General features: G+C 43.1%; 5 protein-coding genes and 2 long non-coding RNA genes across 17 annotated transcripts; 4 read left to right on the forward strand and 3 right to left on the reverse strand.

The window, feature by feature from the left end:
* Positions 1 to 4,922: 4,922 nt before the first annotated feature.
* LOC310658978 lies at positions 4,923 to 37,417 on the reverse strand. Of its 2 annotated transcripts, none has more exons than XR_014502554.1 (2): positions 37,370 to 37,417; positions 4,923 to 7,594 (listed from the first exon to the last, which is right to left on the reverse strand). It is a non-coding gene; the product is annotated as an uncharacterized lncRNA (long non-coding RNA). The 2 variants fall into 2 exon arrangements; XR_014502555.1 differs by having other exon boundaries at positions 37,366 to 37,417.
* On the forward strand, positions 29,315 to 135,193 carry KIAA1549. 5 transcript variants are annotated; one of them, XM_083401305.1, is made up of 22 exons: positions 29,316 to 30,039; positions 79,460 to 82,192; positions 82,881 to 82,969; positions 85,169 to 85,346; positions 87,167 to 87,297; positions 87,728 to 87,911; positions 89,534 to 89,593; positions 91,051 to 91,196; positions 96,398 to 96,575; positions 100,386 to 100,567; positions 109,624 to 109,668; positions 111,624 to 111,826; positions 113,258 to 113,382; positions 113,996 to 114,010; positions 115,925 to 116,130; positions 118,159 to 118,382; positions 120,075 to 120,219; positions 121,214 to 121,519; positions 122,866 to 122,918; positions 125,630 to 125,775; positions 127,166 to 127,320; positions 130,541 to 135,193. In XM_083401305.1, exons 1-22 carry the CDS (start codon positions 29,784 to 29,786, stop codon positions 130,793 to 130,795), a joined length of 6,015 nt encoding a protein of 2,004 aa, XP_083257431.1. In that variant the 5' UTR covers positions 29,316 to 29,783; the 3' UTR covers positions 130,796 to 135,193. The 5 variants fall into 5 exon arrangements, with proteins under 5 accessions (XP_083257435.1, XP_083257431.1, XP_083257432.1 ...); XM_083401309.1 differs by lacking the exon at positions 127,166 to 127,320 and having other exon boundaries at positions 29,315 to 30,039; positions 130,541 to 133,854; XM_083401306.1 differs by lacking the exon at positions 113,996 to 114,010.
* Positions 135,194 to 139,686: 4,493 nt separating this feature from the next.
* On the reverse strand, positions 139,687 to 152,008 carry TMEM213 (transmembrane protein 213). 2 transcript variants are annotated; one of them, XM_083401592.1, is made up of 4 exons: positions 151,926 to 152,008; positions 143,456 to 143,582; positions 141,156 to 141,197; positions 139,687 to 140,395 (listed from the first exon to the last, which is right to left on the reverse strand). In XM_083401592.1, the coding sequence occupies exons 2-4, from the start codon at positions 143,526 to 143,528 to the stop codon at positions 140,226 to 140,228; spliced, it is 285 nt and encodes a 94-aa protein (XP_083257718.1). In that variant the 5' UTR covers positions 143,529 to 143,582; positions 151,926 to 152,008; the 3' UTR covers positions 139,687 to 140,225. The 2 variants fall into 2 exon arrangements, with proteins under 2 accessions (XP_083257718.1, XP_083257719.1); XM_083401593.1 differs by lacking the exon at positions 151,926 to 152,008 and having other exon boundaries at positions 143,456 to 143,603.
* On the forward strand, positions 151,979 to 186,180 carry ATP6V0A4 (ATPase H+ transporting V0 subunit a4; the record flags this gene model as incomplete). The annotated part of the gene is made up of 21 exons (XM_083401448.1): positions 151,979 to 152,187; positions 153,157 to 153,289; positions 155,458 to 155,536; positions 156,650 to 156,744; positions 157,856 to 157,981; positions 159,748 to 159,842; positions 161,072 to 161,198; positions 161,356 to 161,438; positions 165,997 to 166,090; positions 166,179 to 166,391; positions 169,392 to 169,542; positions 170,365 to 170,504; positions 171,625 to 171,782; positions 172,693 to 172,786; positions 175,439 to 175,557; positions 177,832 to 178,048; positions 179,464 to 179,571; positions 181,247 to 181,387; positions 182,792 to 182,909; positions 184,549 to 184,723; positions 185,924 to 186,180. 21 exons carry the CDS (start codon positions 151,979 to 151,981, stop codon positions 186,012 to 186,014), a joined length of 2,766 nt encoding a protein of 921 aa, XP_083257574.1. The 3' UTR covers positions 186,015 to 186,180.
* Positions 186,181 to 191,403: 5,223 nt separating this feature from the next.
* SVOPL (SVOP like) lies at positions 191,404 to 219,802 on the forward strand. 4 transcript variants are annotated; one of them, XM_083401520.1, is made up of 17 exons: positions 191,404 to 191,681; positions 192,690 to 192,751; positions 194,124 to 194,263; positions 195,538 to 195,629; positions 197,676 to 197,774; positions 199,969 to 200,040; positions 200,978 to 201,102; positions 202,701 to 202,764; positions 203,431 to 203,556; positions 204,013 to 204,141; positions 206,111 to 206,184; positions 208,805 to 209,016; positions 209,662 to 209,773; positions 214,477 to 214,558; positions 215,699 to 215,788; positions 216,706 to 216,819; positions 219,619 to 219,802. In XM_083401520.1, the coding sequence occupies exons 3-17, from the start codon at positions 194,185 to 194,187 to the stop codon at positions 219,628 to 219,630; spliced, it is 1,482 nt and encodes a 493-aa protein (XP_083257646.1). In that variant the 5' UTR covers positions 191,404 to 191,681; positions 192,690 to 192,751; positions 194,124 to 194,184; the 3' UTR covers positions 219,631 to 219,802. The 4 variants fall into 4 exon arrangements, with proteins under 4 accessions (XP_083257646.1, XP_083257647.1, XP_083257648.1 ...); XM_083401521.1 differs by having other exon boundaries at positions 191,404 to 191,627; XM_083401522.1 differs by lacking the exons at positions 191,404 to 191,681; positions 192,690 to 192,751; positions 195,538 to 195,629 and having other exon boundaries at positions 194,205 to 194,263.
* A 1,795-nt stretch (positions 219,803 to 221,597) lies between these two features.
* Positions 221,598 to 258,295, reverse strand: TRIM24 (tripartite motif containing 24). Of its 2 annotated transcripts, none has more exons than XM_083401421.1 (19): positions 257,635 to 258,295; positions 246,008 to 246,126; positions 244,839 to 244,986; positions 243,692 to 243,824; positions 242,340 to 242,456; positions 240,050 to 240,164; positions 236,991 to 237,137; positions 235,225 to 235,342; positions 232,385 to 232,659; positions 231,755 to 231,922; positions 229,912 to 230,091; positions 228,442 to 228,577; positions 227,646 to 227,706; positions 227,062 to 227,230; positions 226,396 to 226,688; positions 224,638 to 224,773; positions 223,514 to 223,588; positions 223,011 to 223,160; positions 221,598 to 222,333 (listed from the first exon to the last, which is right to left on the reverse strand). In XM_083401421.1, the coding sequence occupies exons 1-19, from the start codon at positions 258,014 to 258,016 to the stop codon at positions 222,124 to 222,126; spliced, it is 3,132 nt and encodes a 1,043-aa protein (XP_083257547.1). In that variant the 5' UTR covers positions 258,017 to 258,295; the 3' UTR covers positions 221,598 to 222,123. The 2 variants fall into 2 exon arrangements, with proteins under 2 accessions (XP_083257547.1, XP_083257548.1); XM_083401422.1 differs by having other exon boundaries at positions 231,755 to 231,919; positions 257,635 to 258,286.
* Positions 258,296 to 258,430: 135 nt separating this feature from the next.
* On the forward strand, positions 258,431 to 262,263 carry LOC310658981. Its single transcript, XR_014502560.1, has 2 exons — positions 258,431 to 258,556; positions 261,457 to 262,263. It is a non-coding gene; the product is annotated as an uncharacterized lncRNA (long non-coding RNA).
* The last annotated feature ends 26,095 nt before the right edge of the window (positions 262,264 to 288,358 follow it).

A 288,358-nucleotide genomic window follows, 5' to 3' on the forward strand; every position in this document is an offset into this window, starting at 1 on the left:
AATCCCTGAGAATTGTTGTTCTTAAAAGAAAAGCGTATTTAATAATGTACAATAGAATCTCATCTTCTTTACTTTGGAATATTTTCTTTCTTTCTTTCCTTTTGGGTAACCCTTCACCGTTTGCAGTCCAATCCTAACGTTCCCTGCTCCAGCAGATAAATGCATACGTTGGGACTGTGCTTGGTAGCTAACCCATCACAGCGCCACATAGCATGGTGCCACGCTAACGTTGCCGTGACATTGCCGTCCCGTATTGTGAGCAGATAACACAAATCCAAATGTTTAGGATTGGGCTGTTAGTGTAGGAGTAGTTCTAGCTTGACCTTGGTAGAATGTAGCACTATATGACACATAACACCCTTTTTTCTACTTTGTGTTAAATTCCAATGATACCAATAGACTATTCCTCAATGTGATTGCACAAAAAAGTGATATAACATAGGCATGTAACAAATGTGATTGTCCAGGTATATATGTGTGTGTGTGTGTGAGTGTGAGAGAGAGTGTGTGTGAATGTGCGCATGGGCGCACTGATGCTGCCTTCTCTTGTGGTGTGGTCCTCAGCACAGCCATTGCAAACTGTCACAGTCTTAGTTTTACATCATTCCCTTGTAGTGCCTTACCAAACTACAGTTGCAGTTTTTAAGGGTTTACTTCCACTGGTACGCCTAGAAACTGACTGAGGCTGGTTGGAAATTAATCTCAATTCTTTTCTTCTTCTTTTGACTGTTCTTTATTGTTGCTTTCCTTCTTCTATAGACTTTTTTGATTCTTCTTATTATTATTATTTTCATCTTTATTGGGTAAGTTGCAAAGGTTGAGGGAGAGGGGTGGTGTGGAATTTGACTGGAGCAAGGTGGAAATGGGAATTTGAAAGGACCCAGACTGGCTCTTAGGCCCGAAAGCAGCTTTCTAAGTAGTTCCGTTTTGTTGGTGGAGTTTCAGATTTAGCTTTCTGTCAGGATGCTTAGTTCTGCCACCCGGCCAATTCTTTGCAGCTTAGTATTCTTACTAAAGCATAAACAGAAGAAGAGGGTGGGTGAGTGAGTGAGTGAGGGCAGGCTTGCTTTGGATCAGAAACACGTAGTACCTCATGTTAAATTCCTATGTCTGGACTGGGGAGGTGGGGGGAGGTGATTAGCTGGGACAGACTGTATATATATTTTCACTTGAATGCTTTCAGTGGGGGGAAAAGAAATAAGAGAATTGGGAGGACTTGTTTCTAGAGCATCAGACTCAGGTTTGCTCCAGAAATTGCTTTTTTTCTGGAGAAGTGCTTGCACTGGCACTTGGGCAGCTGGGCAAAGCCAATGGCGCTACTTTGAACTGGGTTACGCAACTTTAGCAGGAGGCCTGAGCCCAATGCCTGGCCGTAGGGGGTTGATCACTTCTAGGCAGTGTGTTCTGAAGGTCCTTTGCTTATGAAATGCTGGCGCTAAGCCTGACTTGGAGACACAGTGATGAAACGCTCCATGGCTCACATGGTGCTTTCTTCATTCCCCCCCCCCCCCATCTCATTCGTATAGTGGATATTTTGTTTTAATCACTGTTCAGGTTTGCTATCTGGGCTCTGTATCCTCAGCTCCGCATAATCTGAACGCTCTTTTTTAAAACAAACAAACAAAACAGATTTCCAAAGAGAAGCTTTCGTACCATGAAGCAGAGTTTTGAAGGTTAGAGGGAAACCGTAAAACGCTACACCAATGCAAGTGGGTGCTTCTGCTGTGTCAGTGCTTAGTATTATTATTGTTGTCGTTGTCGTCGTTTGTTCCCTGTGGAGATGTACTTGTATCGGTGGTCTGAGGCCTGTCTGCCTGCATAGCCGCTCAGTACCGCGACAGCTGTATTTGTGACTTCAGACAAAGGAGTGTTTAGGCAATATGGTAAGATGTTGGGATATGGCAGGTCAGTTAGCTGAGAGAAGAGGGAGGGATCCCAGGAGTGGTAAAGGCGAAAAGGTTTCTCAAGAGGTAAGTTGGCAAGAAAGACAAGCACAGTTGTAATATCTTGAAGCGGGCACTCGTGTTTTGCCTGGAGGGAGTGAGGAAGAGCTCTCACCGTGAATACTTGGTTGGACACAGTTGTTTTCCTACGGCAAAACCCTCAAATTAACCCTCTTTTTTCCTCCTTTAAAACTAAGCACCATTTGGTTTTCTTGTTTTCTTCCTTCTCCCCCTAAATGTAATAATGTAAATCCTAGTCTGATCTTTCATTGGTTCATGCACCTTACGTTTTCACATTCTGGAGAAAACTCTTTCCAGTTCCTATCCCATTAAATAATTTCCCCCAATTTCTCAATGTAACACATTTCATTCCTTCCCTAGCCTATCACATCTAGAGTGGAAGCTTCATGCTGCTTGTGTCATCGAGAGGAATAATTTTCTTATGTTGTTGTTGTATGATTGTTATTAATTTTAATGTGTTATAATTATGTTTTACTCTTGTTTTACTCTTGCACATGCATTCCTGCATCTTCGTATTATTATTATTATTATTATTATTATTATTATTATTCTCTCTTAATAGGGGATTGGTTGTTATTTAAGTAGGGTTCCCCCCCCCCCCGTGTCAGTGGCATCAGAATGCTTGTTACACATGTAGGATTCGCAGGGAAAGGAAGGAACAGGGAAACTGGTTGAGAAACTAGTCTAGATCACATGAAGGAAGAAGCAGGATTATAGATCCAGTTCAGTTGTAACAGGAAACCATGGTTTCCTGCTAAGTGAATGAGCTATGGCAAGTGCTGGGCTCTCAAGTTTCCCCCTTCTCACTGTTTTTTCCATACAAGCAAGGAGTTGTTCAGAAGCATTCCTGTTTTAAGCTAACTACAATTCTCTATCATGTCTGAACTCTGGAAACTGTGGTTTGTTGAAACTCTGGTTAGTGAGAACAAGCCAGGATCTGAAACCATGGTTTGATTTTGGCCTGTTCTCACTAACTGTAGTTTAAACAAGCTTCAGTTCCCTGAGTTTGAACACAGCAAGGAACTGTGGGTAGGTTAAAATATGAAACATGTGCATCTAAATCTCCTTTTCTGGTGCATGAAAGGGGAGAAGGGAAGGAGAGATAGAGTGTAACCCCAAGGCTTGCTGCACCTCACTCACATAGCAGGAAATCATTTCCCCCCCCCTGTTAGGTCTGAACGGTGCCATATTGTGACTGCTGAACGGTGCCATATTGTGGCATACCATGGCAGTTTCTGATACCTTTATGTTATATCCTCACATTTTAGAAGTGTGTTATTTTAGGCACAAGCCAAACAACTACTTCTAGCTTCAGAACTGGATTTAAGAAGGATACTGGAATCATGTAGACTGACCTTGCCTTATAGGAATTGATGTCTGATGCTTTGCTCTGATATCAAAGAACTTAATTTGCAAGGCTTTATTACCAGGTTGAAAGCGGTGGGGATGTTAAGACTCTGGATTTAATGGTCTCAGGCCCGACCCGCGCATGAGGTGGAGTGAAGCAGCTGCCTCAGGCGGCAAAATCCCTTGAGGCAGCATCCCTGTGGGCACTCTGCCTGCCCACTACTTCTGCCAGAGGCAGGGCAGGCAGCACAGCTGCAGCGCAAGCAGTTCCTGTTTTGCCTCAAGTGATGAGACGCACTGGCTCTGAATGGTCTTGTGGCGCCTCGTCTTGAGATGGTAGCATGTGTTAAGGTCACTTATTTTATACAGTCGTACCTTGGATCTCAAACGCCTTGGCTCCCAAACAAATCGGCTCCTGAACGATCGAAACCCGGAAGTGAGTGTTCCGGTTTTCGAACGATTTTCAGAAGCCAAACGTCTGGCGCGGCTTCCGATTGGCTGTTGGAGCTTCCTGCAGCCAATCAGAAGCCGCGCTTTGGTTTCTGAACATTTTGGAAGTCAAACGGACTTCCGGAACAGATTCCAGTGTATGATTGTAACGTGATCTGGCTTGCTGCATTTCGGGGCCTTCCTGCTCATTCTGTGAGTGGGATCCTAGACTTCTGCCCCAAAATCCTGTTCTGGCTGCACCACTCAGAGAATGCTTTACAGTCCTGTAATCAACTGAAGGTGTGAGTATTTGTAGTTAAGTTTTCCACTTTAAGAAATTCAGTGAGGAGGTTCTGCAGTTTCACCCAAGTGTGATGATATTTATGGTGCCAGTTAAAGAAAGTGCATGGTTCGGTGACTAGAGCTGTTGAGTGTTGAAAACTGAAAAACTCAGAAACTGAGTCTAAGGTATGGTTGTCTGTTCTGTCCTTGATCATTGCTCAAAATTAAAAGCTTGATTGTGTGGCAAAAATAGTTTGCATATCCTCCTTCCCTAAGGACCTAATGCTTTCTGTTCGTAATTAATTCTTATTGATACTTGTGATGTTTTAAAGTTTTGCTAGTTGTACACAAAGATGGTATTTATATTTTTAAGAACCTCCATCCTATTCTCTTTTTTAACACTCAACTGAAAATGTTGATTCTCTTCTACAACATGGTTGTTTTTTTTTGCAGAGCATCTTCTTCAAGAGCACCATTACGCCATACTTGATTACCGGTTTTTTTGCTCTATAAGACTCACTTTTTCCCTCCTAAAAAGTAAGGGGAAATGTGTGCGCGTCTTATGGAGCGAATGCAGGCTGCGCAGCTATCCCAGAAGCCAGAACAGCAAGAGGGATTGCTGCTTTCACTGCGCAGCGATTCCTCCTGTTCTGGCTTCTGAGATTCAGAATATTTTTTTTCTTGTTTTTCTCCAAAAACTAGGTGTGTCTTGTGGTCTGCTGCGTCTTATAGAGCAAAAAATATGGTAATTCATCTCCATTGGTTTATCGGGAATGCAAGTGATTGACTGGTTTGTGGCAAGAAAGGATTGGTTTTAATTACATAGACTGAAATGTTTTAGTTGTGTATTTTGCTTTGTTTTTGATATTTGTGCATGCAGCTCCCTTTTTCAGTATAAAATGGCTCTGATTTTATACAGCAGGAGACTGAAGGGCTTTGGATGTAGCGGCGACAAATTCATAGACAGTGCAGATGTGTGTTTTTATCAAGCTAGGTTGGAAAAAGGACTGACAGTAAATCCCAGCCTGGTGAGAGGGTGGATTAGTTTAGAGGCCAGAGTGAATGAGGAAGTAGCTAAATCAAGCATCCAGAGATGAAATTAACATTTGCAGTACTAAAGGAGAACTGTGAGTTTCTTCTACAGGCAGAGATGCAAACAGTGCTTTTCTGAACCTTTTTTAAAAAAACAAAACACACAATCATAGTAAGGTGCTGGTGTTTTTATTTTAGTTTTAGTTTGCTGGAGTCAACTGGAAAGAAGGGAGTGAGAAGGAAATATTGCTGTTTGGGGCATGTCTTTTGGAGGCTTTTTGTGGATCCATGAAGACGTCTGGTTAAAACCCATTAGAGGAAGTGACCATTTAATAACAGTGGTGTAACAGTACTAGCATCTAGGTGAAATCATGGCTGAAATCCTAGATACACTTCTGTGGAGGAAGGTCCCATTGAACTCCATGGGGCTTTCTTCTGTGTAGGGGTATATAGGAGTGCATGGTAAAATTGCAGCGCCTCAGAGAAGAAATGGTTTAATGTAGTGTGAACTTTGGAAGGAAGCAGCCTGTAAAATGGAGTAGGTTGCTGCCCTCTGAAAGTGTACATTTTCATGTTAACACAGTGATATAATAAGCCTTTACCCGTAGCAGTTTCCTTGCATAGGAAGGAGGCAGATATTATTTTTATTTTGCAATTCTTAATAGTTTGTACTGTTCCAAATGATAGTATGCAATGAAGGAACTGCTTGCTTAATGAATGGAAGCAATGCCATTGCAGACCTGGCTAATTTCTCCCCTAAATCTTTTATCAGCTGACAGCACAATCCTATACATGTCTACTCAAAAGCAGTAAATTCATTTAAATTCAATAGGACTTATTACCAAGTAAGTGGGTATAGGACTGCAACCTAAACACCATTGTTTTGAACTTCTTCCAGTTTCAGTGAATTTGGCCCTGTACTTAGCATGATGACTAATAGTTTCATCTTCTCACCCTCCCCTTCATACTAACTCACAGGCCAATGAAGGAATGCTTCTGTCTCCCATCCATTGTTTTCTATATTCTTAAGGGACTATACCTCAAAATTTGGCTTGAAATAAATTATGGTTTACCAAACTTGAAGGAAAATTTAAACCCATGCCTTTCTTTAACCAAAGAAAAAAATTAATAAATATGAATAAATATGTACCTTAGAGTATGTCTCTGCCCATTCAAAGTTCCCCAGGCACATGTTGTGACTTTTTGGACAAGACACCCTACGGAGTACCATTTTTTCTTTCTGTTCTTCCACGTTTGTCACGCTTTTAACATTTTTATTTAACATATTGCGTTTGAAGAAGTTTGCTTGGGAGAATTCGGTCCTATTTGCTGCTGCTGTGCAAACCTTACTGTGACTAGGTGGAGTTTTGTGCCAGTGCTGGTAAAGCTAATCCATCTCTAGAGATGCCCCCTATTTGGGGGCTGATAGGAGCTGTGGGTCATCACCAAGGCACCAGGTTCATAAATGCTGGTATGGGGCAGGTGGCATTCTCTGCCACTTCCTGTGTCTAGTTTTTGTTCGGTTCCTACACACTATTGGTCTTTGCGCCTGCAGTGGGAGAAAGGGAGGACTAGGCACTCTTGAGCCACACTTCCAGTTCTCATCGTCTTACTGTGGTCTTATCTTACTGTATAAAACACCTGGTGCATAAGCTAAGACTTTCTTGACCCAGAAGTGTCAATCAGATAGAGCAAGGTACCCCCCATCCAACTCCGTACTATAGTGACATTATATAATGGGTTGTTGAGTTCCAGGTCACTTATGCAATATTTCCCGTCAGGCAAAGCTGATTTCTGCTGCTCTAGTACCGGGCCACGGTGAGAGATCATTGGGAAATGGCCCTTCCGGCTATGCTGCTCTGTTCTACCATCACAGTCGGTGGCTGGGTCGTGTTGTAGCTTTTCTTTAAATCATTGTCGTCGTAAGGGTTGGATTCGTATCAGTCGGTTGAAGAATTTAGCTTGCTTCTGCAGATACTTTCCCCTGTTCTTACTCGGTGGTGTGGGGGAATAACCACACAGGGATATTTATGTATTTGCAGGGCGTTAGGTGCCTGTGTATTTTGCAGGATTTGCCAAGCTGGGCCAGCGGAAGAATAATAATACCACTGAATGTAAACAAACAAAACGGAAAAAAAGCTCTTATAGCAGAAGGAAACATATATGTAGCAAGTGTGTCATTTTGAGTGGGCAATTAGCAGAAGTTGTCAGGAGCCTCCGATAGCTTGTTTTTTCTGAATATAGCAAATAAGAGTGAAACTCTCGTTTCTTATGTACGGGTTAGTATTGTCCTTCCAGTTTTAGCAGTGCTGCTATACCAGACTTTTGTGTGCATATTAAGAAAAGAAAAGATGTATATTAATCTTTTGCTTAATGTAGTTAAACTAAGAAAGGCAATACTAAAAGCATCCCCCCCCCCCAAATGTGATGTTTTTACTGCACTGATAGAAATTGTGGCATCTCTAGTCTAACTCTTCAGCTGTAGGGGAAGTTCCATGCCAGTTCGCACAAATATCTGTGTGTGAATGGTACCCATAGGCCTCTCCTTCCTTCCTTCCTTCCTTCCTTCCTTCCTTGTCATGAAAGAGGTGGGGCAGCACTGCTGAAAGCAAATGAAATGTCTCACTTTCAGGACAAAGCTAAGAACTAAAGGTGCTGGGGTGGAGCTAATAATAACATAACTTTTAAAAAAGCCAGTACATTTTGAGGAAATTTGAAATACTTTGGTCTGGAATTTCTATTGGATGCCATCCATCTTTATTATTATTTTTTTTAACACTACTTTTTGTATTTTTCCTTTTTGCTTCTTTGCTATGGTTCTAGAGTAGACTCTGTGTTCTAGATGTTTCTAACTTTCTAGAGCTCACTGACTCCATTGGAAGCAAACCCACCTGATCAGGATTCTGGATCCCAGTTGGTTCGACAAGGATTCCAGAATTTTGATCAACACTTTGTTTTATAAATAAAGAAGGATTAAAATATTTCTCTTACAAAAAAAAACTGTGACCTAATGGCAATAATTACCTCAAACGTGGGCATTCATCTTGGTTTTAGCCTTTAAAAATAAAAACAAACAAACATGTAGCCAGCTTGAATTTGGGATTAAATATATATATATATTAAAATGCCCACCCTGGTCATTGTTGCTTTGAGTGATTCTTTAAAAATAAAACAATGAAACCAAGGATTAAATTACTCTTTTATGTATTTTAATTAATTGTGATATTGAAATGCACATGTAATTATATATGTTCATTGCTACTGTAAAGTGCTTCGACCTTCTCGAAGATATGTAATGAATCACATTTTAAACCAATATGAACTGAACAACCGACTGTGGCTACTAAACATTTTCTGGTTGCATTTTATAGTTACGATGTTTTATAGTTTACATTGAAACTGGTACTTTCTAACTAAATGTTCTGTTTTAATTATACCTTCAGAATCACAACACTGCTGTCCCTTTAACATTTTAATTTTTTGCGCTCTCTTTCTCTTTTTTAAGTAGAACTGTGTCTTCAATGTGTACATTCTGTTCTGAGATATAACATAGTAGGTAGAAGGTCAGACCAGATAATTCCAAAGTTAAGAGGAGCAAATCACTCCGTACATATTAACAAGTAAAGCCCAACAAATGACCTATTTATTTTTTAATTAAGAAGGAAGAAAAGAATAATAATTGAAGCTCTTGGGGACGAATCAGGAAGCACAATAATTCCCAGCTAGCTCTTTCCTTTAGGCTCCCATCCTAAACACACTTACCAAGGAGTAAGCCCCAACAAACACATTGTGACTTGCTTCTGAGTAAAGCGTGGGATTATAACCGCTGAAATCTTAACCTGAACAGACATAACCATTGTGAGAACCAAGTATTCAAAGCAAGCGGCGTATTGTATAGCGAGTGGCTTGGAGCTCGTGAACACACAGATGGGTAATGCTGCGGGCTTGCCAGACTTCTAATCATGGGAAGCAGAACTGTCTGCTTAGAATTACCTTGTAAAAATGGCAATCGTGGATCACAGGTGCATTAGGCATTTACCTGTCCCTGGAAATTTTTGGAAGCCCTGCACTTGGTATGCCTCTCCCAACGCCCCCCAGGGTTGATCAATTGGCAGCTGTATCCATGGAAATCTTAAAATGCAGGACTAGCTACCAGCAACCCATGCACATGTCTCACAGCTGGGAAACCTGTGATTAAGTCCTCAAGTACTGAGACAACAAATCCTTGGATTGTTTTGAGAAACAATGACAGGCAGTGCTGTATAATTCTGTAATCATGCAGTCTATCTCATTTGTCACTTGGAACCCCCTAAGCTAAATATGAAGAACTTGGCCAGTACCTTGTAAATTTAATTTGCCTATTAGCCAATGACAGTTTATCGGATGCTGTTCTGTTTTCATATTACCAGTTGTCGCGAATTATGTGTTTGGACGCAAACGGTCTTTTGCATTCGTTTTTCTCGTCGTACTTATGTTTGTTTGACGTGTTAGGGTTTCTTTCTCTTACTGTCCGAGTAACCAATGGATGGAAACGTTCTGCTGGGCAAAGAGGTGTTTTTAGACAATAAATCTACAGGAATTGGCACAAAAACGACTTTATCCAAACAGCTGGGCTTCATTGTGGAGCTGACAATCTCAGCAAAGTTCCTAACATTTGTTCAGCACTGGCAGATCAAGGAGTTGCAAGGAAAAGGCGAGGAACAGATTGTTTTTAGGTCCTTGTTAAAATCTCTGCTCCCACTAGATTCAGGGGGAGCCCCCCGGCCCCTTCAGCCATTTTAAAGCCATGGTCTCCACAGTATAGCTCACATTACCAAAGTGAACTTGGCATGTGGCTGTGCCGCCATTTTGAAAGCCTAATGGGAAGCCTGTTAGGATTTTAGGCCTCAAGAAAACTGGAAGAGGTTGGGATTCCCTAGCCCTTGGGCACGGTTAACAACAAATAACTCTTTTACCGCCCTTAGCAACCACACATTTCCCCTTTTATATCAACGCTAGTCGTGGAAATATCACCATAACCCCACTGAAAGGGCTATAGATTGTCTTTCCAAACCCTGGGCTTGGAGTCTGTAAAGCACAAAGGAGTTTTTAACATAGCCGTCTCCTCAGAAAGGGAAATGCAGCCTTCCCTGCTTTCACTTTGGGGTGGTTGCAGGCAGCGCTTCTCTCTTTTCCTCTATACATGTTGGGATTTTTTTTCCCCTTTCTGAGGTGGTATTTCCCTCGGCTCTTCCACACCACGGCTCTCTGAGGTGCAGAAAACACCTTCTCATCCCTTGTGCTTTACCAGCGAAGTTAAAAAGATAAAGCTAGGCATTTCCCAGTGCCAAATTTTTACACAGACAGAATTGGAATGTATAATCTGAAAATTCTATACCAAAATCAGTATTTTTTTTTTCTTTCAAAAGAGGGGGAAATAATAGCTTTATTAGAAAGGGGAGGAAGAAAGGGGATATATTGGCCGTTAGAGTCTTTTTGTGGTAGTTAAAATAAAAATTGGCGAAGGTGTTTGTGAATATATGGACTCTTTTAACCCATAGTTGAAGGGATGTTTTATGCCTCTTAATTTCGCATAAACCCAGTCTACTTTGAATTGAATGAAAAACACATACTACATGAAAAAAAAAAATTTTTAAGGGGGGGGCAGAATAATTGAAATATATTCCAACGCAGAAAGACACCTCCCCACCCTTCCACCTGATTTATATTTGTAAGGCTTTTGCTTTTTTTCTAGATACAGTATCATCTCAGTTCAAAAAACCCATGAAAGCCCTGGTTGGTTGTATTCTTTCACTGTACGGTTCTGTATTGAGTGTTAATCCATGTTAAAACTTTGTGAAAATTATTGTGTGCAACCGTATTTTCTTGTGTATTGTTTCTTTTCTTTTCTTTTTCTTTTCTGTGAATTGTCCCCTTTGTTTCCTTTCTTTCCTCCCACTTTTGTTATTTTTCTGTTTTGTTTTCTTCTGGTAATGTCTTTGGGGGAAAAAAAAAACCAGAAAAGAAACTGACGTGTTGTAGAACTATATGTAACCTATTCCTTAGTCTCATATTATAGGTATGTTATAAGAATGGATATTTTACTTGGCTTTAGAATGTTTTACAAGAAAACTAATTCTTAACCAATCAAGTTCTTGCTACTAAAAAAAAGAAAAAAAATGCTTGTGTTTCTCATCATGACGTTGTGTGCTTCTAATTAATAATCATTTTCGTTGTAGAAAAATGGAGTGAATTTATATTAGACTTGAAAACTAATAATAGCATTGTAAATTTATGAGATGATTTTAACAGAAAAAAAGCATTATAGAAGAATATAGTTATTTTAATTGTAATATTACTAACTGTAGGGTGAGAAAGGGCCCCCCGTTGTGGTGAACTATGTTATAGCTTGTTATTCACAGTTTCTTTTTGATCATTTTTTCGGTCTCTGAGGTGAAACGAGTTATTAATCAGAATTTGTAAACTCACATATGCATATTGTATATGTGTAGAAATGTAATCACACTTTGTCTTGGAATTACATTAAACTGTTTTAAGTCACTGCATCGTCTGCTAGTCTTTTAACTGGCATGGGTATGATCGCTATCCTATACGCATCTGAGTTTTATTGAGTTTAATGGGACTAACGGCCAGGTAAGTGAGAACAGGATTGCAGCCTTAGGCTTGCTTTTAGTTTCCTCTAAAAGTCTTGGAAACAGCATGTGATGAAGCTTGGGCCTGTGTTAGGTACCATTTTTAATATCTGTCCTGCCCGATAGGATGGTTGCCTTTTCTGAGACGTAGAAAATGTTGGAGATCGTAGAGAAGTTGCAATTGATATGTGATACCTTGTTTTCTCATTTCCTAATTTGTTCGGTGTCCTAGTCAGTTATGATTGATTGGTTAGGAATGATAAATGCTTTTATGTATTCTGTCTGTCTTTATCCACTGGGATTCTCAATTTTAATATTTAGTTTACTCGATCCCCTCTCCCTTTTATAGTCAAAATGGGCCTCCCAAAGCACCAACAATTAATACAAGTAATATTAGGGATATGTGGGTGGAGGCTGTCTCTTCTGAACTCTGATCATGGGTGATAAGGCTCAGGCTTTTCCCATCTCTCAATTGGAAAACCAATTGAAACACACACAAAGTCCTTTCACTGACCTTCCATTTGCTTGACCCTGGCAGTAAAGTGGTAGCCAATATTACCTGGGGAAGATAAGATCAAACCAAAAGCCTATCAAGCCCAGCATTTTCTTCTCACAAAGCCCAGCCAGATGACCACGGGAAGCCTGTGAGGGTAACCTGAGTGTAAGAGCACACTCACAACTTGTGGTTTCCAAAAAACAGCATTCAGATACGTACTGACTCTTGACAGTGGAGGCAGAACATAGCCATCCTAGCTAGGAACCATTGAGAGACTTATTCTCCATGAAGTGGTCCGTGGCTGTTTTATAGCTGCCCAAGTCGTTGGCCATCGCTGCATCATATCAAGTGAATTTCACAGCTTCGCTACTGCACTGTATGAAGTATATTCTTTTGTCGTCCCAAATCTTCCAACATTCAGCTTCCATTTTTCTCTCCTCTCTCTCTCTCTGCTTGCTTCCTAAAGGCCATGAATAGTTTTACACAACCCTTCCCATGTCTCCCCCTTAGTCACCTTTTCTCTAAACTAAAATCCCTCATCTGTGGGGGCTGCAGGTTTCCCATGTCCGTACTACATAATCAGCCAGTGAACGTGTGGCGACTCCTTTAGCAGGCTAGCAGGAACCACATAGACTAGAATCTGTCTTGTCCTCTTAATGTCAGTGCAATAAAGCGGCCAGCCATTATTACCAATTCATTAAGAACATTAACAATTAGGCAGCAGGCAACAATCAATATTCCTTTGTCCGGGGGGGAAATAGAATGTCGTGTGCCCTTTACAATCCTGACTCCTCTGCAGGGGAAGCAAAGAAACTTGACTGTTCTTAACGTTGCATGTTTATTAAGATCATTCAGTATAATGAGTATTTTTATTTTAATAGTGAATATCTTGAACATATCATTTATCTCTTTTAGACCTCCTGAATATGTCATTGCACCAAAGCATGTGGGCATTTTGAATCTTAAAAACATTGGGTTTTCAATATTTAATCATTATTTTTCCTCTCCCTGCCCCCCATACGCCCAAGTCCCCTCGCCCCCAGCTTATCTCTCTTTTGGTGTGGCATTCTTTCCCTGTGTGTCTGATGATATAAGGCAGCTTCCTATATCTCTGTCTTCCTCCATTATAAAGAGAATGGCAGCAGACCTGGGGGCTCTGGAAGAAACACATGGTGCTGTTCTCCCTGCCCCCCCCCCAACCGCACATATGATCCCAGTTTCCAGGAAGAGTGTAATCATAGAATCACAGAATTGTCGAGTTGGAAGGGGACCCTGAGGGTCATCTAATCCAACCCACTGCAATGCAGGAATCTCAACTAAAGCAGCCATGACAGATAGCTTTAAAACCTCCAGAGAAGGAGGGTCCAGCACCTTCATAGGGAGTCCATCCCACTGTCAAAACAGCTGTTGCCATCAGAAAGTACTTCCTGATGTTTAGTTGGAATCTCCTTTTTTGGAATTCGAATCCATTGGTTTGGGTCCTAGCCTCTGGAGCAGGAAGACACATGCTTGCTCCATCTTCCGTGTGACAGCCCTTGAGATATTTGAAGATGGCTATCCTATCTCCTCTGGGTCTCCTCTTTTGTCCAGGCTAAACATACCCAGCTCCCTCATCCATTCCTCAGTAATCACTAGCATGTTGAAGCTCTGCAATAGAAAGCAACACAGGAAGCTGTTTATACAGAGTCAGGCGCACTGGTTCATCTAGACCACTAGTGTCCACATGGTCTGGCAGCAGCTCTTCAGGGTTTAAGGCAGGGCTCTCTCCCAGCCCTGCCTGGAGCTACAAGGCCTTGAGCCTGGGAGCTGCTGCATGCAAAACACAGGCTCTACCACTTATGGCCTGGGCTTTTGTTATTTTTTTTTTCTTAAATGCAAATTGGATTATTAAAAGTTCAATTGCAATATGTTTCTAAGGTGAGATTTTTTTTGCTGTAATTTGTGTTTTGTACTTGTAATGCCGAAACGTCTAAAATGCCTTTAAATTCTATGACATTTGTGTGAAAGCCTTAAGTAAGTGAAGCTAAATTCAGTTTAAGGCAGCAAAACCTGTATCTTGAAACTGAATTGTGCTGGATCTAACCATTGTGTGACAAGCAGAAATTCACCAGGTTCATATTTTGTTGGTATGGAAGTACTGGCGTTTCTGACATTTTACACCACAATGTCCCTTTGTTAAGCACATTTCCACTTCAGTATTCTGCACTGTCCTCCACCATCCAGCAGAGGATGCTAATCATCTGTTTCCTTACGCGATGGGTAGACCATACTAAAGCTTTGATCTATTTTTAAACTCATGCACACTCCTGTTCATCGTAACGTCTTCTGCTGTGGCAATAATGGGATGCAAATTTCGCCCTTCCATCTCCTCATGTGGAATGTTGTATAAATGTGGAATATAAATGAAATCTGGTGAGGGTTTTTTTGAAACACGAAAAAGATAGGAACACAATTATGAACGCTTTAAAAGCTGTTTGTGAGTGAAGAGGAGGAAAGCTGGACCATGAATAATCTGCTGTGTGGATTAGGTTGCTGTAAATTTGAGTTTATTGATATGCTAGGATCATAAACTACCATTTGATCCTGGCCCGTTAGAACAAACCATGGTTTAAATCAAGCAAGGGAAACGTGTGTCCCTTCAAATATTGTTGGACTAAGGTAAAGGTAAAGGTACCCCTGCCCGTTCGGGCCAGTCTTGACAGACTCTAGGGTTGTGCGCCCATCTCACTCAAAGAGGCCGGGGGCCAGCGCTGTCCGAAGACACTTCCGGGTAATGTGGCCAGCGTGACATTGCTGCTCTGGCGAGCCAGGGCCGCAGACGGAAACGCCGTTTACCTTCCCGCTGGTAAGCGGTCCCTATTTATCTACTTGCAGCCGAGAGTGCTTTCGAACTGCTAGGTTGGCAGGCGCTGGGACCGAACAACGGGAGCGCACCCCGCCGCGGGGATTCGAACCGCCGACCTCTTGATCGGCAAGCCCTAGGCGCTGAGGCTTTAACCCACAGCGCCACCCGCGTCCCCATTGTTGGACTACAACTCCCATAATCCCTGACCACAGGCCACACTAACTGGCCTGCATCTCTCAAGAAGGCCAACAGGGATTATAGGGCTTGTAATTCAGCAATGTCTCGTGGCCCACAAGTTTCCCACTCCTGGTTTAAACTAAACAGAGTTTCCCAGAAGTGGCCCCAGTAGCTCACTGACGGCTAGTACAGTGTTTTGAGGATTGAGGTGCCATGATCCCCTCTCCCTGCTTCGGCACAACAACTGAGCAATGGCATTCTGTATCGGCAGCAGTTTCTGAACCATTCTCAAAGGTAGCCCCATGTAGAGTGCATTGCAGTAGTCTGTACTAGAGGCTAACTGTGCATGGGTAACAGAAGCCAAACTATTTCAGCTGTAGCCAGCCAAAGCTGGGCCTAGGCATTCTTCGCCACTGAAGCCACATGGGCCCTCCAGCGGCATCAAGGAACACCTTCAAGATATGGACCTTCTCTTTCAGGATGAGTGCTAGCCCATAAGGATTGGGAATTTCCACAGTTTCTAGACTTGGGGAACTGCTGAGCCATAGCACCTCCATTTTGTAAGGAGTCAGCGTCCATTTATTGGTTCTCATCCAGCCCATTGCTCATTCCAGCTGCTTTTCCAGCACTTGTATAGCCTCCACTGATTCAGATGGAATGGGGAAACAAGAGCTGGGTATCACCTGCCTGTTGGTGGGACTGCACTCCTAATCCCAGGATGATGCCTCCCAGTGGTTTCACATAGATGTTGAATGCCTTGTGGAGCAAGACGGAACCTTGTAGGACCCAACAGGTAGGTCCAAACAGCAGCCTGCCAATACTGTTTTAGTGAGCCAGTAAATACGACTGGAACCATTGCAACATAGGAGCCAGCTCCCCAATAAAATGTTTGTGGATGCTGTCCCCCCCAAAAAAGTTGATGAGAATTAACTTTCAAATGGCGTGTGTGCACTGCATAATGCGTTCAATTATGCAGGCCCCCCAAATATTTTATTCAATGCAACCTGCACTGCAATGCAACTGGGCAGTACATGCACCATGGCTCTGAGTCAAGGGAGGGATTTTCCATGGGCGAGTGTGATTCTACACATGCCCAGCACCCTAACTGGATTGGTTCTGCCCCCACCTCAGCTTACAACCCTCCCAGGGTGACAGAGCTATCTGAAGGAGAGTCTAACTTGATCTCATCCTATGGGCAGGTTGATAGAAGAATTTGCCTCTGTTCCACATGAGGCAGAACATTGTCTCTCTTGTCTTTTCAGAACCTATTGAAAACCTCCCCCTGTCAACAGGTCTCTTAAATGGAGATCATTATCCCAGTCTGCATCTGTATTGGAGCCATTCTTTTAAATGGAATCATTTTTAAATGTCTGTGTGGTGTGTATGCATGCAATCGTTTTATATAGGGAACTTTGTTTTTGTTTTACTCTTTTCTATAGAATCATTTTAGAGTTGGAAGGGACCCTAAGGATCTTCTAGTCCACCCCCTGCAGTGCAGGAATCATGCATTTGTTGTATCATCAGATATTTTATTGTGGCAACCCACTCTGAGACCTTATGGTGAAATGAGGATGGTGAGAAATCTAACAAAATGAACATTGCATCAAGCTCTCAGGGTACAAATCACATATGAAGCATTGTATAAGATTTCCCATGATGTGCAAAAGAATATAAACTCGAAAAAAATGTGTCTGGACCACCCTGGGATCTATGGGTAAAGGTACCCTTGACCGTTAGGTCTAGTCACATACGACTCTGGGGTTACAGTGCTCATCTCACTGTACTGGCCAAGGGAGCTGGCGTTTGTCCGCAGACAGCTTCCTGGTCATGTGGCCAGCATGACTAAGCCGTTTCTGGCGAACCAGAGCAGTGCATGGAAATGCCGTTTACCTTTCTGCCAGAGTGGTACCTATCTATCTACTTGCACTTTGACGTGCTTTCAAACTGCTAGGTGGGCAGGAGCTGGGACCGAACAATGGGAGCTCACCCCGTCGTGGGGATTCGAACCGCCGACCTTCCGATCGGCAAGCCCTAGACTCTGTGGTTTAGACCACAGCGCCACCCGTGTCCCATTAAAGGTATGGGTAGAGGGCATTATACAAATTTAATAAATAAAACAAAATGTAACCTGAAATCAAAGAGTTAGGGAATAAATAGCTCAGTCTATTTTCCTTGGCCTTTTCATATAATTACATCCATCTCCTCTCACCAACACATTTGGGCATGGGCAGGGGGATTGTCATATGTGAGGCCGATCACATACTTTGTATTTGATTTTGAAGAGATGGATCTCTCTGCCCTCTCTACAGGGCAGGCCAGCCTGCAGATGCTCAAAATAAGCTGTGCACACATGGATAGCGGTGCTGCTGCTGTTGCCAGGCAACCACTCTGAGCAACGGGATGAATGAAGAAATATATATATTTCTGGGTCAAGCGAGTGGATCGCTTTGCCAGTTTAGCTGCTCTTTTCACTTCTGCTCCCTCGGTCTCTCCATCCTGGGCAACAAGGGTCCCTGCCTGTTTATGTGGCACTTTGCATGCCTGTATGCGGGAGCCCATGAAGACTTCCACGTCTATGTTATCTTGCTCATGATGATGCCAGTGAAAAGCATGCTCCTGCAGCTCAGTGTCTGCTGAGCCTTGTGATCCATTAACATCCAGTAACAGAAGTGATGGATTTTTGCCTCATTATCTTGGGGAGCCATTTAGGAGGCTAATGTGTCTTGTGATTAGGGAGCTTTCCCTGGTGCTTAGATTAGAGGCAACTCTGCACAATTTAATCCATCACTCCTTGTTATGCAAACCAGTCCTTATAAAGGCTGTTTGTTGGCTCCCTTTGACCCTCAGTATAATAGATTTCATTCAATATTTAGGCCCAGCACTTAGCTATACTTGAGGAAGGGGGGGTGGGGACGACATAGGAAGCCTTATGTTAAAACTATGGGTTCCCATGTTTGCTGTGATTGACAGCCACTCTCCCAGGATTCAGGAGGAAGCTTTGCCAGTCCCGGGCTGTTTACATTCATATGTATTGAACAGTATTCATTAACATTATTTTTATATATATATATTAGTGGCCATGTGATAATTTTAGCTTATAAATTTTATTGTTTAATGTCTTAACTTATATACTGTATTAAGGTACTTTTATAGCTCTGTTTAGAGTAGGTAATGTTTTGATAATATAAATGTTTTAAGTTTTTTGTATCAATCCAGTATATTTTCTTTTAATTGTTGAATGATTCTGTGTACATTGCGGCAGCCTTTGGCTATGTGCAATAAAACTGGCTGGCTGACTGTATTGTACAGTATGTGTGTTTGCATTTACATGCATTGGAAAACAATACAATTGGCCTGCTACCTGACGCCACCAGTGGCAAGCATTGATCCTCATGCTGTTGGTTAGCAGTCCAGATGAAGTAGCAAGATCAGCAACGATTGAGACAAAAATCACCAATAATAGTTCCATATCCTAGCCCTGGTTAGTACCTCCTTCCTGAAGATACTTTCCCTCTTACTTTGTATTTTCGATTGCAATGACTGCTGGATGCAATGACGGAAATGCTCAGCCATTGACACCTTGATGAAAAAAATGCATCAGATTATGATGTTATGCTTTGAACACAACTCATGCAATATGCATTTGCTAGTGGTGCAAGTTATAGGACAGAAATGTTATGCCACTATAGTTTACTGTTAAAACAAAAATCTATATTTATATATAATGGTAATGTATTTCATTTATGAACTGCTTACCATGTTTTCACAGAAGAATAAAAAAAGAAACAATTGTGTGTGTAAATAATAAATAATGGTGTGTGTGTGTGTGTGTGTGTAAAACAATTGCATATAAAGCAATGAATCCAATACAGAGACAGACTCCCAAAGGCTTACTGAATATACAGTATATAGATGTAGTGCAAAACATTTACAGCTAGCCTAATATATAGATGCAAAGATTACTTACTGTATTCTTAAACTACAGTTGTGATATTTTTCTTGATGTTACAGTCTATCTTTTGTAAACCACTTTGAGGTTTTCCCCCCTTTTACAAGGAAAAGTGGTGTGTAAATATATATATCTATGTATGTGTGTGTGTAATATAATATATATATAAAATATATAAAAAATTATATATGAATTTATTGATCTTTGTATTTTTACAAAGCAGAGCGTTCACGTGGATTTCCTGGATCCGAAAACCAACACTTTAGTCACTGCAAAACAGCAGCTTTGAAAAAACATAGACGTTTTCTAAACCCGGGAGTTGCATTTCCCTCTGGGCAGCCTTCTAGGGACCCCACAGACAAGGTCAGAGGCAGAGGTGGGTAGAGCAACAAATGTAAATATTAGACTAGTTCTGCACACACTAACACACTCTCCTCTCTCTTCCATCCAGCCAAGCAAGAAGCCTTATCAGTGTTTGAAGACACATTCCAGTCGGGCAAAAACACTCAGGAAGGATGCAAATCAAGGCAAGTGAGTGGCATGGCCTGGGGAAGTAGGTGTGGCTACGGAGGGAGTCTGACCCCGGGGAGACTCATGAAGGCTGGATAGAAAGGCCTGGAGGGGCTGCATTTGTCCCTTGAGCCTGAGGTTCCCCAGCCTAGCTATAGAATGGAAGGTGGATTCTTCTCCCCAAAACAAGATGCCTCACATTCCTATAAACACATAGGAAACCAGAGATTCAGTGTAACAGAATTCCCAGACTGCAACCTGAGACCAGCATGCTGCTGCTGCAGCATTGCGACAGCTGCCCCATGTATTCCTGTCTGACCTTGGTGTTTAATAATTGCTGCGGCCAGGGCCTCCGCCGGTCACATTCTCAGAGTAATTTTGGGAGCAGCCAACAATGCAAGTGAGCACCAGCAAAAATGTCTGAAAGGGGAGATAAAAGGCGAGTTCTCGACTGCTCCAAAGAAAGACCACTCTGCCTGGTGTGAAGTCTTGAAGACCTTCTATTCATGGCATTCTGTGGGCCTGAAAACAGCCGGGGAAGTGCTATGAATACGCTGCTTCTGTTCAATGAAATGCCACCTGTCAAAAATGCATCTGTGAGCATGGATCTCTAGGTCAGGGGTTCCCAAACCCACTCCCTGCCCCACCACCATGGACCACTTGAAAAGCCCTGAGGGTCTTGGCAGAACACTTAATGATTCCCCCCCGCCTGTTGTGGCAATTGTAATGCGCTGGGCTAGATGCTGTTTTACCCCTCGCTACCTGGTGTCTCTCAGCAATACCACAAATATTGACACTGCCCAAGGCTGTCGAAGAAGAAAGGAGACTTCTGCTTCAAGGGGAATTAAAAACTGGAAAACAGTGGGGGAAGGAGGGTGTAAGCAGGGGATGTCCACACACACAACATACATTTAAAGCACTATGACAGGCTTCCTCAAACTCGGCCCTCCAGCTGTTTTTGGCCTACAACTCCCATGATCCCCAGCTAGAAGGACCAGTTGTCAGGGATGATGGGAATTGTAGTCTCAAAACATCTGGCCAAGTTTGAGGAAGCCTGCACTATGATGTCACTTTAAACCATGGGTAGGCAAACTAAGGCCCAGGGGCCGGATCCGGCCCTATCGCCTTCTAAATCCAGCCCACGGACGGTCCAGGAATCAGTGTGTTTTTACATGAGTAGAATGTGTGCTTTGATTTAAAATGCATCTCTGGGTTATTTGTGGGGTTATTCGTTCATATTTTCCCCAAAAACATAGTCGGGCCCCCCCACAAGGTCTGAGGGACAGTGGAGCAGCCCCCTGCTGAAAAAGTTTGCTGACCCCTGCTTTAAAGTCATGGTTTTCCCTCCATCCCTCCAAAGAATCCTGGGAGCTGTCACTGGTTAAGGATGCTGAGAGTTGTTATGAGACCCCTATTCCCCCCCCCCCCCCAGCTACAGTTCCCTGGGTAGAGGGATTGTTTGTTAAAACACCCTGAGAATTGCAGCTCTGTGAGGGGAATAGGGGTTGCCTAACAACTCTGTGGTCTAAACCACTGAGCCTCTTGGGCTTGCTGATCAGAAGGTTGGCGGTTCGAATCCCCGCAACGGGATGAGCTCCCGTTGCTCGGTCCCTGCTCCTGCCAACCTAGCAGTTCAAAAACACGTCAAAGTGCAAGTAGATAAATAGGTACCGCTCTGGCAGAAAGGTAAACAGCGTTTCCATGCGCTGCTCTGGTTCGCCAGAAGCGGCTCAGTCATGCTGGCCACATGACCCGGAAGCTGTATGCCGGCTCCCTCGGCCAATAAAGCGAGATGAGCACCGCAACACCAGAGTCGAGCACGACTGGACCTAATGGTCAGGGGTCCCTTTACCTTTACCAACTCTCAGCACCCTCAACAAACTACCATAATTCTTTGGGAGGGAGCCATGACTGTTTGAAGTGGTATCCTAGTGCTTCAGTTGTATTGCGTTTGCCAAGCTCTCACTTGTCTGACTTGCTCTGGGCCTTGCCACACATACACATTAGTGGGAAGGGCCACCAGGAGGATGCCAACTCCCTCCCTTCTGTGGCTAGGGCTGGGCAGAAGACTTTGAAAGAGATAAGGGAAATGCTGGCTGCTTTGCTGGCCGTGGGAGAAGCAGCAAACAGTGCAAAGCATCTTCTTCAAAGACAAACCACAGACCACTAGCTTGAAGCTCATGGACCACTCGTGGCCCATGAACCACAGTTTGGGAATCTCTGCTCCAGGTAATAATAGAGAGGCACGAGGAGACAGGAGGGAAAAGTAGGTTGCAGATTCCTTTGCACTATTTATGCCGCTGGGGTCTCAGATTTGGCTACTAGCAAGGCAAAAATAGGATGCCATAAAACTGAGCTGGCAGTCTAATTTGAGAAATACCTCCTTCTCACTTTCTGCATATTTATATATTCATAATTTATGGATGCCTCAAAGTGTTTCTAAAGTCTCAGATCGTGTTTAAAAAATTATCGCTCACAGACAGAGCCTCTGGAGTGGAAGCTATTTTCTACATGTCAGGGCTCATTCATTTAAATACATTTTCACTTAGCAAAAAATGAGGGATTTCTAGCTTCTCCTCTTCCACCAGGGGCAGAATTTTGTAATATGGCATCGTGAGTGAGGACAGCATTTGGTGCCACCCACCACAAATATTTCTTATTTTCACAATAATTGCTTTCGGTACATTAACGGCTCTTCTCAGAAGGTACCCAAACAAATATAGGTTGCTGTCATTATTATGCACCCCCAACCGCCCCCACCGAACTAAATTCAGTGCTGCTTTCACTCTTGCATCCAATTTAAGCTGCAGCCCTTTTCTTCGAAAACAATAAAACTTTGTAGCATAACTCAGTGGTGGGCAGCCTTTTTGGAGTCAGGGACCATGTCCCCATGGGAAAAAGTGGGTTGTGGGACATGGTTGTAGCCAGGATTTATTTTAGGGCGGCAGGTTTTATGTTGGGGGAGCAGAACTGAGTTATCTGCTATGCAGTTGGTCAGTTAATTAAGTATTTTTACTTACTGGGCTGCCCCCCAGCTATGCCCATGTTGTGGAACATATATCACTGACAGCAAAATTTCTTCCCTTCTCTGTCTCCCCTTTCTTCATCCATCACGACCCATTCATACTTTTCACTTCCCATATTACTATGCAGTCCTTGTAGGGACTTCTCAGTTTCCCAGGCAGATGTGAAGGAAGACAAGCGCCAGTGTAGAATAATGGCTAGGATGCTCATAAGTGCTGTGCTCCACATTGGCCACCATTGCCCCTAACATACCCCCACTTGTGGTCCCTACCCATGTTGCAGCTCATCCAGGGGCTTGGAAACTCAGGACCCCTGCCAACTCTCTGATTCTATCATCTACGATCAACCAGGCAAGAGCAACAGAAGATTCCTTTGGCTACCAGGATGCCCTTCCAGGGACCACAGGATTGCAGGGTTATTCCAGTTCTGGAATATTAATAGATAACGTGTAAAACGTGCAGGGGTAAGCAAGGAAATAATAAAAGAACCAGCTGAACAATGATTAAATTATAACAACACAACAAGATGGAAGAAGTAAAAATAAAATAAGATCACACATGGGTGAAGGGGAACGGGGGGTATAGGGGAATTTGAAATATTATTTATAATATAAAAGCTTTAATATAAATTTTCTAACTGTGTTGTATTTGTATACAGCAAAGAGAAGTTTAGACTAATTAGGTATATTTTATTTTAGTTAATTGTGTAGTAGGTTTAAGTTAGAAAATCAATATGGATGTTGAATTTGATGTTTGTAATTTTTCTTTTTTCGGTTTTGGAATTATTATTTTTTAAAAAAAGATTGCAGGGTTATGAGTAATAATAAAAACATGAATGAATGTTGGTAAGTGGCTGTAAGGTCTATGGAATAAACATTTTTGTTGTTTCTTATTATTTGTATACTGCCCTATACCACTAGATTTCAGGGTGGTTCACAACATAAAATCACAATGTAAAAATACAGAAAATTAACAACAACAACAACAACAATAATAATAACAAACAAACAAACAAACAAACTATATATATTTACAAGGTACCTTCAAAGGACAAGTTTAAGTAAATTCAGCATATTTCAATTTATATAACTAAGAACAATGGATATAAACAACACAACTCTCCTAGAATTAGTTACTCAGAGGGATGTATATCTTATAGGACTACTGTCATCAATTATAAATTGCCTAAATATGTGCTAGGTGCATGGGAGGACTGTGGTAATGTATTATGTTTGTTTAGGTTGTCTTTGACTGGAGACAACAGATACGGAAGGGGCAGTGAAAAGACATTGCTGTCTTGGAAAAGACAGCGGCAGGTTTTACATACTGGTAATTTGTAGTAAATTGATCAAAGTGAATTATATTGATAAAGGCTTGGTTGAAGTATGTTTGATTGGTATAACTGTACAAAATCGCACTATTATTATTATAAATATTTTTAAAAGGCAATAAAAGAAATCAAAGTTTGCTATCTGGAGCGAATAAAGCAAAGTCAGTGGCTCTGATCCAACACTCAGATTGCTTAAGGCTGCAATCCAACACCCACTTACCTGGGAATAAGACCCATTCCGCTCTAAAGGCTATATACCTCAGAGCCGAGCAGGGATTGTGCTTCAGATTCGATTGACTTTAATGGAATTTAAGCAGACTGGCTAATCTGTGCAGGACTGCAATAAGAGCTGGATGCAGGCTCATTAGTGGAAGCAGTTAGATGGTGGAGAGGGTTAAGGCTTAATCAAAGGAGGAAGTTAGTTAGTTAGTTTTATTTTGCCTTTCAGAAGCTTCCAAGTCAGTTTACAAGAACAACAAACTATATCAATAACCAGGATCCCTTCTACACAGGGCCCTTCTGTGGCTTGGGTGCAGGGAGTTGACAAGGAAAGCCCAGACGCGCTTTGTTTACATTCACATTATTTTAACATTTACTTTGTCAGGGCTCCCCGCCTAGAAAAAACACCCCCCCCCCCGAACTATAGTTTGTTAAAGGTCCTGAGAATTATTAGGACACCCCCACATAGCTAGAATTCCAAGCACCCTTAACAAACTACAGTTCCCAGGATTCCTTGGGAGGGGCAGGCACGGCTGTTTAAAGTGGTACGGTACTGCTTTTAATGTATAGAGCACATGAGGCATTACATAATTCCTTCCTAAACAAAAATGTTTGCAGCAGGCGCCAAGAAGAGTACATTGAAGGTGCCCCTTGATGTCACTGGGCAGGGCGTTCCAAAGCGTGCCTGCTGTTGCATTAAAAGACTTTTTTCCTACAAATGCAAAATGAGCACTTGTGTGGCACCTTAAGCCATGCCAGTTCCACAGACTGAAGTGATTGGGTGGGCATGTAAATGTAAAGGGACCCCTGACTATTAGGTCCAGTCGTGACCGACTCTGGGGTTGCGCGCTCATCTCGCTCTATAGGCCTAGGGAGCCGGCGTTTGTCCGCAGACAGCTTCTGGGTCACGTGGCCAGCATGACTAAGCCGCATCTGGCGAACCAGAGCAGCACACGGAAACGCCATTTACCTTCCCGCCGGAGCGGTAGCTATTTATCTACTTGAACTTGATGTGCTTTCAAACTGATAGGTTGGCAGGAGCAGGGACCGAACAATGAGAGCTCAACCCGTTGTGGGGATTCGAACTGCCGACCTTCTGATCGGCAAGTCCTAGGCTCTGTGGTTTAACCCACAGCACCAATGAGGTTATTATTTCAATAGAGACAAAACAACAAGCATTTGCTCATGCATTAAGTCTGGGATCTGCTTGGATGCCTGAGACGATCGATCCCCTTCCTGATTTTGCTTGGATTATTTTGATGCTTCCATAAAGTAGCGTGGGCCACCAGCAAGGGTTTTTCCTGTGCTGTATTGCTTATTTTGGCAAATTCCTGGGCTAAGGTTGGGCTGGTGGCACAGAATCCAATTCTTTTTCCTCCAGATATTTTAAAGCCCCCTAAGAATCCGAAGTCCAAGATACATGCCTGGTTGGTCTGTGGATAAATCTAGATTTTTCGAATCATGCGTTTGGAAAAGAAAATCGAAAAGATCTGAACTGTGTGTGCTGCGACTTTGGATGGAGTTGCCTTTAAAGGAAATCTCTTGTCCCTGGTTCTTATTTGCAAACCTCACCAAAAAATAAATAAATTGGAATTTCAAAGCAAAGGGGGTTGTTTATTTATTTAGCGCGGGGGGAGAGAACTGCTTTTCATTTTAATCTAATGTTCACCAAGGAGGGATACTCCTGTGCTTGTCCTTTATGTGACCTTAATTTTGTGTTGCATAAAGTGCTACTGGGAAAGAAGGGCAGTTTTGTTCAGAGATTACAGCTGCTCCTTTCAGCAGTCCTTCCACTGGCTTGGGGAGCGGGGAAGTGGCAGAAAGTGCACCTGGTGCCTTCTTAAGTATTAATGCATGGGAGAGTGTGCATGGAATGATTCTGGTGATTCTCCAGAACTAATTTGCGAAGGGAAGGAGGGGGAAAAAAGGAGGCCCTGCATCCTCATGAGTTTTAATGACTTCCAAAGTTCTTATTCATCGCGAGCCATCACACCTTCAAAGTATTCTTATGATCTAATCCTCATTTGCTCCAGCAGAGCACACCGTACACAAGCCCATTAAACTGCAATCCTGCAGGCATTTTTTAAGGGGTTCCTGTCCTTTTTAAAATTCAGTTATGTATTTATTCTTTCTGTTTCTATTTTGTTTTCAAACCAGGGCAGGCCTCCAACCTATCCGGAACCAGCTGACATACTGTCACTGTTTAGGAAAGCGTGCGAAATTATTTGCTCAAATGCCAATTAAATGGTGAGGATCGCTTGTTGCTCTCCTCTGCATATTCACATTCATTCTTGACCACCACCACCCCCCGCCCCGTAGTTAAATCTAGAAATCTTTGGCCTTTTCCATAATGTGAAATGAACCAGTTGCTGTGCATGTTGATAGATTTGAGGTGACAGCAGGGATTGGTTTAGAGGTTTCTGATGTACGGCGTTCCGAAAAGCAGGGACTGACAGCAGTTGTTTTTGGCTATTATCACATTTGATAACCCTTTTAGAACAGGTACAATCGCATCCATGGTGGCAGGCCCCTCCCTTTGCTGATGCAATTCTGCAAGAAAACCGCCAAGTCCAGTCAGAGAATGTGTGGACACCAAATGTCACTCAGCAGCAACGTAACACACTGAAACAACTTTGTCATGCCTCTTTCTCACAAATATCTACTTGCCACTGAATCGTAAGACAAGAGGAGAAAGAGAGGGTGATAGGAAAAATCTGATCACAGGATTATTATTATTTATTTGATATATTTGTATACCGCCCTCAGGGCAGTTCACCACATAAAATTCCAATATAAAAACCACAAAATACTTAGTAAAAGTAACAACAACAAACCAATAATCCTCCCTCTCACAATACATTTAGAAGAGCATTGGATGTCAATCATCTAGAGGCCGGGTTGTAGAGGAATGTTTACGCCTGGAGCCTAAAGGTCTATCATGAAGGCGTCAGCTGAACCTCTCTGGGGAGAGCATTCCACAAATGGGGAGCCACTGCAGTAAAGGCCCATTCTCGTGTTGCCACCCTCCGGACCTCATGGAGGAGGCTGCTTGGCAATTTGATGCTTTATGTAATGGTGGCTGGTACCCAAGGCCTGGTAGGGCAGAAGGGAGACCAACAGTAGGGGGAGCCAGAGCCAATGAAAGACAGTTCAGTCCCCATCCTCTTCCCTGCTGAGTTCTAAGAGGGCAAAACTGAGACCAAGGAAAAGGAAGCAAATGGCCAATAACCCCTGGACATGTAGTATACAGTGGTACCTCAGGTTAAGTTCTTAATTCGTTCCGGAGGTCCGTTCTTAACCTGAAACAGCACTTTAGCTAATGGGGCCTCCTCCTGCTGCTGCGCCGCTGGAGCACAATTTGTTCTCATCCTGAAGCAAAGTTCTTAACCCAAGGTACTACTTCTGAGTTAGCGGAGTCTGTAACCTGAAGTGTCTGTAACCCGAGGTACCACTGTATATGAAGGCAGGCAGATGGGGGCTGGCTGTGTCAGTGGGGCAGTGCCCCATTTGCCCTAATGTGCCAGCTTCCACTGCCTAGGCCACTTGTTAAAGAGGTGCCACTGCAACAATTCTCTGCAGACAGCAGCAGGATTGGACCATGCCTATTTATTTAGCGAGAAGGGCAAACAGCTTCGTGTAGAACATGGCTGGTAAGGAGCCTACAAAGCCATGCATTCTGATGCTCTGCTCAGCTTCTCCTGTTACCAGCCAGACTAGAAATGTGATCTTTTACAGAGCCACTTTACAATTTCCTCTATTTTATCGAGGGCGACTTGTATCTGAAGGGACGAATGCCGGCACAATGCTTCGTTTCCTCCTCGCTGCGATGTATGTGTGGCAGGGTGGCAGAAGACGGGGAAGAGAAATCTACTTCGGCTGGGGAGGCTGGCCCGGCAGAGGAACAACTCAGCGCCGCAAAGATGCCTCGCGCTTACCGCGCCAGCATTGCCGGCATCCTAGGAGGACCTCGGGGGCCTTTTGTTCTGGCGCTGGGCGGGAAAGGGGACGATGCCGGGGATGCCGCCGCCGGGGGGCGCGGGAAATCGGAGAATACCGTCGCAGCGCAAGGAGGAGGTTCCCGCTTTCCCTTGCGCGCAGCTGAAGGGCGCCCCCTCCCCAACCCCCAGCTCCCCACGCGGCGCGCTCCCGACTCCTTCCCATGCCCCGCGTCCGCTTGGCGCAGCGCACGGAACCGCAGCGGGGAAGCAGGGAAGGAAGGAGAGGCGGAGCCAGAGCGGGTGACATCACGACGCGCCCCCCCCTTTAGGAGCCCGCCTCCCCCCCCCCCCCAAGTTGTGAGGCGGACCGGAGGGGGGGGTTGTTAATGAAAATGTCTCCTCTACTCCGCCTCCTTCCCGGCGCGCTCTCGCTCGCCCTGCACTGCCCGGCCAAGGAGTTGGTTGCGCCGCGCGCGCGCGCCTTCCAAGCTGGGCGCCACCTCTCCGCCCGCGCGTACATACAGACGCGCGCGCGCGCGCAGGTGTTGCCCTCTCCAGTCTCCGAGCTCTTTTGCGCTCTCTCTTTCCTTCCCCTCGCTCGCTGGCCGCGCTCCCCTCTCTTCCCTCCCGCCCGGGAAGCCGGAGGGCGGGCTCCTTCTCGGAGGAGGGGCCGGGGAGGAGGAGGAGGAGGGAGCAGCCGGGAGGAGAAGAGGAGGGAGGTTCCCCGTTAGCAACAGCGCCGCCGAAGCCTCCCCCCCCCGCCTCCTCAACCAGCGCCGCCTTCCCACGTGAAGAGCCGGGAAAGGCCAAGCAGCGAACGGCAGCAGCGCCCCGCCAGCCGGCCAGCCTGCCTGCTCCCGCTCCCTCCGGCTTGGGGAAGAAGACGAGAGCCGCGGCCCAGCCGCCGCAGACCCGCTCGCCGCCTCCTCGCCGCCACCGCCTCCTCCTCTGCCTGCTCCCCTCCTGGCATTACAGACCCTTCCTTGGCAACCCTTTTCGGCGCACTGGTCTCGCCTTCCCTTTACGCGCAGCTCTCCCCCCCCCCTCATGTGACCTTTCGCTAGATTCCCCCCCCCTTTGCAATTGTGTGCACCCCCCTTTCTTCCCCACCCCAGTGCAAGACCTCCCTCTCCCCCCCAGCCTTGCATCCCCCCTCCCCGTTTCAGCGCAGGCTCCCCCCCCCCTCCATCTCTTGCAATTGCTCCGGCTCCATCCTCCCACGCCTTCCCGCTCCCACCCTCCCCCCGCATCTCCGGGCAACGGGATACTCCGATCCACTTTCCCCTCTCATTAAGAGGATCGCCTCTCCTTTCACTCCGTCCCCTCCGTTTCGGCTCTCTTTTCCCTTTTCTCCTCCTCTCGCTCCATAGTTCAGGCTCTCACTTTGATTCTCTCTCCTGCCTTCGCCCACTTGTTCTTCGGAGCCTCCCTCCATCTCTCCCCCTCTCCACCTGCTTCTCCCCTCTAATCCGACCCCTTTTATTTCACAACAATTTTCGGGAGGTGGTGGTGGTGGTTCTGCCTCGGCTTGGAGAGCCGGGGAGGGGGGCGCCTGGCTGTAACCCCCTCCCCATGCCTCTGACGCCCGCCCGCCTGCCTGCCGGTGTTGGATGCTCCAAGGAGGAAGCGGGGAGGCCTCCCGGCTCTTTCTTCTGGGGGGTGCGCGGGGGGGCCGAGATGATGACTTGATGCTTGGCTTTGCCATGGATGGGATGACATGCTTCATGGTTGCCTTGGTCACGCTGCTGCTCTCTTGCCCGGGTCCACCTTGGTGCGTTGCCCGCCGCCTGGTGCTTCCGACGGGTCTCCCGGTTCTGCTGCCTCTGCTGCTGTCTCTGCCGGCCTCTCTGGCTTCCCCGGTAGCAGGTAAGGGGATGTGGGGAGGCTGGCTTCAGTCCTGGGCGGATGCTACCTGGCATCTAGGTGCTACTCTCAGGCTTCTTTTGTTGGGACCCTGGAGGCCAAGATAAGCTTCCCTCTGGCAACCTCTTGCAAATTCTCCGGTTTTGCGTTGCCAGGATATCTTGCAGTTGGCCACTTTTTAGCATCAACCCTCTCTGTCTCTTCTTTTAGTTGTAATTGTGTTTTTCCCCCTTCAATAAAAGTGCCCCCCCCCCCACTCCACTTTAGTGGTGTTTTGGGGAATAGCCAGTGTAATGTTAAAAGATGTGAAGACAATGAAACCTGAACAGCTTCTTTTCTTGTGCTGTGTCTGTGCTTTATGCACCACATAAAAAGGGAGTGTGTCATTTTGGGCACATTCTGTGCACAGAGATATTTTTCTGGATGTTTTTATCATTGAGCATATACAAGTAAGCCAGAGCAATCTTTTATTTTTATTTAATGAAAGACACTCCTAATAAGAAACTCATTTTTTTAAGGGTTACATAACTGAACACCCCCCCAGCAAAAAATAAATAAAAAGGTAGCAGATGGGTCTATTGGAATTGAATTAAAATATAAGACTTGTGCTCCACTGTAACTTGAAATGGGTTTGGAAATTGGGTATCCAGTCTTCTATGACGTCATCTGAAAGCTGATGTACAGCTGAAGCCCATTTGAGATTTGCTTATTTCTGGGGAATGGTGGAGTATTGTTTTTTTATGAATGCTTTGGCACTTTTGAAGGTTTTAGTATTAGCTTGTAGTAGCATTTCTAGGATTCCAGATATATTCACTGGGAGCTCAGTGTGGAACCGCAGAGTTTGGAAATGAGGAAGGTAATCCAGTATACAACTTTGTAAGACTAAACACTGCTCACTTCAGAAAAAATAAACACCACGTAATGGGTCTGGTTTTTCAATTGAAACAATAACTATTGTGCTTTGTTAGTATTTTTTCAGTACTTTAAAATTGCAGGGACTATTTTCATCTGATAATAGAAAAATATACAGAATTATAATGCAGTTGCTAAATTGCAGCAAATGGTTTCCTTATGCAGGCATCCACTTGTAGAAGAACCCCCCCTTTCTCCTATTTGCTCTTTCTAAGAAAAGGAAAATGTTATCCTAAAGTTCACAAAACATAGTTGAGAGAGAAGTCACCACCTGCTAGTGTATGCTTTGGTTGAAATTAAGTTTATCTCTTTCTCTTTTTTATCAAAGATATTAATTTAAAATAGTACATCATAAATCTTTTTTTCAGCAGCCATCCAGAGAAATAACTGGAGAGAGTAATTTTACCATTGACAAAAGCTTAATTTCTTATTAATAGCCAAGCAGTATTCAATATTTTTCATTTTGATCATCTTTTCCTGTCTTAGGCTGCAGCCCTAACTTCAGTTACCGGGGAGTAAGCCTCACTGAATTGAATATGATTTACTTCTGAATGGATGTAGTTAGAATTGTGCTGTTACTTCCTTAGCATTTGCATTATATCCATGGAAGCTAACCAAAAGAATGACAGTAAGGGAAGGGACCATTCCATTAATCTTACTGGCCATTGAACTGGGTCAAACACAAGGTGAAAATCAGAGGTAATTTTGACAGATTTAGCATGTGGACTCAATAAAAGATACAGCCGTGTATGGTTTTCAAGCACACAAGTGAGATGTTCAACATTGAAGGTGTCATTGGAAATATACTGTTCATTAGGAGGACACAGCTGACTTTTCCTTTTTCATTAACATCAACTGGAAAGTATGACAATGGGCATATTCATGATTGTGGCATGGCTCTTGTTGCTAACGTTGTCCAGCCAGATGATACGGTGAAAAGCCCTGTGAATTTTTTTAAAAAATGAAGTAGCCTCTCCAAAGTCATAATGAGGTTTTTAAAACGTAATTTTGGTTTCTTGGTCTTTAAAACATAATGTCAGTGTTAAAAACTTCCCTCAGATACAAGCAAAGCATAAGAATTTCTCAGCAAAGGAAACTCTGACCTCTGAATTGTAGATAATCTATCTGTGCTCTTATTCTTGGAAAGTGTTGAGTCCCTTCAGCTTGCTATACTGTTTATCTCTGAGCGCGATTCAAAATGCAATTTTCGACCCTTAGGTTTTGACCTAAGCAGCTCAGGCTTAGCGTATCTGAAGGACCTCTTAATTGTATACTCTGCCATTTAATATTTTAAAAGGGAACTGTGCACTGTATGCTGCCACTAATAGAACTTGGTAGGTATATGGGATCAGGCCTTCTGTACGGTTGACCATAAGCCAGGATGAGGAACCATTCGCACTCCCAGATTTTGTTGGTTTCTGTCTGCCTCGACCAGTACAACCTGTGTCAGCGATGATGGAGGTTGCAGTCCAACAACACCTGCTTTAGGTTTTGCCTCTCTTCCCTAAGAGGTGCAGTTGTCCTCTTCACAGTGAACAATAATTTTAAACAATGAAACATCATAAAGTTATATAAGAAATAGACACACCATACAGGCCAAGAGCAGGTAACCAAAAGCAAGTGAGCTGCTGATGCAAGAGTCTGCCAGTGCTTGAGCGAACAAGGATGTATTCCGTTGAATGCCTTGTCTAAGGAGGAGGAAAGCTGAGGACTACCCCTCTTCTGCAGGTTGTTTTATTATATTTAATTCCTGAAGTTTGTATGCTGAAGACAATTGACCTCCTCACGTGTTCTTCCAGGCCAGGGATGAGGGAACATGTGGGGCTACCCTGTGGTTTGACCCCAACTCTCATCACCCTGACTGTTGGGCATGCTGGTTGCGTTTGATGGACATTGTAGTCCAAAGCATCTGGAGTCACCAGGTTGGGGGTCTAGGCACTAGGCTGGGGGAAATTGGGATGGGTTGGAGCTATTGGGGAGGGAGAAGGATTGGCAAAGATAATGGGTCTTGGGCTTCTCTTCGAGCTTTGAGGGTTGTAGGGATTTGGGCTGTACCATCTATAAAGAGAATGGAAATGTATCCAAACCTTTTTGAAAGACAGTGTCGAGGGCAAATGCAATTGGAGAGTATGGCAACATTAAAAAATATATTTTTAATTTTAATGTGTATTAACCATTGCATACATATTACTGGGTGCGTGTTATAGAGCGAAAAATGCGGTAATTTATGTCTTTCAGAGTTTGCCGTGCGTTGCTCTTGCAAGCCATCCCTCTTCTCCTATTCATCCAAGAAGTTCCAGCTTCCTTTGTCAGCTCCGTCTATTCTTCCTGATTCTCTTTTAGTCTCCTTTACCAGAATGCCTGTCTCCTTTCTTCTTGGTATATCAAAATTTACTTCTCCACAGACAGTGTTCCTGCTGCTGTGCAAAGTTTGTTCCCTGTGCTTGTGCTGTCTCTCCTGTCTGCAGTGAAGACAGGTGTGGGAACAGTGGAGCTAGAGAGCTGGTGATTTGTGGGCAGCAAGGCTGGATGCACATGGGAAGCTGATATGATTACCCCTACCGCTCAGAGTTATCCTCTGAGTAGACCCATTAAAATTAAAGGAGCATAAGAACTGGTGGTGCATCTTATAGTAGCTGCTTGAGCGTTGATATGAAGAAATCAAGAACTCCCAACTGTTGAAGACTGTGAAATAAAGGGGAATTGTATAGATGGTTAAACTAATATACTAATGAAAAAATTACTTCCAGTAGCACCTTAGAGACCAGCTAAGTTTGTTATTGGTATGAGCTTTCGTGTGCATGCACACTTCTTCAGATACACTGAAACAGAAGTCACCAGACCCTTATACGGTATGTAGTGAGAGGGTGGGGAGGGGTATTGCTTAGAAGGGTGGTGGGAATGTTAAACCTGATAGGTGTGGTAAACCTGTTGACGACTGTTATGACTGCAATTGGTCTTACAGGAAAAAGCAAGGGGTGAGATGGCTAAAAATAGCTTTATCATGTATATAAGAATCCAATGTCTCTATTCAGACCACGTCTCTCCCTGGTTTTAAGTTTGGTAATAAGTTAACAACTTCTCTTTCCAGTCTTATATCTGAATTTCTTTTGTCATAAGACTACTTTGAGATTTTGTATAGAATGTCCTGGGAGATTGAAGTGTTCTCCTACTGGCTTCTCTGTCTTGTGATTCCTTATGTCAGATTTATGTCCATTTATGCTTTGGCGTAGGGTTTGGCCTGTTTGTCCAATATAGAGAGCTGAAGGGCACTGTTGGCATTTGATGGCATACACAATGTTAAAAGATGAGCAATTAAATAGTCCTGGGATGGTATGTTTGATGTTGTTGGGGCCAGTAATGGTGTTGTCCGGGTGTATGTGGCAGCAAAGTTGGCATCTGGGTTTATTGCAGGCTCTGGTACCAGTGTCCATGTTAACTCTGGTTGTTGTATTTTTGTGGATGAGGAGTTGTTTAAGATTGGGTGGCTGTCTGTAGGCAATGAAAGGTCTTCCTCCCAGAGCTTGAGAAAGAACTGTCATTGTCTAGGAGAGGTTGTAGATCTCTGATGATGCGTTGAACTGTTTTAACTTGGGAGCTGTATGTGATTACTAGTGGTGTTCTGTTATTTTCTTTTTTGGGTTTGTCTTGTAGTAAGTTCTTTCTGGGTATCAGTCTGGCTCTGTTGCTCTATTGTTTAACTTCATCAGGCAGATATTTTAGTTCTAAAAAGGTTTGCTGTAGATCTCTTAGGTGAGATTCTCTGTCTGTAGAGTGGGAACAGATGGGGCTGTAATGTAGTGCCTGGCTATATACAATGGATTGTTTGGGATGGTAGCTAGAAGCATGTGGATATGTTTGTCGGTCAGTTGGTTTATGGTATAAGGTGGTGTCTATACGCCCATCCTGTATTTTTATAGTAGTGTCCAAAAATGTATTTCTTGCATAGATTAACAATGAACCAATCTATGCAAGAAATACATTTTTTGGACACTACTATAAAAATACAGGATGGGCGTATAGACACCACCTTATACCCTAAACCAACTGACCGACAAACATATCTACATGGCATAAAAATGATCTGATTTAGATTCTCCCCTAGTTGCTTTTCTTTGTTTTGTGGTACGCTTAGAGAGAGCTGTATCCCAGTCCTTACCAAACCAATAACCAACTGAGGAAGGTGAGCAAGATTTCCATTGACTGGCTATTGATATTCTTGCCACAACTAGTAATAGAAAGACTAGGGTGTTCGGAGATACTCTGGTGTCTGCATTGCTTTCCGTCGAAAGCAAGGCCAAGAATGGATCTGATGTTACTGATTGATCTATGATTTGAGAGATAATTGTAAGAGCCTTTATCCAAAAGCTCTATAAAACTTCTTTGATGTATTGGATGAATATTGATGATGATGGTAAAGGTAAAGGGACCCCTGACCATTAGGTTCAGTCGTGGCCGACTCTGGGGTTGCGGCGCTCATCTCCCTTTATTGGCCGAGGGAGCAGCTTCCGGGTCATGTGGCCAGCATGACTAAGCCGCTTCTGGCAAACCAGAGCAGCGCACGGAAACACCGTTTACCTTCCCGCCAGAGTGGTACCTATTTATCTATTTGCACTTTGACGTGCTTTCGAACTGCTAGGTTGGCAGGAGCAGGGACCGAGCAACGGGAGCACACCCCGTCATGGGGATTCGAACCTTCGACCTTCTGATTGGCAAGTCCTAGGCTCTGTTGTTTAACCCACAGCGCCACCCGTGTCCCATTGATGATGATGATACAGAAGAAAAAGGAGGAGGAAAAAGTAAGGAACATAAGATTGTCATAGCTATTAATTTTAATGGGTCCATACTGAGCAGGAGCGTTGGATACAGCCCAGTGTATGCAGAGGTTGTCTTACTGTAGCTTAAGGATAATAGTCTAACTCAAGAAGATAGTAGGCAGGAAGATTTGAAGCACCCAGTGCGTTATGTACAATTGCATCTTCTTCTTTGTAGTCATTCACCTTTAAGTACCCTGGCCAAGAGGCTATCCAAATGAACATGCAACAAGAAATCTGAGATTCTTGGGAGCCTGCTGTAGTCTCTTTGATTGGGTGCGCGAGTGTATGCTAATTTTCCAAATATTTTTATTTTCTGTTAACCTAAAGCGAAGAAAAGATTAAATATTGGGACCCCAAATAATTGCTCATTAGGTTGGTTTCACAACTAAAAATAACTAGATAGGTCATCTCTGCCTAGGCCCTGCCTCCTTATATTCCACCATGGTAACTTTTTCTGGCTTGCTTGCTCTTCCCAGTTAAGACTGAAATCTTGAAGCCAAGGATATACTGTCTTCTTTGTGGTCCTCCACTATTTCCACATTGCAAACAGACTCCTGTTTATCCAGACTTGTGATTTATCTGTATATTTGGTATGTTCTCAAGGTTGTTCAGGAGAAAAAACATCACTTCACAGAAATAACAATTTTTAGTACATTAGCAGTGGCTGTGTTGTTGTTTTTGTCCACTGAGGACGATTCTTGACTTTCATGACTTTTCTGTTTTTGCTTGGTCTTCTTTATTTTATTTTAACATGCTGGTGAGATTTGTTTCTTCTGCTGTGTAATTATAAATCTGGCAGTGAGGAAAAGCTCATCGTCGTAGTTTCCTGTTCAGCATGATGCCATTTAAAGAGCTGTCTTGTCTTGTATTCATTCCTGTTATGACATTGTTATATTTCATGCCTTGTTTCCAAAACATGTTTAAGGTATTTTGCCTGAGCTGCTTCATTGCTTATCACATTGATGAAACTGGCAACGTCTATATAAGCTACTTGCTTATTTCATTGCCTCATTTAACCAGTAACAAAGTTGTATTCTACTTTAAAATGCTGTACTGTGCTACGATTAGCAAAACTAACGGCTTTTATATTAGATTGAATCGTCCTTTCAGCTATCTCAAGAGTTACCTCCTATCTACCAATCCTAGAATAATTATTGTGTTATATAGAATAAAATTGTCAGCTTATACCAGTTAGTTATAAAGTTTCCAGATTTGTAAAACATTTTTTTCCTGAATAGGCATGCAAACTAATTGATTGCTACTAGAATGAAAGTATACCTAGTAGGGCTTTTACTAGTATTTATGGTTTAGTGTCACTCCATGTAGTCATTAAAAATATACAATCAAATTTCCACAAAAATCATAAGATCTAAAAGAAACATACAAAATACCTAAAATCAATAATAGCAAAAACCACCCCAACAATTCCAAAACCACAAACAATATCCCGGCGCAATAGTCTGTCCACCTCTTGTAGCTGGAGTCAGTCAAGGCACCACTCTCCCAGGCTAGGTGGAAAAAGGCATGCAAGGCAGGGAGCAGGTCTTCCAGGACTCTCAGCCAAGATAGTAATATTAATAGTAATACTAATAGTATTCACAGACATGTCCTTCCTTCCTTCCTTCCTTCCTTCCTTCCTTCCTTCCTTCCTTTCTTAACTCTCTGGTTTCGTCTAACCACAGTTTGCTGTTACATCTGAACTGTGCATAGTTACTCTTCATCCTGGAACTGGAAATCCATTTCAATTGCAGGTTCCAGTTCCATTTCAGACAAGCCATTGTTTGCAGGATTTGGATGTAACAGCAAACAACGATTTGATCAAATGAGGGTTTTTAGGTAGGGAATTAGAGTTTCCCTCAGGCATGAATGGCAGGCATGAATCGCAAAACCATAGTTTGGCTTGATTCACATGTAATGGCAATGGTTCAATTACCGGTATGTTTTGCTCAGAACAAACCCATTGAACTCAATGAACCTAATTTAGTCACATATATTAATGCAAATGAGTCCACTCTGAGTAAAATCTAGTTGAACACCACTCAGTGTGCGATAGTCTTGGATTCACTTTAAATAGATTGTGAATATAGACTTTGATATTTAGTTGTTGCATTCAGATATCATTTTAAACCAGATAATGTTTAAGGATTCTTCAAAGAACCGAGATCTATGTTTCTTTCTTTTATTTTTAAAAACTGATTTAGTTCAAGTTTTTATATTTGAAAAAAACAATAACAACCCACAGTGATTTTTGTATACCTTCAGTTTACAAGTTATAACATATAACAAATTCACACTGGTCCTTAATCAAGGATCATTTGCTATGCATTTACTTAACTTGGAAAATTTGTAATCTCCCCCCCCCCCAATTCACAAGAATTCTCAAAGTGGGAACGATTTTTAAAAAACAACAACCTTAAAAACACAGTGTAAAACATACAGTAGCATGGGATCTACTAAATATATAAATTAACCCAAAGGAAGGTTATTAATCGTACAGGACAAATAATGAAATAACAGATTGCCAAGAGTGGTTGTTGTTTTTAATTGTTTTCTATAGGGCTAAATTTCCCATTAATCTCTAGTTATGAGTGAATTTATGTATCATTTTTTAGAAGTGGGATAATAACTGCTGTTGCTTCAAAGATGGATTATTTTATTACTTTACGCCCACCAACCCCATCTATATGCAGTTCTGTGTAGCTTTAATTTTGCTAACAGCAATGATGGCTTAAAAGTTCAGTCTTCACTTCATGTGTTCATTCATATAATTAGTGGTGTCTATTCCATGCCATTGTGGGACACGGGTGGCGCTGTGGGCTAAAGCCTCAGCGCCTAGGGCTTGCCGATCGAAAGGTCGGCAGTTCGAATCCCCGCGGCGGGGTGCGCTCCCGTTGTTCGGTCCCAGCGCCTGCCAACCTAGCAGTTCGAAAGCACCTCCGGGGGCAAGTAGATAAATAGGGACCGCTTACTAGCGGGAAGGTAAACGGCGTTTCCGTGTGCGGCTCTGGCTCGCCAGAGCAGCGATGTCACGCTGGCCACGTGACCCGGAAGTGTCTTCGGACAGCGCTGGCCCTCGGCCTCTTGAGTGAGATGGGCGCACAACCCTAGAGTCTGTCAAGACTGGCCCGTACGGGCAGGGGTACCTTTACCTTTACCTTTTATTCCATGCCATTAAAAGGAAAAAGGTTTAGGCTGTGCTATGAAGTGATATGGAAAATGGTGTCATCAGTAAAACTATGTCCTCTGGAAGAAGGAAACCCATGTTGCCAGCCTGGGCTCCTTTGGGAGTATGGGTGGGAAATAGATTTAATAAAAAAGAAAGAAAAAGAAAATGTATACTTTGGAAGCGCAGTTTTGAGGAATATGTATTGATTTTAAAGCAAACCTCCTTTTTCCTGCTGGGTAATCAGATTTTGCAACATGAGTCTATAGTGAAGATTTCCCTTTCTCCTTTACCCTTTACCCAAGTAAGAACTTCGCTGAACATTGAATGGCTGAAACGATCCTTTCAAACAGTGCTTTGAAAACACTTTACTAAGTAAAAAGTAGCAGTGCTCTCTAAAAACTATTGTATAGTATTTGTAATTTTTGCCTGAAGAGAGACTAAATTCTTATAGTAGCTTTCCCACTGACTGCTCCAAAATTGTGTGATTCTCTTCCATGGGAAGCTAGGTTCTTTCTGCTTTCCTTTTGCAGGTAGGCAAATACTTTTTTTTTATTCCAACAGGCTTTTGGCCACTGATTGGCTATTGTGGCAGCGACTTCTAAGAGTGGACATTCTTCATCTGGTCCGCTGTCCCCCTGGTACTTTAAAATGGTTTTAAGAATTTTTAGTGCTGTTAATTTTACTTCCTTATTTAATCAGTTTTTAAAATATTGCGTTTTTTTAAGCTGCATTTGTTTTTATTTACACGGTGGGTCATCCTGGGCCCTGCACTGCGAGCAAGGTAGGCAATACAGGTGGGGACCATTTTGCGCAGGGGTTCAAGTTCCTGCTGGAGCATGTATAAGCATCCTATGCCCCATTATTCCCCGTCCCTGTTGCCCTCTATTCCGCCCCTGTTCTGCTGTCCTCTGGCTCCAAAAGGACCCGCACGTCAGCCATCACATCAATTGGGGATGCGAGTGGTGCTGTGGGTTAAACCACAGAGCCTAGGACTTGCCCATCAGAAGGTCGGCGGTTCAAATCCCTGCGATGGGGTGAGCTCCTGTTGCTCGGTCCCTGCTCCTGCCAACCTAGCAGTTCGAAAGCACGTCAAAGTGCAAGTAGATAAATAGGCACTGCTCCGGCGGGAAGGTAAACGGCGTTTTTGTGCGCTGCTCTGGTTCGCCAGAAGCGGCTTAGTCATGCTGGCCACATAAAGTGAGATGAGTGCCGCAACCCCAGAGTCGGTCACGACTGGACCTAATGGTCAGGGGTCCCTTTACCTTTACCTTTAACATGGTCACTGCCTGTATGGCTTTTTAAATATGTTTGTGGGAAGGGGCTATTTATTTGTTTTTTGTTTTATTATGTATTTTGTATTCTCATTTTTTATTTTCCTGCTGTGTACTGCCCTGGGATTTTTGGATTAAGGGTTGTATGCAAATTTAATAAATAATAAGGAAAGGAAAGGAAAACACAGCATGGCTGAGCAGTAGACAAGATGCCAGGGCAAAATTGCAGAATTTTGTTTGTCACCTTAAAGGATGACCAGGCCCTCTTGTGTGTTTCATCCTACCTGCTCCTTTTAGGTTGTTGCTAGGCTTTACTTGGCTGTCAAGAGTGTCTGGAGTTGCTGACCTCAACAAGACATTATATTTATGGGCCACTTTCATTAGTGGAAAGAAACAGAGGGCTGATCAACAACAGCAGCGATTCTTCCCCATCACCCCCGGCATTGTCTTGCATTCTCCACAGAGCCTAAAACAGAAGACCCATAATTTTTCTCTTGACGCACATGGACACAAAAAGCACCGCTGCACCAGCCTACAAAACAAGATTTATAAGTGACAGTTGGCTGTTTGCTGATAAGGCGGCTCATGGGAGGTTTATATTTTAGCCTGGGTTTTCAAATTGTGGTGGTTCATGTTGCATGCAGGTCGATAACACAGAGCAAGCTATATATATATTTTAAAAATCCCTGGAACCTCTCTTTTCTTACACTGAAATTACAGATGGACTGTAGTGCACCTTGCGTGTTAAAAATTCTAGTCCGTAATAATGTTTCATTCTTTGTGGGGTTCAGTAGGAATAGTAGGGGGCCCCAGCATGTGACTGAAGCCCGGTCCCCACATCACATTTTTTTATGGTATACAGATGTGGGGATTTACTTGCACATGTGCCAAAGCAGTCTAGCTTGTGGAACAGTAACCCATACACCTGAGAATTTAGGACATTAGCTTAGTACATGAATGTCTGACAGTGTTAGAAACTCAGATATAAAAGCTAGAGGGCAAATGGCTCCTTAAACTAAGCTTATCGTTGCCAAAATGGAATGTCTAGTTGCCATTCGGGGGTAATATGGCTCTAACGTTTTTCATATGATGGCCTGCCTGTGATTGATTCTCAGTTAAACACCTGGCTAGTTCAGATGACAACCCTGAGCCTAGGTTAAGAAGAAAAGTCACTTGATCCAGGGACAGTACACATATACATTGGCCTATCCCAACACCTTTTTCTTAATGGTGACTGACTGTTCCTGCTCAGGCTTCACAGAAAAAGCATTTTGGTTCCAGAAATTCATTCTGATTGTGCAGATAAAACATAACTGGTAGAATTCTGCAAGATATTAATCCAAAACCAATGATTCCCAGATGGTGGAGATGTCAGATGCCATTCTAGTGCCCAAATATCTTCACTGGTTGAAAGCCAGGTGCAAAATGCGCCTGGCGCCTGGCTAATTTCGAACACTGGCTTGACTGCCTGCAAAATGTTTGCCCTTGCTATACTACAAGATATTTCCCTGCCCCTTCATAGGAGGGCTATTTACAGGTGACTTCTTCACCTTCACACATAGCCAATTTGAGTTGCTTCTAAGAGGACCAGTCAGAGTTGCAAAATTCCTATGGGTGGAAAAGAAGGCAAATTCTCAAGGCCTGAAAACCATGTTGGGCTGCCCAAAGAACTAACACCCAGAGAGACGTATCGGAAGAAATTTTGGATCCATATGATGGTGCCATGAGTTTTATCATTTCAGTTGTGGAGAGAGAGAGAGAGAGAGATTACACTGTTCTTTCTTGAATGTGATTTCAGGAAAGCACTGTTTTGGCTTTTCTAAACAAGAGGGCATCATTCGCAGACACAGCTGACTATGTTGGGAATGCTTTTTGCCTCAGAGCATATATTCTGCTGCATAGAGACTTGGGACCAGCTGTGAAATATTTCTGAGTAAAAGCAAACTATCCATCAAGGATTTCTTTAAGTCTTCTGTTGCAGCGGACTGTGTCTAAAATAAACTGTATACAACAAGATTCGGGTATCATATGCACACAGAGCCCCTCAGCTGTCAAGAAGACGGTTTGTATCTGTTACATTATGTATACAGCGTATCCCTAGAGTGAGATTGCTTCTTAATTTAGTGGCTGCTGTGTGCCACAGAAAAGGATTAAAGGACACAAGATATACACCATATTCTGGAATCTAGCATCTTTACAAATTCCAGACTCTATTCGTACAGATTCATCGTGGAAGGCATCCTTTCCCTGTCCAGAAAATCCAACTCATGAAATGTGCTGTATTAATACTGTATTATTCTGCCTTTAATGCTAGGTAGGTTATTAATATTTTAATTTTGGCATCTTTTGGAGCATGGACACCACCTCTTTCCTCCCTCCCCTTCCAGTTATGCAACAAAGCAACAGCTGCCAAGTTTTGAGCCATGGGGAAATCTTAGAAATTTAGGACAGAGAGAAGAGAGACTTGCTTAAATGTGCTGCAGCAAAAATCACAGCTTTGCCTGGTGGGGGCAAAAAGATGCACATTCACAGCTGCACCCTCAGTTGAAGTGAATTGAGTGCTCCCAGTTATCCCACGGCTTCATTTCCATGGTGTGGCACATGGTTCCATGGTTTGGAACATGGAGTTTTGGTGAAGAGGATGCTCTCAGAAGCCTATTCCTGATTAGCAGAGTTATCACTCAACCCCTCATTGCTTGCCATACTTCTCCAAAGGTTTGCAAATTATTGTTGTGTTGCCCTTCACCAACAGGTCCCAAGGCAGGTTGCGACAATTTAAAATTGAGAGTTAAAACCAGAGTACAGTCACCGGAATAGGGTTTGCCCTGAAAACACACATCTCAAGGGCCAAAAGCCAGGGTAAAGAGGTGTGTCTACCACATCCTCCAAAAGTTTTACAGGTTAAGAAGCCAGACACAACTCTGTGGGGAAGGAATTCCACAACTTAGGGGCTGCCACAGATAAGGCCCTCTCTTGGGCCATGCCACACCCAAACTTATGAGGGAGGTGGAGCTACCAAGAAGGCCCCTCCCCCCTGCTGCTTTTAGAATCCAGGGGGATTTTTAGATGGTCTTTCAGCTATTTGGGGCATAAGTTGTTTAAGGCTTTAGACACCAATGCGAGTGGCTTGAATTGGGCCTAGAAATGAACTGGCAGCCAATTAACCGTGGTTAAGATTTGTATTGAGGTAGGCATAATGTTGCACCGTGGCTATTTCCCCCCAAAAGAGAAAGGGGCATTCATGCAGGGAAGGAATGAGGTGCTGTTAGGAGACCCCTGTTTCTCTCACAGTTGCAGTTGTCCAAGCGGATTTACAATCAATCCCTCTTCCCAGGGAACTCTTGGGATTTGTAGCTGGGGGTGAGCAGGGAGAAGTAGGGGTTGCCTAACAACTCTTGACACCCCTTGACAAACCACAGCTCCCAGAATCCTTTTGGGGGAGCCATGACTGTTTATCGGTGGCATCCTGGTGCTTTCAGATCTACAGTGTGGCTGTAGCCAAAGCTAGTCTAATTTTGTATTTGGATGCTACCTTGCTGTATTTCTTATGAAGAGCATGGTCTGTAAATTAGATGATATAGATAGATAGATGATAGATAGATAGATAGATAGATTCTTCCTCAGTCCCCTTGACTTTTAGAGAACTGTGCTCTTGCTCCCGTCTCTGCAACCACTGTGTATTTATACATAAAAAAGCAAGGACTGACAAAAGAAGTTGCCATCCACCAGAGGATAGTTAATTTGTCTCTACAGCTTGTCATCCCTTTTGTTCGTCTCTTGCACTGCAGACTCCTGTGCTGAAAATCCTGTTGGCGTGTGAAGGCATGGTGCCTTGGGCTATTTTCCAACTATAGTTCTTACTGGTGACGTGGTATCTATGTATTTTTTTCTTTCTATCTGGCGATAGGGCACAATACTTTATAGAGAATAAATACATAAATAAAAAATAAAAACCACTGAATTGATCTGGATTTTGGTGGTGGCTGGAGATCAGCCCTTAAATTGCGTTAATTGCTTTCCAGGCAATTAATGTCACCATTGATAGATGCTGAGAAGACCGAACAGATTGCAGACCGCAGAATACTCCGCAGCCTTCAAAAACCTGCCTTAATGTCATATGCTTGATCTCCAGCGTTTATTACACAGGAGGTACATGTGGCGCCGATTGAAGGGATCACAGTGTGAGAAAATCTGCATTCCCGTGGTGCCTGGTGACTCACATTATGCAAATTGTAACTGTAAATTTGCCCACCAATAACGATAAACATTTTGCACATCTTTGTATTCACTGAAAATTTAACTTGTGGATATTATTCCCCCCCCCCCCCCCCGAGATTCAAAACTCGGTATGTGTTAACAAAGTTATTAGAATGCCTTCTTTTGTGTTTTGCTGTCAGCACTTTCAGCCGATTGCATCCTATTGTACTCGTGCCTAGTGTTTGTGCACATTCATTATACACCAGTTATTGGTACGTGAAGTAAGAAAATTGGTATTGTATCTGTTAAATAGGAGCAATTTAATGCTGTGCATCTCTAGAACTAAAATGCCTATGGAATATTTCACAGTTTTCTTTTCAGTACTGCAAAAACAATTTTCCATCTCTCATATATATGAAATGTGTGCTAAATAAGTTTTTGGATTACAGAAATTTTGGATGGCAGACATGGACCTTTTAATAAAAATTACTTGCCCGTCTCTTTGTAGCCAGAGCAGCAAGGAAAATTCCTCCTGGCTCAGGCAAAATTAATTCAAATAGGACCATACTGGCCTCCCATTTTTCCTTGGCGGATGAAAATGTCCCGACACCCTCCATGGAAATTACCTAGTAAAAGGAACTTATTGAAGGAGGTTCCCATTCATCATTTTGACACCCCACTGCCTGGGAATTACCAGCCAAGTTAACTGGCCCCATGGATATTCATAAGCTTTTGTTGATCTTAACACTAAATGAGTTGTCTAGCTTTGCAGCCCTACATGAAGCAGGTTTGTTATTGCTGAGAGGGACACTTTTTTCCACTTGGCAAAAGAGTGGAATTTTTATTAGTTAGACATATTCCGGATAATATTTTCTTTACTGTCAAATTAAGTCTTCAGAGTTGCAGTGACAGCACTAAGAAGTATCAGCGCTTCCTGTGAAGTATTTTTCTTGGCACCGTTGTGTTGTGCTGTGGGCACTCTGAAGTCCTGCACTTCTGCACCCTGACACCCCCAACTGAACTTATTAATTGCTCATATCATGGTGCATTTTTCTGCCTTGAAGTGAAAAGCTTTGTGATGGAAGTATTGCAAGTGAGTATCTGTGCCACAGCTGACAAGAAAAGCAATGGGATAATCTCCCCCCTTTTTAATAACAACTAAGAGTCCTGTGGCATCTTAAAAGACTAAGAAATTTATTATGCCCTAGGCAGAGTCATGGGTTCAAAAGATTCCTGCATTGTAGGGGGTTGGACTAGATAACCCCTGTGTTCCCTTCCAACTCTACAATTCTATGATTCTATGAACTTTTGTGGGCTGCAGTCCATATCAGCTTATGCAGGGATCAGCAAACTTTTTCAGCAGGGGGCCGGTCCACTGTCCCTCAGACCTTGGGGGGGTGAACTATATTGGGGGGGGGGGTGAACGAATTCCTATGCCCCACAAATAACCCAGAGGTGCATTTTAAATTAAAGGGCACATTCTACTCATGTAAAAACACGCTGATTCCCAGACCGTCCATGGGCCGGATTCAGAAAGTGATTGGGCCAGATCCAGCCCCCGGGCCTTAGTTTGCCTAACCATGAACTAATGCATGCTTCAGATAAAATGGACTGCATACAGGCCATTGAATGAGGCGGTCTACGGTCTACAGTCCACAAAAGTTACAGACCACAATAAATTTCTTAAACATTAAGATGTTGCAAAACTTTTTGTTTTTTGCTGCAATAGACTAAGGTTAGTTCTACTGTTAGGCAGAGAGAGGCAAGCACCTCAGGTGACAGTTTTGGCAGGGCCAGCATTCCCCTGAACTGGCCTCTTCCCTTTAGGTGCTGTGGAAGATGCTGCCCGTTGCCAGGGCTGGAAGAAACTGTCAGTTTCATCAGCTTCTGTTTGTGAAATGAGAGGCACCATCTTGTCCTTTCTGTTGGGCAGCAAATGTCTTGAACTGTCCCTCGCAGCTCCCCATCTGGAAGTTAAAATTTTTATGCACCCAGAATAAACTCAATAAGACAGCACTGAAAAGAGAGTGGTGAAATATATTTGGGTCTGCAGCATTTTCTGTCACCTATATTGTGGGCCACCTAAAAAATGGGTGTCTGGCACCTGGATTCATGCACAGGGCACGAGCTAGTTTCCTTTCCTCACTTGTGGGCTGCTACGGACTTGGCTATTTCTCCTCTGACTCCTACTTCCACAGCCCAAATTGTATCCAATAGTCTTTTCAAGAGGCATTACTCAGAGCTGTAAGGTGATGCTTCCATATAGGCTTGAGCACTGCCTGGAAGGTGATAAAAAGAGAGAAGAGAACAGGAACTGACCTCTCCCGAGGCAGACTCAGGTGCTCCTCCCTTCCAAGTGGAGCTTAGTAAATCTCTCTGGCTGCTAGGTTTGGCAAAACATCTTTTTGGATGACTGCATGTGTGTGGAGAAACCAAGCTCCATGTCCTATTCCCCATATCTGGCCCAGTGTCTGGAGGAGCGCAAGTCCATGTAGCCCCTCCTCACTCATCCACACATGCAGCATCCCAGTACGTATGCATGAGGATGAAATATGGCAAACGTCATTTGCATGCATGCCCTACTGTGCACAAGTTGAATATTTCCTCATAAATTCAGGGAACCAATCTGGTGCGTCTCACCTTGGTGTCTCACACTGCACCTGCAGAGGTTACATCCGTAGTTTACAGCCAGTCTGTTGCCCCAGACGGCAGTTCAGGTCAGCCGCCTCTCCTGTTAGACATTGAGGAGAGAGGGAGAGTTAGGTGTGACCTTCTAAGGTGGTTCTCTACGGGACACCATAGCGCAGTTCTCATTGCACCGAAGAGTGGCTCCCCATTCCCCACAATGGACAAGGCCCCATAGGTAGGAGTAGTGCCACTTCAACGCAGTACCCCCTACACCTAACCTTTGGAGCTGGTCCAGAAGGATGCCATGGTCAGCAGGATAAAAAATAGCAGCAAGGTCAAGGAGAACCAGCAGAGTTGTATTGCCCCCTCTTTCTCTTCTTACAAAGTGCATCAACCAGGGTGACCAAGGCTGTTTCAGTTCCAAACCTGGCTTGAAGCTAGAATGTATAACCTGTTTCTTCCATGCCTGCCTGCTGTGGAACATCTTCTTGAGCACCTTTACCTCAAGGGAATATTTGTGACTGGGTGGTAGTTATTCAACACTTCCAGGTCCAGGGAGTTCCTCTGAAGGGAAGGCAATGTCACCACCTCCTTTAGGGCTGGCAGGACCTGCCTCTCCCACAATGAGGCAATATCCACTTCATGGACCCCTTCTAATGTAGATATCTTCACTAAGGTTTTTTTTTGGGGGGGGGCAAAAAAGCTAGAGCGCGCGCGCGCACACACACACACTATTTTCCAGGAGTGCAGAATCAGTTTTGCTGATGTTAACATCTTTGAAAAATATGCCATCAGCCTTTTGGCTCCTGGACTTACCTGGCTTTCAGCATCTCTGCTTGTCTTTTTAGAAATTCCCCGGGGACTTTGAGCCCTTGTTTCAATATTCAAGCACAGCCAGTCTCTGAGATCCTTTGTACCTAAAGATGATGAACCCTTCAGGGCACCTTTGATAGCAGCCTATCACATTGATCAGTGTGATTTGCTTTTCTCCTTTTCATATTAATCTGGTACATTTCAAAACACAAGCCTCTAAGGCTGGTGAAAAGCTTGAGATCATAGATAGGTTCCTGCATGTCAGGATATAGGGCGATTTCTTTTTCTTGCTCTGGTTTTTGCCCGAGGTAATCTCTTTGCTACTCCTCAACAGAATAAAATACATTTGATCTTGCAGCACTAAGATGGGGTACTTCTGTAGGTGGTAAATCACTTAAAGATCAAGCATGGCGGTTTTGCTTAATTTAAATTTCTCGAGAAAGCTGTCAGCCGCTCATGGCACTAGTTGCCGGCCAAGTTCTTTTGGATTCAAAGTCGTTGGCAATATGTGAAACGCTTTTATTTCCTTGCAGCGTTTGCAGTTCGCTGATGCTGCTATCTAGACCCAGTTCAAAGGACTATGCATTCCCCTGCAAAGGATTAACTGGCTTTGATTCTGGCATATATGTGACCCTCAGTTCCAATATTTTGCCAAACCATCATTGGGTGCTGTATGAGTGAGCCTTGTTCTCCCATTCACTTTCCCCCTTGCACACTGGTGTCCCCTGAGCAAACCACAGCTTGCTACTGAGGGCACATTATGGGTTGGCACTAAATTGAAAGTGATGGGGCAGTAAGAGGAAGGGAGAGGAGGATGCGAAGCCCCAAACCTCAGCTTGGGATTGCATCCAAACTAACCCATTGCCTCCATCCCATGTGCCCCATTGCTATATCTAAAAGTGATGTAGAAAATGGCCTTAAGTACACCATGACAAGTTAGACTCCGAGGACCATAGACCTTCTTGGGTTCTTCCCCTGCAATTGCAGCATTTTCGTTTCTTGAAGAAAGTCAGTAAAAACAGGGCTAAGCTTGGTTCACACAATCATTCCCAGCTTTTAAACTGTACTGTTTATGAAGCCAGTAATGAATGTTGGGGCCAAACATTCCTCTGATTCTGGCTTATCATCCTGATTTATTAACTGACTAAGCCAGAGTTCACTGATTTAGATATAATCGGGAACCTGGGCTTAATACAAGCTGAGAACGAAGCACTGTAGCTGCTGCATGAGAGCTTGCAGGATCAGAGTGGGATGAGAGAGGAGAGCACGGATGACTCACTGAGGTGGGAAAGAGAGTTTGAACAAGGTGGTTTCCCTCTGTTTCGTTTAATTTTCTTGATGGCTGTTGTCAAGTAATTGAATTCATTGGGCATGTCTCTGCCTTCCATTTATGTACCACCTAAGACAGTACAGTGGTGCCCCGCAAGACGAAATTAATTCGTTCTGCGAGTTTTTCTGTTCTACGAGTTTTTTCGTCTTGAGAAGCACCAATGTGTATTGACGGTTTCCCATAGGAATGCATTGGCGGTTTTAAAGAAAAAGGCGCAAGACGTTTCGTCTTGCGAAGCAAGCCCATAGGGAAATCCATCTTGTGAAGCAACTCAGAAAACGGAAAACTCTTTCGTCTTGTGAGTTTTTCGTCTTGCGAGGCATTCGTCTTGCGGGGCACCACTGTATTCAGTTGCTGACACGAACCCATCCCACTTGGATCAAGAAGAGTAAACTAGAAACCAACAGACCAGCATAGTGGCAACCTTGGTCCTCTCATTTAATCATTTAGTCTTCAGTTTCAGCAGCAAAAGGTTTCCAGACACTTGAAGAATAAGTCTTGATTACTTCATGGTGCTGGCTAACAGCCATTTGTTAAAACAGGCAGCATGAATTTGTATAATCTTTGCCAGTGGCGTAGGGGGGGCCGGCCGCACTGGGCGCAACATCTGGGGGTTAGGGTTAGGGGGCGCAAATCCATGGGTTAGGCGCGCAAATTACTTGCCTTGCCCCGGGTGCTGACAACCCACGCTACGCCACTGATCTTTGCTGTGCTTTCCAAGGTGCCTCAGAGTAATTAATTCCCCAGGTTAATTCACAATATATGATGCCCCGTCGTGAGTGGAGTCAATCTCGTGAGGTTTGCAGCTGGACCTTCCTTTGCTTCCTGGTGCAAGAATACTCCTGATTCTTTCCTTTGAAGTTGGGTCACCTGATGCTATGGTGATATCAGGTGATTGACAGGGGAATAACACCCCCCCCTTGTCAAAGTGGCTTGCAGGGGATGGGGGAGGTCAGGATTTCAGCTGCTGGCTGGATCCTATTCCCTACCCCAAGTTAAATAAAGGTAAAGGAACCCCTGACCATTAGGTCCAGTCGCAGACAACTCTGAGGTTGTGGTGCTCATGTCACTTTACTGGCCGAGGAGCCGGCCTACAGCTTCTGGGTCATGTGGCCAGCATGACTAAGCTGCTTCTGGTGAACCAGAGCAGTGCACGGAAAGGCTGTTTACCTTCCCACTGGAGTAGTACCTATTTATCTACTTGCACTTTGTTGTGCTTTCAAACTGCTAGGTTGGCAGGAGCAGGGACCGAGCAACGGGTTAAATAGTAACTTACTAGTAAAATTACTGTGATGTACTCAATATGGGCTCACTATTGGTGATTTTTTTGGGGGGGGGGGGAAGCTATAGTTCCCCTTTCCTCAACCTGGTGCCCTCCAATTGATCTGCCTGGATGGAAGAAAGACCATCTGGGAATCTGGTTTATGTCAGCTTGAGTTCTGTTGTGAAGGAAAGGCAGGATATAGATGAAATAAATATGGCACATCTTTGTTAATGTAAGCACAGCAAAAAGGAATCCTTGAAGACTCTGCCTTCCATTGTTGGACAATAGCTGTCTTTCTGCAATTTTGATTCAGAAACTGATGAGAAATGGAAAAGGTTCTTGAGCTTTTTGAATGTGTCCTAGAATTGTTATTATTTCATTTTTCTTTCATCACAACCCTGTGATGAAGGTTAGGCTGTTTTGCTTTATGTGTAAATATGTAATATTCCAGAGTTAGTGTGCTATAACGGCTTTAAGTGTTTGGAGAACATTTTTTCAAGACCTCTGGTAATATTTGGTTCTGTTATGCTGTTTTTCCAGTAGTCATGGCCTGATTTTGGTACATCAACAACAGAACGTCAGCTGGCATCTTCTGTCCATTTCAGTGCTATTTTTGCCTGTCTTTTGCCATTTTCCAGGTCTTTAGGCGGTGCCAGTCACTGTGGTGCCTTGCATGGTTACGTAAACCCAGAGCTTCCTGTTTTGTTCTCTTTTAATATAAAGCAAAGCTTTGCACTCTGGCACCAAACTTCATTGTTCCTGCTTCCTTCCAGTTCATCTGTTTAAGGGGAGGAAGGCAAGAAGTGATACAATGGCTCTGATTCCGTTGATCTGCCTTCTATATGCTGCAATCCACAAGCCACTTAAAGAGGGTACACTTGTATTTTAGCTAACTTGTTTCCCCCCCATTTCCATACTAGTTTGGTGCAGAGATAGAGAGCTAATATTTCTATATTATGGTGTTTTGTTTTAGCTAGTATAGCTTCAGCCAGTGCTTTTTTTCTGGGGGGACACAGGGGTACTCATACCCCTAAAGATTTTGTGGATCTAAGTTTGGCCTCATTGAGGGGCAGTATTTCAATATGAGTAGGAAAATGAGAGTACCCCTAAACATTAATTTAGGGGGGGAACCACTGGCTTAAGCCATAGATAGCCTCCAGTGGCCTCCAGATGTGGTCAGACTCCAGCTCCCATCATCCCTGAGCATTGAGCATGCTGGGGTTGGGAGTCTGGCAACATCTGGAAGGCACCTCATAGACCAGCCATGGCTTATCCTTCGCCAGCTGTTTTGCTTTGTCCTCTTACATTTAGCAGTTTATTTCATAGAAGGCACATCTCTTTTAACAGGAAGGCTTTATATTCTTAGGTCTGGAATACAATGAAAGGTAACATTTCTGCTTTCTCTTTTTTTCCAGCCTAAGGGCCACATTCTGTCATGGACAAACATCTGGGGGCCAGAAGGCAAAGGCTCTGGCTCCACGCAGAGGTTTCTGCATGCACAGACATTTGTCCATCCGCCATACAGATAAGTGAGATGAGTCATCTCTGCCCAAGGACACATTCCAACCAAACAAAAGCAATTGAGTTGGGATCAAAACAGGGTCTGTAAGGGATGTGGACTCTAGGGAGCCTTCTACGGGCCAGATTTTTAAAAAATATATAGTTTTATTGATTTCCAATATATAACAACAATTGCAACAAAGGGAAAAGATACAGAAACAAAATCCCCTCCCCAATCCAAGACACATCAGTCTAGTTAAGTTTGTCCAAGTCCAATCTGTGATTTCTGTGGTTGCTGTTCTTCAGGGTTATCAGTAAATACTTTTTATAAAAGGACGCCATATTTCAACGAAATCATCTACATCATTTGTATTATTCAATGCATGTAATCTCTTGGTTAATTTTTCTGATTCAGCCATTGACCCTGCATTGTTTCCAATGAGAAATACAAGGGCCAGATTGAGAGAGCTGGGGGGGGGGGCTGCATTTGGTCTGTCCCAGCACCCATCCCAAGGTTCCCCACCCATTGCTCTAGTGCAGAGTTTTCCCAACTTTTCATGTTGGTGGCACACTTTTTAGACGTGCATCATTTCGCGATGCAGTAATTCAGTTTTCCTAGAAAACCGGAGGTTAAACTAACCCCTTTCCAGCCCCGGGAGGACTGCAAGGGAGCGTTCGCGTGAATCGTAGAATCATAGAATCATAGAGTTGGAAGAGACCACAGGGGCCATTGAGTCCAACCCCCTGCCAAGCAGGAACCACCATCAGAGCACTCCTGACATATGGTTGTCAAGGTGAAACACCTACACACTGCAGCCGACACACTAATGTGTCACATGACACACAGTTTGGAAAGCTCTGTTCTAGTGCATAAGTTTGCAGACATGGAAAGATGTGGCAGATGGTCTCAGCCACTCGCTTTTGTTATTTCTGGCGGCAAAAGGTTTGTTGTAGAGAGGTGTGACTTTATAGATCCTCAGATACCTTCGGTTTTAATTTACGTGAGGAAAGTTAATCATTGCAGGATGGTGTGCATAAGATTAAAATCTGCACCCAGACAGTTCAGATTCTGTGCTAAGAAAAGAGAAATTTGCTAGCACATGCTCTGTCTTCTGAGATGTCAGCAGGCATTGCCCACACACTGTCAAACATAACTTCAAAATTATAAGGGCTAAATCCTCCCCACCCATTAAAGCAAAAGCTGAACTTGCTAGCTAAACTTTTTGCACCCAGTAGCACCTTATGTACTTTTTTACTGGCTCCTGCATATTACAGCTTTAGCGATCAGTTTTGATTGTGTAGAGGATGGCTGGGAAGAACTTAATGCCATAATTCAAGTCTTACAGATAAAATTGTTTATACTTGCCAGCTTGCAGACCGTTTCCCCCCAGCCTGCCCACTCATGTGTTTATAGGACAACTTCAGCAGCAGGACTGGACAGCTACTTATCCAGAAGTAATTGTTGTTTGCTCCAGACATGTGGCTGACTGCCAGGCTGCAATAATGGAATACAAAACTCTTGCGTTGCTCATTTGTGCCATCTGGAATATTCATGATGCCTGCCTCATTTCCATTGGAGAGATTCTGTGTTGACCCTGTTGGGAAACACTTGCCACAACTGTGTCTGACCAAAAAATGAAAATAAAAAGACTATTATATGTTTGGGGAACTTTATCCAAGTCTTTTGTTGCAGAGGACTTTGCCACCTTACTTTACCTGTAAAGTATATCTGTCAGTTCAGCAATATGCTTATTGTTTTTCCAAGGCTGCCTTAACCATATTGCGTTCCTTGTCTTGGGGCTTGGAATTATTATTTTTTATTTAAAAGAAGCAAATCAAAACCACAGCACAATTTAACCACGATCAAGCAGATTTTTTAAGCCCCATTAATTTAAAAAGTGTTAAAACTCTGTCCTGAAGCCTCTAACTTTGAAATCTGTGGGATTCAGAAATATGTAACTTTGGCTTACCATTTACTTCAGACTTTCCCAACCTGCTTCCCAACCTAGCAAACCAGAGGTTGAACTAACCCCTTTCCAGCCCCGGGAGCTGTGCGGGGAGCGTTTTGACAGTAAGCCAGTTTTGACAGAAACGAACACTTCATGCTGTTCTGTTGTGGTCACATTTGATGTGTATTAATGGCCAGTGGCTTTTATCTAAAAAACACATTTAGGGGTACTCTCATTTTTCTACTCCTATTGAAATACTGCCCCTCAATGAGCCCAAACTTAGATTCACAAAATGTTTAGGGGTATGCATCCCCCCAGAAAAGAAACACTGCTAATGGCTGTAAAAAGTCAGGCAATTAGGCTTGTGGTGGGTGAAACCAGAGGAATCGCCCTTATATAGATCCGGACCACAAATTAATGCTGGTTAGTATTGTGTGCATCAAGGGGTGACGGACCTTTTTCACCCTGAGAGCTGCGTTTCCCTGTAAGGCGCCTTCCGGGGTCACCCGCCAGAGGTGGTTGAGACCTGAAGCTAGAGGTTCACCTATCCTGTCTATGAAGGCAGCAACAGGCGTTATCGCTGCTGCTTCAAGTGCATGTCCCAGTCAGGCGAAAGAGCTCAGGAGGGAACAGAGCAGGTTCAATGAGGGGCGTGGCCTATGGAGAGGGGTGTGGCCTAGGAAGAGTACTGAGGGGGTGGTTAGAGAGGCATGGGCCTGAGGTTCCTCACAACCAGGCATACACTTGACAGGCACCAGCCCTCCAGGAGGTTTCTGATTGGTGCTACTGGGGATTAAATCTGGGTCCATTTACATGGCAATGCAGCTGCTCTGCCACTGAGCTTATGGCCCTTCCTGAACTGATAAATTATCAACACTTTTGGGTTTTGAGTTCTCAAAGCATTACACTGCTTGTAAGTGGGGTTTTTTCCCCAGAAGTCTCTGAACATGTACAATGCAGTACCCATAATTTCTTTTCTTTTTTTTAAAAAGGGCTGCTTTTTCATTTAACAACAGTTTTCTTGTTGTAAATTTGGTTGCTGCCCTGTAGGGCAAGCTTTGGCTCCATGCTGAGACGTTTTGACATCCTCTCCACTATAAGTGTGAAGATTTTTTTCTACCTAGTGGTTCAGCTGGAAAGCGCTTTGTTAGTTCAGAAAGGTCCAGGTCATTGTGAAGGGTCATGTGTCTGCTTATTCTTGTAATACATAACAGCCCTACAAATTGCTTTGTGACCTGAAGTGCAAGCTAAAAATTTTAAACTGAACCATAATACTTCTTGCTCACATGTTGCTAGTGACACTTTAATACTGAAAAGGGAAGATTTTTATTGGCCTCATGGATAACCAGTAAAATCATTCCATGACTTCACTTCGCATTTTTGTGGTCATTCTAGTTTATTTTTGGTTCAACCTGCCAGAAATTCCATCAACACACAAGTTGCATTAAAATAAAATAAAAAAAGTTGTAACTACAGAAATCTGTTAATCTGTTATCTTTAGATTTTAAAAGTTTAACCTTAGGTGATACATCACTTTTTCTTTCAAAGCCTCTGCATTTAGTATGATTTTTAACCTAGCTGTTTTCTTTTATTTCCAGTTATTTAAAACTATTTTTGAATCAGTGAGGTTTATACGCTGCTTAAGATGCTGCAGTTTGGCTTGTAAAGCCCACAAAGGATTGCATAATCTTTGCTAAGATGATAATATGGTTTGAATTAGCGTTGTATAAATTAGCTTCCTTTGTAGTTCTAAAGGGGAAAAATAAAAAAAAATGATGTTATGAATTTGCTTAAGTTACTTTCTATTTATTATTGGGACTTTTTTAAAAAAGATATTCCAGTGCTTTTAGACATAGAATCATAGAACTGTAGAGTTGGAAGGAACCACAAAACACAGGGCAAATGCAGGAATATTTTGCCCTGTGTGGGGCTTGAACCCACAACCTTGAGATTAAGTGTCTCATGCTCTACTGAGCTACTCTCACTCCCAGACACTGTATTCCTCTCAGTTATGTGACTTTGATAACTTTAGCAACTTTCCTGGCAGACGACATCAAACATCTACACCACAAAACTAACATTTGCCTTTCTCAAACTTGGACTGTGATCCATGGCTTTGTCTTCAGAAGAGAAGCTCACTCTGGCTTCATCTATTGGCCAAAAGACTAAGGATCACTGGGAAGCTGAACCCTCTTCCTCCCAGGAAGAAGCTCATGGCAAGAGAAAACCAGCCTGGCTCCATCTGCTACCCAGAGAAGAAGCTTGATTCTGTGCTCCCACCTCCACGCCAGAAATAACAGTCTGCCACAAAAGGTGTTCTGACTCCACCCGTAAGCCAAAGGACCAAGAATAGCTTGGGGTGTGTGAATTTCTGGCAGTAGGAGAAGCAAGTTCCCTGAAGCTGCTCCTTCTCTGGCTGCAATATAAAAGCTATTGAAGATTTGAAACAACAGTGACATGGAAGATGGGACTGCCTCTTCCCACCCTTTAAAAGACCCCCCCCCCCAAAAAAAAACCACACACACTTTAAAACAGCAATGGTGTTGGTATGGGTTATGTGTGTGTGATTTAATCAGAGGCAAAATACTGGAATGTAATATGTCTTAGACCTGCTGCAATGGTTAGTTCCTAAGCTTTGTTCTTCCAAGGCTGTGATTTCACTTTTTGTACTTCTTTAATAGCTGGTTGACTGTAATAAACATTTGCTTGAACAGAGCAGTGGTGCCGGGGAAAGGGGTTGTTCATCCTTCCCTCGCCCAGCGTTGTTCTCCCATTGTAAAAATCTCTGCTAGGAACCTGCTCTTGACTCCTACCTGGGTAAATACAGAGGCATCTATAATATGCCTGCATATCTTACCCCTGCAACCCACTCTTACTTGCTGGCCAGCAGCAGTTTTGGGAGGGCATTAATTGTTGCGGGAGGAAATTAAATAATCCTCCCTACTTCAATCAAAAACCCATCCCCCTGACTTAGTGGCTGCTTTCAAGCTTTAAAAAGGTAAAGGGACCCCTGACCATTGGGTCCAGTTGTGACCGACTCTGGGGTTGCGGCGCTCATCTCGCTTTATTGGCCAAGGGAGCCAGCGTACAGCTTCCGGGTCATGTGGCCAGCAGGACTAAGCCACTTCTGGTGAACCAGAGCAGCGCACGGAAACACCATTTACCTTCTCGCCAGAGCAGTACCTATTTATCTACTTGCACTTTGACGTGCTTTCGAACTGCTAGGTGGGCAGGAGCAGGGACCAAGCAACGGGAGCTCACCCCGTCGCGGGGATTCGAACCGCCGACCTTCTGATTGGCAAGTCCTAGGCTCTGTTGTTTAACCCATAGCGCCACCCGCGTCCCTTCAAGCTTTAAAACACCCCCAAAAAACATTGGGGGAGCCATTCACAGATCTCCTGCATTACATCTGTTAACAACCCTGAAACCCTAATTCAGGGATAGTCAGTATGGTGCTCTCTAGATGTTCTGGATTACAATTCCTGCAGTTAGTGATGCTGGCTGGGGTGAATGGAAGCTGTCGCCCACAATGTCTGAAGGTACAACATTGGCTCTCCCTGCCGTAATAGTAGGTCGTGTGTACTTGGCAACAAATTCCACCGTATTCAAAGGGGCTTATAGCTTGTAAGGGGTCTAAGACTGATGGACGGTACCAGTTTCTGGGGGATATGAGAGTGGAGAGTGTTGCTGCAATCACTTCCTGCCTGTAGGCTTGCAATCTAGTTGGCTACACTGGGAACAAGACTAGATGGGGCTTTGTTCTGATCCAGCAGGATCTTAACCTCCCTCTTTTTCTTTGCACTTCTAAAATGCTTCTGTTTCTCAGGGTTGCATCCTCTGGAGCTTTCCAGCCACCTGTTCTTGGTCCTTTTCATAGCGTATTCGTTATATCTCTTCTGGCAGAACTAGGACACCCGCAGTTTTCAAGTTAGGGGTAGTTGTAAGCAATGCACTGTTAAGAATTTACCAAGGAAAATCCTCCTGTGTTTAAATGATAACACAACAACAGAAGGAATTCAGCAGAGACCAACAATTCTCTTTGGGAACCATGCAAGGTAGTTTTTACTGCTGTGGGAAGATGTTTGAGGGGAGATGGGTTAACATGAATAGAGCAACGGTTGGTGCTCACTGTTCATCTCTCGTTGCCCTCAAAAGACCACCCCTTTTTCTTTCCCCAGCGGCTACTGGTGCGATTTATTGATTGTCCAGAATTTGGCATGAAGGCTGAATTCTTAGGAACTAGTATTTAAATTTCTTCAAAGAGTGCCTTTATCTGCATGCATAAAGCATTAAAACTACTTCACAGAGTTTGTGGTGAGGATAAAATGGGGAAAGAGGCTTGTGGGATCAAAGGGGGCAGGGCGGAGAGCCATGTAGGCTGCCTTAGGGGTAAAGTAGGATATATATGTAACAGTCTCCAGCCCAGTTGTATAGTCACTTTAAGATGCTGTAGAGGTGGGTACCAGCCTATTCCCTAGCTTGGAAAACACCCACCCACACCCACCCATCTAGAATTAATCCAGCTCTGAGCACCAAGAAGGAGTTTTTGAGAGATACTACAGACAGACCTTTGACCTTTGAGTTAAGGTTGGGGAACCTGTAGCCTTCCAGATTTTGATTAACTCCAACTCCCATCATCCCTTGGCCACTGGCTGTGCTGGCTTTGGCTCATGAGATTTGGAGTTCCAGCGACTTTTGAAGGACTACAGCTTCCCCACCCTTGGTTTAAGATACAGTCTTTTTCTCCATGCTGTGAGAAGGCAGTTTATTTTTAGGAAAGTTAAAAGCTACAGATCTGTTGACTGAAAAGGAAAGCTAATGAAAAAAGTAAACATGCTCCTCTAAATGCCAAGAAAGTTAGCAAAAGTGCACCTGACTGTTGAAACACCCTTGCCCTTTCAAAGAGGAGACTTCTTGACATGGCTGCTTCAGCTTTCTATGTAGTGGTCTAAATTTGCCTTTTCCTTTAACCCAGCTTAAGTTTGTCCATGCTGCCAGGTGTGTCTGCTCATACTGCTGCGCATTTTTGCTCACATGAGTTCCCTGCCACCACATGTGAGCTACTGTATACATGTATTTCCTGTGCTCATCCTTGAGCCCATTGCTACGCATCCAGTGTGTCTGTCCAAGCTACTGTCTCCTGGAAATTAAAGAAGCGAAGTAATTGTGTATATCTGTTTCTTCAACCTTTTGGGCAATTTGGGTAAGGAGAACAGATCTCAGGGATTTGCAGATCATCAAGTTACCCTATGGGGAAGCAAGCAGGTTGTATAAATGAGACAAAACACTGTTGGTGCTTATACAACACATTCTGTGGCCATAGAAGAAACTGTTGCACCCTATGCAAAACTTTACCGACCTGGTTCCTTTCAGATACTTTGAGCAACAACTCAAGGGCTGAGGCTCTTGGGAGTTGTAGTTCAAACATCTGGAGGGCACCAGGTTGTCAAAGGCTGCCCTGCACAGTTCTTCATCCTCTCCTTTCATGAGTGATTAAACCAAGACCACCTGGAGCTGACTTGGGGGCAGCGGAAAAAGAAAATAGTTCATCTTTCGTATTTTTATTCCGTTGTCCTCTAAGAATCTAAAAGTGGTCGCAAATAGTTATTTCATTTATATGTCTAAAAATGACTATTAGTAGGGGGAAGGATTATACAGAAAAGCAAGGTTCCTAATTCAGTTTTGACCAGCAAAATAGAATTATTTTGAATTCCAAAATCTGCTACCCAAGCTTCCACTGCACAATCAAGTGATATAAAGCAAGTCAAGCCCCCACTTCCTTGGCTTTTTAAAGATTTCTTAACAGCTGGCTGGTTAAAAGTGTTATAAACCACTTCCTACTGGTGTGTTCATGACTTTTAATGAAAAAAAAGTTGGCACATATTTTTAGTTACGTTTGTTCTGCTTTGCTTATTTGTTTTGATGTTTATTGCCCTGAGCTCTTTTTGAGGAAGGGGGAATCTATAAATATTCTAAATAAAAATAAATTAAATATAGCCTGACAATTTTTAAAAAAAACTAGTAGCACTTTTAAAAAAATCAGTCTACACAAACTGGTCACTAGCAGTTAAAGATGGAGCGATCTAAACTGCATAAGGCAAGGTGTTCCATAGCACTGGTGCAGCTATGGAAAAGATTCCTCTCTCCCAACCAATCATGCTTCTGCTACACGTGGGACACAGAATCTAAATGAACGGGGGGCTGGATTGGGAAGAGGCAACAGAAACTGTATTGTGTGTATGCGCACGCCTACTCTTTGCTTCCATATGGCCTTGCACACTTGTTATTTGTTAGTCCTTAATTCAAGCTAACAGCATTTGTAGTGGCAGTAACCCATGATCCTAGCAATCAGTGTGGCCCTCATAGCAGTGGCTCAGCAGACACTAAGAGCTACTGTTATTTGTAGAGACAAGTGGGAGGTAGGAGACCAAGCACCATGGCCAGCACCCGAGGTGGCGGAAAGCCTTAAGCAACAAGGCAAGAACCCCACTACTCCCAGGTCACCAGGCACACACTATCCGTGTCCTTTCCTATCCTCCCATGCAAAAACGGCACACGTGCAAAACAGTATAAGACCTGATTTTTTTACACCTAGATTTGCCTTTTTGCAGTCTCCTAGTAAGTATTGCTTGGTAAAAGATATTAAATAAGGGGTGGGAGGCTTTTTGTTTTCCCATAGGCAACTTTGGCTGCCAATAAGCACAGGCCATTCTAGCATTTTGTTCTTAATTATGAGAATTTGGTAGCTTGGCTGAGTGTGCATTCCAAAAATGTCACTGAATTTATTACGGGGTGGTTTTATGTTTTAGGCCCTTCCAAAAAAAAAAGGACATTATTTTTGCGAGAAAATAGCAGTTTGAGGCATAATTTAGGGTTCATTGAAATTATCATTTCTGCAGTTGTAGATTGCAAATTTAAAACAAGGTTTTTTTCTGAAGTCTTACAAGGCATTTCTCTGCTGGTGACAGCCTTTGTGGCTCGGGATACAAAATGAAGCAATTTTGGCTACATATAATATAGACCATTTGGTGGCCTTTTTCATTTGATATTCTAGCCTATTCACTTACTACCATCATCTCAAGTCCATTTTAAGGGATACTGTGTTGATAGTATGGTGCATTTTTTTCTGTGAATTACATCATACCGTGTGTTCATTTCCATGAGTAATTCTGATCGGTGGATTTCCCCTATGTGTAAGAGGCAGAGTTAATTTCCTGGATGGTAATTTTCTTTACGGGTTCAGTGACCTCTTGCATAAGGGAATGAACTTTACTTGTTCTCCAGTCACTGATTTGGATAGACTGGAGCATGGGCAACATCCAGTGTTGTGTGAGTGTACATCCACTTCTTTTCCACCTGACTTTCTGTAGCCTTGTTAAAAGGTAAAGGTAAAGGTACCCCTGACCATTGGGTCCAGTCGTGACCGACTCTGGGGTTGCGGCGCTCATCTCGCTTTATTGACTGAGGGAGCTGGCGTATAGCTTCTGGGTCATGTGGCCAGCATGACTAAGCCACTTCTGGCGAACCAGAGCAGTGCACGGAAACGCTGTTTACCTTCCCACCGGAGCGGTACCTAATTATCTACTTGCACTTTGATGTGCTTTCGAACTGCTAGGTTGGCAGGAGCAGGAACCGAACAACAGGAGCTCACCCCATCACAGGGATTCGAACCGCCGACCTTCTGATCGGCAAGCCCTAGGCTCTGTGGTTTAACTCACAGCGCCACCCGCGTCCCGTAGCCTTGTTAGGTGCTTCTAATTTGCTCCAGAGGGTCTCCCGGCCCTCCGAAGCAGGTTTGGAGAGTATGTGGGGTCTGCAGACAGAAAATCCATTCTTCTGCCAATGGTGCCCACTGGTGGACAGCCGCAGGTAGATTTCACTCAAAACCTCCAAGGGCTTTGCTTTTCATTCTTGCGGTGGCCCTAAAACCGATGCTCTTATCTCAAAGCACTGCGCTAGGTCTGTGGTTACATCAGCTGCCTTTGCCAGAGATGTTCCTGTTACCGGCATCTGCCACATGGCCTGTGGCTTCCAAGATCTGATGTGAAATGAGCTTTGGAAGAGCTATCTTGCACGATCTCTTCATTTGATAGTCCTCTGTTTCCTCATTTGGGTAACTGAGCTCACTCGTCTCCCATGTGGAGGACCGCACAGAATCTGCAAAGAAGAAAACACAGTAGCTCACCAGTAACTTCTGCTCATTGAGTGAGCCTTCTGTGCAGCCCTCCCTCCTGTCTGCTGTTCCCTCATTAGGAGACTCCCCAGAGAGTCATGACCGCAATTTTAAGGGTATTTAGGTCATGCTCTCTGTGACAGTCACTGGCTAGAACTGAGCAAATACGCACCGGGTCTGTCTTTGCTCCCCACGTAAGGAACACAACTGTGTGTGGTTAGATGAGGACAATGCCTCAGTTCTTCTGGAGCTGCCTCATAAGTCCTACCTGCAGTCTTCCCAGGTGCATTCCTTTCCATGGTACAGTAAAGAAGAGTAGATAAGAAATCATGTTTTTTTTCCTGAATGCAAGGAGCAACAACTGGGTTATGCTAAACTCATTCGGTCAATCAATATTGCATATCGTCCTCAGAGGAATGTGCATATTGTTCATGCCTCATGGAAGAGTATGCTAAGTTTTCTGCCAAGAAAATACTCTTTCCGATTTGAGTCTCTCCTGTTCTGAATAATTTTTTGATTACATTGTATTTCAGACTCTCAGAAATGGGATGCTTTGGGGCATATAGGCAAATATACTACCTGTGCCATTATCATTTATACCCCTGGTGTAATCCTTGGACTTTGTGTGCTAATATAATGCCCTGAGCTTGGCACCTGAAACTTGAAGTCATGTTACACCAGCATTGTAGTGGGTACGTTTACTGAGTGGGCCATTTAGGTTGCTAATGTTCCAAGGGTCTATCTTGCACATGTGTAATGCTCTCAACGGCCTTTGACACCATTGACCATGACATCCTTCTGGACCGTCTAGAGGAGTTGGGAGCTGGGGGCACTGTTATGCAGTGGTTCTGCTCCTTTCTACTGGGCCTTGTCCAGAAAGTGGTGTTGGGGGATGAGTGTTCAGACCTTTGGGCTCTCACTTGTGGGGTGAGAACATCTATATGAAGCCGCTTGGAGAGATCATCAGAGAGTTTGGGCTGGGTGTTCACCAGTATGTGGATGAAACCCAGCTCTACCTCTCCTTCATATCAGAACCAGTGAAGGCAGTGAAGGTCCTGTGTGAGTGTCTGGAGGCGGTTGGAGGATGGATGGCGGCTAGCAGATTGAGGTTGAATCCTGACAAGACAGAAGTACTTTTGGAAGATGGGGGCAGGCAGGTGTTGAAGACTCCCAGGTCCTGAATGGGGTAACTGTGCCCCTGAAGAACCAGGTGCGCAGCCTGGGAGTCATTTTGGACTCACAGCTATCCATGGAAGTGCAGGTCAATTCTTTACCTCAGGTAACTGGTTACAGAATTGCATCCATGGTCTCGATTCGACCCAATGAACCAGGATGTGCTTTGGAGGGGAGGGGGAGTTATAAGCTGAAAATTATCTGGGGCGTAGACGATTTGCACTCTGTAGTGTTGGTGCTTCCCCCCCTTAATTAAAGAAGGCAGATGATAGCAGGGCAACATTGCAAATGAAAAGAGCGACCATTGCACTGAATGCACAAATGCCATCAAAACAAAATAATCTGGCACTCCAGGGGAAGCAGCCTTGTTGACAGGCAACATTCAGTAGTTTGGGTTCATTTACTCGGAAGAATACATGAGGTAGCTGTATTATAATTAATGAGATTGCTAGTAACAATTTATGATTCCAATTTATGTAACTGGCCTTTTAGGGAATGCTGAAGGCTTGAATCCTGGCACTTGAGGGCTCCATTTTTTTAAGTCTCTTGTTTGATTTTTTCTTAAGCTTGTTGAATTGGCAGGATGCATTGGAAACGGAAGCTTTTTTAGCTGTTAATCTTTCTAAAAACAACAACAACAAACTGGTGAAGTTTTTAACCACCCATGTGTAACATTCTTAGTAAGTTTTCAAAAATGGGTACAGCCATTCTGTATGTATAGATGATATTGATATATCAAATGTCCAATAAAAATTGAGTAAGAGGGTTTTCTCCTGCAAATGAAATTAAGTAATCTCCTGCAAATGAAATTAAGTATCTTGAGCGCTTTCCAGTGTTTCACATACATTATCTCTCTAATCCTTGCAACAACCCTGCAAAGCTGTCCTCAATTTTTTTTGGGGGGGGGGGATATTGGCATGTGTCCCTCACTTTACTTTGTATTATGAATTGCGGTGAAGCAAATGGCAGTTATTGTTGGTCGTCTTCATCCCATAAGACAAAACCTTATTAATTTATTCTTGTGTTTTGTCTGGATTTCTTAATCCGCAGCTCACATTCTTGTTTAAGCAGATTGTGGTCTCGTTGGCCACACCCCCGGTATAATGTCTCTCCAGGACATTCTGTGGCTAAAAGCAGTGATTTAAATCAACACTGCGTGTCTGGGGGATGCTACTTAATTTCCCCACAATTCCACAGAGAGATGCTATTTCAGAGGCATTGTGTGGGAAACTTACACAGCAGCACCAAACCCCCTCAAAGCACTTCTGCCAGCAACACCAGACCCCTTTTTAAATTTCCTGCAAAATTTCCCGGGGTTAAGCTATGCCAGGGAGCATTGTGGGAAATGCAAATGTCAGCACCCAGACTCGGTAGGTCAGTTTTGTTATTCCCATATTTCAGATAGGACTTAGACTGAAAAGAGAATTAGCTTTAGGAACACCTACAGAACTCACAGGAGAGATTAAAATGAAGGGAATTCCTGGTTTGTAGCTTGGTCTCTAAACCATTATTAACTCTTTGAACCTGTTTTGTTTTTGAAGAGCATGTAACTGGGAGGACAGCACTGTAAATAAAGAGGGGCAACAAAATCTACTGTATGAAGGGGGTGACATTTGGCAATTTCTAGGAACCTTTCATTTTTTTGCTTGTGATTTATACTGGATTCTTATTGCCCACCTTCAGAAACTGGAAGATACAACATATTTACCCCTTTTTACCTGGAGAGCACATTTGATTTAAGTGGAACTTCCAAGAAATTGTAGTTTAGGCTTTTAGCCTTATAATTGTCTGTTGTTGGGTGATAATTGGTGATTTATTTATTTGTATGCCCCAACATTTTTTCTTTTAAGCTTTAAATCTCTCTTCCGCTTCCCTTGATAGTTTTTGGTTTGCACAAAGACATGCACAGTAAGAAAAGAAAATAATTAGTGAAGGGCTGGTGGGTTTGTAATGATTAATATATTTTCTGTTCAAACCTGTTTAATTCCTTTGCTTTAAAGAATGCTTAACTGTGTATCTAAAACAAATATCTACCCTGGACTCCATCTATATTCACATCCTGTGATTATTTCAGAAGTAGTTAGTATTCAACACATATATATTGAGAAGCCTTATATAATTTCAAAGTTTGCACTTTCAGCATTTTTTATTATTCGTTGGCCCAGTTAAAGGAACTGCCTTACTTAAGCTGTGTTTCTTCTTAGTGATCAGCACAACTGCTTGGGTTTTTAGTTTTTGTTATCTCACTGGTTTTTAGAAACTGAGCTAGCTCTGACCAAATATTTTGAGAATGTTCCTGGGCTGCACTAGATAACAGTTATGTTAATCAAAGAAGTTACAATGGTAGTTCTTTTTAAAAGGTGACCCAAAGGCTGAGGAATTTAATCAATATTCTCCCGGCTTGGTGGTGACTGACTACAACACAGAAGTCAAAATGAGAGATAACGGAGTTACTTGGCTTTCTCCTACGCGGCTTTTATTTATTTGTTAATAATATAAAGTTATACCCCACCTTTCTCTGCAAGGCAGGCTCAAGGTGAAGTACTTTTGACAATTTATATTTGACAATTTAATATATCATTCCTCACTAATGAATTCACATGAAAGCAAATACACATTTATATCTTAGGTGTGCAGGTTGTTGTTTTCTTCTTCACTGTTTCTGTTTCTAGCTGGGATGTGGTTTGTTTGAGTTGCTAAAAAAACCACAACGGTTCTACAACACAACGGCAGAACTATTCAAAATCCAAAGCAGTACCAGCATAATACAATAAAAAGAGGAGGCGAGTTCAGGTTCCAGGGTCTTTAAACACTACAGTGCCCCCCACCCCTTAACTAAAGAATGTCTGCTGGAACAAAACAGCTTTTAATGCCCTCTTAAAAGCTAACAATGAAGGGATCAGAGGCGCTGGCCCAGGGAGGTCATTCCCATCCTTCCACATCCTGGATGCCATTATGGAAAATGACCTTTCTCTTGTCTCTATCAGCCATAACCACCACTGGTGAGAAAGCAAGTGCAGCCTCAAAAGAGAAGAGGACTTTAGGTTTAACATGTTTAGCTTTAAAATATTTTAAATCTTTCTGCTTGTTTTTTTTTGGGCATCACTATTTATCACCAAAATTGAAGACTGACCATCCAGCTTCCTTAAACACTGTGGCCTTATATGCACAAGCAGGCTATTACATGGTGTTTCTGCTGCTTGTAGATTTCAGTTTTCTCCACACAGGGAGAAATATTAAGAGGTTTCCATGGTGTGTTCCCTTTGAGTTCGCCTGGCCTCACTATTCCAAGGTTTATGGTGGTTAATTCTGTTACATGCTTGATGAGCTGAATGGACAGCCAGAAACAGTCTTTCCCAATTGTATAATTCCAGCCAAAGCAAGTAGCTTAGGCTAGGCTTGAACTGACTTCAGGTGTTCAATAATAATGACTTAACAACCATCTTCACGTGAAATATTTAAAAAGCAAACCTCTCTCAGCTGCTGTTGGAGGGTGTTCCCCATTATTTAGATGGGTCAAGAGCATGTTAATCTTATTGTACTGCCTAGCTTGACAAAGCCTTTTCCTTTCTTTTTGCTCATGTGTAATTCTTTAATGAGATGAACTGATTTTACAGATGGGGAAATGGAAAGTGCTCAAAGCACAAGACTTGCCTGTGTGTTGCTTATGACTAAGCAGCTTAGTCATAGCTTTTAAGTTGGAAGTAAAATAACTTTGCCAAATAATCCGTTGGTCAGAGGTCACCCTTTTTGTACTGTTTTGCTGGGATCAACTTATTGTTTCACATGTTTGGAGACGGCCGGCTGTTTTTCCTAGTCATAGCGCACACTGCTGGTTTAAGAATCAGGTTTGCTGCGTTTCCCCAAGGGTTCCTGCAGAGAATCGCTTACACATTTGGCAACTCATGGCCAAGCTAGACAAGCTAGGACTGATGAGACTAGTAGTCAGAAACATAAGGAGAACACCACCCTACTAGTGACATAGCATGGGTTGCCAGTGCCCAGGGCTACGCAGAGGGGGTGGGGGGAAGGAGGGAAACAGACAGAGTATGCATGTACATTCAACTACCCAATGGCACATTCCGCATCACCCAGAAAATCACATCTGCAAAGATGAGTCGAGTCTGGAGAGGTCACTTCTTGGTTCACATGGAGAAGCCGTTTTCAGCGGAGTCCAGCGATGGAAGCACGGAGCTGTACTGAGGCAGCACCGGGTGTTGAAATTTTGCGCCCGTAACAATTTTACTCCCTGGGCAACCGCCCCTGTGACCCTTCCCATGCTACACCACTGCACCCTGTCATAGGTAATCATGGCTAAAGCACCTCTGGAATAAAATGTTATGTAGTTGTTCAGTGCTGCAGTCTTTTTACTCTGTCTTTGAAGCAATCACGCATTGGCTCTGTAGAGGGAAGAACCCTGTCACAGCAATATTCTTGTTAAAAACTAGACGGCTTGCGCTCTGGTAGTAAGTGCATTGCGTTGCACTTGACCCAGTGATATGTAATTGGAGCTTTCCCCAAAGCCGTCTATGCGCTGGGAAATGGATACTTGGTTTGAATCAAATGAGCGGGGCAGGGGGAGAATATTGTTTGTGTGTGTGTGAGAGAGAAAGACAGACAGACAGACAGACACAGGCTGAGAAAGCACTGCTAAGCATTTATTTCCTCCAGAATTAATCTGGGGAAGCCCTAATTATTCCTTTGCCTTGCTGCCTGCATTCTGAGCAATGGTGTACAAGGTTAAAAGCGTTGAGCGGCCACAGCGTAAGATATTATTCATGAAAACCGTGATTACTTTCAGACATCTATGTCATAACGAATGCCAGTAACTGAAGTCTGTTGTCTGGATAAAGGCAGTTGAATCAGGACTTGAAACAAACTTCAAGCACTGGGAATTTATAGGGCAGTGGGGAGGGGAGGGGAGGCTTAAGGCAGAAAATGCATTGTAAGTCATGAACCATTCTGAAAAACAGGGATTTGCCAGCCCTGTGATGTCATCACTTGGCTTCGGACTCGACTGAGCATGCTCAAATGTTGTGAACCCTGTGTGTGGCACTGTTGATTAGCCCTTGAGGCCGTGGGTACAGATGGAGAGGCCAATTAAGGCTGAAGGCAGGCAGTTGTTTTTTAAAGAGTTTAAAGTATTTTGAGAGAGGCGCCATTTCCCATGGTGCATGCAGACATTCCTGTTGACCCACTGTCACCTCTGTCAAATTTGAAGGCTTTTGAAATGGCACAAAAACTCTTTGAAACTTGCTTTACCAGAGTACAACTGTAGCATCTATGTACACATTGTACTCTTGGTGAAAACCTCCTTTGGACGTGTGAAAAAAACATAATGTCTGTCTCTAGTGATGGGCAAATTCTCTAAGTCTCTCCTCAGTTCGGCCTCTTGTTTCTTGCTTTCCACGGTTGGGGGAAAGCCTTGAAATTTCCTAAGGTAAACCAAGCACTCAGAAGGTTTTGCTCCATCACCCTTCCACCAACCCCAAAGCTGTGTCTGCTACCCCTCAGGGCATACTCCCTTATCTTCCTTCCCCCCTTACCTTTTTCAGCAGTTCAATGAGAACAGCAGCTGGGCATTCCCTCCTTCCCTTCCGCTCTCTGATTGCTTACAATAACTTGGGTGTGGAGGTCTCTGGGTGGGATAGCTTATTCTAGAGCAATTGTGAGTTCTTCAAGGAGGAAGTTTGAAAACCGGAAAATTCACATCCAGTTTGAAACTGGGTCTTCTGAACTTCCTGGGTTTGGATCAAAGCCAGATTTGGGCAACCACTTGCATTCAGCTACATGTAGTATAGAATCATAGAATTGTAGAGTTGGAAGGTACATCAGGGGGTCATCTAGTCCAACTAAATTATACATGACAGATGGCCATCCAACCTCTGCTTAGAAGGAGTGTCTACCACCTCTTGTAGAAGTCTGTTCTACTGTTGAACAGCTCTTACAGTCAGAAAGTTCTTCCTGATGTTTAGTTGGAATCTCCTTTCCATTGGTTGGGGTCCTAGCCTCCGGAGTGGGAGAAAACATGCTCCATTTGATGGCCCTTTAGATATGTGAAGATGGCCATCGTATCTTCTCTCGGTTTCCTCTTTACAAGGCTAAACAACTTGGTCACCACCTCCGCACACATTCCAGCTTGTTAGTATCCTCCTTAAATTGTGGAGCCCAGAACTGGACACAATACTGCAGGTGACCAAGACAGAATAGAGTGGGACTATTACTTCCCTTGATCAGGATACAGCCGTACCTTGGTTCTTGAACAGAATGTGTTCTGGGAGTCTCTGTTCAGCTCCCGGAACTGTTCGAAAACCAAGGCATGGCTTCTAGTTGGCTGCAGGAGCGTCCTGCAGCCAATCGGAAGCTGCGGAAGCTGCGATGGGTGTTCGGCTTCTGAAAATCGTTCAAAAACCGGAACACTCCTGGGTTTCGATCGTCTGGGAGCCGATTTGTTCAGGAGCCAAGGCGTTTGAGGTCCAAGGTACGACTGTATATTAAAGAATTAAGCCTTTATAAAGCATTCTTTAAAAAACCCCACACATTCATTTTACAGCTGTGAAACACTCCAACTGAGACCTCTTCTCTACATAGACCTCTTGGTTAGGAATATCTGTCATAATCAGTCTGTATCTACAGCACATTCACACAAAACACCAGTTGCTTCAGGCCATGCCAAGAGAAAGCCAAACAGATTAGAAAAGAACATCAGGGCAGTTTAAAAGCTTTTTTAAAAGCATCAAAATTTTGCCTGCACTTTTTCCCCCAATGTAGTGTGGCTTGGTTCGGTTGAATTGATTTAACTTTTCCAGACTCTCTTAATGTAGTCTAGTTAGTACACAACCAACTTAGCTGCAGAATAACTCCCGAGTATTTTTTTTAAAAAGGGGGGATTTCTGCCGCTGAAAAATAACTGTTCTCCTTCAACTTTACTTTTCCTACCCACGCTCTGCAAGTTGAAATCCGCTGCATTTCTACGTGTATCGGAGCACACAGTATGCCAGGCGGCTGAGGCTGTGTCCTCATGGTGAACAAAGCCATAAATTGAACCATCTGTGAAGTGAAAGCTCCCCAGTCTTTACTAATACCGAAGCATTATTGTGAAATCATAAAACTAGTTGTGTGGGTAGAAAGAAAAAGGCAGGCCGCTCTTTCCTCTTGGTTTTCGGTTGCCAGGAAATGATGTGATGCTCTGAGCAAATTCTGTGAAGGGTCTCCCAGGACTCAAAGCCACAAACAGTACTTGCTCTATTTATTAGAAATTGGATACTGGTAAATAAAAGCCTGCCACAGTCCTCAGTCTAAGAACGTAAAATTCATACCGCCTGCTGTGGGTGAGTGGGTGGGATTTTCCCCTTCACCCCCACTGTATTGTTTATGCCTTCCAAAAGAGAGAGGATTTTAACGTATAATTCAATCCTGGTTTTGTAATGACAAGCCCCTGATGGCAGTATTTTAAGGCTGACCTTCAGCTGTGGAGGGGAATATCCTGGTAGCAATTTTGCATATTCTGAACTCTTTCCTCAGAAACAGGCCACTTTCTCTTCAGCTGTTTTTTTCTGGGGTAGAAAATGAACACTAAGCTGTAGCTGTTGCCAAATATGACAAATGGCTTGTAACCTATTCTGAAACATGGGTGTTTTTTTAATGTACAGGATATAGAGGAGAAACTCGTTTATCTACATATCCTAGTGGTTGGACCAGTATCAAGAAAAGACATGGTTAAAAACCATTGGAGACTATCAACCCAGCAGAGGACCCATATGCTGGTAAAATTTCCTTTCTTGGACTTCAGGACAGTTGAGTCCACCGCTGTTGGACTCCCCTCAACATTACACAGACCTGAGGGGATCATCCATTTACCAGTTTGAGAAAGAAGCTAGTGAGATTTCCTGCTCTTCTCCTCCTTTCAGGGACCTTTCCCAGTGGGAAATGGGAACTTGCTTTGGGGTTTTATGGACAAGTTCCAATCTCCCGTGATGAGGGTGAGATGGAAGGAACAATTTACTTGTGCTCAAACCTCTCTTTTGGAGCCTCAGTTTGGCTGGTAGGAGGACAAGCAATTTAAGAGGGTGGATTGAGAAAGGGACCTGTAGTTGGGTGGTGGTGACGGTCTATGGGCATCATGTGCAGAGAGCCCACAAAAACCAGAGCCCTGCTTAGGGGCCAGTTCACACATACACAAACACACAAATAGCTCCCAGCTCTATCTAGGAATGTAGTGTCTGGAAGAAGCATACATTGTGATAACGCGATCACAGAAATTGTTGCCTGTTGTATCTCTCTGGTCACTTCATTTGCATATTAAATGTTGGTCCGTGTTAATGAATACCCAATAATTTTTGGGAAAGTGCATAATTAATTAGAAATACCATTTACAAGGAGCTAAATAAATTCCTACTGAGTTACATGAGGGACGGTGGATCACAAGGTATGGCTAAAGGGAGATTGTGTGTGATGAGCCTACTTAGAGCTCTGTGATTTAATGTCAGAACTATTTGGGTTATAAAAACTTCACCTGACAAATCTTTGTGCAGCTAAATATTAATGACCAATCAATGTTATGCCCTGTAAGTAAATTATGAATGACTTAAAAGCATACTGCAGAACTGGATGAATAGATAGACATTTTTATGAATGAGTTTTCAAAGGACTTTGGCTAAAAGGAAGAACTTGGCTGCTCTGGGGCAATGTTGCAATCAATCACAATGACTGCTTAATTGAACTACCCATTGAATCAGTATTGTCTCAAGATTATGTCTAAGTGTACATTATAATGCTCTACCATGTATTGATAGATGTTCAGGTAACCATTCATGCAGACAGCATCAGGTTGCCTTTGTGAATGTATGGCCAGAAATTTAACTTACAATAAAATTTGTAGTGACAAAAGAATGCTGTGATCTGGAAACATTTTCTAAAGTTAAGTATTTGGGTTGTTAGTCCTTTTTAGGGTAGAACCATTGAAATTAATTGATTGAATGAGTCATAGCCATTAATTTTAATGAATCTACTCTAATTAGGACTAATATTGGATACAACCCTTTGATAATTAAATATATGTGTGCACAAGGAAAATCATATTATTTTTGTTATACCCTTGTTGCCATTCCGTTATGTTCCCTCAGTTTTACAGTATTGTTGTTCTTGCCACAACCACTGTCACCTGTCATAAGTTTAGATTGTGAATTTTTGGAGGCAGGGACTGTTTTTTCATTTTTGTTTCTTTAAAGTGCCATGTGCACTGAGGATGCTGTATAAATAATAACTTTATCTAAATACAGTACAATCACAGTCACAAAAGGAGGATGAGGTGATACTGTATTCTATTGTTCGTCCCACCCTCTTTTTAAATAAATTGAATAGTACAGACAGCTGTACTATTGGGGGACGCGGGTGGCGCTGTGGGTTAAAGCCTCAGCGCCTAGGACTTGCCGATCGAAAGGTCGGCGGTTCAAATCCCCGTGGCGGGGTGCGCTCCCGTCGTTCGGTCCCAGCGCCTGCTCGCCAGATGCAGCTTGTCACGCTGGTCATGTGACCCGGAAGTGTCATCGGACAGCGCTGGCCCCCGGCCTCTTAAGTGAGATGGGCACACAACCCTAGAGTCTGGCAAGACTGGCCCGTACGGGCAGGGGTACCTTTACCTTTACCTTACAGACAGCTCAATTCTAAGGGAATTGATTGTGAATTGCAAAAATGTGGAGAGCTAAGGGAACTGAAATTAACAGATATTTCTATTCCTAATTATGGCATAAACGTTTCTGAACCAGACTCCCAGTTCAGTGCACCTGTGTGTGTTTTTTTAAAAATGTTGAGCATTTATTACTTATTTTAAGGTGGTGGGGGCGGTTAGTTACCTTTGCCTATGATAGCTCTCAGTGCTACTAACAATGATAATTAGCTGCAAAATACTTGCTTTTCGTATGACAACTTTTTAATAACTTACCTAAACTGAAATGTTTTAAAGTGCAATGAATTTGTAGTAGCTTTTCCAGCTAAGTGACAATTACATGGATCTTCCTTAACCAACATGAAAATTCTTAGATTGATAAATGAAATTATTCTCTTGTTATAGCACTGACATTTTAAATTGAATGTTCTTCTCTCTTCGCTCTCATTAAGCATGCTTATGTATTACTGCAAATAACCACAGACAGTGCCGTTCATTGAGTTAAAAAATTGGATTTGTTTTCCTCTGGCAACTTGGAGCAATTTGGTGCCTGTTAATAGTGAAACAGATAAAACATGGGGGTCGGGGAAGGGGAATTTGACTTTTGATGAAGTGTTGCAACATCTGAATAGTCTTTAGATTATTAAGAAGTCCTCTTCAAATGATTGGGGACATAGCAGAGAATGGAATTAAGATGCAAGGAGTGGAACTTTCCTCAGGTTAGCTGGGTTTAATGTTGATGTTATTTTCTGTGGCTTTGTAGTCAATTGATCACTTAGAATTGATCCTCTTTTACCCACCCAGTTCTTCTCAAAATTCCTGCCATGAGGCAATGGTTTCTACAATGAATTATCTTCCGAGGAACCTCTGTACTTTGGCCCTCGACTGACCTCATATCTTGGTTGGCTATTGGATCCTCTTGAACAAGAAGGAATGTCTGAGGCCTTCCAGTCCTAGTTAAGAATCGCTGTAGGCATAGTGTCTTCTTGAGCTCTGGCATAGTCCTGTGTCTTTGACACTGACTTCTGGCTTGCAGCTTGGTCTTGCCTCCTGGGTTCTGACTTGCTCTTTGGTCCTGACAACAGACTGAGGGAGCTGCTTGCTCACCTCAAATTACCATCCCAGGGCCTGCCCATGATAGCTGATTGGTTGTAGGGTCACCCAGTGAGCTGTATGGATGTGCAGCATTTTTTGAACCCAAGCCAGTCTAATGTAATGAATACCTAATTCTGGGTTCAAAATTCGCACAGATTTATCAGAATTATTGATGTATTTGGGGGTTGGAAATTGAGAAAAAAATGGTACTGTGGGAGATGCAGTATAATTGTCTCTACAATGTGGGTGGGATTTTTTGTTTTTAGAGTTGATGGGGTGGTGATTTGTGCGTGGCTTTCTCCTTCTTTCTTCACAGTCAAGCTTGCAACAGAAATGGCATAAATAGCCCTGTCAGGAACATAACTCTACTGGATCCTGGTTTGTTTGCTTTTTGGCAATCAATAGAGTTTCTAAGAATTTTCTTTCCATGCTGATGGAAACCTTTTAGCGCAGAATGTCCATTAAGGGGAACCGCAGAACTTGAATGTGTAAAAATGCAAAAAATTAATAGTCTGGGACACATTATGGCAGGAGTGCCAAATTACCCACTCTTCCACCATTCATCATCTTTTTTTAATGGATGTGTTTATCAGGGCATCATGGGAGATTCAGCCTCTGCGGAGCTGAAGCATTACTGCTAAATGGATGTGAGGCTCCAGCCCTTTTAATGGCTTGAAAGCAACCTGCCTTAGGAAAACTGGCATGGGGTGGGGCGAGGTGGGGAGATATATGAGGTACCTACTGTTTTTCAGGGAAGCATTTGGATCATCCCCACAGTGTGCAAAGCTTATTGTAAGTTAGCCAAAGAATGTATGGTTGAAATAATCACATCAGGTTGTCTGCAACGTAGCTCTAGAGAGAGAAATTTCTATCAGTGCAAGGACATTTGTTTGTGTGGCTGAATGTTTTCCTCTTCCCCTTCCCCTATATCACCCCAAAATTTGTTCTGGGTTTCCCCCCTACTGGCCCTGGGACCCACCTTTGAATAAAAAAGTTGGCGACAACAAGAGTTTAAAACAAAACTACAGTGGTACCTCGGGTTACATACGCTTCAGGTTACAGACTCCACTAACCCAGAAATAGTACTTCGGGTTAAGAACTTTGCTTCAGGATGAGAATAGAAATTGTGCGGTGGCGGTGCGGCGGCGGCAGCGGGAGGCCCCATTAGCTAAAGTGGTGCTTCAGGTTAAGAACAGTTTCAGGTTAAGAACGGACCTCCGGAATGAATTAAGTACGTAACCAGAGGTACCGCTGTATTACATTTTCTACGGAGAGAGTTTGAAAGCCAGGGTAGCACCTCAGAAAACGTCCTGTTTCCACTCACCTCCCTTCTGATGGCAGGTGCACCTGATGAAGAACCTGTGAGGGATATGTTAATATATGACAGGTTCATGTGAAGGGAGGTGGTCTCTTAAGTAATCAAGTTCTAAGGCAGTATCAGCACTTTAAATTCTGGTAGGAAATAGAACAGGAGAGGGTCGAGGTAGAAGGCTTTAGGTTCAATCCGTGGCAACTCCAGTTAGAAGGATCTAACATCTGGTGATGTCAAAGACCTCTGCCTGAGACCTGAGAGAGCAGCTGCCTATCAGACAATTCAAGGCTAGGTGTAAAAATCACCTGAAGTATTACAGTGCCTATGCTGATTCTTTTATAACTGTATAATCAACCTTTTTCCTTGAAGAATGCCCCATATCTTCAGATTCGGCATTGGTTTAGTCCTTTAGCAAATCGGTGTATGGGAATGGGAAATGGATGCATTTAATTGCTTCCACAGCTCTCCCAGCCATTTATTTTACTCTAATTGGGAAAAGTCTTGGGAAGGAGGAAGGGTCACTGCTTTGCATTTGTCGAAGGAGAATAATTTTCCAATATAGCAGAGTTCTATTACATGCCAGGTAAATAATTGAAATGTTGCTGCAGGAAACCCTAAACCCCAAGGTCATATTGGAGATGGCAGAAGCAATGCAGTGTAAAGGATAGGCTGCAACCAGTAAAAGGGAGCATTTCTGAAAGCATCAAAGAGTGCATATAGTTGAAAGCATTCACATGATACCCTGCCCATCCCCTTTCTCATCACTGGGATGAATAAGAGGCTATTATATTTCGCATGCCTAATAGCCATCTGTCATAACAAGAACATGTTCCCCAAGGCTAACAAGGAGAAGAGTGCAACCTCTTCACTCCTCCTGGCTCTAAAGCATCTCTCTGCTGAGGCCTCATTAGCATTCTTCTCCACAAAAAAAAATGAGGTTGCCTGATCTATTCCCAGCAATTTTCTCTTGTCACTCTTCTTTTCATGCAAAGCCAGGTTCAGGTGGGGCAGAACGCTTCGCTTTCTCTGCTTGTTCAACTCTTCAGCACTGGCAAGCACCCATTTTACAGCTTTGTCCATTATAAAATTTCAACCCACGCCTATTGAAAAATTATGTGGAAAAGCTAGCTTCTCAAAATATATTCTTTCTTTTTTGCTTTTTGCATAGAAAGAAAGCAGTGTTTTCTTTGGCAGCTACTGTATGAAAGAAAGGGGAATATGGAGTTCTGGGGACCGATTTCATTACCCAAGTACAGGGTGCAAACTCTGTTAAACAGTCAGGAGTTCAGCCTTCTTCGGCAAGTGATGCAACTAGCCCAGTGTGTTGAAGCATCAGATGAGAGATCGATGTGGATGGGTTGTTTGCAAGTACAACACTCTGACAGCAGTGATCAAGCCTGCTTTTTAATGCATTAGGCCAAATTCAGGCCAAATAAGAAGCTTCTGCTCCAGGCAAATGTCTTTTTCTGGAAAATGATAAGAAAAGAAAAACAGCATTTCCTTCTGCATGTCACTTTTCGCATAAAGGGAACAAGGGAAGCTGACAGGCTGATTAAAATTAGATGTCATGACCTTTTTTTAACAAACTCTATGCACTTTTTAGCATTAAAACCTGTTTCATTCCTTACGAAGCTGTTTGTGACCTAAAGGTGAACACTTAACTTCAGCATCTCATTCTAATCAGTTGCTTCCTCATTCTAGCAGCATCCCAAATAGCATTTAAGGGACAAACCAGATGTTATATTAGTCATGCCCTTGCCCTGGTTCACATGATTTTGAAAAACCAAGATCCAGGATTGAGGATACTAAGAGTCAAATTTAGACCAGTTTGTGTGTTTTTTTAATCCGTACATTGGTTGTGTGCATACGTGTGTTGTGAAGCAGGTAGGCATTTCTTTTGAAGTGAACTTCCTTTAAACCCTCACTAATATCTGAATTAAATTTGTTTATATTCATATGCAGTGCTGTGCATGTTAGGGTATAAATCTAATAATAAATAAATTGTTCACCTAGAAGTAGGCCACACTGCTTATTTTCAAACAAGTGCATAAAGGATTTCAGCCTGAACAATCCTTGGAGTTCTAGGATGCTGATTGTATTTTTATTTTACAAGATCCTGACATTTAATGTCTAGGGAGACTGGATAATTGGTACCAAAAACTGTGTTGACTTGAACAATTTGAAGAGCAGTGAAAGGTGATGGTGGTGGTTGTTTCTTTTGCCTGTGTCACAATAGTTAAGGCTTTATGTCAGTGAAAAGCTTCCCTGTGGATAACTAGGTTACTAGGATATAAGGGGAAATTCTATTTTAATTAGCCCAGTAGGTTGTTCAGAAGAGAGTTTTGCTACTCTCCTGCACTCGTATATTGTAGTTCAGTCAGCTGCATCCATTTTCTACTCAAGTCTTATCAGGGCTGAGCGATGGTCAGCAGTTTGAAATGACCAGGAGACAGGACTTGTTCCAAGAGATCGCAATCAGAGGGTTAAAGCTCCAAGTCAGGAGAGCAAGTCAGGGCTAAAGGACAAACCAGGACACAGACCAAGCCACAAAGGTCAGGACTGAAGAACAACCAAAAGATACCAGAATAACATACAGCTTGGGAAGGTCTCGTTGCTTGGGTAAGCTTGAAAAAGGAAGCCCATGTGCTCCTGCCTGTCCAGGAGAGTCCAGTGATCAGCCTGGATAAATGGGGTCTTGGACTCTGTGTAGGCCAGGGGCTAGGGGACTTGTGGCCCTTCTGAAGCTATCGATGGGGTGAGCTCCCGTTGCTTGGTCCCTGCTCCTGCCCACCTAGCAGTTCGAAAGCATGTCAAAGTGCAAGTAGATAAATAGGTACCGCTCCAACGGGAAGGTAAACGGCGTTTCCGTGCACTGCTCTGGTTTGCCAGAAGCGGCTTAGTCATGCTGGCCACATGACCCGGAAGCTGTACGCTGGCTCCCTTGGCCAATAAAGCAGGATGAGCGCCGCAACCCCAGAGTCGGCCACGACTGGACCTAATGGTCAGGGGCCCCTTTACCTTTACCTGTACTATCCCTAGCCAGCATGGCCTTTGGTCAGGGATAATGGGAGTTGTAGTTAAACAACATCTGAAGGGCCACAGGTTCCCTACCTCTGGCCTATGTAGATGCTGCAACCTGCAATTCAGTGGCTCACCAGTTCAGTGCTTTGTTCTAGGGAACCCAAGATACAGTCAGACCACAAACCTAAAATGGACAAGCATCAACTTCATTTATAGTCAGAATACCTAACCAAAAAAAGAATGTGTATCTTGAAAATTTAGTCCAAATGGGAAGACTAGCTTTATCCCAGAGAATTGCTTGAAGGCACTCCTGCTGGGGGTGAGTCCAGGGGTGTGGAACCTGTGGCTCTTTAGCCACATCATGGCCGCTGCTCAGGAATGATGGGAGATGGAATCTGACAACAACTTGAGGGCTACCAAGTTTGCCATCCTAGATATATAAGGGCCTATGTTGTTTTAAGTAATTAGCAAGGTGATCAAATCAATAGTGTTTTTGAAATGAATGTTTATGAGTAGTGTTGGCTTATTTCTGCTGCCACACATGGCTCCTGCGTTTCCATATACAGCTAAATGCCAAAAAGCAAAAATGCCCCAAGTAAAAGCTACAATTTTGAAGTATGAAGTGCAGTTCTTTACAAGAGTTGAGTATGTACTACGCAGTTGCTTTCTGTTTTCCTAGCTTTATGAGTTGCCTTTTCATAAATGTGAAGTGTTCTTGCATTCATGTCCTCCAGCACTTGGAATACTTTGGCCTTTGAATAAATGATTGTTGACTAGTGTTCACATCTGGACTGTGGCAAAGTCTACTAAGGAGATATAAAATCTTATGGCAATCTGATCTACTTGCTGCTAGGCTGAGTCCTCAGTAAAATATATGGGTAAGGCTAAAAAGGGAAATCATTCACAATACAGTTTACAGAAATAAAAAGTTTTAAAGCACTTTAAAACACAACCCACGGATAAGTGTATTACGGTCAAACACTCCACCCTTTCTTAATTAAAATAAATAAATGTTATGTCTCTGGGAATGTCCTCTGCACTGATTTTTTCATTTTGACATTTCGGTGTATTACAGTAATAGTAATTTTGCTTAACATGAATAACTTACCTTTGCCTTTCAATTTTTTTTTAATAGATGACATATATTTGGAACAGCAGAATATTTCTTCTCTTTTGCCGAGTCAAAGCACCATGGGCAGCATGACTCACGAAGCCTTAACAAAAAGCACAACGGATCCCAAGGCAAATAGTGTGTTTCCTGAGGGGTTGTTGTCACCTGTTACCTCTCCTGAGGTGACCTCATCGGACCAAGAAGGAACAAGCAGAGTCTCAGCTGGACAAAATGTACCACTGTTGGATACTTCGGTAACAAGCAACGAAGCCGTCTTAAGTAATGATAGATTGATCAGCTCCTTTCCAAATGCACAACAAACCCCTTCATTGAAATCTTTTACAGAGGACTATCATTCAGGTTCCTTCCCAGTGAAAGCAACAAAAGAATCCTTGCAAACTTTGCTGTTAGCGCCTTCATCGCCTGCCATCTCGCTGGACTACCTGGAAACACTGCAAACAACATTGCAAAGGGCTGCCTCTGTCCCCCACGTTCCTCTGCCCTCTTCAAGGCCTTTTGACATGGCAGATGTAAGTCTGACTCCGAGCAGAGACTTGCTGATGTCCTCTACGTACTTAAGTTCTGTTGCATCTGAGGCAGTGGATGCAACGGTTGGAAAAGGAGGAGAGAGTTTGCTGTTTTCTGCGCAATCCTCAGCATCTTTGCTTTCGGATACTACTGCGAAAGGGTCATCCTTATTCCTGAGGCAGCTCGGTGAGGTTGCCCAAATTATGCCAGACGTTTTGACAAGTACTGACACTTACACGGAAGCTCGCTATAGTATTAATAGCAGTAGTGTCACAGGAACTCTAAGAAGCTCGTCTGTCCTGAACGTTTTGAATGAAATTCCTGTTTTGTTAACTAACACAGGGACTGAAACGTTTTCAGCTCTGCTCCCTTTCGTTTCTCCCCCTGCTTCCCCAGCTACACTTTTGACTGCCTCCAGTAGTCCTTTTAATGAGGAATTGTTTACACACGAGCTTTCCTTTCAATTATCCCGAAGTACAGCATCAGTTTTGCCTGACGGTTCAGAGAAACAAACTCAAGCTGAGTTCTTCAGTGACGTTGTAAGCCCAGTGCCTTCCACTAGACCATATGCTTCATGTTCTTACTGTGATTTCACCTCAGTTCTCTCAGAGCCAGTCTTTTCAGTGGCACCTTCAGAAAATGATGTGGGCTCAGGTGATTATGTTGAGACACCGTCATTCACGGCCTCTGAGGTAAACGGTGTTGCGCCACTTACATCCGTAGTTAGTGACTTTTATGACCTGCAAGAGCCTTCTCCTGAAGTCTTCGATACTACTTTCCCCTCAAGACCTGTTGTTTCATTCTCTTCAAGGTTTACAGAAATCTCCATGTCAAATGCTGTGGACATTAGCCTTAAAAACATAATATTTACATCAGTTTTCCCTTCCTATGGCCGGTCTTCTGAAATAACATCACCGGAGAGTGTTCCTGTCAGCTTTCCCTACTCTGTAACTGAAATGGTTATGCCTAGTGCTGTAGAACTATCCTCTCTCCTTGCCACGGTTCCCCTTGAATCTGCCTTCACCGAAAATGTGAACACACCATCCATGACAATCAGGAACTCAAGTCTGGAAATATCCGAATTAATGCCATCAGAATCTACCATTTTCCTTAGCAAAACACTCGTGGGTTTTCCCACAGAAGAGCCTGTTGTAAATAGATCAGACATTCCATCCAGCCTTCCATCAACACCTTTTCCCTCCGAGCCAAATGGCTTCTCACATTTGTCATCTGCTAGAGCCACATCATTCTTGATAATGCCAAGTGATTTGACAACATCTTTACCTCATGTTTCGCTGACATTCCTTCCGTCATCTGTGTTTCTCGACAGTTCTTCTAGCTGGGATTCAGCTGAGCTCCCAGCTGTTGACACCACAAGCATAGAGGCATCCCAGACTTCTTCATGGCAAACTTCATTTTTTAATTTGAACTCATCTTCCGTTTCAGTCACACATAGTTCTACAACTGTGCCATCATCAAGTCTCTATATGAGCTCTAGGTTACTGGAACCAACATCAATCTTAGTGATGGAATCTGAATTTTATTTTACCTCACCTTCCACACAAGCTACCTCTCAGTTTGAGTCATCACCCATAGCTATTGATGCAACCGTCCCTACACTGGTGCTTCCCACCTCTGTCCCAGAGCCTGTTTTCACCAGCAATATATTGGAGGATGAAACGCATGCGACCTCGTGGTTCACCTCATTGCAGGCAACCCCCATCTTGACATCCTCATCCCTTTTATCTACTATTACCACAACTACTGTTGAGGATGCTGGTGCTACTGCTAACCTCTCCTCGGTTTCCTCATTTACTGAGGGAACTGAGACCACAATGTTTTTTAGATCTACCCCTTATATGCCACCATTGGCTACGGATGTGAGCAGTACCGCTTCTGCTACTGAATCAGTGGCCATGGTGTCTTCATCTGCATCTACAGTGACGCCTCCATCTGTGATGACCCCTGTTGAATCTGGACCTCCAACCAGAACTACTAGTGTAACTGAGTTTACCAGCATGACAATCTCTACTGCCACCACCTTTAGCAGCACAATAGGCCTTTTGACAACTACCAGCAGTACACCAGGCTCTTCTACAGCACCTACCACTTCTGCACTGGTCACGACTCCAGAAGTTACAGTGGCAACCATTCCAGCTACCATTCCAGCAACCAGACAGCCCTACGTTTGTGATATCACGGTCCCTGATAAATATATAGTGAAAGCCGGTAAGACTTCCCACCCCACCCAGATCTGTTGTTGTTCTTGTGTTATTAAAAGTTGCTCCTCAAAATCCACAAATTCATGCCATTTTAGTAGTAGCCTTCCAGATGTTGGAATACAGTGGTACCTCAGGTTAAGAACTTAATTCAAGGAAAAAAAATATTGAGGATGGGTGGGCAAAAATGATTTAGTCTGGACTGGGCATGCTCAGTGGACATTTTGTTGCAGTACCACTTGATAATCGCAAGGTTACCTGCCTGGAAGGCCAAATAGTGAGGGATTCCCTTAAAAGCCTTCTTAGAGGCTGCAGCTGGTGTCTGCTTCCTGGGAAAGCCAGAAGCATGTTATGTGAGCACATCAGGTAGATTGCTGAAGACAATGCAATGTTTTTGCCTAACAGTGCTGCGTAGTTCTTGAAACTGCACCCTCATCTTGTGCCTAGGGATGCGTGAAAACCACAATTTTAAAAACTTTTTTAAAATAAAAAAACCAGGTCTTATTTATGCTTTTTATTTATGCAGGATTGATGGGCTGCTATGTTTCAAAATACCTATTAGCGTTTCTGACTGAAAATGAAATATGGATAAGGGTGGAAACTCCAGCTCCCTGTGCTTCTCTGCAATCACTTTTTAAAGATCTGTATGCGCATGGTTTAAACAAATAGTATATATATTCATTGATTCAAATTTCTAGTTCTAGCTCGGAAACCTATAGTAGAAAACATCAGCGAATCCATCAAAGAAATCCTGAGAGCTGAATTTAGGAGGCTTGTTGAACTGGAGGTAAGCAATATCAAACACACAGTGTGCTGCGTGGCTGCTATTAATAATTTGTTTAATTATTCAGATAATTTGTTTCATTATACAGCATCACAGGAATACTTGAGAGATATGGGTGTAACTGGATATATCGTCCACTTAACTGGTATCTTGTTCCTCAGTGATAGCGCTGTTGCATTTTTCTGCGGTGCCAGTGTAATGCTGTGGCTGTGATGCCTTGATATAATAATTGGCATGCACCGTCCTCATTTGCTAGTCCAGGAAGTCCCAGGACAAGCCCTTCAATCCACTTGTCTCACTGGGTCACGATATTATGAATATGGTGCTTTTTTAAATATGAGCAATTTCCCATTCATTTACAATGCAAACTGTGATTAAAAATTGATCTCTGGGCCATGATAGGCGTGCTTCTTTTGAGAATAACCCACAGAACCTTCCAAACTTGGGTTCATCTCCTGGCAATCCCTTACAATGCTAAAAAAGAGAGGACCTATTTCTGTGCACTTAGTTCTGTTTCTGTTGCGATTGGACGACGCCATTGCATGTTCGCCATCTTGGGAGGGCAGCTTTATTTCCAAACTGCAACATTAATGTCTGGGGTGTTCTCACCTCCCTCAAGAAAAAAGACCCATGGCTTGTGCTGGAATACTGCCAAGGTTGCTATCTTGAAATTGACTGCTGTGCAGCTTAAAAACCTACACTAATGAATTGTTGTCAGAGATCTTGGAAATGCATTCCCTAGTGTGAAACTTGCTCCCTGCGAACAGATTTGACTTTACTGTAAGGCTCTGCACATAAACAGGTTTATGAACAGGGAAACCACGGGTAAATAATGTGTGTTCCAGGTTTTGCTTTCCTTACATCTTGCGTTTACTGCTCACAGATGTTTCATTTTTATGATGTGTTGTGCAGGGGGCAGTTCTCTTAAATGCAGCACCATGGCAAAGTACACTTCAGAAAACTGAGGTGTGTGGTTGTAATTTAACATTCATGGCTCAACAATATGAGAGATGATGATGATGATGTAAAGTGATAACGCTTTCATTGCAACACCTTCTGGCAGCAAAAGGGGGTTCACACCTTCTAGCCCTACAAAGGTCTTAATTATGACTATGACCAAGCTTGGATAGAGTTTGCACAAGAGAGATGACAACATTATTTTTTAAAAATTATTATTATTATTATTATTAATAATAATAATTTATACCCCGCCCATCTGGGCGGCTTTCAACAAAATATTAAAATACCGTAATACATCAAACATGAAAAGCTTCCCTAAACAGGGCTGCCTTCAGATGTCTTCTAAAAGTCTGATAGTTGTTCTCTTTGACATCTGGTGGGAGGGGGTTCCACAGGGAGGGCACCACTACCAAGAAGGCCCTCTACCTGGTTCCCTGTAACTTGGCTTCTCTCAGTGAGGGAACCGCCAGAAGGCCCTCGGCACTGGACCTCAGTGTCCGGGCTGAACGATGGGGGTGGAGACGCGCCTTCAGGTATACTGGACTGAGATTATTCCTTTGCAAGTTGTCGGTTGTCACCTATTCGGCTTTGCCGTAGCACCACCCCAGGAAATGCTATAGTCATGTTAGTTGGGTGGATTTCATGTAGTTGTGTGTTTAGGAACGTCATGGGCTGCCTTATACTGAATCAGACCATTGGTCAGCACTCAGTATTGTCTCTACTGATGGGCCGCCCCTCTTTCCAGGTTTTTAGATCAGAGTCTTTTCCAACCCCATCTGGATGTACCAGAAATTGAACCCGGGACCTTTTGCATGCAAAGCATGTGCTCTATCATTATTATTATTATTTGGGGGGGGGGTAGATTGTGATAGAACTGTGGGGACTGGGTTAGATGCTGCCAAGGAGGGGGTAGAAATTAAAGAAAGGCGATTACAAGGAGGCTTCAGCCCTTGAATCTGTAACTCCTTCCTTTATCACAGTGCCAAAATACTATGGTCCCATTGCACTCAGGTTCTGTTGAAATCAATATGAAAATTAGTTCTGACTTCAGTCCCATTTATTGCAGCAGGATTTAAGTGCAACTGACTTGGTTTTGATTCAGCCCTGTACCCCTCCTGTGTAACCTCATCGGTGCTGAACATTACACGCACTCCTATACAATCTTTCTGTTTTGTAGTGCAATAAATAATGCTCCTTCTGGGATTTTTGGAATTCTCATTCCCCCCTCTTTCTTTTTAATAGGTTTATAGATTTTCTCCCAAATTCTCGTTTCTGGTGACCTCAGGTCCTTTTGTTTACACGGCAATTGCTGTCATCAATGCTCTTGTGGACAGCAGCCTTCTACGCGGGCAGGCACCTCTCATCTCATCGCTACAACCTTCTTTCCCTGTTCCAGACCGCAAGTTTCACGTGCAGACTGGTAAGCTGAGCTATATCACCCTTGTGTTTTTGTACTGCGCACAAGAAAAGAATCACTTGGCATTATTGATTCGAGATCTGTTGTGGGACAAACATGGGCTCTTTCCCTGAGTTATATGGTTTGATGTGTGTGTTATATCTCTCTCACGCCACTAGGGGCCAGTGTTCCTGCTCACTTCACTCGCCAATCCTGCCTACCCATCAGCTCCATCCCTTAGCCAATCCCCTCCCTTGATATCTGGCCAGCCCCACCCCTTAGACCAGGCTTCCTCAGCCTCGGCCCTCCAGATGTTTTGAGACTACAATTCCCATCATCCCTGACCACTGGTCCTGCTAGCTAGGGATCATGGGAGTTGTAGGCCCAAAACATCTGGAGGGCCGAGGTTGAGGAAGTGTGCCTTAGACATTCTCCTTTTCACCTTCACAGCACGTTTCTGAAGCTTCTATTTTTCAGTCCCCCTTTGCATCCTTACCCCAATTTCCATGCCCATTCCTCTCCTCCCTCCCTCCCTCCTTCCATCCCATAATCCTCACTCATTTCTCCAAATGCCCTTTCTGGCCCCTCACCAGCACAGCAAAAATCCCATTATCCTCATCAAGTTCTACTTGCCTGTCTGCTTTTGGCTTTTCACAGTGTTCTCAGAGCGGTGAACCAGATGGGAATCCTGCAATCAGGACCTGATCTGTGAGCAGCGCTCTCCCCACTTGTGATTCTCAGGCAGCATGCAGCCTCCAGCACTGAACACAGTACATTGCCATCGTGGCTTGTAGCCACTGATCGCCTAATCCTCCATGAATTTCTCTAATCCTCTTTTAAAGCCATCCGAGTTGGTGGCCACCCAGTCATAGGATCATAGAATTGGAAGGGGACCCTGAGGATCATCTAGTCCAACCCCCTGCAATGCAGGAATACGCAGATGTCCCATACAGGGATCGAACCTGCAACCTTGGCATTATCAGCACCACACTCTAACCAACTGAGCCATCTTGTCAGGGGTTCCGTTCCTCTTGTGGTAGTAAATTCTATAGTTTTAAAGAAGCACTGTGTGGAGAAGTACTTTGAGCACTTGATGGTGTAAAGACAGGGTTTAGTGTTGATAAATAAGAGGAGAATGATAAACAATGGCCAAAGGCAAAGGAAAGTGTACAAACACAGCGCCAAAGTATTCCATCATTCAGGTACTGTATGTTGTTGTTGTTGTTTAGTCGTTCAGTCGTGTCCGACTCTTCGTGACCCCATGGACCAGAGCACGCCAGGCGCTCCTGTCTTCCACTGCCACCCGCAGTTTGGTCAGTTTCATGTTTGTAGCTTCGAGAACACTGTCTAACCATCTCGTCCTCTGTCGTCCCCTTCTCCTTGTGCCCTCCATCTTTCCCAACATCAGGGTCTTTTCCAGTGAGTCTTCTCTTCTCATGAGGTGGCCAAAGTATTGGAGCCTCAGCTTCAGGATCTGTCCTTCCAGTGAGCACTCAGGGCTGATTTCCTTAAGAATGGATGCATTTGATCTTCTTGCAGTCCATGGGACTCTCAAGAGTTTCCTCCAGCACCATAATTCAAAAGCGTCAATTCTTCGGCGATCAGCCTTCTTTATGGTCCAGCTCTCACTTCCATTGTACTGTATAGCATACTAAATTATCAAGAAAATATATGGTACTGATGGGAATCAGGCAGGTTCATTGAACTTGGCATGAGTTTTTTTTGTGGGTAGGTACAGGATTTGCGTCTGTGACTGTTTGGGATTGGGGGGGGCATTGGAGTATCCTGTAATTCTCGAGCTAACCTTAAATTTAGTAACACAAATATTTGTTTTCTACTCCTAGTGCTTCAGTTTGTGCCTCAAAGTGTTGACGTTAGGTTCTGTAACTTCAGCCAGCACATTGAAAAAGGGCTGACAATTGCATTTGGGGAGGTGAGAAAACATCACCAGGGTAGTTCCAACTTCAGTGTTCAGGTAAGATGACAACAGTGATGTTGGTTCTTATTATTGCAGTTATTCCCAGCAGATGAATGGTTGTTCTAAGGCCATTCATGATAGAACCAAGACTTGAGTTGGTGCCTTTCTGATTTCATACATCAGCCATTGCACTAAACTAGCATACAGAATATTTAGACAAAGTAGATACTTTATAAATCTGCCTAGACAGTAAGAAAAGAAAATTCTGAATATCGCTTTTGGAACAATCACTATGCTAGAATCCAGAAGTATATCAAGCAGCTATAGGTATGATGTGTCAGAGTAACCCTGTCTCAGCCAGACAGAAAATTCCATTAACTTTTGTTTAACTTATGTCCTTTGTGACTATTGTATTTTTAGAATGGTGGATCAGAGAAAGAGGAGCAGGGCTAATTTTTTTTGCTTTGCTCTTACCCGGTCTTTTCAGATACTGAATATAACCCTGGGTAAATCTAGAGCAGTGTTTCGGCAGGGCCCTGTGCAAATTGTGTTTGCCATCCAAGAGAAACACAGATTCTTGAACGGGTCCGAAGTCAGTGAGCTGCTAAGGAACCTCTCTGTGGTGGAGTTCAGTTTCTACATGGGCTTCCCTGTGCAACAGATTGCAGAACGTGAGTATTCACGTAAAACAGCAAAATCTTGCTTTCCTGTTGACCCTTATTGCTTATTTCTTTAACATGTTTATTATGATTATTATGATTATGATTATTAGTACTTTTATCATCATCATCCTATCTTTTTGCTAAAAAGTCTTAAACTTAAATGGTTTTTTCTTTAAAAAGTTACAGTCCCTTCCTCTTCAGCGTCATGGTTCCCATAAGGACCATGTCCAATAAGGAGGCATTATCTTCCAATCAGTCCCTCCCCCTTAGCTTACAGGATTAAACTGATGAAAATTCTGATTGCACAATTCTGATATGGCAGAATTGCACAAGATCTTTAATAGTTAAACTGGGGCTGCTTAGTTCTCTGAGTGTGTGTGCGTGTGCTGATCTTTCTAGTAAATTAAGCATCAGAAATATTGGGGGAGAAAAGAGGTGCAAGGAGATTCCTGCTGGAGGAGACTCTTGAGGAGGATTGGAAAAAAAACAGCAATAAGAGGCTACTTTGCTTTGCTCTATTACCAACAAGATTTTGAGATGTTTTAAGCTGAAGCTGAAGGTCGCTTGGAGAGAGGAATTTGCAGAAAGCCTGACACACACTTACGCCCCACACTCCGACCTCCACTCAGTGCACTAAGCAGTGCACATGACTTGTGCAAATCTTCTCATGTGAGAAGTAAATGGAAGTAGGAAGGACACTCCTTGAAAAGTCACCACACATGTCACATCAACTAAAACAACAACGCACTAAGGAGCTTCCAGTGCCAGTTGTGACTGCAGATGTATTAAAGGTTATTTTTTTCTGATTTTCTCTCAGTAGGGGGAAATCAGGGTTGAACTAATTAAAAGTGTGAGCTAGTATTTTGTTTGACTTCGAACTTTGTGTGGATGTTAAGCAAAAAAAAAAAAAAGTCTGGAAATGAGTAGCCCTGAGCCCACAGTAAACTGCCGCTTGGAAGTGCTCGGGGATTCAGCCTTCTGGGTGCTATTAAACTCTTTAAAAAAAACAGCAGGAGAAAAAGCAGCCGTGGGGCTTCCACAATCGGGTCTAGTTTGCCTGTAAATTCACCGAGACTCCACAGTCTTAAAGTGTGCTGGGGCCCTGCTCTGGGGAATAGAACAGTGAGGTTTCATTTCGGAAGGAAAGGAATAAAGAGTAAATTATTCCACTGTAGAAATTTATGGTTAGAAGCAGAAGCAGTTCTCGTTTTATGCAAAGAAAAACATAAGATTTGTTGTTGTTGCTGCTGCTTTTCTGTTGCCTTGAGATACCTTATTCCCGAAGGTGGTGCTCTAGGGTTGCCACTGTGTATATCCAAGCAGGAGGCTTCACTACTTTGCAAATAAAATAACAAGCTTTCTAATTTTGTGCTTTAGCTTCCTTCCCCTCCTCCCATTATGCAAGCATATAATAGCTCTGTGGGAATTTAATTAATTTAGTTTAATGGTCAGAATGTAGAGCTGGCAGTGATTATTATCTTGGCCAATTGACTTTCCCCAGGACCTTGGCCAATTTATTTGACTGTCTCAGTATGAATTATAAAATAGCCCCTTGATTCCAGTCTGTTAGATTTCTGGGTCTTTTTAATACATGTTTCCTCACCCCTTGTTTCCCCCCTCTTCCCCTCCAGCTGTTTATTACCCTCAGTTGAACACAACTCACTTGATGAAATCTTCCTGGGTAAGAACAGGTAAGTACAACTGTAAGACGAAATAGCTTCAACTGATAACCTCTGTTTGGCATCCATCTGTCTCGGGAGACAACGGAGGCGCATGCCATCTGGGGGTGAAGTCAAACTGTTGGAAGGTCTTAGCCAGATAAGATAAAGAACCCATCATTAAAGTTCCTTTAAATTTTAAAAATGGTGGCTGCGGTTTTGCATGGCAAGGAGCAGATTAACCCCCATCCTCACAAAGCGCCCTCAAAAGGGGCCCCCAAAAGGCCTCGCCCCATGGGGAACTTAACCAGAGTGAGCAGAGTCAGCGCAGGTGGTTCCTGTGGCCCTGGGGGTGACCAGGAAGGGCATCTGAGAACCAGCCATTGGTGAGAACTGAAGCCATTGATGGGAAGAACTCCAGTCTAAGGCAGAAAGGTTTGGGCTGCTTAGAGACACTGACAGTGCAGAGATCTGCTGGGGATTGGGAGTGGGGTCTTCTCCCTCTACTAGTCCTCTCAGGAGACCCTAGTTTCCAAGATACAAGAATATGACTTGCCATCAATAGGAGTATAGCATCTAGATCAAGGGAAGTTATAGTGCCACTGTATTCTGCTCTGGTCAGACCTCACCTGGAGTACTGTGTCCAGTTCTGGGCACCACAGTTCAAGAAGGACACTGACAAACTGGAACGTGTCCAGAGGAGGGCAACCAAAATGGTCAAAGGCCTGGAAACGATGCCTTATGAGGAACGGCTAAGGGAGCTGGGCATGTTTAGCCTGGAGAAGAGGAGGTTAAGGGGTGATATGATAGCCATGTTCAAATATATAAAAGGATGTCACATAGAGGAGGGAGAAAGGTTGTTTTCTGCTGCTCCAGAGAAGCGGACACGGAGCAATGGATCCAAACTACAAGAAAGAAGATTCCACCTAAATATTAGGAAGAACTTCCTGACAGTAAGAGCTGTTCGACAGTGGAATTTGCTGCCAAGGAGTGTGGTGGAGTCTCCTTCTTTGGAGGTCTTTAAGCAGAGGCTTGACAACCATATGTCAGGAGTGCTCTGGTGGTGTTTCCTGCTTGGCAGGGGGTTGGACTCGATGGCCCTTGTGGTCTCTTCCAACTCTATGATTCTATGATTCTTCTCTTTGTATATTTAGTTTGCCTGTAACTGTTTCTTTGGTTGCTGTGTCAGAGGCCAGGTTATTTTCAAAGGAACACAAAGACAGAGGGTATTCTTTCGGAGTGAGTAAAAAAGATCAAGTGTGACTAAAGAAGAAGAAATTTTGATAACCAGATTCCAGATTATATATAAATGATACACATCACAGAACATCAGTTAGCAATGATGCTCTAAGGCTTCCCAACACCCCAAGGATATCAGATCCTTGCTTCACCACGGTGTTAACTAGAAATTGCCTGTGATGTGAAGCCTGATGTTCACTGCCATTATTCCTGTATATTTATTTTCTCTCTGAATGTTTATTTCAATGTAGTTGTCCTTGGTGTCGTCAACCAGAAAATTCAAGAGGAAGTTTTCCAGGCTGAGATGGAGCGGAAGTTAGCCCAGTTGTTAAGCGAGGCCTTGGGCAGAGGGCGGATATGGAAAAGGGCGACTTTTGCTGGGAACAACGTTGTGCAGGTATTAAAGTTAATTGAAATGGAAGCCTAACATGGGGGAGAAAGCATAAATCATACAGGAGTTGTTGATCTGAACACCACAAACAACCCTTGGAATTACATTTTATTGGCGCTTCTATCTTTTAATTCGTTGAGGCTTAAAGCGGAGTTTCGTTCCTCACTTTGGCTTGCATAAGCAGAATTTTAATTAATTGGACTGAGTGGGGGTTTTGCTTACTCCCTTTCTTTCACTCTTGCTTCAAATAGATGACATTTTTGCCACTTTTCTTCTCCTTCCTCTCCTGTGCTCCATCAGTCTCCAACTCCTCCTCATTCTCCAAACATAGAAAATATCAGGGGTTGTTTTCTTCCTAACACATGGCAAGCTGAAGCCAGAAAACATTGCCCTGTTAATGTTTCCTTGAATGGTGAAACAGATGGTCACGAATTGGTATGTAACTTAACAGAATACTTCAGAGAGATGCCAGATTCTTCAGAAGTTTAAACTTCTTTCCCCTCCTCCCTTTTTGCTATATTCTGTGTAATTTGGCTGCAAGTTATTTCACCTCGTATATTAGTGGGGAATGTAAGAAGGCATCGCTTTCTGTTCTGCCTGTTCTGTTCTGTTCACATGGAGCCCTGTTTCTGTTCTGCTGCATTTCATCTTCTGCCAATAGCTACATTATCTCAAATGCCTGCTGCGGTGAAATCAAGTAACTTGCACAGCTAGTTACAGAAATTGTGTGAATGGTGTTGTCATTGTGTTACTCCCTTCCAGTCATTTCAAAGGAAACACAAAGCAGATAATGGGCCAGGGGAAACCTAATCAATTTCATATTGTTTGCAGATGGAAAGCTGCAATAACTGCAAATGCTGCTTATATTCATTGGATTGATTTCCATTCCTGACATTGGGCAGATAAGCAAACATTGGCAGTTTCTGCTCCCCTTTCCATTTTGGTTGACATTCTCCAGCATCCTTAGCTATAAGGAGGACTAGCAAATTGGTGACCTTTTATTCAATGGATGATGAAACAGAGGCACAGAGTTGTTCTGCTCAGGGCTGCAAAAAGTTCCTAGGTCTCGGCTTCAGGTTATTAGGACCTCTGTTAAAATCAAATACCGTATTTTTTGCTCTATAAGACTCACTTTTCCCCTCCTAAAAAGTAAGGGGAAATGTGTGTGCGTCTTATGGAGCGAATGCAGGCTGCACAACTATCCCAGAAGCCAGAACAGCAAGAGGGATTGCTGCTTTCACTGCGCAGCGGTCCCTCTTGTTGTTCTGGCTTCGGAGATTCAGAATATTTTTTTTCTTTTTTTCCTCCTCCAAAAACTAGGTGCGTCTTGTGGTCTGGTGCGTCTTATAGAGCGAAAAATACGGTAAATAAGATTTCCCACCCAACCTCCACTAACTTGCTAGGCGTGCTGCCTACACTCTGGGCCTGTTACCTTCAGCCACATTTTCTAGCTGGTACGGGCAACTCCCCATTTGCACGGGGGTTACATTCCAGGTCATGTGTGTGTCAGTGGTTGCACATAATCCCGTTCCTTCCCCTGTTCCTCCTCCGCCCCCTTCTGGGGTTGAAAGTGGCGGACGTGTGGGAGAGGCCATACATCAATAGGACGTGTGCAAAATGGTCGCCGTCTGTATTTTAATAATTTTTGCTCCAGGATATTTAATTTTTTTCCTTACACAGCAGTGGCATCAGTGTGCACAGTGCCTTACAGTGTTAAATCGACATCAGTAGACCTTTTCCTAAGGAATTTATAATCCAAAACAGGCAATGGGTAGTGGAGGGAGAGAGATGGGAGAGGTAGGGATAAGTTTGTGCACAGGTGCAGTTAACGCTCTTGAAGCTTTTGTCACATGCTCCTCTACACGGGAGCAATATCTGAGTACAAACCACATTTCAAACATGGGAAAGTTTTTGTTTGGAGGAAGAGCACCAGAGATAGGCAATTAAAATTCCTATCTGCAAATGCATGTCCATTAGGATGACCAGTAGTGGACTCTTTAGACTGCAGCTTCGGGCCCCAAATCATTCTTCATATACCTAACCCCTTTTTGTAAGAGGCTGGAATTCTTAAATTATTGCTTTTGAAAGGTGTTTCCACACTGATGAGACTGGTGAGTTTTAAAACTATTTTGACTTTTAACCATTATTAATTTCTTGGTGTCTTTATTGGCTTGCTGTTCACAGTTGTGTTTTGAGATTTGGTGATATGTTCCCTCAAGTGCTGAAGTTATATTAGAAATTTGTGTGAGTCACCCTGAGCATTTTATGGAAAGGTGGCAAGAAATAAATGGCTGCTGTTCTAATCCCAGTTTTGAGATTTATCATTCTGCTGCTGTGTTATGTGCTATATATTAATTGAGTAATGTGTTCTGGTTTGGATGTGATACTAAACCATAGTTTAGTGTTACAGAACACGATGTAAGCAGACCATAAAACTGCAAGCTCATTTGCAAAGCTAAGCAGGATCTGGTATGGTTTCAAACTGGAGGGGAGACTATATGTTGAGATTCCTGCATTAGAGGGGTTTGGACTAAATGACCCTTGGGGTCCCTTCCAACTATACAATTCTGTGTTTCTAAACCTGTTCATGCCTTGTGCTTGAGTGCTCACCCACACTGCCTCCAGAACAACTGTGAGGAAGAAACTGGAAGCATCCGTTTCTAGGTTGAAACAAACCACAGTTTGTCATTGCACCTAAACCAGAGACTGCTTGTACTTTAAATTATAGTTTACTGAAACCAGGGTCAGAAAACCCCATTTTATCTTGGCTTGTTTCAATAAAACATAGTTTAAACTTACCAGTTTGGCTCTGTTCAGATATAACAACAATTAGTTTAGCCTGTTTTGGTCATGTAGTGGGGTATAGATATGAAAATTAATAAATTGGAGGGTGAATCTGTTCTATACCCTATGCTAGCAACCTGGAGGCAATGTACTACTACTAGTAAAATGACAAGAGAATCTTTTATATCTATATACCTGTCTGAAGCACTCAAATATATTTTTCATGGCAATATTCATAGACCTAAATGTGCAGTGATGATAACCAGAAACGACAGAGCTGTCACAAACTATATATAATAGTACCCTAGCTATCTTCACTTAAATGTATAAATGTACTTTCCTTCATCCTCAATTACATTTTAGGGTTTGAGCTTCGCTTGGTATGGAGAAGAGAGTTTGGCACGGTGGAGAGGAAATCAGATAATAAATAGCTACCCCAAATGTATTTGCGAAGAAGCATAATTTCTAGAATTTAGAATCCTATTGCTTTTTATTGTTAGAGCCTGTTACACAAAGTTTGTGGAGCTGATATTTACAGCAAAGCCCAGAAGCACTGCTATAACTAAAGGTTTGTCAGTGATCCCACTGTAAATTTGACATTTCGAGAAATGTTACCAGTGCCGTAAATAACATTGCTAACTGAAAATAATTTCATAGACAACATGCATTCTTCTTGAAAGCAGAATTGCTAGCTTTGTTGAAAAGGCATATCAAAAATAATTTTCTACTGAAATTAACATAGAACTGACCTTGTGCTATGTAATGCCACACAGTTTCATACAGCTTTGAACCATTGATAACACTTTGCTCAGTTTCCTCCCTCCCTCCCACCCCCACCCCTCTAATTTATGAGATTACATCATGTGTCCAGTGAAATGGTCTCTGGCCCATGCAAGTTTATGGCACAATAAATTTGTCATTCTATAAGGTGCCTTTGGAATCTTCAGTGCTTTTGCAGTAATTGTTATATCTCATTCATAACCAGTCCACTAAAACTTTGTTAATATTATACAGTGGTACCTCAGGTTACATATGCTTCAGGTTACATACGCTTCAGGTTACAGACTCCGCTAACCCAGAAATAGTGCTTCAGGTTAAGAACTTTGCTTCAGGATGAGAACAGAAATCGTGCTCCGGCGGCGCGGCATCTGCAGGAGGCCCCATTAGCTAAAGTGGTGCTTCAGGTTAAGAATAGTTTCAGGTTAAGTACGGACCTCCGGAACAAATTAAGTACTTAACCTGAGGTACCACTGTATCCAGTTGTGATTTTTACTTAGTGGGAAGGGTTTTCCCAGCGCAAAAGTACAAATAGTGGCACCCAAATTTTGCTGCTTATCCCCTGTCCCCCATTGCAACCCTGTGCTATAATTCATTCTGTTTCAGAGGGTACCTCATACTAAGAAACAGGGTTTTTTTGGGGGGGCAGGGGACTTTAATAAATGGGCAGGGAGTCAGAGAGAAGTTGTGTCCCAACTTCTTCAAGTCGAAACACATACCACAAAGGCACCATTGGATACAGCCTCTAGACTTTGTTGTTTTTCCCATACAGCAACATCTTTTGTCAGGTTTTTGATACAGAATTTTCCTCTTGTCTTGTCTGCTTCTGAACAAAACCCACCCATGTAAATGCCCAGTATCTTAATGTCTTTTTTAGACTTAATTTTACAAAAGCAGAAGGAATGGAAAGTCTTATCCGCAATTTTATATGGGCATCTCTTAAGAAATATATTGAAAGTTGATGTCGTTGCACACACAGGCTGTGGATTAATCATGACCGTAACTCTGCATCAAAGTTGTGTCTTATAACGCAGCCAGGTATAGAGCTGTAAAATGAGTAAATCTTGATATATAATTTTAGCTATATATGCCGTTTTATGATAAATACAAGACATTTCCAAGCCCGTTGGCATCAGAGGCGAATGTTGTGATCCAAAGAAACTGGTAGGCAGCTTCCAGAAAAGGCAAACAAAGATTGAAATGGCCAGAGGCAGACAATATGGTCTGGCTGGAAAGAGGAACTATAACACTCAAGGCAATTTACAGTTTAGAATGAGGCTTTGCAATTGGAAATACAGTGGTAACTCTAGTTGCGGACACGATCTGTTCTGGGGTGCCGTTCGCACCCCAAAAAGTCTGCAACTAGAGCAGTGCTTCTGTGCAAGCGCAGAGCACAATAGAGCGCTTCTGCGCATATGCGAAGCGGCAGAATGCTTCTGTGCACGCACGTGCAGCGAAACCCGCATTCGCAAGCCGAAAATACACAACATGAACCTAACGCAACACGAGGTATGACTGTACCAACATACAAAAGCAGTGGGTTGGGGAGAATAAGCAGATCAGGTACCGACACTTTCTTACTCTTATATCAGTACTCTGTGTAGTAATGTCAGTCATGTGATGTGTGTGTTGATGTGCCATTTCAGATCGTGAACGTGTCACGCATAGAGGAAGCCGACAGCCCAGTTATGCTGGTGTATTTTGTGGAGGACCAAGATGGAGAAAGACTCGGTGCTGTGAAGACATCTGACCTGATTAACAGAGTCGATATTCAGAGGGCTGCCATCATTCTAGGATACCGCATTCAAGGCCCAGTGGCCCAGCGTGAGTCTTCCTAAGAAACACAGTGATAAGTGATCCGTTCAGCATTTTTCAAAGAAGCTGGGGTTGACACACACAACGATTTGTTATCCCCTGTCACCATGTCAGGGGTGGGGGGAGCCTGAGACTCTCCGTGGTCCATTCTTGCCCCACTAAACTAAGTGTGATATCTGAACGGTTGTCTTCATTCACCTGTTATGCTACTTAATTTGGGTTTGCTTATGGAGACTGTAAAGGACCCAGGTGGCTGTGGTCTAAACCAGTGTTCCCCCAACCTTGGGCCTCTAGCTGTTTTTGGACTACAATTCCCATCATCCTTGACCACTGGTCTTGCTAACGAGGGATGATGGGAGTTGTAGTCCAAAAACAAGGTTGGGGAACACTGGTCTAAACCACTGAGCCTTTGGGCTTGCTGATCAGAAGGTTGGCGATTTGAATCCCCACGATGGGGTGAGCTCCCGTTGCTCCATCCTAGCTCCTGCCAACCTAGCAGTTCAAAAGCACGCCAAGATGTGCAAGTAGATAAATAGGTACCACTCTGGCGGGGAAAGTAAATGGCGTTTCCATGCGCTGCTCTGGTTTTGGTGTCCCATTGCACCAGAAGCGGCTTAGTCATGCTAGCCACATGACCCGGAAAAACTGTCCGCGGACAAACACCGGCTCCCTTGGCCTGTAAAGCGAGATGAGCACCACAACCCCAGAGTAATCTGAGACTGGACTTAACTTTCAGGAGTCCTTCACCTTTACCTTTTATGGAGACTGGAATTAAGGTAACATAAAGCAGAGTATCTCATTGGTTGTATGTAAAATCTGCCATCACATCAAAAAAGAGGGAACTGCTTTAGGGGGACGCAGGAATAACATACTAATGCCCCTTGAAGAAATTATAACAGACATGACTTCAGGCAAAATTAGCTGGGGAAACATATATTACAACTTATTTCCCTTGATTTTCAGGCATTAGTCATAGGGCTGAAGCTTTTCTACATATCAGTCAATCTAGCTTACGTATATAAGCTGTGCGTCATGATTAATTAGTGATTCCAGTTAATATCAGAAAGAGGAGAGGAGAGCGTATACAACAGTGTGAAGCTGAGCTGTCCTCACATTAAAAATAGCTTTAAACAGCAGGGATATGTAAACTACATTGGAGGATTCAGTACCCCTAAGGCTCACAAGGCTTAATTATGTGTGGGTTTGGTTATGTAACATCTTCACAGAAAATGCATTTCCCTTTTTTGGTTCGCTTATTTATTTTTTTCCTTATGTGTCCTGCTTTTCTTTCAAGAAAGTTCCATTGGGAACTGTGCTTTTTCCTGCAGGGCAAGCAGCATTGGGAGAAGGTTTATTTTTTTTTTAATTTACTGATTGCAGTTGTATTCTGCCCTTCCTCCAGGGACCTCCATGGTGGAATACGTGGTTTTCCCTCTCTCGTCTTATCACAGCAACCCTGTAGATTAAGCTAAGAAATAGCGAGTGGCCCGTTATCATTAGTGAGCTTCATAGCTGAAGTTGAAGCCCTGCGAGGGAAGCCCCACATAAGAGCACATCGCAGCAATCCATTCTTCAAGTAACCCAACGCACAAACTACTGTGGCAAGGCTTTCCCGGTCCAAGAATGGCCATAGCTTTCAAAGCAGCCACAGTTGGTAAAAAGCACTTCTAGCCATTGAGTTGCAGGCCTTATTCCCATATATAGGAACTACTTACCCACAGCCTCAGAATTCAGCCTCAGATTATTGGCCCCCATCACTCCTTCCAGAGGAGTTGGGATATTAGAGAGGCAGTATTATATTTGTTTCTCTGACAAGTAATGCCTGCACAAATTATAAGGATTTGTGGATATTTACAAGTGGCTTTATTTCCCTTCACAGGCAGTAGAATATTTTTTTGTTTGAAGGAAAATAGATTATAGTTTAAATATGTATAAATACAACAATTTTCTTATATAAAACTGTGAAGGATTTGTCTTGCTCCGCATCTTACATTTGTAAGAGAAGCTATAGGGAAGACGACTAAGCCTTTAAGCTTGTTATTAAGCTGTTTATTAATATATATTGATACCTTATTCAGAGTTCTAGAAGAGGTTGCGGTTGCATTGACTTACAGAAGAAGCTTAATTTAATTTTATTGTATTCTTGTAATCATATTATTTGCTGTTCAAATAAATATCCCTTTCAGTAAATTCTTAAAGATGATAAGAGCTTAAATAATCAAGAAAGCATGTCAACATGCAGCCCAGAAGACAGTTTCTCTAGACTAGCTGCATTGAAATCCACAGCGGCCATTGACGCCTGTGAAAATTCTCAACACCCTAAAGGCGTGGACCTCTCCAGTCATATACACACACCACATTGAACAACATCTGTCCATTTGGCCATCCATTCACATTGCTAAAACTCTTCTCTCTCCTCTGCTGCTCTTGTTTCCCTTCCCTCCTTGTCTTTTTCAATGTAGCACTCAGCCATCTCTGTCCCGTTAATAGCTGTGTGTCTGTTGTTTTCTCTTGCCCCATTGCTGTGAGTAGAGAAGCGACATTTGTCAGATGCCTTGCAACAGTTCAGAGGTTCAGGATTCAAGGCTAGGAATGGCGGTCCTAGAAACCTATCACTGTAGCCTTTTCTCAAGTAATCTGCACACATTGGCTGGTGTCACATTGGATAGCTTCAATCTCTGTGCATCAGCCCTCCCTGTTTCTTGATCTCCATGTGATTTGCTCAAGGTGAACGTGAGCTCTATACATGTAAATGCATAAGATCTGTAATCAAGATCATACCTGATTTTCAATTCAGTTGCTTCTAGGACTACTGAGTGAGTGATACAGAGTGTACATCTGTCCCAGATCCAGAGCCAGTAGGTGGGGAGCAGACTCTAAGCTTTCTTTCATTTTTTAAAATGTCTAGCTCCTTTAAAATGAAAGTTACGAAGCAAAATGTGGAAGTACACATTTGTGAGATATGAGCTTGCCTTGCAGTGATTTTGGCCAATAAGTAAAGTGAGTGCTATGGTTGATGACTGCTGGAGAGAAATTTAGACATGAATGGGGAGACAGAAAAATAGCTTCAAAATAAGCCAGGAAGCCCTCTCTGCATTATCAAGAGAAGGAACTTCCTGGGTCATTTTGAAGCTGTGTAGGGGTTAGTCGGTGCATGTGTTTCTCTCAATTCAAGACAACGGAGGAGGTCTGCTTGGTTCATTCTGAAGCTTTTTTCATTTTACATAGCAGAAATGTGATTTGTTTCCCAGATACAATAAGTGAGAAAGCCAGTATTTTAATGTAGCTGTCACATGGCAATAGCATGCCTACCCAAAAGCAAAACACAGCAGCAAAGACATGTTCTGTCTCACTCAAGTATAAAGGTAAAGGGTAAAGGAACCCCTGACCATTATGTCCAGTCATGGCTGACTCTGGGGTTGCGGCGCTCATCTCGCTTTATTGGCCAAGGGAGCCGGCGTACAGCTTCCGGGTCATGTGGCCAGCATGACTAAGCCGCTTCTGGCGAACCAGAGCAGCGCGCAGAAACGCCGTTTACCTTCCCGCCAGAGCGGTACTTATTTATCTACTTGCACTTTGACATGCTTTCGAACTGCTACGTTGGCAGGTATAATTGCATGCAAAAAAGTGTCCTTTTTCTGAGTATGTAAAGTCTTTTCTCTCCCCACCAGACATTTAGTGACCACATGGAGATTATGTGAGAAGAACATCCAAGTCTCCATTACTTTTTTAAAAAAATTAACATACATTAGAAGTTATGAGATCTTATGATCACACACCACTAGGATACTCTAACGCTTTCCCCCGTTTCTTCTGCAGCTGTGGACAGAGTCAAAGAGTCACCTCCAGAGTCGCAGAACAACCTCTGGATTATTGTTGGCGTTGCAGTCCCAGTAGCTGTGGTGCTGCTGATCATCATCATTTTATACTGGAAGCTCTGCCGCTCTGACAAGCTGGAATTTCAGCCGGACACCATGAGCAACATTCAGCAAAGACAGAAGGTAATGGTGCCAGACATTGGTGAGAACGTCCTGGGGAAACTAGAGTTATCAAGGCTGTTGGGCAACAGATTGGAGGGGAAACTCCTCTCATGTATTACCTCAGGACAAACTCTTCTTTGGGTAATTGAAGGATGCTCCCCATGACCAGGGAACCCCGTCAACATCATTTTGAAACTATATGTCACTAACATATTGAAATATATTTCCCCATATGATACTTTTGAGAAAGAGAGAGCAAGAGAACAACTGTTGTTTGACTTGGTTCTCATGGTTAATAAAGAAGATAAGTAGCGGCTTTATAGACTATATATCTCTTGTCGGCCTCCATGTCTGAGAGGAAAAACTGGATTAGGGTGATACCTTTTTATTGAGTATCCGTTTGTTAGTGTGTGAGTTACTGAGACCAGAAGCTACTTCTGAGGAAATATTTCTGACACAGCTGTTTAGACTGTTGGGCAAATTTGAAAAAACAAAACAGATATACACCTGGCTTATGGGTTATGTTTTAATGTCTCCATGTATGTTTATTCCATTTTCCAACAATTTAAGAACAGGCGGAAATATCGACAAGGTGGTCAGTATGGCGTATACGTGGCAGGGGGTGGGTCCCGGCATTTTACACTATCCATACTGCATGTGTTCATGTCCCCCAATTTTTCAAATTATTTCTATCCATTGTGATAGAACTCTCCTGGTCTCCAAAGTAGGTAAAAATGGGTTTTGGCTTCGCGCCCTTAAATGCATTCTGACTAACAGATAAGAACTGCAGGATATTTTGTTGCAGAGATGTTTTAGCCAAAAGTCGGTGAGATTGTGAGCTACACCTCCTCCAGCAAAACAACAACAATAAGGTTCCAGACAAGAATGAAACTAAAAAGTCTCACCCAACAGCCTATTAGTGAAATTATTATTTCTTTGCCATGGCTGATAGAAAGCTTAAAAGGAAGAAAAAGAATACAGACACATAACAAACTCAGTACAGTGGTACCTCTGGTTAAGTACTTAATTCGTTCTGGAGGTCCGTTCTTAACCTGAAACTGTTCTTAACATGAAGCACCACTTTAGCTAATGGGGCCTCCTCCTGCTGCTGCGCCGCTGCACGATTTCTGTTCTCATCCTGAAGCAAAGTTCTTAACCTGAAGCACTATTTCTGGGTTAGTGGAGTCTATAACCTGAAGCGTATGTAACCCGAGGTACCACTGTACTACTAATGTGTATTAAGAAGGTTTTAAACTGTTTCCAGAAGGAAGAAAATTTGTCATAATTGCTGAATGGGGTTGTGACTTTCTGCTCCTAGTCTTTCTCCTAGTATTGATTGATTGATTGATTGATTGCATTTATAACCTGCCTTTCTCGCCAAGGCACTCAAGATGGCATACATGGTTCTCCCCTTCTTTATTTCATCCCTATAACAACCATGTGAGGTAGGTTAGGCTGAGAGCCAGTGCGTGGCGCAAGATCACCCAGTGAGCTTCATGGCCAAGTGAGGATTCGAACCATGGTCGCCCAGGTCCTAGTCTAATACTCTAAGCACCACACCACAACACGCAACACTGTGGTTGGAGACGTTAACTGCATACAGCAGTGGCAGGACTGCATGGTATAACGGTACAGTCCAATACCTACCACACGAGCCCTGGGCCACAATTATGTGAATGTGATTGCAACGTACAGCAGTGTGGCAGAAGCTACAGCTATTTAGGCTGTGTTAGGCAAACATTCTGGCCAGTTCCCCATCCTGGTTGCGGAGAATAGATCCAAGCACTGACCACAGTACTCATGATTGTCAGGTCTTTGTGTGAGTGGCAGTCATAACATCACAGTCTTCTTGTGTCCGGAGACTGGTAGGCTGCAGGAGTCCTGTGCTGTGTGCCATACTCTCTGCTGGCCTTAATTAATCATGTGAAAGACGAGAGAGGTAGAAAGTGTTTACTGTTGTGAAGTCACCAGAACAAATGAACGACAGCCCGCACTTCTCTCTTCGTTGTTGAGTCTGAATGGTGGAATCGAGGTCAGTCACAGTTATAACCTTAGACGAACTTCTGAACCAGTGACTTCTGTGTTCTCTGCTTTCCTTTGTCTGTGTTGATAATTCAAGGCAGAATTCCGCCTGGGAGAGGCAGGTGTACGGTTTGAGTTCTAAATGCCATCACGTATTGAAACCACTTGCAGTGCTTTGGATAAGGGCTTTAAAAATAAATAAAAAGAAGTAGCTCCTTTAAATGCAAACTACAGAATTCACCTAGGAATCTTTGAGTTGAATACATGTGTTACATGCATTAAGACCATAGTGCCAGTCCTGTAAACAAGTGGAAAGGGGACATCCTGATCAATTTGAAGGTGTTTGTGATGCCTGCAAATTATAGCATAAATGAAATCGCACAAATAGATAAATTTCCGTCTTCATATATACCTGTCTGAAGCAGGGACTTGCACATCTTTTCCAGGAGATTTGTGTGTTGGAATCATAGAACTGCAATGCAGGAACCTCAACTCAAGCATCCATGACCGATAGACATCCAATTTCTGCTTGGATGTCTCCAAGGAAGGGAGTCCACAATCTCCCGAGGGAGACCATTCCACTGTTGACCAGCTCTTACTGTCAGAAAGTTCTTCCTGATTTTAGTCAGAATCTCCTTTCTTGTAACTTGAAGCCATTGGTTTGAGGCCTACCCTCCTAAGCAGGAGAAAACAAGCTGGCTCCATCTCCCTTGTGAGATATTTGAAGATGGCTATCATATCTCCTCTCAGTCTCCTCTTTTCCGGGCTAAACATGGCCAGCTCCTTCAACCATTCCTCACAAGGCTTAGATTTAGGAAGGAGATCCCACTCTTCCTGTATTATCATCAGTGTCCAAAGCCACTTCCAGACCGATCCCCAAAGTACTCTGTCAACTCAGGCTTCAAGAAAATTGGTTCCTCCTGGAACAATATACTATTTTAGGCTTAGGTTCACCAACTGCTAACGGCTTTTCATGCTTCAGAGATCTTTTGCATTTACAAATGGACCAGAAACAGTTGAATCAGCTTTGTTCATTTTTCACTCTTTTATTCTTTCTTGCTGTGGAATGCTATATACTTTTTTCTCCTTTCCTTCAGTGAATCTGTAAAATTCTTCATTTGGATATTAGCATAAACTTGTGGCTTTTTCTATAAGTGTAGACTCTGTGATCTGTAGAACGTGAGTATTAAACATGAAGTACCTTGAAGAGCCACAATATTCTCTCATAAATTAGAAAGGACCATAAAGGTCTAACTATTGTCCAACTATCCCTTAACATTCATATTGAGTAAAATACGATAATTCATGTCATAGCCTTTCTCTTGCATAGTGCAAAAGGAGCCAATGTCTTCAACAGCTACCTTCATGTAGCCTATAACGAATCTATTTGTAAGTAGGTGGAACAGTATAATAAAACTAGCTGTGAGTTTCTGACATGGGTGCTTTGAAAGGTGGGTAAATCTCAGCCCTTACTGCTCCAGTAGAGTCTGAGACACAGCAGCCTTTTTAGCTCAAAGAGCTACGTAAAATATTAAAGATCCACTCTGTAAGTCACCATGCATTTTAAGAACTTCACCTTGATGTGATCTGTTTTGTCATGTTGGATAAGGATTTCATTTCCTTGAGAAATAAAATTAAATCAGCGGTGACATTTATAAATCACTTCAGTTTTTGCCTCTCCTATTTTCAGCCTGGAAATATGTCATTTCCTTAACTAGATGAATATTCTTAAATGGCAACGGTGCGTGTGCCTGTGCACGCACACACAAAAGTTTTCAGATGAAATGATTTTTTTCTTAGTTGATGAAGCTTCATCCCAAATCAGTCACATATGAGAATTGCCAAATATGTTCTGCTGATATGCAGACATGACTCTGTATCAGGGCTGAGCAACCCACCCCCTGGCTCTCATCCAACACAGAGAGACAGAGTCTCTTACTTGTAATTAAGAATGAGATCTTTAGTCAGGCAAGCAAGGCAGGAGGCGCAGTGTTCAGGAGTGACGATTTAGGAGTCCGAGAGCAAGGCAAGAAGTTCAGAAATGGACAGAAGCAATGGAGATGTCTCAACAAGTTTCCCTGTCTCTCCTACCAAGCTTTTAAAGATTAGGTGTAGTGTGGTCACTCATAGTACTTGCAGGAAAAACGAGATTGCAAGGGTGTGATCCATTGCGGCAGGTGGGTCTGTGAAGGTGGCATCTGGTTCTAGGCTGTTCTGGCTCTAGTTCAGTTGCTGTTCACTCACCCCTGATGGCTGATCAGACCCTCCCCAGCTTCCACTGAGGCTCTGTGCTGTGGAAGAAGGTTGGCATCCCTGCTCCCACTTCCAAAGTGGTTGAAGTTGGGGTGGAAAGTGGTGATCCCCTCCTTCCAACCTAGGTTCTCACAATTCAGTCAGTCCTTCCCCCTCTGTTTCTTCTTCCTCAATGAAGGTTGATGCTGCTGGTGCTACAGCCCTCATGGCACCCACAGCCCAAGGCCTGTCCTTCAGGGTTCTTTTTGGAATCCTCCCTTCCCTTCCTAAGCCATTTTCCAACTCTCATGATTGAATGAATGCATTTGAACTGTTGGGTTTACTTACAAGCGAAAATGCATAGGATTGTGGCACAAGTGAGATTTTTGTATCTTGACCAAAGACTCAACATTGTGCTTCGTGGTAAAATATATTCCTTTGCAGATGCAGCTAGAAATGCAAAGACGTAGATATTTTGTTATTTATTCGTCCTTTATCCTTCTCTCTGTTGCCTTGACGAATAGCAGCATGCATCTATTATCACACTTTGAAGATCAGGCTGGGATATAAAGTCTGCGGCTGAGTTTCTGCTGACCCTAAACTGAAGTCATTTCCGCACAAGTGCTTTGCTTATTGGCTTTTAATTTCCTACAGATTTCTTAAAAGACAACTGGATTCAAAGCATTTCTTAAAGCTCCGTTATGTGGGTGGGTGTGTTTCCTATTTCCCACCACCACCAGTTTTTCCAGAACTGTGTACACTAGCATTTTTGCCAGGTCATAATTCACCAAGACGTTTTTACAGGGTCTCCAGAGCTGCTCACAGATTAGCTGCCAAAGCTGAAATATTATTATTCCTGGGATCAGATATGGGTCCTTACTCATTAAGCAGTGTGCTTTGGCAGCTTCCATATCAGTTTGTACATATCCTAAGCAGAACAAAAGGACATTTTGCACGTGGGAGCGTGCATATAAATAATACTTGCGTAGATAGCACATCTACACAGTAAAATAAGTAAAATAAGTAAATTATCTTACACAGTTATTGTCTATGTATTGTACCAATACTTGAGTACAGGATTAATATATATTAGTCCTGCTTTTCCTTTACACAAAGGTGTTGTTACTCAAAGCAGCACAAAAATAAGAATTTATTTATTTTTCTTTTTATTATTTATTAGATTTATAACCCGCCCTTCATCAAAAGATCTCTGGGCGTCTCGCAAGATAAAAACACAAATAAATAGTTAAAACAGAAAGAACAAAACAATAGCACAAACATCTTTAAAAGGCTGTAGAATATTAATTAGCCAAAGGCCTGGTTGAAGGAACAAAAAGAACGGCAGTAGTCTTAACTGCTAAAACAGAGGTTATTGCCTGGGCTGCACTGGTCAAGCTGTTACAGGAATGGTCACAGCTGTTTTATCAGCCAAAGCTGGTTAAAGATCCCCCCCAGACCGTGAGGCCATCTGGAAGTCCAATGACAAGCCTGAATGCAGGAGAACCTCCAGACTATGTACCTGCTCCATGGTAGGCAATTGACCCAGCTTATCAGATATAAGAACCACAAACCCACAGAGCCTCTTGCCTTGCCAGGATTCAAGCTCAGTTTATTTTCCCTCTCCCCTCTTCCAGCCCACCATGGCACCCAGGCACCAGTCCAGCGTTTGCACAGCCGCTCCTGCGAGAAGCAAAACCAGTTAATAGGGAAAAGAAGATGAAGCTCAGTAGCCTGATCCGGTTTGAATGGAAACGAGAAGTAGGCTGTAAGCAGCTCTCAAAGCAGCAGATGAGTTTGAAAACAGTGATGGCATTCAGAAGTTCTCAGGGTGCTGTGGTCAGAACCATATGTACCAATGGCACCCCCAGTTCTCCAGTTAAAATGCAACTTAAAATGCAGCCTCATTTTAAAAGTAGCCGATAAATCAAGACCATAAGGGGAGGGAAACATAAGGTTCAGACTGAGTCCAAACCAAAGGCCAGGCGGAACAGCTCTCTCTTGCAGGCCCTGCGGAAAGATGTCAAGTCCCGCAGGGCCCTAGCCTCTTGGGACAGAGCGTTCCACCAAGTCGGGGCCAGTACTGAAAAGGCCCTGGCCCTAGTTGAGACCTATCTAACCACCTTGTGACCTGGGACCTCCAAAATGTTATTTGTGGACCTTAAGGTCCTCTGCGAGGCATACCAGGAGAGGCGGTCCCGTATGTCCGTGGGTCCTAGGCTGCATAGGGCTTTAAAGGTCAAAATCAGAATCTTAAACCTGTGTGCTATTTGCACATAGACTCACAGAATGGCAGAGTTGGAAGGGGACCACGAGGGTCATGTAGTCCAACTCCCTGCAATGCAGGAATCTTTTGCCCAACGCGGGGCTTGAACCCTCGATCCTTAGATTAAGAGTCTCATGCGCTACCAGCTGAGCTTGTTCCCTGCTTGTTCGCTTCCCGTAGGCATCTGCATGGCCACTGACCCTGCAGGCCATTCTTATGGGAGGAAGAAACGGATTGGAATCTGTGGGTTCCAAACAGAATCATAGAATCATAGAGTTGGAAGAGACCACAAGGGCCATCGAGTCCAACCCCCTGCCAAGCAGGAAACACCATCAGAGCACTCCTGACATATGGTTGTCAAGCCTCTGCTTAAAGACCTCCAAAGAAGGAGACTCCACCACACTCCTTGGCAGCAAATTCCACTGTCGAACAGCTCTTACTGTCAGGAAGTTCTTCCTAATGTTTAGGTGGAATCTTCTTTCTTGTAGTTTGGATCCATTGCTCCGTGTCCGCTTCTCTGCAGCAGCAGAAAACAACCTTTCTCCCTCCTCTATGTGACATCCTTTTATATATTTGAACATGGCTATCATATCACCCCTTAACCTCCTCTTCTCCAGGCTAAACATGCCCAGCAAGAAGAACTTCACAATGCAATGTTTTGCCACGGCCCTCACTTCTGTTATTTATCACATGTTTATCTTGCCCTCCCAAAAAGGTTAGGGTAGTGTATACGGGTTCCTGCCTCTTTCCCCTCACGCCAAGCCTGTGAAGTAGAATAGCATGATTTTCTCGAAGTCTCTTGGTGTTTAAGTGGCAATTCAAATCCAGGTCTCCCTGTCTTAGTTGAACACATTAACAATCACAAAGCACTGGTCCTTTCTTTCTTTCTTTCTTTCTTTCTTTCTTTCTTTCTTTCATAAAAGCAATGAAGGGATTGGGTATAACAGACAAGATGATTTTTATCATCAAAATTGCAAGTTTCCCAGAATCAAGTCAGGAAATTGTGGGTGTAAATTTGGAAACGCACACTTTGAATGTGACATAAATTAGTGTGTAAAGAGGAAGTGGAGGTAATGGCACATATTCATAGCAAACTGTGGCCCACTGACAAGCGTGACGGATGTATCAGCACGGTGGGGCGCATCTTAGGACATGCAGAAGTACTTTTTAAAAAACAAACATAAAAGAGCAACCTCCCACAAGGAAAACAAACCCAGTGAATAACAACAACACCATAACAACAACAATTATTATTATTATTTATTATTTATACCGCGCCCATCTGGCTGGGTTTCCTCAGCCACTCTGGGCGGCTTCCAACAAAATATTAAAACACAGTAATCCATCAAACATTAAAAGCTTCCCTAAACAGGGCTGCCTTCAGATGTCTTCTAAAAGTCTGGTAGTTATTGTTCTCTTTGACATCTGGTGTGGGGGGGGTGTTCCACAGAGCAGGTGCCACTACCGAGAAGGCCCTCTGCCTGGTTCCCTGGAGCTTTGCTTCTCGCAATGAGGGAACCTCCAGAAGGCGCTTGGCGCTGGACCTCAGTGTCCGGGCTGAACAATGGGGGTGGAGACGCTCCTTCAGATATACTGGGCCGAGGCCGTTTAGGGCTTTAAAGATCAGCACCAACACTTTGAATTGTGCTTTGAAACGTACTGGAAGCCAATGTGAGTCTTTCAAGACCGGTGTTATGTGGTCTTGGCAGCCGCTCCTAGTCACCAGTCTAGCTGCCGCATTCTGGATTAGTTGTAATTTCCGGGTCACCTTCAAAGGTCAACACATTGCAGTAGTCCAAGCGAGAGATAACCAGAGTGTGCACCACTCTGGCGAGACAGTACGCGGGCAGATAGGGTCTCAGCCTGCATACCTGATGGAGCTGGTGAACATCTGCCCTGGACACAAAATTGACCTGCGCCTCCATGGACAGCTGCGAGTCCAAAATGACTCCCAGGCTGTGCACCTGGTCCTTCAGGGGCACAGTTACCCCATTTAGGACCAGGGAGTCCTCCACACCAGCCTGCCTTCTGTCCCCCCAAAACGGTACTTCTGTCTTGTCAGGAGTCATCCTCAATCTGTTAGCTGCCATCCATAACGACTGAGCATGCTTAGTGCTCTCACAGTGTCGGCTGGAAAAGAAGAATGGGAAATTGGGATGGGGAAGAGTAAATTGACTTTTTTAAGTCTCCAAGACAGGAGTGAGAAATCTGTGGCTCTCAAGATGCAGCTCCCATATAACTCCAATCATTCCTGGCCACTGGCTGTACTGGCTGTGGCTGATGGGAGTTAGAAATCCAACAACAGGCCACAGGTTCTCCACCATTTCCCTAAGAGCTTATAATATCCCGCAGGAAAATATGCCTGGCTGGCTGGGATCCTGAAGTGGAGCACTCCTGTTAAGGGATGGAGAGCCACTGCAACATTTTGTTGCAGGGTCGTACTTGTGTCTGTACTTTTGACCCGAAAGCCTGATTGCATTAGCTGTCTGCATAATATGCAAGGAAATAGACAGAAAGCATATTTGCCTTTAATGCTTATTATCCCCATCTGCTGGTTCAGATTGAGAGTGCAGCTTTCTACAACCTGTTATGCAATACAGACAAGGTAGGGGGAACACCATACTGTTCAGCACCAAGCAACTCGTTTTGTTTAATGTTGTGTGGCTGAAAAAAATAAAGATTCCATGCTATTTTTCATAAACATAACTAATAGAACACGTGAATGACATTTCTGTTTATTTGATTTATGTGTACATGTTTGCATTTCTGGAAATCTCAGGTTTGCATTAAGAACGACCCCCCCCCCCCCCCCGTTAATTGAATAAATGAGAATGAACTGTTTTTGCGCTCTTGCACTCTAAGGCACAGTTTGTTGATCATGAACATGCTTCCCACATCGTGTGTGGCTTCCCTCACCCGTCTGGGTGCTGCATGTGGCACAGCAACATCATAGTCTGGTTTGCTGTGACGGGTCAACCCGGATCGTGGTTTGTTTATGTGAAGTTCCTGGGGTCCCCTACAATGTCCTGTCCTCAGGTGGTCACAAAGGTCAGTCCCGCAACTACTCTGCTGTGCCCAGACATCTCTTAAAATACCTGATAACACCATGTAAGTGACTTTATAGAGAGCTGTAGGGCTCTCTCTTTATATTCTTACTCAAATACACAAGACATTGTGGTGAAATAGGCTTACCTAACATCTACCTTGACCAGAATGCAATGTTATACAGTCATACCTCGGGTTGCAGTAGCTTCGGGATGAGTATTTTCAGGTTGCGCTCCGCGGCAACCCGGCAGTAACAGAGTGTGTTACTTCCAGGTTTCGCCGCATGCGCAGATGGTCAACATGATGTCACACGCATGCGTGGAAGCGGCATCACGCAGACACGGGTTGCGTTCACTTCAGGATGCAAACGGGGCTCCAGAACGGATCCCATTTGCATCCATATATCTTACTAAGGAACGTAGTATATACAGAGTTTAAAGCTTTCTACGTAGATTTCCATTGCCTCTCATTTTGTCTCTCACAACCACTCCTCACCCCAACTGCCATTTTTAAAAAACTGGTAGTTTCTACCTGCCACTCACTTTAACTCTGCCCTTCTTTCCAGTCTATAAGATGTGGGTGGTGCTGTGGTCTAAACCACTGAGTCTTTTGGGCTTGCTGATCAGAAGGTCAGCAGTTTGAATCTGCATGACAGGGTGGGCTTCTGTTGCTCTGTCCCAGCTCCTGCCAACCTAGCGGTCCGAAAGCACACCAGTGCAAGTAGATAAATTGGTACTGCTGTGGCGGGAAGGTAAACGACGTTTCTGTGTGCTCTGGTTTCCGTCATGGTTTTCCATTGCCAGAAATAAGCCAACAGTAAACCATGGCTTATTTCGGATTTACCACTGGTGTTTCAAACAAACCACAATCCAGGTTCACACAAGGCAGCATGCTGTGCTGTAATGTCGCTTGTACCAGGAACAGCATCAGTGGAGGCTGGGGGCTTGTTCAGAAGAAAGTGTAACTTAGTGTGATATGCAAACTAGTTCATTATGAGCAAATGGAAGGTGAGCCCAAAGCAGAAATGCCAAATTGCGGGAGGAGGCAGTGGTGCCCAATGGCCTCTCAAGCCTCTGGGCATCTCTATAGCACCTACTCATATCTTCCTCCTTTCCCCATAATTTGCCTTATAGGGAACATGTTCTGCAGCTGTTTTTTGTGTGTGAGAGGTGCCTCTGGACATTGTAGACACACACTTTGTATTTCATTGTGGGGTTTGTCCCTTTTTTAGGGCTTTGCTTCTGGACACTGTTCAAAGAGGCGGTTCAGGACCTCTTTCACAAGATATTGATTTTGGACAGCAGAAGTGGTTTAACTTTGTGTAACTAAAATCCAGATCACATCCATACTTTCAGGGTGCCTCTCCCCACCCCCCACCCCTGGTAGTTTATATATTTCTGTTCTGTTTTCGTGGTATTATGTCATCCTGCAGGACTTACCAGCCAGATTTTAGTTTGCATGTTTTACCATGTTGGCTCATTATTATTTTTTGTCTTCCCTTTTTTAACACTCTAGCTGCAAGCCCCCAGTGTGAAGGGCTTTGATTTTGCAAAGCAGCATTTAGGGCAGCACAACAAAGATGACATCCTGATCATACATGAGCCAACTCCTCTACCGGGACCAATTAAGGACACCACACCCTCCGAAAACGGTGACCTGCCGAGCCCCAAAGCAAAGATCTCGTCAAAGCCATCCAAGAATGTCCGACACAGAGGGAGGTCAGTTCAGTTGATGAGAAACTGCTTGGCATGGATTAAAGTTAATTAGTTATGGGGGATTATTTTTGCTTCATAAGGGCTTTTATATCTCAGTTTGAGTAGCCTTTGCTCAGGCAGTTGCCTTTTACATTAATCCACCAGGATTTGTGTCTCGTTCTTTTTTTAGGTTCTTCTGCTACGCTTCTTAATTGTAGTGATTTTTCACTTAGAAGTATGAGATGAGCCAGGATAGGCAGTGGGCATGTGGGCACTAAACGTGATTGCACAGCTAAACTGTCTGATCTTTCTAGCCTTTACAACCTGGTGGGTAAACGGACAGAAGTCAATTCATAGCTAAAATCCAAGGTGATTTTTTTCAATCCCTGCCTTGTTCACCTCTTAAATGCTCATTCAATTCCAAATTGGATTGCTCATGGAGACCATAAGACTAGCAAGCCACAAAAGCCCCCTTTGTGCCATTAAGAGAAAGTGCTTCCTGGCCCCACACTTGACGCCACCCCTTTGTGCTGGCTCCGCTCTTCCCCCCAAATGCCTGTGCTCTCAGGGTGGGTATCTGCTAAGGGTCACATGCGCTCAGCACATGGAAGTCTTGAGAGCAGCACTAGCCAGTGCATGTTTAGCTTGTGGGAGGGGGCTACAGTGAGCCCAGTTCCTAGAGGTTGGCTGCCTCTGTATATGGAGGGACTATTTTAGTTTATGGATGGATTGATACTGTTTATAGGCTTGCATACAACCAAAGTACAGTGGTGCCCCGCAAGACGAATGCCTCGCAAGATGGAAAACCCGCTAGACGAAAGGGTTTTCCGTTTTGGAGGTGCTTCGCAGGACGAATTTCTCTATGGGCTTGCTTCGCAAGACGAAAATGTCTTGCGATTCCTGGGGTTTTTTTTCCGCTCCCCACCCCCTTTTTCTAAGGCACTAAGCTGCTAATAGCCTTTTAGCAGCTAATCTGCTAATCCCTTAAGCCTTTAATAGCCGCTAAACCGCTAATAGCGCTAATCCGCTAATAGGGTTGCTTCGCAAGACGAAAAAACCGCTAGACGAAGAGACTCACGGAACGGATTCTTTTCGTCTTGCGAGGCACCACTGTATAGCAGTGGCTTATATTATAAACAAGAACAAGTTTTTTAAAAAATAAAATAAAAATCACCACCACAGTAAAAATGCAACATCATAAATGAATAAAACAGAACTATAGAGTCAGAAAACAGAAAGCACTTTGAAAGCAGGCTGCATAGCATTAAATCAGTTAAAAACACAATGCAGAGGAATAGAAAGCTTACAGAAGCTAAACAAGTCTTGTGTCTGAATGAGAAGCCACCTGAGAACACTTTGTCTACCGCCTTGGGTTCTGTCATGGAAGAAAGGTAAAACCTAAACATGCAAAATAATATACAGCTATTTTAATTTTTGTTTGTTTGATGCCTGCAGAGTTTCCCCATCAGATGCTGACTCCACAGCAAGTGAGCAGTCCAGTGGCCGAGAAACAGGAGAAGGGCCTGCAAGACCCCAGATAGCTGCAAACGAAGTGAAGCCACACAGAGTCAACAAGTCTGGTATGTTGCCTTCTCATGCACCACACTCTTCTTCCTGTCTCTATTCACACAGGTGTGCCAGGAGTAGGGAATCTGCTGAGTCATTTGTCTGGGGGCAGCTTGAAATGCATCTATTATTATTATTTATATATACCGCACGGCTAGAAGGCAAAATAACATCATAGAACAGAGAAATACATTTAAATGATGCAGTTGAATAAAGCCACACTCAACAGGCAGCTTACAGAGTTTTAAGCCATGATGTCTGTACAATTGTGTGGTATTCTATCCCAGTGCTGTAGTCATTCAGATCTGATTCAGTCCTTAAAAACAACAACAACATGCAGTACATTTCCCCAGAATGCAGGTGGTGGTGATAGGTGGTTTAAAGCAGTCACACCTCAAAAAAAACCCCTGTGTATCTCACAGTGAAGCATCATGGAAGCATTCATTCTGCATTGCTAGTGCTCATTCATAAAAAACCTGTGCCATTGGCTTTTTTAAACATTTGAATCAACTCTCTTTTGTTGAAAATTGATATACCTGTGTTCTTTATGGGAGCATCTGTCTCTCCTTCTGTCACTACTTGCTGAATTATAATGACACTGTTTTTATCTTTCTCTTGATGCTCCAGGAGTAAACCGAGTGGGTAAGTTTCCCCTAAAAATGTGCAATAAGCCTAAGATGAGAGAGTCTTAATTGTAAATGTGTGTGGAGAGGGCTTGGCTTTCAGTGCCTAATAACTAGGGCTGGCTTTTGGATATTTCCTCATGTTATAGCCAATGGGAACCATTAAAGGCATCCCATCTGCCAGTAAAGGATAAACTAATTATATGCACATAGGAAGTTGCTTCCGTTTTACCTATTCTTGGCTGAAAGCGGCTCTCTTGTTGGCGTCTGTCACATCACTTGCTACCTGGCTATTCAACTGGAGACGACAGGAACTGAACCTCGGCCTTCTGCATGCAAAACATGGGCTCCGTTGCTGTACTGTTTCTCTCCCTTCTATATGATACATGTTAATGGGTGTAATAGTGCCCCACTGTTCATAAACAAGTCCTATTTGAGAAGGGAAAAATAGACTGGGGTAGCCAGAAGTGACTGAACTGTTTTCCCACCTGGTATTTCCAAATGCTTCTTTCACCCACTACAGAATTTCATGTGTGTGGTTACGTATTTCTAAAAAAGGCTTTGCTGTGCTCCTTAAAATGACAACAACAACTCTGGGGCATTGCTATATGCACATATTTAGCCCTTAAAAGTAAAGGGTAAAGGTACCCCTGCCCGTACGGGCCAGTCTTGACAGACTCTAGGGTTGTGCACCCATCTCACTCAAAGAGACCGGGGGCCAGCGCTCTCCGAAGACACTTCCGGGTCACGTGGCCAGCGTGACATCGCTGCTCTGGCGAGCCAGAGCCGCACACGGAAACGCCGTTTACCTTCCCGCTAGTAAGCGGTCCCTATTTATCTACTTGCACCCGAGAGTGCTTTCGAACTGCTAGGTTGGCAGGCGCTGGGACCGAACAACGGGAGCGCACCCCGCCACGGGGATTCGAACTGCCGACCTTTCGATCGGCAAGTCCTAGGCACTGAGGCTTTAACACACAGCGCCACTAGCCCTTAAGCCACATCAAAGCGGGAAAGAACACAAGGCTCTTTCATGTAATACCTTTAGCATTATATTGTCGATCTCAGTTTAGCCTTTTCCAGCCTTTTTGAATCTCATCATCATCTCAATTTGTCGAAGATTAAATGGGCTGTTCATTGAGAACTACCATGTGGCTTCTATAAGGAAAACCTTTTAAGCCCTGGAAAGTGCAGTGAAACTATTTTTGGCATAAGGAGCGATTCTGGCTGTAGTGGATAAACCTTCTAGGAATTAATTAACTTGTACTGTGTGCAGCGTTTGAACTGCCCTCTATTTGTCTTTCTCGGTGTATTTATTGTAGGCCCTTTTCCATCCACAAAATAGAAGAGCTTCTTGCTCTCAGCTCTCCTCTACCCCACACCACACTTAAACCTGTAGCTGCAAGGGTGATACAAACACAGAGAAACAGACAGACAGACAGATTGAGACAGAGAGACAGAGAGATGTTGAAAGCACTGCAGAACTAGCTTCAAAATATTCAAGTAACAGTGTGAGTCGCCCAGAGGAAAACAAAGCCGTTTATTTTTAATTTTTAAGGGCCTTTCTAGACTGCTGTTGAGCCCTAAACAAGAGCCCCCAAATTGGTGTACAGTACAGGAAAACAAGAGAATCGTTGAACAATTCAAAACATTACAAGCAACATCTAAGCAAAGAATGAGCACAGAGAACAGAACAGTTATATAAAGGCCTTGCCTGTCTTCTTACAATCTCTCTCTCTTTCTGTGTGTGTGTGTGTGTGTGTCACAACCCTGTACACTCATGTTATTAGTGTTGTGGTAATTTGTTTTTGTTCAGAAGGTGTAATTCAGATGGTGGGCCAATCTCTTGATGCCGGATTTCTTTTCGCAAAACCTCCCATTCTGTGGGGCTTGAAACAATATTTACTACCTTTCATTCATACTTTTAAAAATCCAGGCCCTCCGCAGATCAGCAATGGAACAGAGCAACACTCTTCAGCCTCCATCTTTGAGCATGTGGACAGAATGTCACGTTCCTCGGAGGTCAGCCGAAGGGTTCCTAGCAAGATCCAGTTGATTGCCATGCAGCCAATCGCAGCACCTCCGATTCAGAACCAGCCACTTGCTGACCGAGTAGCAGAGACCAACAAGATTAACAAGGAGGTAATCAATCCCTTCGGAAAACTGCTTTACAGCCTGTGAAAACGCCTTGCACTAAGAGCATCGATACACCATGGACATATAGAAAATATTGTTTTTACACCATACAAGTAAAGCACTCTTATGCATCTTCTAACAGTCATGGCTTCCCTCAAAGAACCAGGGAGCAATAGTTTCTTAAGGATGGTGAGACATCCCACAGAGCTACAGTTCCCAGCAGCCTTAATATATTACAGTCCCCAGGCTTTTTTTGAGGAAGTCATGACTGTTAAAGCAGCACAAGAGCATTTTAAATGTATGGTGTGGGTGTGAAATAAGAAAAGTCATTTAATAAAGATCTCTAGTTCCTCCCCTCCCCAACCCACTTAGAACTACAGATCCCAAGATTCCCTGAGGAAAAAGAATGACTGAATAGGTTCACTGAACCACAGCTCCCAGAATTGTTTGCTGCAAGTCATGATATACCTTTTGAGTGTCACCTGGAGTGTCTAGAGCTCAGCTGGGGAATCTCGGGGCTCACAGGCCCTCCTCTTTCAAAGCTGGGCACCTGTGTTTTAGTAATCCCACTCTTGAATGCGACCACAGCCTTACCTTGCTGAACTAAGCCATGCAAGTGTGTGGGTTCTTAGGGAAACAGGAGTGTGAACAGCCGAGGGGAGTAAGCTTCTTCCATTCTAAGAGCAGTTTCTTCCATGCAACAATTCCTTAGCATAAATCCCAGTTCTGCAAGTGATGGTTGAAAGGGAAGGGCAGGAAAAGGAGATATTTATTATTGTGTGTGCCCGTGTTCAGTCAGGAGAAAGAGGGAGAGGGGGAACATTTGCCAGTCCCTACTAACAGCAGACAGAGAAATGTGAGGCGCAATAAACCGTCAGCAAGCCTTTGTCCAGACACTGATGAAAGGAGGAGATTAAAAATGGGGGAAGAGGGGAAATGGATGAACCTGGCCTCTCTGTATGCTTTGATTTTGCCTCCTTCCATTCAGCTTCCACTGGAGCAGATAATTCTGAATCTCTGCAGTGAAGATCATGTGACAAGTCAGTCAGTCCCAAAACAGACACAGGAGAATTAATTGCACCCTGAGAAGTCAGGTCTAGTGCAAAGCAGAGGTGTTTTCCTCCGAGTTGGATAGTTCTTCCTGTTATGCACTAAGAAAGGAAGTATTTTGAGTTGTGTCTCTTAATTCCCACCCATCCACCCCCCCCCATTTCCGCTGTCAGAGGCAGTATATTTTATTTAAACAATTAGGCTTTAGTACAATTAAAATATATACAGTACATATTTTAAAAATCACGTACACATTGCTACATTAAAAACGTCACATCGCCAGCCCTTTCCTTAAAAGTAAACCACCGTAACAGAGAAGAAAGTTCCAAAGGGCTGATTGCAGCAAGCAACTGATTCTGTAGGTTCACCCCATCTATATTTAAAAACAGGAAGAATAAGATTATAAGATAATAAAATAATAATAGAAATCGTTGAAAAGAATGAATGGCTTTAAATATAGTGGAAGACAAGGTTCATATTTCTACCAAACATACCAAATATTCGTGAATGTTGTCAAATAAACTCCTATTTAGTGGGAATGTGCCAACCATGAGATTGTTTGGTCTAATTTTAACCCGTAAGCATGCATTCACACATGCATGCATGCACACCCACACATTTTTCACTGTGTAAGCTTCACCTATAACTGTAATCTAGATCTCTTCTAATTTCCTTGCTGCTGGGCTTTTATGGCAACCTGCAGGAAGTATAATTTGCAACTTGTCAAACATTTTTATTAGCATTGTGTGTTCCTCCCCTCTGTTTCTTAATTACCCATGCTGTGTTAATCATTATGCGGTATGTAAAAATTCTTCTACCTGGAACGAGTGTGAGTGAATTGCAAGCTGGAGAATGAGATATTGAGGTGTAAGCTGGAGGTCCATTCAGCATTTTGCTTCCAAACTCTACACAGTCACTTTCCATCAAAGCAGAGAGAAGTTGTGCGTTCCAAAACGTTTATGCTCCTCTCTTTCTTTTTTCAAGATACAGACAGCTCTGAGGCATAAATCTGAAATTGAGCATCATCGCAACAAGATCAGACTTCGAGCCAAGCGCAAAGGACACTATGAGTTTCCGATCGTGGATGATATGGTTATCATCGACACCAAAGAGCAGCAGAGAATGTACCGCAAGGCGCAGATGCAGATAGACAAGATCTTGGACCCTGGAGGCAATATGCCTACTGTCTTCATAGAACACAGAAAGAGGTAACAGCAACACAGAGACAGCCGGGGATGGAATTCTTTCTCTGTTAAATGTGGAAGTGTGCAAATGCTTGTCATAAAAGATAACAAGGTGGGCATGGAGATTAGACAGAACAGGAAGTCAACCACAGAATGCACATTTAACAAAAAATACGGTACTTTTTTATCGTAAACATTTAAAGGAAGTCAAATATAAAATGCTCATTTAAAACAGCATAATTAGCAAGAGGATAAAAGTATCATCATAAGCATAGAACATAGCTGCTACTGTGGCTTCCAGCCCTGCCAATGGCAGTTCATGGTGGGCGGCTGCTGTGGAAGTTCAGGCTCGAGGACCTGGGTCTGCACTAAGAGACAGCCAAGGTGGTCTCTGGCCTCTTCAGCTGCCTCAGCTTTTGTAGCTGGAGTCAGTCAGGGCCCTGCTCTCCCAGGCCAGGTGGGAAAAGACCTACAAGGCTGGGAGCAGGTCTTCCAGGACTCATAGCCAGGATGGCCTCACAGCAAGACGTGATTGCAAAGGAACAGTAGGAAACAACCTCTAAGCTCCTGAATGTTCCTTTGCAACTGTGGCCTTACCTGTCCCACACCTAATGTCATGTAAGTGGCAGGTAAGTGACAGGCAGGTGTGGCTGGCTGAAAATGGCCCGAGGGCTAGTGGTTCCCCACCAATGTGCTACATGAGCAAACCTTCATAATGTAAGGTTTGCACACTCCACATTCCCTTCGCACCCTGAATCGACAGGAGAAGGACATCTGAGTTTAGTTTCAGAATTTCAGCTTGACGTTATGTACAACTTAGGAATTCTCTTTAAAACATACTGGTTAACACCCCCTCAGCACGCTACAAACAAACAGGAGCTTAAAGACTAAGTAGGAGAATTAAAGCATTGCCACACACCCCACTCACCACCCCTCCCCCTCTCCCCCCCAGCCTATTACTGCATGCAACACTAATGTCTCACAACAAATGAAACTGATCTGTAGAAAGCACAACTTGGAAAAAGAGACAATGCACGTATTTTTGTAAACTAAGAAATATTTAATAAAAAATATTTATTAAAAAGAAAACATACTGGTTAACGTAATATCCCAACTGCAAAAGCCATTGTTTTAAGTTGACTTAACATTAAGCTAACCAGTTTGGTTTAAAGTGGGATCCCTGGTGGGGACACACAAGCCCAAGGCTTTGATTGGTCCATGTAGTACTAAATCATGTTTTTCTGTTATGTGCAAATGATGCCTTTGTGTCCAGATTACTGATTAGCTGACTAAGTTAAATTTACACCATTAATTCAGCTTTATAGTTTGACCGGTGACAGCTCCGTGTGATGTGGCTCTTTTGTCTGTTTGCTTGCTATTTGTCTGTGATATTTATCTATTTATTTAGATTTGGCCAAAACTCTCAGAGCCAATTGCACCAATAAAAGCAATACAACACAACAAATAAAAGCAATAAACAGCAACAATGGATTAAAAGTCCCCGCATAGAGCTTCCAGAGACAGATAGAAACTGAAAAGGCTATAAAGACTCAGAAAATCAAAAAGCTTTTATTTGGCTCAGATTCTACAAAGACTCTTAAATTTATGAAAGATGCTATCTTGAAAAAAAGGCTCAGAACTGCCCTGCCCCCAACTGGGATGCTCCTAGGAAGCCCTAAGATGTTTTGCTTTTTCCTTCTTTTTGTTTTTACCTAGTTCTCGAGCCAAACGTTCTCCGAAGCAGCGTCGGAGGCATCAGATTAATGGAAGTCCTATCGATGCGGACAAGGACCGGCTAATTACAACTGACAGCGATGGGACTTACAAGAGACCTCCAGGAGTCAACAACTCTGCATATATTGTATGTTTAAAACCTTTTGGAAGGCAACATTTTCTTTCTACTGTATGATAAGTTGCGGGTTGTGGGAAAGGCTTCCAGGAAGCACTAGCCTTGCTGGCTGGAGTCTGAATAATGCAAGAACCCACTGTGAATTACAGCCTTGTGAAACCATGAGCTTTCACAACAAACGTCTTGTGCATAGCCCTTGCTCAAATCCATTATCTAGTATACCTGCCCAGAGTGGCCGGGGCAACCCAGCCAGTTGGGTGGGGTATAAATAATAAAAGTAGTAGTAGTAGTAGTAGTAGTAGGGATGCAGGTGGCGCTGTGGGTAAAAGCCTCAGTGCCTAGGGCTTGCCGATCGAAAGGTCGGCGGTTCGAATCCCCGCGGCGGGGTGCGCTCCCGTTGCTCGGTCCCAGCGCCTGCCAACCTAGCAGTTCGAAAGCACCCCCGGGTGCAAGTAGATAAATAGGGACCGCTTACTGGCGGGAAGGTAAACGGCGTTTCCGTGTGCTTCGCTGGCTCGCCAGATGCAGCTTTGTCACTCTGGCCACGTGACCCGGAAGTGTCTCCGGACAGTGCTGGCCCTCGGCCTCTTGAGTGAGATGGGCGTACAACCCTAGAGTCTGTCAAGACTGGCCCGTACGGGCAGGGGTACCTTTACCTTTACTATTAGTAGTAGTAGGGCAGTAGTAGTGTAACTGGCTACTCAAGAAGTCTTCATTCATTGTGGACCAATTCACTCTGCAAACCCAAAGTTGAGCAAGAGGTTTTAGGTTCTTGTTGGCATCAGTGCTCCTGGATTATGCACAACTCAGCACCAAAGGGATGCGCTATTAATGACTTGCATGCATACCTTGTAATGTCTGCAGGTAGATGTACAAAATACCACACACAGACGGCATCGTTGCAACACGTAAAACCATTATTGAAACACTGGGAAGTTTGACATTATAACAGCTGTTCAGGCTGTGCTTTCCTCCTTATGCTGCCATCTCCCTGTTACCTTTGCAGTCTGATCCTGACCTTCCTGCCGAACCCCAGACGCCTTCTTCAACTGATTTGGGGAAGTACTCAGGCCTCCCCCCGCATCCTGCCCAATATATCCCTCCTCAGCCATCCATTGAAGAGGCCCGGCAGACAATGCATTCTCTCCTGGATGATGCCTTCGCCCTGGTGGCCCCGAGTAGCCAAGCATCCAATTCTGCTGCCATCACGCACTCCGGAGGGTCAGCGGGGCAGCCCACAAACACTCCTGTTCGAGCAGCGAGGGACACTCCCAGCAGCCAGTGGGGGTCACCGTACGGTCAAACACACACAGTAAGCAACCCAGTTGGGGGTCATTTCAAGACTCCGCTGTGCAGTTTTAGAGCCTATCCTTACTTCGGCCATTGTGCTTTCATGGTTTTTATCTCTTCAGATATCTAGTCCATTCCCTCCCCAAGATTCGGGGTGGTTTAGGTATAATTCTACTGTGTATGCATTAATGGATTTCCAGCACTCTTGAATCTTGGTATTTTTCTTATTTCCTCCTGGCATGCATTCTGTATCAGGGTGCTACAACCAGGGGGAATCCACTGTTTGTAGACCTTACCACAGCTAACTTTGAGCTTTTTTTACAAGCGGCATATACATTTTTATGAAATAAAACTAATTCTGTTGTTAGTGGTGACAAAGGTGAGGCAGGCAAGCAAGTGTAGCCACGCTCAGTTAGCAGAAAATTTGCAAGCAGGGCTGGTGCAGTGAGGTGCAGTGCAGGCACAGCCGTGGGAGAGTCAGATTGGCTCCGCCATCGCACCTGCACCATGCTGACTTCCCTGCTGCCTCACCCACCTCCGTCTCAGTGAGCGGCAGTGATCCTAACATTGGGAAGCCATGTAAACAGCACCCCCCACCTTGCCCCGCTTTGCTGAATGCTGCTGATTTGCTGTATGGCTGAAGAGACCTATAGCCTTGTAAATAATGTAATGGCTTATAAATCCAGAAAATTCAGATATATTACTATGAGTGAATGTTGAATTCAGAACGCATCTTTCTAAAAACAAGATTACTTGTTTATGGGCTGATTAATCCCCTCCAGTACTGCTGAGAGAGGGTGTTTAGAAATTCTCCCTGTCTGTTTTACTTAACTGTGAGTTCCCACGCCGTTCAAACAGCTTTTAGCTAACAGTAACTGGTTGGTTTCAACAAGCCAGCTTCATTACCTAAGGTTTGAAGTTGCCTTGATTTAAAACTAACCCTAGTTAATGTTAAACTGCACTCCCCTGTTTGGATGACAGAAGAAGTAGGGGTTAAAGCAGGCATAGGCAAACTCCGGCCCTCCAGATGTTTGGGACTACAATTCCCATCATCCCTGACCACTGGTTCTGTTAGCTAGGGATGATGGGAATTGTAGTCCCAAACACCTGGAGGGCCGGAGTTTACCTATGCCTGGGTTAAAGGAAAGCGAATGCTTCTGACCAATCTCTTGGCAGATCCTGAGAGGGGGTTAGGCACACTGACATATCACTAAGCCATGTTTTAGTGTTATGTCTGAATTCAGCCATTGTGATGGTTTTTAATCTTCATTTGTTCAGAAATGTTCAGAAACTAGAACCATGGATCGTTTTAATTTTAAATCCCTCTTTAAAATGTGTTTTTTTTCTGATGCATGGTCTTTTTTCCAGAGATATATGGAATTTGGGATGACTCCTCCAACAGCTCCAGGCCTGCTACAGAGGTAGTTCCCTGACAGTTTGTTTGATTCATGTGTTTCTGCTAGTTGATGTATTTATTCCAAGTAGACCAGAAATCGTCAGCAACTGTCGGAGATGGTTACTATAGATGCTTTTTTCTTCCTGATCTTGTGCCAGATTTTGAGGTACTAACTAGACATTATGATGGGGGACACAGGTGCTGGCATGGTTCAGTCCCTTTTCCTGCTGATGTCTGGTTTCACACAGCGTCTCGTGTGACGTCGTTGGGCTGTTCCCTTCCCAACGGTGGCCAGTGATCTGTGGCAGAAATAAGGGAGTGCCCTGTGTGGCAGCTTAGGTTTGTGCATTGTGTAATGACTAATTCAGGGGTCCCCAAACTAAGGCCCATGGGATGGATAAGGCCCAAGGGACTTGTTTATCCGGCCCATGGCAAGTCCCGTCGCCCACTGCTGCCGCCCGCTCTAACCGGCGCTGCGTGGCTGCCCACTTCCGGGTCGGAGGAGCACAGGAAATAGCTTGTGCGCATGCGCAAACGTTATTTGCGCATGCGCAAGCATTATTTCCGGTGCACATCCAGGTCGGAGGAGGCCCGTGCGCATGCGCACAAGCTATTTCCGGTGCTCCTCCCACCCGGAAGTGCACCGGAAATAGCATGTGCGCATGCGTATGGGCACGCGCTCCCCTGCCCTCCGGCCCGCTGCGCAATCGGCGCTGGAGACACCGGCCCAAGGCGCGGTAAGTTTGCTGACCCCTGGACTAATTGCATCCTGACCATCGTGTGAGATACTGCCTTGTTTGCTTTTGTGTTTGTGTCAAACTTTCACAAGCTGCTTTCTTTTTCACACATGACACTGAGACAACAAGCAGGAGTAAAATCAAATTTTCTGCTGTGCTCATAACAAGGCAACAAAGCATCCTTTTGTCCCTAACTGCACCAGCCACAATTGCGATAAAACACTTAACTGCCCTCAGATTTTCTTCTTTCAGAGTAGGCAGCTATTTCTGGATTAGGCAATTTGGATGGTGATTTATTCTTCATTACTGAAAAGAGAAAGTGAGCAAGCCCTTTCAGTCATTACCTAATGAATGCTGTCTGGTTATCTGAACCCCATTCATTTTTTGTGAGCAAGCCCCATTGAATTTAATGGAGTTGGTGAACTTTAGGGGTGGAGGAAGAAAAGTTGCTGTGATACCAAACTGTTAATCAATGTCACAGTCAAGTGGTTCAAATAACCAGTTCTTGGAACAGTGACTGGAAAAACAAATTGGTCCTTTTCTCTGCAGTAATGTAATTAAGATTATCAGTGGGCTAGAACCAAGCTGGGTTCTGCATGTATTGCTCATGTAATTCCTTTCCAGTACGGTAAGACAGAGAAGCTCCAACACCTAGACTGCACTTAACTGAAATGCAATGCAAAATTGGGAGCAGGATACCAGGGTGGGGGGGGGGGTGTTAATATTCTGCATTTAAACTCTCTGATTGTGCAAGCAGAAATCAAAGTTCTGAAATTTGAAAAATGGAAAATACATGCTTATTGCAAAGCTCTTAATTGTTGTGTTTCTCCAAGAACTTGGCTCAGTCAAATTTCAAAGAGGCAAATTCAAAACAAGCAATAATGTTAGGAAGAAAGGAATCACCATCATCATTAATGAAAAATGGAATAGAAAAATCAGTGGAAATGAATGAATGGAATTTTGCTTTCTCAGAAGCACAACAGACGAGTAAGAGCCAAAATACCCAATTTGTGAAAAAATTGATCCCATTTGCCCAAATACTATCATTTTCAGATCTTAAAATTTGATTTTGAGGGACTCTAAAAAGTTGAATTAGCCAGTTGTCAGGCAATAGCTGTAAATCTTATTTAACAGTTTACACATTTAGTACAGCGGCAATGTCCATAACTGGGAATGTTAAAAACACTGGAATTTGGGACTATGTTTTGCAAGCATGTTTGAATTTGAAAGTTTGATTTGAAAATTGAGAACCTACTTGATCTAGCAGTGAACGGAAAGCCCTGCCTCCCACATAATCTCCATTGTTTTATTCAATAATATGTTGGGTTGCAGGTTTATCAGCAGCTAGGCAAGATGTACAAATACATACCATAGCATATATTTAAAGTTTGTGGATAATTATTAGAGACCACTCCCAGCCTGTGCGGGCTTTGGCCACAACTGTTGCAGCTCTACAGCACACTTCTTCCCTTTCCTCTGTCCTTAAAAGGCTACGGGATGTTTTCAGCCGAGAAGGGGCACTACAATGGAGGCTTGCTCTATATATCATTGTTTTATTTTTTAAAATTTATATCCCACCCTTTCCCCCTGAAGGAGCTTAGACACAGCAATCATAAAACATTTAAAAACCAACAGCTAAAAGCAGTTCTATATTTTTTATTTAAAAATTGTTAAAAACAGTGATCTCAGGGTTGCCAGGAACAGTTATCTGTCAGCTTCGTGCGTTGTTTTCATTCTTTTCTATGCCTAAAGGACTTCTGGCTAGATCTTTCAGGCTAAAGCAGAGGATGTAATGCATGCGAAGCAGCCATAGCGCTGTGTTTACATGGGGCAGAGCTATAGAAGCTGCACACACAGTGTTTTACAGAGTCCTTAGTGGACACAGAGCTTCACACAGTAAAGCAAGCAGTGGTACGTTGCATGGTTGGACTATGGGATGCCGCTGTCTGCGGAGGTCAGTCATTCTGGCATTGTTCTTTTGTTCTTGATCTGCCAACAGGCAAAACCTGGGCCCAGGTTTCCTTCCCCCGGTCGAATTAATGCACCCAGACCAGCAGCCTTCTGATGTTCAGTATTCCACAAGGGGGATCTACCCAGAGGAAATGCCATCCGTGGCCCGGCCGCGACCAGTTGGAAGCACCGCAGGTACTTGAATGTTCCTTAAACTATTGCGCACTTGCAGTGACTCTCATAACCAGCTGGCCCCATTGCACAACTCAAGCATTTATTGTGAGCAGATGTGGCTGCATCTAGAATGCAAACAAGGAGCTTGCTAGAATAATAGAACCAAGAGAATTGTGGAGTTGGAAGTGACCCAAGAGTCATCTAGTCCAATGAAGTCCCCTTCAACTCTGAGCATGTGTATCCTGCATGCATGGACCTGGGGAGGAACAGGATGGCTGAAGCTACTTATAGAAGGTGCTCATTGGTCTCCTAATAAAAGGAATGGTAGGGTACCTAACATATTGCATTCTTAGCTGAGCACAGTCACAGTGCACATATATATGTGCGTTCTACTTCCACTGCCAGAGACATTATGCCTCTGAATACTGGTTGCTGGGAATCACAGGTGGGCAAACTGCTCTTGGGCTCATGTCCATCTTGCAGGCTTCCCACAGGTGTCTGGTTGGCCACTGAGAACAGGATGCTCTGCTAGATGGGCTAATGTCCTGATCCAGCAGGCTTATCTTATGTTCTAAATACTAAGTTATATATCTGGGTAGCTTTCAGAGGGCATCTAAAATGATATAGTGAGGACACCTGCCTAAATTCAATAGGCAGGGACTTCCATTGCTCAAAGATCGGCTCCTTGCAAATGTGCAATGAACATAATGTGGAACATGTAAGCACAACAGTTTCTATGTGTTCTAAAGGGAGGTTGTTTCGTTTAAAGAGGAAATGTACACATTTCATAACTGATTCCAGTATTTGAAGCAGGCCTGAGGACATCTCCAGGATACTGGTCTCCACTTCACAACTAGCCAGGAGTTATAGGCAACTGCTACACACCTGTAAGAAACTGGTGTTACATCTGTAGAGCTCAGTGTCTTGCAGTAAGCAAATATTTCTGCTCTTCCACTAAGGGCAAATCACTAGCATGCAAACCTTAAAACACACACACACATTCTTTTCAATTACACATTAATAATACTTGCAATATTTATAGGGTCAGTGGGCCAGAGGTATTACCTGGTCTGTTCCTTACCTGTCTACCTCCACCATGCCTAACAGAACCCTAATGTTTTACCACACAGAAACACCTTCCCATTTGCAAAAGAAAAAGGAAAGAAAAAAAAGGACGTGCATGCAAATGGGTCCTTTTGTCGCCCTTCCTTTGGGAGCTTTTTTTAAAAGAACGAAAAAAAGCTTTAGTTTGATTAAATGAAGTCAGACTTTCCTTTTCCTCACACGCCACTCCCCCCCCCCCCATATACTTGTTCTGATCCCCTGCTGCTGCCAGTTTTCATTTGCCCTTCACCCTTCTGTTGCTGCATGGAAAGACCAAACAGAAAACAAACAAATATTTGCTTTTAAGGTTCTCAGATACAGCACCTCACTCAGGTGGGAATTGCTAGCAGGATCGGAGGTCAACAAGTGGAGATCCCCTCAGGCAGAGCAGGGCATGGCCAGCTGGGGGAACCCGGGTGGCCCCCGTATCGTGGAGAGGATGAATATGCTAGGAGAGAAGCAGTGAGTACTGTGCTTCATGTTTGAATAGTTTCCGAAGCAGTGTTCTGTTCAGCTGTTTCTCCCCCCCCCCCCCTTTTTCCATCCTGTGCTGCTTGGGGAACCTCCTCTCAAGACATCTCCACCTGCTCCTCTGACCTCAGCCCGCTGCTTTTGTCACTTTCGCATTCCAGCCCCCAAACTCTGCTTCTCTGTCTTCTTCATTATCACCCTTGGCTTCTCTCCTCTGTGCCCAGAGGATGGAGAGCCTGTGGCCCTCCAGATGTTGCCCGGACTCCAGCTCCCATCAGCCCCAGTCAGCATGGCCAGTGGTGAGGGATGATGGGAGTTGCAGTCCAACACCAGGGATGTTTAACAAACCAGTTGCGTTCGAGCAAGATTTGAATGCTGGGAATCGCAGGTGGGGAGAGAGCGCTGTGGAGCCCGTGTCCAGCTTGCAGGCCTCCCTCAGGCATTGGCTTGGTCACTGTGAGAAAGGCCTGACTCAGCCGGCTCTTCTTACGTTCTTACGTACCATCTGGATGGCCGCAGGTCCCCCACCCCTGATCCATGCTCTCGGTGGGCTCTGCTCCCCTGAAATCGTCTCATGAGACCACTGTAGGTAGAGAGCACTAACAACAGCAACAAAGACACAGATCGTCTCGCTGATGTTAGTGGAGCCTTGTCAGTTCCTAACATCGGCTACGGAGTACGGAGTTGAAGTTTCCTTGAGCACAGCAAAACAAAATGCCATGTGTTTGCACAGGGATGTTTTAGTTTTAGAAACCAGTTGGGCAAGACACTACTTCTAGAACATGGGGTGGCCTTCAGTTTTTCTCAAGAGCAGACCCATTGAAATTAAGAAACCTAAAAAAAGTGGGTCACATGGGGTGGTTTGTTTTGTTTTTTTAAAAAATGGTTTTGAAGTATGATCAAAGCCCACTTGAACCTACTTGAGTAATAGTGGGATTAATGTGCACAACACGGTCAATGCTGTCTTTGTCATGCTACCTTCACCTTTTGGAGAAGACCCCAAAACATCGTTTGTTCCTATCAGCCGTAGTTCACTAGTGGGTTCTCCCAACTCTCTGTTGTCTTGTCTCTTCAGCACCTTCCTTCATTGAAGGAAGACAAAGTACCGCCTGAAGTGCATTATTGCAAGCAATAATGGTGTCCCCATTCCACCCACCCTATCTGAGCCCCAAAATGGAGAAATAACTTTTAAAGAGACTCAGAAAAAGAATAAATCACAATGCATTCCTGGCTTCCCAAAGGAAAAGTTGGAACTCTCAACACTGCTGCTGATCAGACGTGACGTTAGCTAGGGATGGGCAATTGGTCCCTATTATTGGCTCATGGAGGCAAACTTCTAGTAAGTGGTGTACCACAATAACCATAGTGAAACTGGGGTCTTTGTGGAAGGGCCAAGCTCAGTGGCAGAACACCTGCTTTGCATGCAGAAGGTCCCAGGTTCAATCCCTGGTATTGCCAGGTAGGGCTGGGAGAGGCTTCTGCCTAGAACCCAGGGCTACTGCTGTCAGTCAGTGTAGGCAGTATTGAGCTAGATAGACCAGATGATCTGACTTGGTATAAGGCAGGTTCCTCTGCTCTGTGAGCCTACAATCTTGCCATCTCGTGCAACATTATACGGTTGCCTTCATGCAAGGAAGGGGGAAGGGAAGAGATCTGGAACACCCCATACAAATTTGGCCATCTGTCCCACCGTCTCTCCCTTTAGTATGTTTTGTATTAACCCTGCAGGTGACACGACTCCTATTTGGGGAGAAGACACTTGTGAGAGATCTGTTATTTCAGCAGACACAATGGTGGCTTTAGGTGCACCGGGGCCATTCTACAAGGAAACGTGCAGCAGGCCTTGGGGAACACGCATTCTCCTGCACACTATATAGTTTCCTTATCACCGTGTCAAACCATAGCTGCCCAGCTGGTGCCGAAAGGTGGGCAAGTGCTCTGGGCGGATGAGGGCAGGAGGTAGGCGATGGGCAGGCCCGACTGGTGCAGTGCAAGAAGATAACCTGGTGGCTTCCCTCTGCAGCGGCATTGCTCCAGTTCAGGGAAATCAATTTATCTGAAAGCTTTAGATCAGGTGGCGGCACTGGATTGGCCTTGTGACATCACCTGACTTTGTGGTCCAGGAGGATTCTGGTTTCCTGTGTGACACCTGCGAACCTTCGCAGGGCAGCGCTATAGGCAGCCTGGTTTGAGCCCCACAGCCTCTGATACTGAGGTCCAAATCATCCATATATTTGTACTGTCCTCAGAAACACATAATTGAGTATCTCTCTCTCTCTCTTTCTCTACCACCTGCTGGTTCTAACTGGGTTTAACTCCTCTGTACTTGTTTGCCATGGCAATTAGCTGAGTTTCTGCTGCTTTTGCATGCCCTGCCATTGCTAATATTGTTGGCTCAGTGTTGCTTTGCAGCCCTTTGTTGGTTCTTTCTTCCTTCGGCCTATTTTACCTGTACTGCCCAAGTTTTTGCAACTTCTTACAGTTTGGGTTTGTGTGTGCTCTCCTTTCAAGAGCACAGGGGAGTATTCTGACGCTGAAGTGGACATGGTTGGTGTGCAAACATTGTTAATTTTATCAGTGCATGCATCGCCCATTCAAATGTATTTTGGTAAGGCTACTTATTACAACCCAACGACCGTCCTTTTGTTATGACTTCCCTTCATTTTACTCACCTTCATGCTTTTCAGAGCAAATTAATTCCCCTCTTCCCCAGTTTGAGTCCGTGGCTCTTTTTAGACAAGCCAGATGGCGTGTTATAAATTGATGCTGTCAGCCCTGCTGCAAAAATACATAACAGTCATGCACCTTGACGTAGTCGCCTTTTTGTGGTCTCAAAGCAGATGTGAAAACAGTCTAGGTATTAAATTCCTGATACAAATAGATGGTGCTTTCTGCCCCACTGCACGGCCATTAATCTCCAGGTCACTGAAAACAAGCCCCGCACCAAACCCCAGTGCCTTTTGGCACACCTTGGAGGTTAGTGTTATTATGGGATAAGCAATTGTGCAGCCCTGAGACTCCAGGAGCGCCAACATTTCTCCCAAATAATTGCATGCGTTCAAACTTTTGCAGTTTTGCGTTTCAGATCCAAGAGAAACTCACTTGCTTTCTTCTCTGCCTTGGTTTTTGTTTGTTTGGTCTTCTGCCTCCTCATCTTTTCACCTACACTTCCCAAACACAAAACGCAGTAATGCTTTGTGCCTTTCCCCAGACACATACGCCTGGACATCAAGAATATTCCTCCTCACCAGTATTCCAGATGCCGAGGACTTCGGCCCGACAGCCCTCAGCTCCTCCTGTGCAGCTTCCACACAGCAACCACCAGGGCCCGGGGCTCTGCTACAACACCAGCTCCACTGAGGACCTGCAGCCGGGTCACTCGTCGGCCTCTCTCATCAAAGCAATCCGAGAGGAGCTCCTCCGCCTCTCTCAGAAACAGACCGTTGTGCAGAACTTCCACAGCTGATTTGCCATGTCGCTGCAAATCTGCCAAGTGTATCTGCTTCCCGTGGAAGCTAGACTCACAGGAAATCAGCAGTAGCCCTGTTCTTCTGTCAGAGGAATGAGCGTGTACAATATAAGAGAAATGGGGCACGGTGAGAAAGAACTCTGCAGAATTGGCAGCAGAAATTCGTTCTTGAGGGTGAGGGAAACTGGGAAGATGTAACAAGCATTGGGCTTGTGTGTCTTTGATTGGGATCTTTGGTTGGGACTGTTCATTTCGATGACAGTTCTGGTCGAGAAGCCAAGCGCTGCAAGAGATGGCAAAGCCATCCCCTAACAGAGCAATGCACGAGACTCCGTGTTTGAGGAAGGAAAGTGAAGTTTGCAAGATGGAGTTATAGCTGTTTTCTCATGAGAGACTGAAAGAGTCTGGTGGTTTCAAACACCCCCAAGAAGGTGGGCCGTGTGTGCTGCTGATAAGTGTCACTTCGAATACACAAGAAGCCGTGTTGATCCTGTGCAAGCAATTACTTTAAAGAAACCATTGTTAAGACTCCACAAATAAAAGACTTGGAGCCACCTGTTAACAAACCGGAACAATAATAGTTGTTGTTAAATATTGCTCTGTGCTTCCAAATGGAGCCGTTCTCTGCACTCTCCCTTGTTGTTCTTCTGGTGCTGAAGCTTCAAAATGTCCCTTCATCCTGATGTTTGCAAAGTTGAAATGATGACCTTTTTTAAAACAAAAACAAAACCCTAACTAACTAACTAACTAACTAACAAAAAAACCAAGGATATAGTCATTTGTATTCATTCAGGCTGAGAGAGAAAAACAATTCTCCTTTTTTTTAAAAAAGAAAGAAAGTAAAGACTTACTTGGTATTCATAATTGATAGGTGGAGATAGGAGGGGATGGAAATGTTTAAGGCAGTTTCACAAGTGACATGAAGACACTATTCTACATGGTGAGGACATCTCAACACCTGCATTAATGACGCTGAAATTACACCTCAGGCAGTGGGGGAAAGGTGATGTACAAATGCTTTAAATAAACACAACTGGCTCCAGTTTTGTGATGAAAAGAACATCAGAGAGCCCCTAGCTAGCCCATTGCCCTTCCATTTTTCTGCCTCCTCCCCACCTTACAGTGGGAGCCAGCGTGGTGTGGTGGTCAAGAGCGGTGGACTCGTAATCTGGTGAACGGGTTCGCTTCCCCGCTCCTCCGCATGCAGCTGCTGGGCGACCTTGGGCTAGTCACACTTCTCTGAAGTCTCTCAGCCTCACTCACCTCACAGAGTGTTTGTTGTGGGGGAGGAAGGGAAAAGGAGATTGTTAGCTGCTTTGAGACTCCTTAGGGAAGTGTTAAAGTGGGATATCAAATCCAAACTACAACTCCTCCTCCTCTTCTTCTGCTTCTAACCTGAAAGGTGTATGCCAACGAGCGGAGAACATGGAAGGTGTACATTTAATGTGCCTCCATGCTATTTCAAGTAGGTCATCTACCCTTTGGCCCCATCCTCTGCTGCAGAAAACCAAGAGCCTTTCATATTGAAGCATTTCTCCACTCCTAATTCTCATCATGATTACCAGGGCATACTTGCAGCCAGAACTCATTGGAGCTCAGTTCCGGCACCTCTCAGGTGGGCACCATTGCCATTCTAAGAGGACAAGGGAGGCGTTCATAGTGAACTCCAGCACCTCTTTTTCTAGAAAAATAGTACTGATCATTACCATTAAAAAAAGGAGAAGCAAACATACTCCCAAGGGGTGAGCCTAGTTAATTGCTTCATCTTCAGAAAGGGTGGAGACAAGTCTGTTCAAGATGATATTTGTCCACGGCTGACCCAACCAGCTATGAAACACTGGATGGGAATGTCAATCCACTTCCTCATTGGTGCCTCAATTTTAAAATGAGCATCTTCTAGGACACGGTAAGCCAGTGGACAGCATTCACGTGGCAGGAAAGAGGCAGAGGGCTTTTCCACAGTTTACACGAGAGCCAGCCCAAGTGTGCAACCAGGTATACAATTGATGGGGAGCTAAAGCTGATCTTGGTTCTCAGGTTAGTGAAATGTAAGGTATACATGGTACCAGACGTGCTTCTTTCACTTCATTCCTTTCTTCCCGTAAAAAAGTCATTTCCCACACACTGTATTTTTAAAGTGTATTCTTTAGACATGTTAGGTATTCACTTGAAATGCAATGTTAGTGGAGGCTGATCTGTTAGGGCAAATGGGGCACTGCCCCGCCAACCTCAGTCTGCTCTCAGCCAGCCCCTGCTTGCCTTCTTACTTGCAACCAGCCCAGAAGGTGGCACTGCCTGTTATCTTCATCCTCTATAGTGTCAGTGTTGCTCTTGCGGAACTCAGCAGGGAGGAGGATGGGGACAAAACTGGACTTAGTTTTGCTCCGCCTGTCGTTGGCTCTGGCTCCACCTACTGGTGGCCTCCCAGCCTTCCACCCTACCCACTGATGGTAACATGCAAATTGGCCTTGAAAGGCAGTCTTAACATCACTTGTGAAAACTCCCTTTGTGTTCAAGCTGGGGAGGAGGGGGTGGTAGATTAAGCTTTTGTGTTAATTTGCCAAAAGGTCACGAAGGCAGAAGTGCTGCGTTTCTTATGAGACTTAAAAGCGGCAAGTCTGTAGTTTGAAATGAGACGAGCAGGAGAGGCCAGCCAGGATGATATCACAACACCAGCACTAGTTTGTCATAAACCACCCTCTGCATTTGGGTTCTTGATAAAGCCTACAAATAAAGTGTTAACCTTGTGATGGAAAAAAGGACCATTTTAGAATAACGAAAGCTTAGATTTCACCATTAGATGCAACCTCTGCATTTGTACGTGTTCCTACTGATAACGACGGTACATGCCACCCAGGCACTAGTTTTTACAGAATTTTAATTTTATTGCTAGTTGTGAGGTGTAATTTTACTGTCCTACAGCCATTGCTTAATTGTAACCTGCGTAATAATAACGAGTGGAAATTCTAACTAAATTATTTTATTTGTTGGAGTGTATTTTTTCCCGTTTTTGTTTTTTAACTTAGACTAAATTAAAGCTAAAGCAGTGGCACAAAGACAGTCGAAAGCAGTTATTTGTGTGGAGGTGTGGCTTCAATGCATCTACTGTCTTAAGGTATTAATGAATGAACTGATGGTCTACCCCCTTGCTTGATTCACCAGTGTGTTTAACCTTGCTTGGTTGATTTTTGAAAACACACTCCACACTGTATACCTTGACACACACATCCTCCATTAATGTGTTTTGAGCAAGAGTGCCAGTGCATCTTGGTTCAATCGAATAGAAGGAGCTGATTCACATATCTTTTGCAGGTAGATTTGGTTCCTTTCCCATGGATACCATTGGGGCCCTCTACATGAGCTATGAGATCCACGTGACAAATACCGATCTGTAGACTGGGGAAATTGAGATTGCTGAGCTCTTTGATGAAAATCCTATTCAGGGCTGTCTTAAGCATACCTGGCGCTCCCCCCCCCCCCAGGTTGCCCAGTCCCAGGCGTGCAGGTGGGCGGAGCCAGCCAACCACCTCAGCGTCTCACTGGTCTGGTCGCCCCTGAACTCGCGGCACTCCAATGGGCAGGCTCTTCCCAGGACTCGACTCTCAGGCCCTGGACTCTCAGCCTGGTGCCCCTGAGAGTCCAGCACCCGGGTGGCTTGCACCCCTAGTGCCTATAGGTAAGACGGCCCTGATCCTGTTGCTTAAGAGGGACTGATTCATCATAGGTTGAAAATAGATGTGTAGAATGAAGAACAGGCACAAGAAGCCAAGGCTGTAATCATATTAATATCCAATATTATCAAAAGCATGCAAAAAGTATTTTTAAGTCAATGGCAGCACTCAGGCACAACTTCATAACCCATGGTAATGAGAGCATGGATGAATGATGTAGCCATCTCCCCTTCCTTGACTCTCCTCTCTTCTAGTCGTGTTCCAGTTTTGGCATGAAGATCCTTGCTGGTATTAAGCCAGAGTTCCTGGCTTATTATCTTGGTTTGTTAACTAATCTTAGCCTGAAGTTCCTTGGTTCCTGTGTAAAGGGGTATGCTGATAATGCAAACCAGGATCTCTGTGCTGAAGCTGGTGTGCAGTGGATGGAGGGGAGAGCCATAGGCACAGCCACAGACGAATATACAGATGTGGCCAAAGTCAGTTTGTGACGATATACTAAGGTGAATCCCATCAGTTACCATGGAAGTGGCTAGCAAAGAGGTGTCATTATCCTATAGTGTATTTTAATATACATCACAAAGTCAGCTCAGGCTAGATACTCATGCACACTAAGTATATAACAAGGATGAAAGGACTTGGCTTTGACATCCACAAAGTGGGTGATCAGTTGGTTCTAAGTTGGTTTAGCTGTCTGGAGTAGAGTTAATAAACATTTCACCATACATTCCAGTTGGGTGGTATATAGCACTCTTAATGTACATTTACTTTAATTACGGGTTCTTTCTTCCTGTTGTGTGTTTGATAAAATACCTTGCGTGACACACTTAATTGCTGTTCAAGATAGTAACGTCGAAATCCTGCCTATGTGACTTTTTATGCACACACAAGACTGTGGTATAAATAAAATATATAAGTTTTGCTTCTCTGAAAGAAATTAAAATGGGTATAGAATCCTCAGTAGAGGATAGTTTTAAATTATTCAAAATATCTATTCCTGATATTTGTGGGGGGGAGAGAACGGAAAAAGAAGGTGTGGGAAATTATATATATATATATATATATATATATATATATATATATATATATTCTTGAGCTATCAAATTCCACCAGTGTTCCTAAATAGAAACATTTGAATTGGGTTTTTTTTAATCAGGCCATTTGGTTTAGTGGTGTTGTGTATACTATCTGAATGCAACATTTATAGTATTTATACAGAAAGAGCACTTGTTCTCACTTCTATTAATAAGCAGAGCATTCTTCATGTGCTAGAACTTTGCTAACTGGTTAGGCAGAGCTGTCCACGATGCTTTTCACATGTGAGTGAGTGAGCTCCGTGCACAAAAATTTTGGGGATCAAAATAATATTTTGAAGTCATATATAGCAGTAGAATGGGAATCCAAACAGCTAGTTGGGTTTCATCTTGAAATCCATAGTTCTTTGCCACAACAAAGCAATGTACTTCAGACACGGAGTGGGTGGGTGGGTTTCACACCAGTGACTTCAACTTCAAGGATTGGTTCAGGGAAAAAATAAAGAGTATACCCCAAGGTTGAAATAGCCCCTACTCGCATAATGTTTTGTGCACACCAAAATCATTGAAGAACTTTCCTCGACATATCTCTCCAAGTTTAACTCCCTTTGTTACCAACTCATTTGTTACACTGAGAGTAAGGGCCAAGTGAGGCATCACTCAGGAGGCTGGTGTAACTTATATACATTTTTAAAATTGAAATCTTCTAGGCCACAGGTCTCGGCTAAGGATCAACGAGAGGGGGCTACTTAACTCCTGCCTATTTCCCACTTAAAATCTCCCTCCCCCATTTATTACGGAGTGGGAAAGCTGTTTAGGCATGGGATTGAGTGGGTGAATAGTCCAGGGGGTGGGAAGAGTTAAGTAGCCCCTTTTCATTCATGGCAAACTCCCATTGCCATTTCTTCACTGAATTTGTGGCCTCATTTTAAAAGAAGCATTGGAAGGCCTGCCAGCATCTGTGTAACATCAAGACTGGCTCTAGCTAGTCACAGTATTTCAATGGAATTGCAATGTTTCCGTGGCCTTTCTTTTTTTCCAGGCTCTCAGCACTTGCCGCCCTTTCTGAGGAAGTTAACCTTACATACCGGTATTCTCTTTGCATTTAGCCTGTGCACAAAAGAAGTTTGCCAGTTTTCATCTCTGTGCTGAGCTTCCAAAGGGCAATCATTCTAAATTAAGTGGCTCAGACTGTTCAGTGGAAACCCCATGGAATCATCTTTCAGATCCAAATGTGGAGGTGAGGAGTTCACCCGCCACAGAGGTTAACAAGAAGGCTAAGAGAGATTCTTGTGACATCTACCTTTTGGGCACTTTTAGAAATAATTAATGATGACAAGACAATACTTTTTTGTAATAAATTAGGGACTGAAGAACAATATAAAATGTTGTCTCTTCCCCCGCCCCAACTTACTGATTATTGGTTTAGAGACACACAGTTCAAGAAAGAGATTTACAGAGTGAAAAAGATTCCAGGTGGAACGAATATGATGAAGGCTTTTGGCTGTGTATATCACGAGAGGAGCAAGTGAATGAAATGAGCATGATTGAACTTTGAGAAGATGGCAGCAGCAATCCTAACCACTTTCCACCTCACTTTTCTGAGGTGGGTGTAGGGGCCGGTAGGAATGTAACTAAAGACTTCGTGAAAAGCTTTATTTGAAAGAAAATAATGTATGTTTGCCGTATTGAAAAAGGAACAAGAGGTCATGTATTCAATATGTAGGAAAATCTTCTATTTAGTGAGTCTATATTAGTGCTGTGCACACTCCCAACCCAGGGACAACCAACCCCAAATATGTCCCCAAATTAATTCAGGCACATGGCTAATGTTTAATTAGGCTTTTGTTAAACCCTAAAATATGGTTGAGATGGGTTGTGGGAAGATGACACCCCACAGGACTGAATTCCAGTATCCCCTTCCCACAGCCCATTCTCAAGCTCCTGTTGCTATGGTAACCACCCAAATCTCCACTCAAAATGGGTTTTGTCCATATTATTGGATCATATACCTTAGAGCAGTACTGTAGGGCACTGCCAAATTGAGCTTCAGTTTGTCCACATTCAGTTTGTCACTGATCTGTGACGCTGAAGTATACCTTCCATGGCCAACTGGACTGAGGTGAGTGTCGTCAGGATTGTGGCATCAAGCTCCATCTTTCCATATGATTTCTCCTAGTTGTTTGGTGTTCAAGTTACAACAGCATAGCAGACAGACTACAGTGGTACCTCGGGTTAAGTACTTAATTCGTTCCGGAGGTCCGTACTTAACCTGAAACTGTTCTTAACCTGAAGCACCACTTTAGCTAATAGGGCCTCCCACTGCCGCCATGCCGCCGGAGCACAATTTCTGTTCTCATCCTGAAGCAAAGTTCTTAACCTGAAGCACTATTTCAGGGTTAGAGGAGTCTGTAACCTGAAGCGTATGTAAGCTGAGGTACCATTGTATAGGACTCTGAGGGACACCATAAGACAATAGCCATACAGTAGTATGAAGCAGAAGGCCCTCAGCAGCACCTTCTGAAAATTTCCTCCAGGATGTATCAGAGCCACAGCAAAACTGGTCGTCAAGCTTTACCCCTACTAAAAGGATATCAAAGTTATAAAAAGCCACAGAGAAGTCCAGAACCAACAGGGACAAACTGCCCCAGTCCAGCTCCCGGTGTAGCTCGTCACACAGGGCAGCCAAGGTTATTTCAGTCCAAAACATTGGCTGGAAACCTGATTTACATGGTTAGATAGAGTTAAAACCAACGCTACTGAGTGCAAAGCCTTGATATAGTTATTCCTGGACACACACATGAAACAATCACTCTTAGTTGAAATTTCAAACTTGGCTGCATTCCAGCTGATCAGGTGCAACTGGGTCTTGATCTATAGCACTTTGTACCTCAGTAATAAGATGTAAATTAACCCCACACCTGATTTAATTCCATTCAGGTGCTTAAACTGTGCTCCAAGCTGTAAGGCAGACTCACATGCCCATTCACATGTCGATTATCTTCTGCATTCATGTGACGAAAAGAGTGTGCAAATGCGTCCTTGCTGCAGTGGTGAGTTTTTTGTGTTTGTTTTTTTATTAGACTATCACTTCTCAGCTGTGTACTGAGCCTTGGGCAAATCAGTGTCCCAATCTAACTTATGTGGTGGAGCACAACTAGAAAACATAGTAAAGGTACCCCTGCCCGTACGGGCCAGTCTTGACAGACTAGGGTTGTGCACCCATCTCACTCAAGAGGCCGGGGGCCAGCGCTGTCCGCAGACACTTCCGGGTCACGTGGCCAGCGTGACATCGCTGCTCTGGCGAGCCAGAGCGGCACACGGAAACGCCGTTTACCTTCCTGCTAGTAAGCAGTCCCTATTTATCTACTTGCACCCGGGAGTGCATTCGAACTGCTAGGTTGGCAGGCGCTGGGACCGAACGGGAGCGCACCCCGCCGCGGGGATTCGAACCGCCGACCTTTCGATCGGCAAGCCCTAGGGGCTGAGGCTTTTACCCACAGCGCCACCCGTGTCCCGAGAAAACATAGTACTGTGCACTGAAAATTGAATATATATTTACTGCCAAGTCACTTGACATATTCCCTGATTTATGCTGGGCTTTTGTTGCAACACAGTGTGTGCTTTTTACCTCCAGGAGAAAATAAAATGCAGCATGTCAAATAAGACCTAGTTGCTCCATTCAAAAAACTGCAAAAAGAAACATTTACACACAGAAACACTAGTTCTCAGATATTAGAGTTGTAGTTCAGCCTATTAGCAGCCTTTATGTAGGGTGGGTTAGATTTTGATTCAGAGAAACATTGAACACTCTAATGACTTTCTTCTCAGCAAGAACTAGGCTATAGTGACGGGCATTTCTCTATACATAATGATTTATCTGTGACAGATAACACACAACAGTTTATAAGGAGGCTATCAGGCAAAAAATTTATGATTCTCTTTTAAATGTATGGTTCTGTTTTTAAAAATGGGAGTCAGAAGGGTTATTTTGCTTCCCTATATTGTAGTCTTATTGCCAACAACGTGAGTCTTACTGCCCTTTAAAACATCACAGTGAATGCCGCAAATTTAAAAAAATAGTGAATAGACCATAATTTTTTTGGTGGAGTGTGTGTGTGTGTGTGTGGCAGTTTCTGTATGGCAGTTGAGAAATGAGCTGAAGTAGAATGGAAACACAATTAAGTTGTTGTGCAAGCATCTGATTTTGTGTTTACTGTACAGCAGAAGCAGGTTAGGGTGGGGGGACAGACCTTTAGCTTTCTAAAAAAGAACCAAGAAGTATTTCCTCATTTACACAGTGCCTGTCTTGGGTTCATACAAAGAGAGAAAGCTGCTGACCGTTCAAAATGTCACAGCATGTGTCATCAGAAGTACGGTAAATGCTGGCTAGCTCAAGGTTTACAGATTCTCCATCCCAGTTTCAGAGGGTGTAAATTGTTCTTTTCACAACTATGACAGAAACCAGTGCGCACATATTTGACAGACCAGCTACAAGAAGGAACGGGGGTTTTCTTCCAGAGGCTTGGGGAGCTACAGGGATTTTTATAAAAACTATAAAGCATATCTTGGCCATGCTTTGTTTCTCAACTTAAGCCCTTTTTATAAAGCCATGAATAACGTCCGTTTTCTGTACTTAGCAGAGCAGGCTAAGTTACTTTCTTCATCCCCTTGTCTCATCCAGTACGACAGAAAGAAATAACTAGCTGTAAGCTTAGCCAAGTGTTATGCTTCCAAATATTTGGGTTCATCAGGTCTGAGCTTCATGAGTTTATCAATGCAGAGAAGGATGAGGGTGAGGAACCAGAGACTCCACCCGACAGCTGCAGCGATCCAGCCATATTCATCCACTCCAAACTGACAACATCTGGAGGCCTCTGAGCAGAAACTGACATCTGATGACAGAGAAAGAGAAGAGAGCCTGTCTTGGTTTGGGGATATATATACTGTATATGACTTTCTGCTGGTACAACACAAAAGGTAGGTTGAACCTTGAATGTCTTACCAATATGAAGGTCACCTCACAGTACTGCAGATTGTACTCTGTACACAAAGGATAGTGACCAAACCATTTTATTCAGAATAACTTACAATAAGCAGGGGAGCAACCAACCAGAATTCTGTCTTCCTATCTATTCCTGCATCGAAAGGGGTTGGGTGACCCTAGGGGTCCCTTCCACCTCTATGATTCTGTGATCTTCAGCTGCCTCAGGGCTTCACCACTCCTGAGCTTGGTGTAAAACCTGGATGCCAGACTCTTGGGATGGTTTAGTCACTAACGTATAACCTAAAATTATCATTTAAGGCCTTAATTATTATGATAGCACAGCTTGTTCCCTAAGTTTTATGGCAATCACACAGAATTTGGCTATCCTTAATGTGATCTCAGGATCCTTGTCCTCTACCAGGGATTTTAGACATTGAAGTTCGAATTGATTTGGAGATTTTTGCATAGCAGGGGTAATAAATACCGAGCGTATATCCCCGTAGAAACAGCAGCATAACAAGGCATGAGAGACAGTTTACCCTACAACGATTTCTAACACCACACAGCTTTTTCAGAATGTACCGCCACCATGCCTGGCATTATATTTGGGTTCCATAAGCAAGGTTGTTCACATTCTGAACACTAGAAACAGAAGTAATGATACTTACGAGGACATAAGTCTGAAGAGTTGGAAGAGTGTCCGTCAGTTGCTAGAAAATAAGAGAAAGCTATGCTTTAGACTGAGAAACCTGAGAACAGATTTAGATTCCTGACTTGGGAAAGCTGAGGAAGTGCCTTCTCCATCTCCTACACGGAGACAACATCCCTAAAGAATTCCTTGATTGTGTGCTCATTATTTTTTGTTCCTAAGAAAAGGCCAGAGCTCTCTGAATTCACTGTAGCTCCCTTCCTGGAGAGTGAAAATACACACTCCATGCTTTTTGTCGTCCTCCTCATACACTTCTAAACACTGTTCTGCACCATATATATGCATGGGGTACCTTCCAACTCTACAATTATGTGATTCTGTGACTGAAAGCACATCCAACTCACATTCAAAGCACATGGCTTTCTCCCAAAGAATCCTGGCAAAAGTGGTCTGCTAAGAGTGCTGGAAAAAGGGACGTGGGTGGTGCTGTGGGTTAAACCACAGAGCCTAGGGCTTGCCAATCAGAAGGTCGGCGGTTCGAATCCCCGCAACGGGGTGAGCTCCCGTTGATCTGTCCCTGCTCCTGCCAACCTAGCAGTTCAAAAGCACCTCGTGCAAGTAGATAAATAGGTACCGCTCCAGCAGGAAGCGAAAAGGCGTTTCCGTGTGCTGCTCTGGTTCGCCAGAAGCGGCTTAGTCATGCTGGCCACATGACCCAGAAGCTATACACTGGCTCCCTCGGCCAGTAAAGCGAGATGAGTGCCGCAACCTCAGAGTCGGCCACGACTGGACCTAATGGTCAGGGGTCCCTTTACCTTTACCTTAAGAGTGCTGGAAGTATGGCTCTGTGGGAGGGGAAACTACAGTTCTCCGGATCCTTTGGGAGAAACCATGTACTTTCAATGTGCATTGGGTGTGCTTTAAATGTATGGTGCGGGTGTGCACAGTCTTGTGAGTGCGCATGTTGTGATTAAGTAACTGCCCAACCAGTTATTGATTGATTTTTAAAATTAAGTAATCGCAAATTACTAACATGGAAAGTGCGAAGGTAGGGTGGCCTTAGTCCCAGTCACGAACATAGAGAAATGGAACTACTTCATGGGTTGCCGCTGCAGTGCTCACAGCTGCACTGCCTGATTTCTGCAGCCTTTCATCTCTATCCTCCTCAAATTGGACTGGGATGGTTAACTCTGGATTCCCAAACTGCGCTCTCAGGAAAATCCCTCCCCAAAGAGAGTGGGTTGGGGAAGCAAAAACACTTTTTGAACCAATATCCTTTTTTAAAAAAGTTAAATTTTATTAACATAAAAAATACATACACATTTACACAATACACATACACAACACACTACCTTATTTTCATAACATAAAACATACCTACATTATAGAATACCTGCCTGTACTGTACATATCAACATACCTACACACCTACCCCACACGGACACCCACCAAGTGACTTGACTTCCAGCCGTTCTTTTTACGCCACTTTATTTTTCCAACTAGCTTAAACGAATTTCATTATTCTTTAATCTCTTCTTCTATCTTGACTTTACTCTCCTTTCACTCTAATCATTTTCTGGATTCACTCAATATCTGGATTTGAGGGGGGTAATTACTGTGCATGCGTGTGCCTGGTTGCAGGGGAAGTGTGCCCATCTTCAAGGTGCCGCAAACAGCTTCTCATTTGCAAATGTGCCCATTGGGCCCCCTCTGGTCTGCTCTTGACTGGCAGCAGCTCTTTGTGGTTTGGGGGGGGGAGCTTTCCTATTTCCTGAAACCAGACCCTATTTTTTTTTTTAAGCACCCTGAGATTCCAGGGATAGGAAACATAGAACCTTCTGTATGCAAGGCACGTCCTGCCTCACTGAGCCACCGTCTTCCCACTTTGGCACTTCCCATTGCAAAGCTTTAAAACTTTGCCCTAATATAACAGGCGTACATGGCTTCCCTAGGTGCCACGATGAGCCTTTCTAAGCATTTCACCTTTGTGAAATATCTTTAGTCAAGACACCCTGGCCTTTGGTTTATCGAGCCTGAATTTTCATTGTATGAGGCAATTTAATATTTTTTAAAATAAAAAAATCCATACCTTTTTCCAAAGTAGCATTCGTTGCATTGATCAATCTCCTAACTAAGGTATTAAAAAAAATAAAAAATCCTTTCCTTGAGGATGACAGTAAGACAGCACATGCATTTCTAAACGCAAGCCCCTCTCCCACTACTCAGCCACACAGATTGCCAACTTCACCCCCACACACCTGTGCAACAATATCCCAACTACAACCCTAAGCTGTGACAAATCAGAAAAGGATGAATCACCTTTCGAAAGCGAATTCTGGCAAGCAGAGGACAGCAAGAGGATGGCAACAGCAATCCAGGTCAGCAGTTCCATCCCTGAATTTTGGCCCCTGGCCCGCAATCCTTGTGCTGATCAGAACTGAAGCCTCTGTCAGGAAGGAGAGAGGTGACTGTAGCAATTCAGTGCAAAGTCAAATGCCTTGTCCAGACCGGTGGGTGGAGAAAATTAACTTCCTGCTGTGCCGCTCAGACACCTTGAATTCACCTACTGGCGGGTGAGTTTAACCCAAACAAGAAACAAACAGCCCATCCTCCCAGGCTGTTGTGATTCCTGGGGCTTTTAGGGATGTTAATAGCAAATAGCAAAACACTCCTTTCCTTGCATTTGGCAGCAGTTATACTTCTCTGGGACGCTGCTAATTTGAACACATGCTATTCCTAAGAAGATTTGGATAGGGGGGAAACGGCATGTAAGTTGTACTCCCTGATGAAAACCGAGAACTCACAATGCTTTGGGGTTCTACTAATACATAACTGAAAAGGACAGCAAAGGAGAATTCAGCTGTATTTAAATGTACAATAGACTCACTTATAGGTCAATATGAAAATTTAGAATGCTGTATATCAACTATATACTTTGATTTAATTGAAAATACAGGACAACTCACTGTTGTGAGTAAAATGGTGCCCAGGTGGCTTGTGTGCCAGGGATGGATGGTGACCATTGAGATTGGCAGGGCAGAAGGTAGAGAAACTAAGAGGATGTGAAGTCAGAGCCACCATCTGATTGGCTCTAAATAAGAGGCAGGCGGGGGGGGGGCAGGCTGAGTCTCCAAGCAGTTTACCTGCTGAGTCTGCTGCCCAGCTGCCAATGTTGCCGGGCAACTTCAAGGCCTGCTAGACTCCGTTCTTCAGGTTCTTCATCTATAAACCAAGTTGGGGCAAGGTAGTCCTTCCAAGAGCAGGCAGTCCCCTATAGAGGACAGATCTTGGGATGAACGTCCAATCATGGTTGACAAAAGAGATCAACAGTGATCTGTGCCTTTATTCTCACCAGTTTCCACTGCTTGCTAGATTAGGCCAATGGCGCTGATAACCTAGCATTCTGTTCTATCTGTGGCCAACCAAATCCCACAAGCAGGACCTGCTCATTGCCCCACAGCAACCAGAGAGATATTCCCTCTGGTACTGGAGGTAATATAACAATCATGTTTATTGACTTATTTGCTATGGCCTTATCCATCATGAATTTATCTAAAATTCATGAATTTAGGGAGGGGCCATATCTCAGTGGTAGAGCATGTCTTGCATGCTTTGAAGGTCCCATGTTCATTTCCAGGTAGGGCCCTCAAACCCTATAGAGCAGCGGTTCTCAACCTGTGAGTCCCCAGATGTTGTTGGACTACAACTCCCATCATCCCTGAGCTCTGGCCTTGCTAGCTAGGGGTGATGGGAGTTGTAGTCCAACAATATCTGCAGTTCCAAGGTTGAGAAAGGCTGGTGCAGACAATACTGAGCAAGATGGATCAATGGCAAAAGGCACCCTCCTATATTCCTAAGTTCCTAAAGCACTTTAAGAAATGACCATACATAACTACATATTGTGGTAGCAACATGTGAAGATATAGGTGGGGAATTCTGCTCCCCACCTCTGGCTACACACAGCAGGAATCCAGGGTGAGACAATGTAGACAGAACAGCTGTTCTGTTCAAACTGTTTGGTAGCTTAAAAGGAAATATTATTAATGCAAATGTTGACATTTTTGTAATTGCGACTTTAGCCCAGCTATTTCAAGTCTTTTCTTACATGAATCAATATTTGTCTATGGATCAGTATGGAATTTTTTTTTGGTATATTTAGAATTAACCTTCAGTGTTTGGTGTTACAGGTCAGTTTTGTTTTCTATTTAAACTTCTAAGGAAGTTGTGGCAGCCTCCGCCCAGCCTCTGATGGCCCGTTCTCGCTGGGTCTGCCTTTCTGTTTGTTGATATTCAAACTGGATTAGGACGGCTTTTATCCCTCTTCTGAGTATGTTACACACCGGTCATCTTTCCACAGCTGCTCATTAAGCATGAACTAACATTAACACTCACCTTAAAAGGCAGGACCTAAAATCAATGCATGAGTTTGTCTTGATTTCTCACCCCTGCCCTACAACATTCATTCTCACTTTATATATATAAAAAAGCCTGCTTAACCCAGGCTGGTATTGGGGTGCCCTCTAGATGTTGTAAACTGCAACTCCCAGTATCCCTGGCTATTGGCCATGCTGGCTGGGAATGATGGGAGTTGTAGTCCAACTGGAGGGTGCAACATTGGCTACTCATGGCTTGACCCAAACATTTGATTGCATCCACTTCAGAAAAAGGGACGCGGGTGGCGCTGTGGGTAAAACCTCAGCGCCTAGGACTTGCCGATCGCATGGTCGGCGGTTCGAATCCCCGCGGCGGGGTGCGCTCCCGTCGTTCAGTCCCAGCGCCTGCCAACCTAGCAGTTCGAAAGCACCTCAAAGTGCAAGTAGATAAATAGAAACCGCTTACTAGCGGGAAGGTAAACGGCGTTCAGTGTGCTGCGCTGGCTTGCCAGATGCAGCTTGTCACACTGGCCACGTGACCCGGAAGTGTCTGTGGACAGCGCTGGCTCCCAGCCTCTAGAGTGAGATGAGCGCACAACCCTAGAGTCTGGCAAGACTGGCCCGTACGCGCAGGGGTACCTTTACCTTTACTTTACTTCAGAAAAGGAATGTTCCCTGTCATTGCTCCTTGTGTTGATCAATCTCTTAGCCTTCTTCTTTGTACATGGAGGAGAGAGCTATCAAAGGCTACTAACCATGATGGCTGATGCTCTGCCTCTGCAACTGGAGGCAGCAATGCTTCTGAATACCAGGTGCTGGAAACCACAGGAGAGGGAGAGTGCTCTTGTGCTCAGGTCCTCCTTTGCTGGTTTCCCACCGCCATCTGGCTGGTCACTGTGAGAACAGGATGCTGGGCTAGATGGACCATTGGCCTGATCCAGCAGGCTCTTTTTACATCCTGATGCTCTTACTGATGTTGAAAGGATTTCCATCTCCCAATGCGGAGAGGCAGGACTTAGATTTGGAGATATGCAAATCTATTCCCAGACTATGGGGAGCCCCGAAAAATCAATAATTATAATTTGGATTATAATTCAGTCTTTTTTATTTTAATTGGATTATGATTGGATATATTAATTGGATGGCTTTTTATTGGAAAATTAATAAAAATGATTCAAAAGAAGAAGAAGAAAGAATTTCCATCTCCCAACAGCACATTGCAGAACTGAAGGTGAACATCATACAAACGTGGATTATTTCATGGAAGGGGTGGGTGGGAGGCACAGTCCCTTTCGCCATATATTCATTGCCCATAGCTTCTGACTCTATGGCTGCACACACACCTTGGCTGAAACCCTCCGCCCCCCAAAAAACCCTATCGCACACCCCTCTGGAATCCTGGGAACTGTCATTTGTTACGAGTGCTATAGTTTTATGAGTGTGAACTACAGTTCCCAGCGATGTGTCCTTGAAATGTTCTTGGAATGTATGGTGGATACACAGCCTTTGAAAAGGATTTGCTGCCAGATTATCAGAATTGGATTGGAATCTATTATTATTATTATTATTATTATTATTATTATTATTATTATTATCCCACCCATCTGACAGGGTGGCCCCAGCCACTCCGGGTGGCTTCCAGCAGATATAAGGATGCAATAAAACATTAAACATTGAAAACTTCCTTCAGAGGTTTGGTACTGCATGAGAGCGCAGGGGTCAGCCTGTAGCCACTTTTGCAACCTGCTCCCCTTTCTCTTTCCTAGCAGCCATTGTGAAGCGCTGCCTGGAATAAGAGATGGGTTGCAGCACAGTGTTGATCACACACGTTGCATGCAGCTGGTCCCAGGCGCAAACCCCAGCATCTCTAAGGTAAGACTCTTGCTGGAAACCCTGGACACATTTGCCAGGGAATGCAGTGACAGGGCAGAGCTAGATGAATTAATGGTCTGACTCAATATAAGGCAACTTCTTCCATGATTCTCAGGAGGAGCATGACTGCCTCCCTCTTGGGTGATTTTTCTGCTTCTTACTTCAGGCAACTGCGACCTCAGGCATACCAACCACCTTTTTGCCCTTAACCTGGTTTAATGGGATGTAGCCTAAACAAATTGGGATGGAGCTCTATGTACAAGCACATCACACCTTGTTGGGGCAACAACAGCCATACCAAAGAGATAAAAAAAAGGCCTTCTCTTCAGGTCACTCTCCTGCTGTCACAAGGCCTGGCGCTGAACAAGAAGCGCCGCCTCTGTTATTTGGCTGTAAAATGGGTGTGAGCTGTTGACGTTTTGGGTTGAGGAAGGAGAGGAGCACAGCTCCCTTTAACTTGCCACATTCCACAGCATTACAGTGGTACCTCGGATTACAGACGCTTCAGGTTACAGACTCCGCTAACCCAGAAATAGTACCTCAGGTTAAGAACTTTGCTTCAGGATGAGAACAGAAATTGTACTCCAGCAGCACAGCGGCAGCGGGAGGCCCCATTAGCTAAAGTGGTGCTTCAGATGAAGAACCGTTTCAGGTTAAGAACAGACCTCCAGAACGAATTAAGTTCTTAACCTGAGGTACCACTGTAATCTGTTTCCACTTAGCCTAACTCTGATATGAGAAGTGAACAGTCAGGAGAAAATGGCTCAAAGCAGCAGACTTTGGCAACAGAGGGTGGGAGAGAGGAAAAAGGTTTTGCTCCCCTCCCTATGTGCTATTTTTTAAGAATAAAAATAATAACGACCCATTATATAGTCACATCTACATGTACGTATACCACTTCAGCAGTCTCTGGCATTCACTAAACTGGAAACCGTAGGCTCGTGAGGTCCACATGCATGACAAACTACAGTTCCCAGCAGTTGCAGCCTGTGGGGCAGCACAGGTGGGACTCCATTGCTCTCCCAGCTTCTCAGCACCGTGGGTCACTGCCACTAACCAAGAGACAGAGGTGGGAAGTGCAGGGAACATGGCTTTTTAGATATGAAATGGAGGAGGCACCATCTTGTCCCTTGCCTCAGGTAGCAAAATGTCTTGGGATGGCCCTGGTAGAGAACTGTGTTTGGGGATGTTTTCAGGAAGGAGGTCTGGGAAGCTGCCTTATTCTGAGTGAGACCAATGGTTCATCAGACTCGGTACTGTCTACAATAACTGGAATTTGCTCCCAGGGTTTCAGGGATGGGAACTTGCCCCCCCCCCATGTTGTAAGACTACAACTCCCATTATCCCTGACCATTGGCTATGCTGGCAGGCACCAATAAGAGCTGGAATCTGACAATATCTGGAGGACCACCAGCAGTTTGATGGAGGTCTTTCATTCCCGTATGTGTAAGCTAACAGTGCTCTTCAGCCCTAGGTCCCCAGAGGGAACTACATTTCCCATCATCCCTAAACTGGCTGTGGATGATGGGAGCTGTGGTCCAACAACATCTGCGGACTGAGCTAACATATTTGGCAACGATCACTTCCCCCAGTGTCTTCTAAGAAGGAAAGGAGACCTGACCTCTCTATCCTAAACTTCTAGGGGGACTGTTGCAGGGTGATGCCTTCTTCTCCAATTCCTGTTTTCATTCTGCAATGGCCTTTCCCAATGTTGGGTCTGCAGATGTTTTGGAAGTACAACTCGCATCATCCCTGAACATTGGCTATGCTGGCTAGGAATGATGGGAGTTGTAGTCCGACAACAGCTGGGGACCCAAAGATGGAGAAGGACCGCTGCGAGGTGAGAACTGCTGAGAGACTGAAGAAGTAGAGGCATTTGTCTTCCGTTCTGCTACATCTGCTTATAGAACAGGATAACTACCACCACCCCAACACACACGTTGAGAGGGAATGGTTGTGTTTGTAATGGCAACACACACACACTGTGCTGACACAACACTGTTAGTTCTTATCTCACAGATCTGACCTGATATTTCCACTCAAGGACTGTAAGGAAAGGTCTCTCTGGTCTGGCCAGGACCAGTTTAGCTGTCCTGAGGACACATGCCTAGAAACTGCAGCTCACCCCAGTGTTTCAGTTGGAGCTCTGTCAAGCTGGAAACAGTTTCAGCATTCATTCAGGCTGCTCAGAGAGAAAGGAAACTGAAGAGCAGGTGACTGAGGTGAGATCTTGGCATGGATAACTAGCGGCAATTCTCAGAGGGGCATAGCCACTTCTCTGCATTCGCGGTGCCTATTGAATTTTCCTAAAGAAGGAAAATCACCTCAACATATGGATCCTGAATGTTTTCCTCTTCTTCTTCTCCCATTCAGAAGCAAATGGCCTCTCCCCTCTCCCCCAATGAATAATGAAAGCTTTGATTAAATAGCTAAAGATGTATTTTGAAACCAGCAATTAACATCTAACAGCACAGGGTTCCAAGGCTCTTTAATTGCTGGTGTGCTTGATCAAATTATAACCTCGGTACAAAGAGGCGAACAAGAGGCTAGCAGAAATGAATGTGAATGATTATTGCTTTTCATAAACTGATGTGGATGAGGGATATGAATTGCATTTTAATCCAGAGGTGAGGAGCGATATGGGATCAGTTTAGCAATATTTATTCTTGAACTCTGCATGTGTGGAAGACAGCCCATGGACTTAAGAGGCTGTGTTTGTGCTCTTAGCATCCTCGAGAGTGCTTTGGATATGTGTAGTAAGGTCAAAATCTCAGGCGAATTACATTTATTGTCGAGTATATCCACTTCACACAGGGAAGAATCATAGCTTGGTGGCAGAGGGCATGCTTTGCATCCACAAAGCCCAGATTCAGGTCCTGGTATCATCCATTAAAAGGAGCAGATATCAGGTGTTGGTAAAAAAGGTATTCCTGAGACTATAGAGAACAGCTGAGTCAGATTAGACAGTACTGGCAGAGAGGGGCACATATTACGACCCAGTATAGAGCAGCTTCTTGGGATTTTACTTCTGTATGTTGGCTGTGGATTGTGCCCTTAACCATTAAGGATGAATGTCTGGTAAATTTCAGTTTCAAAGTTTCTGGTCCTTGTCACCGTATACCTTAATTCTACTTATCTTAATTTTCTGATACTGCTCTATAAAGCAAAAGCCTCTCTAAATGTTTTTTTAATTATTATTTTAAATACATATTAAGTTTGAATCTGAGATGCCAGGATGGGCTTAAGATACTGAAAATGGGGGATGTGTTAGGTTGATGGAAACCTGTGAAGGAATCTGGACTTCATTCCTAGAATGCTCTGTTTAAAAGAGTGAAGAAAGTACATGGGTGCCCTTGAGTCTCCACAACTCTATGCCCTCCTATCGCTTCTTTCTCAGTTTTGTTGATTTGTTTTGTAGTAGTGGAGAAGAGAAGGGATGGGGTGTGATCCTTAAAATAGTCTTTAAATGCCCATTCAAGATCCTATATTGAGCATTTAGGATGCACACCTTATTTCTGTTATTTTGGGTCATCAATATTGTGTGTTTAAATGTTGGAACTCGCCCTGGGACTTTGGGGAGAAGGGCAGGTAATAAATTCGGTAATAGCAACACCAATTAATAATAGTAATAACGACAACAACAACAATTGATTTAAGTTATTTGGAATCTGATAAAGCCATGGATAAGGAGCCTGATAGCAAGCCCCTTCCCTTCATTTAAAGCCCCCAATTATTGCCCTTCGCATGCCCATTCTGTGCCATGGTCTGGTGGTGCACAATACCAGAACCCTGTTGAAATTAAACAGTTCCTGACCTGGTTAGTGACTGGATGGAAGGGACTGGAACAGCACAATCCGAAACTCTGCTTTTCCAAGGCTCCTGTCCACGTGCAGAGAGTCCTATGCAGGGACAGTTGTATGCATGTAGGCACTGTTCTGGCATGCAAAGGAATAAATGTAGGCGAGGGTCATCTAGTCTTGTTTTGTCTACTTGGGCTGGTAGCATGTCTCCATGGTCTCAGGCACAGCCAGCCCGCCCCCCTTTACCTGCTACCTGATCCCTTTTAACTGGGGATGCCATGAACTGAACCTGAGAGTTTCTGGGTGCCAGTGGTGTGTTGTACCATTGAGCTATAGTTCCTCACCAAATTTATGTAGATTAATTCAATGAGGCAGGACTACCTAATGGGAGGTGCTCTAGGATCCCTGCTCTGGGCTGGGGGTGAACACTTAATTGCGAACTCAGCTGATGTGTGCCAAATCATCATTGTAGCCAAAGTGGGGCCAAGAGGAAGTTTGCCACAGGCTCCCAAGTTTGCAAAAGTACACAGAAATCTTCAGGTGAAAGAACTTAATGGGTCAAATGCCAATAACCCAAAATAAGACCAGTGAGAAGGGCTGGGCATTCCACCCTGCAGTGTTTTGCTTCAGGTGAAACTTGTAAGCTTCTGATTCTGAAAAGCTGCATGAATGAAAATCTAACCATTAAGTGATGGTTAGGGCAGATTACAGGCAGCATGGATGGAAAATCGCTGAGGGTCTTACAGGCCTTGATAAGCAGCCTTCTTCTCCTGCTTTGTTTTCCAAGATAAAGAGTCATGGAAGCTCCTCAATGCTGCGTGTCTGCCTCCTTCCCTAAAGGGGATGCTGTGACATCCCAGTTCTTCTGCCAAATTTCTCCCAGAACCCTCTTGTTCCCCTTCCTTGCAGAAGCAGGAATGGGGCGGAAAGGAAAGGAAAGCTTTTGGGAGGCGTGGAGGAAGTTGCTACAGAGCAGTTCCTCTTTTTATACCTGCTTTCCCTCAGGGTTTGTTCTCTTCTTTTGACACCTCCCCATTCTTATGCAGCTGGGTGGCAAGCAATTTAAATAACAGGCCTGGGAGGGGAAATCACAGGCCACTGACTCCCAAGAGAATCTAATAGTGAATACTAGTGATTCATTCAGATTCTGAAATATACTTTCCAGTGCTATCCTAAGCTTTTGCTGAACGTTGGTTCTTTAAAAAAATCACATGTTAGGGCCTAGGAAGAAACTTGCAATATTTTTCTAGATGTGGGCGACATTCACATTAATTTAAGGAACGGCTGTCTCTGATATTCTTTCCCCCCAAATTATGCCTTATTGTAGTAAGACACCAGAATGAAAATGGAATTTTTAAATATATGCGCTTAACCCTCAGTCTTTTAAAAATATGCCTTTACTTATTAACCAGCTATAGCCTTACTTGATTAACGTACTAGTCATATGACTTAAACCTTACAGTCTTAATTTTTAAAAACTAGCACCTGTTCTGGTGTATACTGAATTAGCACTCCGATCTTTCGTTGGAAAAGCATTGCTGTCTACCTCAGAGATAGAGAATCTGTTGTTGTTTTGGGCTACGACACTTCAACCTCCCTGACCTTTGCCATGCTGGCTGAGGCTGATGTGACTCTAAACATCTGGAAGGCCACATGTTCACACACCTGTTCTGCTTTATATGGGAAAATGGATCTTGCATACTGAAATTCTAAATAATTTTATTTTACTATGTGCTAGAGAGAGAATATAAGTGTGTGTCTGTCTCTCTGTGTGTGTGTGAATTCATTATACATTTAATCATGCCCATTAATTTCAGTGAGTCGAATCTGAGTAGGACTAAGCTTGGATGCAACCCTGTTGATACTACCGTAGCAAAACATCTTTCTTGGTCAGTGCTACCAGCCCTCGTGGAGGGATCTTTCAGTCCTTGTACAGAGCTATCGTTTTCAGCATTTCTCTCAATATCCCCCACAGAAGAAGAACATGCAAGATGGCGTCGGTGTTCAGGAGCGAAGAGATGTGCCTGTCGCAGCTTTTCCTACAGGTGGAGTCTGCCTATTGCTGCGTGGCAGAGCTTGGAGAGCTGGGCCTGGTTCAGTTCAGAGATGTGAGTAGACATGGGAACCTGCGGGGTGGGGAAGTGGTGTTGGTTGCACTCCCAAGAACCAGCAGCAAGGGTTAGAAGATTCTTCAGAAGGTTTTCTTGTACTCGGTGCCTTTTCTGTCACCATTCAGCCCCATGTAGAGTGGATTGCCAAAGTCTAGATGCGAGGTTACCAGATCGTGAACTGCTGTAGCCAGGCTATTCTGGTTCAGGAAGGGCCAAACTGGAAATAGGCTCTCCTGGCCACTGAGGCTACATGGACCTCCAGAGACAGCAGTGGCTCTAGGACATATGAACCTGTTTTTTCAGGGGCAACTCCATCTAGAGTTGTTTACCCAGTTTCTCCATCTTCTTGCGATTCAGCCTCAGTTTATTGGCCCTCATCCACCTCATTATGTCCTCTGGACACCAAAACACCTTTCTTGGGGCTCGTCCACACTTCCTGCTTTTCCTGTGCCTAGAAAGCATGGGTCCGAGAGCGGTCTTCAGTGCTGCATCAGAGCAAACAACAATCCAGACAAAACCCAGATTGCTGTTTGCTCTGAGTGAGCGCTAAAGAGCAGTTTTCGCTGGGGGAGAAGCAGTAGGACAAAATGTATGCTGCCAAGACCTGCCAAGGAAAATGAAGAATATATTTATGTACGCGACAACAGTGGCAAGAGTTTTAATAGCACAAGGATGGAAGAATGATGAAATCCCGACAAAAGAACAGTGGCAAGAGAAATTGATGTGGAATTGGCAAAACTGACGCACAAACTACGCAACAAGGATAACTATGACTTTAAAGAAGAATGGGAACCTTTTACAAAGTATCTAAAGAATCAACAAAATGAGTTGGACTCCTTGGCAGGTTTTGAATAAACATACACCAATTTATTTGTTAACATAATAGATAGATAGCTTAGAGATTCTTACACTTTTACAATATGCAGAGAACAATATGTGTTAATAAACCAGAAAGAGGAACTGAGGGAAGTTGTAGGGGGTAGGGAGGGAGGATATGTGGGGGTGGGAGGGAAAAATGAGGAAAAATATAATTGTTGAGATAATTTGTTATGTGAAAACTGTTAATAATTTTTTAAAAAATAAAATAAAAATAAATGTATGCTGTGTATGCAGTCAATTTAAATCCTCACAGGAGCGAGTTTAACAGAGTTGTCACTCACCAACACCAGTGGCAGTTCTGCCCATCTTGGCTGTGATGAAAGGCAGTCTCTGCCTGGAAGCACCTTGACCCCAGTTAATATATGGGGTGGGAGCAGAAGAGGTAAAAAGTCTGGACCAGAAGGACAGGGCAGCCTCTGCCACAGAATTCCTTCTCCTTTATTGGGATTGATAATGTCAGTGCTGGACTTTAGGCTCTCAAATTTCAGTGGCACCCTGTTCAGCGCTAAAATTCCTTCCCGCCTCACACGCTCTGTTCTACAGCATTATTTTGGCGCCCCCTGCAGAGCAGCGCCCAGTGGAAGTGCACTGGCTATGCTACCCTAAAACCACCTCTGCTTCAATCCATAGTGCCGAGGCGCTGTAAACAACTGCTTGCGGGATTTTGTACTCTGAAAGTTGTACTGTCTATGCGTATACAGATGGAAAGATTTCAAGAACGTTAAGATTTGTCTGTAAGATTGGTCCAGGGACAGCCAATCCTTTCAGATGAACTCTTTTAATTCATTTTGTTGTGGTTGGATTATTTTATTATTATTATTTTTTTGCAAATACGTACAAATCAAAACTTACAAACCTGAAAAAGAAAAAAGAAATTAAGGTTACAAAAAAAGAAGAAAAGAGAAAAAGAAAAGCAAAAAGAAAAACAGAAACATAAATAAATATCATACACTGATACTGTTAAATCTTAATAAAGAAAAAAGAAAACCATAAATAAAATGACATTAAGTTATTCATTATTAAACTAATACTTTACAGATCAAACACATATGTTTTAAGCAATTACCTCTTCTGTGTCATCCATTTTCCTAATAAACTGACATTTCTTAAATATTTCAAATTTTTGGGTGTTTTTTGTTCTTTGGTCTTCTGTCAGTCTCACAACAGTTCATTATTCCTAATTGAAACTAACTTATCTGTATTTCAATGCATCGCTCATTTTGGTATCAGGGAGTGTTTTTTTACTTTTGCAGGGTTACTAATTTTTATTATTAATATTTATTTAGCTGAATGCAAATGTGAACAGCTTCCAGCGAAAATTTGTGAATGAAGTCAGAAGATGCGAATCCCTGGAAAGGATCCTTCGTAAGTAGACTTGTAACTTTCTTCTTGTGCTGTTCTTCACTAAAATGAGCTGCGGAACAGGTTTCTGCTTTATAAAAAGAATAGTAACTTGGGGATGTAGCAGTGAAAGATGCTGGCTCTTTTTCTGAGAGGTTTTTTTTTAGCATGTTAAAAAAAAAAATTCCCCAGAAAGAGTGTTCAATTCCTGGTATCAGGGCATTTTCAGGACACTGTTCCCGCAGGTGGATGTGGTTTCAGACCTCTTTCACAATGGATTTGTTTTGTAATTTACTAAACAGGCCATTAGTGACCACTGGGCTATCTCTTCCCTTGACATGGCCCACAGCAGAGAGCCACCAACCTTTCTGAGCCCATTTTGGGCCCATTTGCAAATGGGAGAAGTTGTTATAGATATCCTACACAGACCCCAAACAAATAATAATAATAATAATAATAATAAATAAATGTTATTTATACCCCGCCCTCCCCGGCCAGAGCCGGGCTCAGGGTGGCTAACACCAGTAAAATTACAGTGAAAACATAATATAATGGGGGGGGGGCATTTAAAATAGAGGTTAAAATGCAATTTAAAATGCAGCCTCATTTTAAAAGTAGTCCATAGATCAAAACCATACGGGGAGGGAAACATAAGGGTCAGATTGAGTCCAAACCAAAGGCCAGGCAGAACAGCTCTGTCTTGCAGGCCCTTCAGAAAGATGTCAAGTCCTGCAGGGCCCTAGTCTCTTGGGACAGAGCGTTCCACCACGTCGGGGCCAGTACTGAAAAGGCCCTGGCCCTAGTTGAGACCAATCTAACCACCTTGTGACCTGGGACCTCCAAAATGTTGTCATTTGTGGACCTTAAGGTCCTCTGCGGGGCATACCAGGAGAGGCGGTCCCGTAGGTACGTGGGTCCTAGGCCACACCAAACACACACCACACCCTATTTTATTGGCTACAACTGAATGCTTCTTTTGAGCTTCATTTCAGAGGAGTGGGGAGGGACCTTCTGGGAGCCAAGGAAGACCTCTGGGGGTACATGCGCACCCGTGGGTACCATGTTGGCGACTCTTGATGCACTGTTTTACATTCAGGTGAAAATTAGATGGCACCTTTCTTTCGCGTTTGCTCACAGGCTTTCTGGAGAGTGAGATGGGGGATGATATAGTGCTTTTCAAGCCTGAAAAATGCCCAGAGACACCGCTACCTCGAGAAATGATCGACTTAGAGGTAAGCAGTTTGGGACTGGTACATGCATGTGCCAGTCATGTGCTGGAGAAGTGTTGTGTGTGGCATTGGCAGTTAACCCATTGTATATATTAGGAGAACCGTATACTTCTTAATAGAAATACACTGCAAGGAGTTGTATTTGTCCGTCTGAGTGGGGTGGGGTGGGGAGAAATCCAGAGTTAACAGTAGGGCAATGCTTTTGTTAGAAGCAGAAATAAACACGATGAAGCATTGTGATGAACTACATTAGCTAAAACGATGAATGGTGGCTGCAAATTCCTAGCGGATCTTGCAGCTAAGGCTGTTTTAGGCTCCAAAGTTCTCCTAATTTTCTTAACTCATTCAGGCCGTAATCCTAAAATCAGAATGGGGAAACTAGGGTTCTCCAGATAATGTTGGACCCAGCCTGCTCAGCTTTTTGTGACATTTTTGTTGCTCTTCCAAAAAAGGCATTCCCAGTGGCTTTCCATCATGAGAACATTATTGGATCATCAAGCTATAAAGTACTCTCTCTTATCTCTCCTATGTCTCTGGCATAATCTCTATTGATGTCTCGTATAATGAGAAATGAAAAGGGACCTATGTCTTTCCTCTACTCTGAGAGTAGCCAACTTGGTGCCTTCCATATGTTATCAGATTGTACCTCCCATTGTCTCTGACCATTGGCCATACTGGCTGGGGCTGATGGGAGTTGGAGTCCAACATTATCTAGAGAACCCTAGTTTCCCCATTCTGATTTTAGGATTGCAGCCTGAATGAGTTAAGAAAATTAGGAGAACTCTGGACCCTAAAACAGCCTGCGCGGCGAGATCTGCTAGAGATTCACCGTCACCATGCATCATTTTAGCTAATGTTGGTGAAAGGAAGATTTGTTGTGTTTCCTGTTACTTGTTTTAGTGTCTACACATATCTTGAGTAAGCCATGAATAATTCATTCCCGGGAACAGCGCTGAGATTTTAATATTCACAGCAAGATTGCCTAACATGCTGAGACGTATTTTGAAATGTTTACCGTGTAATAATCCGTCTTTATAGTGATCTGTTTTGTCAGCAGTGAGGTGCATGAAAGAATAATTGGGCATGCCTTTTGTTTTGCTCTGGGTATAAACAGGGAGTTTTGGAGAAACTGGAGGCTGAGCTGGAGGAGGCTAACAAGAATCTGCAGGCACTGAGGCAGAACTTTCTGGAACTCACTGAACTGAAACATCTCCTGAAGAAAACGCAGGACTTCTTTGAGGTGACGTGGTTTTCGAATACACTGTTGGCTTCTCGGAACATTCTAGTGGTTGGAAGCAACCTCTTAATTATTTGTTTGAAGCCCTGTGGGAAACCGTGGGCCTGTGGGCAGAATGTGGCCCACCAAGCCTCTCTCTGTGGCCCTCAGAACTCTCCCTAGCCACACACCCTTCCTAGTCACGCCCTCCTTGAATGTTTTCGCCTGGCTGGGATGCATCCTTGAACTCTGAAAATGCTTCTTGCTTGCTTGAGTGGAGGATAGAGAGAGTTGGGTGTATGCCACACTTAAATCCATTAAACCCCTCCATTTTTGCCACCATTGACATTTGGCCCCATGTCTCTGGCCACCATTGACATTTGGCCCCTGGAAGGCTGCTCAGTCAGGAATGTGGCCCTCAGATGGCTTAATATAGTAGATGTGATGTGCCCAAACAGAATTTTCCTGGCCACTATATGAACTTGGGATGAAAGAGCCCTAGCTCTCCATTTCAATGGTCCTGATTATTCTGCTGCTTAGCCTCCCCTAGTCAGTCAGCTGCCCTGCTCAGCTGGTGCCCTCTTGCTTGGGCTGAGAAATTGCCTGAAGCAACTAAGGAATTCTGGGATTTGCAGTTCTTGAGAAAATGCGTCACATACGGCAGCATAATCTCTATAATCTCTCAAACTCCCAAGTCTAGTTTTAATTGTCCTTTAAAAAATGCCTATGTGTAATAATAATAATAATAATAATAATAATAATAATAATTTATTATTATTTATACCCCGCCCATCTGGCTGAGTTTGCCCAGCCACTCTGGGCGGTTCCCAATCGAGTGTTAAAAACAATACAGCATTAAATATTAAAAACTTCCCTGAACAGGGCTGCCTTCAGATGTCTTTTAAAGATAGGATAGCTGCTTATTTCCTTCATATCTGAAGGGAGGGTGTTCCACAGGGTGGGCGCCACTACCGAGAAGGCCCTCTGTCTGGTTCCCTGTAGCCTCACTTCTTGCAATGAGGGAACCGCCAGTAGGCCCTCGGAGCTGGTTCTCAGTTTGATGAGGGTACATAGGCTTATATATTTAGAGATTCCCAGCCTGGCTGATACCTCACAGAACTACAGTTCCCAGGAAAGAACAAATGTCTGCTTAACTAGGTGACGTTCAACTCCAACTCCCATCATCCCTTGCCATTGACTATGCTGGCTGGGGCTGATGGGAGTTGGAGTTCAGCAAATATCTGGAGGACCACAGGTTCCCTACCTCTACTCTGATGGTCGCCATTTTGGTGACAGGTTCAGACACATTTTAAATGATATTTTAATTGGAACTGCCTTTCTGCCCACCTTAGCCTAATGTTTTTAGCCTTTCTAAAAAAAACCCCAAACTTTAGATTTTAAAAACCAAAAGATTGTGTGTAGTTGGTTTTTGCTTTTAAACATTGTATTCATGCGACGTCTGAATAGTTTTGTTCACATTTTTTTGTACCCTACCCTGGAATCTCATGTTGAAGTGAGGTTCATAAATATTTTAAATAATGATATATACATGAGCCTGGATAGCTCAGTTGGTTAGACCATGGTGCTGATAACACCAAGGTTGCAGGTTCGATCCCTGTGTGGACCAGCTGAATATTCCTGCATTGCAGGGGGTTGGACTAGATGATCCTCAGGGTCCCTTCCAACTCTACAGTTCTATGATTCTGTGATTCTGTGACTTTCTCATAAATCTTTCTGTTCCGTGAACTTTCAAATTAGACCTGTAGGATAAATTTAATTCCTGATTTCAGACGGAAACTAATTTGCCTGATGATTTCTTCAATGAAGACACCTCCGGGCTGTTGGAGTTAAGAAGCACACCTGCAGCCGTTGCTGCAAAACTGGGGTTAGTATCATTTCTGCTGATTTATGTTCTCGCAGAAAGCTCAATATGTGAAACTAAGTGAGGGAGTCAGGAAATCAGTCAGGAGGAGAAAGTCAGTGACACAGAGGAAAGGAACATGGTGGATCTACACACGGGGGGGGGGGGGACGTTATAAATAAGTCAGAAATTAAATTGTTACGGCAGACGAAAAAACCCTATGTAAAAACGCTATAGAAAGGTTTTGTGCTCTCCGACGCCATCTGGTGTTGCATGTTTATAATGCATTCGAATCACTTTTTTGACTAATGTAGCTGAGTTCCGCAGTTTGAGGGAATATAGGCTGGGAAAGGCACGTTTACAGTGGAACCTCTATTTGTGACCATAATCTGTTCCGGAGGTCCATCCGGAGGTCAAAACGGGTCTCTGGGAGAGGCGCCGTTGTGTGCAGGCGCAAGTGGCGATTGCCCGCTTCTGTGCATATGCGAACGGCGATCACCGTTCCTACGCATACGGCGGCAAACCCACCGGTTACTTCCAGGTTTGCCGCAGTCGTGACTTGGAATGACCATAAGAAGAGGTGGTGGTAAGTAGAGGTTTGACTGTATTCTGTAGCAACAGATTTTAGTTTAACACAACTCTGGACACTTCATCAGTTGAAGAGTATAGAATATTTTAGCTGATCAACCTGATCTAGTTGAATGGCTTGAGGAGGATTTTTCTTTGGTATTCCTAGTCCTAGATTAGTTGCAGAGGTGGAGCTTTGTTGCTAAGTTGCAAACCTACCTTGTGTTTTATATGTAGGGAGTAAATTGGGGAAGTATATTTAATCCTGAAGTCCCATGTTATGTGGGAAACTACCAAAGAAATGGCTGGCTGCTTGAATTTAAGAAGCATGGGGCTTGACTCACTCTCTAGCCAAAAGAGCCCCCAGCAGCGTTTAAAAACACAAGTTTATGCAGGGTTTGTGAAGCAAGGGACAATATAGGCTTTTAGACCTTTAAATACCCCATTTTTGACACTTACAACATGCCCCTGCATTGCACCTCCATCTCTACCCCTTTTTCCGTGAATAGACTACATACTTTAGTAAGTTTAAATACTTTACTTACATAATCGGGGGTCTCATTCATGCATCAGCCAACGCTGAAACACAGGCAATAACTTCAAGAGTACAAAACACAAATATGTGTAGTGCTTAGTGCAGAGAGGGTTGACTCGTGACATATCCCTTCTGTTTGTGTGACACGCAGATTCATAGCTGGCGTGATCAAAAGGGAAAGAATGGTGCCTTTTGAGCGTCTGCTGTGGAGAGCCTGCCGAGGAAATATCTATCTGAAGTTCAGCGAAATGGACACACCCCTGGAGGATCCTATCACTGTAGGTGGAGACGGTTTAAAAAACAAAACAACCAAAAATTTTTTTGTCACTTCTGCTGTTGTGTTTGGTATGCGCAGCGCCATTAAATTGCAAGCGTAGTATTTCGTCGGCTGCGACTATTTTAAAATTCCACTTGGGTTGCATTTATTTTCTCCAGAAAGAAGAGATGAAAAAGAATGTGTTCATTATCTTCTATCAAGGGGAGCAACTCAGACAGAAAATCAAGAAGATTTGTGAAGGGTAAGGGAAAATGTGCTGTTGAGAAAGCAGTGCTGGCTGTAACAGAGGTGTTTTTTCTATTGTGATAAACAAGAGATTGGGAAAGAACTAAGAATCCTGTGTGGAGTGGCATTTCCTGTTCCTTGAGGTGAACCACAAAATCCCTCCCCCATCCACCCCGCACCCCCGTATTCCACATACAGAAACCAACTGGAGCAACAGCACTTACTTTAGCACTGGGGTTGTGGGACAGCACCCTCCACCACACCTGAGGACAGCCAGATACTTAGTGGGGTGCGTTGCAGGCTGTGTAGCACATACAGCTTTTCCTTCCAACGCCTCCCTGCCTCACTCTGCCTAATGATAGGGCCGGTCGTGACTAAATAGATTCATCTCTCAAACCTTAGCATGAGGCAACCAGTCCTCTTTGCAAAACTGTACCTCCTGCCTTTATCACAAGGTCACCTACCTCATTTGTCTAATGGTAGGGCTGGCCAAGACTAAGGCCCTGCGCATACCCTGCTTTTTTAAACATGTTTCTTCCCCCAGAGAATCCCGAGAACTGTAGTTTTTAAGGCGTTGTAGCTCTGTGAAGTGCAAACTACAGTTCCTGGGAATGTTTGGGGTATTGTGTGTATGTTTTAAATGGGCATTAAATGTATGGTGTGTCCTCAGCCTTAATAAGCCCATCTTATCATTCCCTGAGCAGTAGGAAACCAATCCACAAGGCACCATCCTACTTCCTAGCTCTAGCAGTCATTTTCTTTTTTTCTTTTTTATAAAATACATTTTTATTGAAGAAATTTTAACATAATCAAACATTCAAATTGCATTTTACAGTTTCCATTAACCCCCCCCCCTCAACTTCTAGCAGTCATTTTCAATAACTTCTGACTCACCTTCAGGAAGAACTTGATGGTGCTACGAGCTGTTCGGCAGCACTGGGTCGGAAGGTGGTTGACTATCCTTCATTGGAGGTTTTTACCGTATTTTTCGCTCCATAAGACACACTTTTTTCCTCCTAAAAAGTAAGGGGAAATGTCTTTGCATCTTATGGAGCGAATGTGTGGTTGATCGCTGGCTCCCTTTCCGGCTCCGGCCCCTTGCCCAGGCCTCCATTGTTGAATGTTCTGCAGACGGAGGCCATTTGTTTCCCCAGCGACAAGTGACTGGCTGATTGGATTATCTGTCTGGAAACTGTAGAAATGGCTCCCTTTCCTTTCCTAAAGAAGCTGCAGAACTGTGAGTTGAACCCCATAAAAACAGGATTTTTTCCCTTTGCAAAGTAAGCTCAACAACTTTGAGCTGATCTTTAAAAAGGGCTTTTCCTCTTTGCAAAACAAGCTGCACAACTGTGAGCTGATCCCCCCAAAAATGGGGCTTTCCCCCTTTCCTCCTCTAAAAACTAGGTGTGTCTTATGGTCAGGTGCGTCTTCTGGAGCGAAAAATACGGTAAGCAGAGGTTGGGTGGCCCATCTGTCAAGGAGTCATTAACTGTGATTCCTGCATTGCTGGGGTTTGGAGTTGATGACCCTTCCAGCAGCACAATTGGTCAGAATCATGCCCAAACTGGGTGTGTGCTGCTGTAGTCTATTGGAGATTCTGGCACATTGTTTTTGACAAGATGCAAATACAAATAGCTAATAGGCATCTGAGACAGCAGTACAACTCCAGCAGTGCAAGAGCTTGCGCCTCTTGTTTTTACTGCAAGTTGTTTTTAATTAGTGTCATTGCTCTGCCAGTTTCATGCGTGGCAAATCCACACGCAGATCTATCAAAAAATATAAAGTGGAATAAAAAATAGTGGGTGGTACCTGCATCCTCCTCTCTTTAACTTGGAGGCGCTTGGATGATGCTGAACGCTTCAGCAGATCTATCCGCCTGAGAGGGGCTCCCCAGCGAATTCTCCTTGAGTTTTCTTCAGATCGCATGTGCCATTAGGGTAAAAGTGACATTCTGTATGCAAAAGGGCTGTTAGAAGATCAAAGCCAAGTTACTGTGATCGTGTGGGAAAAGTACCAAATCTGTGGGCTGCAGTAAAGAGGAATAATCTTTCAGGCACGATTTAAAAGTCTAATTTGAAGATGGGTTCAGAACTCAGAAGCATATGAAACGGAAATAAAAATGAAAAAGGGCTAGGAGGCTTGAGGCTTTCTTTTCTTTTTTAGAATATTTTGTTGGAGATCCCATTTCAGAGTTGAAATTGGAGCAAAGATTAATTATTCTTTCATAGCGCTTTCTGCCTAAAATCAAGGAGCAAAGTATTATTGACTTTGCCTTGTACTCTGGTTCATGCATATGCAAGGACTGTCTTGTAATCAGATGGTAGCTTGGCAAACAATAGGCGGCCCAGCCAGTCCGTGCATTATTGGAGAAAAAGATGTGGTACTTCAGGCAAGCTTATTATGGCTACTGTGTACTCGTGATTAAGGGATGGGGCTGAAATTTGATTAGATTTGCATTTTAACGCGAGCCTGCCTGATACGCACTTTAGAAACAGCACACGAATCGAAATGTAGCTATCCTTTGAAATTTATGCTTTTCCAATTTTTGCCGCACAGTTCGCCAGCCAGAAAAAGAATTGTGTGAAAAGTTAGGTATGTATTAGGAGAAAGTGTGCATCAGGGAAAATAACAAATTCATTTGATTTTGGGGAAATTGCTTGCAAATATATATATATATATATTAGGCAAAATGGCATATACAATGGGGAGAGATATGCACCAAAACTCTTGCAAAATTTTGTCAGGACTTAAAAAAAAGAAGCCCATGAATCGATGTGGAAATGAGGTGACCCAAACTTCAGATGGGGGGGGGGGGATGTGAAACTAATTGAAAATGAGCTTGACAGATTTGTTCATGCCTATTCATGCTTAAAACGCCTGGTCATGCTGTACCATTGAAATAATACTGTTTTGAGGAGGAAGGAACTTGGAGCATAATAATGTGTTACAGAGAATGTGAAGCTGCCACTGAAAACTATGCCACCCTGTGTGACCCAAGCCTTTGTTGTTTGGAATGGAAAGCACCTTTGCTGTAGTTCTGCATGGAATGAACATACAGAGAGAAGCCTGTTCCATTGCAGTTGTATCTCGGGTTACAGACGCTTCAGGTTACAGACTCCGCTAACCCAGAAATAATACATCGGGTTAAAAACTTTGCTTCAAGATGAGAACAGAAATTGCGTGGCAGCGGCGCTGCAGCAGTGGGAGGCCCCATTAGCTAAAGTGGTACCTCAGGTGAAGAACAGTTTCAGGTTAAGAATGGACCTCCAGAACGAATTAAGTTCTTAACCCGAGGTACCACTGTACACTGCAAAGGCTTCCCTTTCCTGACAAGGATCTGTTTGACTTCCTAGTGGTTCCATTAAGTGCTAGGCAGGCAGCAACTGTTTGAGAGGGACATAAACGCTGCCCCTTGTCTCACTAAGGCAAAGGTTTACATACCCTCCAACATTTCTCTGCTGAAAATTGGGACGTCCTATTCTTATTCTTATTCTTATACTCCACCCATCTGACTGGGTTGCCCCAACCACTCTGGGCAGCTTCCAACATATATAAAAACGTAATAAAACATTACACATTTTAAAAAACCTTTCTTATGCAGGTCTGCCTTCAGATGTCTTCTAAAAGGTGGTATCGTTACTTATCTCCTTGGGTCGGGGGTTGGATAATTGCATACCCTCCAGCATTTCTCCAGTGAAAATAGGGACATCCTAAGGAAAAACAGGACATTCTGAGATCAAATCATAAACTGCGATGGCTTCTGTAAATCTGGGACTGTCCCTGGAAAATAGGGACACTTGGAGGGTCTGGGTTTAGGCCACATTCACAAGATACCTCTTTAAACAGTCTTAACTTCCCCCAACGTATTCTGGCAGCTGTAGCTTGTTAAGGCTGCTGAGCAGCTTAACAATCAGAATCTCATCCCAGGGAACTGTGGTAATTGTAGCTCTGGGAGGAGAATAGGGACCTTCTAACAGCTCTCAGGACCCTTAACAAACTACAGCTCCCAGAATACTTTGAGGTAAGGTATGATGCTATCATGGTGCTTTAAATGAATGTGGCCTAAGTCCCTGACCCTGAGTGCACCAAGAATTATGCTTACTGTTGGCCACTAGCAGTCCAAGCACAGCCAAGTGAGTCCGTCACTCTTGTTTTCACCAAAGTCACCACAGAAGAATTGCTGTGATTACTAAGTAGCTTGATGGTGGCACCTGTTGGCTTATTATTATCATAATTATTGTTTTATCTATACCCAGCCCATCTGGCTGGGTTTCCCCAGCCACTCTGAGCGGCTTACAGCACATTAAAAATTGTAAAACATTAGACATTAAAAATTTCCTGACACAGGGCTGCCATCAGATGTCTTCTAAAAGTCAGATAGTTGTTTATTTTCCTTCACATTTGATGGGAGGGCGTTCCACAGGGCGGGCGCCACCACCAGGAAGGCCCTCTGCCTGGTTCCCTGTAACCTCACTTCTTGCAGTGAGGGAACCACCAGAAGGCCTTGTTTTCAGTATGTAACAAACACGGTTGTACAAGGATTGTCACTGGCTTGTTTGCTTCCCCCCCCCCAGGTTCCGTGCCACGGTGTACCCTTGCCCCGAGTCAGCTGGAGAACGCCGGGAGATGGCTGCTGGTGTGAACACAAGGATTGAGGATCTAAACACAGTAGGTCGCCTTGGGCCTCGTTCCTGTGACTTAGTGGTAGGCCAGGCCTGGGCAGGATTCTTCATGTATGTGTGTCCTCTGTTCTCAGGTTATCACCCAAACCGAGTCCCATCGGCAGGGGCTACTGAAGGAGGCGTCAGGGAACCTGTGGAGCTGGGGGATCAAGGCAAAGAAAATGAAGGCCATCTACCACGTCCTGAATTTGTGCAACATCGACGTCACCCAGCAGTGCGTCATTGCTGAGATCTGGTTCCCTGTGGTGGATGCAGGCGGTGTAAAAAGGGCTCTGCATAAGGGAATGGTAAGGGGCTCGGCCTGGAATTCTTTAGCTGATTTCCAGAGGGTCCTCACTAGTGTGCTCTGGGGGAATGGCTGAGGGATACAGCAAAAGATCGCTTTTCCGGCAAAAGATCCTATGTTTCATGCCTAGAATCTCCAGGTAGGTCTGATGAAGACCCTGAGAGATGCTGTCAGCCAGCACAGACAAAGCGAGGTGGACCACGGTCAATACAAGGCAGGTTCCTTTGCATCTAATTAAGTTGTTTACAAGGAGCACTTGGAAATTATCAAGGGTCTTTTTGGACCACTTAATGATGAGTAGACCAGGGCGATATCTGGTTTTCAGCATCATGATATATCACCATGCTTGCCGATCAGAAGGTCGGCGGTTCGAATCCCCACGACGGGGTGAGCTCCCATTGCTAGGTCCCAGCTCCTGCCAACGTAGCAGTTCAAAAGCACGTCAAAGTGCAAGTAGTACCTCTGGCGGGAAGGTAAATGGCGTTTCCATGCGCTGCTCTGGTTCGCCAGCAGCGGCTTAGTCATGCTGGCCACATGAACCGGAAGCTGTATGCCGGCTCCCTCGGCCTATAAAGTGAGATGAGCCTCTCAACCCCAGAGTCGGTCATGACTGGATCTAATGGTCAGGGGTCCCTTTACCTTTAAGCATCATGATAAACCAATATACAGTATATCACAATGTCTGAAATAAAGATGGAGCTGTGTAGAGGCATTGGCTGCCTTCACGGCTTTCCCCACATTGTGATTTCTGCATAGCGCGCACACATCATGATTCACGATAGATAGCCAGGTCAAAAACTATGAACCTGATGCGGCAATATGGGCTTCAAATCGGTTTGGGACGATATATCGCACAGCCTTAAGATGACATAGCAACTGTGGCAAGCAAATTCATTAATAGTCCTCCATGAATTTGTTGGATCCTCTTTCAAAGCCTCCCACGCGTGAAATAGCACAGGGATAGACCTGAGCCGAACATTAATGTTTCAGTTTTTGGGAAGGCGGCATCCCTATGTACCACAGGCAGGTCAGGTACACCCAGGGTGTTAGGAGGGGGACGCAATCTCACTTCCCTACCACATGCAGCCTCTAAGGCAGTCTTCATCAAGCAGGTGTTTCAGACTACACAGGTGTGCCGACTGTTTTGGATGGAACTGGTAGTCCCAAATATCTGGAGGGCACCAGCTTGGCGAAGACTTCCCTGAGCTCATCTGAACCAGCCCATGATTGCTGTATATTTTGCAGGTAGCATTCCATGGCACAAAAGTCTTTCTATGAAGTGGGAGAGAGCGGGGGGAAGGGTTGTTTCAGAAGAAGAAAACAGCTGTTGTCAGCTTCGCAATAGCTAATTTTGGAAACATCGGAAAACAAATGTCCCTGATGCTGGGGAAATGAAGCTCAAAATGGAATAATCTGCAGTATTTGCTGACAGTAGCCATTTCCTTTTTCTGGTCTCTGTGTGTGGTTTGTTTATTTATTTATTTATTGTGCGTACCATTTTAGTGCTGTCTGACCTTCACTCTGCTGCATAAGCTTCTATTTTTAATATATAAACTAGTGTTTGGGCCCGTTTGATGGATGTAGAGATCTTTGAGGTGGCATCTGAGATAAACTAGGGTGAAAGCGGGGGACAGTGTCTTAATGGATTCTGTCTTCATTTGTTCATTTAAATATTTTGCATTTTATTTTGTTGTTGTTGCGTCTAGCTATATTACCCACTTTTTACCTTCTGGATAAAATGAGTTTGGGACTCTTCAGAAATACCTGAAATACATAACTCTTCTGAGCAATGTTGCCTCCCTCCGTAATCCTAGGTCACATCAACACTACAGATCAGCCTAGTGGGTTTCCTGTACAAAGAAACCTGGAAAGCGAAGTTTAGCCAAAGCACCTGTGATGTGTGTCACAAACACATTGACATTCTGCTAAAGGGTTCGATTCCCTTGGCAGCTATAAAAAAACGCTATGAAAATGCTTGCGGGAGGGGTGGACGTTTTAAAGCTCACAATGGAAAATTCTGGTTTCGGCTCTACAGCACCATCTGGTGTCACAGTGTTAGAATGCATTTATAATGTTTTATTTTTACTAATGTAGCTGAGTCCTGGATTAGCTTTGCTGTAGGTATTTTATGTCATGGATATTTATCCAATTTTTGTTGCAGATGTTTATACATTTGTTTCATAAAATTTATACTGGACTTGATTGTTAAAAAACAAAACCACCACAACCCGTCAAAGTAGCTTACATAAATGAGAAAACAGTAAAATTATCCATAAAAAGATCTAATGACATTAATTTAAAACTTTCAGAAAATTAAAATAAACAATAAACTGAAAACAGATTAAAACACACATCAACTTTCAAAATATCTGGGTAAGGTAAAGGTAAAGGGACCCCTGACCGTTAGGTCCAGTCGTGACTGACTCTGGGGTTGCGGCACTCATCTCGCTTTATTGGCCTTGGGAGCCGGCGCACAGCTTCCGGGTCATGGGGCCACCATGACTAAGCCGCTTCTGGCGAACCAGAGCAGTGCACAGAATAGCCGTTTCCTTCCTGCCAGATCGGTACCTATTTATCTACTTGCACTTTGACGTGCTTTCGAACTGCTAGGTTGGCAGGAGCAGGGACCGAGCAACAGGAGCTCACCCCATCGCAGGGATTCGAACCGCCGACCTTCTGATCGGCAAGTCCTAGGCTCTGTGGTTTAACCTACAGTGCCACCTGCGTCCCTAAATATCTGGGTAGGCTTGTCTAAACGGAAATGTTTTTAGCAGGTACCCAAAAGAGTTGAGTGAAGGCATCTGCCTGATATCAATAGGCAGGGAATTCCAAAGTCTAGGTGCTCCCACACTAAAAAACAACAACACCTGAGTTCTTACAAATGCGGGACAGATATTATGTCTAGCAGTGCCAGTTCCGCAGATTGAAGTGGTTGAGTGAGCATAGGTGGGGTAGCAAAATCTCACAGGTAAGATCCTAATTGCCATCTATCTGATTGCAGGAACGTAGCGGCTCTACAATCAACCCAATCCTGACTGCGATACAGACCAAGATTTCTCCTCCTACCTTTAACAGGACCAATAAGTTCACTTTGGGTTTTCAGACTATTGTAGATGCCTATGGCGTGGGTAATTACAGGGAACTTAATCCAGGTAAATGGACTCTGTTCTATTTTTTTTTTGCTGTAGCTTGGTGGGTTTTTTTTAGGATTCAAGATTTGAAATGAAATGCAGGGTGCTTTTATTCCTCTGTCGGTTCCTATTACTTCAACTTAACCCAGGGCTGCTTGCCTGAAATGCAGCAACATTTGGGTTTCTATAGATTGAATGGGGGGTTTTTTTCAGAATGGGGGGGGCGGGGGAAGCAACATGGATATGTTCTGTTTATTGCAAGCCATTATTGTAAGGGGGTGAACAAAAAGCGCTGTCAGCAAGGCAAATGTTTGTTTACAGGGCATTCAGTGCAATCACCAGTGCCAGGTTTTCAGAACAGAATCTCACCAATCATCAATTATAATGAATTTTTGGTAATGAAAATTCCCATCCTCCTGCTTGCCCAAAAAGAGGCTTCACTGTGATGTATAACAGTGCCACCTGGTGATTCCAATTAGTTCTCATGGGCTAATTTATTTTATTTGCTGGAACCAGTACTCAAATTATGAATGAAATGTAACCCACAAGCTATGCTGCCTCTCTAATTTTGGGCAAATCCTGCACCCACCTGTAAGCTTTGAGACTGTTTTTTTTTTAAAAAAAAGGTGTCGTAATTCAATAATTCAATCACCAAATGCATTTGGCTTTTCCTCGCTGGCGTATGGTGAAATTGGCATTACCTCCAGGGAGCCTGGGAAACAGATTTCCCAGTGCCACCAAATGGGGCTCCCCATGCTGGGAAGTGGGAGTTCCCGGTGCTCCTTGGCTCAACAACCCCCTTCCTTTCAAGGAATGACCTTAACACCTTTCTCTGTCCCACAGCCCCCTACATTTTAATCACCTTCCCTTTTCTGTTCGCGGTGATGTTTGGCGATTGTGGCCACGGGACTGTCATGCTGGCCTTTGCTCTCTGGATGGTCAGCAACGAGAAGGCCCTCTTAGCCCAGAAAACTGACAATGAGGTGAGTGGCCTGGGGCAGAACTGTATGCTGACGGCAGTCTTCAAAGGTTTCGCTCCAGGGACAGAGAAATAATTTACCGTATTTTTCGCTCTATAAGACGCACCAGACCACAAGACGCACCTAGTTTTTGTAGGAGGAAAACAAGAAAAAAAATATTCTGAATCTCAGAAGCCAGAACAGCAAGAGGGATCACTGCTCAGTGAAAGCAGGAATCCCTCTCGCTGTTCTGGCTTCTGTGATAGCTGCGCAGCCTGCATTCGCTCCATAAGACGCACACACATTTCCCCTTACTTTTTAGGAGGGAAAAAGTGAGTCTTATAGAGCAAAAAATACGGTATTTCCAAACAGTAATTTGAAGCGGGGATCAGGAAAGGAGGATGACGATAAGTTCTTCCAAATGGCTCTTCATATACTGTAGGGATAAAGGTAAAGGTAAAAGGACCCCTAACCATTAGGTCCAGTTGTGGCCGACTCTGGGGTTGCGGCACTCATCTCGCTTTATTGGCCGAGGGAGCCGGTGTACAGCTTCCGGGTCATGTGGCTAGCATGACTCTGGCGAACCAGAGCAGTGCACGGAAACGCCGTTTACCTTCCTGCCGGAGCGGTACCTATTTATCTACTTGCACTTGATGTGCTTTCCAACTGCTAGGTGGGTAGGAGCTGAGACCAAGCAACGGGAGCTCACCCCATCGTGGGGATTCGAACCGCCGACCTTCTGATCGGCAAGTCCTAGGCTCTGTGGTTTAACCCACAGCGCCACCTGCATCCCACACTGTAGGGATAGGTAACCATTTTCACCCCCCAGGGCCGCAGGCCCTTCTGGGCAATGTTACAGGGGCCAGGAGTGGGCGGAGCAACAAATGCAAATTTTTACACAGGCCAGTTTCCACACACAAGGACACTCTTCCCTCCTCCCTCCAGGCAAGCAAGAAGATTACCAGAGTTCAAGGACACTTTCCAATCAGGCCAAAACACACCAGGGGAGCGTAGCTAGGCTAGCGATGGGAAGAGTTTAGAGGGCCAGAAAGTGAGCCCTAGAGGGCCACCTTTAGCCTGAGGCTTGCCAGCCCTTGTATGCTGCTCCTGATATTCTCTTTGCCCTGGCAATCGCCCTGTGCAGATCTGGAACACCTTTTTCAGCGGCCGCTACCTGATCCTCCTCATGAGCATCTTCTCCATCTACACCGGCTTCATCTACAACGATTGCTTCTCCAAGTCGTTCAATATATTTGGGTCTTCCTGGTCTGTCCGCCCCATGTACAGCGCCGGGAACTGGACGTAAGTGGCGAGCTGGGTCCTTGTGAGCCAACCTAGATGCTACCCTAAATGTGTGATGGCCACAGAAAACGGCGGCCAATAATAATAATAATAATAATAATAATAATATTATTATTATTATTTCCCCAGCCACTCTGGGCTGCTTTCAACAGAACATTAAAATACAATAATCTATTAAACATTAAAAGCTTCCCTGAACTTAAGATGTCTTCTAAAAGTCTAGTAGTTGTTTTTCTCTTTGACATCTGGTGGGAGGGTGTTCCACAGGGTGGGTGCCACTACCAAGAAGGCCCTCTGCCTGGTTCCCTGTAACTTGGCTTCTCATAGCAAGGGAACCCCCAGAAGGCTCTCAGCGCTGGACCTCAGTGTCTGGGCAGACGCTCCTTCAGATATACTGGACCGAGGCCGTTTAGGGCTTTGAAGGTCAGCACCAACACTTTGAATTGTGCTTGGAAAAGTACTGGGAACCAGTGTAGGCCTTTCAAGACCGGTGTTATCTGGTCTCAGCGGCCACTCCCAGTCATCAGTCTAGCTGCCGCATTCTGGATTAGTTGTAGTTTCCAGATCACCTTCAAAGGTAGCCCCACATAGAGCGCATTGCAAATGTACAGTTGTTGTGTCTCCCCTGCCCTTCCACAATGTCTTCTGGAATATTCCTCGGGTCGCAACCTTCCTCATTTCCCTGTCCCACACCAGTAGTGTCCAGGGGTGCAGAGCAGGAGCAGAGAAATAGCGAGGGGCAAACTCCCTTTGCCTCAGTTCAGAACGGGTTTGGCTAATGCAAAGTGGTTAGCAATGGTTTGGGATTTGGGTTTGGTGTTACTGTTTCTTCAAGCATCAAGCAATGGGGAAAACCCATCTCACTCCTGTGGGCAACCTAAGCAAATCACGTTTCTCTCTTCATCTGTAGGGAAGAAATTGTTCATAAGTCAGATACCCTCCAGCTGGATCCGGCAGTGGCAGGAGTTTTCTCTGGAAACCCCTATCCTTTTGGAATTGATCCGGTAATCAGAACTCCTCCTGACATTCGCAGTGGGTCATGGCGGAGGGAAGAGGGGTGATCTGTTGGTTGGGCCAATCTAAGATTTCTGGGGAAATAACAGATGGTAGCAAGTAGCAGATTGGGGTAACCAGCTTTGCTTCCTGTGTCTTTTTAACAAATGGAAGATAAGCAGAAATTCAACAGGTGAAGGGTCTAACCCAGGCATAGGCAAACTCGGCCCTCCAGATGTTTTGGGACTACAACTCCCATCATCCCTAGCTAACAGGACCCAGTGGTCAGGGATGATGGGAGTTGTAGTCCCAAAACATCTGGAGGGTTGAGTTTGCCTATGCCTGGTCTAGCCTTTGCTGCATTGCTGTGCTGGGCAAAAGCTTTTGCTCGTTGAATTTCTATCTGCCACTCAGCTGATCAAAGCATAGCACTGCGTCCATGTCGTGCCAGGTCAACTTCTCTTGGAGGCAATTTAGCGAGATGCATTTACTGAGCCTTTCCCAACTTGCCATGGTTGGATTGCAGCTCCCATCAGAGTTGGCAAAACGCACCATGTGGTTGTAATGAAATTCAAAGTTTTACTCAGAAATTGTTTGTATTGGAATACACAAATATTTTAGTGCAGGGCAGCTCAGTAACGTACACTTCCCTCACATCCAGTTACCTGGGAGGAGCCCCATACAATGCAATGAGACTTAACTTCTGAGTGGACATGTGCACATATTTATTAATGAACTTTCTTCCCTGCCCCTCCCCATAAGGCCTCTATTACAACCACAAAACCATTCGGTCACAACAACGTCAACGTACAGTTAGAAAAGGAAGTGGGGACAGCAAAACTCTTCCAGTCAGAACAGAAATAGTACAGATTGAACAAAAGACCTTAATCGCTGAATGCCAGCGGTGAAGTGGTACGTCTTGGGCATGCAAGCAGAAGCTGTCCAACAAAAGTTAGACCCACACCTCTGTGTGGAATGACTTCTGCAATTCAGGGGCTGCCACAGAGAAAACACTCTCCTGGGCTGCCAATCCCCACGTTTCCATGGATTAGCTTTTAAGGAGGGGAAACAATGGCACTGTAAATTGGAAATGTCCATCTGTATTCTGCATTAGCTGATGCTGGTTAACATTTTAGAAATGGAACAATGGAGTAGCGAATTTCCCACCGGGACATTTTCTTCCCCATATCATTCCTGCCTCCCATCAAAAGAACTCCACCTTGTTGAGGCTATTTGAAGCAAGCAGGAGAGAGCTTCCCCATTAACGTCTTAATTGTGTCGGCCAAGTATCTGGTCACTAGATGGCAGCCTTGGTTGCAAGTAAACCCTTCTCCTTGGAGACCCTTCTAGTGGCAGTCACACAGCGGCAGACTTTGGGTGGCGCTGCATAGGCCTCATCCTGTTTCAGTCCATCAGTCATATTTGCCTATTTCAGCCAGACTGGTCCATAGGTTTACCAAGACACAAACAGTACAATTGAAAACAGTGGAGAACAATACACGAGGAATATGCATTCAACACCTCCCCTCTCACATGCTCAGTGGATGCTAGGATAACATCCCCAGTGACTGATTGTGTTCAGCATTCGTGGGAAAGGGGCCCTTTGAAGGGAATGTGTGAAGCTAGAGGCAGGCCCTTTCTGGTGGCACTGATCCTGTCATTCATCAGGATTGGGGGGCGAGTGCAGGCGGTGAGGTCGGGGGACAGAGATGGGAAGACCTGTCAATTTCTCTTCTCCCCATTTCTCGCCTTTCTGGTCTTAAATTCGGTTCTCCGCGTTTCTGAGGCAAATTTGCATATTATTATTATTTTTAATACCTTCATGAAAATCAGTTAGCATTTTGGTACGAATTTCTCCTCGAAGACACATTTTTGTATGCAGTTTTGACTCACCTATTTACAAAGCAATTTCCCCTAACATAAAGCATCATTAATGCAATTTTGACTACAGTGGTACCTCGGGTTACATATGCTTCAGGTTACATACGCTAACCCAGAAATAGTACCTCGGGTTAAGAACTTTGCTTCAGGATGAGAACAGAAATCGCACGCTGGCGGCGCAGCGGCAGTGGGAGGCCCCATTAGCTAAAGTGGTGCTTCAGGTTAAGAACAGTTTCAGGTTAAGAACGGACCTCCAGAATGAATTAAGTACGTAACCAGAGGTACCACTGTATATGCATTCTTGCAGATATTGAAGACCTGCATCACAAAATTCAGATAAGCTCAAATTTCAAAGCATATCTGTGTTTTGGTTTGTATATTGTATATTGTTTTGGATTCAATCAATTTACTTTTAAATGCACATCAAATTGAATTTCTCCCTCATCCCTAGTTTGGGGCTATGACCCCTCACTGGCATATACATCTGCAGGGTGCTTCTGCCCCCAAACCCAGCTCTCCATTGACCTTGCTGCCTCCTCTTTGCCCCACTCTATCCCAATTCTGGAGAGCAGCAGTATTGCTGCCAGAACAGCACTGCTACCACACCCAGCCCATGCTGCTCCCATCTCAGTGTCCAGGATGCAGGGGGTGGCATGGATTGGATGAATGGCACTTTTAAGATTAGAGGAGTAATGCCTTCTGTGTTTATAATCTCGTGGCCTGACAGGCCCTTACTTACAACTTTCATTATGTTCACGTGTCTTCTTTCCTGTTTCTCCAAGATCTGGAACATTGCAAGCAACAAGTTGACGTTTTTAAATTCCTACAAAATGAAGATGTCTGTTGTCATGGGAATCACACACATGGTCTTTGGGGTAATACTCAGTCTCTTCAACTACATGTAAGTTTAAATGTCCCATGCTTAATTCATAAGTTGCTTGTTGTAGTATACAACTGTGATTCATTTGTAGGTTTCCTGAACTGGAATCCCTTTTTTGCTGTTCTGCCTTGGAGATCTTGCTGTTTCCCAGGCCCAGCTGCCTTGGTTCTTCATTTGTGATCTCTTTGCTCTCCCTGTTTTCATTTGACCATATCTTCAGTGTCCGTATTCCTCATGTAGGAGAATGTTGGGCTTCCTCAGTGTTGCTGAGAGACTGAATTAATTAAACTCTGCCAAGAGAGGGTCCCTTAATTACCACTCCAGACTGACCAATATTTTAAGAATGCAGGAAGTAAAGCTACCTTCTTAGTGATTTGGTCAAGGCATCAGATTAGAATAATGACTTGTAGGTTCTGGAGTTGAAAGGCTTTATTCATGCAGGAACTATTTGCAAGATGGGTGGAGATAGGAGAGAAATAGCAGACATCTTTTCTGGAGGAATAGCAAACAAGACAACTCAGCTTTTAGGGGTTAACTTAAACAGAGGGGTTACAAGAAAATTCTGGCTAGATTGCTACATAGGCAGTGTCCTCTGGTTGTTTAAAACAACACATGCATTAATTAGAACCTTAAGAGAAGGAAGCATACTGCTTTCCTCCAACAGATTCTTCTTCTTCTTACAAAGAATTACCAATCTCCATGTTGTTGAGCACTTTCAGGAAGGTGAAAGCCATCCCACCACCAATTATCATCTCATTGACTTGATCCAGCATGTTTTGGGTCAGCTGAATCTTATCTTGAACTTCAGCACTTCCAAGGATTGCTAGCAAGGGTCACTCTGAACTTTCTAGAGCAGCTTTTTTTCAACCTTGGGTCCCCAGATGTTTTTGAGTTACAACTCCCTTCATCATTGACCACTGGCCATGCTAGCTTGGAATGATGGGAGTTGTAGTTCAACAACATTTGGGGACTCAAGATTGAGAAAAGCTGCTCTAGAGCTTTAGCAAAATAATCATGTTCTTTATCAGGAAACCAGCAGCTTTGAGGTAGATTTAACCCAACCATGGAACTGTGAGCTCTGTGTGCAGTTCCGAAAGCACCAATGATAAAATCATCTCCTAGTTTAGAAAGTGCTGCTCTGAAATCACCTACCTTTGCTGAGTCAGCCTTGATTCAGTATCTTCCCCTTTCCCTTCCTCTTCTGCATGGAATCAGAGGTTTCCCTGAAGAGTGACTGAGCTAGTTTCAGGATCAGAACCAGCTGCTTCCACCTCTGAACCCACACAGTCTTCCAGGAACAAGGCATCCCTATCAAGGAGAATTTCTCAGGCATAGGAACTCCACCAAATCACCCCAGCTGACTCATCAGTACCACAGACCTATCTCTGTGGTCCAAGAAATGCTTGATGGTTGGGACAGCTGCCCTGATTCTCTGGTGGTTGGTTGTCCTTCATTGGGACATTGAAGTCAACCTGCATGTCCATGTGCTTGCCCTTTACGTTCACATTGTCCAGGATGGGCATAGTAGAGAGACTTTTTCTCAACAGAAGACGCTGGCTCAGTCTTGCTTGACCAAACAATTGCAGCCTCTTCTTTCTTCATTGGGTGCAGTTGAAAAGAGCAATCCACGTGTCACTTGTTTTCCAAGTACCTTGCAAGATCGGTAGTATCTGGTACTTTGCAGAAGCAGGATGTTCCTATCTTTGCTGGCCATGGTCTGATGTATTACAACAGAAGCACCTAGGAAGCAATCTGCCTTATCTTGGCTTCCTGTTTTTACTGACTGTTAGAAACGGTTGCACTAGACTTCATTTAAGCTGGCAAAAAGTGAGAGCAAGGCATATGTGCGGGGGGGGGGGGGGGAGCCATTGATTATAGATGTATGTAAAGCTAACAATCAAGAAAGCTAGATTGTAATTTTATTTCAAGATCAAATCAGTATTATTTTGATCGGTTGTCGCGGGGCTCCTAAAAGGCCCATAGGCCTATTTAGTAATCCGGCACTGTCTGGTGGCTTCACCTTACCAGAATAAACCAACTGGTGATTTAATATGGCCCAATTGTCCTCCTTCCTTACACATCATCCTGTAAATCAGCTTTCTCCAACAGGCTGCCTTCTAGATGTTGCAGGGCTACAACTCCCACCATCATCTCCATCTAGAATAGCCAATGGCCAAGAGGAATGATGGGAGGAGTCCAATAATGTCTGGAGGACACCACACTGTGGGAAGCTGCTGCAAACTCTCTTTGCTTCCACACTGATGTTTTTCCTTCTCTTGGCTTCTGTCTTCCCAGATATTTCAGGCAAACCCTCAACATCATCCTGCAGTTCATCCCACAGATGATTTTCATCCTCTGCCTGTTTGGTTACCTGGTTTTCATGATTATTTTCAAGTGGTGCCAATATGGTGTTGCTGACGCCCAAGACGCCCCAAGCATCCTCATCCATTTTATCAACATGTTTCTGTTCAGTTACAGCGATGAGACAAATGCTCCTCTGTATGTGCATCAGGTATGGTCTCCTTTCTCTTTTGCTAAGAACTTTGTTATTGAGGAAGTACACTTTAGCCAAGCCTAGAGTTTTATATGCTAACCTTTTTAAAAAAATAACAGGGTGTTTTTTCCCCACAAATTAAGTTAAGATAAAATTCTGGCTGAGACTGACGGGAGTTTTAGTCTAAAATATTTGAGGGGCACCAGGTTTGGAAGGCTGGTTTTGTGCTATTTTTGACTATTTGTCATGGACTAAGGAGGATGCAGAGTCTAATGTAGCTGAGGGCTACCGGATTTTCCCGGACATTACTGAGATTTCAAAGGCAGAATTGATGTCCAGGGGGAATTTCTGAAAAAGCAGTGCTTTGTCCTGGATCTTAGGCAAGTCAATTGAAAAATTGTGGGGGGTTTTTTGGAGTTTTTGTAAAAAAAAAAAAAAAAGGAAGGGAAAAAGCTGCTGGTTTTTATTTTTTGAAATATGGCCACCCTAATGTAGCTCTGTGTGTTGGAAACGGTATGTTTTCATGCTGTAGAGCCCTGGATCTGCCAGTACTGGAAAAGGGGTTCTTATAAAAACTAGGTGTTGAGAAAGCAGGCAAGCAGAGACTTCAGGTGAAACAGATAAACTTCATTTTGTTCAGAAAGCTTAATCTCAGAGTAATGAAAATGAGAACAAAACAACCCAGCCCGTTTCACGGCAGACTTTTGTGTGCCCTGTAAATGGCACAGAATCACTCAGTTCCAGGTTACAAATTAAAAGTGCATACATGAGCTTGCAAGTAGCAGATTGGCAAACGCTCTTGATTTATGAGCACGCTCTTGAGGAAGGAGAATACAGGCAGCATGCGTGGCAAACCATCTTAAATCAAAAGCACAGTTTGAAAGTTGCGAAACATTTCCCCAAAGAGTCCTAATTAATCACGTTGGTAAGGGAGCTTCAGCGTTCAGTGGTTTCCCAGGATATGTTTCTGTTTCTCAAATATCAATTTCACTGATCTTCAGCCAGAATGGTTGAGTTTCTCAGAACACATAGGGCCACTTCTTTTAACAAAACCGTATTGCCAAATTATAGCTCCTTCCCTCAAGGTAAAATAAACTTCCTTACATGGGTCTCATCTGCACCATACATTTAAAGCAGTATCATACCACTTTAAACAATCATGGTTCACACACCCCAAGAATCCTGGGAACTGTAGCATGTTAGGAGACCCCTATTTCCCTCCAGATCTACAATTCCCATAGTTCCCTGGCAAGAGGGATCGAGTGTTAAACCACTCAGAATTGGAGCTCTCGGTGAGCCAGTGTGTTATTTTCCAATATCACAGCAGAATTGCATTTTTGAAAAAAAGATATTTGACCCCGAATTTTCCTTTAAGCAGGTGTGGGTGGGTGGTGTGTATTGCTTATCTAACTATCTTATTTCCTTCCTTGTAGCAAGAAGTACAAACCTTCCTGGTAATTTTTGCCCTGATTTCTGTTCCTTGGATGCTTTTGATTAAACCTTTCATCCTTCGAGCCAATCACCAGAGAGCTCAGCGTATGGTAAGAATAAAGGTCTCTTGAGACATTTGGCCTCCTTGCTAGAGGTAAAGGCAGTCTTGGGTTGAGTGAGATGAGCTGAAGATTTTGTAGCAAAGATTTGCAGATCTCATGGTTTGCAAGTCATTACAAGCATCTGCGATAGGTGATCAACCAGACTGATTGGAATTGGAAAGAGGATATATCAATTATACTAATCTTCTAGACACCCAGCGTGTGTGGGTTAACAACAAAGGAAAAATGGCTGGCGCCTGTTTCTAAAACACAGGGGTTTGCAACCCCTCCAGCAGGAGAAAGCCCCATTAGCAGAGTTAAAACTCACAAGTTTATGCAGCAGCGAAGCATCAGTAATATATAGGCTACCCATTGAGGTGGTCTTTGCTGAAAGATGGTGGCTTGACCAATAGCTATGCAATAAACTTCATTTTTGAACAAAAGGCTGAGTCCGCTTCTCTAACTTTCTGTCTGCTAGGCCGCAGTCCGCTCTTGCTCATATAAAAAGCAGCTTTCTGAATTCAGTCCATTTGAAAACTATTATAATGCAACCCAAACATTAAACCACTGGAAGAGACTTGCTAACAAGTTCCCCCCACCCCCACAATATATACAATATTAATTTCTTAGATGGGTGTTGATTTCATTCAAAGATTATTTTCACTGCCCTGTAATTCATTGTTTCGCCATCTGAAGTACATTTAGACATTCCCCATAGCAACTGACTACTAATGAGCCCATTTGTCAGCCAAAGCCTTATTCAATAATAAGAACCTTTTTTGTAGCTTGTTAAGATGTGAAATTGATGTCTGGTAAAAATTTTGACAGTGAGGCGACAGAAAAATGGATTGCCTGATGCATGTATATAGAAATAGGTTGATTACTATGCAATCAAAGGATCTCTTTAAACCAGGACTGGGGAGCCTCAGACTCAGGGGGCCAAATAAGAACCTCCTGGTTCCTCTATTCAGCTCTCAGGTTTCTCCTCAGGAGACCTTCTCCAGACCTAGCTTGACTGCTTCTGCCTGACTGCCGTGTGTGTGTGTGTGTGTGTGTGTGTGTGTGTGTGTGTTGAAAGCTCTTGTCTTTGAGGAGCTGTAATGTAGCCAGCTGTACTGAGGTAAGAACTGAAACCTGAAGGAGCGTCTCCACCCCCATTGTTCAGCCCAGACACTGAGGTGTCCAGCTCCGAGGGCCTTCTGGCAGTTCCCTCACTGTGAAAAGTGAGGTTACAAGGAACCAGGGCCTTCTCAGTGGTGGCACCACCCTGTGGAACGCCCTCCCATCAGATGTCAAGGAAATAAACAACTATCTGACTTTTAGAAGATATCTGAAAGCAGCCCTGTTTAGGGAACTTTTTAATGTTTCATCTTTTATTGTGTTTTTAATATTCTGTTGGGAGCTGCCCAGAGTGGCTGGGGAAACCCAACCCAATGGGCGAAGTATAAATAATAAATTATTATATTATAATCCATTGCCCACCCTACCCCTGGCAGGCAGGTCCTGGGAGCTTGACCACAAGAATTAGGGGGCCTTGGGCTGAATGGGGGTACCAACCTGTGATGTAAATGAAATATTATTATTTTAAAAAACTATTTCTGCAAAAAAAGGTCTTATCTTTTGCTGGATCTGCTTTTTTTGGAGTACACTGACTAAAGCCGTTCTCTGTTTTGCTTCTCTTAAGCTGGCTTCACCTGAGCTGTCGGAGAGCCCCACTGGGGACATTGAGGTGGAGATCATTAAGTCCGACTATCCTAAGAAGCCAGTCCAAGAAGACCACAGTGATGGCGGTCACCATGGCGGGCATGAGGACCATGAGGAAGAGGTAGGGGCAACCAAAAGTAGGGGAGGAAGAGGTAGGGCTGGAGAAACTCCCCTATGGAGAGGAGAAAACATGGTTTCTGCATTTTGAGGCTTTTTAGTCAAGAAGAAAGAGATGCAGGAAATTATTTATGCTGTGGAGAAAGTGAATTGGGAGAGGTTTTGTTTCCCCCCCTCCCTCATAGCACTAGAACCCGGGGTCCTCCACTGAAGCCGATTGTACTGTTTTACATATATTCAGTAAAACAATGAACATTAATAAACCAACCATGCACTGATGTACAGTTACTAACATGAGATTGCATTTGTTTTGTTTTGTTTTTTGTTTATCAATGCCTGATGAAGCTGATTAATGTGAGCTTCAGAACAGACAAAAGGAGCATGTAGGCCACTTTCAGCCAAAGTACAGTATTTGAAGAATTGTGTGCAGAGGTTATATGGCATTACTGGCAAGTGGCCGTTATCCTGTATATATATCTATATAGCTAGAGATATACAAGCAGACACTAGCAGCTTTGTCTCCAATATTGCTCAGGAATTCTAAAACACACACACACACATCATTGCAGATTTGGAAGGGTCTGTCTTAATTCAACATGGTGTCCAGTTGGGTCCAAATGTAGTTGAAAGGTCAACAGCATTAGTGTGATTAAAGAATGAAGGCAGTATTGCTAGCAGGTGCTCTGTTTGAGAAACAAATCCAAAATATTTAGGGGAGAACCGGTTATGTAGTTTTTATTTATTGATTTATTTATTAAATTTTAGTAATAAAGAAAAAGAAATGCAAAAGCATACAAAAATAAGGCTGCTATTTACATACACATAAACACTTCCCACCCCTATATCTTCCCACTACCACACCCTTTAACCCCCCTCCACAACATCTCTACTTCCTTATCTTATAGATTCGATACTATCATTGCAATTTTTATCTTCAAGTTCTTCATGAATCATACCCTAGTAGCTCTTGGTTTTTTCGCAGCTCCACCAGATATGGAACAATGTTCCTTCCATTTCCCACATTTCCAGCATAAATTAGACTTTTGTTTATAAATTTTGGCAAGCTTTGATGGTGTTAGGTACCACCTGAAAAACATTTTCTTGAAATTCTCTTTTATGGTGTAGCAAGCAGTGAACCTAATATCTATACACCAGAGCCTTTCCCACTGTTCCAAATATATTGTATGGCCGATGTCTTGAGCCCACTTTACCATCACCTCTTTAACTACTTCTTCTTGTAGGTCCCAATCTAATAAGATTGCAAACCTTTGATAATGTTTTCTTATTGCTTTTCAATAGTACATTGTGCAATTTCGATTCTTCTGTGCCAAATCCTCAGTTATGTTGTTCTTTGAGTGCTCCTGGCCACAATATAGATGTCATTTTTCCCCTTTAAAATCTCTTTCAGTTCAACTTTGGAGACATCTTTGTTCACCAGGCTATTCACACCATTGAATATTGCCTGGGTTGCATTTCCAACACAGCTTCCTACCTTCGGCTCTGGGCGCTGAGCTTGGCTCATGCACGTGAGTTTTTCATTTGTGGTGCTCACTGTGTTTTACGTCTCTGAATGGCAGAGTTGGAAGGGAGCCTGACGGTCATCTAATCCAACCCCTTGAAGTGCAGGAATATGCAGTTGTCCCTTACAGGGATTAAACCTGTTTTGGCATGGGATGAGAGAATACTAATACTAGGCATCTCTGCAGAGTAGGTGTTGGGAACCTGGTAACTACCAGGCATTGCTGGACTCCAGTTCCCATCAGCCATTGATGAAACTCAGTCCAACAACTTCTGGAGGGCCACAGGTTCCTCAACCCCCCAGAGATTATTTGAACCACCAGCAGATAATTAGGAACTCAGTGACAATGTACAAGGAAGGTCCTACTGCATTCAACTAAGTTTTACTCAGAATAGAGTCATTGACATGAATGGATCTAACTTATCCATGCTCATGAATTTCAACAGGTCTACTCTAAGCAAAGCTTAGTTGAATACCACACACAGGCACATTTAAGCTAAAAGTGAGCCCAAAGATGGGGAGTGTTTTTTCAACGTTTTGGGCATTGCCAAGAAAACACCACCACCCTTCTGGGGCAATTTGGTGGGCCTTGTATTGAGAGGAGGTGACAAGGTTCACCCACATAGTCTGAGGGTGATCAGTGGTGCAGCTGACTGGGTTCAGCCAAATGACTGATGCAGGCAGCAGTGCCCTCCCTTGGAGCTGGCTTTGTTCATTCTTGGTGATGTCATTGGAAAGCCAGTTCTGATCAGTTACAGAGCTGCGATGCCATCACGTTCAATATTGGTTGGGGGCACTCTTTAAGAACAGAGCCCTAGGCAGGAAAAATAATGGCACTGATTCATCAACAAAGTAAGTAGAAAGTGTCAGTGAAGTAAGTAGATATTGTTGTATTACAAAGGTTGAAGCGCCATCCACTGCTGGCATGTGGCCCTTGGGAGGCTGTGCCTTTGAATACTTTCTTTATCCTGAGCAAATTGTTTTGTACGATTGGCTTTTCGGACTGATGAAGCATGTAGTGAAACCTGTAATATATTGGGAGAACAGGTCTCCTTTTGCCCACTTGCATTCTTCTCACCAGGGTATATGACTTTGTGTTTCCAACTCAAGACCCATTGAAGAACAGCTTTGAAAAACTTTTTCATATTCTCCAGTGCGCTTACCTTTGCTGTTGTGGCGGCACGGGGTTGCCGTTGCAGGATTGGACTTACGCTACTTGTTGAACGGTTCTGTATAACGTTTACGGCACACGTAACTTGTTAAGACAGAGTTGTACATTTATCCACTCTGTGTTTACAGTATCTCCGGGCTTTGTCTTGCACATGGCACCTTAGTATGTTTGTTGTTTGAATGGTTATAAGCCTATCTCTATTCTAGCTATTATTCTAGTAAATTTGGTTTTATACTTATAAGCCAGTTTTTGGTGGAGTTGTTTTGTTGTATTATTATCACTGTTACCACGTTTGATACTTTGTGTATATATAAAACAGGTTCTGGCCTTCGTGGTGGTGGGAGGAACAGAAGGGAGCTGTGACTTACTCTTATTGGGGGGATCTCCTGCCTGAATGGTCTTTAATGTCTTGCTGTTCGTGGCTGTTTCTTGTGTGACATTTGCCCTTGTAATCTCTTCCTCTTTGTTTCTCCAGAGCTCTCAGAGGTCCTCTGGGGCCAGGTGCTGATCATCTCATTCCACTCCAGTGGCAACTGGGTAGGACTCATCGTAATCTTCGTCCTCTTTGCCGTCTTTGCTGCTCTGACTGTAGCCATTTTACTGATCATGGAGGGCCTCTCTGCCTTCCTGCATGCCCTGAGACTTCACTGGTAGGTAACCTGGGTGCATTTGAGTAGGGAAAGGGTTGACAAAGAAATAACAAAAGGAAGTAGTTTGCAAATGTATCGCTATGGGTTCCCCACATCCCCAGTCGGCTCAGTGATACCCTCCTGCAGGAGAGGACTTGGGAGAGTTGTGGCACTTCTTGAAACGTTTAGAATCATAGAATCATAGAGTTGGAAGAGACCACAAGGGCCATCGAGTCCAACCCCCTGCCAAGCAGGAACCACCATCAGACCACTCCTGACATATGGTTGTCAAGCCTCTGTTTAGTTTCTTTACAATTCTACAAGTTGAGCATAGGCGGAGGTGATCGGTGATACACATTCCTACCAAGGAGTAGATCTGCTACCTTATATCGGATCTGCAGACAGAGACATCTACATCACAAAGAGGCTTCTAGCCTTTAGATCACAGCTCATTTCTTCTGGGATAGGGAGAGAAATTTGATTCAGGCGAAAGACAGTGTTTTAATGGATGCATTGTTTTGAGCTTCTCTTTTCAAAAATGTGGAAAAAAATGCTTAACTATTTCCTTTTGTAAACCACTTTGATTGCTGTTTAATAGAAAAGTAGGATAGTAAAAGGGATGTGGGTGGCGCTGTGGGTTAAACCACAGAGCCTAGGGCTTGCTGATCAGAAGGTTGGCGGTTCGAATCCCCGCGACGGGGTGAGCTCCCATTGCTCGGTCCCTGCTCCTGCCCACCTAGCAGTTCGAAAGCACGTCAAAGTGCAAGTAGATAAATAGGTACCGCTCCAGCAGGAAGGTAAACGGCGTTTCCATGCGCTGCTCTGGTTCCCCAGAAGCAGCTTAGTCAAGCTGGCCACATGACCTGGAAGCTGTACGCCAGCTTCCTCAGCCAATAAAGCAAGATGAGCGCCGCAACCCCAGAGTCGACCACGACTGGACCTAATGGTCAGGGGTCCCTTTACCTTAGGATAGAAATACTAAACTTGACCAGTGGTCCACAGACCTCAGGGGGGCTGCGTAACCCACCCAGTGGGTCTGTGGCACCATTCACATAATAAAAACTACCATAGCGATAGGTAGGGGGGTCCATGGCTTGGCTTTTGAAAACAAAGGGCTGGCTGTACTTGGCTAATTGAGAACTGCTGAATTGGATTAAACTAACCCCTCAATGAACACCGAACCCTGTTTATTTGACATGCCTTTCTTTCCCCTTCCATTAGGGTGGAGTTCCAGAACAAATTCTACTCTGGGGCAGGATATGCATTTGTGCCATTCTCCTTTAAAGCCATCATAGAACGAACAGAAGACTGAAGCCCACTTAGAGCATGGAGATCTAAAACTTTCAAGACTGCTTCTCCTCCTCTTCCTAACTCTCAAGATTAGCTTCCTCCTCCTCCAGCCACAAGGGAAAGTTGTTCAGCTTCAGGAATACTTCACAATATTTCCCTCTATAAACCACTGTAAAAAAAAACAAAAAGTGGGAGTCAGTGGTTTATTTAAAAAGATGTACCACCCAAGGTCTCTTTCACCTCTGCACTCATTTTGTTCAATGTCACTCTGCTCCATGTGAAAGGAATCTGCAATTTGGACCTAGCAAAGTCATAAACAAGTTTATGTTCCATTTCAGATTGCAGGTATGTAGACGCACACGATTGGATTCTCCTCCATACCAACATGGGACAGGACCATCTACATCAGCGGTTCTCAACCTGTAGGTCCTCCCATCATCTCTGAGCTCTGGCCTTGCTAGCTAGGGGTGATGGGAGTTGTAGTTCAACAACATATGGGGACCCACAGGTTGAGAAAGGCTGGTCTACATAAAAGACTAAGGGCCAAGGATATGTTGGGCCAATGGAGTTTCATGTTAGGAGCCCCTGTTGAGATTTTCTTTTTGTAAAAAGCAGCTGCAAGGTCAGGGCATATGGGGGATAGTGACTGACCCTCCCCAACAGTGACACAGAACCTCACCCACCCTTGGGGATCCATTAGCCACGTGGGACTTAAATGTTTCAGCCTGCAAGCTTTTCTCTCTGTGAGTAATCATAGCTGCTTTTACAAAATAATAAAAGCATTGAGGGTTCAAAAGCAGCAGCTCGCAATGCAATATGTAGTTTGGCCCTTAATATCAGGGGAAAGCATTCTAGCCTAGCCCTTGCCCATCCTGCCAGTTTTCAAGGTGCAGGGCACATTTGTTGTATAGAGGAGCATTTAAGCATCTGAGCTCCCTTCTGTATTCTGAAGTGGTACGGCCCAGACATAGATTTGCCATCTCAATGAGAACTAGGACCTTGGTTTCTGCAAATGTAATACTTCCCAACTTTGCTGCGCAACATGCTTTTCTGCTGTGCCATACCCAGCCAGGAGCCAGACTTGTGTTGATGCCTCCTATAGATTTTGGCTCCCCCAAATCCGGTAATAACATGCACTTCTGGTTAGCAAGGGATGCTAGGGAACTCTGCTACAAATTGAAATGGCTGGTGGATTTGCATTTCTGCGGGACGATTTAATGGCAACTGGCCAATTTCATTGAGAGTTCAGAAATCCATTCCTTGCACAGCAGGATTCAGGAGTACAGTATATGCAGATGAAGCCTGTGTTGCATTGACATCAATGTGTCATGTCATGCAAGGACAGAGCAATCCAGTGCATGCTTTTCTGGCATTGTAGGTTGCTGCCCAAGGCTTGCTCAGACAGAGAACGCCTGGCTGGTGTGTCATAGGTGATGCTGTTAGAGCATCTTGCTGGTCCAGGAGGCATTTGTACATGCCCAGCATAGCCTACAATGCTTGTTAAGCGTCTGGAGAGCTCAGCAAAACCCGCTGTGCCTTGGGGAGTTCTGCAGAAGAAACGGTCAATCTAGAATCTCAAGGAGGTTATGGAAAGTTCATAAAAGGCTAGGCCTGCAGAATCTTTTCCAGAGTGGAACCAGGTGGCTTTATCCATATCTAGTGCTTAGGTTATAGTTGCTTGACTTCTATAGCTAAGTAATTGCATAGACTAGAAACAAGCTCAGAAGTTGCAGCTTTCCCTGCTGTTGGGCTGCAATGATAGAAGAAGCAACCTGCCAATATTCTCCCTTCTGCATAATTCTTAAAGGCACATAAAACCTTTACTATATTTCCATTAGACAAGGATGAGGAACTTGTATCCTAGGCTTGCCATAGGTTTTTTTTTTGGGGGGGGGGGGGGACAAAGTTGTTGAGCTTTTTTTGTAAAAATCTGAAAGCAAAACTGAAGCTCCTGCCAACCTAGCAGTTCGGAAGCATGCAGTGCAAATAGATAATCAGGTACCGCTCCAACAGGAGGGTAAACGGTGTTTCCATGTGCTCTGGTTCGCCAGAAGCGGCTTAGTCATGCTGGCCACATGACCCGGAAGCTGTACGCTGGCTCCCTCGGCCACTAAAGCGAGATGAGCGCAGCAACCTAACAGTCAGGGGTCCCTTTACTTTTGCTCCTAGGTCTACAGCTAACAGACTTCTATCTTTCATTTCCTGCTCTTCCACAGACTAGCGTACAGTTAGGGATCCAGGGATCCCCTCTCATTTGAAGCCCTCTCTTCATAATATTTATGGCATCTGGTGGTAACACACATGAACTATTATGTGGCATGTTGAAACCCATTGACAAAAACCAAGGGCTGCAGCAAGCCATTACTTCTCTACTCGCAGAATAATTCTGTGTGGATATAGCTTCATATCCTAGTGTTAAACTTTTATTGCTCCATGGACGACAGCTGTTGAAACGTCCTATGTATTTTCATTAGAAAGCCAAAACTGCTTGTTCATTGATTTGGTAGCATAAATGAATAAATTGCTCAAAACCAACTCAGGTGTGGCTGTCTCTCTTGCCAACTCATGAAGATTTTACCCCCCCAAAAGCATGTTTAGATATTGAAGTTGATCAGGTTACCACATGGCCAGTAATCCTCTTACAAGATCACATTTCTTTATCCTGGCAATTGAAGAACACAAACAGGATTCAGGAATGACTGAGTGTTTTCAGCATGTAAACATAACTTCATTGTAAGAACCTGCATATTATCTTAATTGTTCCACAGCTTAACATTAAACTAGCTGGAGATTTTCCCACACATCACCATGAGGAACAGTCTGATCTGGATCATAAACTATTAAATGTAGATGTAAAGAAGAGGACTTACCAGCTGCAGACCAGAAACAAATACTTCCTCTCTTCTCGTCGCTCTTTGAATAAGATAAATCAATAGCCCTATTGCACCTGAAAGACGAACACATTTATAACCAACTTAAGGTGCTGCAAAATTCTGCTGTCTTTGCAGCCACAGTCTATCACAGTCACCCCTCTGGAAACTGTTTTATATGGGATTAGCACTTTTATAATATTAGCACAACATAATATTTGTTGCATACTTACAATAAATGAGCTGCTCAGTGTGGCAGCACCTGTTTTTTAGAACTCCCGGCTTAACAATATTAGACAGGGCCTTCATTATACTGTTTTCAAAGTCTGCTAAAAGCTTCATTTAAGCAAGCCTACTCAACCATTGCATTTTATTATGTACATTTGTTTTTAAAGCCTGTTGACTTTATCTACGGGCGGGATTCAGTTTATTATTCCTGTTAATGGGAGCCCATGCAAAGAATTCTGCTAGTGCCATGTGGCTTTCCCTTCACTCATCCCCCTGTGTGTCTCCAGGGCCCCTCAAAATTGGATCAGGTGGGGATCAACTGAACCCCCAAAACAGCATGGCAGGGAGAGGGCAGATTGTTCTGTCTGTGAAGCTGAAAAGTTTGTGCTGAGGGAACGACTATCCACAGCGCTTTGTTGAATTCCTCCCTGTATTTTTGGGTGTTACTCAACTAGGTTTTACTCAAAGTAGACCTACTGAACTTAATAGACCTACCTTAGTAATGTTCATCCATTTCAATGGGTCTACTCTACATAGTTGAATACCACTCATTATGCCTTCACAAGTCTGGTTTTGTTGCTATCGTCCATATTTTATACCACTTCATGTGAACTTATTTAGTAAGCTGTATATAAATCTTGCTAAATAAATGTGGAACAGTTGAAGTTGCTTTATACTGAATCAGAATCAATATTGTCTACACTGGCTGGCAGCTAACCAGACCTCCTACCGCCGCCTCAATCTTTGGGAAAGCCAACGAACCAGGTGGTCAGGTATCAGGTCTAAAAGGGCTTCATTCTTCCGTGCCGTCCCTCTGTTCTTGCTCAAGATCCCTGATCTTCCGGAACATAATCTGCAAAGAAGAAATATCACACGAAGGGGGTAGAAAGGCAGAGTGAAAAGGGATATCCCATTTCTGTTATCTGAGCTGATGCCCTGTATGCTGGATTGTTCATGAATGATACAGGAACATAGCAACCTGCCTTATACTGAAACAGACCATCAAGACATCTAGCTCAGTTTGCCTACACTGATTGGCAGGAGCTCCCCAGGGTTTCAGGTAATGGACATCCCCAGCCCTACCTGGAGATGTCAGGGATTGAACCAGAGGCATTTTGCATATCCATAGTAAGGATGGGGGATAAATTTTATTCGGATTTATTAACTTTACGCTTTCTGGAACAATACGAAAATGGAAACATAGCCGTCCTTTGAAATTCGTGCTTCTCTGAATTTTGTGGTGCAAAATTTAGCTGCAATCCTGTATCTGCCCTGTAGTTTCTAACAGAATACTGTGTTTTGATGTGTATTCCACCCCCACCCACCAAAGGAGCTTTGATCCAAATTGAGCAAAACAAAAAGCTAGCAGCATTTTAAGCCAGTAATGTGTACACAGGGACACAGATGGCGCTGTGGTCTAAACCACTGAGACTCTTGGGCTTGCCGATCAGAAGGTTGGCGGTTTGAATCCCCGCGGTGGGTTGAGCTCCCGTTGCTCGGTCCCTGCTCCTGCCAACCTAGCAAGTTCGAAAGCACGTCAAAGTGCAAGTAGATAAATAGGTACTTTTTCCAGCAGGAAGGTAAACGGCATTTCCATGCACTGCTCTGGTTTCGGTGCCCCGTTACGCCAGAAGCGGCTTAGTCATGCTGGCCACATGACCCAGAAAAACTGGGACAGCATGCACACATGGCTCTCCTATGCAAAGGAAACATTTCACTGCAGCAGAAAGCACTGTCTTTACCAGCTTACAGTCTGCCATAGGGCAGGGACAGCAAACCTGTGGCTCTTCAGTTTATTGCTGCATTGGTCAAGCAGGGGTAGCTCAGTGGGGTACAGCATGAGACTTTTAATCTCAGGTCATGGGTTCAAGCCCCCCATTGGGCAAAAGATTCCTGCATTGCACATGACCCTCGTGGTCCCTTCCATCTCTACAGTTCTATGACTACAGCTCCCATCATCCTTGACTATTCACCAGGCTGATGGTAACTGGGGACCAATAAGAAATCGATGACTACAGGTTGCCCATTGGTGCCCTAGGCTAAGGCTGGCTTGGCCTTCTCGACAGTTCACCAGGACTAACCCACCAGTTTTCTTTAGCAGGCTGCCCAGAGCAGCTGCACGAACAGGAAATTTGGATGGCTAAGGAGTTTGTACTTTTGCAATTGTACTGTAGTCCCGTCTCTGGTTTCCTTCGGTCAACAACAGTGAGCGCTGCCCTTTTCAAGAGGTGGTGATGGGAGGTGGGGTGGCTGGTGATGGTGACTCACGGAAATCCAGCCTCTTCATCCCCATTAGAAGTGTGTTTCCTTGAACTGATAAACGTAGCCTATGATTATACCCTCGTTCAGATGCCGCAGGTGTAGCAGTCACCTGCTCTCGCTCTCTCTCAAAAAAGGCAAGGAAATAATTGCTCTGAAAAATCTTAAACCTGAAATCTCCCACAAGACAAGAGGCAGAGATTTTAAAGCACGGAGTACTTCAGGCTATGAAGAAAGCCGCCACAAAGCTGCAGCAAGCGCAATCAACCCACGAAAAGGTGTGTATTTGAAAAGAAGGGGGGAACAAAACTTCTCCATTTGGTAATTCAAAGGTAAGAAACTTTTACTGCGGAAGCAGAACGAGTCAGGTGGTTGAACAGTTGTTCAATTAACAAATGAGGACTTAGTATTAACTAATAAACTCATGGGGCAGACTGGTTAGCATGCTGGAAAGAGCAGGATTCAAAGCAACACTCAGCTGTGAAGTTTGAGCCAGACATGCTATCTGCCTGCCCAGCCTACCTCTCAAGGCTGCTGCGAGAAAGTTAAACAGGATGAACAAACCATGAAGATCTCCCTCTGTTCCTTTTTTGGAAATGTAACAAACTAAGCATTGAATGGCCATTAGCAATCCTGTGCATATTTACTCGAATCCCCGCGGCGGGGTGCGCTCCCGTTGTTCGGTCCCAGCGCCTGCCAACCCAGCAGTTCGAAAGCACTCCCGGGTGCAAGTGGATAAATAGGGACCGCTTACTAGCGGGAAGGTAAACGGCGTTTCCATGTGCGGCTCTGGCTCGCCAGAGCAGCGATGTCACGCTGGCCACGTGACCCGGAAGTGTCTTCGGACAGCGCTGGCCCCCGGCCTCTTGAGTGAGATGGGCGCACAACCCTAGAGTCTGTCAAGACTGGCCCGTACGGGCAGGGGCACCTTTACCTTTTAAATCACATTGAGTTCTATGAGCCCTGGAAACTGGGTGCAGGATTGCATCCTAAATAATAAAACCTCTGCTGAACATTGCCGCACTCCCACTTTCCTGCTGTGATTTTTCTGTCTCTTCAGTTACTGCGAGGTTTTCAAATTATACCAACATGCATGGAGTTAAAACAAACTTGCTATTGTTCTTGCCCAAGGCAGAAGGAGGGAGGGGAGATGATGACTTCATTTGGATTTTTAAACTGTGCTTAATGCATTAGATGTTTTTTGCAAAAGAGTACCCAATCCAGATGGCGGTCATGCTGGGGAAGCATCACAGAACAACTAATAAAGCAGAATTATGTGTGGACTGTCCAGTATAAATGCACTACTAATGTACTATTCTTTTATAAATGGCATGTTCCAGAACACCCCTCGCACCAGTCTGAAGGGGTCAAGGATCTATAGCTGCTCATCCCTGCAACCAGGGTAAGAGGAGATTTCTTTTATTCCTATCACTAGAGGCAAGGATGAAGAAACTGTGCCCGCCTTGCCTTGTGTCATGCACAGCTGCAGTAGCCACAGAAAGGGGTCTTGCTCTTTGCAATAGGATTGTTGTTGTTGTCGTCGTGGGTTTTGTGAAACGGAAGGCAGTATGGCCGAGTCCCTTCTAATTCCAGAGTGGATTCAGTTGCTGGAACAGCCAGGCCATGACCCTCTAAGTTTGGGTCACTAAGGTTAAAAAAAGGAAGTGGCTCTGTGCCAGAAAGCAAATGGGTCGGGCCTTCTCTCTCCCTCAACTGTCTATTAAAAAGACAAAAGACGGAGTTGAGGTTTGTGAGCTAGAAGATAGAAGCAGGCTGCAGGCTGGGCAGCCGAGAGTCAGAACCATGCCTGATTTCTGCTGGGGTCGAAAGCTGCGGCTATGGGGAAAGCAAGACCCTTTTGGGATGTTAATGCTGTGCACCCCTCTAACTGTAGGCTCAGGATGTATATATGTGTAAATAAACCATATATCCTAATGACACCACAGTCTCCGCAGTTGCACATTCTGAGGAAACCGAACCGTGGGTAAACGCCTGGAATCTCACACTGCTCAGAGATCAAGTGTGCTTATACAGATACATATACAAATTTAATAAATACTACTACTAATAATGGGGACGCGGGTGGCGCTGTGGGTAAAACCTCAGTGCCTAGGACTTGCCGATCGTCAGGTCGGCGGTTCGAATCCCCACGGCGGGGTGCGCTCCTGTTGCTCAGTCCCAGCGCCTGCCAACCTAGCAGTTCAAAAGTACCCCCGGGTGCAAGTAGATAAATAGGGACCGCTTACTAGCGGGAAGGTAAGCGGCGTTTCCGTGTGCTGTGCTGGCTCGCCAGATGCAGCTTGTCATGCTGGCCACGTGACCCGGAAGTGTCTTCGGACAGCGCTGGCCCCCGGCCTCTTAAGCGAGATGGGCACGCAACCCCAGAGTCGGACACGACTGGCCCGTACGGGCAGAGGTACCTTTACCTTTACCTTTACTACTACTAATAATAATACAGATACTTGTTATATGATTAGTGACTGCCAAGACACAAATCTTGCCACATCTCCCTATGCCTGGGGTATACTAAAGAGATTAACCTGGGACATAAACTAACTGCCAAGGACCAAGGGGGGGGGGGGACATCCTTTCCCCCCAACATATGCCTTATATCTAAGTATACATCTCTTCATGAGCTAACCTGTGCTGAATCTTGGGACCTTAATGCACTTAATATTCAATAAATATCAGCAGTCTATGAACATTTACAGCACTAATGCCACAAATTCAGTTTGTGAAATGTTGGTTTACCATCATCCTCTTCTCCCTTTTAGCCGCAAAGGGAAACCGATACATTATCCAGCCAAAACCTCAATATACTAATCTAATTTGAAGATGGATGACAAGGAGAAAGAAGGAACGGGCGACATTGCCCTGGAGGAAATGGGAACTCAGAAACAGGAGCCAAAGATAGGTAATCTACTTCTGGGCATTCTTTTCTTTCTCTACCCACAATAGGCCTGGAGTTCTTGACTAACCTTCCATCCAAGTTTTGATAGACAACCGCAGCTGAGGACCTTCTAGAGTTGTGTTTCTATTGTTTCCCAAAGATGTGTGCCAAGTTCTGCTGGGGTTGGTGGAAGTGGTAGTCTGAAACATCTGGAAGGAACCATTGAGGAAGGATGTTGTTGACTAAAGCATGTCTGATTCTCAGGTCCACTGGTAGCTCCAGTCACTCCTCTGGTGGTCTGAGTTTCCCTACGTTTATTCTTGCCTCTGTAGTGTGGAGTTGTCCATACTTCATTCTAAATCTGAAACGACATTTTGCACAAATAAGACAAAGGGAATAATGTTATCAACCAACTGGCCAAATTCAGTACTTAAAATTACTAAATTCAAAAATAGGAATTGGTAGATCTGTTTCTTTCTGTTCTGGGCCATTTCCCCCATGTTTAACACATACTTTTGTTCCATTTCTGTAAAAAAATAAATAAATGTATATTTAAAGATCCTCCCAAAATGTATATGTAAATATGTGTTTTGATGTATTTAAGTTATCAATACCAGCATTGCAACTTTGAGAAAGGAGCAAAATCCAGTAGACAGCTGAATCTTGGCTTGCACATTAATCCAAGAAGTACAAATCTGGTCATTTCATCAAACAATTTGCAAAGGCTAAATTGCTCAAGCATGCCTAGATAAAAGTGTCCATAAATGAGAAGTGAGGTGGTGGGTGGAGAGAGAGAGAGAACCAGTTGTGGGGAAATACACATTTCAAATTTTGCAAGCAAATTGAGTTAGAATTTGCCTCAGGATCCTTCCCCCTTTCCAAATTCATTTCAGCCCTATTTTCTGCCCCCAGGGCGATTCTGCTGATTTCTCCTCCTCCCTAATCTTCAAAGCTTCTGGCAGTTAAAAGATCTAATTCCATTTAAGCTAGCAGAACATTTTGTGCTCTTGAAAACTCCCCGAGCTTTCCTGATCGTTTCACACAGCAGCTTGATAGCAAGCCAGTTCTCTTTTGTAAGGCTGCAGACTCTGCGTGGATAGTGTCATTATATAGATTAATCACTAGGTGGCACTAGACTCAGCTGTACTGGGGTGGAGCCAGGAATTTCCTGTTGCTGTTCCGTTCTTGCTGGAAAGAGACAATAAAGTTCTTGTTTACCCTTTTGGCTTGGGTGTTCCGTAAGCCTTCAACAGTGGCATTACCACTACTAACACTGCCTATCTTTCTTAATGTTTTAGAGCAGAAAACGTTTACGGTGGAAGAAGCTGTAGAAACGATTGGCTTTGGGAGGTTTCACATTGCACTCTTTTTGATCATGGGCAGCACCGGTGTAAGTTTCTGATTCTGAAAATATTCATCCATGTGTAACGTTTAGAAAGAACAGTTTTACAAAGCATACAGATTTGAGAGGTGGTTTTTGACCACTTGCCTTTAAGAACATTACTCGTGTGTGAGCAGAACATTTAAACTTAAAACAATTAGTTAGCCAAGTTCAAAATGCCATCCCTTGCATCATCATCAACATCATCATCATCATTTTATTTATACCCTGCCCATCTGACTGTGCTGCCTCATCCACTCTGGGTCTCTTACAGCATATTAAAAAAACATAATGAAACATTAACTTCCTGATACAGGGCTGCCTTGCATGTCTTCTAAAAGTTGTGCAGGCCTTTATCTCCTTGACATCTGAAGGGCGGGTGTTCCATGGGAGGGTGCCACTACTGAGAAGGCCCTGTGCCTAGCATTAAAGTGGAAACTTTGGGACTAGGCTATGCAGCTTTATTGCAAATTATCCAGCCTGAGGATTCCAGCAGAAACAGAAACAATGCAGACAAATTCTACTCCTAGATTATAAAATACATAGTCGAGTTCAAAAATGGAGTCTCTACTTGAGTGGAGACCAGAGAGATTTCCGTCTGCCTCAGAATCATGGTGGGAAAGGGGCTGAGTTTTGAGACAAGGGGAAGTAGAAAGGATTAAACCCTTTTGCCTTCCCCCCAGAATTCAAGGGAAGTGACCTCACACAGTGCCTTCTCTAGTAATCAGGAACTCTGAGTCTTAACCCCTTCATATCCTTATTTAGCAAACATGCATTTTTAGATTTTGGCTGCAAATCCCCACAATTTACACACTGAGGTTTCTTTTCAGTGGCTAGATCAGCACAGATCATTTGTTTCCCCCCACCCCACTAGATCTCATCTGATCAACATATATCTAAAAGAACAAACAAACCTAACTTTTGAATTACAGGAAAACAAACAGTTGCAGAGTCAATTAACCCAACCTACAGAAGCCAAGTATAGCCCTCCATGCCATGTGACAATTGCAGTGTTCTCCAACCTGCTGCCTTCTCTCAGATGTTGTCGGACTGCAACTCCCATCATCCCTGACCATTGGCCATGCTCCTTGAGACTGATGAAAGTTGGAGTCCAACAAGAAATGAAGGGCACCAGCTTTGGGAAGGCTGTGATAGGGGATGGTCTCAGGCAGAGCGTCTTAGTGTGTGTCAGGGTCCTGTGCTGCCAGCCAGGGCAGAGCTCAGTGGAGGGAGAAGTCAGCCAACCAGCTGAGGCTCAGGGGTTTACTTGCCTGAAGGCAGAGTCCGTATACAAGATTCAGTCCAGTTCTAAGGTCAGGAGGATCTCAGCTCACGTAGTCAGATGATCCAGTAGTCAAGAAAGCTAAGGGTCCAAGGTCACGAGAAGCAAGAAGCAGCAAGGTCTGGTCAGGAAGGACAAATCTTGTTTCCAGCAACTGACTGAGGCTGGAAACCCTGCTGAAGACAGCTGGAGCCAGCTGGTTCTCATCAGGAGCAAGAAGGCTGATCAGTAGCAGGTGGAGTCACTTTGCCTTCTACTCCTTCAAGTGAAGCTGACTTTTGGCCCATGGCATTATGAGAACTTGGGGGGTGATAAGCAAGCCCTTGTTTTTATTGTCCGTGAAATGGTGGAAGGTTTGCCTATGTACCGTACTTTCCCGTGTATAAGACGATGTTTTTTTATTTAAAAATTATGCTAAAAAGTGCAGGCTGTCTTATACATGGGTGAACGTTTGATTGGTTGCTTTTGCGGCTGTCAGTGGCTATTGGGCGTGTTATTGGTTGCTGCGTCAAGGCCTGGTGCTGATTGGCTGACACTGCGGCAATTGGCCTGGTGATTGGCTGCTTCTGCCGGCGAGGGGACAGACGAGAGGCGGGTTTTGCGCTGCGTGCGGGTGAGCGATTTTTGGCAACCCCCCTCCAAAAAATGCTCAACAACTCTGAGCCATCTCTTAAATTCTTAAATTTGAGTCCCCCAAAATAGGGGGCTTCTTATAAATGGGGGCGTCTTATACACGAAAAAAATACGGTAACTGCATGTGCTTATCCCTGAAGGTGGCTGAGGCCATGGAGATAATGTTGATTGCTGTGGTGGGTCCTGTCATCCGCTGCGAGTGGCAACTTGGAAACTGGCAAGTGGCTTTAGTGACAACAGTGAGTAGAGTTTCTAACTTTTCTTCTAGGCTGATAAAGGTGGGGAAAGAAGCTGTAGAAAAAGCATTTCCCTCCACTGAATAGTCATTGTATTTTTAACCATCTAGGTAGGAAAGTTTGTGTTGTTTCCTCCCTGTGTATTTTGATATGTCAATAATAACATCCTTTCTGGTCCAATTCTCACATTATGCTCTAGGGAGGGAGAGAAAAAAATATTTCGGTTCACAGTATGCAAACTGAAATGCAGTTATCCTTTGCACTTCTCCAAATATTGCAATTTAGTTCTCGAAGCAAGTAATGCGTAGAAAAATGCATATAGCAGTTATAGTGTGTGTGTGTGTGTGTGTAACATTTCTGCAAACAATTTTCCCTACTACAGAACATTTTGCACACAGTTTTTCCCTAATACAAAGTGCATTGTATTAGGGAAAATTGTTTGCAGAAATGTTTGTATTAGGAGAAAATAGCGCTAAAATGCTGATAAACCTTCACGATAACGTTTTACAAAAGGAATTGTAGTCACAATTAATTCTTTTGGTTATGCAGTACACTGGACAATTTACATATACTAATTGGAAAATTGATTAAGTGATTATGTGATTGGAAATTTGATTAACTGATTAAATGAGTGTTCAGTATGTGCATTATGGTTTAGTAGAATATGAAAGGATTTGCTGGGAAGTTTAATTATATGGATATGAATACAAAGGGGAAATCTGACTTTCTTAGAATGCCACAGAAAGAAGATTAAAAGTTGGATACAGGAGAGTATGAGAATATACAGGTGGCAATGGAGGATATAAATGACATTTTCTCTAATGAATGAAAAACTATGAAGACTGGAGAGAGGAAAAAGAATTTTAAGAGAAAATAAGCTAGAGAAGCTGAGAAATCTAAGCAAGGAGAGGAGAGCATTAAGGAGCTATTTCATGAAAGCGATTCAAGACTAATGGAGAAATTAATGAAGTATCAGAAGCAATTAAAAGCGATGATAAAAAGTTCAAGAGGCTCAGAAAGAGGTTCAGACACGAGAGGAAGCAGGGAGAAAATTAAGGAAGTGATTGATTAGGATGCAATAACTGGTTGAGAGATTGCTATTGAACAACACCTACGCAGACATGATGTTAGTAAATTACAGGCAAAGGCTGAATTGATACATTTACAATTAAGACAGATGAATTTGAAGCTGAGAGGAGTTCTGGAGGAAAGAGAAGGGGGTGGTTTGGTTGGTTGGATGCAATATTCAGGAGGTTCTTAGAAATAGATTAGGGTTGCAAAACTGGGACTGAAAGGGCATCTAAGATGAACTCAAGACATGCGAAAAGAACAAGCTGGTTAGATGGCAGATGCTGGGTGGATAAAGTAAGGTAAAGGTACCCCTGCCCGTATGGGCCAGTCTTGACAGACTCTAGGGTTGTGCGCCCATCTCACTCAAGAGGCCGGGGGCCAGCGCTGTCTGAAGACACTTCCGGGTCACATGGCCAGCGTGACAAGCTGCATCTGGCGAGCCAGCGCAGCACACAGAACGCTGTTTACCTTCCCGCTAGTAAGTAATAGGGATTTATCTACTTGCACCCGGAGGTGCTTTCGAACTGCTAGGTTGGCAGGCGCTGGGACCGAACGACGGGAGCGCACCCCGCTGTGGGGATTCGAACCGCCAACCTTTCGATCGGCAAGTCCTAGGCGCTGAGGCTTTTACCCACAGCGCCACCCGCTGGGTGGATAGAGAGTGTTAAAGTAAAGAATGCATCATTAAAGAAAAGAAGAACAGGAACAGCATTAAAAACCAGCAGTCATAACACTGAAGTACTTGCAAATACAGTCGTACCTTGGAAGTCGAACGGAATCCGTTCTGGAAGTCCATTCAACTTCCAAAACGTTCGAAAACCAAATCACAGCTTCTGATCGGCTGCAGGAAGCTCCTGCAGCCAATTGGAAGCCATGGAAGCCTCGTGGACATTCGGGTTCCAAAAGAATGTTCGCAAACCGGAACACTCACTTCTGGGTTTGCGGCATTTGGGAGCCAAAACGTCCGAGTTCCAGGGCGTTCGGGATCCAAGCTACAACTGTATAAGTTCAGAGTTAAGATTTCTAACAATATGCTTGAGACAGAAAACCCATCCTAGATGGCACTCTCCCTTTGGTTTGAATGCCCAATAGTTTACCAAGATTCATTTATTTCCAATCTCTTCAGATGGTGTTTTTTGGCTATATGATATCCAGTGTCATCTTTGGAGTTCTAGCTGATCGATACGGCCGCTGGAAAGTAAGTGATGCTCTGTCTTGGTTGGGTCCCCAATTTAAAGCTAGGCAAAGTTGCCACTACCTTTTATTGCTTCTGTGTTTTTAACAGCAGCCTGACATGTAGGGATGTAGCAGGATACGTTTCTCCCAACCAACATAGGAAGTAAATTATTTATTTTGCAATCCTTTTTTACACCATATCAGACCAAGATCTTTTCATGCTATGCTGTCTAGGATCACTATAACTGAGGATCCCAGGGATTGAACCTCGGGCCTTCTGCAGCCAAAGCATGTGATATAGTAGTAGTAGTAGTAGTAGTAGTAGTAGTAGTAAATCTATTACTTATCCCCACTCATCTGGCTAGGCCTCCCCAGCCACTCTGGGCGGCTCCCAACAGAATATTAAAAACATGATAAAACATCAAACATTAAAAACTTCCCTAAACAGGGCTGCCTTCAGATGTCTTCTAAAAGTCAGATAGTTGTTTATTTTCTTGACATCTGGTGGGAGGGTGTTTCACAGGGTGGGCGCCACCACTGAGAAGGCCCTCTGCCTGGTTCCCTGCAACCTCACTTCTCGTAGTGAGGGAATAGTATAAGGAAATACAGCACCCACATAATTTGCTGCAGGTATGATCAGTTCTTTCCACACATCATCATCATCATAATAATAATAATAATAATAATAATAATAATAAATAAATAATAATAAATAATAGTTAATAATTTTATTATTTGTACTGAGCTCATCTGACTGGGATGCCCAAGCCTTCCCTACCCAGGGCTGCCTTCTGATGTTTTCTAAATAGCGCCATTGCTATTGTACAACTGAAAATGTTGAACAATGGATGGGTGGCCCTAGGCAACATTAAATCAGCACAGTTCAATACTGTCTCAATGGCCAGTGTTGAGTTTTGCTTGGGTGTCAGCTGACCTCCTTTCTCTGTCTGCCCTTTCAGATTTTGTTCATCTCTTTCATTTGGGGAGCCTATTTCTCCTTGCTGACATCGTTTTCCCCTTCTTACATCTGGTTCGTCTTCCTCCGGACCATGGTGGGATGCGGAGTCTCTGGCCATGCTCAAGGGTAATGTTGTGTTGCAAACAGCACGGGAGTAGGAGCATCAGCAGATGACAGCTGAGAATGCCACATCAAGAAGACAGATAATCCATATCAATACGCACTTGCTGATCACTCAGTTTTGCGGTTAGGGAGGTGCTTCTGGTTCTGCAGCTGCTCTGGGAAACTCAGGTTGCAGTGAGGCACAAGCTACATACACACTTCCTCTCATCCTGCTGCTTTCTCCCAGGGAAAACTGCTCTTTAGTGCTCAATCGGAGCAATGGCAATTGGGTTTTCTGTGGATTGCCATTTGTTCCGATTTAAACTGAAGAGCGGGTTTTTCTTGGGAAAGGAGCGGGGCAAAGGGAAAACCATGCAGACCCATGCCTTCTGGACACAGGACAAGTGATAGGGTTAGGGTTAGTATTGCCTACACTGACTGGCAGCAGCTCTCCAGGGTTTCAGAGATGCGTGGGATAGAATGGGGAACCTTCTGCATGCAAGGCAGATCTCTACCACTGAGCTATGGCTCTTCCCCCATATCATCTCTCTGTGAATTTTTGGTGCATTCGGTAATTCATATACAGGTTTGCCCTGAGCAAAGTGTCCTCTGGTGTACTGTAACAGAGATGGATTTAGGGGAGCACCTCTGGTTTGGTTACATTGGATGCAGGGCATCAGGGATGCTGCAGCTATGATGTCGAATGGAATGCAAGAGGTGGGGGCACCAAATTTTGGCGTTGCACAGGGTGCCACTGAAATTTGAGACCCCGAGGTCCATTCCTGGCCGTGATGGACTTTCTGGCTATACTGGAAGCTCTAACGACAGGGCTTGAGTGGGTCTAAGGTAAAGGTAAAGGTACCCCTGACCATTAGGTCCAGTCATGGCCGACTCTGGGGTTGCGGCGCTCATCTCACTTTATTGGCCAAGGGAGCCGGTGTACAGCTTCCAGGTCATGTGGCCAGCATGACTAAGCCGCTTCTGGCGAACCAGAGCAGCACACGGAAACGCCGTTTACCTTTCCGCCGGAGCGGTACCTATTTATCTACTTGCACTTTGATGTGCTTTCAGACTGCTAGGTTGGCAGGAGCCAGGGACCGAGCAACGGGAGCTCACCCCGTCACGGGTATTCGAACCGCTGACCTTCTGATCAACAAGTCCTAGGCTCTGTGGTTTAACCCACAGCGCCACCCGTGTCCCTTGAGTGGGTCTAGCCATCTTTAAATTCGCACAACGCCCCAGACTGATAGGGGCACTGTAGATGCAGTAAGATATTAGGTTGGGGGTAAATTGAAAGGAGGGCTAGGTTGAGCTACCAGGCACTGCTCGGAGTGCTGGGTCAATATATATTTTTTAAGTGGGTGAGGGTCCAGGGAGCAGACATCAGCAGCAGGCCAAGTCAGCTGCCCAAGAACGCCTGGAGTGATGCTGGCTATATCCTATACATATCTAGCTATTGTGTACCAAGTGAGCAGAATGCAGGAACAAGCACTGCCAGTCACAGAATCACAACTTGGGCCAGCTGGAACTATGCAAATAAACTTGTATATGGCTTATATATTTCTTTGTCTCTCTATACATTTTTATTTTTTTGCTTTCTTCTTCCTCTTCTTCTTCCTCAGGCTTATAATAAAAACGGAATTTCTGCCAACAAAATACCGAGGCTATATGTTACCATTATCGCAGGTAAGCTAGAAGTTATGCTCACTGAAAAACAAAATGTGGAAATTGCTGCAAGTTTGTTTTGGCTCAGTCTGGCTCACAGCTGTGCTGTCTGGGTGACTGCAGGTATATTTGCATCTATGGTTTTCTTCAGGTGTGTCACAGGAGGCCGGTTTTTGAACATGCGCACCAGCTCAAATTTGAAAGACTCAATATGAAAAAAATCACCTCAGGATTTTCTGTGTTTTCTATAAGGCTTCCAAATGCCCCAGAATTGCACAATTTCCTACTTCTGTCTGTGAAATATCTCCATCGTCTATCTGTGTTGCTACCCTTTGCATCATGAAATGTGTGCACCTTTATCCAGGGAATAAATTTATTCTCCAATAAATTGGATGCTCCATATATCACATTCTGAGAAAGTCTGGCAGCTGACATTCAACCTTCCAGGGCCAAGTTGATGAGTACATTGCTTACTTTATCAAAATCCGTATTGACAGTTTCCCAGTCGGAAGCCAGAGCGCATAACTAAATCTCTTTGCTTAATAATATTTTATGTGGCAACAGCAGCTTGAAGGAAATCATGAATGCTGATGTGACTGTGTGGAGAGGAACGGCTGCTAAAACAAATAATGAGAAGAAAATCCCATCACCTTGTGTTTTAACCTCTGTTTCCCCCCCATTTGACAGGTGTTTTGGTTGGCAGGCTCCTTATTAATTATTGGACTGGCGTCAGTGGTTAACCCAACCATTGGGTGGCGGTGGCTAATACGAATCGCCTCTCTGCCGGGCATTGTTCTCCTGCTAGCATTTAAGGTTTGGAAGACTTACAACCAAGTTACTAGTATACACAGTTACATTCTGCTGTGGGCTAAGTCATGTAAAATGCCTGAACATGCTTGCTGATCTGATCAGTCTTTGGCCGTGTCCAGTCAGACAAACCTATCTGCTCTGGCAATTGTGGATATAGATAGCGGCAATTTCCATCATCATAGCAGCACATTTCCCAGGACGTCTTCTGATTAATTAAGTGTGGTCCACGCTCGTCCCCATGTGCACCTGCCCTAGGATGGCTCACGTGGATGGAAAAAGTGTGGTGTGAATTGACCAACACAGTGTCTTTGTATTAATGTTGCTGTGAGTTCTATAAGCTTGCAAGAGTAAGTAAAATCTGCTCTTTATGTTAGTAAGAACTTGGCAGGAAGGCTGTAACATGCCAGGTGATGCTAGAAGCTCTGCCACTTAACTTTTCTAACCTGTTTGCCTTTGTAGTTTATCCCCGAGTCTGCTCGCTATAATGTGTCTTGCGGGAATGACAAAGCTGCTCTTGCAACGCTGCAGTGGATTGCTAAGATGAACCGATCTGTTATGCCTGAAGGAAAGTTGGTAGAACCCACTGATGTAAGATTCAGAATACTGCCATGGTACAGACTGATCAGATGACAAAAACAAGGAGCTCCTCTCAGTCATCAACCCTTTCATGCCCTCCTTCCTTACTTGGATAGGTTAACACAGTTAACCTACTTTGCAGTACAGTGGTACCTCGGGTTAAGTACTCAATTCGTTCCGGAGGTCCGTTCTTAACCTGAAACTGTTCTTAACCTGAAGCACCACTCCTGCTGCCGCCGCGTGATTTCTGTTCTCATCCTGAAGCAAAGTTCTTAACTTGAGGTACTATTTTTGGGTTAGCGGAGTCTGTAACCTGAAGCATATGTAACCCGAGGTACCACTGTACTGGATACGGTTATCTGAGGGTGGGAAAACCAGCCATGCATGCCAGCTCCTGTTCTAAATGCGAACACACAGAAGCAATCTGTATGCTTACAAGGAAGAGGGTGAGGGAAGGAAAAACATGGAATGTCAGCAGCTTCACATAGCCTCTAAGCCAGCTTTTGGCAACCTGATGCCCTCCAGACTCTTTGGGCTACAACTCCCAAAAGCCCCAACCAGCACGGGCAGAGCTGCTGTGAGTTGTAGTTCAAAGCATCTGGAGTGAAGGCTATGCTAAATGTGTGACTGGACCATGCTAGTCCTCATTGTCCATCCACTGAAAGATGTGGTTTGTTTTTGGTTTTTGAAAATAGATTGGGGGAAATTGACCCACAAGCTGCATGCCAGCCACACCATAATTTCATGAGGCCCACAGAGAGGCGTATCCAAGAGTATGGGAAAGGGAAATGGGAAGGCAGAGAGAGGGGGAGAGAATCCTGCAAACTTGTGGCCTTTGGTTCTGGCTTCGCACACTTTTGGCTCTAGCCCAGCTTGCCAACTAGCATTGGCTGCAGCACACAATGGACTTCTCACTTAAATCGGTGGCATTCTTTGGGAGGGGGGGAAAGGTTCCTACCGCTGATTTAGGGCAATTTCATTGGTTCTTAGTTTTGTTTAGCTTTATTCCGGGTGCTCACAGACAGGACACAGAGATGATGTCCTTCCCCTGTATCAGGGCCAGTCCCACATGAGGAAGAAGCACAAGAGAAACACAGCAGCTTCCCTGGTGCTCCACAAACATGCATACGCTTCTACAGAGCCAGTGTGGTGTAGTGGTTAAGAGTGGTGGACTCGTAATCTGGTGAACCAGGTTCGCTTCCCCGCTCTTCCACATGCAGCTGCTGGGTGACCTTGGGCCAGTCACACTTCTCTGAAGTCTCTCAGCCTCACTCACCTCACAGAGCGTTTGTTGTGAGGGAGGGAGGGAAAAAGAGATTGTTAGCCACTTTGAGACTCCTTCGGGTAGTGAGAAAGCGGGATATCAAATCCAAACCCTTCTTCTACTACTACCTCTAGCCTTTAGGCAGTGGCCCACAGGTCTGAGCCCTACAGAGCAGTTGCAGCAACAGTAGGGCCCTTCCCCTCTTCTGGCTTACATGCTGTCCTTTGAGACTTCTCCTGCAAATAAGTCATTGCTGCTCTTACCTTTTCAAGCCCCTCCTAGTTCTAGGAGGTGGTGGGACCTGTCTCTCGCCTGAACCATCCCTTCTTCCTCCATCATGTCCTGTGTGCCTTCCTCAAACTGCCCTGACTCTCCCTTCTCCCTTGGCTCCTGCCTTGCACATCCCATAAATCACTGGTCCCCTTGCCTGGGTCTCTTGCCTCCGCCACAAACTCTTCACAGCCCTGCCATTCTCTGACACCCTGCCCTTTGTCTCCAGCACCTGGTATACAAAAGTATGCTACCTCTGTATATTCTGTTGTCATGGCTAATTGCCGTTGACAGATCCATCCTCCGTGAACCTTTCTACTTTGCTAGATGACATGGACTCTACCCCTGAAACTGCCTCCAAGCTTGGGGCTTCAGAATTGCAGACTTCAGGGCTTCAGCCACACATTCCTAATGTGTTTCATGCTGTTCCTTTTCCATTCTTTTCAGGAAAGAAGGGGTAGGTTCAAAGACCTAATGGATCCCAAGTACTTACGGACAACTTTGCAACTATGGATTATATGGTAAATGTGTTTGGTTTGCTTCTTTCAGATGACAATGCATAAGCAAATTGAAATCGATGGAATCGGTCAAGGGAGTAGGCTCAGATGCATCCTAAGGATCAAAGCTATTATTCAGAAACTAGTCAGTCAGAATGGGAGAAAATTGGTTATGGTAATTGAACTCACAATTCCCTTTTTTCCCCATTTCATGAAAAGGACTATATTCTGCCAGCTGCCTCTGTGTTGCAGGCAGAGGGACCAGAATTGCAGCTAATGACATTCCACTTAAAATCTATTGCTCTCTCTCTCTCTTTTATAATTTGGGAAAGTAAATGTGGATAAAAGATGAATACAAAACAGATTATAAGACTGTATGAGAAGCACTTGTATATGTCTAGATCCTTTGAAATGGTGCTATTGTATAGACTTACAGTGCAACCGCTGCTTGCCAGAAATTCAGTCCATGATCTTACTTTGTTGGACATGTCATTTAGCTGTTTAAACATGCCCACATGCCCACACACTCTGAATTCTGCTAAACGCATTGTTATAGCTGTGAGACATAGTGGTACGTACACAGCAAACCTGTCCATGCATTTGGGGCATAATGAGCTTGCTTTCTCTTGCAGTGTTGCAACCTGTCATCAGACTCCCAGTCCCTTCATTGCTCAAGTTGGGGTTTTTTGCTCATCTGTCTAAAAAGTGGCTCATGGGTTCTACACTGTTTAGGTAGTTCTGATCCCATAATTCCCAAAAGAAAAGCTTCTGGGTTTTTTTAAATAAATGTTATCTTAAACATCTTTTTCAGTTCATTATCATTTCCCAGTAAGCTTTAACCTTATTACAATTACAATGAAAAGGGTACCTTCTTTCTCTTTACATTTCCAGCATATATTTGATTTGGATTTATACATTTTTGCCAATCTACTAGGTGTTAGTTACAATCTATAAAACATTTTCATATACCTTATTTTTCGCTCTATAAGATGCACCCAACCATAAGACGCACCTAGTTTTAAAGGAGGAGAACAAGAAAAAAAATATTCTCTCCCTCTCTGCGCAGCGCCTCTCCAGCAAAGCGAGAGGAGAAATGGAAGGGGCTCCGTTTCTTCTGCCGCTTTGCTGAAGGGGTGCTGTGCAGCTTTCCCTCTCTCCAGTGAAGCAAAGTCAGAACAGCAAGAGGGATCACTGCACAGCGAAAGCAGCAATCCCTAGAATCATAGAATCATAGAGTTGGAAGAGACCACAAGGGCCATCGAGTCCAACCCCCTGCCAAGCAGGAAACACCACCAGAGCACTCCTGAGATATGGTTGTCAAGCCTCTGCTTAAAGACCTCCAAAGAAGGAGACTCCACCACACTCCTTGGCAGCAAATTCCACTGTCGAACAGCTCTTACTGTCAGGAAGTTCTTCCTAATGTTTAGGTGGAATCTTCTTTCTTGTAGTTTGGATCATTGCTCCGTGTTCGCTTCTCTGGAGCAGCAGAAAACAACCTTTCTCCCTCCTCTATGTGACATCTTTATATATATTTGAACATGGCTATCATATCACCCCTTAACCTCCTCTTCTCCAGGCTAAACATGCCCAGCTCCCTTAGCCGTTCCTCATAAGGCATCGTTTTCAGGCCTTTGACCATTTTGGTTGCCATCCTCTGGACACGTTCCAGTTTGTCAGTGTCCTTCTTGAACTGTGGTGCCCAGAACTGGACACAGTACTCCAGGTGAGGTCTGACCAGAGCAGAATACAGTGGCACTATTACTTCCCTTGATCTAGATGCTATACTCCTATTGATGCAGCCCAGAATTGCATTGGCTTTTTTAGCTGCCGCGTCACACTGTTGGCTCATGTCAAGTTTGTGGTCAACCAAGACTCCTAGATCCTTTTCACATGTACTGCTCTCAAGCCAGGTGTCACCCATCTTGTATTTGTGCCTCTCATTTTTTTGCCCAAGTGCAATACTTTACATTTCTCCCTGTTAAAATTCATCCTGCTGTTCTGGCTTCAGGGATAGCTGCGCAGCCTGCATTCGCTCCATAAGATGCACACACATTTCTCCTTACTTTTTAGGAGGGGAAAAGTGTGTCTTATAGAGCGAAAAGTACGGTAGTTTTCTCTTAAACTATAACATGCTGTAAATTTTATATCCACGTTCCATAAACATTCTCATTCTTCCATTTCTATTATGACCAATATCTATTGCCCAGTGTATCATTGAAGATTTCATTTGTTCATCCTTTGTCTCTCATTCCAATCACATATTATACATTTCAGACATCACTTTAACAGGTCTCTTTCTAGTTGTGATGTTTGTTCCCCAAACCCCCGCTTCATATCCTTTTAAAATACTTCATTCAGGTGGTGATATTGAACATCCGTGAGATATTCACTACATTGAAGAATTTAACATTTCGGCATCTACTTCAATGAAACTAGGATTTATTTGTAATTGTTGAAAAGTGCTCCAGAGGTGTAATTTAATAGCAGGCCTTGTTTCCATATTGTAGCACAGAGCTGTTTTATGAATTGCAATTATTTTCAGATCCCACAGTAGTTAAGCTCTGCGTGTAATTAACTGGCTGAATTGCTGTCGCCAATGCCCTTGGTTGCTCTCCTTTCTAACATTTCCCCCTCTTTTTCATAGGCTTGGGATATCCTTTGCTTATTATGGTATCATCCTGGCCAGCGCAGAGTTGCTGGAGAAGAATCTGGTTTGTGCCACAGGGGGAGGAGGAACCAGCAAAGGGGACGAGTTGGGGGATTATTCCGAGGAGACTCACAGCCCGTGCCTCTGTCATCACTTCGCCCCGTCCGATTACCAGATCATGATCATCAGCACAATTGGAGAGATCGCATGTAACTTCTCCTGCTCTAGCTGTTTAAAAACAGGGTGTGGGTAAATCTCTAAAGCAGAGGCAGGGAAGCTGTGGCCCTCCAGATAATACTGGACTCCAGCTCCCATCAGCCCCAGCCAGAATGGCCAGCAGTCAGGAACGATGGGAGTTGTGGTCCCACAGTATCTGGAGGGCTACATCTTCCCCACCTCTGTTCTAAAGGTCACAGAACAGGAGCCACAGACCCACACAGGAAGTGTACTGGGAGGGCTAATTTACTTTTTATTTTCACTAGTTATAATCATTGCAATGCTTAAAAGGCTGGCTGTGTGATAAAGTTGTGGCCATTTTTAATCCAGAGCATTGTTGGTTTAAGTTTGTACTGTCCCACCTCACACATTATTAGGCCAGAGACACTGTGACTGGGACCATGTCTCCATTTCCCTTCTCAATGCGCTCTCAAGAAAATAAATCTGTGGCCCTTTCGCCACTTTTCCTTTCCCCGCATTAACTCCGGTAATGTGTCCAAAACATTCCCAGTAATCACAGAGAAGTAATAAAGCAAGTAGCCCTGAGGCTGGAGTGGGGCAGGTATAAACACAGCATAATAGCTCAGTTGGGTCATCTGATTCTACAGCCTGATGTTCTCCCCTTTCTTCTTTTCCAGTAAATCCTCTAAACATTCTGGGCATCAATTTTCTGGGAAGGCGTCTCAGCCTGACAATCACCATGGGATGCACTGCCGTGTTCTTCCTCCTGCTCAATATATGCACTTCAACGTAAGTGTTTTCAAGTGGGGTGTCTGTGGGCAAAGTAAGATTGAAACAGGCCTGTTTGCACTGCACCTCACACCTTTCCTGCACCGGTGATGTCTACACTCTGTGTGCTAGTTGGTTAACTCTGAAAATGGAACTCACTTTCATCCCTCCCTACCAGAATGGCCATTCCTGTTTCAGGAACTACACTCTTCCTAGTTTGTCAGGGTTAGAGATGGCAAGAGCGATCTGCAGTGCGGATGCTTCCGGCACCTGCAGAAACTCAGCAATGTGCTTCCTTACCAACATAGCATGCCGCAAGAAAGCTTGATCCAGAACAGCCACTGCCAACCTGATGCCCTGCAGATGTATTTGACTGCAGCGCTCATCAGACCCAGAGGGCATCAGTTTGGCAAAAGCTGATTTAGAACTTTAGCAGACTCCAGCTGACTGTAACTGGCATCTTGAGGGTTGCAGGAGGTCACCAAACGGGGAATCCTGGAGTTAGTGCACCTACAAATGTGACAGAACTATAATTCATGGGGGAAACTCAGGGTTCTCAATGCTAATGTGGGAGAGGATTTGCAGAGAAGATTCAGCAGGCAGGAGAGAGTGCTTAGCCCTTGCGGCCCTGCCAATTCTCCCCTGCACAGCAGCCCCTCAGTTGTTTTTAGTTAATTTTCTCCCCAGTTAACTTCTGAAACCAGAAGTAAGCCTAGACAGGGGCATTGGGGGACATTTGCTTAGGAAAACCAGCACATTTGGAAGAGGTTAAGAACTCCTCCTTCCCACAGCCTTTCCCTATAACTAGCAATGGGCCTATCTGTCAATCTTTGTTTCTCTCAGCTTCTCATTTTTTCTTCAGTTTGGTTCTCTGCACATCTCTACATCGGATTGTGATTAAAAACAACTGCTCATGAAAATTCACCAGCTTTTGAGTGCACATTTCTCCCAACACACACAGCTTTGCAAGCACTTTTGTCTGTTTTCACCAATTATATGCACTTTGCTTTAAAGCACATTTAATCCCAATAAACACATTTTTGTACACATTACTTGATTGACATCACATTTCTCCTTCTCTTCCACTGAATCTCTCCTTCCTTACCTGTGGGGAAGAAACTAAGGTAGGGAGAAGGCCTGGTGGTATGACCAGAAAGGACCAAAGTTGCCACGTATATGCAAATGAGTGCAGGTGTGGACACCTCCTGTCATGTTCAAATAATGCTCAAAAGTGGGCAAGCCTTTATAGTAAAGGCCTCTTGCACCTCCATTAGCTCAACAAAAGATGGTTTGGAAACTTTCATTTGCCAGATAACGTCCAGTTTTGCCTTTTAATAAATATACATTACAGTTCCCACAGCAAAGGCGGGGGGACACGGGTGGTGCTGTGGTCTAAACCACAGAGCCTAGAGCTTGCTGATCAGAAGGTTGGCAGTTCGAATCCCTGCAACAGGGTGAGCTCCCGTTGTCCCTGCTCCTGCCAAGCTAGCAGTTTGAAAGCACATCAAAGTGCAAGTAGATAAATAGGTACCGCTCCAGCGGGAAGGTAAACAGCGTTTCCTTGCGCTGCTCTGGTTTGCCAGCAGCGGCTTAGTCATGCTGGCCACATGACCCAGAAGCTGTACACAGGCTCCCTCGGCCTATAGAGTGAGATGAGCGCCGCAACCCCAGAGTCGTCCGCGACTGGACCCTAACAGTCAGGGGTACCTTTACATGCAATGTCTAGGAAGCTTATAGCTTCTCTGTTTACTCTAGGCAGTGAGCCTAAACTATGGGCTGAGTTAATATGGCCACTCTAATGTAAAAATTATGTGACGAAGCAGCGTGAACTTCAAACCAGTTTTGCTTCAGCATGCAGCTCCTGGCAATGAATGGTGTTTGTGCCAGTAGAGGATGTTTGAGGATGCCAGGGTGAACAAAGTGTACCAGCTGATTAATACCAAGACTTTAATCTTGGTTAATTGCTTGACTTACATAAGCTTGCAATAAACCTCCGTGTTATAATGAGAGAGAGAAGAGACAGACAGAGAGAGAGAGAATATGTCACACACAAAAATGAATTATGTTGCTTCAGTGGTGCAGATGAGTCAAGTATCTATATCTATATATATGCAGAGCTAGAGCTGGAGATATATAGCTATATACTGGTTTTCTGCTTCTTCTAAGGAGAAGGTTGAGTAATTGCATTGGGCATCAAAGCTTTTGTTGTTGTTGTTTAGTCGTGTCCGACTCTTCATGACCCCATGGACCAGAGCATGCCAGGCACTCCTGTCTTCCACAGCCTCCCGCAGTTTGGTCAAACTCATGCTGGTATCTTCGAGAACACTGTCCAACCATCTCGTCCTCTGTTGTCCCCTTCTCCTTGTGCCCTCCATCTTTCCCAACATCAGGGTCTTTTCCAGGGAGTCTTCTCATGAGGTGGCCAAAGTATTGGAGCCTCAGCTTCAGGATCTGTCCTTCCAGTGAGCACTCAGGGCTGATTTCCTTAAGAATGGATAGGTTTGATCTTCTTGCAGTCCATGGGACTCTCAAGAGTTTCCTCCAGCACCATCATTCAAAAGCATCAATTCTTTGGCGATCAGCCTTCTTTATGGTCCAGCTCTCACTTCCATACATCACTACTGGGAAAACCATAGCTGACATCAAAGCTTTACCGCCCTGAAACTCTTCAGCCCATGCAGTATCTACTACCCCTCCCCTAACACCCCATACATTATATGCTAGGAGTTCTGGGAATGATTTGGGATGCAGGATAGGTCATATCTGGTGGAGGGGCCAGGGCAGCAGCAAATGCCCATCTGATCTTTTTTTTGTTTTGTTTTATGCGCTGTCTGCAAATGTATGCGTCTCTTGTGCCTTGGCTCATTCAAACCAGTCGGATTGCATTGGCGCTTGGAACATCCAGGTCTTTGTTCTAGAGTTTAGGCACACGGTGAGCACATTGGAATGCACTCTGCCAGGAAATTAGGGTGGTGCCAAGCGTTTGTTCTTTTAGGAAGCCTTTTCCAAGGTTTGTTTGTTTTTTTATGTAACCAGGATTTTTCAGGATAGCATTGTTAGATATAGCTCTTGCCGCTTTTACAGCAGGATTTCACACATTGTTTTTGTTTTAACATTTTTGTAAAAAGAACAATAAACTCTAGGTGAGGACAGAATGTATCTTCTGGAAACTCCTGAGAAGATGCCACATTTATGTTGATAGGGTAAAAGGCCATTGCTCAGAGCAGAACATCCGTTTTGTATGCTGTAGGCTCATGGCTTCAATTCCCAGCACCCTAGATAGAGCTGGGAGAGGATCCTGTCTCAAAACAGCCATTGCCAGTCCCTGTAGTAGAGCCTTGTGTAGGCAATACCGAGCAATAGACAAATGTTCTGTGATGGGAGGTTTTGCTTCTGCACATGAGTCTGGCAAACCGCTCTGAGCTGAAGCATTCCTTCCTCACCCACCCTAGAATGTTCAGTTCACATTGAGTTCATGAAACATCGTACCGACCTGTTCTTAATGCATGGTTGACCACATCTATGGAATACAATAGTTATGCCCTTTTAAGTTTTGCTATATCAATCACTAGTAATAGTTTAATAAGGAGGTTTTCATACCTGTCCAATTCTGTGTTCCCTTTCCCAACCTTTAATCTATTGATGATTAATGCCTATATGCAACTCTTGCATATGATTTGTGTAAACCAATCAGCAACAAGCACATATGTGGCAATGCTGTAATATTCAATAAAAGGGACTCCCCGAGACATGCTCGGCAGATGCCTCCCATATGACACTTGTCACTCGTCTGTCGTTTATTTCAACCCAACAGTTCTGACTCATTATAAGGCATGCAAATGAACCCAGTTATTTTATTGAGACCCTTGATCACACATTCTAGTAGTATATGGCCAGGGATGTGTGTGATTGGTTAAGATTGGATAAGACTGCAAGCTACATATTTATTTATTTAAACCAGGCTTCCTCAAACTTGGCCCTCCAGATGTTTTGGGCCTACAACTCCCATGATCCCGAGCTAGCAGGACCAGTGGTCAGGGATGTTGGGAATTGTAGTCTTAAAACATCTGGAGGGCCGAGTTTGAGGAAGCCTGATATAAACTATTTATATACCAACCTTCCATTTAAAAGCGCCACAGGCAGCTTAGATCATATTAAAACAGAGAAGTTGTGGGGCCTCTCCAGGTGCTGTTGGACTACAACTCCCATCATCCCTGATAATCAGCCATGCTGAGACTGATGTAATTTCAGCTCCAGCGACATCGAGAGAGCTGTAGGCTTTTCATCCCTGAATTCATCTCTGAATCTGAAAACGCATAAAAAGGAACAGGAAATGTCAGGGTTCCCTTGGAGCAGTCTAGAACCACAAAAAGGCTTCCAATCTTTTTAAAGCATTTCAGAGGGATCCTTCCCATTCTCTCTCCGTTCCTTCCCAGCTCTCATCCAGGCACAAACAGACTTTCTGGGCACCAGAACTACCATTATTTGCCGTAGGAGAGTCTAAGTGGCTCTGCTTCTTCTAAGGGTGCCTGCACACATTTGCTCCAAGCATCCATCCTCTCCTGTTGTGCTGTCTTTGAAAAGGGTCACCACTTTTGAAGTTATTCATATAAAATCCCCCTCTATGGAATTCTTGGTACGACGTACAATCAAGGACCTCAAATCAAATGCTGGATAATGATGTGAATTTCCCCATGCATCCTCTTTCTTCCTTTTCTAACCAGCTCGGGCCTCATTGGTTTTCTCTTCATGTTGCGTGCCTTGGTCTCTGCAAATTTCAACACCATCTACATTTACACAGCGGAGGTGAGATGCTTTTGAACCCGTCAATTGTGGAAGGGGAGGAACACACAACAGAGGTCTCTCATCATAGCTTTCCATAACAAATGGGAAATGTAGATTGACAATTCAGCTCAGTGCATGTTTACTCAGAAGTAAGTATCATTTAATCCAATGAGACTCCTACACTGAGTATGGGGTTGAAGCCTTAGCTGGGTAGCTGGAAGGAGCAAGCAGGCAGTGCACAGCTAAAAATATTTCTGTTCAATTCTTGGGATTTGGATGGTGCTGATATGCCGGAGCAGGACCTGAGTAAATGATACTTCCTCTCTTAATGAGTAAAGGTGGTGGTCCTTGAACATACAGCGCCATGCTTACTAATGAGGGATAGTCTTATCCACACATTACCTACAGTACCACCCCTTTTTGTGATTTAACAGAGCATTGTATGCTTATATTGCATACATGGACAAACCTAAATGATTTAGCAGCTCATAAAAGTTGGTGTGCAGCAGAAGAACCACCTCTTGCTTGGTAGTAAATGCTACTCTGTTCTTCACAGGCTGACATAAGAAAATCTATGTTAGATAAGTATGGAATAATTTATAATCTTCCACTTTGAGTCACCTGTTCTCATGTATATCTGAAGTCCAGAAGTGAATAGCTGAGGCTGATTTTGACATTAGTTTTTTTGTGGGGGGGTTTTAAGGCAAAAAAACCCTTTTTCAACGTCTGGAAGCCTGAAGTTGGACATTTTATCATTTTTTGCTGTCCAAAAAAATAGTTGAAATGTCCAAGTAGCAAAACAATAACCAAGTAAAATTCAACATTTTTATATTTCCAAACAGCAATGTTTTGCTTTCATTGCTTTCATTATTAGCCTTTGTAAACTAAATGGGCACAAAAATTAAGTGTATTGTATTTTCACATTTAAATTAATGGGGCTTTTAAAAAAAAGCCTTAATTTTGACTGGATTTTGCCAAATAACATTTTTTAAAGCAGTATCTTTTACAAGATTGTCACTAGAATCTTCTGCAGATACCATCTCTGCAGATACCATCTCTGGCCACCTAAACTCTGGGACCCACCATAGATGCTTAGTTGACAGTTTCCCAGTTTCCCTTTCCTTCAGATCTGATCTTGAATTATATATTACTGTATTATAGGTTTATCCAACTATCATGAGAGCTGTTGGCCTTGGCACTAGTGGTTCTGTATGTCGTATTGGTGCTATGGTGGCACCTTTTATAGCCCAGGTAAGATGGCTTTCAATAAAGTTACTTAAATATATTGTTTCGATTCTTTGGTTTCTGACCTGAATTCATGTGTATTCTCATCCACATTTTTAAATCAGAGGATGATACCAAAGCTAATGTTGACCTTTGTCAAGCTATTCTTGCTTTTGGAGGATCTTCAAAGAGCACCTCCAGACTGCTGTTTTAGTGCAGGCGTATTCCCCAATAAGTTCTTGACGCAATAGCAGTGTGTTTATCCTGCATTATTAGTTGTTCTGTGATGCTTTTCCAGTGCTACCCTGCCTGGAAGGGCTATGGTGCAACAAAAGTGGGGCAGAAAACAAACCAGAACGTTCTTAATATAAAAAGTTACAAGTAACGAGATGTGCATTGATTGCAAATGAAGTAGTATGGCCGCCCTGAAACCTTTGCCACACAAACAGTATTTAAAGAGGAATCATGTATGACCCCCCTGATAGCATCACAAGCACAAATCATCATGGATATGCAATTAAAAAATTATGTCTAGAGGGGCCCTAAGCTAGAGTAGTACTATTGTATTCCCAACTATTGTGTTCCCAACAACTACATGTCGCAACACCATCTATCACCATATGTGTTAAAATAATCCTAGATTAAAGCCTGAAAAGGTATCCCTCCAGGTACCAGTTGCTGAAAATTTCAAATGGGAAGAGTACTGTTGCAGCCAAGTGTGGTTGTGGGCTTCCTGCAGGAATCTGGCTGGCCAGTGTGAGACGTGGAGGATGGACTGGATAGGCTTCATGGCTCTTCTTAAAGGCTTGGGCACTGAATTGTTGGCCAACATGCTAAACTTGGAACTTTGAGAAAGCTAGAAAGGAAATCCTATGGGCTTTAAAAAAAAAAGCGTTTGACCAAGTTGCATGGCAGCGTTGCACTAATACATTGTTTCTTTGCAGGTGCTCATGAATGCTTCTTTCTTGGGAGCACTTTGCCTTTTCGCTTCTGTTTGTATCGTGTGTGCTGTCTCTGCTTTCACGCTGCCCATTGAGACCAAAGGGAGAGCGCTTCAGGTTGGTAAACCCATCTTCTGTAGTGTAAGGTCAGAAACAGGCTCCTGCACTGCCGAAAGCCACCGCGGCAGCTTCCTTTGAACTTCACCCCATTATGAAAAACAAACAAATCTCATAGGAGGTCTCTCCACATCAGGAGCAATGGAAATTGGTCATGCCGTGAATTTCTGTTTGAAGAGTAGACTGGAGGACGTCTGCTTAGCAGAATGACTCCTCCCACGTCCTGTTAACTGAATGTCCTCCAGTCCACTGTCGCAAATGATAACCTTTATGCCATCCATATGCCTACCTGAAGGAACTTGAAGACCCCAAAATAGGAGTGATTATTTGTATCATAAGTCAAAGGAGGCTTGGGTTATATAATTACAACTGACTCAGTCTAATCTATTTGCAAAGGGAGCTAGTTAAGAGACTAACTGCTTGGATATATTGACGTAGGTGCACACCATTAACTGCCCCAATTCAGACTGGGGCCAGTGGGATTTCCAAATTACAGCTTGCAAGCCTGATGAGCTCCAATTTGTGTCATTCAAGAATAATAATTCAGGCCTTTGGGAGGAACCAAGGCAGTGAAGCTATTTATGATATTTAGGAGTATTGGTGACTGATTGTTTGTCTCTGTAGCATAACATGCCTTCTTATATTTAAAGACTGTATACTTGCTGTATACTGCCCTGTAATTGTTTAATGAAACACAGTAATGAAAGACAGTCTAGAAATATTCTGTATGTTTATAATTAATAATAATTACCAGCAAAATATCTGAGTTATTGGGAAAATTAAAATCATTGAGTGGGGCCTGCAGCAAAATGATATATACTATACAAGAATGCTCCTGGAAGAGACAGAGAAAGACACCTTTCACCCTTTCCTGAATCTTGGCTTTGGAGATGCCTGCCAACCTCAAATTCAAGGGTATTGTTGCTACATCAAGGTTTTTGGAAGTTGGCAATGAGAAAAGGTCTCTTTTTTCCTCTCCTCTCTTCTAAAACCTCAGTACAGTGCAGGGAGGGATTTTTTAGCCCTACAAGTGATTATCATCTTGTGCCTCATTCTGTGTCCAGGACACCATATAAGTTCTTAGGCACTCAACAGACAAATTTCTTCTTACTGTTTCCCTTTTCTTCTCCTGCCCCCCCCCCCAACACTGTGTAGGCTGTTGAAGTCACTGACATCCTTGGATGGCTTAGGGCTGTGTGTGCAGTTTTTTTTTCATATTCTTCACATGCTTTTTCTTAATAAAAAAAATCATTCCCTTAAAAAAATAACATAAGGAGTCCAACAAGTACACAAAAAAGCCCTACCTTGTTTGTGGGTGGCTATTACACTAAGCTGACAGGCACCAGGCCACACTAATTTGTTATAAGAAGGAATGACATATAATTAACCCAGTGACCCAGAAAACACCTCCCACCAATTTATAATAACTTAACACTGTGAATAAAAACCACGCTTTCAATTAGGGTAATTCATTCCTTACGTACCACTTAGATCTCATTTAGGCCTCTACATGCTACCCTCTGTTACCAGCGGCAAATTGTCTCTTGCACAACCTTCGAAGCTTTAATTCATCTGCAATTGGCTTGGTATGCAGCAGCAATGAAGAGAAAAGAGCATTTAATAAACTATTAAACAATATTTGGAGATTGTTTGGTGGTTGTAGAACCACCAGGTTCTACAGACCTGGGCAAGGTGCATTTCAAAGCAGATGTGCACCTAAGCTAATAAATACAGAGGCAGAATCTCAGCAGAAAAGAGAGGCCATTATCCATGTACAGTGGTACCTCGGTTTTCGAACACCTTAGTAGTCGAACATTTTGGAACTCAAATCCCAAAAACCCAGAAGTAAATGCCTCAATTTTGAATACACCTCGGAGAAGTCGAACAGGAAACGCGGCTTCCGTTTTGAGTTTTCCGTATTGAGGCTCCTGTTTTCAGTTTTTGAACATTTCAGAACTCGGACTTCCATAATGGATTGTTAGAAAACCAAGGTACCACTGTAGTTGGATCAATTTCTGGCTAGCCGTCTCCAGCTTATCCACTTTGAAACACCAGCTCTTTACACCTGGGAGAGAGGTGTGGCATTAGAAGCCAATGGGTTCAACTGAAGATCTTGTGTAATTTGCATTGATTCATTAACTGAATGGGTGGCTTCAGGAAAGCTATTGTCTTGTTGTTTCCTTCTACAAAATTGAAACAGCCCACGTCACACTAGATACACAGAAATATATGTTGCTTCTTTTATATACAAAAAAATGCTACTTAGGTTGTAAACGAGAGAGATGCTTTGGCAACAGTATAATTATTTTATGGCATTTCCTCCTTGCTCTTTGGCAGAAAAAGGCTCCAAGGGTGGCCTACACATATGTAATCATTCATCGAGAAAGACTTCATGAAACAGCAATGTGATTTAACAACTGTGGAACCAACATATAGTTTGGAGGGGCTGTATCACATGGAACACTTGCTACAGGCAACCATTTAAGGCAGCCAATAGCACCCAATGGGAATGTTTCTGTGTATGTAGATTGCAGTGGAATGGAAAAAAATCCCTCAAACAAAAAGGCTGGAGGGAACCTGGGTGCCAAGTTCCTGTAGGTCAGTGGTTGCTGCATTGGGACATTTGTCCAAGGAAGCAAATTAAGATAGATGTATCTGCTGCTACAAGGTGGCTGAGTGGGCACTGGACTAAAAAAATTAGAAACATTTAATCCTGATTTCAAAGATGACACCACTTAATTCTTGCACAGGTAAGTCATGGAGACCTGTCATTCTTAACACCTGTTTTTATCTTTTTAGCAAAGGAAATGAAGGTGACCACTAGAAAGAGGAAAACCCCAAGAGGGCTCTGTTACATTTCATGCATTTGAGCATATTTCTCAGAAGAGCTACTGAGATTTTCTCCCCCCGCATTTCCAAAAAAAAGGTGTTTCTTGTCTTCACAACATTTTAATAAACTTCTGCACAAATAAATGGAACTGTACCCTGTGTGGTGTTTTTTAAAAAAAATGCCCAACATCATGCTATATCCAGGCTTGAGAAGGCTCTGTAATGTGTTGCAAATGTCTTGTCCCCCATTCATTCAAGTCACTATATGCACATGGCAGAACATGCTGTATAAGCCCACTGATGGCAGATACGTAAACACTTTAAAATAATTTTTTCTGTTCCTCAGGTAGGTGTTGGCGCTCTATGTGTGCAGATGTTGGTAGCCATCACTACCTCCTGTAGGAAGTGAGTCCCAGAGTTTTTGCACAGCATGAAGGAATACTTCCTTTTATCTTCAATCTTCAAATGTTCAGCTTCACTGGACATTCATGAGTACTAGTGTTTCGAGAGAGGGAGAAAAACTTCTGTTTCTCCATGCCATGCATGATTTTATAAATTTCTATTGTGTCACCTCTTACTTGCCTTTTTTAAAAAAACTAAAAAGTCCAGCATACTATATAGGGGAATTGCTTCATGCCTTTGATCATTTTGATTGCCCTTTTCTGAACCTTTTCCAACTCTACAGTACATCCTTTTTGAGGTGAGGCAACCAGAATTGTACACAGCATTCCAAATGTAGCCACGTAAGAGATTTGTAGAATGGCATTATATCAACAGTTTTCAATTCCTCTCCTAGTGATCCTCGCATGGGATTTTACTTTTTCACAGCTGCCGCATAGTGGGACAAAAACTTCATTGAACTGTCTATTGCACCCCCAAGGTCTTGTTCCTGGCTAATTGCCACCAGTTCAGACCCCATGAACATATATATGAAATTTTTGCCACAACGTGCATCACTTTGCACTTTTCTTGAACTGCATTTGCCATTTTACCACCTGTTCACTCAGCTTGGAGAGATCCTTTTAAGAGCTCTTCATAATATCTTTTGTTTTAACAAAAATGAACAATTTAGTATCACCAGCAACCTTCTGTTGCTCAGACTCGCCTCCTGCAAAGATTAGTTCAGGCACTGGGATCTGCCCTGTATCTTCCGTTGTGAAGACAAATGCAAATGATCCATTTAACTTATCTGTAATCTTTTCCTTCCTTAGCAGTTGGGGAACTGAAAAGGAGGGAAGAATCTTACTACACTGCCACACATTGAATTCCTCTGCAGGCTCCCTCTCATGAGAGCTTGGCACCTCCAGTAGTGTCAAATGGGTGAGTTTACTCCCCTGACCTCTGAAAGTGAATAGTGGTCATTCACTTATTTAGGCCAAAATAAGTTAAAAGGATGAATGAAGGGAATTGTGGTGGAAGCTAAACCAGATGCTGTCATCCCTGTTATCAGGAATAGGGCCAAGTTTTGTCTAGAATAAAAATTATTCCATGGAATTTCCTCGTGGCATTTGAAAGTAATTTCATATTGTGCAAGTGCAGTTTACACTTGTTATTAGTTCACATGAAAAGTTCCCATTTCAATGTTGATTTTGATGGCACACTCAAAATTTGAAGTGAGGATAAATTTAAAGACATGATCTTCCTCTTTGTAATCATTCAGGAAAGCATCACACAGTATATGTTAACGAGTAAATCAGTGTGTTTCTAACGAAAAATTCCAAACCAGCTTATGGCAGCAGACCACACATTCTAATAAAAGCAGCAGAGGGAGGTTTCCTTCTAGCTCTCTCGATAGGTGTAAAATAGGATAAACTATAAAGATGAAAGTCAACCTTAATACTTCCATTGCTAGATTAAAGTTTAGAAATACATGCAATGCTGGCCAGCAGGAAATTACAACCAATTGTATAAAATTTCTCTCCATATGAGCACAGCAAGACACTCAAATGTCCATTTTCAAAGTACTTTAATTCATCTCCCCACTCCTTACATTTCCGAGCACAAGTAGCTCTCTGCGGGCAACGACAATTCCATTGTATCCTAGGCCAATATCTGAGCATGTGCTTTTCTCTTCTCAGTGGCTAACAGTTATGTACAGTACAAAGAACTGAAATTATGGCCAGCCACATGTCGTTGGTAAATTAATTTCTGGTAAGATCACATTTTCCTGAAATCTACACATTAAATTTGTTTCTAACTTTAGTTTAATTTTTACAAATCCTTTCTCAATAAAAGATTTGAACAGTTGTCACTTTAGAGTGGTGGCAGAATGAATTCTAAAAACCAAGGGTAAATTTTATAGAATTTTTCTAATGTCTCCTACATGCCTCACTTCTTGGCAAATTTGCACCAAGGTAGGACTCCCAGTGAATGTCCACAATTGTAGATGTCAACGTGCTCATAAAATGCCCTCCCAAAAATGAATGTTGATAAATATTTATGAAAAAAAAATCTTTAGCAGTGCCTATATCCAGTTCATTTTACAAACTGGCGTTCTTCCCATTTGAGACGTTTTTTCCGTGGCTGTACAAAGTCGTCATCAGAGTCATCTGTTGAGTTGGGACTATCTCTATCAGCACGGCAATAAGGCTGGGCAGGGAATTTTCTTTCTGGAAAAAGGTTCTTCAGCAGTTCCTCAAAATAAGCTTCCAGTTTCATGCCAGCATCAGCCACTTCTGAATCAGGCTGTTGGGGAAAGTCAACATATCATAGGTTTTATATTTGCAGTCCCATATAAAAATAAATAAATGGGTAAGTCAAATGCCAAAGTAAATCAACTTGAACACACGAACACTACTAATAATTTTAGTTGAATAAAAGTCATCTTACTCAAACTAAAATTTGTAGACTCAATCAACACTTTAACAAATCAAAATATGATATGACTGTGATACAGTTGACAGTAGCATTTGTAGTATAAAACTAGTATGCAACGATATGTTAGCACCTTAGTTAGCGCTTTGGTATTTTCTATCACTTCTTGGCTAAGAGAGAGTTTGTTCACACACAGTGACTTACAGCAGCAGAAGAGAGATCTAACAACCTTATCTCAGAGTACAATATTACTTCTGCTGAGTAGTCCTCATTTCTCTCCCCCATGCAAATATTCTGTACTGTTCAATGTGTAAGGAAATTTATATGATTCAACTGTCACCTAATATCATATCTCAACTCCAATGCAGGCCAGACACTGCTAAAGAAAGGGACCTATAATTATATTCCGCATATAAATTACCAGCTATATGACTCTGCAAACTATTATAGAATCCACAGTTAGACTCTGGTAACAATGGTAGCTTCCTAGAAACACACACACACACACACACACACACACACACACACACACTACAGTCTTTTCTGACCTCATTAAATTCAGCACAGTTTTGAAAGATCAGTCTGAAATCAGCTACAACATCTTCTGGTTTTGTGTACAATGGATGATGCAGTTGCAATCTATTTTTGATGGTTGACAAGTCCATTGGCTTCTTAATTATTTTGTAGTAGTCAGGCACCTAGAAAGGAATAGATGAATCTTCTCAGTAATACATTAGCATACTTCTTTGGCATTATCTGGGAAAGTGAACATCTACTGTGCAGATCTTAAGCAAATGACTCCTGCTATGAATGGAGAGAGCAATCTTTCTATCTTATTGAAAATAATTGGAAGAAATATATATACTGTAAACAGCAGTTATTGCAATGTCTCTCAATGAGACTCAAATGGCATGCTGCTTTTACATCAGCATTTCGTCTCTCTCTGTTGAAATTATATACTGCATTGAAGCATGAATATAATATCTGACCAGTAATGAATGCCAACACAATCCTCACAGAATGTTAGTGGCAAATAAAATGACCATCATACCGTGGGAGGAACTGGATCTTGAAAAGCAAGGCTCATTTCATGGCAGTAAAGGTACAGTAGTAATCTTTCACACTTCTGCACAATAGAAAAGATAAATGATTTCAGTTACACGGAGTACCACCTTGAAGAGCTAGAACAGCCACACAGTAGAAACTGCATTTTTCTGAGGCTACAGAAGACAGTGCTGAAATTCAGACATTGTGAGATCCACTCCCACCATCCTAGTCAACTTTTCCTTCAGTGGCCTTTTTTGCCACCAGTACATAATTTTCAAGATGTACTGACAAAATGGACTGCAGACACAGTTTGCAGGAACTCAAGAGGAAAAATTGTGGTGGCCTCACTCTTCCCCTGGTCCTGTTGCTGCTGTGTTATCCAGAGTGAATCCATGGTTTGACTTAGCATTATGTCTGAAAAACAGGATCATGGTTTGTCTTCCACAGAGAAACCACAAGTGGAAAGCCAAGAACAAACTTGGCTACAGCTCATGCTTTGTCCCTAGGGGAGGTAAGATATGAGCTTCGGGTTGGTACATTAAGTCAAACCATATCTTAGTACTGCATAGTATAGCAGGACAGGAGGGCTGTGATTTTTCCCCTGAATACATGCAGGCTCATCTGTTCATGCTTAGTGAGGCTATTTGTTCATGCTACTACATATACCTCAAAGAATAGTTCTGCTAATTAATTAGCGTGCTTCCTAAAGTTACAAAGAAAATGTGGGCATGACAACTCAAATACTCCACACCTGACACACATTTACTTGATCTTCAAACCACTTTCGAAGTAAAGGAAACTCAGGAGTAAAAACCTGCCTGAGGATCAAACTGCTCTGATTTCAAGTGAGGTTTAAACTCAAGAAGAAGCATCATGGGTCTCATTTGTCCACACCTTCCTGTTCGCAAGAGTGGAGTGTTAATACGTGTTCAGTGAGATACTACAAACTTCTGGTATCGAAAAGGCCATGACCAGAGCAGAACCCAGGTGTAAGATGTATTTAAGACATATTCTCAAGTTCCCACTACTTACTAAGAAATTACAGGGGTATAATAATTTTATTACTACCGTGGCATTTTTCAAGGTGTATTCACAATGCACAATGCATTTCAATGACTATACTCTCACCCTCTGATCCATAGGTGGCAATCCCATATTGCCTTCCAGTTTTCTTTTTTCTTCAGTCACATGACTTGGGCCATCACAATCATATTCCATTTCTGGCTTGAACAAATCGCGGCAGAATGTACAAATCCATTCTCCGCTAAACAAAGAGAAGACAAACAGGCATCAATCCATGTTCTGAATGTTTCTAAGCAAACTCTTATCTGCTATCTATAATGAGTTTTAGAAAATACTGAGGCTGAGATGAAGTCAACTGATAAAAGATAGGCCTTGCCTTCTGCAATTTTTGAATTTCTTCACCCAAGAACCATTTGTCATCTCATTATCAGAAAGAAAATCTAAGGGTGCATATGAACACTTAAGGGACTTAGAAGGATGTGTGAGGCTTGCTCTATTAAAATTATTGTCTTCACGGTGCCTCCTATTTCTCTCCTCTCAGTTAGACTTGCTTCCTTCTTCTCAGAATTATAAGCATGCAGGCCACGGCTATGCAACATTCTTTTGAATCTATTGTTCTCCCTTCTCACCAAAAGCAAAGTGCTACATTGGTGGGAGGAACTTGCTGGGAGGCTTCTCCTGAAAAGATCGAAGGAATGTGGCTTGCCATTCCCCACTGGCTTCAACAAAGTGGCCCTTGCTAAAACTGTCTTCTCATCAGTACCTTAGAAAAAGCGTGGATGAAATGTTAGCTGCCAGTAAGTACTAAAACTGCTGCCATTGTCAAAGGAAGCAATAGAAAGGCTATTATGCATTACAAATCACAGGCATATTGTGGTTTAAAAACAGGGAAGTAAATGGGGAAGGTTAAGCACTGCCCTTAATATTGTGTTGTTCTTGATTAACAGCAAAATGGAAGAGACCCCTACAATTAGAAGCATTGGGCAGATCACAACCACTGGAGAAAACAGAAATTTCTCTCCAAAAGCATTTTCTCAGTGTGCAAAATGTCTCCCTCAGCCTTTCTTATTTGGATACATTATACTCTGTAACTGGGTGACTAACTTATTTTGATCTGAGTTAGCATGCCACAGGTGGTAACACATATATGTATGCACAGAGAAGCGGACACACGTACATGCATATATTCAGAGAACTTTTCTCCTACAACAGCGCTCCTGAAAAACGTAATTTTGCCTCTATTTACCATAGAAAAACACATCTTTCTCCTTTGAAGGATCTTAATAGCTTAGAAAACAAGAAGGAGTGCTCCTTCCTGCTTCTTAACTAGGTAAAATCATCTTGCAATGGTACTATATCAGAATAAGATGTGCATTTCATTTCAACTGCAAATTCTGTGTGTTTGCATATGCAATTGTAGGAGAGGCTATTTGAGCCCAGAAGTGGCTCTGAGATCTTCGGATGAAGGGTGGTATACAAATTTAATAGATAAGATAGATAGATATATCTCAAGTTTACATTTTCAAAATAATGTTTCTGTTAAAATAGCTGAAGTTGTATAACATACCACAAAAAAATATTTCAAACATGACCAACAATAACACAGAACAAATGCAGTACTAGATCAATAGCACTCCTCAGACTAAATAAATGCGAACAAGAATGGAGAATGGAACAATGCAGCACTTTTTTAGGAATCACAATGCAAAACTGTGGCACCACAACTGTAACGGGTATGTCGTTTCACACATCCACAATCTGAACTACTGATGGCTCCTGATTAGCTTTAAAATTAGAAAATGACTGTATATATAAAAAAGAATGAAGGTCTGAGCTAATGTTTTATAGTCTAGTTGATTTTACCTTGGAAAATTCCTGAGTGTAGGAACATGACAAGTAAGGTGGAACACTTTAGGACATTTATCACAACACAAAAGCTCTCCTCCGTTCTGACACACTGCACACCAGTCCTCATTGGGGTCATCATCTTTCCTGCTTTCTCCAACATGAGGTGTCCCTATCCATGCTGCCTTGCCATTGGATGGTTGGTCACCTGTACTGTCTGGTGCTTCTGTTCTCAAGACGGTTGCTTCAGATGAGCGATTGCGATTGTTATTCAACAACATTGAGGTAAGTAAATTTCCTGGAAACCTAGTCTGTAGGGAAAAAGAAAAAAGTATGCATCCTGAAAAGAATGTAAAATTGTTATATACATGTGTGTATAAAAATGCACACAGTCATGCCTCTTCTGCAGTAAGGGTCTAGCTAATTGCATCAACTACTATAACTGGATAAATTTATGGCTTTAGAAAGAGCTTCCAGCATTTTAAAAAACCCTGAACATTTAGTTCTTGAGTGCGAAAGAGTAGACAGCATGAGTGCTCTATGATTTCCCAGATCAGCATGAAGAACGTAGAAGTTTTCCTTTGTATTCTAGCATAATATAAATCCTGAGTAGAACAGTAACAACTCAGCCAACTTAATAATTACCCTCCCAAATTTAGAGACTATTTTTATAACTTTGATTACATTTTGCTTCCGGGATTCTTCATCTGTTTCTTGCTTCACTATTACAACAGGGAAATCATAGTGTTCACTTGGCACACCAGACTCTTGTTTTATTCTGATAGGCTCCAACATGACCACAGGGACTCGCTGGGTTGAATCTGCACCTGATGGTCTGCTAGAAGAGCCAGAGCTGTAAAAGGAAGAAGTAGTGGGGAAGAGGATAAAAGATCAAGCAAGACTAAAACAAGACTATTGTGACATGTTCTAGATAATTTGAAGAGGGTGCTACATCATTGTATGAACCAGTCTGTGGTATTTTTTCCACATTTGATCATTCAAAGTTTGTGTTTCAACCATGACAACACAAAAAATCAAGTGCTTTAAGTGAATAGTTACCACATTAAAAAAAAACAAAAATATTCCTCTCCATCAAGTTCAACTACAAAAAAGGGATGGAACTAACATTCATCTGCAAGATGAAAGAAACAAATATGATAACCAGCACCCATCTTCAGTTTCTTACATTTCTGTATTGCCAGATAAAAACATCTTAATTGGATAATTCACACTGACAAGTTTTTTCAGAGCCTATTATTTTTGCTTACCTGCCTCGACTTCCAACACTAGAGGCACTGGGTGAACGAATTGGAGGATGGACAACCGCACCTGAATTTAAAAAAAAAAATTGTCAAAAAACTTATTTTATATAGAATTAAAAACTTCCGTTAAGTTGATCACATGATCTTAAGATGTAAGCTTAAGTTAAGCATTATTTTGATTTCCACTCCACTGCCCCAATACTGCAGAAGAAATCAAGGGAAATAAATTATGAACAGCAAAAATAAGTGCCCAGAGCCCCTGTGCTACAGATAAGAAGGTGCATGGGGACATCCCTGAATAGGGATGAGAAATATTTTATCTCAAGGCCACATTCATAGCTTGAGGGATGAAAGAGCAAGCGTGATTCATTGCATCTCCACCTTAGTTAATTAGAACTAGGATCTTTCCTATCAAGCACGTACTTCTTGCAAGAAATGTAGCTTTCATATTTTCCTCAATTCAATGAGTCAGTGTGATTACATCCAGGCTGAAATGTGCTCTTTCAACAGGGATTCAGTGTTCTGCTCAGCTTCTAAGAGTGTTAACTCTAAGCACCAATAGTTATCAGAGTGTGAATGACTCTTGTCAGGCTCTCTTAATCTAGGAAATTGAAGCTACCTGGGCCTTCAGTGATAGCACTGGATCAACGGCACTGCCAGCCTACATACCTGCTCGTTTAGGGGAAATACAAATCTATCTAGAGCCGGTGATTAATCAATTTTGGGACAAGAGAATAACCCACCAACAATAATCCATTTTATCAGAATATTAGAGGAGTTTATTAATAAATAATAGCCATACCTGAAAGGCCTGGAGATGGCACTGATGAATTTGGGGACTGGACAGTTTTGCGTGAAGGAGGTTTGGGTTGGCTCTGCTCATCAATTCCCTCTCTCCTCCCAATGCTTTCCAGTGAAATGCTTCCTGCACAGTCAATCTTAAAACAATTTAGTTAGGCCAGAGAGGCTCAATGCCACCACTTTTTATTACTCACTCATTTCAAGACTGCAACAGGTAAAACAAACAAATGCAGCATACATATAATCCAACTAAAATTCCCTCCAAGAGTAAAGGGGGTAGCCCTCTGGTGACCAGCAAGGGTGTTTGCATACCTGGGGAAAACTAGGAATGCAGAAAAGTATTAGTTTAATTTTTTTAAGGGGGAAAATCTTCAAAATATGAGAAGACACAAAGGGTTGTGTAGGTGCAAATCTTGCCTCTGTTGAATGGCCATTGGGAGCAGTGGGTTGGGGGGAATTAGGCTCAAAGGATGCTTGCCCCCACCATTTGCTTTAAGCTGGGGAAAGAAATCCTATTTTGCTGTTGAGAGATGCATTCCCTTGGGGAAATCTGCTGCAAGAAATTCGATCAGGGACCACAAGTTCCCCACCAATACTTTAACCTGTTAAGAGCTCTGTCCTCTTTGCATCTCAAAATGTCTTTTCAGGGTAGTTCATTAGGATTGGAGGAAAGACACATCCTTCAGTACTAATTAATCCCTCCTCCAAGTGTTTTTTAATTGCTAAAAAAGAGCTTCATGGCCTGTTTCCTCTCATATTTCTCCCACACACATGGGACAGAAGGTTTAAATTTTAATTTACAGATTTAATCCTCAATCCATCTCCATCAGGACCTGCATATATATATTATAAATAGGCTTCTTAACTAGGCTACATACAGTGCTCAACACTGAATATAGCTGTTTGATTTCACAACCACTGCCAGACCTTTACAAGTGCTCAGCCTACAAATCATCCAGGCAAGCTGGCTAGCCCCATAGCTCTACTGGGAGGGAATGTGTATGAACAGCCCATGGATAACTTGGCAGAGGGGTGTATGTTCTGCTAAGGGAATAACTCTAGGCAAGAACCAATTTTATGGAGTTAGGAAAGACATTCACGTCAGGGCTTTTCTTTAATATATCTATCAGATGAAGAAGTAACTACAAAGTGGCTTGATGTCAGAATTTCCCTAAGAATTCTTTTTTGAGTGTTTGTACATATGACAAAGTCTAGACTATAACCACATAAAATATAGGCTCTTAGCTCTGCTCCTAGCACCAAAATAAAATAAGGGCAAACAGGCAAAATCATACTAACATAAGCCCCAGTTACTTCTATATAAACTGGTGGAATATGACATACTATTGATTTGTGGACTAGACTGTTTTCTGTGTAAGCTGTCACATTCCCCATCTGCCAATTCAACACATGAAAGTAATAAAGCTTTCAAGAAGTCGAGATACAAAACATAGCGCAATATCCATCTTACATCAGGAAGAGAAGGCAGTGTATAGGAGCCACCCATTGTTGAGGACAGATCAATCATAGGTGGAACAGGTGTTTTCCCATCATATCCAGCAGCACTATTAATGGTAGGACTGGAGGGAGTGGATGTTGTACTGCTGGCATTTGAGGGAGCAGCTGAAGCATGTCCACTGTTGATTTGCCACTACAAAGAACAACAACTGTATTAAGGAAATAATAGTTTATCATATACACCAATAATAAAACTGCAGTGCACTGGGTTAATCTGCCTTTATATCGCTTTGTTATAATATTTGTAGTACCTTGGTGGTGAGGTGATTTTGCAAAATTAGATGTTAACAGGAAAAAAAAGTTCCAAGCTGCTTTCAGTTGAATGAAATTATTGGTTGCCAAGTTACAGTGAACACTCAGGTTTTAGTTAACTGTGGTTTACACTCAGGCACCAACTTCTCTTCAGCTATGTTAACCTTTGAAAAGGGGAACAGATACATATATCTTGTTGACAGACTAAAGTTGTAGAACTGTGCTTAGCACAGAGTTATAGTAGTGGTCAATAGTCCCTGACAGTGGGTGCTGACATTCAATTGCAAGTTGGAAGACAACGTGTCATTGCAATGTGTATTCTCTACAGTTTTTACTTTTACATGAAAAGTTAAATAGTATTATTAAAGGTGTGTCTCCTTTCCAATAACACCTCTTTTTTTTGAGGAGCCCTAATCTCTCCCTGCTCTGCTCTGTGGTTAAAACAGATACATTAGACACAGCTGGAAGTATTTTTCACTCAGAGAGATTGTTATGGACAGCAAAGTAGCTCTTATTTACTTACTTCTAAAACCTGCATGTTGCACAGATCAGCCATGGCTTCAAGAGGAGTGCCAGTCATATCAATAGCAAAATCTCCCAGTCTTTTGGAAGCCAATTGGTTCCACCAGCCTTCAAAGGCAAGCCATTCTAATAGGTCCCCCATCTTTGTGGAGGGGAGAAGCTGCTAAAAGTCTAAATCTCAGCAGGAAATGTTTTGACCATTACAAGGAACTGGCATTAATATTATCCACCTTAAGATCACTCTCTTCCTGCCCAGTTGAGAAGACCAGATTCAGATTGTGGTCAACCACAAGTGTTGGTCTGATGACATGTTGGGACAGCCCCACAGTTGTCATGGAGGCCACAAAGTTCCAAGCCACCTCAGAATGAGTGGCCTCAGCATGTCCTCCAACACCAACAACCTAGCGTGTGGGTGTGTTTCTTCAGCTTCCTAGCTCAGGCAGAGAGACTGTGGAGCAGGGAGTGAGGCAGGCAGTAATCCAGCAGTATCCCTAATAGGTCCCGATTGCCCAAAGCAAGTCACACACACGCTCTAGATCGCAATACAAGGTTTCTTAAAGAGTGGTCACAACACTGTCTCCTGCTTGAAGGCAGTTCACATAATTCGCTCTTTCAAAGATGTATTTATCACCCTTCTGGACTGATCTTGTCAATCCCCTTTGGCTAAACATAATTACCCAAGAAGCGCAAGGGTCAAAAATCTTGTCTACATCATGGTCCCTTCCAACTCTACAATTCTATGATTTTATGAGGCTGCAACAACTGAAAATCATTCCAAGTAACTAGACTACAAGGTGCTTCAGATGCCTTCATAGGAACTTCTTCAACAGTGGTGTCAAGATCAGAGTGGATGTGAGCAATTTTGTCTGCAAAATACTTAGAAAACTTGTTAGAGCAGGACTCCATGTGGTCAATATATCCTTTCTAGGGTTCTGCCATAACCTCTTCGTTGCTCCTTTTAAGTTACTGTACTCCAGTTAAGTCTTTTGGAGGCAGGGTGTTCAACAATAAAAACATTTTACCTGTTTAATAGCTTGCTGTGCCAAAAATGCCATCTGCAGTGGATTGGGCCGTACAGCTGACTGTGGTATATTCTGATTTTGAGGAAACCTCATTGGCTGAGCTGGAGGAACAGAGCCATTGGGTTTGAGGCTGTGATTCTGAAAGTTAACCAAACGTGGAGGTGGCTGCTAGAAAGATAAAACAAAGTTCTTAGTTGTCTAAGTTGGCTGCTGGGAAGATAAAACAATGTTCTTAGTTTTCTGTAAGTTAAGAGAAATCCATTCTCATATTTTCACAAAAAATGAGCAGTAACAATTTAGAATACTGTGGAATTCACCCTCAACATAAAGCTATGTAGCCTGGTAACTAACAGTTTCACAATCTGCTTGAACAGGGAAAGCTACACAGCAATATGACAAGAGATCTCCTTAAGATGTCTGTAAGCATTTAGGAAATCTACAGAGGGGACTGAACTCTTGGACAGATAAAACATACACTGGTGGTCATACAATATGGTGTTACTATAATTCTGTGAAATGCATAAAGTTCATATTAACCGTCTTTAGAGGTTGCCCTGCTGACTTCAGTTTTCCTTTTGAACAAAATACAAATGGCTAAGGGTCTTCTACTCTGGACTTGCCCTAATTTACCTGAGGAGGTGGTGGTGGTGGTGGAGTCTGGTACATGGGCCCTGCAATTCTAGGATTTGGGAGCCCCACAGGACCTGCCCTCCGTTGAGCCTGCTGCCTCTGAGCGAGGACCTGCTGCTGCATGTGCTGAAGTCGCAGTTGAGCTAAACTGATCTGTGTTGGGAACTTGGATAGTTGATTTGAAGGTAAGCCACTTTGTGGCTGTATGTTTGGTTCCATCACAGGGCTTTTAGGCATGTGTGGTGGGGTCTCATTATCTTCAATTACCAGAGAACCTGGATAAAAATAATTATATTTACAAGTTAAGGATTTACTGTCTACCATTAGGCAATGCCCTCTGCCACATTAACCTTTCTGGCACGTGTCATTGCCAAATATCTAAACTAAAAACCCTTCTGTTAACTCTGGAGCTAAGTTGTTCACATACACTTTTATTTAGCTGCCTAGACCAACACAAATGTAGTCAGATAATGGTCAGATATTTACGAGCTGATAAGTATGTACTTATCGGTTATCCTCTTAACCTAGCAATGCAGGGGATTGGACTACATAACCCTCAGGGTCCCTTCCAACTCAACAATTCTATAACTCATTCCAAGACACTGATGGCCAATTCATCATGGCAAATTTCCTACAGGATGTCACTTCCATGTAGGGATCAATGGATCAGCCTAAATTCAGTCTGTGTCCTTTTCTTATTTGATCACAACAAAGTCTCCTCCTTCCCACTTTAGCATTTAATGTGTAGATCTTTTTCTTTCAAAAAATCAGAATGAATTACATTTAAAAAGACATTAAAATATTTACAAGATTACCATAGGGCCAACTTTAAACATTTTCTCTCTCTTTACACGTAATAGTTGCCTGGAAGTGCTAGAAACGCTGTGCAAGTTGAAAAAGTTGGCATTAATGCCCCTGAAAGTGGCAGGACACAATGATTTGCTGTGCATCCTAGGGACTTTGTATAGAAAAAAGATAACTGGCCTACTGATCTGTGGCAAGTAATTCCACTTCTGCACATCCTTCCTGCCTTGGATGACATTGCTCAATGGATTGGACCTCATACCTGATACTCAAGATAAGTAATGTCCTTCAACCTAATGAAGTACAATTCAGCTTGTTACACTGGGAATGAAGGCATTCTTTGTATCTTTGTGATGTCCTGAACATTTTACAGAGCATCATAACTGGTGAGACAAGCTGTGCTCACATATCAATCCTATGGTTTCCTTTTCCTTATCTTAAAACAATGTAACTTTTGCCCTGCCATAAAATGATGAAACTTTAAGCAGTTCCCTACTGTCAATCCATAAAACCTTGAACTGACAAACCTCTATTGCATATGTCGCAAAACAACAAATTACTAATTGAACCCAATTAGCCAGGAATATTGTTTTCACAGATATAGCAAGTTGCAGTAGAATCTCTAATTGATAACTTTTAGTATGCTGAGATGCACTCCACATATTTTTCCATGTCTAGAAGAATCTTGTTTGAGTTAAAGATATGGAATTTGAATCTGGAATTTATCATATTCCTTTCACATATATAGCCTAAATACCTTATGGAATTGAAATTTTGATGTAACTTAGAATAGTTCCCCCACCCCAAACTGTGTCAGTTTTACAAAAGTATCAAATTTTTGTTCTTCACGGGGGAATTTAGTATAAACATTCCCTCCTTTGAGATTCTCTTCAGTCCTCTCTTTCTGAGACTCACAGCTTGCACCCAGGTAATGAAGAAAGGTACCTCAACTATTTGATTGGTCTGATTTCTGTAATGCTTTGTTTCTGAGTTACCTCATTATACTATGTTTTTACATGTTATTGACTAACCTCACTTTATTTTCTGTAATGCTGAACTGGTCTTACTAAGTAGAAGAAATGTGTTAACTAAATCTGCATGTCTGAGGCACCTTCCTGGATCCTATATTTTTGTATACTGATGCAGAGAGATCAACCCTGCTCCACCTTAACGTGACATCTGTAAAAGGAGGAACTAGTGTGCTGCTTAACCAACAAACTGAAGGTTTACTACACTGAAGTCTTGTCTAGGACTTCCACCCTGAACAGAGCAAAAATTGCTTTAGATCCATGCAAGCACATTCTTTATCTGTACAAAGTCCTTGGGTGGGACAGAACATAACGCCCCCATTGTTCTTAAGAGCATTTGTGCCCCAATTTTCAATTTGCACAACAGGAAACATACTTTCTAGCCACTCCAGGCAGCTACTACCTATTAAAAACAAACACTGAGAGTCTGCCCTTGGACTATGCCATAGAATCCTTTGTGTGTGTGGATTCTAAAAAGAACCATATTCCAATCGGGGATGTGCAGATCAGGTGAGTTTGCTTTGGAAATACACACCCCATCTGATTCCTTGAACATCCCTACCCCCATCTTTGAAATGTAATGTACTTGATACATACATGTGTCGTGTGACAGCACATTTTTTCAATGTGCTTATGCATGCAGTACAAACCTAATTGGGGATTCCTACCGCCTGCACAGGCAACAAGACAGATGTGTGTATTCGGAGCATACACAAAGAACACAAAATGTCCTGTCAATAAATGATATCCCTATGTAGAAATTCATCATGAGTGGAGGCTTTTTTGTTCATAATCCCAAAGTGGAGGGAAGAAGTATAAAATAACAGAAAAAGATATATTCTAAGAAGGGTATCAAGTTTGGAGGGGGAATGTGTTCTCTAACCATTCCTAAGACACCGCTTAAAAGAAATCAATGCCAACAGTTATTTCAGAGAGTAAACATGTTTAGTAACATCAACAGTTTCTAACAAAGAGACTAACAAAGATGTACATGGAAATGTACCATACCTAAATTGAAGATATTTTGGGCCCAGAAGCTAGGATCACAGTGAAACACGGTGGTGGTATTAGACACAGGTAAGGCATCACACCTTGCTCTAAGGAGGTATCTTAATCGATATGTAATCTAGAATAAATCAGGAATGATGTATGAAAAAGTTCAACTTTTTCTGCTGTTATCTGGGGAAAGTGTTCCACATAAAGGCTGTTTTCCCCCATGATACCCCCCTAAAATTGATAAAAAATATATAGCATGTTTCTCACATTCTCCTAGCAAAGTTTTATTAACAAAAATATTACATTTCATGAATTCCCATGACACAAATAGTATTGGTTTTTAAAAAAAATACTATTATTTAAATTAGAACACACAGCATCACTCCTGGAAATGCAACAGGAACTCTTTCAAAACTGTGCACTAGCATGACAGATAAGATACAACTTACACTAGCTAATAATAAACAGAAATAAATACATAATATAGTATTGTAATAATAAACAGCTAATAATAAAAATGAAAGCCAAAAATGTCTAATACAGGAAGCTTTGGCTATAAGTTGATGTAACAACTGAGAGAGGAGATACTTTGACTGAATTTATTTAACTTAGATTCAGCAGTGGTGCATGATGGAGGTGAAGTGGCAGCTGTGCCCTCCCAGGGATAATGGTGCTACACTTTTAAAAAAACCTGGTTATTGTGGTTTTTAAAAAGATATATAATAATCAGTTTCTTGTTTCTTTCTGGATTGAACAACTGCCCTTTGTGTGGCTTTGCTGGAACAAAGCAACTTCAAAGGAGGACTTCAAAGGGGCAATGTGAAACTGCTGACCTGCATCAAAGGTTCAATGCTTTCACTTGTGGATTTGAGACAAAAGGGTTTTTCTCATGTAAAGGTGCTACACTTGCCAAGACAAGGGCAAGAAGGCAGCAAGATCAAGGGAGCAGTGGGTTGCAGGCAGCTACACAGGTGTACACACAGCTTTAGCACTGCCACCACGAAGATGCTGCTGTGACTCCCCCTCTGCCCACACTGCTGCTGAATGGACTGCTTCATCCCTTGCAGTGGTAAACCCATGTTAGCCATCAGGTGCATGCTCACCTGGTCAATCCCAGCTCATTAATACATGCATCTAAAAAGATGACTATTAAACTGATGCATTACATTTTTAAACCCTGCTTGCCCAGTTTATTTTTAAGCACTCTTTCTAGTTTTTAGCATGCTTTCATAGTAGAAATAGGAACAACAGTAGCACGTTTATAAATAACTGTTCAGCAGACTCTTGCTTTCCCATATCCTGCTAAGAGCACATTGTCTTTGTAATCAACTTGCCATGACTATGGCTTTCCTAGACAAAAGTCCAGTAGCTCTCTATTCTTACTCTTGAAATGTATGCACAGAGTGTGGGGGCTAGCTTGCGAATCTGGTTAGATACTAAGTTTGCCTGCTGCAATCACACATGTGGAGATACTTGTTGAGGAAAAATAACAAATCATTTATTATAAGAAATACATAACATGGATAGTTTAATTTAGAATTAGAAAATCTATCCTAAGTTGGAGAAAACAAAGGGGGCCGTGCTTGCACCTTTGTGTCTTGGAGAGGCGTAAATTGGAGAGAAGGCAACCTGAAAATATCAGACAAGATCAAAGGATAGGTCAGCATCGAGATCAAAGGGACAGAGACAGTGAAGGAAACTGAAGCTCTCTTACTCTATTTTAGTCCCATGCAAACTCTTCTCTGCAAGCAAGTTGCACCCCAACTTCCAACACTTACTAGGCGTTTGCTGTACAGTAATGCAGTGCTGCTACCACTGGCGACAGCCCATTTAGAAAAGTCCATGACATGTTCCAGTTGCTTAGAAAGACCTGCCACTTCCTGTTGTTGCTGTACAAGCTTCATTCGGTGTTCTTTAGCTAGACACTGCAAGGGACAAACCCAGACACTCATCAGTTCTTTTGCCAAATCAAACAGTTGGAATTTTTCAGAGAAGATACAGGAACAGCTGTGTTCATAAAAAGTGTTAACTGCCACTAACACATTACTCTAGTTGTGAGTGTTTATTATCTCCATCTCTTCAAGTGATCAAACACAAGTAAGCTTTGTCTTTTGCATCTTATTACTATTCAAACCCTTTGATTTCTACCCTTTGTTAGCTACCCTTTGACTCAAAGTGGTATGCTAGAAGAGTGATGTGCTAGAAGTGATCATTTGAATGATGAGCGCACTCTGAAAGAGAAGTTGTAAGTGCTAAGAAGGTTGTGAAAAATCCAGGGGCTGAGAGAGAGGCACAGACCCCAAGTTCCTAGCTATCTGTCTCAATATGTAGGCTCCCGGAATCTAGGCAATACTAGATCACACTTGATTGACACACAGGCAGATAATGCCCAACAGAGTGCTTTTATTTAACAGCAGAAAATAGACAAGTAAACAATCACATCCTTCCACTGCAAAAATGTAAAACTCACGAACTTAGAAACAAAGCAGAAAAGCAAAGTTCTTTATCGATGAAAGACCACACCTGCCCAGATCTGCCCAAACAGTGTCTACCTTGATTGTCCAAGACCAAGTTCTGCTTTTTATACCCTCTTACTGTATGACTATAAATTTATATGAGAAGCCTATTTAAGTTAAATAACATTTCCATCCTAAAAATGACAAAGTGGTTTTTTTCTAAATAGTGCTCAAGGTTCTAAATGCTATTTCCTGTTTTCAGTGACTACTTGAACACAAGCTCATGGAAACAGACACCTTTTTAACCACACTGTTCTCTCAATCATTCTTTGCACCTGTTTTTAACCACAGAATGTACCGTACTTTTCCAGGTATAAGACTAGGTTGTTTTACTTTAAAATACAGTGGTACCTCGGGTTACAGACGCTTCAGGTTACAGACTCCGCTAACCCAGAAATAGTACCTTGGGTTAAGAACTTTGCTTCAGGATGAGAACAGAAATCGCATGGTGGCGGCGCGGCAGCAGCAGCAGCAGCAGCAGCAGCAGCAGGCCCCATTAGCTAAAGTGGTACCTCAGGTTAAGAACAGTTTCAGATTTAGAACGGACCTCCAGAACGAATTAAGTTCTTAACCCGAGGTACCACTGTATGGTTAAAAATCTGGGGGAATCTTATACAGAGATAGTGCATATGCCCATTTTCTAAATTTGGGGTCCCAAAAGTAGCGGTGTCTTATACATTGGGGCATCTTATGCATGGAAAAATACGGTACTTTCATTTGGTATCTTTGTACCTCTGTTTCAGTAACCAGACATTTACCTGCCTTACTTATGCCAGGCTTCCTGAACTAGAGTCTATAATTTGTTGTTGTTTAGTCGTGTCTGACTCTTCGTGAACCCATGGACCAGAGCACACCAGGCACTCCCGTCTTCCACTGCAGTTTGGTCAAACTCATGTTAGTAGCTTCGAGTGTATAATACAGAGGTCTAATACTGAAAACAACCCTAAAGAAGCCATTTTATACGTATTTTTATGCTTGCATAAGCCTATTGCTAATACATGCATATAAACTGAAGAATGTTGCTGCAAAATCGATACATCTAAAGCCTAATACAGCTCAAGATAATCTCTGCTGATAATGGAATACAATGAGCCTCTTCAAATGCTGTTTTGACCCTTTGATTTATACCTGGGAAATGATCAGTAGTGGGCCTTGAAAATGAGTATCCCTCCATGGGGAAAGAAAGTAGTTATGCATTTTGTTTGGTATTACATCTTGTTCAAACATAAGAGAAGATATCCTGCTTTTCTCACTGCATTTTACCTGCAGTGATGTGGGCAGCCAAGGGAAGATGTTAGCCCAAAGTGTAGTTACAATGGCCCAGCATTCCAATGCCAAATGTCAAATATACAAATAGCAAATTATGTTATTTGAACCTCATGCAGCCAAAATGAAGCCACAGATACACAAAGGACACAAGGGGAGAAAACCCCTAAACAGTCAGAAGCATCTAACATGCTCAATGGCCACAGAATGCAGGTGACAGGGGGCAGAGATGGAAATGGAGTAACTAGGTAAAGATCATGACCAACCTTACTCATATGATGTGCTGTATGTACATAAAGAGTACTTCAGAGGCCCTGCTCACAGGCTCGTTGCTAAGGTCAATTAAGTTGGTACGAATGAGAGGGCTTTTTGGTGGTGACCACTCCACCCAAAGCTTTATGCATTTCTCTCCATAATTGTGTATGGATTTTTCTGTACAAGTCTTTAAAACTGGATTCATTTGTTCTGTTTTAACTGCTGTTGGTTTTGAAACTGCTGAGCTGTTTGAAGATGTGTTATGCTAACTTACTGAAATGTCTCTGTTATGCTTTAAAGTTGCCGTTTTTCCTACTTTTTATAAACATTTGTTTGGTGATTTCTGATGTATTTTATAATGTGGGAAGGCTAAAGGCTTAAATACGCTCTACACATATTTCTGTAAAAAACAAATAAGCAGGAGTACTCCACACTGCAACAAGTTGTTTTCAATGTAAATATAAATTATCCAAAGTAATCACATCTCTAGTGTGAAAGGGCATACTCAATATCTGATTGTGTTTGCATGGGTAGTATTCAAAGACATACAATGGAGTTTTAAAAAATTACAGGATTGTCTATCAATATGGAATCCCTCCTATGCAGAAGAAGAAGATTTTGAAATCTTTCAAATTGTTCTTCTGAAAAGAATTTAATAAAGTATAACAAATGCATTTAATAAAGCATGGTAAATACATTCAGATCTATTTAGCAGTACATATTACTGCAAAGTGATTAAAAAAATGTGCAGTATGTCAGAGTGGGGTCTTAATGTTGCCCCTCAGTAAAGAATAATTTACCTCAAGCTGATGGAGTAGAGCTTTCCCCTTTTTGTTTATTTCTACCATCAATGTGAAAATAGCAACTTTAATGTCCTGTTCCACCAGCTTTTGATTCCGATTCACTTCATGAATCCTAAAAAGGTGGAAAACAGAAATGCTCTTTAATATGCTCAACATGGGAAATGTGCAAAATAACTTATTCTGAAATCTTTGGAAACTAGTAAACTTGGTCCTAATTAAGCCCTAGGAAATAAATGGAATGAAACAGCCACGAACTCAAGATCCACTTATTTCAACAGGATTTTTGTTGCGACTAGCATTTGCTGGATTATGTCCAATCAACTTCATGAGCCTTTGGGAAAACCTTTGAATTGTCCCTTCTTACTATAACAATTCTATGATTCTATGAATCTTGAATGTTTGAACTTTAATGGTAAATCGGAAGAAATAAACATTAAGACCCTCAGCCTTATGGATAAAAGTAAAATACCAAAAAAATGCTTCTTTCACATATTGTATTACCAGCAGTGATGTGTAGTGGACAATTTTCAATGAAATTTTCCAGTGCTTTATTTTTCTGCAGAAAATGTTCTGTTTCATATTTTTATTAGTAGAAAGGAACAGCTGTGAACTGCAAGTGCAATGTTAGACAAGCTTGATAGTTTCAAAGTTTTTAGCCTTGTTTACTAAAAACAAGTAAAAGAAGTCCTCTTTAGGCCATCAGAAAATGTTCTTATTTAAATTACGCTAATTTGCAAAGGAACATTTTCTGCAGTTTTTCCATTCGAAATTTTCTGGATAACCCACATCACTAGCTACCAGAAAGGTAAAGAATAACGGCACTGTTCTTTTCCCTGTCCTTTTTATTCTTCTGTCAGGGATTTTCTCTCAAAATATACATGCCACTATTCCTCTTTATAAGTGAACACCTCAAAATCAATCTCCTTCTCCTCCCTTATAATTTAATTTTTGAATGACTAGTCTTTGTTTTTTAATGATTAATTATAAGCAATATAATATTATAATGTGTGTTTTTATCAATATAATTTTGACTACACCATTATTTGCATTTCTTGTTCCATCTCCCACTCTGTCATACTCCCATTTTTTGACAGCTTGCCTTAGGGCAGAGAGTTCTCATTTGTATCCTTTATAAGTGCCTTGGATGAAGGTACTGAGGCAATGCTCATCAAATTTGCAGATGACACAAAACTGGGAGGGGTAGCCAATGCCGCTGAAGACAGAATAGGGATTTCAAGGTGACCTTAACAGATTGGAGAACTGGGCCCAAACTAACAAAATGATTTTCAATAGGGACAGATGTTAAGTTTTACACTTAGGTAGCAATACCAGCTGCACAAATATAAGGAGGAGGACTCCTGGATTGCCAGTAGTACATGTGAAAAGGATATAGGGGTCTTAGCAGATGACAAGCTTAACATGAGTCAGCAGTGATGTGGCAGCACAAAAAAGCAATGTTATATTCTAGGCTGCATCAACAGAAGTTCAGTGTCCTGCCTTGGTTGGACCACACCTGGAATACTGTGTCCACTTCTGGGCACCACAATTTATGAAGGATATTGGCAATCAAGATGATAAAGAGTCTGGAAACCAAGATTTATGAGGAATGGTTGAGGGAATTGGGTATGTTTAGCTGGGTAAAGAGGAGATTGAGAGGAGATATGATAGCCATCTTCAAATACCTACAGGGCTGTCCATTAAATAGAGGGTAGCGCAAGCTTGTTTTCCCCTGCTCTGGAGGGTAGGACCCAAACCAATGAATTCAAGTTATAATAAAAGAGATTCCAACTGAATATCAGGAAGAACCTTCTGACAGTAAAACCTGTTTGACAGTGGGAAAGACTCCCATGAGAGGTGGTGGACTCTCCTTCCTTGGAAGTTTTTAAGAAGAGAGTAGTAATGTATGACTTAGTTGAGATTCCTGCATTGCAGGTGGTTAGATTGGATGAGCCTTGTGGTCCCTTCCAACTCTATAATTCTATTATTCTTTTGTAAAGCAGTATATTTTTAGGAACAAAACAACAACAATAATCCATAGTAATAGTAATACAAATGCATTAGATATAGTTCATCAAACCTCTTTACAGTGATTCTGATAAATGTTTTGTGCATGTTAAACTGTTATATTGTATAGTACAATTCCAATGGTCATAGAAACCAATTACAGAAATACTTCTCAAGGGAAAATATCACCTGAAACTCACAACATGAGAAATAGATATAAATTAAATTTAGCCTAAAATATATGTCGTATAAACATAATATTTTATTATTATAAAACAAGTACCTATTTTGAATCTGCTCCCCTGTATATTTTATATATTTGCTTTTCTCCATCAGCTTCGTGATTAATGTGTCAATTATAACCTTTTGATTCTGAAAGGCTTCTTCTATAAACTGGTACCTGCAGTAAAAGAAAAATAACAAACCATGCACATAGCAAAATATTCCCCATCTTGCCTTACTAAAAAAGTTGCTAAAAGGTAAGACAAGTTATGTGACAACAATTTTTCATATGAAATCATTTTATTTTCATGGGTCATCGGAGGCCAATAAAATAATGACCAATAAAGCATTTGATTGCCAAAATTGTATGGCCTATGGCCATAAACATTGTCCAAGATTATATTGTAAAACCTCTAAGTACTTTGGACATTTAGACTAGTCATGCCAAAATTTACCGCCCCTTTTTCTGCAAAAGAGGAAAACCAAAATTGTACTGATATAACTACAAGGTAGTCTGCCCCTTAAAAATTCAATAGATGGATGTGTTTTAGCCATTTTGTATTGGGCTTTTGGTTGTAAAACCTAGGTTGTTGAATGGTTGAGTTTTGGTGTAAAGGCTCTTATGCATAGGAAGGTCAAAAGTTTACAGGAAGGTTAAAAGAGCAAGGCCATATTTTGCTCAGGTTGTTCATCCGAGAGTCAAGATGATATTTTGCATGGGAAGGTCAAAGCTTCATGTTAGGAATCTGGCAATTAAGGGGAAATAGAAACTGAACTAATACATTCTTCTCCTGATTAGCTAAAAGGTTGGAAGTGGGGGTGAAATATTGTATATTAGTCAAGCTAGAAAATAACTAGTTATGGAGTCAGAAACTCGAAGGACTGAGAGTTGAAGAGCTGCAAGAAAGAAAAGGACCTAGACTGCTTTAAGAGAACAGGAACACTGGAATGGGTTAGAGAGCACAATGAAGCCAGAAAGCTGAACCATTCAGGAAACAGTCTAGAACAGGTATAGCTGGGTGCATTTAATTTAAACTGCTCTTATGTGTAGCTACCCAAGCTGAAAAATTAGGTATGCCCCGCATCTGCTTGGGGAAAAATTGGTGCAAGGTCTTCTTATTCATTACATGCCCAAGTGCTACACTACTCTACCTAGTATAGAAAGAAAGTTGGGCCACTTAAAGTCCAGAAGGTTAAAGGCCTGTTTAGTGGAGGTGGTCAGAGAAAAATAAAGTTACCACATTGGCAGCAATGGTTAAATTAACAAGGAGTGGTAGGTTTGGCTGGTTTGCGGTTCAGGCTACAACCTGAACCACCACAGAGGTTATAGGATATTTATATTTTTGGAATAAATTGAAATCTGCCTCTAACTTCCAGTTTCGCCTTCAATTTGGTTACATGCAATTATAATACCTGTGCTCTTTGTGTTCCAGCAACTGGCAATCCCGACATGTCAGCTTGTCACAAGTTTCACAATAAAGCTTTAGCTGCTCCTTCTTGTGATAAGGACAGAACACAGGTCGCTGACTAGTTACACCAACAGCTTCTGCAAAATTAAACGGGGGAATCAACTTTTGTTGTTACTGCTAGGATTAGAAGGGGCAATTATTACTACAATTAACCCCACATATATTACTGGAAGGGACGCGGGTTGTGCTTTGGGTTAAACCACAGAGCTTAGGACTTGCCGATCAGAAGGTCGGCGGTTCGAATCCCCACGACGGGATGCGCTCCCGTTGCTCGGTCCCAGCTCCTGCCAACCTAGCAGTTTCAAAGCACATCAAAGTGCAAGTAGATAAATAGGTACTGTTCTGGTGGGAAGGTGAACAGCGTTTCCGTGCGCTGCTCTGGATCGCCAGAAGCAGCTTAGTCATGCTGGCCACATGACCCGGAAGCTGTCTGCAGACAAACGCTGGCTCCCTCAGCCAATAAAGCGAGATGAGCGCCGCAACCCCAGAGTTGGTCACAACTGGACCTAATGGTCAGGGGTCCCTTTACTTTACCTTATATATACAAGTATCTACAGGCTATAATACACAAGCAGTTCATATAGTCAAACAGAGTACCTGGCTGCACCTTAGGGCAAATAGGAAGACCTTTCTATCTCTCTCTCTCTGACAACACTCTTCTACACCAGCACTTACTGCTGGACAGGTTTCCCTTTTAAACTGATGGCCTCCAAACAACTGACAGCACATTACTGCTGAGTCTTTCTGACCCAGCACTCCGTAGAAAGTATTGCAGGCTGGTTGCATCAGCTAGCAAACTCAAGCCTCCAGACTTACGATCTCACAGAGTATTCTGTGAACCCCGACACTGAATAGCCTCATTCACATGTCACATTAAATTGTAGTTTAAAACAATGGATATCCCTGGCCCCCAAAATAGCCTTGATCAGGAGATATTTCCCTGAAAACATTTGTGTAGCATATCTGAAGACTGGTACAGATGTTAACCCTGAAGTATACTGAAATAATGAAAATGAACAAAACTACACATAGAAGAGAATGTGTAAAAAATGCATTAGATAGAACTGAGCATTAAGTAAAAGAACTTTTACCTGGAGATACTTCCTCTTTCTGTCTTACTGTATGATCCTTCGTGAATTTCACCCTCTGATGAGCTCGTATGCAGGTCTTACATAACCATTCAACACACTCCACACAAAAACCATTGGCTTCTGCATTGTCTTCACAGCTTGTACAAACCTGGTTTAAGTAGAAATAAAAAATATGCCTATTGAAAGAAATCAGCATATTTGCTTTCAGTGGTATCATTACTAGTAGGAATGGAAATCAGGTGAGGAACAGAAATCAGATCTCTCACCTACACATATACTTATTTTGTAGGCTACTGTAACACTGCAATGCTAAAAACCACTCACTTTTGGCTGGAATGTAGCCTACTCTACAAAGGTAAGAATCACATCCATTGCTCTGCTCAGATTTGCCTCTGATCCTGCCTACCACTAGAAGGTTATTCATGAGTGAATGTAGATATTGGGATGAAGAAAGTTCTCCCCCATTCCAAACCTTGTGCCCTCCCACATTGCAATATTCACTATTACCCTTTGATAACTAGATTCTCTCTGTAAGATGCAAATCTTACACATAAAATGTCAAACAACACAAATATTTTACTCCTTTTCTGTTGGGTTGAAATAAATGACAGACGAGTGACAAGTGTCATATGGGAGGCATCTCCCGAGCATGTCTCGGAGAGTCCCTTTTATTGAATATTACAGCATTGCCACATATGTGCTTGTTGCTGATTGGTTAACACAAATCATATGCAAGGGTTGCATATAGGCATTAATCATCAATAGATTAAAGGTTGGGAAAGGGAACACAGAATTGGACAGGTATGAAAACCTCCTTATTAAACTATTACTAGTGATTGATATAGCAAAACTTAAAGGGGCATAACTATTGTATTCCATAGATGTGGTCAACCATGCATTAAGAACAGGTCAGGGTACGATGTTTCATGAACTCAATGTGAACTGAACATTCTAGGGTGGGTGAGGAAGGAATGCTTCAGCTCAGAGCGGTTTGCCAGACTCATGTGCAGAAGCAAAACCTCCCATCACTTTTCCTATACTTTCATTTCCTAGATGACAACTAGTATTTAAAATATGACTACAATAACATTTTCATTTTAAGTATAAGGCATGCAGAGAAGACTGACGAGTTGACAGCTTAGGGAATTTGAAAAGCACCAGACACTCACCTGATTTGACTTCTCCACCGTACTACTAGGAACCTCAGTAGTATCCTTCACAAATATGTTATCGATGATGTGTCTTTCTGCACATTCCTGGCCACAAATTGGGCAACGAACAACACCAACTAGGGAGAAAGAAAAAAAATGACATGAATTAATAAGTTTAGAAATAAAAAAGGAACTTACAGTCTGGTATTTTCCCCTTTTTATAACCCCTTTTCAGGTGGATTCTTCATTACACTTATTAATCTACAAGTTGAGTACGATTTTTCTTTTTGTTTTTGTGCAGGCCATTTATATGATGTCCATTTATATGATGTAGGAAGGCAATTTTTTCAAACAACTTTTATGTTTTAATTCTCCATGCTCCTTGACCAGCTTTATTGTGTTTGCAGGTATTGACTCATAAAAGAGAAGCAACAAATAACCACACCAGTCTTCAATTAAGGGCCAACAGGAAGACCTTGAAATTCAGCAAACTAAACTTAAGGCTGAGGAAAACCGAAAGTGGACTGTTTAAACTTAACTAATATCTCCATGTCTTATATACTTATTTCTTTCACTTCTATGAACTAGGAAACATATTTTAAAAGCCACAGAAAAACAGAATAGCTGAAAAGTTTCCACAATACTGTACAGTGAAAGAAATGTTTGTTGTGAACTTATGATGAAACCAAGCAATTAACAATTCATACATGTTAAGACCCCATCTTTATATCATATTATATCAATATTTTAATATTTAGATTATATTTGTCTCCAGGGATGATCCAGAAGATGGCAATAGGTGTTTCCCAACTCCTTGGCTCTTGAGTGCTGCACAGCATTATATTGTGACCTCTATTATTTAACATCTATATGAAGCAGTTGGGAGCAGCTGTCAGTATGCTGATGATACCAATATTCCTCTGCAACATCTGAATCAGGAATGACTGAGAATGCCCTGGACCAGTACATGGTTGTAGTGGAGTGGTGGGTTGAATGAGGGCTAATCAACTCAGTCTGAATCCTGGCAAGATAGAGGCTTTTTGGATGAGTGATTCTCAAGTCTGGGAAGTTGGTCAGCTAAATTTATTTGCATGTGATTGCACTCTTCTTGAAGGAGGAGGTATATGGTCTAGGCATGTTCCTAGATACAGTTCTGCCACTGAAGAAACAGGTGTCATAGGTGACAAGGAGTGTTTTTTACCACCTCTGGCTTGATAAGACAACTCTAGCAGTTCCTGGATTAGTATAGCTTGACCACAGTTGCCCATGCACCGGTAAACATCAAGGTTGGATTACTGCAAGTTTACAATCAAAGGTTGGCTTACCGGCACACGTGTACTTTGAAAATGCACAAAATGGCCGTTCCCTGTATACCCTTTTTTAACACAAGTAAAATTTGACTATAAGGTTTGGCAAACAACTACTTCCATGTACAAGAGTTCCAGAAGACAGTTCCAAAACCCATGGCTCTGTGTGCGCAATTCCACAGAAAAAAAGTGCATAAGGTGCTATTTCAGAAAATTTCAACTTCCAAAGCATCTCAGCCATTTTACTTTTCAGCCAGCTTCTAGCCTTAATATTTGAAAATGTGTGAGCAGTTTGATGAAAACTCATGAGACAGAGGGATAATGGAGTAAGATTTTAAATAACTGGGGCAGATATTTAGTATACTGCATCACTCCTTGACACACTATCTCTGGAAAAACAGAATTATGCAGAATACAAATCATGAAATTTATATAATATACACAGTGCATGGAATTTTGATTGCCTTGGTGCAAAACTAAATTAATAAAAAGGTCACACACTGCAATTTCACAATTTCTAAACAACTCCATTAAAACTGGCACACTTTTTCCTGCACCTGTGGATACATGGCCAGCGTGTCTTGCAGTTCTTTGTGCAAGGGATCCTCAGACAGCGCCTGGTTCAAGGCGATGTTGGGTTGGTTAGGGAGGCTGAACTTGGCCCTTCATTAGAAAGTGGCCAGGTCCTCATGCTGCTGCTCCTTGTGCCTGAAGAGACCCTCAAGGCTGCAGGAGTCCAGCATGGGGCCAGCCCAGACTGTTGGTGAAGATGGCCTTGTCCACCTCCCTTTTCCAAGTCTCAGCCTCTACACCTGCAACAATGAGCCAAGACTGTTCTCTGTGTTATGACTTATCTTCCTGATGGCCACCCGCATTCAGATAGTGCCTCTCTTGCTGTGCGTGGTTCCATGGCACTTTAATTAGTTCTTTTAATGCCTCATGTTGTTGAGCAAATTCCTTTCTCAAACTCCCTCTGGCGGGGGAGGCGCCATGTTATCTTCAGCCTATTTAAATCTCGGTTAACATGTGTTCTTCATCTTCTGGAGTTTTAAAAAGTTCGTAAGGTCTCCTTGTTTGCCTTGTGAAAGACCCACAGGCATCTCCTTATCTCTTCCGCTAATTTGAGAGCTAGTAGCAGGTTTAAAATTCTTCTCATGGCCAGATTTTACAGGCAACTCCCAGCATTTAAGGGAATGATGAAATTTACATTTAGTAATATATATTGTAGTAGGTAAGGGTAGCCAATATGGTGCCCTCCAAATATTGCTGGCTTCCAACTCTTATCAGCGCCAGCCAACAAAATTTAACCAAGTAATATTTAAACCATATTAAGTGCAATAATCTTTTCCCATGATATTTCAGGTCAAATATTTGAGAAGTATTAGGTCAAAAAGATAACACCTGGCAACTTTTTCAGCTTTGTGTACTACATAAAAGTAAAAAGAACGTGTAAAATTATATCCCTAGAACATCAAAGAATTATCCAATATAAACTGAAAATTTTCTGGTGCAAATTATCCTAATTTATATAAGAGTATTTTTCTGAAAACCAGCATCACTAGACAGAACACTCAGAATTCCACAGAATTCTGAATTATGTAGAGGTCAGCGTTTCCTGGCACTCGACTGAAACTGAATCTTCCTTCAGGGAAGTATGCAGTCAGTTATGTAATAATCTCTGAATCCAGCCCTATGTAAAGGCAATCCTCAATTTGTGCAGGGGTTCCACTCTGGAGCCTCACACGCATCGGTGGAGCATGCTTAAGTCCCCTCTGCCCTGCCCAGTCCCTTTCCATGACGAGTTTTGATGTTTGGGGGCTACTTCCAGGTTAGGCACCTACACCAGGATTTGCCTGTTATTTACCACGTAGCACTTCTTTACCTGACATTTGTGCAGACTGAGGTTTTTTCTTAAAAATAATACTAAAAGGTAAGAATTTGAGTTTAACTTCTTTTGCTTATCAATATTTCTGGGTAAACCATTTACAATGTTTCTTAACTCAGAATTGCTTTCGAAGGACAATAATTTTTGTTCTAATTTAAAAATGGTTGTGTCCTTGAACTTATACTGTTTCTTTGCATCAGTCATAACCTGGCTCCACTGCATCTCTTGATTATATTATCTACTGAATGTTAATATCAGAATGAGACAAATGTAACAACATCCGTAACAAACATTTGCATTTCTGCCATTGTTTTCAAACTTACTATTTCTTGTCTGATGATTTGTTTAAAAGGTAGCCCAACCAAATACCACTCATTATATGACATGCTATCGGTTTTCATTTTATTTATAGACATCATGGATGTATTTCTGCATATGCAGAAGAATCTGCCCTGTGGGCCAATTTGGCCAGTGAAGCCATTTTCTGCAAAAAGTGCCATTTACCTATCAGCTGAATAGTGATCTCAGCTAATAGGTGGGAAGACAGGATTTAATTCTGCATTGGCTGCATGTGCTCCCAGTAGGGAACACAACTGTGCAGCCAAGACAGCAGAATTTAAATCTTCACCCATCAGCTCCCACCTTTAAAGTCCCTTTCAAGTGGGACCCTTTGTAGGTTTCCCCCTTTTACTTTTAAGTCTCCAATCTTGCTCTAAATTTAAAGGGGGTGGGGGAAGCTCACAAAGGCTTTTGTAAGAGTTCACTCCTCCCTTTAACACAGGAGTAAAAGGGACTTTGACAGGTAGGTGGCTACATCCACCTATCAATCAATCAATCAATCAATCAATCAATCAATCGTATGACATCTTAACAACATGTGATTGATAAGGTTCTGGCCTGTGGAGCCAAAAATGTTTCCTATCCCTGACACACATGGATGTCCTTCTGAATATACCTTTAACTGGTTTTTGCAGTGCCATTCAATAGTACAAGGTGCCATTTACCAGAGACTGACATACTGAAATATATTATCATATAATATATTTAATGTTAATGGCTTCTTTTTTATATGTATGAATATAGTTTTATTTTTCAAGCTGTGTTTTAGTCACCAAAACTGTTATTAAGTGTTAGAGCCATTAGAAGCACAAGATAGCCTATTACTGAATTTACTTGTATCAAACCTTAACATGCCAATTGTATTTTTTGACTTGTCCTATAACATGCATATGTTCTAATGGAATAATAAAATATGATTTAACTACTGAGTTTCCTTATACCAAACCTTTACATGACAATTACTGGTGCTATCACCTTAGAATGCTTTAACTTTAACTATAAAACATGTTTTACTTTTTAACTTGATACTTGCAAGTGACAAGTAGGCTTGTGCTTATATATTTTCACTGTGGTACTTTACTAAACAATAAGTTTCCCTATATGTCAACAGTAAAAGGTAAAGGTACCCCTGCCCTTACGGGCCAGACGAAGCTGCTCTGGCGAGCCAGCACCAGCGCAGCACACGGAAACGCCGTTTACCTTCCCGCTATAAAGCAGTACCTATTTATCTACTTGCACTTAAAAGTGCTTTCGAACTGTAGGTGGGCAGGAGCTGGGACCGAAAGACGGGAGCTCACCCCGCTGCGGGGATTCGAACCGCCGACCATACGATCGGCAAGTCCTAGGCACTGAGGTTTTACCCACAGCGCCACCCGCGTCCCTATATGTCAACAGTGCTGACCTGCTAACCAATAAGAAAGAGTTTTTCAATGCATTAAAATGAAGATTCTCCTATTTTAAATGAAAATTCTCTAATATTCTCATTAATTAAGAATATTCTCGATAATATTCTCCAGAAAATTATTCTCAAGAATTTAACATCACTAGTTGGGCTACAACTCCCAACATCCCTAGCTAATTGAGCTTGCTCAACACAGCAGAACATAGTTTTCTGGCAGATAGCAAAGGTCATACTTTGCTTCTCTGTGGCTCTGTAGTCCCATGGCTACTTGCAGTTGGAGCAACCGGGTGTTCTTTCTGATAGAAAATGGTAAACCCAGCATCTTACCACTTCTTCTCTGGCTCATAAGTCATCCATACTTAACTCTGCTCCTTATTTCTAGGCACAGGTCCGGGCTTTCCAAGTTTGTGTTCAAGAACTTTCTTTTACCCCTGGTGCTTTCCCCACAAAAAACCCACTTTTTTACCACAATTGGAGTAAATGGCAAACTATGAAACTGATGTTTGCTCTGATTCAGTGATAAAAGACCAGATTTTCCTAAGGAAAGCACCAGGGCCAAAAAACAAACAAACCCAACAACAAAAACAAAACAAATGCATGGACAGGGAAAGTGAGGAACTGTGCCCAGAAAGCATGGGGCACCAGGTAAATCTGGATAAGTCCTAAAATAGGCTAAAATAATATATCTTCCCTGTTTGTTGCAAGAGTTTGGTAGCTCAGGTGGTAGCTCTAACAATACAAGAAATAAAAGTGGGGGATTACATATCATATTGCATGTAGCACAGGACATTACAATTACTGCAACAGTCAGAAACATCGGTAAGTTACCTGGAAAAACCATGAGCAATTTTCAAGTGATCGGGGGGGGGGGGTGTTTGGTAGTTACTGCTCTAGAACAGCGGAGGGCAAATCAACAAACCATACAGACTTTCTACAGCTCCTCCTTTTATCTACCATAACTATGTTATGAGTGAAGAAAGGCAGATGGAATTAAAATTATGCCTTAACAATTTAATCAAAGAACAACGTAAGTAATAGGTTTCGGCTGTGTGTGCATTGCAACAGATGTTAGATAGCACAGACCAAGATGCATATGCTACAGGAAGAACCTGGTTTCCTGCTCTTCGCCAAGCAATGATTTCTTGCATGGCTCAGGTGAGCTTACTGGCATAATTATGAGCTATGTGCATATAAACCATTCAATTTCTAACAGATAAATGAGTAAACTAACTTGGAATGTACTAATTGCATTGGTGTTGTTATGCCAACAACCTCTAGCCAGCAGCTCCAAAGCTAGTCCACCGAGCATTCCTATTTGACCTGTAGGACTGTTTTGGTTAAGGAACAGAATTATAGCCATGCAGATCAATCTCTTCCATTCCTTCATTGCATTTTAGTTCAGCAGGGCATCGAAGACAATGAAGTGTGCCTCTTGGGGTGAAGTCAAACCGGTGCCTTTTCTTCTCCTGAAGATATCCCACAAGACAAATTACAGAATTTTCCTCAGGGCTTACTCCCGAAGTCTTTCTTCCAAATGAGTATATCCATAAGGCAGGGGAAGTATAGGATCAGCTTTTCTTCTCCTAGGGCTACTTTCCCAGGTTGATGGGCCCCAGCAGCAACCACCTTCTTGACTGTTGGTCACACTACAGTGGTACTGTTTTTGAACAGCTTAGTTCCCGAACTCGGAACCCGAACGCTGAAACCTAGAAGTAGGTATTCCGATTTTCGAACTTTGCCTCGGAAGCCAAACGTGCTCCTGAGCTTCAGTTTTCACTGTTGTGCAGTTGAGTCCTCCCACCATCATAATTAAGGCTTTCCCCCTCCCGTTTTTACCCTTAAGCAACAAATTTAAGTTGTCCCTCCCATCGTAATTAAAGCCTTCCGTTTCTGATTCCAGTGTTCTGACGTGATATTCGGTGCTTTTGTTTTTGCTTCCATTTCATTTTTGTTTTGTTTTTTATGATTGATTGATTGACTGTGTGACTGCGGAAATGGATAAAAGCCCTCCATCCAAACAATGACTATCATTAGTGCAGGCAAGAATTTTTTTTTTTTAATTTTTATCATCTACAATACTGTTTTATTAGGGACGCGGGTGGCACTGTGGTCTAAACCACAGAGCCTAGGGCTTGCTGATTGGAAGGTTGGCAGTTCGAATCCCTGCGACGGGGTGAGCTCCCGTTGCTCGGTCCCCTGCTCCTGCCAACCTAGCAGTTTGAAAGCATGTCAAAGTGCAAGTAGATAAATAGGTACCGCTCCGGCGGAAAGGTAAACGGCATTTCCGTGCACTGCTCTGGTTCGCCAGAAGCAGCTTAGTCATGCTGGTCACATGACCCGGAAACTGTACGCCGGCTCTCTCAGCCAATAAAGCGAGATGAGCGCTGCAACCCCACAGTCGTCTGCGACTGGACCTAACAGTCAGGGGTCCCTTTACCTTTTTTGCATTGATTATTGCTTTCATTTTATGGACTAATGATCTCATTAGATAGTAAAATTCATGTTAAATTGCTGTTTTAGGGGTTGTTTTTAAAAGTCTGGAAGGGATTAATTCGTTTTGCATTACTTTCTATGGGAAAGTGCGCCTTGGTTTTGGAATGGATTAAGTTTGAGAACCAAGGTACCACTCTATTGGTTCTGCCCACTCAATCCGTCGCGGCCTGTCTTCACATGCAGGGGAAGTTCCTAACTTGCTGAGGGTTTGAGACCCAATGGCTACCATCACCTGGTTTAGCAAACCAGTCAAAGCCATTTTCTGTCACATGCTGACCGCTTCCAGGAGCCACAGGTGAGAGCTGAGAGCAGCGTAGAGACCAAAGGTGGACAAACTACCCCAGGAGGAGTACACCGTGTCTCCCACCAAAGGCAGTACTCCTCCCCTAACACCTCATACACCCCAATAACAGTGTTGGAGGCTATGGATTTGTGAAGTCCTTGAAAGTGCACAGGAATACACTGAAGCTAAGAGGCAAATTTCCTGTAATAACAAAATAGTCAATGAGGAAATCCCTGCACAAAATATGTAGTTTAAAGTAAAAAGTCTAAATGCGGACATAGGGTTACATGTATAAAGAATACAATATACTGTACAGGCATCCCATGCAATCTTCTTATATCTTGGGTGGAAGGTATGAAACACTGCTACGTGCACGTGTCATTAAGATCAATGAGGCAAACACTAGGGGCTCATTCATAGTTGTTTAATGTGGATAATAAGCATCTTGTACTTCCATTAATTATCTGTTGTCTATATGATGTTCTCCTAATCACTGCCTTCTCACACTTTCCCCTCCCCTAATCCAGATTTTTCTCATACCTTTTCCTTTTCAGCATATCCCTGGCATTTCTGAAACTGTGGTTTTTATTATTGATATTTGTTATAAGCAACCCCGAGCCAAATTTGCACTGAAAGATGCCATAAAATATTTTAAATAAATAGTAACCTCTAGTCTCACTTTACAGTTTCCTCAGCTGTACAATACAGATGTGTAACTGCAATTTGTTCGCATTCTTTTTCTATCCAAATCTCTTCTTGTATACCCTGTTCTTGTACATTTCAGATTGTATGCTTCTTGGAGAAGAACCTGTACAATTTTTGTTCACTGACTTCTGTAAACTCTTGAGCCATGTATAGTGATGTCAGGATAGTAACAATAGTAAAAAATGAAAAAAGGAGCTGCAGAAGATTGAAAGTCACAAAAATGGAATGCTAAAAGAGCTATTGCAGAATGAATTATGTTCATTAAAATAACATGTGACCAAAGTATGTAAAAGCCACAACACATTTTAGAATAGGGGTGGCGGGTCCCAGCCCACAAACTGAATTAGTCTCACCTGGCCTCCTCTTGGGACTGCCATTTCAGTCAACACACACCTACCTGCCCTACACCTGGCATTACAGTGGTACCTCTGGTTACGTACTTAATTTGTTCCGGAGGTCCGTTCTTAACATGAAACTGTTCTTAACCTGAAGCACCACTTTAGCTAATGGGGCCTTTCCTGCTGCTGCTGCCGCTGCTGCACAATTTCTGTTCTCATCCTGAAGTGAAGTTCTTAACCTGAGGTACTATTTCAGGGTTAGCGGAGTCTGTAACCTGAAGCGTATGTAACCCGAGGTACCACTGTATATCAGCGTCACGCAGCAAAGTAAAAAACGCAGAGTCTTCACAGTAAATGAATAAAGCTTTACGGAGGCAATCATACTTCTTTACAAACACATAATGGAGAAGAGCAAAGTAAAACAGAAGAAGATTAGACTAGGCTAGAGAGCACACTGAGCCCATTGTATTTATCTTTCCTGGCTCCGAGTGTCTTCCTGTAATTCAGGGGTCAGCAAACTTTTTCAGGAGGGCCGGTCCACTGTCCCTCAAACCTTGTGCGGGTCCGGAATATATATTTTTAGGGAGAAATGAATGAATTCCTATGCCCCACAAATAAGAGATGCATTTTAAATAAAAGGACACATTCTACTAATGTAAAAACACGCTGATTCCCAGACCGTCCACGGTCGGATTTAGAAGGTGATTGGGCCGGCCCGGGCCTTAGTTTGCCTACCCGTGCTGTAATTGATACAATATTTGTACAAGGAATGAGTCATCTAGAGGATGAGTCAGAGTGAGTCAGCACTTTTCAGCATTTTCCAACACTTTCTACACTTTACTGCTTCTGCTCTCAAAGACCTTTGCCACATGACAATCAGGTGTGGGGTATGTAAAACTTGTCAGTGCTTATGATCAGCTGATTGTTGGATCTCCAAAAGTCCTTTTCAAAACACTGTTCAATTAAAGCATCAGTGGCAGATGGCCCAACAACCTGTGCTTTACAATCTCCACACCTCACTCACAGGTCCTCCTTGAATTCCAGCAGAAATAAGCTATGGCTCTCTCTCTGCCTTTCTAGTCTGCAGCTTTTATACCCAGTTTCTAGTTAATAGCACTCAAACTCTACTCTTGCCTTTTGTCTTTCTAACAGACAGTGGAGGGAGGAAGGCCCACTCATTTGTCATCTAGCACAGAACCACTTGTTTTGCTCCCCTACTCACTCATACCAAAAGGCCATAACCAGGCAGGTCTGGCTATTACAATAATTGAATCTACACTGGATCTGGGAATTAGAAGGGGGGCTCAGGTATACAACATAACACGGATAGGAACTTTTAGAACAAAAATTCCAAACTGGTATACAGTATTTGTGGTCTGGGAAGTGGAACAATGGAAAAAAGAGCTTTCACTCCTTACCATGCAATATAATAATTTTGCTATCGATGAAAAATTATCAGACAGATCAAAAGCTGAATTACCTTTACAACAGACATAAAAGAGTGAAAAACATGTCACTGGAATAATGGTATATAGTTTTTAAAGTAAGAAAAAGGCATATTATGCTTGAAATTATGTAATGTATGGGAAATCCTGACAATATAGGAGGCTCAAGGAATTTTTAAAGAGAGATAAATATATAACATGCATAGATGACTATCCTCAAACACTCTCATCACTATTAATACAAGCCATCTCCCTCAAGCACACAACATACTTACTATGAGCCAAGGGTTAGTGACAAATGTTAGCTATATCTGTCATCCAGACAAAATATGCACACAAATAACTCTTTTTTCAGCAAAAAATGCACTTTCTGAAGAAACTGAGAACTCCAGAGAGGGACAAGAAACTCTCCCTCCAAAAAAACAAAAACAAAAAAACAACTACCAAGAAAAGCCTTAGCCTGCTGTACCTTACTGAAGTACAAAGAAATAACAAATTGTTACTACCCTGTCATTTTTGTTGAGCAAAATGAGGACTGATGCTACAGCTCTAAAGCTTTACTTTTGAAGTGCTTATCATCAGCCCCAACATCTTCAGTAGAGGAACGAAATAGAGTAGACAGTTGCCTTTTGGACCATGCTGTTAAGCACAAATATCTGCTTCAGCAAGGATAATAAGGAGCCCAGCCCCTGAACGGGGATTTCTTGGCTCGCATCTATGCTAGCACAGGATGCAGTGTATAAACAATGGGAAGTTGCAGTCCATTATGGTTTCCCTTCCCAAAGGTGGCGTTTTACATCGGATCTCGGCGCCCCGCGTTTAAAATCCCACAAGTTTCCTGCACAGCAGCATAAATCCCAGAGCTCTGTGGAGAGGCAGAGCCTGTGTCTTCATAGCACTTGCCTCCACAACCTGAAAATGACCACATCCCCCCCCCCGCCCCCACTATTGTTTGCTTTTCGCATGCCAGCTCCCGGGATACTGGGTCCTTCGCACGCCTGCTTGCCTTCAAGTCTCTCGACGGCTGCCTCTCAGCCTCTGCATATTTACGCACCCGACGAAGCAGGCTCCCGACTTGACTACCACAGCTCATGCCGCTACTGAACCAGGCTCAACTTGAGGTAAGACTCGGCCCTGGAGCCCATTTTGTAAACCCCGGGACTCCTCTTTGAAACGTACGTGGAGAAGAATGCTTTCCCCCCCTCCCCACTTCTCCTGCCTCTGGAGTTGGGGGGAAAGGATTTCCATGACAAAGAGCGCTATTCCAACCTCAGCGCCACTTTTCGCCAACTGAACCCTGCCTCGGTTTGTCTTTTCTTCCGGTATCAAGTGCTGAGAGGAATCGCGACAACCGCCCTCTCCCGCCCGCCTTGCTCTGAGGTAACTACGAGCTCTCCTCCTCCTCCTCACCCCCAGTCGTGACACGGCCGCCGCGCGGGCTTCCTTACCCGGGTTGCAGTGCAGCGGCGAGGGCGGCGTGGCGACGGGCGACGAGGGGGCCGGGGAAGGCTGAAGCAAAGGCGGCGGCGGAGGCAGCGGCGGGTCTTTGGGGCCGCCGGCTCCCGGCGAAGGCGCGGCGGGAGGCGGCAGCATGAGGTAGCGATGCGGCGGGGGTAGGCAGCGCACGCAGAACGAGTGGAGGCACGGCAGCAGCTTGGGCCGCCGGCTCTGGATGTTCTGGCCGCACACCCCGCAAGTGTCCAACAGGTTGAGCCGCGACTCTCCGTCGGCCCGGTCCGCGGGGCCTTGCCGGCTTTCAGCCTCGTTTTCCCCACCCATGGCGACAGGACCGGCCGGGGTGGGCCCTGCTCCCGCCATAGGCTCGTCCATTGTTCGGCGGCGGCAGCGGCGGCGGCCACTTCAGGCGCGAAACGCCTCTCTCCCAACGGCCGCTTCTACTCTCACGGCCCCCCCCCCGCCTTCTTACGAGCGGAGCGCCCGCCCCTCAACGGCCGCTGGGAGCAGCGACGTCGGTTGCTCCTTGACCGAACCCGGAGAGGAGGTCGCCAGCGCGCACAGCCGCGCGCGGGCAACGGCTACCGATGCCCCGCCCCCTTTACGCCCCCTCCGGTGACAGGACCGCCGCTTCACGCCACGCCCCCTCTATCGACCCCGTCTAAGCTCCGCCCCTTTCTCCTCGGGGTTCTCGCTGTAGCTGCCTCAGAGCGTCATTTTCCTCCTCAGGTGCCTGGCGACCGTTTGGATTCCAACTGCTATTACGTTTGTATAAACGGTGGGATTGGCAGGCTGTTCTGGGCTTGGTTGAATTCGGGGCGGGGGGTTCATTTCGGGCCATGGGAGAGAAATAGCAGGCTGGCGGCTTAAAGAGGACGAAAGACGCCTAGAGGAGGAGGACGGGGACGGCTTGTGGTAGGTGGTTGTGGGTCAATTTGGTTTGCTCCTAGGAACCAGCGATGGGGCTGAGTAAAGTACTAGTGAAGTGAGACTATTTCCACGACCCCCTCCGCCTAGTGCTTTGCAAGCCCCTCAGAAAGAGCAGGTAAGCACCATCGAAGCAAATGGGCGGGTGTGGGCGGGGAGAGTGAAGGTATTAATTATTTCCTTTCTGGAGGTACATCCCTGAGGGATACTGAGCTCTCTCCAAGGCGTTCTGCAGGGCAACTGGTGAAAGGGAGAGCCCTGGTGACCAACCTCCTCCCCACGTCTGCAAACTGGCCAGGACTTCAATGCCAACTCCACCAGAGGTGACGCTTAAGAAAAACCAGGATCTTCTCTCCTCACATCCCACCCTTGAGAAGACCCAGAAATGGTCCAAGAAATGGTCCCAGAAATGGTCCAAGGGAAAACGGGAACATGTCCTGACCTGAGCTTCCTTGAATTAGAAGAAATATCTGCTGTGCTCTCCCAGAAATAAGATGGTGAGCAAAGTGGCTCCTGAACCAGGAGAGAGATGGGAGGAGATGCCAAAGACCGACCACCCTTGTTTTTCTCCAGAGGACAGCTTGCTTCCTCAAGAAAGAGCAGCTTTTCCAGCAGAGCTGATGGAACAAGCCGAGCTTCTCATCTTCTGCTGCGACATGCTACTGGGAAAACTGCACAATTCATAGGAAGTTAGTTGGAATAGTAGGGATGAGTGTTTGTTTGGCTGTACCACGATTGAGTGGTTGGTGACCACTCCTATAGTGTTTTGCTTTCTGTTTACATGGGTATAGAGGAGTATTACTTGGTGTGTGAGTTGATCATTTGAACTGTCTGCCCAAAGGCCAAGAAGTAGCAGAGAAAGCAAGAGGCTTCCTTATTCAGAAGTAATAAAAACACATACAGGAATGTAGCCGTTTGGACCATACAGACAGACTAACATATGTTCTATCCGGGTTAAGGAGAATACCACATTTATCTGAGAAACAAGTGAAACTTGTTACTATGCAGGCCTGCTCTGAAAGAGACTGTATCCACTACCCAATATAAATTTGCAGTGGAAAGATGGACAGTTGCTGGGACAAACTCCTAGCATTGCAGGGGTGTGCTGGTCTAGCAAAAACACTGTAGCAGACCTGTGTTTAAAGCACTGCCATGGAGCTGTATATAATCCTATTTTTAAAAACCTACTACATTAATGGTACCAGTGTGAATATGTAATTGAAGCTTAACAGACCACAACTTTCCCAGTCCATAAGTTCATGTCTCTGAGGGCGGTAACATTGCCATTAACAAATTGCAAAAAGTTAGTTTCACAACAAACAATTTGGTGGAAAGAATATTGAAGTGAAGGGGTAGCAAGTAAAATCCACTGTTCAGAATTCTGTTTTTATCTTGAACAAGCTATTTATAAATAAAAGCATGTATAATCACAGCTCACATTAAATGCCTAATTTCCCTTTAGGTCAGGTCACCCCAAAAAAGGAACAAATCTCTTTGATGCTGAAATACCTGAACATTTTGGTCCCTTTGGAGTAGTAAAAGATAAAAGTTGAAATAAATGGAAACTGGTCATCTTGCTGATCATAGGAAACCTGAATTAAGCAAGGAGGAGATATTCATTTACCAATTTTACCAATTTTGACAAAGACTTTTAATAGAATTCTAAATGGGCAATATCATGGTGGTCCATTAACTAGGTGTGACAGGGCAGGGGGAGAAATTGTCTCATTTATTTTGTTCATTTACGAGTCACCTCACATGAAACACCTCAAAGCTATTAACAATAAAGACATCAGTAATAACCATTTCAAATGCAATACAGATACACTGGAGTAAGAATCTGCTTCAAATGCTTGTTGAAAAAAATTATATGGAGGAAATAATTGGGGGAGCATACAGCCTTTGCTCAGCTACTTGAAATTGACTAAGTTCATGTCAATTTCATTTTTAATAGTTTTTTTTATTTTGCAAATACAACAAAAAGGAATTCCCATTATCCCTGACCACTGGTCCTGTTAGCTAGGGATCATGGGAGTTGTAGTCCCAAAATATCTGGAGGGCTACGTTTGTATGCCTAGAACTTCTTCTTATAGTTGTTTAGTCGTTTAGTCATGTCCGACTCTTTGTGACCCCATGGACCAGAGCATGCCAGGCACTCCTGTCTTCCGCTGCCTCCTGCAGTTTGGTCAAACTCATGCTGGTAGTTTCGAGAACACTGTCCAACCATCTCGTCCTCTGTCGTCCCCTTCTCCTTGTGCCCTCCATCTTTCCCAACATCAGGGCCTTTTCCAGGGAGTTTTGTCTTCTCATGAGGTGGCCAAAGTATTGGAGCCTCAGCTTCAGGACCTGTGCTTCCAGTGAGCACTCAGGGCTGATTTCCTTAAGAATGGATAGGTTTGATCTTCTTGCAGTCCATGGGACTCTCAAGAGTCTCCTCCAGCACTATAATTCAAAAGCATCAATTATTCGGCGATCAGCCTTCTTTATGCTCTCACTTCCATACATCACTACTGGGAAAACCATAGCTTTAACTATACGGACCTTTGTTGGCCAACTTCTAGACTAGTATAAATGTGAAAACAGAAATAATGGTAAGTTTTATTGTTTATCTGGATGTTAAATACTAATTAATGTATCAGGGAATGCTGACTGTATTGACCAAAGGCTGTTGACTTGTTAGCTTAACCTGTACTCAAATATGAACACTGTGCTTTGTGTGTAATTATAGTTGGTAAGAACTAATGTTGGCAAGAATTAATATCAAAAGTTGAATAGTTTGGTATAGTTCTGCTTATTGCTGAGACATCATATGTCAGGGTGGTTTTTTTAATGGGTGTAGAACATACAGTTTCTGAGTAGTCAGCTAGATTTTATCTTTGTTGTGGCAGATGTGCATCTGTTTGTGAATTAACTCTGCTGAGTCTGTAAAGAGCCAAGGTCACAGATCCGAGATATATCTGGACCTCTAAGCTGGAGTTCTTCATTTGTCTTTCATCACTCTTCAGTTATGAAGTTTTTCACCATCACAGGGGATCCAGTGATGCTGTAACTATGTTCTTAAGCTGTTGAACCTCAGTAAATTATTACTGATGAGCTTTGCTGCCTGCATGTGTTTCTGTTTGGACACAGCACTGAATTTCTTCTCCTACTGCACATGTGTGGGCACTCTGCTGCTTAACTTTTCATGCGCATGCATTGGAAGTGCTTACCCAGGCATGGAGCCAGGTTGGTGACTGGATTTTGCACCAGCCCTGGCATGGTAGTGAAAGGTAAATAACACTTAATATAGCAATAAAAGACATTAAGAATGTTAGTAAGGTAATTCAATGCATAATACATATATTCATATTTGGAAAGTATTACTTAGCTTGAACATGGTTATAGCATAAAACTGCATAGATCCAAGATCTATGTTTGATTAGGTTAACGATTAACCATTGTGTGATCTGCTTTTGTTTGTTGTTATTGATCAAAGGTTAGTTTATTGTACTAGTATGACTTGTAGGATGTTCCGATATGGAGATGTTGTCATGGCTGATGTGGAATGGACAAGATGGAACTAGTTATGTACTTAGCATGATGTAAGCTGTATGTAAAAGTGTATAAAAGGCTGCGTGAAACCTGTGATCAGTACAGTACTTATAGGACTGTCCTTTACTGCAATAAAGTTAATAAAGGGTATTGTCTTGCTGGAATCCTTGGTTGCATTTCTTATTGAATTTCCTACCAGAAATGAACCGGACAGGGTTAATTTAACACAAGCAATTGTGGTCCACTATGCATCACACTAACCTGAAACCCACTGGGTGACCTTGGGTCAGTCTAGCCCTGTCAAACAAAGGGATCATTGCCAGACCTGTCCTACAACACCCCAGGCTTATAATATTGGCAAATAATGTTCCAGCACCCAGCATAATCACTCCTGCAGTAAACAAAGCTGGTTTTGCTGGACCAGTTGGATCAAAATGTGTTTGTTTTTTTCTTTCTTTCCCTGCCAGCAAATGGTTAATGAATGGAAACCTCTGATTGGCTGTGGTTCCAGGAGGGAGAGTTTAAAAGGAGGGGATTTGAGAGAGGAAGGAGAGGGTTGGTTGAAGTGGGTTGGAATAGAGGTTGGAGAGGTCAGGAGATAGGTAGGGAGACAGGTTAGGAGACAGGTTGAGGTAGAAGTGTAGCCTTATTGGACTTTACCAATTGGTAGGGTGCGCGTTGCTCCCGGATGGGAGGAAGGAAGTCAAATGACACCGAGGGTTGGTTCAGAGAAATAGTTTTTTCTGCTCTCCGGACAGCAGAAGGCACTTACGTGGTCAGCTCACAGCAAGTCCAAAGAAATGAGAAATTTCATGCAGTATATATATCCTCCAGGCACCCTCTCCCCCAGGAATTCAAGCACGTCAGCTTATACATGTAAGTTGACATCCATGACCATAAACAGTTATTCCTGTTCCGGCACTCTTGACCATAAAAGGTTGTTCCTGTCCCTATACTCTTATCTTGGGGCAGAAGGTCACCAACTGGCACCATTCCCGGGTCTCTTGTCAGACTTAACAAGGTGTGTGCGTCTGTTGTGGTCAGGATGTAAGATAAGACCCAGACGCGTCATCCCTGCTCTACTGGAACTGGTAAGGTCACTCATTGCCGTCATGGACTGATAAGGGAGAGAGCTTTGAGCACTTGTTTATACAGCTGGGTTTTGGCTCAAGAGCTCAAGTTAGAGCATTTTAGAAATGCTCCCTTGGAGGAGGAATAATTGGAATTTTGGGTCAGTTTCAAACTGACTGCACAGAAACCCATTCCTTCAGAAGGAGTGAAAGCAAGAAAGAGTTGGTTCTGGAAAACAAAATAACTTCCACTCTGAGTGTATTGTGAAGGACAGAGTGTGGTGTCCTGTAGGAGGAACAGACCTGAATTTTACTGGGAGGCAGAGGTTGAGCCAGGAGAAGTAGGAGCTGGAAAGGAACAGCCTACTTGGGACTCAAATCTAGTCTGGAGGGGAGAGATTTTTCTAAAGAAAAGAAACTCCCAAACCCAGGGAAGGGAGGGGCTGTGGAGAATCCTTGGGTCTACTGCACCTCAGCAGCTGGATTGTTGAAGGGGGTGGATAACTGAAAGAATGTATCAGTATAAAGGATATATCAGTATAAAGGAACCAAACGGATAAGGCAAAAACAACTGAGGACAGCATTAAAGTGAAATTGCACTGTATCACTGAAGTATCACTGTATCACTGAAGTAACCTAAGTTTAATCCATTTGTGTTAAATACTATCATGCCTTAAATAAATCTTTGTTTATTTAAAGAAAACCTGTCTGAGACTCCAACTTACTAGAATTCCCTTCACAAAAGTCCCCTTCGGGTAAAGGGTTGTTCAGTGAGGTGGGGGCAATTTATCTAAGTGGGAGCGGGACCGAGGCATGAGAGGAAAAAGTGCTGTTGTCGCGCCCCCCCCATATGTTTTTCCTTCTCTATACCATAGCATTTCATGTAAATGAGCATATTGTTCTGTTAATATTTTCCTATCCCACCTTTCTTCCCTCACAGAATCCACTATACATGGATATTCCTGGAGGCACTGATCTACCTTGTCTTCAGTGAAGTCACTTTATCATATGCCTTCATATCATGCCTTGGGATTGTGTAAAAAGTGAAGACCTTCTTCCACAAGTCCCTCTTCTCCCCTATGCATAGTGGATTTGTAGCTTTTCCATTACAAAAGAAATCTGGAGCATGCATGATGGAATATCTTGATTTCATGGTGCTTGGCCTGCCCTTTATAATGAAGAAGTAAGCAGACAGCAAAATTGAAAGATGTGGGCTTGAATTCCTCATTCCTTTCAGTTCCTCAAAGTTTAAAGTCTTTCCGTTTGAGGAACTGAAAAATGGGCCTAGCACATGGGTAGGCAAACTAAGGCCCAGGAGCTGGATCCGGCTCAGTCACCTTCTAAATCCGGCCTGCACATGATCCGGGAACCAGCGTGTTTTTACATGAGTAGAATGTGTCCTTTTATTTAAAATGCATCTCTGGGTTATTTGTGGGACATAGGAATTTGTTCATTTTTTTCTTCTTCAAAATATAGTCCGGCCCCCCACAAGGTCTGAGGGACAGTGAACCGGCCCCCTGCTGAAGAAGTTTGCGGACCCCTGGCTTAGCACCATGAAATCAAACCTGGAGTCATTCAATGTAATCTCTTTGCTGCATAGGAAAAACAAGCATTTTTGCATTTAGACAAACAGTGACTGCACCTATTTACATGAGCTGGACAGATTTGCAGAAGATATGCACAAGGTTTCAAGAAATATGGTCAAATTAGCTGCAGGATGAAGATCTCACACACCTTAATAATCACAGTTGGTTACAGGAAACAATTTCTCTGCAGCTTGTTTCAAAACTGCCCCCCCCCAACCAGTTGCTTATGAAATCTCTTGCAATAGCTTGTGATTAAAAGCTAAAAAGTTTGAGCAAGTGGTGTTTGTAGCTATTGTGATGTTCTGTAGTTTCTCTTGAAGGAAGCCATTTTGAACCAGAGAAGAGGGGAAAGAACACTGTGAAACTATGAAAGGCTTGTCAGGGCAGAACTAAACAATGCAGTACATCAGCCTTCTCCAACCTGATGCCCTCCAGCTGTTTTAGATTACATCTTCCATCACAGTTGGGACAGATGAGAGTTGTAGGCCAAAGTAGCTGGAGAGTACCTGCTTGACAAAGGCTATAGAGAATGAATGAAAGCAGTAGTTCTACATCTCCCTCTCCTGCCCCCTGGAACATCTACCAAAACAAAATGCATTATGTGATACCACCATGCTGAGATTATTCTCACACCTGCTCCACCTCACTGGCTAGCATTCAGTGTGATAATATCAGAGCTTGGAAAGCTTATCTTAAAAAGGAACTACTTATAGTTCAAGTGCAACACGCCCCAAAAGTTTGTGTTTTCACATTCTAGTTCATGTTTGTCCCTTTACAAAATGAACAGTTTGTGTTCAAATCACAGTTCAATTTAAGTTCCTCCAAATGTGCCTCAACTATTTTTTTCCAGCACCCAGAATGTTACAAGCAGCTGGCTGAAGGGTAAAATATATTTTAAAAGAGTAGAATGTGAATTGATTTTTCAACAATTACAGTCTTTAAGCTTAAAGACCCAAAAAATCTTAAGAGTATGGAAGTTAAAACCATATGAGGAAGTCAAGGAATATGTTAATGGTTGGTTGCATTACTATCAGATTAATGAAATGTTTAAAAAAGAGTTAAAAGAGAGAGGCTTTTCAGAAAAAGAGTCAAAGTTTCAAAAAGAAATAGTGAGTAATGAAATTAAAAACCTGTCAAAAATGTATAAATTGTTGCTAGAATGGCATACTAAAGATGAAGAGGTAAAATCAGTAATGATTCAATGGGCCAGGGATTTGGGGTATAATATACAATTTGATGAGTGGAATAAATTATGGAATGAAAGGATAAAGTTTACAGTCTGCACTGCACTGAAATAAAATGTGATGAAGATGGTTTATAGATCGTATATCACTCCAGTAAAACTAGCAAAAATGTATAAAGTAAGTAATAAATGCTGGAAATGTAAAGAAAAAGAAGGAATATTTTACCATATGTGGTGGGAGTGTAATAAGGTTAAAGTATTCTGGGAACAGATATATAATGAGTTGAAAAAGATGTTGAAATATACATTTGCTAAAAAACCAGAAGCTTTTTTGTTAGGAATGGTTGGAAATGAAATAAATAGAAAAGATCAGAAATTATTTCTATATGCAGTGACGGCAGCAAGGATACTACTGGCCCAAAAATGGAAACAGGAGGAACTACCATCTATAGAAGAGTGGAGAATGAAATTAACAGACTACGCAGAACTAGATAAATTAACAGGGAAAGTCCGAAACCAACAAGATCACAAGTTCACTGAGGACTGGAGTAAATTTGTGGATTATATGAAAAGCATATGTGATGAACAAATAACGTTTGTGGGTTTACAGGAAGCTTTGTGAAGAAATATGTATAGAAACATTGTAAAAAAAGGGAAGAGGTAGGTGGATATTAAGATAAAAGACAATGACAAATGTTGAACTTGCAGTATAAAGACGAGAACACGGAAGATTCACGGATGAACTGATGGAAGTCAAAAATATGTATTTGTGATTCTATTGAAAATGTATGACTAAAATTTCTTTTTTATTGGAAATTAATAAAAAATAATTAAAAAAAAATCTTAAGAGTAGAAAACACATGTAAGAGAATGTACAGTTGGGCAGAAGTTCTGCTAGTGGGATGCCTACTGATAGCCAACTGTGTAAAGCCTTAAAATTGGGTATTTTGAGGGTGGTGGGCAGGAAAAGGAGCAGAGCTTACCTCATGCTCTCACTTGATGGATCTAGGCCCAATGAATTATGCCCCATTTCCCAAGTGGCATGAGCACCAAGGCTGCAAATGTGATGGTAGCTCCACCACTCCATTAAGCCCTGCTGCTGCTCGGCCAGGATTTAGATTGCAGCGTAAGCCTATAATTTCAGCATGCAGGAGCATGTGAGTCTGAGGAACGTGTGATTATTGCAGCCTACTAAGAAAAATGATACTAAATCAAATGTGACAAGTGCGTTTGTAGACTGAAGACACAGCTTCTGCTAATGTTTGCCCTGTTGAAATTAATGCTGTGTGCACTGACTAAGTGCTTGAGAATCAAAACTGATACCTTAGGCTAACTGTTCATATCATGGTTTTTAGAATAGATCTCACATGAAAAATACTCACCGATAACATTATTTAAAAATAACCATTTGAAGCAGATGTAGAAAATTTGGAGACTCTGTCATGTCTAAAGATAATATTTTTGCAAAATATATTCCTATCTAGGCAATTTGTCAGTTGTTTCATCTGGAGAAGGTTCTCACTGCAGAGAAAATGTGTCAGGATTTCAGTGTTGTGATTTATGATTCTGTCATAATGGCAGATGTTCCCTCATGTATCTTTGATATTACAAAGCTGGAGCCATTGTGTTCTTCTCATATTGACTAATAACAATAAAGCCAAGATAACATCTCAGACATGTTTAGGTTGCTGATTTTCCCACTTGATACCTTTTTGGTAAGAGCTTATAGAACTGAATTAGAACTGAATCTTGCAATGAGTGATTTTCATCCTCAAAATTCACATGAAATAAATCTGCTACAATTGATTGTCCATTTTCTTAAAAACAAAAACTTAATTTTGTGTATTGTCTTATACTGTATAGGTGTAGTGTCCTGCGTCTACACCTTTTCGCTTCCCTATTATTATTATTATTGTTGTTTCTGTTGCTGCTGCAGCAGTTTAATAAAACTGACTTTTAAAATCTGCAAATGATTATTAATTTGTTATTACAAATGCATTGCACTGAATCCTGCTTAAATAATTTTTAATTGAATAAAACTCATATAATTAATCAGTCTCTTCCCACATATCAAATAAACGTGCATATGGGTAAAATCCTGTATGCAGATGACACCCAAGTCTTCTCTCACTTCCATCAGGCGCCGGTGAGGCAGTGTACATCCTGAATTGGAGAAAGGCTGAAAAAACAGACTCAAAATGCAAATACAGAGTGTTGGTGAGTGTTTCCTCACCCAGGTAAATGGTATTCAACTTGTTCTAGAAAAGATTGTGCTCCATCTAAAGCAGGAATCGGCAATCTGTGCTGCTTCAGAAGTTGCTGGACTATAACCCCCATTATCTCTGACTATTGGCCATGTTGGCTGGCACTGATGGGAGCCTGGAATCCAGCAACATCTGGAAGGCCACACATTGCCCAACATCATCATTAAAATCTTAAGTAGCTTCTGTGGCTCCAATTGCCTTTTATCAGCTGCAGCTGATACACCAGCTGTGATCATCTCTGAATGAAGATAGCTTAGCCACAGTTATCCATGCTGTGGTGACCACACATCATGCATTGCAAGTAGGGCTCCCTTTTAAAACTGTCTTGATGAAACTGCAGGTCTATTAACTAGAGCTGGGTGTTTTGATTATATTTTGCCAATACTTTGCCAGCCGTACTGGTTCCTGGTAGTTTCCCAATTTAAAGTGCTACTTTAAACCTATAAATCCCCAAACAGCTTGGGAACAAATCACCCAAAAGATTGCCTCCTTTCACAGATGCCTACCTGAACCATGAGATCTTTATCCTTTTCAGAGGCCCTGGGCTGTGTGCTCCTTCCAAGTCAGGTGAAGCAACTGGCTACTGAGGAGATAGCCTTTTAAGTGGTAGTACCTCTTTAGAGAGGGACGCGGGTGGTGCTGTGGGTAAAAGCCTCAGCGCCTAGGGTCGGCGGTTTGAATTCCCGCGGCGGGGTGCGCTCCCGTTGTTCGGTCCCAGCGCCTGCCAACCTAGCAGTTCGAAAGTACTCCCGGGTGCAAGTAGATAAATAGGGACCGCTTACTAGCGGGAAGGTAAACAGCGTTTCCGTGTGCGGCTCTGGCTCGCCAGAGCAGCGATGTCACGCTGGCCACGTGACCCAGAAGTGTCTCTGGACAGCGCTGGCCCCTGGCCTCTTGAGTGAGATGGGCGCACAACCCTAGAGTCTGTCAAGACTGGCCCGTACGGGCAGGGGTACCTTTACCTTTACCTCCTTAGAGAAGCTTGCCTGGTACGCTATGGCAATTTCAGCTGCAGGTAGACACCTTTCACTGAAGCTGTTGTGGTTTAATGTTAGTTTCAATCTGAGCTATAAACTCTATACTTATCTCTACTATATGGAACAATTTTAATATTGTCTTGCTTTGTATGTCCCAAGAGTATTTTTTAGATGATCAGTGGAGAAATGTCATAAATAAATGAAACAGTATTTCTCAACCAAAAAAACATTCTTTTTCGATTGTGCACATGCATGAATATATTTAATTAAATATACATATAATTTCTATATAATACTTCCATGCTCATTCAGCAAATTCTTAGAAGTACAGATGCATCAATGTACATATTAGTTTGTTTTAGTATTCAAAATATTTATAAACTGCCTTTTAGAGCCAACTTGAGCAGCCTAATATAATATAATATTAAAAAATATATAATATACCCATTGTTGTTTTTTAAAGTTCTAGTACTTACCATGAAGGAGTTACAGTAACTGTCAAACTTTTAACATTGGGTGGGGGGAAGGTTCTGGTACTGCATACCTTTGAGAATCCCCAGGAAAAAGCACTGAATAAAACCAGAAAATACCAGAATTAATAAATAGCAATAACGATAACATTAGAACACTCAGCATGGTATAACAAAAAAAGTTAAAAGTCAAATGGCACATGAAGTATTCCTGCCAGCAAGGGTTGCCAAAGGGTAGGACACCCCACTCCTCTAGCAAAAAGGAGCTCCCAAGCCTTCATTGCCAAAAGTAATGCAGAGGCCAGAGAAATTTGGCAAGTGATTAAAATTTGGCAAGTGACTGAGTTTTCAAACCCATCAATATTTTCCTGCACTGCTCTTGGGACACTTTCACTAGTTTGCGGGTATGGGATTCAATTGCTTCCCAAACAAACAAAATCCCCTTTTTGCAGTAAAAAATAATAACGGAGAGTACACTGGAAAGTGCAGAATAACCTCCCTGCTAACAAAATGGAATGGCTGTTAAATAAATAGCTTCCGCTGTATAACTTCCTCACAAACTGTGTAAACCATTCAGGATGGCTGCTCAGCCAACGGGTAGACTGGAAGCAACCTCACTGTCAGTCTCATCACACTTCTGCACTGAAGATGGTGGGGTGATTCTCTTCAGCCACCAGATCCTCAAGTATAACATCACCTGGATAGAAAAGACGTGATAGTTATACCAGCTTTATTTGATTTTGGAGAAGATCACCGCAGATGTAAATTTTAAAAAGCTATGGTTGGAGTTGTGGTGTGCTTCAGTTATAAATAGCCTTGTTACTGGAATCAACTAAAAAGGCAAAGTAGTCTGATCAGGAGCTAATTCCTACCCCTCCAGGTGGATTTTTTTTTGGGGGGGGGTTCACAAATTCAGGGGGGAGTAAGGCTGTGCTTTCTAAAACCTTATTGTGTAGCTTGGCAAAGAGCCAGCCAGAAAGAACACTAATTGCAGACTTGGTTATGCAAGTATGAACAATGTTTAACCGTTCTGAAAGATCAGAAACTAAATTATTCAATGAGATTGTGGTCATTCCCAATGGAGATGTGAAGATTCCTATCAACAGTTGAGATTACTGCCAAACATAGCTCTTTGTTCTGCCTTTGTACATGTATAACAAAACCAGGGTATCCAGAAATCTGGCAGAAATACCTTTCTTGAAAGAAGATTTTCAATGCTTCTGGCACCTGTCTCCTCAGAATGTATTGCTGCTGGAAGATCTTCCTATTCACTACTTTTGCCTAGAAAGGCAGAAACAAGGAAGCAATCGTGCTGCATAGTGATGATGACCTTTGAAAAGGGATTGGAACAAGCTCTCTCCCCAGCCCTCATTCTTGTAATGACACGTGTACAGCTTCTTAATAAAATGCTTTCATCTTCTAGGAATAGATAGAATGGTATCAATCCAGTTTGTATCTCTTGCACATGAGTAGACTGGTAAGCTCATCCCGTTGAATGTCTGTAAGGAGGGGGTTGGTTCACTCTGCAACTTGGAGTGAAACCTTCCCAGTCCACATTCAACAGATCATGCTCAGACCGGAACACAGGCATGTGTATTAGATCTCAAGTCTATGAACTCTTTCCAAGTACTGTTTGTCCCCATTTACTTTTTTTTTTAATGAAATCATCCAAGGGCTTTCTGGTTCGTTTAAAAAAACAAAAAAATTCTAGCTTCTTGAAGCACCTAGAAAGTGTGGTGCTTTCTGCAAGTATCAACAAATTTTCATTAATCAGTTCCTGGAAGCAGTGGTATTTTATGAAGAATGATGCTCTGAAAGGTTCACAGGCGTCCAGTCTGAGCTGTGTGGTTGTGTTCCAACCCTGGATGGGGGCAGAGGAGTGAATCAGAATTCTCTCTCCCTATTGTCTTCACCTCTCTTCCCATCCTTGGGTGGGCTTTGTATGAATTCTTACACCCCTGCTACACATCCCCTCAATAATCCTGGAAACTGGTAGGCCCCTCACAAAACTACAATTCCCAGCACCCTTAAAAATCTATGGTTCCCAGGATTCTTTGGGGAGTGCCTTTAAGTGTATGGTCTGTATGCGTTCTCAAAGTGCAGTAGTAGCCATTGTGAATCTGCCACCAAAAGGAAATCTGTTGCTGCTTGTAAACCACCCCACCCCCCAAAACCTACATAAATCCCCCCTTAAGTAAGTCCCCATCATTCACCCCAGGCTGAAAAATTCCAGCTGAAAGTTCTCTTCAGATAACTTTTTGCTCAGCAGTAAATGGTGCAATCTTGCATGAGCGGCAGTTCCATATGCATGTCAGAGTGCACACAAGACTCTGGCTCCAGGCATTGTTATTTAAATAAGAAAATCCATTATATTCACCAGCAACAGCCAATTTACTTAAAATTATTCCTCCTTCTTGCCATCATTCACCCGCCTTGGCTATAAATTAACTGGTTTGTTTATAGATTAATGTTAAAAGAGTATAAATTGCTGTTCCTTGAAGAAGATATTTTGAAGATACCCAGGTCTTTCCTGCTTAAGTAATGCACACAATTTATTCTTTGGAAAATTCATCTTAAGCACATTGCCTGCATTTTGCATTCAATGCCCATATTGCAATGCCATCAGCCACAACACTTTTTGCGGAGGATCAGCTCTGATTAACTGAAGTTCAATGGGCAATCCATATTTCTAATCTGTGATGAGTGCATTGACTCATTCATCATACTAATTAATTAATTCATGCTTTCAGACATAACTGAACAGGCAGTTTGCAGCTAGAGACTGACGGTACAGTGTTGCAAATAGTAGTTACCTGGGAAGTGGTTTGGATGTCTTCTGTTCTGCCCTAATTGCAAGCCACTGCTAATTTTGGCCCTGAGAAAGACTATCTTATAAGATGGACAAGATGGATCTCTCATTGTCCCCCATCCTGCCATCTAACTGACCTTTCCCAGTCTAGAATAAGTACCTAGGGTAGCACAGCCATGTTGTTCAGGGAAAGGGGGTTGATCATGCCAATGGCTGGGTTGAGGTGTCCACAACATGGAAGAATGGGTTTAGATCTGGGTGGGGAACCTTAGGTCCAGGAGCCAAATGTGGCCCTCTAGGAATCTGTCTCACACTTGGACCTCTCCCAAAGCTACACACCTATTCTCCTGCCCAGACACTTCACTGGTCCTGCTGCACATCCAAGCACCTGACTGGATTGTATCCTTGAACTCTGATGATAACTCATTGCTCAAGATCAGGGTTTTCCATACTTGGGTATGCAGCTGATTTTGGACCACACTTCCCATCATCCCTAGAGAGCCAGTGTGGTGTAGTGGTTAAGAGCGATAGACTAGTAATCTGGTGAACTGGGTTCGCGTCTCCGCTCCTCCACATGCAGCTGCTGGGTGACCTTCGGCTAGTCACACTTCTCTGAAGTCTCTCAGCCCCACTCACCTCACAGAGTGTTTGTTGTAGGGGAGGAAGGGAAAAGGAGATTGTTAGCCGCTTTGAGACTCCTTAGGGTAGTGATAAAGCAGGATATCAAATCCAAACTCTTCTTCTTCTCTTAACAGGACCAGTGGTCAGGGATGATGGTCAGGGATGGTGACAGTTGGAGGCCCAAGTTAGGGAAACCCTGGTCAAGATGGTGGGCAGAGAGGGTGTGGGTGTGTGGAAACTAGCTTGCTATACAAAGGTAAACTTTTGTCTGTTGCTCCACCCACTTTGGCCCTGCCCACTACTGGTGAGACTTCAGAAGGTTGACCAGAAGAGAATGCAGACAAAATGGTTTCTCATCCTTGGTCTAGATCCATACGTCAGGTTCTTTGAGCTGCTGTCTCAGCACAGGAGGGAAGGGACAACATGAATGGAACTAAAACTTATAGGAGACATGAGCCTGATCTCTCTCTTCTCAACCATGTTTAGTTATATAGTCTAGCATCACTGAGTCATATGCCATGTCTCATGACAACAGCTGATGATGTGAGTTGACATGTGATGAACCAAAGAATGCCATGTGTTGTAATGTTTGTATAGTATCTAGCAATTTTAGGTGATGATGATAAATAAATAAGTAAATAATGTCATACTACATATTATGAGAAGGAAAGAGAAGCATGGAGCATCATTTCTTCTAAAGTTTAATTTTGATCTGTATATTTCCACAGAGCCATCAATTTATTTATTTTTAAGAAATGCTTTCTTTAATCTTCATTTGGAGAAAACATTTCCAGACAAAGTATATTATGTTAACTCTCATTTATCCAAGTTTCTTCAATATGAGCTGCTCCTTCTACACTGCTTTTTTTGGGGGGGGTATACTCAAGGGGATGCCATACCCTTTTCTTTTTCAAATGTTAAAAGTGTGGCACTTACTATAACAACTTAATGGTGAGTACCAGCACCTTTCCCCACCCCTAAAAAAGAGCACAACTTCTACGGGAGATTTTTCTGTTTCGTTTGATAACTATATCTCACAGCAACCTTAATTCCTACAAATCTCTTTTGTCCATTTAAAAAACCCCAAAATTTTTATTGTTTTCAAATAATTATGGAACCACAAAGACAAGTAAACAATAATAAAAGTTCAATAATACATCCAACCAAAGTCAGGCCAGACAAAACCTAAACATTAAATAACTACACCCAATTCAAAATCATGGCAACCATATTTCTCTAGATGGCATGGGGAGCGATGTCTGTAAGTCTGAAACAAAAGTATATTAAATAAAGTCCCATTATACTGAATAGAAATTATCAGGATCTTCCTGTCTGTTAAAGACCTGTCACTTATGTATTATTTTGTCTGCAATAACTAAATTCCAGAGATTTTTATACCATAAGGATATTGTCAGATTTTTTTCAGCATCTGTGTCAGAAGTTTCTTTTGGCAAAATGTCTTCATAGCATCTGTCCACACATTTAGTAGTGAGAACGAGGAGAAAATTGAATGTGAGCTTTAATCGTCTTTTATCTCTCCTGATAAATCTTATTCCAGAAAAAAGCAAGATGTGGGTATTCCCACCATAGATGAGCCGTCTGAAAGCAATACTGTACTGTATAAGGAAGTTTTTTTTTAACGTTTAATGTTTCATTATGTTTTTATATACAGTATGTTGGAAGCTGCCCAGAGTGGCTGGAGCAACCCAGTAAGATGTGTGGGGTATAAATAGTAAAATTATCATTATGGAATAGGACGTCCCTATTTTCATTGGAGAAATGTTGGAGAGTACGTTTGTCCCTTTTGATTCTAAAGATCTCTCTGATATATTAGATGTGTGTTCTACCAGAGTCTACCAACAAGAGTAAAGTCAGCCTGTCACTTTCTGTGTTGCCTTAGTCTTTTAATGATTCTGAGATCATTTGCATTCGATCAATGGCAATCGTTGTCCTACATTTCAAAGGAATCATCACCTAGAGATGTCTAATCAGATCAGTACAGACCTCTTAGAGAATTATGATCTGACACACAGGAAAACACTGAGAAACTGCATAGCTTGCAGTGGGAAAGTGGGTGGGAGGTTGCGGTGGGAGGTTGCATGGAATTGAGCCATTGAAAATGCACAAATACATGCTTGATTTTTGATTTTTGATAATGACTCTTTTAAATTGTTGAATATAATATACCTGATCATAAAACTCCAATAGCAGTCTTCAAACAACCGCCTCCCGTAAAGTGGTGTCATTGTTTCTCCCCAATCCTGCCCTCTTTTTACATAGATGTCTTCATGCCTCCTCTTCAAGAGCTTGGCCAGACCTTAATATATCCTGTCTGGCCCTCGTCAAACTGTATTTGTGCCTGCATTCCATTACCTACAGTTCATTCCCCTTTAGATGGTGGCCTCATATATTACCTTAGCAACCTTTTTTTTGTATGCATGACACATCTCTGCATGAAGTCCTAGGTTCTCCCTGCACCCCCTTTTCTCTCATCTTTTGTCGAAGCCTGCATTCATTTCCAAAGAATGCCTTACACAGCCTTTTATGTAGGACACTTTAAACTCTTTCATTTCTCCCTGCATTCTCAGACATCCATTCTCTTCCTTATTGGGTGGCAGATCTTCCCTGAACTCATTATGCAGCGAGAGAGAGAGAGAGAGAGAGAGAGAGAGAGAGGGAAGGCCCCATTATTTGTGGACTCTGTGTTTGATTTCACATGCCATTTAGATTAATGGGAATGATATGTGCAACTGGCGGATTCTCATTAATACAGCTAAATTCAATCACGTCCTTTAAGTGGTAAAGAAAGGCTCCAATGGGTGAAAGAGAAAAGAGCCAGTCTTTGGGAAGCGTTCTCTAGTTCTGAATAAATATTATATGGCTACATAAAATCTTACAGTATACTTCTACGGCTTTGGTATTTCAACTAAGTCAACCACACCCTACTGCTAGTTTTATGATAAAATGATGTGGAAGAATACTTGATGCTATGAGCCTAAAGATATATGAAGGCAAAATTTCATTGAAGTCAGGTGTGGGGATGCTTTATCAGATCAAGAACCACCTTCTCATCTGGGCAATCTTCTGGAGACCACTTGTCAATAGTGGGCAGGGCTTGCGGCATAAGTGAGTCAAGCAGTTCATGTAAATTTCACCTATGCAGAGTAGGCTGGTTTCTACACACACTCATCTGCAAATAACACAGATAATCAGCGAAGACACTGTAAGCTTCCAGTGGTCTCTCATCCAAAGGAAACCAAACCCTGTATTGTTTCTCACTAAACCCTCTAGCACTGTTGAAAATGGGGGATAGGCTTGGTTTTCGGTATTATTCTGCTGCACCATCACAACACACACCTATTTTGTGCCTCCACAAGAGGAAAAGCAATATGAGATGTACAATACAGTCTCAGGGCTCCAAATCTGTGGGCTGAATATTTATGACCTGTCACAGATGGCTGCAGGGCTTGGTGGATGGGTTTAGCCAGTCTTCTGTCATATAATATTAATTGTGGCTGCAGACGGGGACGATATCTTCAAATACCCAGGAGCTGGGCCTTTGTTACAGAGCTAGTGGAATATGGGAGATAAAGGTGGATGGTTGCGGTATCTGCAGGGGGAAAAAACTGTGCTGTGATGTGCATGATTAGTATGCTGTTTGCCTTTATCCCTATGGGAATTCCCCAGCTTTAAGTTCAAATATTCCATTTTTAAGTATTCACGGTTCCAACAATGATAATGAACTAGCAAATTCACAGTGAACAATGTGTTTTGTTCGTAGGTCTTTTGGCTTGAAATCCCATGGTTTATGGCTTGGACCACATTATCTCAAATGCATGAATGGCATATTTAATGTTAAAATTAATAAGGGAAAGAAAGAATTTGTCTCTGTGGGCCTTCTATTTAATGAAACAGGTCAAATCTATACAAATGAGGTTGAGAAAATCCTACATTTCTGCTATATTATGGGGGGGAATTAAGGCACAGATGCCTTTGTGAAAGGAAGATTTGACTACTGATGAACTGAAAATATTTTTTGCTTTCCTAGTAACCATCTTATGAACAAAAAGAACTATTAGAAGATTATATTAACTGAAACAACCCCAGAGTCGTCCGCGACTGGACCTAACGGTCAGGGGTCCCTTTACCTTTATATTACTAAGGTAGTTGCAAACAACCAAAGCTCTACATGAGAGTAAGGAGTTTTTGTGGTACGGAGAACAGTGTACACTCTCCGTGCAAAAACATATGTTACTGTGGCATGATATATCTTGGATCTTACTAAATCCCTATAAAGTGATGGAGAATGTGTCTGTGTGTGAGTTCTAAAGCTCAACATATATAGGAGTAGAGAAATGAACGCTTTTCTTACCTGCACTTTCTTTTTAAGGCTGCTTTTTATATTATATTTTTTTCTCCTGGTCGGGGTTATAGCCAATCAAAACAGCCCATCCAACAGCAAGCCCATCCAGAGGTAAGGAATCACCAGCCCACTGGCCTGCAGTGCTCATCTTCCAAGGTGGCTGTACTGAAAGAGAGATACCTCTAAGGGAAACTTCAACACGAAACCACCAAATTACAATTCAGCAAAGGGTTCGCTGCTCTCTAATTTATGGACCGATTTGATACAGTGAATGTTTATTGCACTACACATGCTAATTGGCTTACCAATGCCAAAATGTCTGTTCTCAACACGCCACTTGCAATGGATTCAGTTTGGAGAATCAGAAGATCATCACGATTATAATCTTCTGTCAGGCCTTTTGTCAAGCATTCTGTGCCTCAGTTTCAAACTAGTATAGGTAGCTACAAACCCACTGGCATTCTTCAGAAATTTGAACACATATACAGTATTCGCATCTGTCTACATATATACACTGTTGACACGTGAGCATCTACTCTTGAGTTGTATTCTTTTTCAGGCTTGCAGCAGAGTTTCTTTTTACAGAGAATCTTTATTATATACAAAAATTTACACTGGTCAAATAAAACAAATAAAACATAATTCCTTCTCCTCTAGCCATCCGGCTCTGAGATTCAATTGCTGACTCTGTTCATTTACATACTGACTGACCTTTATTGGCCACATGCCCTTAATAAAGGCACCTGTTGCTGGGGGAATTTTCTGTTGCCTAGCAACTTGTTCAAGACCATTTTTCACGTTTCTTCTGGAATATTACAACATACGTAACAGGTGTACAATATTACTGACTGCACTTCCCTGCCCTTCATTTCCTTCTGACGTCACTGTTTGCAATTCTACACCAACCATGTATGTGCAACTCAGGATAATACTTCATGCACCTAAAAGCTTATGCCTCAATAAAATTGTTAGTCTTTTAAATTGCCACAAGATTTGTGACTTCATAATCCAAATCCTCCTGACAAGAGATACAGGAGAATTAGTATGCTCATTCAATGTGCATCTCAGGGCGAATGGTCTACCTGCATTGTTTTCAATGAATGCTCCCTCAGATGCACATACAAATCAGAGTTTCAGAGAGATGCAACATTCAGTTATGGTGCATGGTTGTAACTATTATGGATTGGGACCTAACACCCTATCTAGGTGGAGGGGGGTGTTATGTATTCAGACTGGCTGCAGTTCTCACTCTGGGCCACCAGTATGCAAATTAAATATTGAGAGTTGTTTTCACCGATTGGGTAGTTAGTTGGAATTTGTTACTGTTACAAGTTATTAGGCAGCCAGCTTTGCTGTTGTTCAGAGATACTTAAAGCAGTGCTAACTGCTGTAATAAAGAGCTTTTGCTTAAAAGAGCTGTGTCTGTCACCCATCTTTCCCACTATACCACACATATTATCAAGGCCACTGCACAAAATGTGGCCATGTTGCCAGTGGGTCAGCAGAAGTGGAAACTGGAAAAGCCATTCTTTCTTGAGACACCAACAGAAGCTGCAGGGCTGGGAAGGGGACAGCAGCTCAAAAAAAAAAAGCAAGTCCTCCAGAGAGGTTTCTCAGTCCCTCGCTCTCTCTCATGCCCTGAATTAAATTGATTGCTTCATTACCATTTTGCACAGTAGGATAGAACCACTTTAAAAAAACCAACACTCAGTGATCAGAGGGCTTATTAATGCCTCTCATCTGCAACCTGGCCTGCTGTTCTGCGGGACTCAGGAGTGTCAGATCTCATTTTTACAGGTGAGAGCTGAGGACTTAAATTGGGACGGAACAATATTCCCACCCCCATTTTTAGGTTTATAGTTCAATGAACTCCATTTTCAATATCAAGTTTAAAACACACTCATACCCCTTGAAAATTTACAGTTTGGCTTTAAAGTTAAATGGTGAAATCCCATACTTAATTTCAAAGTACTTAGCACTGCTTCTGTGACCACTAGTACAAACAACACACTTGAGCAGCAGATTTGAGAGCATCTTTCCTCACAGAGACCTCATCCCATATAGCAGGCCTAGTTATATGAACAAAAGAACATGCGTTTTCATACCCATTTCTATAGTTGGGAGACAGCGCTGTACTTCATAGGCCATAAATCATATTATTATTCCCCTTCTAAACCACCATCTCAAGGCAATTTACATAGATGACAATTAAAAACAGTGAAAAACACAAGAAATACATTTAAAATGTAACTAAAACCGTAACAAGTTAACACTCATGGTAAAGACACAATGATCTAGGTGGGAAAGTATGTTAGAACAAACATGTCTTCTATACCTGCAATTACGTCCCATTTAAGTCAGTGAGGCTTTTTCCAAGTTGACTTGTATAGGCTTAGTCTGTTAATGCTATGGGAGAAGCAGCCTCATATAACCAGCAGGCTTAAGTCTAATTCATGCATGAAGGGGTTAAAACCATAGAGTAAGCTGTCCTGCCAGGTTTAGCTCACCTTGGGAGGGGCTAGGTAATGAAGATTTGTTCCCCTAAGCTGGTTGTTCCAGCTAAGTCACATAGTTCTAACAAAGCTCTCTTGAATTCCTATATTAATAACTTAGGAACTTTCACCACTTTGCAACTAAGCCAAGTTTTACTGCCTGTGCAAATTTTCTGACTGATGCATGGGAAAACACATAAATCTGACCTTTGAAGTGTTTGTAAGTAAACCTGTCTTTAATTTACCAAACGTGGTCTAGACTGGGGAAGAGGGAAGTTTTGGAACTCACAAGGGTATATTTTGAAGGTCTAAGAGCCTTTATTTCCATGCTTTACTTTGCTGCATATTTTGTGATTTAAAAATCTCTGCCCTTTCACCAAAGGGTACTTGCCCCAAACTTGATTCTTGGCGTTCAGCAATTCTCATTTTATACCTATATTTTCCCTCCTAAACTAACAAATACTCCTATTTAAATTATTGTTCCAATTCAATTTTTAGTTCATTTTTATTAAAAACATTTGTATCTCACCTTTTGGTCTTAGGAACCCCCAAGGTTACTAACAGCAATTCACACAGCAATTTAACATCTAAACCTTGAAGATGATAGAGATATATAACAGATATATTGCAATCCTATGCTATGCAAGATTACTCAAAAGGAATTACCACTAACATCTATGGGCTTTTCTTACAGATAAGTATTAATTGGACTGCAGCCTTAAAGGGATTCCCCCACCCTTTAAATAAGGTGGTATAATTTTGGGATGTTATCAAATAATTAGCGTTGCGGGCCTGGAGTCTTACAAAAAGTTAAATATTGGCAATTGGTTGACTTCTGGGAAATATGGTATCATTATAGTTCTCCCCCTAACACTTCTTTGTTTTGTTTGCCTCAGGGAATAAGTGGCTCTGGTGTGGCGTAGGAATGGAAATCTCCATTGAACAAAGCTCAGCATGGATTGTTTTAATCAAAACCCTTTTGGAAAGAGAGAAATTCCAGTGGCTAGCCTACTGCTGTCTTCCTGGGCTCCAGACAATTCAATAGTTTTGCTATCTGATTTCCCAAAGGAAGAAGCAGCATTAATATTCAGCTGTATCCTTTTATAGTATCGTGCTTTATTTATACTTTACTCTGCATTGAAGGAATACTGAACTGTATGCCTTTCTGCATACAGAAATAGTAGAGATCTCAACAGCCGACAGCACAAGCAGATCAAACAACGTGATCAAGAAACTATTCTTTTTCCTTTGCTTCTTATTCTGCACCCCTTTTATCTGCGCTTGCTTTCTTGCTCTTACAACTTTCATATAATTGACATAAACGGTGTGACATTTCTTGGGGCCAGTGAGATCCCAGTAGCTCACTGTGATGACATACCTTCCAACACCTTTATATATGAAACTAGGAAAAGCCGTGCCTATTCTCATCCCAAGGATTGCAGTCCACTACACATGGTTATAAAGACCCTTCTCCTCCAGCTGAATTCTCCACTCATTTTATTTACTTCTCCCATCAATTTAAAGGCAAAGAAAGTGAATATTTGTTGCTAGAAAAACATAACTACAATAGTTCAATACAACAGTTCAAAACAAGCCTAACCAACATGTAAAGCAACAGATGGAATGGCACCTTAATATTTACTGTGTTGACACACACAGGCATTAGAGACAAGATACTATCACCAGAAATGGGAGTGCCTGATCACCTCATCTGTCTCCTGAGAAATCTTTATGTGGGACAAGAAGCTACAGTTAGAATTGGATATGGAACAATTGATTGGTTCAAAATTGGGAAAGGAGTACGATAAGGCTGTATATTGTCTCCCTGCTTATTTAACTTATATGCAGAATTCATCATGTGAAAGGCTGGGCTGGATGAATCCCTAGCTGGAATTATGATTGCCGGAAGAAATATCAACAACCTCATATATGCAGATGACACAACCTTGATGGCAGAAAGTGAGGAGGAATTAAAGAGCCTTTTATTGAGGGTGAAAGAGGAGAGCGCAAAATACAGTCTGAAGCTCAACATCAAAAAAACGAAGATCATGGCCACTGGTCCCATCACCTCCTGGCAAATAGAAGGGGAAGAAATGGAGGCAGTGAGAGATTTTACTTTCTTGGGCTCCATGATCACTGCAGATGGTGACAGCAGCCACGAAATTAAAAGACACCTGCTTCTTGGGAGAAAGGCGATGACAAACCTAGACAGCATCTTAAAAAATAGAGACATCACCTTGCCAAGAAAGGTCTGTATAGTAAAAGCTATGGTTTCCCAGTAGTGATGTATGGAAGTGAAAGCTGGACCATAAAGAAGGCTGATCACCAAAGAGTTGATGCTTTTGAATTATGGTGCTGGAGGAGACTCTTGAGAGTCCCATGGACTGCAAGAAGATCAAACCTATCCATTCTTAAGGAAATCAGCCCTGAGTGCTCACTGGAAGGACAGATCCTGAAGCTGAGGCTCCAATACTTTGGCCACCTCATGAGAAGAGAAGACTCCCTGGAAAAGACCCTGATGTTGGGAAAGATGGAGGGCACAAAGAGAAGGCGAAGGCAGAGGACGAGATGGTTGGATAGTGTCTTCGAAGCTACCAGCATGAGTTTGACCAGACTGCGGGAGGCAGTGGAAGACTGGCGTGCTCTGGTCGATGGGGTCATGAAGAGTCGGGCACGACTAAACGACTAAACAATAACAACAACACTATCACCATCCCATTTGGACTTGCAGGGTCTGATATTCCATTAGAATGGCTGATTCCCCCCCACCCCCCGTAAACATGTACAGTGGTACTTTGGTTTAAGAACAGCTTAGTTTATGAACAACTTGGATTAAGAACCCTGCAAACTCAGAAGTAGGTGTTTGGGTTTGTGAACTTTGCCTTGGAAGCTTCCTGTTGAGTGTGTTCCATTTGTAAATTGAGTCCCCCACTGCTATGGGAAAGCACACCTTGGTTTAAGAACGCTTTGGTTTAAGAAGGGACTTCCAGAATGGATTAAGTTTGTAAACCAAGGTACCACTGTACTTATTATATCAGGGATTTGGATTAGCTGGCTCTCAGAGTCCCTTCCAGCTCTATGTTCTAGGATTCTATGATCCACTAATCTTTGTTTCAGAAAAAAACTGATGATTGGTCTTAAAATTCACCATGGCCACAAAAATATTTCTTTTACATTCAGATTGTTCCTTGGTGCCTTTTTGCCTTCATTCACTGCATATATTTCTTTGGGGCCAAAGAATTAATTAATAAATCCTAATTGTAATCAACCATTTCATTTTCCCTCCATAGATTACTAATAAAACATGCAATGCAGAGGCTTCTGTGGTTTCGCCTGGTTTTTGCAGGGGAAAATATTTATGCATAGTGCATATCAGCTTTAGGTGTGAGCTAATTTATAATGTATTTGCACAAATATGAGGAAGTCTGAAAGGAAGTTCTAACAATATGTGCCTCTGACAGACAGGAAATGGAACTGTTCCCTTGCATGAAAATATTTTAACATCCTTGACAAACAAGGATTATTGTTGCATTTAACCCCAGATGGTAACCATAAAGCTACTTAAATCAAGCTATTAGAAAGGAAGTTAAAAACCAGGGGTGGATAAGGAATTATTTATTTAGCTGTTCTTTTGTACTTACTTGCTAAAAATATTTACTTATTCTTTAAAAAAAAAATCTTTCTACAATGTTAACTCATATAGAAAACATCTAAGCGGTATACAACAAATATTAAATCAGAATGTGAGAAAAATATAAAAGCAGAAAATATTGCAAGGAACTTGCCAAACACATATCATTCATCCAAATAAAAAGGCCTATTGATGCAAGAAAGGCTTCAAAAGGCTTCTGGAAATGAGGAGGCTTGGCAGATTTCCATCAGGAGAACATTCCTCACTGTATACTCAATGATTAATTTCTCATAGCGATCATGACCCCATTCACACGGGCAGGAGAGGCCCATTCTGTTTCGCCGCCTGAGGTGAAACAGTAAGATGCTGCGGCCACAACCAACCTGGTCTTTTGCTGGAACCTAGAGGGTGGTGCTAGAGTCACTTTTCCTTGCTTCTCTGGTGGTGAATGGTGAGTGAGAGGCACCTGCGACTGCGCCAGAAAAGTGAGAAGTGGCGGCAGTGGCAATACCTCGCACAGAGCCCTGTGAGAGCTTGCGAGAGCTGCTCGAGATCTCATGAGATTTCACGCGGCTCTCACAAAATCTTGACGGAACCTGCTGCTGCTTCTCCTGGTTTTTCCAGTGGTAGTTGGTGGGGTTTCCACCCCATTGGGATTCCATCACCCAAGGCACCTGCTTCAGTCTGCAACATGGCATTCCTCCAGTAGATTGCAGTGATAAAGTTGGGATATAAGTGCTCAGGTGGTCCTTAACCCTCATCTCATGTTGGTCCTAAAAAAATAAATAAACCACCCGGTTTTTGAGGCGTATTTTCTACCCCAGGAGATTCCTACCGTATGGTGAGGTAGAAGTTGAACCTCAGATAATGTTTTTTTCTACGGTGTCAGATGAAGGGTGGGAGTGGGGGAAATAGCCTGGGCAAAGCAAGGTGGTCCTTGAGGGTGTGATTACAAGCTTGTTTACTTCTTTGTCAAGAGACTGCAAGTTTGCTTGACTCCAGTGCTCTTCGGTGGCCTGCTCCTGGCCATTTTCCTACGAAGAAAACAACGGGGTGTTTTTATTCCCCTAATCTGCTAACATTGACTGGGTCTAGGACGTTTTATGCCGCAGGTGTACAATCAGGATAATGCCCCACTCTTAGAAAAACAGAGTAGAACAAGCAGCGTACCTAGTACTAAGCCTTATCAAATGTGGCTTGCAGTTACATACTACAATATCACAATGGATTTCTTTCTGGCCTGGTGTTTTGTGAAAATACATTCAGTAACTCAAGCATTAATGCTTGATACAATGATACAAGAAAGCCTTTGCTAGTTTGTTTTTATAAAATCCAATGTGCGTTTACTACAACAACCACCTTTCCGGTTCCCGGTATACTGGAGCTGATTTTTCTTATTGTTGCTCAGTGCGTGCGGTGACATGCATTACTATTGCATTCAGTGGTGAAAAACCCCACAGCCTCTTGCAGCTAAACCAGGTGAAAGGATTGACAGTGAGTTAGGGACTTCCCTTGAGTGTGAAGACAGGCTCTGGTGGAGAGAGCGGACAAGACCAATAGTGGGTCCAACAGTCAAGAAGGTGGTTTCTGCTCAAATTGCAACACATGCTACAGATGTTGCTTGGAGAGGAAGGCAGCGATGGAGTGAAGAAGAACCTCATACTGGTCTTTCCTCTTGAGTCATTTTGGATGGGGCAGTATGTGCTGACCTCACCCGTGTCCCTGTTGCACAGGGAGGCCAAAAAATGGAATCAGCCCAGAGGTAGAATGTGGTTTGTGGGGATCAAATGCAGTGAGAAAGCACATTCCCCCCCCCCCCCCCTTCTGGATGCACAATTGGGTTGCAATCCACCAGCAAGTGGGCCATAAGCTTGTGTGAAGCTCCCATTAATTTCAGTCGGGCTTAAACAGAAGATTAGCAATACAGTAGATGGCACCCTTAAATAAAAAAGGGGCAAAAAGAAGGTGGTTTCTGCATATGTTGTCGAGGGAAGCAAGGGGCAGATGGGGCTTGTCAACCTGGGAAGGTTGCCCATCTAGGGGAAGAAAAGCTCTGGTCCTAAATCTCCACTCCTTCTCGCGAGAAGAGAAGTCTAAGCCCTTCACAAATCCAAAGTGAAGCCCCTAAGGTGGTTGAATGATGCCTTGTATGCCTCCTTCCAGCAACTCCTGCAGCCAAGCTGGCGCCAAACGTATTGCTCTGCTTTCCTTTGGACCATATCAGCAACCCAGGACCTCCATACACACTGCCCAGGCCTGTGTTCCAGGGAGGTCACTTTGGTGCTGCTAACAACACAGTTTGACTTCACTCCCGGAGGTGCACTCCATTGTCTCTCGAGACAGATGGATGTCAACAACAGCTTGTTGTACAACTTCTTTTCTCAGATGTAAGTCCAGGACCTTACTTCCTTGGCTGTAAATTGCTATACTTTCAAATAGCAAACTCAAGCAGTAAAAGGAAGTGACGTCAAATTTTATGGCAGGGAAGTGGCGAGAAAGAACAGACAATGGAAAAGACACAAAGAGCAGCCCCAGGGCCTATTAGACTAGACCACACTGAGTGGAAGAAATAGCTTGCACAATCAAAAACTGTTTTTACGTGAATGCTGGCAAAATTGCAACAGTAATTCAGGGCGGGGGTAGCCAACATTTTGTCCTCAAAATGTTGTTGGACTACAGTTCCCATCATCCTTGACCATCGGCCATGCTGGCTGGGGCTAACAACTTGGCGTCAACAACAACGAGAGGGCACTGTCAGGTTAATAATACCAATTCTCAGTGCTTTTTTTCTAGAAAAATGTAGGGGTACTCTCATTTTCTGACTCATATTGAAATACTGCCCCTCAGTGAAGCCAAACTTAGATTCACAAAATGTGAAAAGCACTGCCAATTCTTATATCCCAACTTTGCCCTTTCTGAAGCTTACAGCTGAAGCTAATCAGAACAGTACAGAACATCAATACATTATATTCCTTGATCTAGTTAAAATATATTGTGAAATTGCAAGAACCTGTTTTGAGATGGAGAATAATTTGAATTTCAATTTATAATGTTAGCATTCTATTACTGAGTCATCTCCTAGATCTGTACTGGTAACTGAGTGGTTTGGTCAGTCTCTTAATATGAAAAAAATATACTAAGATTTATTTCCAGTTCCTTAACAATTTGCTCACGTTATGGATACTCTTTCCTTGTTCAGTGGAAATAGTTATTTTGAATGGTGAGATAATTCTCCGATTCACCACTGAACTGAAAAGTCATTAAGCAAACACTGCTCTATTAGCATTGACACCAATGATACTCAGAGGAATTTGGGAGTTTTGTTGATGCACACAAGAGCTCAAATAAGGGGTTCTTTAGGAGCTCAAGTGAGCTTCTGTAAAGGACTGAGCTAACCTTCCTGAAGCTAACAGCTGCCTTCAAGGGGGGAGGGGAGAGGAATCTAGTCTCCATGGAAACATTTGAGGTGGACCGAGCATGGATTAATCAAAATACAATGAATCCCCCTTTCTTCTTCTTCTTCTTCTTCTTTTTGCAAGATACTGGAAGGGGAAGGGGAGAATTCACTCACACTTGAAAGAATGGGAAATCCACCACAGATGTGTCTTGAACATGCACTTCAATGCATTTATAATTAGTGTGTGGCCATGGGTTTCTCAGCGAAGAAAGTGTTTTCCATGTTAAAGGGCCAAAAGTAAATTATGTATGCTGGTTAGGTTTCTCTTTTTCATCCACTGCTAGTTTTCATATCAAATTCACACCATTTGAATTACTTTTGGCAGGGGCAGGGGGTGTGCGGGAAGACTTCAAGTGAATGTATAAAATGGCTAGCCTTTTAATACCACCAGTATCCAGTATTTCATTGAATAAGCCAGCTGTTTTGAACTGGAGGTGGTGGTGGTTAGAATCCTCTTTCTGTTGACACCATACTCTGATCAACCAGGCTGCTTCCTGTTGTGCCAAAACCTACAGGCTCCTCCTTCTGACATGCCAAACTCACCACACCTTTCCTCTTGATGTGCAAAAGCTTTACTAAACTCCATTCCATGGGAAGCTGCCTTTTCCTGAGCAGACGCGAATCAGCCCAGATGCTGAAGTCCAGCTCTGAGGGCCTTCTGGTGGATCCCTTACTGCGAGAAGCCAAGTTACAGGGAACCAGGCAGAGGGCCTTCTCGGTAGTGGCACCTGCCTGTGGAACACCCTCCCATCAGATGTCAAGGAGATAAATACCTAGTCAACTTTTAGAAGACAACTGAAGTCATCCCTGTACAGGGAAGTTTTTAATGCTTGATATTTTATTAAACCCAGTCAGATGGATGGGGTATAACAACAACAACAACAACAACAACAACAACAACAACAACAACAGTAGTAGTAGTAGTAGTAATACTATCCAGCGTGGCAGAACTGGTTGAGCTGCCCTAAATAATAATAATAATAATAATAATAATAATAATAGTTGTTGTTGCTGCTGTTGTTGTTATTTAGGGCAGCTCAACCAGTTCTGCCATACTGGGTGGCTAGCCTAGGGGGCGCTGCAGGTCATCATAACTACCATACTTACTCAAATCTAACGCTCACCTTTTTTGGCCAAATTATGTTGCAAAAATTAAGGTGCGCATTAGATTTGATGGCACATTTACATTCTCCAGCAAATAGGTTTTTTGGTTTCAAGGTTCTGAAAATTGAGGTGTGCCTTAAATTTGGTGGCACATTAGACTTGAGTAAATACAGTATGACGTAGTGAACCAAGCAGGACAGAAGGCAAGAAGCAAGGGGTGCAGTGAATTTTG

The sequence above is a fragment of the Podarcis tiliguerta genome, assembly GCF_965153285.1.
Source record: "Podarcis tiliguerta genome assembly, chromosome: 10".
Classification (NCBI taxonomy): Eukaryota; Metazoa; Chordata; class Lepidosauria; order Squamata; family Lacertidae; genus Podarcis; species Podarcis tiliguerta.

What these genes read in the sequence shown, in the direction of transcription:
- KIAA1549 (XM_083401305.1), top strand. Translation starts at nt 29,784, where the DNA reads ATGCTCCAAGGAGGAAGCGGGGAGGCCTCCCGGCTCTTTCTTCTGGGG. An exon ending in GGAGGCTTGTTGAACTGGAG is followed by an intron (nt 82,970 to 85,168) that starts GTAAGCAATATC and finishes TCTTTTTAATAG; the next exon opens with GTTTATAGATTTTCTCCCAA. An exon ending in GCTCCAGGCCTGCTACAGAG is followed by an intron (nt 122,919 to 125,629) that starts GTAGTTCCCTGA and finishes ATCTGCCAACAG; the next exon opens with GCAAAACCTGGGCCCAGGTT.
- TMEM213 (XM_083401592.1), bottom strand. Translation starts at nt 143,528, where the DNA reads ATGGAACTGCTGACCTGGATTGCTGTTGCCATCCTCTTGCTGTCCTCT. An exon ending in CCAGAATTCGCTTTCGAAAG is followed by an intron (nt 141,198 to 143,455) that starts GTGATTCATCCT and finishes CTTATTTTCTAG; the next exon opens with CAACTGACGGACACTCTTCC. An exon ending in CTCTTCAGACTTATGTCCTC is followed by an intron (nt 140,396 to 141,155) that starts GTAAGTATCATT and finishes CTCTGTCATCAG; the next exon opens with ATGTCAGTTTCTGCTCAGAG.
- TRIM24 (XM_083401421.1), bottom strand. Translation starts at nt 258,016, where the DNA reads ATGGACGAGCCTATGGCGGGAGCAGGGCCCACCCCGGCCGGTCCTGTC. An exon ending in CACAGCAAGCTATTAAACAG is followed by an intron (nt 230,092 to 231,754) that starts GTAAAATGTTTT and finishes TGTTCTTTGTAG; the next exon opens with TGGCAAATCAACAGTGGACA. An exon ending in CACTGCCTTCTCTTCCTGAT is followed by an intron (nt 228,578 to 229,911) that starts GTAAGATGGATA and finishes AATTGTTTTAAG; the next exon opens with ATTGACTGTGCAGGAAGCAT.
- SVOPL (XM_083401520.1), top strand. Translation starts at nt 194,185, where the DNA reads ATGGATGACAAGGAGAAAGAAGGAACGGGCGACATTGCCCTGGAGGAA. An exon ending in TGATCATGGGCAGCACCGGT is followed by an intron (nt 195,630 to 197,675) that starts GTAAGTTTCTGA and finishes TTATCCCTGAAG; the next exon opens with GTGGCTGAGGCCATGGAGAT. An exon ending in ATATGTTACCATTATCGCAG is followed by an intron (nt 202,765 to 203,430) that starts GTAAGCTAGAAG and finishes CCCATTTGACAG; the next exon opens with GTGTTTTGGTTGGCAGGCTC.